Below are 264189 nucleotides of genomic sequence, written 5' to 3' on the forward strand. Positions count from 1 at the left end.
TGGGGGAAATGACACATCATTTAGGAGTTCTTGTTGCTTTTGCTGAGAATGTGGGTTTGTTTCCCAGCACCCACATGTTGGCTTATTAACGCTCCTTAACTCTAACTCCCGAAGCTCTCAAGCCCTCTTCTGGTTTCCTCAGGGCCAGACATGCTCACGTGAAGGTAAAACATGCATACACATAATTTTTTTTTTTTTGAGATAAGGTCTTACTATATAACCCTGCTGTCTGGTACTCTCTGTGTAGACCAGGCAGCCTCAAACTTTCAGAGATTCACTTGCCTCTGCTTCCTAAGTGCTGTCATTATAGGAGAGTTTCACCAGGCCTGGCAAATAAATTTTTAAAAGCAGAGCCAAATGTAGTGGCACTTAACTTTAATGCCAGTACTCAGGAAGCAGAGGCAGGTAGATCTTTGTGAGTTCAAAGCCAGCCTGGTCTACTTAGCAAGATCCAGGAAAGTCAAGGCTATAAAGAGAGACCCTATCTCATGTCTCATAAAAACAAACAAAAATGCCTTTAATCCCAGCACGTGGGAGGCAGAGGCAGATAGACCTTGGTGAGTCTGGCCAGCCGGGTCTACGTAGTGAGTTCCAGGATGGCCATGGCTACTAGATAGAAACATTCTGTTTTGAGAAAGAAATGAAAACAAGGGTGGGAGAGATGGCTCAGCAGCTAAGAGCACTGACTATTCTTCATGAGGTCCTGAGTTCAATTCCCAGCAATCATATAGTGGCTCACAACCACCTGTAATGGAATCCAATGCCCTATGTCTGGAGACAGCTACAGTGTGTTTTTTAAAAAAGAAACAAGGGGGCTGGTGAGATGGCTCAGTGGGTAAGAGCACCCGACTGCTCTTCCGAAGGTCCATAGTTCAAATCCCAGCAACCACATGGTGGCTCACAACCATCCTTAACGAGATCTGGCGCCCTCTTCTGGAGTGTCTGAAGACAGCTACAATGTACTTACATATAATGAATAAATAAATCTTAAAAAAAAAATAAATAAAAAATAAAAAAAATAAAAAAGAAACAAAAACAAAAAATTTTAAAAGTCAGGTGTGGTGATACACACCTTTAGTCCCAGCACTCAGGAAACAGGTGGATCTATGTGAGTTCGAGGCCAGCCTGGTCTACACAGTGAGTTCCAGGACAGCCAGGGCTACACAGAGAAACCCTGTCTCAGGGGAAAAAAACAAAAAAACAAAAAAAAAAAAACCAACAGCAAAAAACAAGCCAGGTGTGGTAGTCCACACCACAAGCTGGTCTCTCTCAGATCCAGCTATATAATGAGTTTCGGGCCAGACAGTGCTACATAGACCCTATCTCAAAAAAAAAAAAAAAAAAAAATCAAGACAGAGCTGGTATGGTGACTCATCCCCCTCAGGTAAAAAACCTTACTAAACAAGTCTGGAGACCTGAACATGAACCCCAGGGCTCTCGTAAAGACAGAGGGCAGAACTGACTCCACAAAGTTGTCTTCGAACGCCACACTTGCAGTGTGTGCCCTTCATGCACACCTGTACATGCACATACCATACATACATGGCTACAGACTTGTAAAAGACGTTTGAATAGAAACTTCACAAGGAAAGAAAGAAAAAATGTCTAGGAACCATATAAAAGGGTGTTAGTCATTAGGGAACTACAAGATGAAACTTCTAAATTACTGGGGTTGTAGAACATAATATTTAGTTAGCCTGGCTGAGGCCTCAACACTGGAAAGAAAAACAAAGCAAACGCAGTCGTTTAGTTACTATTCTACTGCTGTGAAGAGACACCGTGACCAAGGTATAACTGGGTCCTTGCTTACAGTTTTAGAGCGTTAGTTAGTCCATGGATGGTGGGAAGCAGACAGGCATGGTGCTGGAACAATAGTTGAGAGCTTTACATGCTGATCTGCAGGCAGCAGGCAGAGCGAGTGAGACTGCACCTGATAGGAGCTTTTAGATCCCAAAGCCCACCTCCAGTAGCACACCTCATTCTTTGAAAAATAGTTCTACTCCCTGGTGACTTAACATTCAAATAGATGAGCCTATGGCGGCCATTCTCCATCACACCAGACCTGGGAGCTTCCTTCTTTGGCAGAGAGCCCTTCCTTTCTTAATAAACTTCTATTCCTAAACTAACAAGCCCTCATAATGAAGATGCCTAGGATCTAATACGTTAAAACCTTTTATATCAGACTGGGTGGTGGCACTTAGGCAGCACTCTGGAGGCAGAGGCAGACAGATCTCTGTGAGTTCAAGGTCAGCCTGATCCACACAGAAGTTCCAATGTACACAGCAAAACCTTGTCTCAAACAAATGAAGCAAAAAACAGAACCAAAACCCTTTTATGTCTATGCTTTTGTTAATATAAATTAACCCACTTATTGCAGGCCAGGGATGTCTCAAACAGTGTGGATGCTGCTGGTCTTTTGATTCCTTCTGTTTGCGGTCCACTGACTTGTATGTGACAGAGGAAGTGGTCCTGTAGGCCCCGCCAGCCACTGTGTCATTTGCCATGGTTGGTCTTGCCACAGAAGGAGCAAGTGTGCTTGGCCTGCTGGTCCGGTTCATCTTTTGTCACTGTGTCGAGAAGGAGGGGTTGCAGTGGGTCCCCTACCCCCTGAAGATCCCAGACTTCTTGGTGTGCTTACATACATTTTCAGGGTTTCCCTGTGGCTTTAGCAAATTCTTTATTGAGATGAACTCTATCTACAACAAAGCTAACTATGTAAAAGGCCAATTCAAAGCTGGGGAGATGGCGCAGTGAGTAAAATGTCTAGCTGAATCAGAGAGCTTCAGATTCAAGGAGAGACCTAGTCTCAAAAACAAAACAAAACAAACAAAAAAGCCATGGATCAGGGTCTGGTGAAGGGGCCACAGGTGACATGTCAAGCCACAAAGGTGGTAAAAGGGACCCCCGAAACAGCCCAAGAAGCAGGCTACTCAGAGATGGATGAGGAAGACAAGGCTTTCAAGCAAAAATAATAGGGCAACAGAAGCAACTCAAGAACTAGCAGCCAAGGCCACCAAGAAGGGCCCTAGCCACCTGTGCAATTAAAAAACCCAGAAATGGGGACCGGAGAGATGACTCAGCCGTTCCCAGCAATGAGTGCTCTTCCAGAGGTCCTGAGTTCAATTCCCAGCAACCTTACATGGTGGTTCACAACCATCTGTAATGGGATCTAATGCCCTCTTCTGGTGTGTCTGAAGAGAACAACTGTGTACTCATATACATAAAATAAATAAATAAATCTTTTAAAAGAAGGAAAAAAAAAGAAAAAGAGAAAGAAAGAAATTTAGTGAAAAGTACCTGAGGTGACAGTGACCCTCTTCTATTCCTATTTAAACATCTGTACTCCCTGCCACACCATCTTTTGCCATCTACAGCTACACCTATAAGGATTTAATCACAGCACAAAGAAAAAAACATTGAGACGGGTTGACCAGTAAGCCCCACAGTTCTCTCTCTCTCTGACTCCCTATCTCTGAGATTACAAGTGTCCGGGATTATTTTTTTTTATGTGCATGTCTGTCTTTACATACTGAGGTTATGTGCACCACATGTGTGCCAGAGTCCACAGAGGCCAAAAGAGGGTATCCATCCCCTGGAACTGGAGTTACAGACAACTGTGAGCCACCATGTGGTTCTGGGAACACAAGCCAGGTCCTCTGCAAGAATAAGTACTCTTGGGCTGGAGAGATGGCTCAGTGGTTAAGAGCACTGACTACTGAGTTCAATTCCCAGCAACCACATGGTGGCTCACAACCATCTGTAATGGGATCTGATGCCCTCTTCTGGTGTGTCTGAAGACAGTGACAGTGTATTCACATATATGAAATAAATAAATTCTTTAAAAAAAAAAAAAAGTACTCTTAACCACAGAGCCATCTCTCGAGCCTCCAAGCTTTTTTTAATTTTTTTTTAACTATAGGATTCTTGGGGGGGGGAGGGTATGGGGGACTTTTGGGATAGCATTGGAAATGTAAATGAGGAAAATACCTAATAAAATATATATATAGGATTCTTGGGGTTAAACTCAGATTCTCACGTTTGCAAGATGTATTTGTTGATTTATTCCATGCTGTGATTAAATCTGGGACAGAAACAGTTCAAGGAAAGAGGAGTTTACTTTGGGTCACAGTTCCAGAGTCCAGTCCATCATGGCGAGAAAGTCCCTGAAGTCGGAGCTTGAGGCATCTGGTCACAATGCTTCTGCAGTCCGGAAACAGAGAGGATGAATGCTGGTTTCCTTTCTTTCTTTTTTCTTTTCTTTTCTTTCTTTAAAAAAAAAAAAACCAAAAAACAAAAAAAAAACCAGGGTTGCTCTGTATAGTCCTGGCTGTCCTGGAACTCACTTTGTAGACCAGGCTGGCCTCAAACTCAGAAATCGCCTGCCTCTGTCTCCCAAGGGCTGGGATTAAAGGCGTGCCCCACCACGCCTGGCTGAGAACATATTTTTAAAAAGATTTATCTATTTATTATGGATACAGCGTTCTGCCCGCATGTATCCTGCAGGGCAGAAAGGGCATAAGAGCTCATTACTGATGGTTGTGATCCACCTTGTGGTTGCTGGGAATTAAACTCAGGACCTCTGGAACCCCAGGCAGGTCTCTTAACCTCTGAGCCATTTCTTCAGCCAAAGAACATTTATTTAAAAAACAAACAAACCCTACTGAAGTTAAAATTTGCCAGCATTTAGGCCTGGTCAACAGAGTGAGTTCCAGGGCAGCCAATGCTACACAGAGATTATAGGCATGCACTCTTATTATATCCCATTTTCTGTAATATGCACTAGAAAAGCACTCTACCAACTGAGCTACATCTTGAGTGAGCCTCTGTCTTTTGTTCTTTTGAGACAGGGATTATACATAGCCCAGGCTGTCCTCCAACTCAGCCTCACATCTCTGTTGAGTTCCAGGGGTGTAGGGTAGCCCACGATGCCCAAACTTTTCTCTATTTGAATTTCACTTTCTGAGATTTTTAAGAGTCAGATGTCAGAGTTTCTGCTGCCAATCCTCTGTATCTCTCTTTTCCCCCTGTCGGGCTGCCCTGGAACTTACTATATATAGACCTGGCCTGCCTCTGTCTCTCTGGTGCTGGAGAAATGGCTGGACACCTGGGAGCCCTTGCAGACAGTTGCAGAGCACCAGAGTTCAGCTCCCAGTGCCCATCAGATAACTCACAACTACCTGTAACTACAGCTCCAGGGGAATTGACACCTTTGATCTTCCAGGGCACCTGCACACACACACACTCACACACAGACACACATGGAAACCGATAATTAACAAGAAAACATCCAGGCATTGCGGCACACATCTTTTATTCTAGCACCTAGGGGCTGGAGGATCCCTGTGAGTTTGAGGCCAGCCTGGTCTACATAGAGATCAAGGCCAGCTAGGGCTACATAGTGAGACTCTCTTGGGGGGCGGGGGGGGGCGGGGAGAAAAAGAAGAAAGAAAATAACTCTTAAAAAAAAAGGGGGGGCTGGTGAGATGGCTCAGTGGGTAAGAGCACCCGACTCCTCTTCCGAAGGTCCTGAGTTCAAATCCCAGCAACCACAAGGTGGCTCACAACCATCTGTAGCAAGATCTGGCGCCCTCTTCTGGAGTGTCTGAAGACAGCTACAGTGTACTTACATATAATAAATAAATAAATTAATTAATTAAAAAAAGGAAAACAAAAGACAAACAAACAAACAAACAAAAAAAGAGGGCTGATGAGATGGCTCAGTGGGTAAGAGCACCCGACTGCTCTTCCGAAGGTCCAGAGTTCAAATCCCAGCAACCACATGGTGGCTCACAACCATCCGTAATGAGACCTGACACCCTTTTCTGGTGTGTCTGAAGAAGAGCGCGCGCACAGCTGGAAAGCAGTGCCAGAAGGAGAGGGAGGCCAATTGCAGCCCGGAAGAGCTGACTGGGATGGGTTAGTGGTTGAGCTGCTCCAGGGAGGTCCTAGCCGAGCGGCCCACCCAGGCAGTTGGAGCTGGCGGGTGGCAGCAGAGGGCGCGGATCCTAGAGTCAGCCCAAATTCTAAAGGCTACACCAGAAAGGGAGAAAGAATGGAGATAGAGCAGAAAGATGAGCCCTGGAGCTTTCTGATAGGAAGGAAGGGGGGTGGGGTGGGGGAAGAGGCCAAAAGAACAACTCAGAAAGATAAAAATTCTCAAGTCAAGGCGACTAGGTAAGTTATCTGAGTGTGAAAGAAGTTAGCACCAAGAAAGGAAAGGACTCGGGTGCAGGAACCACCAGGAGGTGAGGTTATGAAGGAGCAAGTTCAAATGAGATAACTGGGCTATCCCAAAGTGTCGATGAGGGATGGGCCGGTGTAGCCTCTAGCGAGGAGGCAGCGGACTCCTCTAGGAAGGGCATAAGATCTTCAACCACCTGCTACGGGAGAGGCTGCAGCGAGCAGAACTGAGGGAGAGACTGTAGGCTACCAAAGTCCCGGAGAAGCGTTAGAGAGAAATGATGGTAATAGAAGAGTATGTATGTGAGGGTGATGAAAGACTTGAGGAGATTTGGGGTGGTCACTGTGACATTGGCCAGGTCCTGCTAGCTTTCCCGCTAAATAACAAAAAGTGACTGAGAGCTAATTAGATTCAGGGAACAGAGCCAGTGCACCCTGCGCCCCTTCTCACCATCATAATACCCCTCAAAGTTAAAATACTTTCCCTCACTTTATTAAGTATCGCATCTGGGGCTCAGAGAGGGCAACCCCTTACCCAAAGACACACAGGAACCCAACCCTCCAGCAGCTAGAGTACTTCGTTCCCGGGGTCCTCTCACCCCCCTCGGGGAGGAGCCGACCCGAGCCCCTCCTGCTCCCCGCCCCCGAGGGGCGGCCCGGGGGGCGGGTGGAGGAAGTGAGCGCAGCGGGGTGGAATGTGAGCGGGCGGGGCGGGCCAGCCTGGGGCGGCGGGGACAGCCGGCTGGAGGCCCGGACCGCGGGCCAAGCGCGCGCGATGCCTCACTTCACCGTGGTGCCTGTGGACGGGCCGCGACGCGGCGACTATGACAACCTCGAGGGGCTCAGTTGGGTGGACTACGGGGAGCGCGCCGAGCGGGAAGACTCGGACGGTGAGGGTGCGCCCGGCGGGGGCTGTGGCCGGGACGGGGGGCGTCTACACGGGACTCGCGCCTTCGGACCGCGCGCGCAGACGTCCATGCGGGACTCCACTTTTCTTGCTCCTTGCGCGCTCAGACCGACGAGTCTTTTTGGTCCGGGACTCCCGGGCTAGGTCGTCCTCCACCCACTCCCAGCTCCTCCCCCGAGGGCCGCGGGCGGGGGCTGCAGACGTGGCCGCCTTGGGAGGCCGGGTAGCGGGCTGCCTTGCTTAAGCTGGCGCCGAACGCGCCGCGAGTCCCGGTCCAATGGAAGCCTGGATTGTAGCTTCCTCACTTTCTGTGAATCGCCCCCATCCTCTTGAGTGTCACCCTCTCTTCCCCTATGACTCACCGCCCCTCTCTTGTCCTCTCCCTACCCCTGCCTCTTTGCACACTGGCCCGGTAGGAGCAAAGGGTGTGCTCGCTGAAGAGCTTGTGTTGGCTTTGGTCTACGTAGATCTGTGCGTATCATGGACACCTAGGGAGCAGTCACACGGGGCCAGGCTTGTCTAGGCACTGTACATGAAGCAACTCGCTTTAATCCTCCCAACCTCCCCCATGGACAGGTTCTGTTACTCGCACTTAGGAAGGAGTGAAGGGAGGTGGGGAAGAATTATGTAACTTGTTCCAGTGGGATTCAAACCCGGATATGAGAGTGTAGTGCCTTAACCTAGGTATCAGGGCTGGTTATAGAGGTGAACCCTTTCTCCCTTCCAGTGCCCCATCTCTCCATCTTCCACCCACGGAGGCTCCTCGCACTTGGAATGGGAACGGCCCTGGGTATATGTGTCTGTATAGCTGTCCCGGCATGTGTAAATGCACGTGTGTGTGGCTGAGTATCACAGGGTCAGGTCAGGACGTCTTTATGGCTACTGTTTCCAGCAAGGCTGCCAGTGATGATCCTGGTGCTATGATAACAAATGCCTGTGATGTCTGGGGCTGACCGTGATAGAAACGTGTAGGAAACGTATGTTGTGTCTGGTGATGGTATCGGAGGCTATCTGATAGGTCTGCGATGGTGACATGCTTGAGGGGTAGTCTGTGCTTGATGTGAACGGTGACTAAATGACCTGTCTGCCAAGTGGACATACAGGCCAGGGACATGGATGGACTGCAGATGTCACGGAGATTTGTCGGGTTTCACAGCTGTGTGTAAGTAACCCTAGATCCCACATCCCCTGCTGCCCCTTGCCTGGTCCAAGGTGTCGGAACCACATCCCTCCTTCCCTGGGACTGGAAGGATGTCTGTCCCTAGATGATGTACTGAACTGCATCCTTGAGATTAGCCTGGACCAATGGGCAGTACTGAGCCTTTTCTTTGGCTCCGCCTTGGTCCCTCACAGGTTGACAGGAGTAACCTGGAGCTATGCTGGCTGCTGGCTGTGCCCTGCCAGATCCCTCCAGGCTGGGCCAGCTCCTCCCAACCCCACCCCCTTCTTCTCTTCCTATTTACTTCTTTTCGGCCAGATTGTGGTGTATCTGTGGCATGGGGGACACCCTGCATCCGGGTGAGTGATTTTGCTTTTTCTTTGTAGACATAGCAAAGAATTAGAGAACACAGAACTATCTTAGGCCTAGCTCTGTTAGGATCCCCGCCCCCCCCCAACACAAATGCGCACGAGCGTGCAGGCACACACACACACACACACACACAGACGCGCGCCTCTGTTCTGAGGGGCATACATAGGCCTGCTCACCTAGATGGTCTGTGGCCAGACTAGGAAGGTCATGAAAGGACATTATAGGTAGATTCCATGTACATAGGGACCAGAAAGGTCACCCAGATCACTCCCTACTGTCAGGGCTTTCTCAGTTGCCGGTAGGAACACACCTGAGCCCTTCATAGGGAGCCCCAGGCCTGAGCTGTGCTGTGGTTCTCTGGGGGTCTCAGGTAATGTCTGAAAAGCTTGAGCCTGGCAGGCAGGCAGTCAGGCAGGCGTGCCTAAGCCTGCCCTGGAATTTTTGGAATAGCTGAGGCCAGGGCGGGTAGCTTGAAGTTTAGGGGACCAGAGACCTGAGGCTCTGCTCAGACCCTTTCATATCCGCATAATCCTATGGGAAGGGTCCTTAAGTGAGGCTTTGCCAAGTGCCCTGCCCGTGTCTGGGACCAGACACTACCTTTTCTGATGCATCCGGGAAGTTGGAAGAGGGAGTTACTGTCTCTGCTTCATAGAAGATGACAGGGTAGCTCGGAGGGGCTAAGCAGTTTTCTGTGGGTCGCACAGGGCAAGGGGCAGGTATCCAAGCCAGCCTGCCAGATCTCTGAAAACCCAGAGGCTGGGGTATGCACGCAGTGATCAGACTACATATGCCAGTATGCCAGAGGTCTTTTCTATGCTGGGGTATCATGCTGTACCCCAGAGCACTCCCTAAAAGGACTGGACTCTGGAATGTGAAAAGAGAACCTGAAGCTCACCTCTCATCGCTGTGATAGACCCCAGACCCAGGTCTGGCCCTCCTCACTAGGCAGCCTTGTCTTGTTCCCGAAAGGGGAACTGACATGCAGCAGAAGGTAAGGACCAGAGACAGATCTTAGAAGCCTTCCAAGCCATCTGGGAGTGACGCTTGTAGGGACAACTAAGGATCAGGTGGGTCACAGAGGGGGGCACTGTGGTGTGCTCAGCTCTGTAGTTGGTAGGATTTTTTTCCTTTGGTTTTCTTTTAAACCCAAGGTCTCATGTAGTCCAGGCTAGCCTTGAACTTGATAGGGAACTGATGATTTTGAACTTCTGATTCTCTTGGTGTCACCTACTGGCATTCCACACCTGTGCCGCCAAGCTTGGTTTCATGAGGTACCAGGGATCAAACCCAGGGCTTTGTGTATCCTAGGCAAACACCCTACCACCTAGGCTATATCCCTAGTCCTCTGGCTTCTTTGTTTTCTTTATGCAGTCCAGGCTGCCCTGGAAACCATGTTGTAGCCTGAATTGACCTTGAACTCAGGGCTCTTCCTTCTGTAGCCTCTCAGGGGGGGGGGGGGGCAAGGATTATAGGTTTGTACCACCATGCCTAGGTCTACAGCAGCGTTTCCCAACCTGTGAGTCACAACCCCTTTGGGAGGGTCTACCGTCTCTCTTGCAGGGGTCACCTAAGACCATTGGAAAACACAGATATTTACATTATGATTCATAACAGTAAAATTACAGATGTGAAGTAGCAATGAAATAATTTTATGATGGAGGGGTCACCACAACATGAGGAGCTGTATTAGAGAGTTGCAGCATAAGGACGGCTGAGAAGAACTGCTGTACAGTTTCTGGATTATAGTAGATTCTTCTTAGAAACAATTAGTAGCGGCGGTGGGACAGCCTGCAGTGTGTGCATTTAGAATAATTGGTATTTAGGTCCAGCTTCATGGAAGGATACAGAGGGAGAGGGCAAGAACTGAGAATAAGTGCTGGCGGCTTCTGAGGGATAAATCTATGGAGACTCCTAGCGGGCAAGGCAGAAAGGGAAGAAAGGTGAGCTGCCGGGATGCCGTTTTCATTTCTGTTATTTTCTTCATGGTGTGGCTCTTCTGGGTAAAGAGTTTTCAATGTGAATGGCAGCTGTGGCTTGGTGGCACAGGTGTGGCCCAGGAGTCTTGTGATTCCTCATCTCTAACGAGCATGGAAGTTAGCAAAAATGCCAGGATGTCTGGGGAGCTACCTGACCCCACCAGCCCTTGACATGACTTGGGTTGAGATGACTGCTGGCTTTGGCATTGACCTTCATTGACCTTGATCTGCACAGTCAGTCGATATGAAACAGAGAGCCAGGTGTCAAAGCCAGGCACACAGACTTCCTACGATCCCAGCATTGGGAAAACAGCCTGGAGGGGCCCTGGGTCTTGCTGGCCAGCCAGTCTCACTGAATTGATGAGCTCCAGGTTCAGTGAGAGACCCTGTCTGGAAAAAATCAGGCGGAGAATGAGAAAAGAATGCACCTGATATTGACCTTGACCCCCATTGACCTTGACCTTGACCCCCATTGACCTTGTAGACGCGTATGTACACAGCCACCACATATACAAAAAAGAAAGTGGGTGTGTGCTTACATCTGTGATCCTAACCCTGCTGGGGCAGGAGCATTGGCACAAGTTTGAAGCCAGCCTGGGCTACATTTAGAACCTGTCTTAGAGGAGGAAAAGGGGCGGATAACGTATGTGTTTGTGGCCCAATGATAGAGCATGAGTTTGTGGGTCTTATCCCTACACATGGCAAAAATAGATGTGTTTCCTTCCTGCCTGGGAGGTTTTCTAGTTTCGGAAGCACATTTTCACCAGCCTGAGATTTTCGTGGCGGCTGGCTCCTTAATCTGTTCTGGAGCAAACTGGCTGGATCTGGGGACCAAAAGGCTAATGGGTAATCTCAACCGCAGTCCGTGCCCCTGCATTTCCTATGCTTAACTCAAGATCCATCTGGTGCCCTGGCTTTCCTTTCCCAATGGCTTTTTTCTGGTTCCTTGTACCCCTGCGAGATTGGCTCCATCTCCCAGCATGCTCTGGGTTACCCTCCTGGACACCTGACACAGTGCATGGTGGGGTAGTTAGCTGACCCCATGTAGGCCGAGGCAGCGGATGACGAGGCAGTGGATGACGTTCTGTGTGGTTTCATCTTGCTGGAGGGCGAAATGGTGCCTTGCATTCTAGGAGCTCCAGATCCTTGGGAGGAAAGAAGGTGGGGCCCCAGGGTTGGTCCTGGCCAGGCCCCGCCTCCTCATCAGGCCACGCCCTTCATGTGCACGTTTGTGGCACAACTGTGGAGATTTGGAGTCTTCCATACATAGAATGACACAACCCGGTATTTGATTCCTGGGTGCTTCTTTTTTTTTTTTTTTTTTTTTTTTGGTTTTTCGAGACAGGGTTTCTCTGTGTAGCCCTGGCTGTCCTGGCACTCACTTTGTAGACCAGGCTGGCCTCGAACTCAGAAATCCGCCTGCCTCTGCCTCCCGAGTGCTGGGATTAAAGGCGTGCGCCACCACGCCCGGCTTCCTGGGTGCTTCTTTTACGGCCCTTCAAGAAGGCTGACAAGTGATGGGAAAACGGAGGCCGAACGTGTAAACGCTGCGGCTTCCAAAAGCGTTTTAGAGAGATGGTGTGTTTGCCGCTTCCCAGCCTCTCTTCTAGGCTAAGATTGAGTGCAGCGCTGTTTGTGAGTTGGCTTTCTGGGTTGGGATATAGGCTGGGGCCCCTGGGAGGCAGTAACTCACTGGAATTCTTTTGTTTGTTTGTTTGTTTTTTGTTTTTTGAAACAGGGTTTCTTTGTGTAGCCCTGGCTGTCCTGGAACTCACTCTGTAGACTAGGCTGGCCTCAAACTCAGAAATCTGCCTGCCTCAGCCTCCCAAGTGCTGGGATTAAAGGCGTGCGCCACCAACGCTGGAATTCTTTCCCTCTCTTTCCACAGGACAGGGTAACCACAGAGAGAATAGCCCTTTCCTTTGCCCTTTGGATGCCTCCAGAGGAAATGACTACTATGACCGGAACCTGGCACTGTTTGAGGTATCTAAGGAGCCATTCAGGTGTGGTAGTCTGGAAGGGGCTTCTCTGGACCTCTCAGCTCAGCATCAGGCTGGCTTCTCTTCCACTCCTGCCTGCCCTCTCTTCTTTGCAGCCATCCAGGCTATGGTTCGAAATGGCCCTTTCAATACACTTCGCCTTCCCAGACCCCCTTGCAACCTTACCTCTGTTCTCCAGGGCCAGTATCCTTTGCCTTCCTTGCAGCCCCTCACCAAGGTGACCACTTCCTCCTCCCCTCCATTCCTAGGGCCTCTCCCAGCCCATGGCTCTGCTGTGGATAGATTCTTTCCTTTCTTTTCTTTCCTATTGGCTCTTCCAGCTGTTACCCTCTGGTTACAGAGGCCTGTTTTCCTTCCAGCCTCTGACCCACTCTGCCCTCCATAGCTAGAGCTGCAGTGAATGTGTCTCTGGAAAGATTCCCATGTTTGTGCCTTCCAACGGGAAATTTCCATTTCTGGACCCAAGCTGAGAAGTAAGATATGGATTTAAGACGTGGTTCAGGGTCCTAAACTCTGAACCTGTACATTCATCTGCCTCACAGCCAAGTAATGTCGGCTTCTCGGGCTCCACACATGCAAAGGACCCACATTTTCACTCATCACCCCTAACCTGCCTTCCTGTGACTAATAGGGTCATAAGGGACACAAAAGCTTAAGACAGTGAGCAGATGGGAGAGTCACATAGGCCACAGGGGCAAGGAACTCTTGGACCCTTTGGAGTGCTGGAAGTCTTGTGCTCTGTCCCCACCTGAAAATTGTGTGTGTGTGTGTGTGTTGATGTGAATCCCAGCCATAGCTTCAAAGTGGTGTCCAGGCAGGCAGAATGGAGTGTGCAATCTGTCTGCCTGCCAGCAGAGCCTGCCCTTTTTCTCCCCTGAGGCAGGTGATTTTCACAAATGGGCTGGCAGTGATTACAGCCAGGGTTGGGCAGAGAGACCAAGCCACTGGGCTGGGCCTTTGAATGCTGCCTTCTGGGGTGTGGTGCCCATACCTGCCCAGTTAGCTGGCTTGGGCTTCCCCAAGCAAGAGCCGGGATCAGGTCCAGGCCTGCCTCAGGGCTTGGCACTGGGCCAAGCTGCTGGCTCCACACAGGTAGCCTGACACTGGTCTAGCCTGGCCCGTTGCCATCCTGCCCCGTGGCTCTGTTTACAGGAGGAGCTGGACATCCGCCCAAAGGTGTCATCTCTCCTGGGCAAGCTTGTCAGCTATACCAACCTCACCCAAGGAGCCAAGGAGCACGAGGAAGCTGAGAGTGGAGAAGGTGGCCGACGGAGAGCTGCCAAGGTGAGCAAGTCAGGGTCAGCAGAGGGACCGCATCTGGGAAGACAGACAGATTGCCATGGAAGTAGATGCTGGAAATAGATGTTTTCCTGTGTGATGTTGAACATTCGTGGACCAGTAGGTGGTAGGTGTGGAGGGTGAGAAATAAGTGTCTTAAGCTGAAGGAGCTGTCAAAGGCCGAGCTAAGTGGTATGGAGATCCTGAGGGTAGAGGGACAGAGGAGACTCAAAGGCAACAAAAGGAACGGTAGCTCCTTGTACTTAGCTATCAGCAAACAGACACTGTTGTAAGAGTAGACCCAGGACTTGAATACTATTTACACACACACACACCACACACACACAGACAGACAGACACACAGACACACACACACACAGACACACACACAGACAGACAGACAGACACACACACACAGCTGTGAGACAGAAACCTGGTTTGGTAGTACATACCTAGAACCCTACTTTTTAAAGGGGCTAAAGGAGACAGGATCGACTGTCCCAGAGGCTACCTTGGGCAAATAGCTGTGCTTGGAAGGAGCTGGGGTCTGATCCTGGCTGGGCCATTCTCATTGGCGGTAAGCACAAACCAAAGGAATTCCTGGTTGAAATAAGCCAGGTTACCAGCAGTTTCAGGCCTTCTTATGAGATACTGGTGTTGCTGAGAGAGAGAGAGAGAGAGAGAGAGAGAGAGAGAGAGAGAGAGAGAGAGAGAGCCAAGCTAAAGTGTTTCCTTTCCCTTCTGTGTATAGACATCTGCCCACTCTTCAGAGAGGGCAGCTGATATCGTGAAGCGGTCTAGACCTGACCCCTGGTTGTGATTTTGTTGGCATGAACTCTGCCAGTCTCTAGTCATCCCTACCCAGCCCTGTAGGAGAGATCTCAGCCTCTGACGAGTCTTTTGCTCAGTGCTGGTAGGCTCAATCCCTGCACAGTGCTGAGGAGCCCAGGGCTAGGAATGAAAGGTCTGTGGGAGAGGAACCTGAGTTAACCTGTAGCTTAATCAGGAACCCGTGGGTGCTCAGCCACCCAGGTTACCTGATGCTAGGATGATGGTGTAAGAGGGTAGCTAACAGCCGGGCGTGGTGGCGCACGCCTTTAATCTCAGCACTTGGGAGGCAGAGGCAGGCGGATTTCTGAGTTCGAGGCCAGCCTGGTCTACAAAGTGAGTTCCAGGACAGCCAGGGCTACAGAGAGACTCTGTCTCGAAAAACCAAAAAAAAAAAAAAAAAAAAAAAAAAGAGGGTAGCTAACAGCCCTAGTCCCACTGACTGATCTGAGGAGGGAGGAAGAGTCTAGCCAGACCTAATAAGAGGAAGCTAGGGAGCCATGGGCCTCAGAAAAGAAGGCTTGAAGCAGGGAAGGAGGGTCTCCAATCAGACCGTGTCTGGAAGTCAGCCTTTCCCCACCACACCCCCGCAGCCACTTCTGCTGTAACCCAGTACCCTTCCCAGGCTGCCAGGGGTTATTTAGGGATTCAAAAAGCATTTCCGGCCCAGCCCTTTCCCACACTGCCCTTTTCTTAGAGTGACTCAGCCTAGGATGGGGGTAGGATTTGGAGTTCTTCTACTACCGCTGCCCAGTAGGTGGTGTCCTCTGAAAAGGGCTCCAGAACCCACCTAGATAGCCTTGTGCGGGATGGTGTCTGGCTCCAGCTCTGGCCCAGCTTCAGGGAAGAAGAGGCTTTGCTGGGTTCTGGGGATGCTCTCAAGACGCCACTGATCTGGGTGGCATCAATGTTGCCTCTGTACACACAGCCTCTGCTGTGGCCTCCTGGGTAGCCCCCTCACTTGCTCTTCCAGAGTTGAGAAACTGCCAATCTGTAAGCTAGATGCTAGATGCTGGAGTGTTCTCACTTGCTCGCAGCCGCATCTCTGTTCTATCAGGGCTGGGAGCTTTGTTTGGTCAGTTGGTGTTAAGAAGCTAGTCTAGAGGAATAGAACTTAAAGAATGTAAATATAATAATATGTATAATATTTATTCAATACATTTAATATTAAGTGTATGACATTTAAATTATATAAGTAAATACAATTGTATCTTACATATCATACACATGGTATATATAATTATAAATATATAGTTATAAGTAAATAAACAGTCACACACACACACACACACACACACATATATATAAAGAGGATTTTCTAGAGTGGCTTACAAGTTGTGGTACCGCTAGTTCAACACTGGCTGTCTACCAAGGGACAGTCCAAGCATCCAGTAGTTGTTCAGTCCACGAGGCTGGATGCCTCAGCAGGTCTTCAGTAAATGCCAGATTCCCGAAGAAGGAGGCTCTGATGCCAATGAAGGGATAGACTTGCTAGTGAGAGTGAAAGCAAGTAAGCGAAGAGGGAGCAGGCTTCCTTCTTCCGTGTCCTGCATATACGCTGCCAGCAGGAGGTGTGGCCCAGGTTAAGGTGATTCTTCTCACCTCAAAGACCTGGATTAGAAGTGGGTCTCCCCTCTTCTGATGATTTCATTAAGAAAAAAATCCCTCACAGGTGTACCCAGCCATTTGGGTCTTAGTTAATTCCAGATGTAGTCGAGTTGAGAGCTGGGAGTAGACTTCACATAAGCCAAGTCCACTAAACACAGTCATGGATATACCAGTAAACTGGTCTGTAGTCCAGAGGAATGCAATTCAAAGCTGGTGTTGACAGGAGGGGTGAAGTACACCCAGAGGCCAGAGCCAAGGAGTCTGGGCCACATATCCCACACTTCAATAGAGGGCACTGCAGAGGATTTCCAACAGGAATCGTGGGATTGGACTTCGTTTTCAGTGTAGAGAGGTTGTCAGACATCCAGTGTCCCCAGTGAAGTTTGGTAAGAAACAGGCTAGTGTCTGGCAGGAATCTGTCTACTTGAGCTGGAGGTGGGGTTAGAGAGAGGGAGGGACAGGAACAATGTTTTAAGCTTTGGCTTGGGGGATGAGGCCTGCCGGGTGAGAAAGAGGTGATCTGAGACAGGCACTGCTTTACGGAAGTTGAACAGAAACGAGAAGCTAGGTACTGCAGTACACTCCTGTAATCTCAGGACCCAAGAGGCTGAGACAGGAGGATGGCCACAAGCTTGAGCACAACATGGTTTATATAGTGAATCCCAGGAGAGCCTTACTAAAGATCGGGACTCTCTCACATAACCACGGGCACCTATTACCCTAGCACGGAGGAGCCTGAGGCAGGAAGATCATCAAAACGTTGGGTATGCTCAGGCTACATAGAGTTCCAGGCCAACCAGGGCTATACAGGACCGTATCTAAAAAGCAAATGAACAAAAGCAGCAGAAGAGAAGGAGGCAGTTTCTTGGATGTGGGGGAAGAGCTAAGCTTTATACATAAACATTACGCATAAGGTTTAGAACCTTACACATAGCACAAGAGTAGGGTCGAGTCCATCCAGATGGCCCAGTGGGTAAAAGCACTTGAGGCACGAGCCCAGGGACCTGAGCTTGAGAGAACTGAAGCTGAGCGTTGTCCTCTGACCACCACATGCACACTGTGGCCAGTACCTGCCACTCACACGCATACAATAATGTTGGAGAAAAAAGAAAGAAAGAAAGAAAAATCGGGTCTCATACCTTCTTAGCCTGAGCTGGCTTCCTATGGGAGAGAGAGCCTAGCATCTGCTCCTACCTCCTGTGCTCCACTGGACTCTGCGTATAGAGGCTGCTGAGTGACTAGGGCCTCCTTCCTGTAGTGTACCTGGACCTCTCTGATGCTGTGTGCCCTCTCCTCCCCCTTCCCCTCACCCCCGCCCCCGCCCACATAGGCTCCCAGCATGGGCACACTCATGGGAGTGTACCTGCCCTGCCTGCAGAATATCTTCGGGGTCATCCTCTTCCTGAGACTGACCTGGATGGTGGGCACAGCTGGCGTGCTGCAGGCTCTCCTCATTGTCCTCATCTGCTGCTGCTGTGTGAGTGTCCCTGAGCGCCGGAGGTGGGCCGGGTGTGGGGCAGGTGGCTCTACAGAGCCCACCCAGCTGAGCCGCTCATCCAGGCCTTCCCTCCTACAGACCCTGCTGACAGCCATCTCCATGAGTGCCATTGCCACCAACGGCGTGGTTCCAGGTGAGTAAATGCCACACCCCAGGGGCCTCTCGTAAGGAACACACTTAGAATCCAGCCCTATCTGCCTGCTGGCTTCCATTGTCCCTCCTCCTCAGGCAGTATCTGGTAGAGTCCCATCCTTGACTGTTAAGACAGTGCCTGCTAGGAGCGTTACTGCCCCACAAACGCTGTTGTGTTTTGTTAATGTAAGAGTAGCATGCCCTGCACAAAGAAGAGTGGAGCGTGTTTACCATGAGATCTTAAAGGGGCAGGAAACAGAATGGAAAACGGAAAGTACCCATCCCCTCACCAGGCTGAGCTCATTACTGTTAGCCTTTTGAAGGTACATGGTCTTAGGTGCATACAAACTATTAGTCTCTCTGTGTGTATATATATATATAATTGATATTTCCACATATTTGCACCTATATATGTTTATGTATTTCCCCAGATTTGGAAAAGTTTTTTTTGTTTGTTTTGTTTTGTTTTGTTTTGTTTCGAGACAGGGTTTCTCTGTATAGCCCTGGCTGTCCTGGAACTCACTCTGTAAACCAGGCTGGCCTCCAACTCAGAAATCCGCCTGCCTCTGCTTCCCAAGTGCTGGGATTAAAAACCACTGCCCAGCTGGAAAGGTTTTTTAAAGCAGGTTACTCTATGCTAGAATGTAACCCCTTTATGGAATAGTCTCCTATTTATGGGTTCTTCTTTTTCAACATTGTATTTTGTTTGGTTGGGGTTTGTTTGTTTGTTTGTTTGTTTCCGGTCTTTTGTGATAAATGATGTCACTACGTAGCCCTGGCTAGCTATGTAGCCCAGGCTGGCTCTGAACTTGAAGCGATCCTGCTTCTGCCTCCGAAGTGCTGGGATTACAGGCTCCTGGTGCTACAGCAGCCTTTTTAAAATTTTATTTATTTGTTCCTCTCCTCGCCACTTTTGCCATGAACAGTCTGGAACACCCTTTAGGGGAGTCCAAGAGGTGGAGTTACAACATACAAGAAATTGACCCCGTTGGCGGATTTAACAGCAGTGGTGGATCGGTCTTGTCTCCGTATTCTTACCACTTCGGGGCCCAGGACTGACTGCCAGTTTTCTAGAAGTGAGCGATTCTAATAGAAAGAAGCAAAAACTCAGGCAGGCTCGTGCTGAGCCTCGGGGACAAGAAAACAGTCAGGACAGATTCTGCGCTGGTCTGTTAAAGAGAAAAGCAGGCTGCGCTTTTGGGTGGTCGCGGAGGTTTGTTACAAGGGAGATCTCACTGAAGAGTTAGTCTTGACCTGTGTGCACTCTCCATTATAGCTGGTGGCTCCTACTTCATGATTTCCCGCTCTTTGGGACCAGAATTCGGAGGTGCTGTGGGCCTGTGCTTCTACCTGGGGACGACATTTGCAGCAGCTATGTATATCCTAGGGGCCATTGAGATCTTGCTGGTGAGTTGGGCTGAACCTTGGCGACCCTAGTTGCATCCGGTCTTTCTAGACTCCAGAGGCCACTAGTACTTCCATCATGCCTGGCCAGCATCTTGGGTTTTCTAGTGGGAGGCCTTTAGAGAGAAAGCCCATTGCTCAGATCTGTGTCCCCACCACACTGACACTTCTGATGGTTTGGGCCAAGCAGGGAAAAGGCCTGGTTGCCTTCACCTGAGCCTAGGTGTTTCTTCTACCTGAACAGTGTTGGGCCATGGCAGGGGGTCTGTCAAGCATTGAGCTGAGTGACAGATCTTGATAATGACAGAGAGATTGCCCCCTAGTCTTTTGTGGGCCCTAACAAGCTCTGACTCCCCCAGACTCTGTGCCAGGGTCTTTTAGGTCTATTTTCTCCGTATCCTTAAATCAGAATGAACAGCTATGGACTGCTGTATAGAGGTCCTTGAGTCCCATGGGTGCTGTCTTAGGCCCAGCTCCCTACTCACCAAAGAATGGCCTAGACCAATGGCAGAGCGACCTGGTGGGGGAGTGGCACAGCGAGACGAGGGGAGTAACACAGAGTGACAGGTACCTCTCTGAAGATCCAAAGAATAGATGTTAAGAGACACCCGCGTGGCTCTGCAAACCAGAAGCCAGGACTTTTTGTCTAGAACGTCTGAATTTTTATTTTCTATCTCACATTTCTTCTGTGTTATTTGGAATTATGTAAGGAAATGTATCTCTTCTCCCCAGTGTATTTATTTATTCAACCATGTAATTATATGGGCGTCTGGAGGCCTCTTCTGTTCTCTGGGCTATTGGGTATAATTCAATACTATCATTATTTTGTTGCCCAAACTGTTTCTTTTGGGCCGTTCCTTCCACAGGCTGGCACCTGTGTCTGTGTCTTCTCTTCTTTTCTTTTCCTTTCCTTTCCTTTCAATGGTGCTTTTGTTGAGCCTCAACATTCATTGCAAGCAGTTCACTGTCCATTTGAAAGTATACAAGTCTAGGGCCAGTGAAGTGGCTTGGTGGGGTCAGGCACTTGCTACCCACATGGGCCTGCGGCCCCGAGCTCAAACCTCAGGGCCCACCAGGAAGGCAAGAACGGACTCCTCTGACCTACACACCTGCACGTCATCCTCCTCCCTAAATAAATCAATATTTGTTTTCTTTGTTAACATACAACTCAGGGGCAGTGGCGGTGCGTGCCTTTAATCCAACCAGAGACAGAGGCAGGTGGATCTCTGAGTTCCCGAGGCCAGCCAGGGCTACGAAGTGAGCTGCGCTGCTGTCAAAAAAAAAAAAGGGGGGTGGAGTGGGGTGGGTTGGGCATTTAGCTCAGTGGTAGAATGCTTGCCTTGCAAGTGCAAGGCCCAGGGTTTGGTCGGGGCGGGGAAAAAATTTTGAAAAAAAGAAGAAAAAAGGAATGTTTTCAAGTTACTGGTTTTGAGAATATTTATAGGGATGTAAATGTTGCCAGAATCAATTCAGAATATCTTCACTACTTTAAGAGAAGCTTCACTGGTAATCACTGTCCCTTCCCCTCCCTTAACAGACACTCGTCTGCGTTCTCTCTGTGGGTTTGCTCTTTTCGATGTTGTTCAGACATGGAATCGTGCACCGCTGGTCTTCTGAGACTGGCTTCTTCTTGTAGGCACGCTTTTAAAAAGAAAACCAAAACGACAGGTTTCACTCCCCCAAATAGAAGGTTGAAACTAGAGGTCTGTCTTCCTGTTTCAGACCTACATTGCTCCGCCAGCTGCCATCTTTTACCCATCGGGCACCCATGACATGTCAAGCGCCACCTTGAATAACATGAGAGTGTATGGGACCATTTTCCTGACTCTGATGACCCTAGTGGTGTTTGTTGGTGTCAAGTACGTGAACAAGTTTGCCTCGCTCTTCCTGGCCTGCGTGATCATCTCCATCCTTTCCATTTATGCGGGAGGCATCAAGTCCATTTTTGACCCTCCCGTGTTTCCGTGAGTAACTAGGGCATTTGTTCCAGCCATTGCCCTGGCATCCTTTCTAAGCCTTTGGTGTTCTGTATCCCTCCGATTGCTTGGGTGGGAAGAGGCTAGGGCTCCAGTCCAGCAGGTAACTAGACCTTCTCCTCTCTCTCCCTGCAGGGTGTGTATGCTGGGCAATAGGACCCTGTCTCGGGACCAGTTTGACATCTGTGCCAAGACAGTCGTGGTGGACAATGAGACAGTGGCCACCCGGCTGTGGACTTTCTTCTGCCACAGCCCCAACCTTACTGCTGACTCCTGTGACCCCTACTTCCTGCTTAACAATGTGACAGAGATTCCTGGCATACCTGGGGCAGCTGCTGGTGTGCTCCAGGGTGGGTCCTCCCTCCTGTGTCCCGAATGCCCCCTAAGCCTCAGCCCCAGCCCCAGCCCCAGCACCAGCACCAGCACCAGCACCAGCACCAGCCCCAGCCCACAGGCTGAGCAGGAAAGCAGAGTACAGAGCTGTCCTTGTGTGCCCGGATCAAGGGGGATGGGGCGGGGGAGGTCAGGTTTGGCTGCTTTCCCTACTCAGCTGTATCCTTTTAGCCTGCCTCCTTGTAACTGAATTTTGAGTGAAGGGAGCCTGTTTGGCCAACATCCCAGGCCTGCAGCAAACCCTATAAAGTTCTGGCATTCCACTTCCCTGGCCACTAGCCCCTGATGCTGTGGGGGGATGTTCCCACAAGAGTCATAAAGGGCCTCTGTCTGAGAGTCATGGAGTAATGAGGTCTAAGCTGATGAGGGTTTGGTCAACTCTGTCTGTTATAGCTCTACCAGGACAGCTTCCTCTCTGGCCAAAGCAGTCCTGTGGCAGACACCGTAGTCATTATGCCCTGGCTGTCCCCAAGAGTTGCCAGAGATTCAGTGCATCTGTAGGATCTTGCTGGGCTGCCCCGGGGACATCAGTAGTGCTGTAGTGGGAATGTTCCTGCTTCTACAGAGAACTTCTGGAGCACTTACCTGGAGAAGGGGGAGGTCGTGGAGAAGCATGGGCTGCCGTCCACAGACACCCTCGGCCTGAAGGAGAGCCTGTCCCTGTATGTGGTGGCTGACATCGCCACGTCCTTCACCGTGCTGGTTGGCATCTTTTTCCCTTCTGTGACAGGTAAGATCTCCGTGCCCACACACTTAGCCCTACCTCCCACCCCCACCCCCAAATCCCGGAGAATCCCTGAGGGAATCTGTCTGTCTTTGGAGGCATCATGGCTGGTTCAAACCGCTCTGGGGACCTCCGTGATGCCCAGAAGTCTATCCCAGTGGGGACCATTCTGGCCATTGTTACCACTTCGCTGGTGTGTATCCTTTCCGATTCCTGGCGGGGCCATGTGTCAGAGGGTACTTCTCTGAGAGTTGCCAGACTGTGAGCGGGCACGGAGACCTTAACCCCCTCCTTTGCACCTGCACACAATGGAGAGTGTGTGTGTGTTCACCATGGGAACCACTGAGGTCTGCAGGACAAGGTTATGGCTGTGAAGATCTCTCGGGTGCTGTGTGGGGGATGGATTGGGGTCTGGCGGGCTTCTCGCTTCCTTAACACAGTCCAGACTTCAGCAGTGTGATCCTCTTCGGTGCCTGCATCGAGGGTGTGGTACTCCGGGACAAGTGAGTGAGCGCTGCCCCACCTTGCCAGCTTTTTCTGCCCTCCCTTTAGCCCCTCCCCTCCCACCCACCCCCAGGTCCTACACATCGCAGACCGCTGACTTCCAGAAATGATCTGTGTAACCAGGTAGGTCAGTCCCCTCTATGACTGACTTTTGCTTCCAAGGTGACCATGTCATTAAGATCAAGGATGAGATAAAGGGCAAAGATACAAGGCTAAGAGCTAGCAACTGGTCTCCACTGAAAGCTAGAGCCTCTCCTCTCCTCCATTTTTCCCGATCCTTGACCCCTCTCCCCTTTACTCTTGGGTGGCTTGACCCAAGGCTTGGAGGGCTTTTTACCGGGAGCATGGGCTGAGCATGGGCCTCTGCAGGTACGGTGATGGCGTCAGCAGGAACCTGGTGGTGGGCACCCTGGCCTGGCCTTCGCCTTGGGTCATTGTGGTTGGCTCCTTCTTCTCAACATGTGGGGCTGGTCTCCAGAGCCTCACTGGGGCGCCACGTTTACTGCAAGCCATTGCCAAGGATAACATCATCCCCTTCCTCCGGGTAAGCCCCCCTGGATGTCCCATAGCCTTGATGCTCTTGGCCCTCTTCCTGGCAGGTGGGGGTGTGTGTGCGCGCTAGCGCGGGCAGGCGGATTCAGATGCAGTGAGGTTTGCCTACAGTGGCCCCAGCCTTGGCAGCCATCCAGAAGCTGCTGAGAGCTCCTCTGGCCCTGTTTGCTGTTAGCACTACTGTTTAGAGCCCGAACCCTGTGGCCTGTCTGTGCTTCGTCGAAAGCAGAGAGACCCAGAGAAGGAGAGTCAGGGAAACTTGTGACTCCACAGGGACAGGCATAATACTGGGACCAGAGGGATGATGGGAGAACAGGTTGTGACTTGGGGCTGCAGATATGGGGGACAGTGGCTATGGTAGGGACAACTCCTTTCCTGGTGTCTGCAGGTGTTTGGCCATGGAAAAGCAAATGGCGAGCCGACATGGGCCCTCCTCCTGACGGCGCTCATCGCTGAGCTGGGCATCCTGATTGCTTCCCTTGACATGGTGGCCCCCATTCTGTCCATGTGAGCTGGGGGGAGGGGCGCCCCAGCACCTCCCAGTGATCCTGCCTGGTGTCTAGGTGGGAGATCAGCGTGGCTCAGTGGGGAGCAGGCAGGGCCGATCACCCTGATTTCAGAAGCCAGCCTGGTATACCCACAGCACTGAGGAAACCCAGAGATAGATCCTAAGCCCCATGGTAGGAGCCTCCCTAGAGCAGAAGGCCAGAGATGACCATTTCAAACCAGGGCAAGCGCCTGGTCTGATGCCTCGTCAAAGCCATCACTGCCTGGTCCGTCATTTTAAATGTTCTGTAAGCAGAGGAAGTGAGTGTGATAGTGCCTTGCAGGTGGTGGTCAGCATGATTCCGAGGGGTCCCCTGCCCATGTTGGGGTCCTCACCCATTCTGTTGCATGGTCAATGGTCCTTACTTATTCAGTAATGAAAGGTTTCCACTTCACCACTCACTCAGCTTATAGATCTGACAGGGTTGCCTTCCTCCTGAGCAGACTCCAGCCCTCCCCGCAGCCAGGCCTGTCACATCTGAGTTCTTATCGTCCTAGCGTTCACCTTTCCCCATAGATGTGCATACCTCAAGCTGTTCTTGCCGTAGTCATCTTGAGTGGAGGCTATTGCCGGCGGTCCCTGGTTGGGACCCTACTCCCCCATAGAAGTTCCTGCCCCCTGATATCTCTCTCCCTTCTTTGCTCTTCCTCTTCATCACTGAGGATGGAGTTTGATGCCCTGTCCCCGAGGTCCTCAGAAGGACTCACACAGCTTGCCTTACCCGTGTCCCAACTCCCACATGGAGTTGTCTCTTCCCTTCAGAACAAAATCGGATGGTTCTTGTCCCTGGTCATGTTTTCCTGACTTACTCCCTGGCCTCCAAATGCTTGATAGCCCCCATTCAACTGACTGTCTGGGCCACGGGCTTGTATAGCGTCTTGTCATCTGTCACACTGAGCGGTCCCCAGCCTTGCTCCACACCCCAGCCCTGGACTTGGTCCCTTTCTCACCCCATCTACGGTGAACACTTACCCATCCTCTGCCACTTGGCTCTGAGGACATTTTCTTAGTCCTGCCATCTATCTGCGTCAGGACATGGGAGTGGGTTCCCTGAGTTAGGAGCCACTGTGTATGTATCCCGAGGGCCCAAGGAAGCTTTTCTGCACCAACTACCTCCTATAGGTTCTTTCTGATGTGTTACCTCTTTGTAAACTTGGCCTGTGCCGTGCAGACACTTCTGAGGACCCCCAACTGGCGGCCCCGGTTCAAGTACTATCACTGGTAAGTTGCCTGCTGGACGCCTTGGGCGAGTCCCCTGATACCGGTGGTATTGGGGAAGCCACAAGCCCCATTCTGGAGGAGGTCTGAGTTTCCGTACAGTACGAGGAGGGAGATTCTCTGAATGGAGACCTGACCTGCTTCACACATCCAGCTTGTGACTTGGGACCTGCCAGGGCCACCAGGGTGTGGGACAGACTATGACCTGGACTCCTGATTCCTATCCTCTCATCCCTGTCCCAGGACATTGTCTTTCCTAGGCATGAGTCTCTGCCTGGCTCTTATGTTTGTCTCCTCCTGGTACTATGCTCTAGTGGCCATGCTCATCGCAGGCATGATCTACAAGTACATCGAGTACCAAGGGTGAGTGAAGGGCCAGTGGCTGGCCTGTTGATACATTGTATAACATTGAAGGTAACCAGCTGAAGAGTTGGGATGGTCTGAGTGTTGGGTGGGTGACAGGCTGGGCCAGCTTTCCTTCTGCAGTGGCTTCTTGGTCTGTGGTTGGGGGCTGGGACTCAAGGCCTGGCCTTTCTGCAGCACAGAAATCCCTGGGTAAAGGGCTAGGAGTGTAGCTCAATAGTAACCTACTCACTTAGAAAAAGAGGGAGGGAGGCCGGGAGATCTCGGGGTGAACCAGGGGCTCAGTGGCTTGTGGTGACATCCACAGGGCCGAGAAGGAGTGGGGCGATGGGATCCGAGGCCTGTCCCTCAGTGCTGCACGCTATGCACTGCTGAGGCTGGAGGAAGGGCCTCCTCACACCAAGAACTGGCGGTAAGCTCGCGCCTGCGCTGACAGGGCCCCCTCAGGGTGGCTTCTGTCGTTCCCCCCAGGGGGTTGTAGGAGGACCCTCTTGCTATTGAGTCCTTGCATCTGTGCTACCCACACTTGTGGGAGTCCACATCCTGAGAAGGAAGGGACTCTGGGGAAGGGCCAGGCCCTTAGGCCGCCTAATTGTTTGACTGCCGTAGGCCCCAGCTCCTGGTGCTGCTGAAGTTAGATGAAGATCTTCATGTGAAGTACCCCCGGCTCCTCACCTTCGCCTCCCAGCTGAAGGCCGGGAAGGGCCTGACCATCGTTGGCTCTGTCATCCAGGGCAGCTTTCTGGAGAGCTATGGTGAAGCCCAGGCCGCTGAGCAGGTAATGGCCAGGGGTGGAAAAAGGACTTAGGCCAATCAGTGGTTTCTAGGGTGCAGCAGGCATAGAGGGGAGGGCCCCCCCCCCAGCCCGTCTTGGTCGGCCCCGATGGACAACACTGTCGCCATCTTGAAGCTTGAATAAGTATGGTTGTCCCACTTAGAAACCATGGCCCTTGGGCTGGCAAAACATCTCAGTGGGTAGAGACTCTCATGTTTAGGCCTAATGACTTGATGCCCAAATTCTATAAAGAGACAAGGGCAAGACCCACCCCAAGAGTTGTCTTTTGACTTCCATATGAGGTAGTATGCTTGCACTGCATACACATTTACACACACACACACATACTCTCACACACATTAGGGCAGCTTGCTCCAGGGTCTCCCCTGTGAACCTCAGTGTTCTGGAGAGATCCTGGTTAGGATGGAGACTGGTGGGCCTTGCTTTTTGATGCTCTTGTATTCCCCACAGACCATCAAGAACATGATGGACATTGAGAAAGTCAAAGGCTTCTGCCAGGTAGTGGTGGCCAGCAAGGTTCGAGAGGGACTGGCCCACCTCATCCAGTCTTGCGGCCTGGGCGGCATGAGACACAACTCCGTGGTGCTGGGCTGGCCCTACGGCTGGCGACAGAGTGAGGACCCACGTGCCTGGAAGACCTTTATTGGTGTGTGAGGGTCTGGCGCCTAAGCTGGGCCAGGGGCCAAGGGCCAGGGTTAAAGTGAGGTGACAGAGACCAGAGGGTCACAGGCTGGCAGTCAGCGGTGCCCCTCCTCCCTAGACACTGTGCGCTGCACCACAGCTGCCCACCTGGCCCTGCTGGTGCCAAAGAACATAGCTTTCTACCCCAGCAACCACGAGCGCTACCTGGATGGCCACATCGACGTGTGGTGGATCGTGCACGATGGAGGCATGCTTATGCTGCTGCCCTTCCTGCTGCGCCAGCATAAGGTGTGCCAGCTGGCCGGGTGTGGGCGAGGGCAGCTGGGCTCTCAGGAAGCCCTGCGTGACCCAGCCGCTCACACGACCCTCGGCCGCAGGTTTGGAAGAAGTGCCGGATGCGCATTTTCACCGTGGCCCAGATGGACGACAACAGCATCCAGATGAAGAAGGATCTGGCCATCTTCCTGTATCACCTCCGCCTGGAAGCTGAAGTGGAGGTGGTAGAGATGGTGAGCTGTCTTTGGCCTGCTCTGCCCCTGAGGACTCCCCCCCCCCCCAGTACACCCTCCCAATCATGCAGCCTGATACTCATCCCCTCCCCCCACCAGCACAACAGTGACATCTCTGCCTATACCTACGAGCGGACACTGATGATGGAGCAGCGGTCTCAGATGCTGCGGCAGATGAGGTTGACCAAAACTGAGCGGGATCGAGAGGTAAATGGCCATCTTGGCTTGGGCTTGGGTAAGGGACACATCATGCCTTTTTCTGGTGGATATAACAGAATGATTCAGGACAGGGCTTGGTGGCTCATATCTATAATCCCAGTACTCAGTAGGCAGAGGCAGGTGGATTCCTGTGAGTTCAAGGCTAGCCTAGTCTACAGAGTGAGTTCCAGGCTAGCCAAAGGACCTGTCTCAAAAAAACAAGACAAAACCAAACAAACAAAAAGGTAGGCATGGTGGTCGGTGCCTATAATTCCATTGCTTAGGAGGCTGAAGCAAGAGGCCAGCCTGTCTTTAACAAAGAACTGCATCTGTTCTACCTGAACCAGAAAGGTCTTAGAGGCAGGATAGTCCTATTGGGCCAAGCAGGGCCCCGTTTTCCCAGGGTACCAAGGATGTCTCCTCTGGTTGTCCTCAGGCCCAGCTGGTGAAGGACAGGCACTCGGCTCTTAGGCTGGAGAGCCTCTACTCCGACGAGGAGGAGGAGTCTGCGGCAGGGACCGACAAGATCCAGATGACATGGACCAGAGACAAGTACATGGCTGAGCCGTGGGACCCCAGCCACGCCCCTGACAACTTCCGGGAGCTGGTGCACATTAAGCCGTGAGTACAAGCCATGTTGAGGTCTGGAATGGAGGGAGAGTGGGGACGGGCATGCTGTGCAGATGGGCCAGGGACAAAGACCGCCTTGCTAGGTAGATAGTTCTCTGGCCTGTGACCAGCCACTTGGTCTGCAGGGACCAGTCCAATGTGCGGCGCATGCATACTGCTGTGAAGCTCAATGAAGTCATTGTCACGCGCTCCCACGATGCCCGCCTGGTCTTGCTGAACATGCCTGGCCCCCCTAAGAACAGCGAGGGCGACGAGAACTGTATCCTTTTGTGTAAATGCTGACAGTGGGGAGAGGTCCTCTCCTTGAGTGGAAAGTGGCCTTGGTCCTATGGCTGCCTCCTTGACCTGACAACCCTGCAGACATGGAATTCCTTGAAGTCCTAACAGAGGGCCTTGAACGTGTGTTGTTGGTGCGTGGCGGCGGCCGGGAAGTCATCACCATCTATTCCTGAGCCCCGATGGAGTCTTGTGGTCTGGAGTTGGGATGTCTAGGACAACAGTGCCCGGCCTTGCACCTACTTGCCAGTTCTGCTTTGCCCAGCTTTGCTTTGGACCAGCTCTGCTACGTCTCCAGGGAAACCAAGCTTGGGCCTTGCAGTGGAAATGGATCCGAGGGTCCAGGGGACCCTGGTGGATTTAGGGACTGTCCCCTCCCATACTCCAATAGAGGCCTATCCTGACTAGAGAAGACTGGTGAGGGTTGATACGGGATTTGAAGTCCCAGACGGGCCCACGAGTGCTATTTATTGTATATTTATTGTTTGGATGTCATCATTTCAGAAAGGGGAAGAGGGGCACAGTAAGAGGGGGAGCTGAGCTGGGCCTGCCTTCAGGAAGACCTGGCCCAGGCCGCTGTGGGCAGAGGTCCTCATCAAGCCAAGTGGAATGGAGCCGGCCAAGCTGAGCCTGACTTTTTTCAATAAAACATTGTGTACTTCTGGGCCTCCTGCTGCCCCGGCTCTTTTTTCCCTGGCGCCAAGGGAAGAAAGACGGAACTGAACCCCAGTCCAGAGCCAGATCCCAAAGGCTTTGCCCCTTCCTGGCCACCCCCATTGGCGGTCTGTCCCTCCCACTGGCTCCTGGGGCCCCTCCCACCCCCGGTCCAGATAAGGCCAGCCCAGGACTGCCTCATCTGTCAGTAGGCACTGGGCTGTGATGGGGCTGCCTGGCTCCCCATGGCAGCGGGCGCTGTTGCTGTTGGGGCTACTGCTCCCTCCTGCCACCCCCTTCTGGCTCCTCAATGTGCTCTTCCCCCCGCACACCACGCCCAAGGCTGAACTCAGTAACCACACACGGCCTGTCATCCTCGGTAAGCCCCCACTAGGCCCCTGATACATCAAGAGAGACCCCGGGGAGCCTGGGTCCTAAGCCTGACAGCAGCAGATTCTGTCAAGGTTCTCTTGGCCCACCATGAGCCCTCACCAGCCTGACTTGGTGTGGGGAAGGACCAAAGGCTTGTTCTCCAGAGACATCGCTCCTTTCTCCTTCACAATATTCTTTCTCCAAGTTGTCTTCTCCGGGGGTCTGGGGTTGGGGTGGTGGTCGGCAAATGGGAATAGATTTGCCTGAGGCCTTGGCCAGGGCACTACAAGCCATGACCAGCTCTAGATACATTGGATACTGGGTTAAGCCCCACCACTTCCTTGGCCTCTATCTTACCAAGAACAAGATACCCAGCCAGAGATACCCAGCTATCCCAGGCAGGATAGCAGGAGAGGTCTGTAAAGGCCTGCCCCCTGTTCAAGGCCCAGCCCCTGTCCCCCCTTACCTATTTGTTCTCCCCTTGGACTTTGGCAATAATGGAAAGCCAGGCTGGGTGTTTGCTTTGTGGGGGCAGGGGTCAGTGGCCTTGGTTCCTGGAACCTTCCGTGCCTGAAGGGAGCCTGGAATCAGCGGTACTGGTGGGACAGTAAGAATGGAGCCAGAGAGAGGTGTCATTAGAACCTTGAGGAGGGTGTACGAGATGGAGGGGTGGGCTTTTTTGGGTGGTAGGGTTGGGGGGTTGGAGAGAAGCCAAGAGGTTCAGAACAAAAGCTGGTGCCCACAGTGCCTGGCTGCTTGGGGAATCGGCTAGAAGCCAAGCTGGATAAACCAGATGTGGTGAACTGGATGTGCTACCGTAAGACAGAGGACTTCTTCACCATCTGGCTGGATTTCAACATGTTTCTACCTCTCGGGGTGGACTGCTGGATTGATAATACCAGGTATGTCCTGTGTGGTCTACCCAACCCCTGCACGTTGACCCTTGGCTGCTGGCTGCTAAATGTCCCACTATCCCCAGGATTGTCTACAACCACAGCTCTGGGCGCGTGTCCAATGCCCCTGGGGTCCAGATCCGTGTCCCGGGCTTTGGCAAGACTGAATCTGTTGAGTACGTGGATGACAACAAGCTAGCAGGTGTGTGTACCCGGGAAAGGCAAGTGCTCTTCTTGACCACCGGGCTATCCTGCGGGCATAATGGTCAGAATCCCCTCTGTTTCTGCCTCCCCACAGGCTACCTGCACACACTGGTGCAGAATCTGGTTAACAACGGATATGTGCGGGATGAGACAGTGCGGGCTGCACCCTATGACTGGCGTCTGGCACCCCGTAAGTGTTTGCAGGTGATGGGCTGGGGCCTTGACAGGTGGTCCCAGCCCCTAACTACCCTGACCTATCTACCCATCTTCAGACCAGCAGGATGAATACTACGAGAAGCTGGCTGGCCTGGTAGAGGAGATGTATGCCGCTTATGGGAAGCCTATCTTCCTCATTGGGCATAGCCTTGGCTGTCTGCACGTGCTCCACTTCTTACTGCGGCAGCCTCAGTCCTGGAAGGACCGCTTCATTGATGGTTTTATCTCTCTCGGGGCTCCGTGGGGTGGTTCCATCAAGCCCATGCGGGTCCTGGCCTCAGGTGAGGAGCCTCTTGGCCGTGGTCATCCAGTGTGGGATAAGGAGGAGTGAAACAGATCACAGAGCTAGCTAGTTGTCACTCCAGCTCTGCTCAGTGTTGCTCCGGGGATATTGACTGTCTGTCTGTCTGTCAGGGCACACCTGTTGTCCTTTAGCCCCTTGAAAGCAGCAACCATTTGGACATCTCCTTCCAGAGTCCTTGAGTGCTGATAGAGGAAGCCAATCCCAGTCATCTTTCAACCCCAGATTTGCTCCTGGTAGCCCCCAAGTCCTGTACACTATGGCTTTTAGCTACATTTTACCTCCCAGAGCCCCTGTGCCCAGGAATCTGTTTCATCGAGGACATGATCTGCCATGGCAGGGCCAAACATAGGGATCCTTCTTGCTCCTGTTTTGAGCAGTAGCCCCAGGGACCCAGTATTAATACAGCTACTGCTCACTGAACACCACTGGATACTGTGCGCAGCAAGGCTTAGCCTTCACTGTGAAGTTTACAGTCCAGTGAGTGATCCACCAGACTGTACGACTGGATGTAAAGCAAATACCATTGCCGGGCAGTGGTGGTGTATGCCTTTAATCCCAGCACTTGGGAGGCAGAGGCAGGCCTAGTCTACAGAGTGAGTTCCAGGACAGCCAGGGCTACACAGAGAAACCCTGTCTCAAGAAAACAAAAACAAAAACAAAACCCAAAACAAACCAAAACAAAACAGATACCATCTAAATCTCCTGAAATGCAGTCCTGTGACCACTGTGCAGCATAGGCAGAGGACCTAAGGAAGAATAGCCAACACACACACACACATCCCTTATTCTCTTTAACTGTCCCTCTTCCCATGCACTCTGTTTGAGGCCCCATCTTCCCTGTTTGAGCTCTGTCTTACCAGCATAGCCTCTTTTATTTATTTATTTTATTTTAAGATTTATTTACTATTGTATCTAAGTACACTGTAGCTGTCTTCAGACACACCAGAAGAGGGCATCAGATCTCATTACAGATGGTTGTGAGCCACCATGTGGTTGCTGGGATTTGAACTCAGGACCTTTGGAAGAGCAGTCAGTGCTCTTAACTGCTGAGCCATCTCACCAGCCCCTGCCTCTTTTATTAAATAAGTATACTGAACACTTAACCGAACACCAGGCCTGTTCTTGTCTGTGTTTTGGAATCAAGATCAGGTTGCGGCAGAAACAAGATGGAGCGCTTTCGCAGAGGTAAACTGGACCAGGCCCAGCTCCCTGTCCCACCTTGTTCTCCCCTGTCCTACAGGTGACAACCAGGGCATCCCCATCCTGTCCAACATAAAGCTGAAAGAGGAGCAGCGCATAACCACGACTTCCCCCTGGATGCTCCCAGCCCCTCACGTGTGGCCTGAAGACCATGTGTTCATTTCCACACCAAACTTCAACTACACCGCCCAAGACTTTGAGCGTTTTTTCACAGATCTACATTTTGAAGAAGGCTGGCACATGTTTCTTCAGTCTCGTGACCTACTGGCGGGCCTCCCCGCACCTGGTGTAGAAGTATATTGTCTCTACGGTGTGGGCAGACCCACACCCCACACCTACATCTATGATCACAACTTCCCCTACAAAGACCCGGTGGCTGCACTCTATGAAGATGGAGATGACACCGTAGCCACCCGCAGCACTGAGCTCTGTGGCCAGTGGCAGGGCCACCAGTCGCAGCCCGTACATTTGCTGCCCATGAACGAGACAGATCACCTCAACATGGTCTTCAGCAATAAGACACTGGAACATATCAATGCCATCCTACTGGGTGCCTACCGCCACGGCACTCCTAAGTCCCCAGCTGCCAGCCGAAGTCCCCCACCCCCTGAATAAAAAAGACCTAGCTGTTATAAATAAGTCCAGTGTGTTTGTTATGGGTTAAGGGGAAGGCACTACTAGGATCCTTAGATACCTGCATCACCGGGCTGATTCATGCTTGATCTGGGCTTAGGGGAACAGGAGGTTCAGTGGGCTTTGGTAAGGCCCCAGACTGGACTGACTTTGAGATGTGTAAATAGATTTTCATTGTCCTAGCTGAGCTGCTCAGGAAGCTTGCTCTGTGGCTTCTTTCTTAGGGGCCCGGGCCAGTATTCAGATCTGGGTGTATGGCTGTTGGAATGGGGACACAGAGGAATAGGATTTGAAGCCGACTTTTGAGTTCTGGTTGGATACAGAAATTTACAATGAAGCATGGTGGTGCACGCCTTCAACTCAACACTTGGGAGGCAGAGGCAGGCAGATCTCTGTGTAGGCCACTCTGATACACACGGTTCCAGGACAGCCAAGACCACAGAGATTCTCTCCCCAAAACACAAACAAATAAATAGAATTTAAGATATGGTGGCTGGGGCTGGGGACTGTTTTTGTTGTTGTTGTTGTTGTTTTTTGTTTTTAAGATTTATTTATTAGTATAAGTTCCCCGTCGCTGTCTTCAAACGCACCAGAAGAGGGTATCAGAACTCATTATGGGTGGTTGTGAGCCACCATGTGGTTGCTGGGATTTGAACTCAGTACCTTTGGAAGAGCAGTCGGTGCTCTTACCCACTGAACCATCTCACCAGCCCCTGGGGATTGTTAATGTAAGAACTTGGATTCTATAACCAGCATTAAAAATAAAAGGGGAAGGCCAGGCAGTGGTGGTGCACACCTTTGATCCCAGCACTTGGGAGGCAGAGGCAGGCGGATTTCTGAGTTTGAGGCCAGCCTGGTCTACAGAGTAGCCAGGGCTATATAGAGAAACCCTGTCTCAGGAATAAATAAATAAATAGGGCTAGAGAGATGGCTCAGCGTCTGTTGAAAGAAGCTGTTTTTCCAGAGGACCCTGGTTCAATCCCCAGCACCCACATGGCTGCTCACACCTGTCTGTAACTCCAGTTTTAGGAGATCTGACATCCTCACACAGACATGCAGGCAGAACACCAACACACATAAGATAAGCCATAAAGGCCGGGCGTGGTGGCGCATGCCTTTAATCCCAGCACTCGGGAGGCAGAGGCAGGTGGATTTCTGAGTTCGAGGCCAGCCTGGTCTACAAAGTGAGTTCCAGGACAGCCAGGGCTATACAGAGAAACCCTGTCTCGAAAAACCAAAAAAAAAAAAAAAAAAAAAAAAAAAGATAAGCCATAAAAATTTTAAAAATTAGGGCCAGGTGGTGGTACACATGCCTTTAATCTTCTCATCCAGGCCAACCTTGTCTACAGAGCTTATTCCAGGACAGACAGGGCTACACTCAACTACACTGAAAAACAGTTTTTCAAGAGTGCTCCCTGCCACCCCCCCAAAAGTTTAGGATCTGAAGAAAAGACAGTTCATCTAAAGAAGATTTTAATTTGGGACATTAGAGAGAGAGAGAGAGAGAGAGAGAGAGAGAGAGAGAGAGAGAGAGAGAGAGAGAGAGAGAGAGAGAAAGCACAAAGCACTCAGAAGAGCATTTTTTTTGCACTTGGAGAGGACCTGAGTTTGGTTCCCAAGCCCACAAGGTGGCTCATGATCATCTGTAACTTCAGTTCCAGGGAATCTGATGCCCTCTCCTGACCTTGGTGGGCACGTGGCATGCACATACCACATTCACTCATACACATAATTAAGCCTGCAAGGGCTTCATTTCTACTTACTTTTAAGGGGTTTTGTGTGTGAGTGCTTTACCTGAATACATGTATGTGCCTGCAGTGCTCAGGGGGTGTCAGCCGAGATGGGAATGGAGGATCTAAGGCGCACCATAGAAGGTCTGGCAAGGAATGTAATAGCCCCTTCCTCAAGTTATCTGGGACTAGCAGCAAAGACGAAAGTGAAAGAGAAGATGCACACAGCAGCCAACAGCCTCTGAACTAGGGTGGGGGTGAAAGCGAAAGTAGGAAGCGTCCGGAAAAACCCCACAGAAGCCAGGACAGACGCCTCTGCTCCCCCTGGCTGATCCACTCATCGAGACCCCCGCATTCTCACTTGGCCTTCCTGCCCCGAGATGCTGAAGCAGGCAGTGGAACCCAGAGGAGGCTTCTCTTTCGAGAACTGCCAGAGGTGAAGGGGGAATGGAGTTCTAGTCACGAACTGCTGGTGCCTTGTTTTATTGGTGGAGTGGGGGAACCCTATGTTGGGTGACCAAGGTGGGGGCTTAACCCAAGAGGTGAGGAGTAGAAATGGGTTTGATGCAGAGCTGAAACGCCAGTCACCCCAATGTTTCCAGGAATGCGTCCTTGGAACACGTCTTTCCGGGACTTCGGGTTCCTCATGCACGCAAGACCGGGACTACCATCGCGGGGCTTGTGTTCCGAGTAAGCGGGGTGATAAGGGCTGGAGAGATAGAAGGGCAGCCACTGCGGAGATCAGGTGGGCATTAAGGCTGGGCTCTGCCTCTGCAGGATGGAGTCATCCTGGGAGCGGACACGCGGGCCACTAACGATTCAGTTGTGGCGGACAAATGCTGCGAGAAGATCCACTTCATCGCCCCTAAAATCTAGTCAGTATGCCCCGGACCAGTCCCCATATTCAAACATAAGCTGCACTGTCGCTCACTCCCTACTTTGTCCCTGCACGTCCCTGTCCACATCCACCATCCCTTTGTCCCTTAGCTGCTGTGGGGCTGGAGTAGCTGCGGACACTGAGATGACTACGCGGATGGCAGCTTCCAAGATGGAACTACATGCGCTGTCCACCGGCCGTGAGCCTCGAGTGGCCACGGTCACCCGCATGCTGCGCCAGACGCTCTTCCGGTGAGCAAGTGGGGCTAAAATGACCCCTAGAGGGGGTATCTGCAGGTGGGTGGAGTTGACAGGAGGCGGGACGTGGGGGGGTGGGGGGAAGCGGGGCTGCAACCAGCAGGGAGACCGGAAATGGACAGACTAAGCTTAGTTCCGGAAGAGGCAGCGTCAATTGCAGGACGCCAGGCCAAAGAAAGGGGTGGGACTCAGACCAAAAGGCAGTGTAATGGGCGGGGCCTGTCTGCTAACATTAACCCTGCCCGCTCCTCCACAGGTACCAAGGCCACGTGGGGGCATCATTGGTCGTGGGCGGGGTTGATTTGAATGGACCGCAGCTCTACGAGGTGCACCCACATGGTTCCTACAGCCGTCTGCCCTTTACTGCCCTAGGTGAGCTCTTCCACCCTTTAAATCAGTCCTGCTCCTGCAACCCCACCTTCAAGGTTTTTACCTCCGCAGCTAACAACTGACTTCGGATGCCCCTTCCCACCTGCAGGCTCTGGTCAGGGAGCAGCCATGGCACTGTTGGAAGACCGGTTCCAGCCAAACATGACGGTGAGCGACTTCTTCATGCTCACTGGCAGGGAGTGCTGAAAAACCCTAGCCAAGTATAGAAATAAGAAAGGCTTATTAGGTGTGAAGGGGACAACTGAGTAGGGACTGAGTAAAGTTGAAGATGGGAGGGCCAGTCAGGAACCAAGCTTAGACCACAGAGAGAAGCGGAAGCTCACAACGGATCATTACTGAAGGAAGAGGTAAAGTCCATTGGGTTTCAGTATGATGTTTGAGATCTGGACGTGGGAGTGGGGTAGAAGAGACTATGTGCTTCAGAGATAACTAAGGCCCAGAGAGAAACACGTGACACACTGGGTGGGAAGACAGCTGGAGTGTGTGGGGGTAATACATGTAAGCGACACTGAGAAGTTTGTACAGAGGACAGTGGGTGGAGGGCACACAGTTTTGGAGGAGAGGGGGTCAGAAGCCAAGGGACTGGAATTTTCAATGGATGGAGAGAAAGGAGGTTGAGCTTACATAAAGAGCAAACTGTCTAGACTTCAAGATTAACAAGTCCCCTCCCTGGTTAGAGTGTGGTAACACTAGGTCCATTTAACCTCATTTCCACTACCCAGCTGGAGGCTGCGCAAGAGCTGTTGGTGGAAGCCATCACAGCAGGAATCCTGAGTGACCTGGGCTCTGGAGGCAAAGTGGATGCCTGTGTGATCACTGCAGGGGGTGCCAAGCTGCTGAGAGCACTGAGCACCCCCACAGAGCCTGTGCAGAGGTAAGAGCACGGGAAGGGAGGGCTGTGTGTGCCTGTGTCTCGGGCCAGGCTGCATTCTAAAAGGCTGGCCCTCCTCCCTTCTAGAGCTGGCCATTACCGATTTGCTCCTGGAACCACACCTGTCCTGACCCGGGAAGTGAGACCCCTGACCCTGGAACTTCTCGAGGAAACTGTGCAGGCCATGGAGGTGGAATGAAGTGGCCTGAGATGTAGCGTATGGAACGAGGGTGAATAAATCCGGGAAACACAAACACTTAAACAGAAGGCTGTGTCTTTCTTGAGAGGAGTGAGCCAAGCATCTGTATGAGTTTTGTGGCTGAGGTATCCACCTAAGGATGATAGACCCAGTTCTTGGCCTGAGGTCCTCCTCCTCATCACCTCAGGGATCTATCCTTGCAGAAGCCCAGCACTATAAGCTTTGGAGTAGAAAGCTATATCCTATCATCCCCAAACCATAGTTCCATATGGTAGAAACTTACCCTACCAGTACCCTGTCTTGGAAGACCCCAATGGACAATCCCACTGTTAGCCTTTCCCTGACTTATCAGTAACCACCTTTTTCCACCAGCTACCCTGGGACCTTAGGAGGCTAAAATGCTGATAGAGTAACCACTTCCTGACTCTAAGGGCAAGTTCCCACTAAGCACCTCTCACCACCTACAGTTCCTCTACTTAGGACAGCCCTCAGATGACCGAACATGTGTGAGCTTGTGAAAAGCTGGGCTTTGTCTACACACGTGGACTGTGAGGAGGGAGATTGCCTCTGTTCTCTGGGCTGAAAGGGGTTGTGGACTTGTGGGGCAAGATGACACAGCTAATGTTTCATAGCAAGGTTTCTTCACTGAGTGCCAGGCCCTCTGGGTACTGGTAGAAACACCCTGCCCTGCGAGTAGCTGAGCTCCATTGGGGCTTCAGAATGGATAAGGCATGTTCTCTAGAGAGCTGCTCCTCCAGGCTGGACACCCTTGGCCCCTGATTGTTCCCCCTAAAACTTTATTATGAAAAATTGTATATACAATAGTAAAGCGAAAGGGCTGGTTTAGTAAATATCCCTAGGTCCACCAGCCTTTATAATTCATATTTTGTCATATCTGATCTCGTGTCCTTTACCCATTCACCTGCTTCACGTTTTAGACTGAGGTATTCTTGAGTCTATCAAAGCCTTTGATACCCTAGAAAAATTCAAGCCAGCCCACCATTGCAACTCTGCATACAGAAGCGCCCTTTCTCCACTGGTTCAAGCTCAGCCTGGAGCTCAATAACAAATATGCTGTGCATATATCTTGCCTATGGCAAGCTGAGGTCTAGAAACAGATTTCTACTACCAGCTTCAACCCAGGGTCTCTCAGCCACTGAGAGCTCACACTTACCAGTAACATAGGTCTCAGAGAGTCAGACGTATGAGGTTTGCCTTGTGCTGGTAAGAGAATGGCCTCTCTGGGCAAACCTCTGACTCCTGTTCCATACTGATGAGAAATCCAAGCTGCTGTCTGTTAGGATTCACAACCTGCTGGAACCTTCCTCCCTGGCCTTCCTGGCAAAGGTTGGCCACATCTGGCCATTCTCTCCACCATTCATAACACCCCCATGCTCTGAACAGGCTTCTTTGAAACTCCAGTATTCCCAATAGCCCTGGAGAATTTCATAGGTCCCAACCACCAACCAGGTTGACACTTTAGACCTAGTTCAGCCGTCTGTCCTTGGTACCCAGTGGTCAACACTTGAGGTAGGAGGTGATTCAGAAAGTCAATGGGAAGCCAAAGTTTGAGAAGATGGAGGTGAGAACCTCACACCTGGGTACTTGATAATTCCAAGGACTTTGGTCTGAGAAGTCTTCTCCTTAAAGCAGGTGTGAGGCTATGCCAAGACCACACAGCTGGCCTAGTCTCAGGCCCAAGACTTCTGCCCAAGGACAAGGATGCCCATAAATAAAGCACCAGGCCATCTCAACACCATTCCTTATTTGTCACAATGCTACTGCTCAGCCTAACCCTTAGCCTGGTCCTCCTTGGCTCCTCCTGGGGTAAGTGGGCTGGGAACCGACCTTGACTGTTCAGGGGCCCAGACAAGGAGCCAGCCTGATGAGAAGGGAACGGACAGTGTAAGCAAAAGGAAGGAACCTTCAGGGCTGAGAGTAAGGGAAGAGCCAGGGACAAGTCTCACAAATGAGGCGGGAGCTTGAGCCAGACCTAAGAAGGCTCAGGAACACATAAGAGATGTGTATAGTCTAACAAAGCCTTCTAGCTGCATAGTAGACTATGCAGGCCTAGAAAAACAGAAGGCAGGGAGGTGATAGCAGGAATGAGAAAGAAAACTGGCCTAGGTTGGTAGCTGTGATAGCATGCACAGGACTTGAAGGCTGGTAGGGTGGGCTAGCCAAGATAGCTGTGTATGCCTACAAGGCACTCAAGGGAAGGGCTTGTGAGTAATTCTCTTGGAGCTCCTCCTGGATCTACAGTCTGGGGGCACCTTGAGGAAGGCATTAGGGAGAGGTAGACTGGGATTGGATTCTCACCAGCCCTATCTATGTTCAGGCTGTGGTGTTCCTGCCATCACACCTGCACTGAGCTACAACCAGAGGATTGTCAACGGGGAGAATGCAGTGCCAGGCTCCTGGCCCTGGCAGGTGTCTCTACAGGTAATGCGCCCTATGGGTGGGTTGGGGTCCTGGGTGCTTTAGGCTAAGGTAACTTAAGCCCATTCATGTATCTGACTTTTGACCCTAGGATAACACTGGCTTCCACTTCTGCGGTGGTTCTCTCATCAGCCCGAACTGGGTGGTCACGGCTGCCCACTGCCAAGTCACGTGAGTGTATCCCCTCCCTTGGATGCCCGCTCTGAAACCACTTAGCAGCTGCCCATTCTCATTATCCTTGCAGGCCTGGACGCCACTTTGTCGTTTTGGGAGAATATGACCGATCTTCCAATGCTGAACCTGTGCAGGTCCTCTCGATCGCAAGGGTAAGTACTGGCTGTGCATGCAGAAAGGGAAAATGGACTGCAGGGGTTCTGCTTTGGACACAGAAATCCAGGCATGCCCTGACCTACCCGCCTCAGCACCGACCTGGACACCTGTGCCCACTCCAGCTTTACATGACTATTGACTGGCTCCACAGGCCATCACACACCCTAACTGGAACGCCAACACCATGAACAATGACCTGACTCTCCTGAAGCTTGCCTCACCAGCCCGGTACACAGCACAAGTATCACCAGTCTGCCTGGCTTCCACAAACGAGGCACTGCCTTCGGGGCTCACCTGTGTCACCACTGGCTGGGGCCGAATCAGTGGTGTGGGTAAGAACCTGGGTAATGAGGGGAGACCAGAAGAACACCATAGATCAGCCTAACCACCTCTCCTGGCCCACAGGCAATGTGACACCAGCTCGCCTGCAGCAAGTTGTTCTACCCCTGGTCACTGTGAATCAGTGTCGGCAGTACTGGGGTTCACGCATTACTGATGCCATGATATGTGCAGGTGGCTCAGGCGCCTCCTCATGTCAGGTAAGCACCCTGTCCTCCGCACTGTCCCGTGGGACATGTCCCCAAACGGCCATGCTGACTTCTCCCCTTTTATTCCCTTTCAGGGTGACTCAGGAGGCCCTCTTGTCTGCCAGAAGGGAAACACCTGGGTGCTTATTGGGATTGTCTCCTGGGGCACTCAGAACTGCAACATACAAGCACCGGCCATGTACACTCGGGTTAGCAAGTTCAGTACCTGGATCAACCAAGTCATGGCCTACAACTAAACTGTCCACAGATCCTTTCCCCATCTCAATCTAATAAACATCCTAGTCTCAGTTTCTCTTGGGCACCCTCATCTTTCATCTTAGTGGGAAGGTGAGGCTTTTGAGGGTTCTACCCTTGACTTGGACTTTGTCTTCTGGTATAGCACCAGCTGAGGAGTCAGGATCTTCCTGCAATAATCAGCCCAGACAGTGGCCCTTACTCTTCTTTTTTGAACAATCCACTAGTCCCAAGGCACAGTCAGTGTGGTCAGAAAAAATGGCAGCCTTCCCTGAGGGAGGGCAGCCTGTTTATTGGATACGGAAGATACATTTACAGAGTACACAAATAAATAACTGCACAGTCTCCATCCATGGCATGAAGGCCTGGTGGACCTATCAAAGGCCCGGACACTAAACTCCCTCTGTCTTATCCTCACAACCAGACCTACTTTGGGCAAGAGAAAAAATAAATCCCCATTGGTTCACACCCCCAGGGATTCCTGGGGAACTGATAGGTGGGGGAACTCTGAGGCTTTGGCTCTCCACTGCCTCCTTCCCAGGGGGAGGGGTGTGTGAAGAGAGCATATAGAAGGCACAGTTGACTTGGAACAGAGTGGTCTCTTTGGTTTAGTTTCCCAGTGGAGGTGGCATATGTAGAAAAGAGCGACTCGCCCAAGGCTGCCTCCTGAGAGGAGCTGAGTGGAGCTAGACTCTTCCTGCTGACAGGCTCTTAATCTAGCCAAGGCCCAAGCTAGGCTCTGCCTGGCCCCTTCCTACCCACTGAGAGCAGCTACAGAGGGAGGGAGGTTGCATTCCAGCCTAATGGGATAGTGGTAGAGAGACCATGACAGCTATAGGGACTGTTGTGGCTCAGTCCCCTGGGAAAGCTGCCCCTGTAACCCTACCCTACCTCCCAGCCTGAGACTTGGTGGGGCCAGCCTGGAAAGTTAATGCTATGAAAAGAAACGAGCACAGGGCAAACAGGGCAAGGCCAGCTCTTACAGCAGGGTCAGCACCCAAGGCCCCCAGGGTTCGGAGGCAGGTAACACAGTACGGCTAAGTTCCAGGGTGAGGTGTGGAGAAACTGAACAGAAGCGGAAGTTGAGCAGCCCAGGACTCTCCCCCAAGAGGGCTGTGGGTTTGCAAGGCTGTGCAACCGGCATCATCCCCTCCCCTGGCCACCTATGCCCAGACCAGACACGAGGTGGCGCAATGGAGCTATAAAGGAGGGCCAGGCAGCTCCAGAAGGAAGCAGCAAAGGGCAGTACAGCAAAGGACAGAACAAAGGTTGAGGAGGAGGTTCTGAGGAGGACCTTCCTCAGGCACATCCGCCCCAGGTAGCAGCACGGAGCTCCCTTAACCCCTCACTGTTGGGAAGGAGGCAGCTGGGGAATGAAATGGCGTCCTCCTGTGGAGAGACAGACGACAGTGGGCTCTGCAAAGGCACTGAGGGTGACAGACAGGATTCCTCTAATAGAGAGGCTGGAGCCTGAGGTCAAGGGCCATGCCACAGTCTCTACAGCCAGAGGTCCTGGCAAGTCTGGGGACTAGAAGACGTCCCTGGTGGCACCATGAAGAAAGACAGATCTTGGCTGGGGGAGAGAGGGTTGCTGGAGACTAACTGGAGCTAAAGGACTAAAGGACTAATGAGGCGAGTTAGCTAAGGCACAAGCCAGACCTCCCACTGGAGCATAATCTTAAGGATTGGCATGGCAGAGGATGTGGGAGCTAGACAAAGCTCTGTGGAGGGAAGGGGGTTATAAAAGGAATGGGTAAAGAGTCCTGAGCCATAGGACCCTTCTACCCAACACAGTAGCCCCACTTGGTCCAAGAAAGTGGCAAAACTTAAAGAGATCAGTGGAGACTCAGTCCTGCTACCATTCCATCCTAACAGGCCAGGCCCAGGATAGGAGGTAGGGGCTACTAAAGGTACAGAGAGGAGCTGGGTCCAGACATACTCTACATACTGCTGGGCATGAGGTCTAGCTATAGAGAAGGTATTAGGCCCAGGTGACATGGCAGAAGGTGTCCAGATGAGACACTAGTGTGTCCATGTCATAGCTGGTGGCTCAGCCATTATACTGCTGTTGATAGCGCAGGTTAAGCTCCCGCAGTTCGCGCTCCCGAACACGGCGTGACTTGTTGGACCGTGTGGAGCGGCTGGAACGCGTGGACTGGGAAGACTTGGTGCTCTGGCAACGAGAGGAAGCCCGCTTGAGGAGATTCTGGGAGATGGATCGGTGCAGATTCTTCATGGATGAAGAGGCTGCCATGCTTACTACCCATGGGTGTCTTAGGGCCTGCAGTGCAGTCATCCGGGCTCCAGGGTCCACGGTGAGCAGGCGGTCAATGAAGTCCTTGGCCAGATTAGATACACTAGGCCAGGGCTAGAAAGCAAGGCCAAGCATTAGTGTGAGCAGACGCAGCACTGCCCTCCCATCTGGATGGTGCCACACCACAGAATCAGGATCCACCCAGCACCTGTGCACTGTCTAGACAGGCAGTACCTCTCCTCTCGTGCCTGCAGCACACTGAACCTCCTTCCCCTTCCCTTCAGTGCTGACTCAGGTTCCTGAGCAAGCGATGCTTGATGCTTGGTGGAGTCTGGCAGGAGGAAAAGGACCTGTCATCTACCCTAGGCAGGAAACTTAAGTGTGCTACACCCAAAGGCTGGCTAAAGAAGATGGCCCCCTTACTAGACCCCTAATGTACCCTAGGGAGCTTTTTGTTTGTTTTTGTTGTTTTGTTTTTGAAACATGGTCTCTTTGTATAGAGCCCTGCCTGGCCTAGAACTCAATATGGAGACCAGGGTAGACTGTAACTTACAGAGATCCATCCACCTGCCCCTTTTCCCTTTTTCAGGTATACGTGTGAGTACCCGAGTGTAGCCTCCCCTCCCCTCCCACAGCCTTAATGGTTCCACTGTTTACACCTGGATGGAGCTTCCCGCTCAATTGTTCTGCCATGCCCACTGCTGGAACCTGCTGCTTTGCTGTTCCGAAGCCATCACGTGATCACCCTGCTACTGGACCCCAAGATTATTTGGCGGGAATTGGGCCCCTCCCCCTTCCTTTATAACCGAGTGCCGGAATAGTAAAAATTGAACCTTGAGCAGAGAGCTTTGTCTTGGTTCCTTCCTTATCTCGCGCAGCCCAGCCCCTCTTCTCTTCCAGGTTTCCAAAATGCCTTTCCAGGCTAGAACCCAGGTTGTGATCTACCGGCCAGACACAACACCCGAGTGCATGAATATGTACCACATATATACAGGTGCCATTCAATGGAGGACAGATGGAACTGGAGTTACAGGCAGCTGTGAGCTCTTATGTGAGTACTGGGAACTGAACCTAGGTACTCTGTGAGAACAGTTCTTAACTGCTCACCTAGAGTTTTGGAGAGTGATCCAAATTTTCTCACCATGACTAAGCTCCAACAACCATCTGTCTGTACTAGGCCAAGTAGAGGGGAACTTTTTATTTAGCCTACTGAGAGGGTCTCACCTCCAAACTTCCAAGAAATTCCCTGCCTCAGCCTGAGCCTCCTGGCCACCAAGAGAAAATAACATTTAATCCATATTTTTTTTTTTCAGGCTGGTAATAGGGTAGTATAATGGCTATTCCTAGTTGTCAACTTGACTACACCTGGAATGAACTACAATCCAGAATTGGAGGGCTCACCTGTGGTCCAGATCTTAAGGCTGGAAGATACAAGTTTCTAACCTGGATCTTGACATGGAGATCTTGAAGCATAGTGGCTACAAAAAGCTTAGGCCCAGTCAAGGTAGTACATGCCTTTAATCCCAGTAGACTAAGGCAAGGAAATCTCTAAATTCAAGGTCAGCCTGGGACAAAACAAGTCCCAGATCCAGACTTGGTGGTGCACACCTTTAATCTGGAGACCTAGATACCCTTTGCCTACCCTCTAAGATGCTCTGCAGAGTGCTCAGGCCCATGTTCTAAGAGTCCACATTCCAGGTAGGGATGTGGCCATTTAACGAAAGCACACACCTGCTGATTCCCATTACCCTAGGAGGGCTCCCTTAACCTCTTGCTAGACAAGAGGCCACCTCTTCCCGACTGCTTGACAGAAGTGATGCAAAGAGAAGACTCATCAGGACTACTAAGGAAGGGGGCGGGAGCTTGCCTTGTAGTCACTGTCCTCTCCTGCCTTTTAAAAAGAAATCCTTAGACTTTACTGAACTTAGCTAGGACTGGGCATGTATCAGAACCACAACTGCCATTAGGCCAGCACCTAGTGATTCTAGCACTCAGGAGGAAAAAAGTCAAGGCTGAAGACACGTAGCCATGGTGGTCTAGAGAAACCTTGCTGACCAAGAGCAGTGTGCTACTAAGAGTCGCTCTCCCATCAGACAAGCAGGTCCTGCAACCTGTGAGTCTGTGCAGCTCAGGTTCCAGCGTTGAGATGAGGAGGATGAGTGATAACTGCCAGAAAAGCTTTTGGTTCACAAAGTAAGAAGGGTCTGTGCAGGGCTGAGGGAAGGCTCAGAGGTTAAGAGGACTGGCTTCTCTTCAGAGGACCTGGGTTTGATGCCTAGCACTCACGTGGCAGCTCACAATGGTCTGTAACTCAAGTTCCAAGGGGTCTGACACCCTTTCTGGCTTCTGTGGGCATGCACAGTCTACACAAATATATAGGCAAGAAATACACCCATTTACATTAAAACAATTAAAAAAAAAAAAGCCCCATGGTTTTCTGTTCCTGCTCCACTTGAGCACAAACCTCTGTGTCTCACTTACAGGATGGAAGCAGCAGGCCTATCAGAGCATCTGATGAACATGGCAAGCCCAGCAGGGAACAGACTGGATCAGAATACCTGTGTTGTGCTGCCCTGCTGGGCTTCTATGGTAACTAAGAAATACACTGCTGTCTAGCCAGGCTTCTTGGAAGAACAGCTCCAAGGCAGATCAGGGGACTCCAAAAACCAGCTGCATGATTCTGCCTCTGTCCCTTATTTGATTTTGTACAGAGGAGCAAGTAGGCATTTTGTCATCCTAAGTCAGGCATTTTGATACACACATTAGATCCCAGAGCTTCAGCCGAGTGTGGTGTTGTATACCTTCAATCCCAGCATCAGGAGGCAGAGGCAAGGGAATCTCTGAGTTTGAGGTTAGCTTGCTCTACAGAGGAGTTTCAGGACAGCCAGGACTATACAGAGAAACCTTGTCTTGAAAAATTAACAACAATAATAATAATGATAACAAAAGATTACAATACTTGGTAGGAGGATCAACAGTTCAAAGCGACCTTGTACTTCATAGACAATGAGACTCTAGCTCAAAAACCTTCCTCCAAGCAAAAAAGTAGCAGTTTCTCTGCAAAAGACAGAACAGTGGTAAAGCTGGATTCACAAGCTAGAAACCTGAACACGGATGAACTGGAGGCTTCCTCCCTAGGTAAACCCGGGCTCCTGCAGCTTGGGACCTGCCCCACACAGTCTTAGCCAGGCCTCTCAGTAGAGCTCACAGTGAGAGTAAACATCTCCATGTCCACAGCAGCAGAGGCGAGCACCAGGCACAGACCCCTGCTGCTTTTCAGGCAGTCAGCCTGTTAGTGCTAAACCAAGCCAGATTGATCCACCCTTCCCACTCCCCCAAACTCTCGCCTTATCAATTACCGTGTTCGTGCTACTGTGTACAGAATGCCAATGAACTCATCTGCCTGAGGGCCAGCACAGCTCTCTGGAAGGCCCCCAGCGCTCCCCCATCTTTGAAGAGCTGGGAGCAAGCTTGCTGGTGGTGCTTCCCAGTGTGACTCAAGCCATACCTTGGTATGTTAGAAAAAAATGCAGTTGGAAGTCGAGCAAGCTGAACACAGGGACATGGTTCTCATCCAGCTTTCAGACAGTGAGCGGCCTCCCGCATCTTCCACAGTCCCACTTCTGGCCTCAAGTCCGATCCAGCATCTCGCCAGAAAGTGCTCAGTACCTGCAGCCCATTCCACCTGCTTCTCTGGAGGCTAAGTTTGTTTGCCAAGCTATGACTGACTGGTCAGGAGGTTATTTTGGATTTGAGATAAAGAAAAATGATTTAACAGCCATATGTTGCCACTTCCAAAGTTTTAACTGACTTTTCTGGCTGAAGCACATAACTCTGACTTCAGTATATATCATTGGGATCAGACAGGGACAGATAGGACAGGTCCCAAGTAGCAGCTGGGTAGTCTTCCAGAGGTTTCTATCTGCATCTGGACTGAAACACCAGCTAGGGTGATGGCAGGCAGGAAATGTTAAGAGGCCACTTAGCTCTGCCTACAGACATTTAGGAGATTAGAAGCCAGCTTCAATACATATGCTACTAATACATACTCTTAGTGAATCTCTGGACATCTGCATGGGTGGAGCTGGGCCCTGGGCTGAGGCTAAGGGAAGGAATTACCTTCACGCTGAGTCTGGCTGCCTTTCTCCGTAGTACACAGGTCCCAGAGACCTTGTTCCTGGCAGAGAACAACTGCAGAGAGTGGGGAGGGAGGGATCACTCCCTAACCAAATTCTCCTCTTTATCCCCCACTTTTCTCCTGGGCCCAAGCCATTCCTCTGTGGACTCCAACTATCATTTAGAGGGAGAGGCACCAATATAGAAAAGTATTCTGTTCCAGATCGGAGGACTTGTCCCCCTTTTCTCTCTGTCCCTTCTACTTGAGTGGGAGAAGACGGCAGAACAGTTCCCAAGGCTACTACTCTTCCTTTGAGCCTGGAAGTCCCGAAGGGGATGAGGAATGAGGCACGGGGTAAGGAGGCTGCTTTCCTCTGGCAGCAAACCCTGCTCATCTGCGGCCTCAGACTTCCTCTGGCAGCCGGTTGACCACTCTCAAGTAAGACTAGAAGAGAATAAATGACCCACGTCTCTTCTAGATGACACTGTGGTGACAGATTAAAGAGTCAGGCTATAAGCCAGGTGACCAATTTCACTTCTGTTTATGACCTAAGAGAATTCACAGCTTCCCCACTTTCAACATGGAGTGACTGAACAGATCATAATTCTAAGTCTCTCATAATTTCGAGAGTTCTGGATTTTAAGACCATGCTTCCCATCTTCTTTAGCTTCTTGACTATATGCATGGCATGGAGCGTAGGATGGAGTATTTTAGCTTACCTGAGCCCTGAGCTTCCTGATATAGCCTATGACTTTGGGTTAAGAAGGTAGTCCATCTATAGAGCAGCCAGGGGGAGGAAGGAACAAACCTGGGCTTGCTATCATGACTCAGTTCTTCCTTTAGCTTTGTCTCAAGAAGTATTTTTATATTTTCAGATCCAGTATTCCCACCCTCAAAGGCCTTCTTTCTGTACTTACGTGGGCTCGAAAGAAAGCAGTAGAAAAGGGCACAGAAGAAATTCTAGGAAATAGAGCTTTGGTTCACTCAGGCGAATAGAATCTCATTGTAAAGTAAGGACAACACACTTAGAAGCTACCCCAAGGTTATGATTTTTTAAAAAGAAAATATAGCAAAACATAGCAACTGGACACTGGTGAGCACCTCTGATCCTCCCCACACTGAGACTCCTCAGTGGCTAGAGAGGGTGTGAGGAACACAGAAGAGCATTTCAAAGGACAGTCTGAAGACAGAGAGAAAAAGACAAGAACAGAGGGTTTTAAGGAGTTTGTTTGTTAAGATGAGACAAGGTGTCATAAGGCCAGTCTCAGTTTTGTGAGTGCTGGAATTATTTTTTTTTTTTTTAAAGATTTATTTATTTATTATATGTAAGTACACTGTAGCTGTCTTCAGACACTCCAGAAGAGGGCGCCAGATCTCGTTACGGATGGTTGTGAGCCACCATGTGGTTGCTGGGATTTGAACTCTGGACCTTCGGAAGAGCAGTCGGGTGCTCTTACCCACTGAGCCATCTCACCAGCCCGAGTGCTGGATTCTAAGAGTGGAGCATCATGCCCTGATGGTCTTTGCTTTTGTTTTGAGACATGGCTCTTTGTGTTTCCCAGGTCCATCTCAAACCTTCTAGGCTCAAGTGACCCCACCACTTGACCATCTTCAGCCGGATTCAGCAGGAAACAGAACTTGAAGCATACTAGGCAAGTGGTATATATCTGCAGTCCTGAAGTTTGTGTTTGATCTTAGTCCAGCAGTTCTTTTTGTTTTGTTTTGTTTTCGTTTTTGTTTTTTTGTTTTGTTTCGAGACCGGGTTTCTCTGTATAGCTCTGGCTGTCCTGGAACTCACTTTGTAGACCAGGCTGGCCACACGCCCGGCTTAGTCCAGCAGTTCTTAACCTGTGGGTCACAACCCTTGTGTGTGTGTGTGGGTGTGGGTGTCGAGGGTGTTACTTTTCAGATATCCTGAATATCAGACATTTATATTATGATTTATAACAGTAGCAAAATTAGAGTTATAAATTAGCAACAAAATAATTTTATGGTTGGGGGTCACCACAACATGAGGAACTATACTGAAGTGTCACAGCATTAAGAATCATCACTGAGCCGGGCGTGGTGTTGCACGCCTTTAATCCCAGCACTCGGGAGGCAGAGGCAGGCAGATTTCTGAGTTCGAGGCCAGCCTGGTCTACAAAGTGAGTTCCAGGACAGCCAGGGCTATACAAAGAAACCCAGTCTTGAAAAAAAAAAACAAAAAACAAAACAAAAAAAAAAAAACAAAAAAAGAATCAGCACTGAAAACCACTGTCTCAGCTAAAAATTCAAGAAACAATTGGAGTTTTTAAAAGATAGATCTCAGCTACCCAGATGACTGGCCCCAGAAGTTTGGATTAGCTTGGCAACATAAAGACTAATGTCTCAAAATTTATTTCTATAAGCTACATTTAATTAAATAGGGTTAAGGGGTAAGCGTGCTGCTTAGTGATACAGTGCTTGATTGTCACTCTACAGGGCCCAGAGTTCAATTCTGAGCCCCAGAATAGAGAGGGCGAGAAAGAGGGGAAGGGAGAGTGAGGGAAGGAGGAGAGAATGACTCATGAGAATAAAACACAATCTGTGCTCTCACATATTCCTTCTAATAGTTCATGAGACAAAGAGAGACAGGAAAGAAGACAGATAGAGCAGGGTATAACCTAAGCGCCCAGAAGGATGGCAGCCTATGCCAGCTGACCAGGAACTTTCTATTTTAAAGATGTTCTGGAGTAGCCGCAGAGGGTTCTGGATCCAAATGAATGCTATAACATTAACTCTTTTATGTCCATTCAAGGATTCTGCCAAAGCCAAGCAGTATTCAGAGCCTACTCTAGCTTTCTTTCCCTTATTTCTTTAAACAAACAACGTCTTCCCATCTAAAACAAACTTTTAGATGTATCCCATACTGGCTTCAAACTCACTATGTAGCTAAGGATGACCTTGAACTCCTGATCCTCCCACTTCCACCTCTGAAGGCATACACAATTCCTGATACATGCAGTGCTCAGGATCAAACCCAGGCCTCCCGTATGCTAGGGAAGCACTCTACCAACTAAGATACATTCCCAGTCCCCCATTTTAACTTTGAAGTGGTATGGAACCTCAGTGGGTATTCACAGATGTGGTCTCTATCTTCAGAGGCCCATGTCCCTTGAGCCCTAGGCATAGCAGCCTTTAGTTAGGGCCAGTACTTAGCATGGTAAGTTAATAAATGATGGTAACTCAGCTTTCTGCTCAAGTGAGGTGGACCACAGTGGCCCGTAGTCCCATCTGGTATACCATGCATGTACTGGAACACTGAGGAAACAAGGCATTCCAGGCAGACAGAAAAGTGGCCCTATGAGATGGAGAAACTGGGTGGGGAAGGAGAGTATGCAGAGGTATGGTTAGCAGGGAACAGGGGGACCAGGTAGGCCACCAAACCATCCATACAATAGAGAATTGACATCTATCTTAGTTGAGGCAGAGGGAGGGTATGAGACCATGTGTGATCTCAAGAAGTCAGAATGTGGGGCTGGTGAGATGGCTCAGCAGGTAAGAGCAACGACTGCTCTTCCAAAGGTCCTAAGTTCAAATCCCAGCAACCACATGGTGGCTCACAACTCTCTGTAATGAGATCTGACTCCCTCTTCTGGAGTGTCTGAAGACAGCTACAGTGTACTTACATATAATTAATAAACAAACAAACAAACAAACAAATCTTTTTAAAAAATGAAGTCAGGGCTGGAGAGATGGCTCAGTGGGTAAGAGCACCCGACTGCTCTTCCGAAGGTCCAGAGTTCAAATCCCAGCAACCACATGGTGGCTCACAACCATCTGTAATGAGATCTGACGCCGCTTCTGGTGTGTCTGAAGACAGCTGCAGTGTACTTACATATAATAATAAATAAATAAATAAATCTTTAAAAAAAATGAAGTCCGAATGTGGGAGAGAGAACAACCTGGCGGTTCCCACAACTAGGGATTCTGGAAGCAACTGAGCCTTTGACACGGAGGAGCTATCCAGGTGACTTCAGCCTGGAAAAAGAAGAGGGAGGGGACCACTGTGCACAGGGAATGACTCTGAGTACAACCATACTGTTTCCCTTTTGTTGGAGGGCCTCTAAGGGCAAAAAGTGGAAAATGGCAGAGATGGAAAGTAAGTTCGGCCACGGTGACAGACAGGCTCTTGGGAACGTTTAGAGCAATGTCTCTCCATAGGAAGGGCTAAATGCAGCAGTGTTAGGAACAGCAGCTGCTTCTAGCACCACAGGGAAGGTATCGCTCTCTGGGGAGTGGGTAACCAGGGCAGCAGCAACCGAAGAATGCCTAAAGGACTAGAGTCTGGGAGCTTGCAGCCCATGAGATTGCACAGGAGCATGGGGCTCTGTTCTTCCTTTGGAGCCAGCCTCCTGTCCCATCACAGAAAGAACAGCCCCTATCTCCCCTAAAAGAAGACTCCAACCAAGGATAGGTCTCCAGCCACTGAGAATCCATGTCCATACTCAAAGGCCCATACAAGGGCACATTTCAGTGACACGTATTGCTAGGTGTTAAGGAAGGCTTGTCTGAGGATGACATTCTGGCTTGTGTATGTCTAGTACACGCATGGTACGCAAAACTGAGGAACAGATCAATGTAGTCCAGATCACTCGGAAGAGAAGACTGCGTCACATTCATCTCTTCATTCATTCTGCCATCCCAAGCTCTCAAGTCCTGGTATAACAGCAGCTAGAGATTTGAAGAAACCATCACATAACCCTGAGTGCAAGAGCTATGAAAAAAAGAGGCAAGCAAGGAAGAGTGAGGTGAGGGTGTCCAGCCAAGTCTGACTTTGTGAACTCATCTTCCTACAAGGTGATCAGAACTAAATGGTTCTAGTCCAACTCACTGCTCCTCAATAACTCTTGGCCTTAGGTGGATAGCTGGCTGGCCTGCAGCCCAGAGGCCCATCCCCGGAAGGCCACCTCCCACCATCCCATAATTCCCAGGCAGAAACAGGGTGGATTTCTTCTCCCACCAGCTGTCACCTGCTCAGAGGCACTCATTCTCCTGAATAAGGCTTTGTGAGTGAGCCTCTGCCCAAGCCCACCTACTCCTGGTGTTGTCACCCAGGTTCAGCCTTGGCTCAGAATGCCAGTGGAGGAGGATGGCAAGTCAGGCTTCCAAAGTCAAAAGAAAACAGAGCCACGATGGCACCATCATTCTGCCATCAACCCAACAGGCTCTTCATACACTCTGCCTCTAGGAATAGAACCCTTGACAAAAGCAATGACATCAGGCCACGACTGTCACATTTCTTGTCAAGTGAAAACACCCAACAGTACTTCAGCACAGATCTATGGATGGATGACTCACGTCCTGTGTTCACTCCTTCAAAAGCAGCTCCTCCAGCCTCTAAAGGTCTCCTGTAACAGGAAGTTCACCTCTGGGGGTAGCTTTATGTCTCATCTTCTCTCACCCTCATATAAGCCTTCCTTGCCCCTTAGTAACATGTTCCCTATCACTTCCAAACTGCCTTCTACTCTAGCACCTCTAAACAGGCCAAATTTCAGGTTTTTCTTTGCAATATTATCTCCCCTTGCATTCTCTCTTCTTCCAACGTCTCATATTTGTTCTGTGTAAAGAGCAGATTCACTCTTGGCATTCCATGAAACCTTCTGTCCATGCCCGCAGGCAGCTCTGATCTTAGTCTCCTAAGCACACAACCACCAAGCCCTCTGCTTCACCTTGCCTGAAGTAGCTGCATTTGGGCCCTTTCCCAGGGCATCACCGTGACCACTCAGGCTTCCCTTAGGAGAAACCAGAAGAATGTTCCTTCTAATCATCACAATAGTCCAGCTCAACCCAGCAAATGCTGAGATAGGTTAAGACAGAGCTGTAGGAAGTCTATGGGTGGACACACACACATACACACACACACACACACGTGTCCTCCAGGATCTAATAGATCAGCAAGGAGATGTGTGTCCACACACAACAATACAAGGAAGCACTGAAACACACTAGCAACATGCTGAACATGCTGAAGCATATGTTGGAGAGCAGAATAGAGTCCCTGAAGCCAATCCTAGGTCTGCTGTCCTTTAGCTGTGAAACCATTGGCAAGCTACTGAACCACACTAGTCTCAATTCCCCATGTATAAAATGGATAGAGATTGGAGATGCTAGATGTAGCACACCCAATTCAATACCTTGTATCTGACAGGCTCTACACAATGGCAGTGGTCAACATTATTTCTAAAGAAAATCAACCTTTGAATTGGACCTTTCATAGCTGATACATTTCTAAAGTCAACACCAAGAATAAATGGAACAGTTTGAGCAAAACCTTACTATACTGAGTGACTGTAGCAAACATCTGGGACCTGTAGTACATACAAGTGGGGTGAAGCCTGAGCTTGGACTTTGGATTGAAGTATCAAAATGTCAGAACTGTGGAACACTACTAACACAGGGCCCAATCAGGTATGTGAAGGCAAAGTTTTAATACTCTCTGTGTCATAGAGGGTGGTCTAGAAGCCTCTCTAGATCTGCCCTCAAAGCCAATGATCCTCCTGCAGAGAGCTAGGATTAGCCCCACCCTCCTAACCAGTACCTAGAATCCATGATCTGTCTCCAATAAGCTCAAGATCCAGGATGGCTCTTTTAACACCACCCACTTAATTAACCATCTCCTATAACACTTTCTGCTGCATTTGTCCTATCTGGAAGCTGGGGATCTCCTTAGCAGCACAGCATTCCCAAAAACAAGCCCGTAGCCTCTTTCACTTCTGCTCCATTCTCTCAAATAATGTTCTATTTACCCTGGAGCGCAGTGAGTTGGGTTCCCTTTTCTGAGTCTACTCCTGCAGGAGCCTTCTGCTCAAGTCCGTAAGCCTCTCAGAGGCTGTGAGGAAAAATCCTGCAAGGAACAAGGCTACCACAGAGCTTGGTATTCAGGAAACTGGTAGAGACTTCATGTCTCTTATATTTTTCCCAGATATGCTTATGGGTAGGCAGTGACCAGTAGGATAAAAAAATAACTGGTATAGCCTGGCAGACTTCTGAATGTGAGGCCAGCCTGATCTACAGAGTAGATTCCAGGACAGGACAGCTAGAGCTCCATGGGGGTGGGGGTGGGGGTAGATTACAGGCCTCCAGGACAGAGGACAAAATCTAGTAAGGAAGCTACTTCCTCCAGGGCAACACTCAGACAAATCATCTTTAGGTGACCAATTATTGTCATAAAATTACCTTTAAAAGTACAGCCTAGAGCCGGGCGTGGTGGCGCACGCCTTTAATCCCAGCATTCGGGAGGCAGAGGCAGGCGGATTTCTGAGTTCGAGGCCAGCCTGGTCTACAAAGTTAGCTCCAGGACAGCCAGGGCTACACAGAGAAACCCTGTCTCAAAAAGAAAAAAAAAAAAAAAAAAAAAAGTACAGCCTAAGGGGAGCTAGAGAGATGGCCTAGTGGTTAACAGCACTGGCTATTTTTCCAGAGGACCAGAATTTAATCCCTTGCACCCATATGCAGAGAAATATGTCCAGGTTCTGCCAGGGATTTAACTCTGAACTGGGAACTGATGCATTTCAACTAGAGGCAAAAATTGGGTAATGCCCAGCTCCTACGCTCATAATGAGGGCCCAGACTATGGTCCATGACTCCAGCAGAACAGAGCACAGAATCTCTGGTTCTATCTACTCTTTGATTCCAGTAGAAGCAGGAGCCTGAGTCCATTCCCTATTCCACTTATTTGCTATTCTCCCCATGTGCAGATATCAACAGCCAGTAAAGCAAGACTGCAAGCTCCAATTAGATAAACTGCTTGATCAACAATTGCCAGAATCAGAAATCTTGGGTGTACTTATAAATTTTTCAAGTCTTTCCACTTTCACCCTCCTCTAGTTGAGCTCCATACTGCTCTGTCATCTGGAGGGACCCTCAACAGTTTGGCACTATACAAAGCTCAGAATATAAACAGCCTTTCAACTTTCAGACATTCATACTCTAGCTCTAAGCTAACATAGTCCCTGAGCCTCCTCTCCAGGCCACAGAACTTTCTAGGTGCCTCTACAGGACTCTCGGGCTGACCTGTGGCATCATACACTCCTGTTTAGTACTAGCCCACCACAGATATGTGAGAGTCAACTTTTTATGGATCACACGACCATTCACTTAAAATATACAAACTTATTATATATTTGCAAATTTATATATCTGCACCTTCCTTTAGCAATCAGCAATGCTAACATCTGATAATTATTTTCAGTATTAGAAGTATCCATGGGCCTAGATATACAAACTTGATGGCTTGCTATTTGAACCTGGCACACAGGTTAGCATTTGCTGGCCTTACTATTTAAATATGTGAACTAAAGCTGGGAATGGAGGTGAATATACCAGCATTTAAGACACAGGCAGATGGGCTGGAGAGATGGCTCAGTGAGTAAGAGCACTGACTGCTCTTCCAAAGGTCCTGAGTTCAAATCCCAGCAACCACATGGTGACTCACAACCACTCGTAATGAGATCTGACACCCTCTTCTGGTGTGTCTGAAGCCAGCTACAGTGTACTTGTATATAATAATAAATAAATCTAAAGAAAAAAAGAAAAAAAGAAAAAAGACACAGGCAGAGCCAGCCATGTTGGCACGTGCCTTTAATCCCAGCACTCAGGAGGCAGAGGCAGGAGGATCTCTGTGAGTTTGAGGCCAGTCTAGTCTACAAAGCAAGTCCAGGACAGGCAGATCTGTTAAACTGAGAAACCCTGTCTAGAAAAACAAAAACATAAAAAAGTTGAAAGCTAGTCTTCGTTACGGAGTGTGAAGTTAGTCTGGGCTTCATGAGACTGTCTCAAAACAAAAGTAAATTAATTTTAATATCTTAAGATTAGATCTAGTTGGAAATGTAAATGAGGAAAATACCTAATAAAAATATAAAAAAGATTAGATCTAGTTTCTCTTTTTTTGTAAAAAAATTAAAAGATTTTTTAAAATGTGGATATATGGGGCCCTTATTGTTATACAGCAAAACTGAATAGAGGTAAGAAACTGTTCCTGGGATAGGCATATACATCCTAGCTTATGTGGTACCCAATGTAACAGGTACTGGAGAGGCCCTACACCACATCCATCTCTGAGCTCACTTGTAGTAGCTACCAGGCCGAGTCACAGCTTCCCACTGCCAGGGCCTGCATCTCTCTGACTACTTGAGGGTTCTCTCAAGTACGCATTAACATTCAAGATAGACAATAAACAAGGCATTTAATGCCAAAAAGAAATTCTAAAGCTGTTTTATTTGTTAGTTATGTATATGTGTGTGTGTTTGTGTAGAGGTATGCACATGGCTGTGACACTGCCCATGGAGGTGGATCCCTGGAGCTAGAGTTACATAAATGGTTGTAAGCTGACCAACGTGGGAGCTGGGGACGGAACCCAGGTCCTCTGCAAGAACAGTATGCACTCTGAAACACTGAGTCATCTTTCCAACCCTCACCCTGCCAAAAGAAATTCTTAACTCTTAAGGTAGATAAGCATTACCCTTAAATACATACAACACAGACTTGCTCTTTAGTGACACATTTCTGTGACACATTCCACATAATCATTGATAAGCTTGAAAATAGGACTAAGAACCAGTGGCATTCCACTTGTATGTGCGTGATTTATGGATATACATGTGTCCTTGTGCTTGAGTACAGGTATACACACATACACACACTCACGCAAGCAACACACACGCACGCGTGCGTGTGTCAGGCCAGAGGGTGATTTCCTTTATCATTCCCCACCCTATTCTTTTGAGAGAGGGTCTTTCATTGAATCTGGAACAAGGCAATTTGGCTAGAGGGGTTCTCCTGTCACTGCCTCCCCAGTGCTAGGATACAAGCACATGCCACTACATCTAACTCTTTTACATGAGTTTTGGGGATCTGAACTCAGGACCCTGTGCTTATGTGGCAAGCACACAACTAGCTGATCCATTGCTCCAGCCCCCTTTTTTGTTTTGTTCCGAGACAGGTCTCACTATATAGCACTGTGGTGGTTTGTATATGCTCAGCCCAGGGAGTGGCACTATTAGAAGGTGTGGCCCTCTTAGAGTAGGTGTGTTATACTGCGTGTGGGCTTTAAGATCCTCATCCTAGCTGCCTGGAGGTCAATATTCTGACAGCAGCCTTCAGATTAAGATGTAGAACCCTCAGTTCCTCTTGTACCATGCCTAACTGGATGCTGACATGTTCCCACTTTGATGATAATGGACTGAATCTCTGAACCTGTAAGCCAGCTCCAATTAAATTTTGTTCTTATAAGAGTTGCCTTTGGGGGCTGGCGAGATGGCTCAATGGTTAAGAGCGCCGACTGCTCTTCCGAAGGTCCAGAGTTCAAATCCCAGCAACCACATGGTGGCTCACAACCATCCGTAATGAAATCTGATGCCCTCTTCTGGAGTGTCTGAAGACAGCTACAGTGTACTTACATAGAATAAATAAATAAATCTTAAAAAAAAAAAAAAAAAAAAAAAGAGTTGTCTTTGGCAGGGCAGTGCTGGCGCATGACTTTTTTAATCCCAGCACTTAGGAGGCAGAGGCAGGCAGATTTCTGAGTTCAAGCCTAGCCTGGTCTAAAGAGTGAGTTCCAGGACAGCCAGAGCTACACAGAGGAACCCTGTCTTGAAAAACCAAAAAAAAAAAAAAAAGTTGCCTTGGTCATGGTGTCTGTTCACAGTAGTAAAACCCTAACTAAGACAAGCACTAATTGGCTTGGCACTTGCTATGTAGCCCAGGCTGGCCAGCCCATCTTTTAATATACTTGTTCATTAGATTTACCTTTTTGTGGTTCACTCCCCCTTCCTCTACTTAACAACCTCCCGCATAAGGTTTCTGCTCCCAGGTCCCCACCTCAGGGCTTACATTTAGGAGAATGTAAACTGAGAACCTTTGCTAGTCTGTCACCTCTATGCTATCTGCTCGGCCCCTAAGAGCATGACTCTCAGAGCAGGCCCCTCTGACCAGGAGCTTCAGGTTATATCTTCTCTCTGAGGGGGTCTTCCTAACATCCCTGGAACAAGAGCAAGACAAACTCACCTCCCCCAGATAACTGTATTTGCCCCTGAGGATCTGCCGGTATAGCCGGGTGCGGTTGTCATCCTCAAAGGGCATGGTGCCGCTGAGCAGGATATAGGCAATGACACCCAGTGCCCACATATCCACGGAATTGGTGTAGGGTTTTCGCACCAGAACCTCAGGAGCAATGTACTCAGGTGTGCCGCACGTTGTCTTCATCAGGCAGTCGTCACCTTTCTTCCGGGCACTGGCCAAGCCAAAGTCAGTGATGATGATCTTGGAGTCAGTGCCTGGGTGGTAGTAAAGGAGATTCTCAGGCTTGAGGTCTCGGTGTGTAATGCCAAGGGCATGAAGATACCGGACACCATCCAGTACCATTTGAAGCACTCTTGTGGCATCTCGTTCAGTGAAAGAACCCTTGGCAATAATCCGGTCAAAGAGCTCACCGCCAGTGGCCAGCTCCATTACCATATATACACGCTCCTGTGTCTCAAACACTTCTACCAGCTGGATGATGTTGGCGTGGCGCACCCGGCGCAGCACTCGGAGCTCAGACTCACACACCTCCCGCCCTTCTCGGTACTTGGTCTCTATCATTTTGATAGCATATGGCTGTCGGGTTGCCCGGTGCTCCACACGTACCACTCGGCTAAAGCTGCCTCGCCCAATTAGGGCCTTTATATCATACTTAGCTGTCACTCGTGGGTCAAATTTGGCCCTGTACTTTGCCACCCTGGCCCTGCGTGGTGGTTCTGAAGGAGGCGCTGTGTGGCCAGTATTGGGAACACCAGGGCAGGGAGGTGCATACTGACTAGTGGCTGGGAAGCCAGCTTTGAGAGGACCAACACTGTCCACCTCTGTGATGAAGTGCTTGTATACATCATTCTTAGTGCCACTGAAGGGCTCCACTTTCTTGACCAGATCCAGCTGGACATCCTTGGGTGGCTCAGGAAGGACCTTGCTTGTCCCACAGCCCATCACTGACACGGGGGCATCCTCTCCAGCGAGGCTGGCAGGACCTGCTCTGTAGGCAGTGCCCCGACTACACCTATACAAACAGAAAAGAGGACAAGTCAGAATAGTCAGGGACACCCCTGAAGGACAATAGTCCTTTTCCCTTTTCCTGTTTTCTTGATAAATGCAGTCTAATTAAGAATGAAGTCAGATAAGGGTCAAGGAGATGAGTGAGAATGGGGTGTGTGATGTGAAACTCACAAAGAATCAATTAAAAAGTACAAAACGACAACAAAGAATAAAGTCAGACATGCTGGTGCATATCTGTAGTTCTAGCTCTCTGGAGGCAGAGAGGTGAAGATCATGCAAGTTTGAGGCCAGTTTGATCCACATAGCAACTTGTAGGCCATCCAAGGCTACATAATGAGACTGTATAAAAAATAAACAGTCAAAAACTGACACAATAACCTGCAAAGGGATGCCTTTCACCTCTCAGGATGTTACAGTAGGAGATAGGAAGATGGCTCAGCAGTTTAAGAGCACTGGCTGCTCTTCCAGAGAACCCAAGTCTGACTGCTAACGCACATATGGCGGCTAAAAACTGTCTGTAATTCCAATTCCAAGGGATCTGATGCCCTCTTCTAGCCTCCCATGGCCCCAGGCACACATGGTGCACAGACATGCATATAGGCAACACAGCCACGCACATAAAATTTTCAAGTAAAATAAAAATAAAAACAAAGTAAGTTTCAGGACAGCCAGGGCTATACAGAGAAACCCTGCCTCAAAAACCAAAACAAACAAACAAACAAACAAATACAAAACCCGGCAGTGGTGACACATGCCTTTAATCCCAGCACTCAGGAGGCAAAGGCAGTTGGATCTCTGAGTTTGAGGCTACCCTGGTCTACAGAGTGAGTTCCAGAACAGCCAGGGCTACACAGAGAAACCCTGTCCAGAAAAACAAACAAAAATTTAAAACAAATAGAAATAAAGATGTTTGAGTACAGGAGCCAGGCATGGTAATAACTCACACCTATGACTCAAATTTTAGGAGGTTGAGGCAGGAGGTCTATCATAAATTCAAGACCAGGTGAGGCTAGAGTGAGTTCCGAGATAGCTTAGGCTACAGAGACCTTGTCCCAAAACAAAATAAAAGCAACTTCAATCTCAAAGGAGGGTCTAGAAGAAAGCCCAGGTCTGATCTCACTGCATCAAGTGTCATGCTGTTTTCCAAGCCTAACAGGGATACGAATGTTCACCACACACTGTTTATTTCCCCTCTAGTCTTCCTGGGCCCTTCTAGTTGAAGTCTTATATTTCCTAAATGCTAACATCACTCCTCATTATTCTGGGTCATCGTTTCTGATGCTGAGTGTTAAAAACCTCTTCTGACATCGTCACCCATTAAGAACTCAGAAAGCTCCCACAGGATCAACTAAGCAGGGCTCATAGGGGCTCAAAGAGACTGAAGTGGCAGTCACGGAGCCCGCATGGGTCTGTACTAGGCCTTCAGCATGTATGGTATAGTTGTTAGCTTTGTGTTTCTGTGAGGCTCCTAAGAGTGGGAGTGGAGGTGTCTCTGATCCTTTTGCCCGCTCTTGGGACATTTGTCCTCTGACCTGCTGCCCTGGTCAGCCCTGATATGAGGATTTGTACTGGGTCTTATTGCATCCTGTTATGCTGTGCTTGGCTGATAGCCCTAGGAGGCCTGCTCTGTTCTGAAGGGAAAGAGGAGTGGAGCTAGTGACTGGGGAGGTCTCGGGTGGTGTGTGGGCTGGAAGGAGTTGAGGGAGAGGAAACCTGTCAGGATGTATTGTATAAGAGAATTAAAAAAATAAAGTAAAAGTGCCTGCATGTATGCACATGCGTGTGCGTGTGCATGCACACACATGGAGATGTACAGAAAAGAAGGAAAAACAAAACAAAGCAAATCCATCAGATATAAAGGAAGTCTTTGATGAGCACAGACTAAAGTTCAGATTTCACTTACTATGCCAATATGGTACTCTGCAGAATCAAGCTTATCTTTCCTTACATGACAGGAAACAATTCATCTTCAGGGTTTGGTATTACCAAACTGGAAAGCTGGGTCCACATGGACTTACATGTATGTAGTCTTCTTTTTTTTTTTTTTTCTTAAATTTTTTTTAAAGATTTATCATATGTAAGTACACTGTACCTGTCTTCAGACACTCTGGAAGAGGGTGGTTTTGAGCCACCATGTGGTTGCTGGGATTTGAACTCGGCACCTTCAGAGTTGCAGTCAATGCTCTTACCCACTGAGCCATCTTGCCAGCCCGTATGTAGTCTTCAAATTTTTAAATCTGTATTACATTTATTTACTTATTTATCTCTTTGTATATGGGGAGGTAGGTCAGAATAAGTTTACAGGAGTCAGGTAGGTATCTCCCGCCACATGTGGATCCTGTGAGTTGAACTCAGGTCACTGGACCAGTTCTCCTAATTCAGAGCATAGTATTTAAACAAAGACATTTAGAAAGTAGATTCCTTCTGATAAAGCCCAAAGATTAGAACTGTGAACCAAAAATTCTGCAAATTCATCTCTTCCTTCAGGAAAACCAATGAATTGAAACCCAGGAAGAAGACCGTTCTTGGACCCACATTCCTGAGGCATAGAACAGACTCTGGCCCCTGATCCTCAAGCAACACCTACCACTGATGAGAGAGTGAGAGGGCATACAAACTGCATGGATGATCTAGCATGAGCCACTCAGAAGTCACTTCTACCTGGTGAGAAAGAGTAACTCTAGATTTACCAATAATTCACTATATCTAGCCAAACACACTTGATGAGAAACACTAAAGTTTATAAAGAAAAAGCCCTGAATTTTCCCTTTAAATAAAGTTAGCAGTAAGGCACCATGTTTGTTCCAATTAGAAAGCTGCTATCAATGTTCTACCAACGCAAATACAGATTGAAACTGGAAGAGAAGAGGTACCAGCTCTGAAAGCTGGGGACACATGCAAGATCCTCCAGATCAAGACTGCTCCACATTCCAACCACATCTGGTTTTTTGGGTTTTGGGGTTGTTTTGTTTTGTTTTCGAGACAGGGTTTCTCTGTATAGCCCTGGCTGTCCTGGAGCTCACTCTGTAGACCAGGCTGGCTTCAAACTCAGAAATCTGCCTGCCTCTGCCTCCCAAGTGCTGGGATTAAAGGTATGTGCCACCACTGCCCGGCTTCTGGCTTTGTTTTGGTGTTTTGTTTTGTTTTGTTTTGTTTTTTGAGACAGGGTCTCACCATGTAGTCCTGACTAGCCTAGAACTCACTATGTAGACAAGGATAGTTTCAAACGCATAGAAATTCACTTGTCTCTGCCTTTCATATGCTCAGTTCCAATCATATCTGCTGTATTAGTTAGGGTTTTACTGCTGTGAACAGACACCATGACCAAGGCAACTCTTATAAAGGAAAACATTTAATTGGGGTTGGCTCGCAAGTTTAGAGGTTCAATCTATTAACATCAAAGTGAGAGCATGGCAGCATCCAGGCAGGCAAAGCATTAGGAGGAGCTGAGAGTTCTACACTTATTCTGAGTGCAAACAGAAGACTGCCTTCCAGGGCCGGCAGTGGTGGCGCACGCCTTTAACACCAGCACTTGGGAGGCAGAGGCAGGCGGATTTCTGAGTTCGAGGCCAGCCTGGTCTACAGAGTGAGTTCCAGGACAGCCAGGGCTACACAGAGAAACCCTGTCTCGAAAAATCAAAAAAAAAAAAAAAAGACTGCCTTCCAGGAAGCTAGGGTGAGGGTCTTAAAGCCCATACCCACAGTGACACACCTACTCTAACAAGGCCACAACTCTTAATAGTGCCACTCCCTGTGCCAAGCATATACAAAACATCGTATCTGCTAACTTCTCTTCCCATGTCGATGAAGTGGAAATGAAGACATGGGGGAAAATGGTGGCTGATAAAAGCTTGGGAAGAAACTATTCCTCCGGCTTTCTGCTTTCTTGTGTATGTGCCCAACTTGGTAGCCAGCATGGGTACTGGAGTAGATGGGATGAGTTGGAAGCCTCAGAAAAGACTCCCCTGAGGTCATCTTACACCATTTACATCCAGGTCACAAAACTAACAGAGATGATCTTTTCTCCAGGGTCTGCTCTATATCTTCAGATCCCAGACTGCTACAAACCACTCCTTAGGGAAAGCCCCAGCATGCTGCACAGTGGCAGAGGGAGTGAGCACTTGGTACCGCTGTCCTCCCTGACACTCCAGACATGACCAGCCATGAGAGGCAGGGGGAAATTATCCAAAGCTACTCAGAGGTGGCTAATCATGGACTCCCGTCTCCTGGTTCTCCATGCAAGGATCTTTTCATTAGACAGTAAAGGTTTCAGAAGTATCTGGGCCTAGCAGAACTTGACCTCATCAGGTCAAAGCCTGAACTGTTTCCTCACATCACTAAGGTGGTGAGTCAACACACATCTGCTGAGCCCTTTTCTCAGGAGCCTATGTTCAGAAACCCAAATACCAACTATAACCTATCATGCAGCTCACAGCTTTATTTCATTTTTCTACAAGAGTCTTGCTATGTACGTATCCCTAATTGACCCTGAACTCCCTATGTAGCCAGGGCTGGCCTCTAATTTGCAGCAATCCTGCCTACGCTCCTGAGTGCTAGGATTGCAGGTCTGAGCCCTGGGTCTGGCTACACAGCTTTATTCTCCACTGCCTTTCATTACACCACTGTCAGCTCCTTGATGAAGTCCTGCTTCTCAGCTCTCCTGGCCGCCTTTGGAACCTGGTAAAGTGCAGAGCTCAGAAAGCATTCAGTCAGTCTGTCAACAATGAGAGAAATGTGGTAGACACTTGGTTTCCTATTTTCTGTGAGTCAACAATAAAAGGTTCTGAGGTACTTTCAAGACTTAGAAAGAAGCCACAACGGTGGTTCAACATCCTTGACAACAATGGTTTTAAAGGTTTTATTTGGGTTTTAAAGGTTACTTGAATCCCGAAGTAAGTCTGTCCACAAGCTTCCAGATCTAACTCTATTTATGGGGAAGGCCAGGAGAAAAGAGCTAGCAACACAGGCCTGGTTTGTGCATCTCCCAGTGGTAGAAAACAAGCATTTGCCCTTCTCCAATATTACTCACCAACAGTTTTCTCCCACAGTAAAGCAAGATAACCTTTAAACCTCTAAAGATCCTGAACCAAGCTGGGCATAGTGGTCCACGCCTTTAATCTCAGCACTGGGGAGGCAGAGGCAGACAAAGCTTGAAGACAGCTAGGGCTACACAGAGATATAAATAACCAGAAGATCTTGAGGCTGTGTTTTGGAAGGCAGTGATCTCAGGAGTAGGTGATTGCTAAACTGCACTTCTCATCATCACAAGACAAACACACCAGACCGAAATTCTTGTCCTCTTTAGATAAATCTCTTGAACAAGAGCAGCTGTAGACATGGGGAGAACTCTGTCCTCTACAACATGGAGACTGACCCAGCAATTCCATTTCTAGAAACAACACTGCAAAACCACATCCACGAGGGAACAGATACCCGTGAGAGAAAACCCATGGCACCTTCATCAACACAATGAAAAATCAGGGTCTGGAAGTACAACCTGTACCCAAGTTCAAACATAGCGTGCGTGAAGCTCTGGGTTCAAACCCAGCACAACAAAAGTACATTCTCTTTTTAAGTTGGAAAATGAGAGCGTGGGGAATGGCTCAATCATAAGCGATCTGTCCTGTACGCATGAGAGCCTGAGTTTGGGTCTCCAACAACCATGTGGAAAGCTGGCATTATGACACAGAAATGTAATGTCAACAAACTGAGGACAAGGGATGCCAGAGGGTTCCTGGAGCTCATGGCCTGTAATTCTTGCCCACCGGTTCAGGCTCAGTGAGATCCTGTATTAGTGAATAAGGCAGATACAGAATTAGGGCACTTGCTCATTCCCAACACACACATGGTGGCTCACAACCACCTCTAACTGGTTCCAGGAAATCTGATGCCCTCTTCTGACCTCCACACACATATATGCAGGCAAATCATACACACAAAATAAAATGAATAAATCTAAAAATATTTCATCAGCAAGAGAGACAGTGATAGAGAAGACATCTGGCATTTACCTTTGGCCTCCATATATACTTGTAGGTACACAATCTGTGTATGCACCCTCAAACGTGCACACGCATGCGCACACACAAACATGTACACACATATAAACACACATACACACAAAACAAATAATTTAAAAAACATAATTAGCTTTAACACTAGCACTCAAGAGGCAAAGGCAAGCAGATCTCTGTGAATTTGAGGCAAGCCTAGTCTACAGAGTTAGTTTCAGGACTGTCAAGGCTACACAGAAAAACAAACAAACAAACAAAACTGTAAATAAAGAATGTTCTAATTAGCTTGGGCCAGCAGTTCTAGGCCTGTAATCCCAACACTTGAGAGACTGAGGAAGGAGTACTGCTGCAAACGTGAGACACACCCAGAGACACACAGACTCTGCCTCACAGAGGAGAGGAAGAGGGCACCAGCGAGATGCCTCACCAGGTTAAGAGGGCTTGCTGCCAAACATGCCATTCTGAATTCAGAACCCACATGGGATAAGGAACCAACACACTCCTACAAGTTGTCCCCTGACCTCCACCATGTGCACATGTGTGGCACATGCACACACACTCCGACACAAAGTAGCAAATGTAAGAGAAAACTTAGAAACAACCCACATAGTCAGCAATGAGAATACTAATTCCAAACCAGCCCTAGCTACATGACACCCTACCTCAAAAAATGACACAAAATGAAAACAAAAGAGGGCATAAAAATTAATTAAAAGCTGGGCATGGTAGCACATGCCTTTAATCCCAGCACTTGGGAGGCAGAGGCAAGCGGATTTCTGAGTTCTAGGCCAGCCTGGTCAACAGAGTAGTTCCAGGACAGCCAGGGCTACACAGAGAAACTCTGTCTCGAAAAACCAAAAACAACAACAACAAAATATAATTAAAATAATTCATACAATGGAATTCTCTTCAATGATGCAATAGAAAGGTACATTACAAGTACAGGTATAGTTCAGTGGTAGACCACTTGCCTAATCTGTGCCAGCCATCAGTACCACAGAAAGGAGAGCAAAACTATGTAAATCAACATTGATACTATATCCAGGATCGATATCTGTGATATACTGTAGAATAAACCTAAGTGTATGTATCTATTATGCATGAGAGATTTTATTCATTGATTCTTTTACTTACTGAGAGGGTCTCATGCAGCCCGTGCTGACCTTGAATTTGCTATGTAGGTGAAGATGACTTTGAACTCCTGTTCCTCCAGCCTCTACCTCAAAGTTCCGAGGTCACAGACCTGCATCTCTATGTTCAGTCCTTTGTGGTGCTAGGGACTGAACCCAGGGCTTCCGAATGCCAGGCAAGCACTCCATCCACCGGCTGAGCTACATCTCCAGCTCTTCTTCTCTTTAGATATGATTTTTTTCTTATTATTACAAGAGATTAGATCAAAAGGGACACCCAAGAGACAGAGACAGGCACTCTTTGTGAGTTCAAGGCCAGCCTGGTCTACAGAATGAGTTCTAGGACAGCCAGAGCTACATAGAGAAACCCTGTCTCGAAAAACCAAAGGGATGGGGTGGGAAATGATGACATTATCTAGCTGGGGCTTGTGGGAAAGGCCCATAATCCAAGCTACTCAGAAAGCTGAGGCAGGAAAATCCCAAGACCTGTCTCAGAGTGAGTTCAAGTCCAGCTTGGACAACGTAGTAAAACCCCATCTCAAAATCAAAAGTGAAAAAGATGGCCTGGGTTCTACATCAGTGGTATTAGTCTTGATTAGATCCAAAACAAAAACATCAACCATGATGTGGCTGGCAAGAGAGCTCAGTGGGTAAGAGCACCCGCTGTCAAGACTGACACCCGATTCTATCCAGAACCAACTCTCACACACTGTCTCCAACCTACCTACCTACTCACTGACACGAGTGAGCACACACATACACACAGGGAGATAGACAGATGGACAGGGAAGTTTTCTGTAATGTACCTCAATAGTACATTATTGGCATATATTTAGATCTTTCAAAGTCTTTCCAAGGTATGGGCAACGATCCATAACAGGAGTCTACAAGGCCAGTAGCTTCCTGGGGCAACAGCACAAATCTTCATCCAAGAAGTACAGTAATATCATTAGCTTTGCTTTCTTAATTTCAAGACAGGGTCTCACTCTGTAGTCCAGGCTAGACTGACTGATGAACTCACCATAGAAGCAGGACTGACCTCAAACTTAGAGCAATCCTCCTGTCTCAGTCTCTTAAATGCTGGAATTACAGGTGTTCACAACCATGCCCTGACTTTATCATTTTCACAATTTTCTGAAAAGGGGACACAGCTCAGTTGTTAGAATGCAAAATGCCCAGGATCATTCACTATACAGGGGGAGGAAGGAGACTTTAAAAAAACTTTAAAAGCACAGATTTCTACTTCATGTCTTGTTTCTTTCTTATTTTTTGTTTTGCTTCATGAGACAGGGTCTCACTCGGTAGTCCTGGCTGACTTGGCACTCCATATGCAGTCTGGGATCATCTCAAATATCATGGTAATCCTGCTCCTTCTGCGGCCCAAATGCTGGGGTTACAGCATTTAAGCTACCATACATTGTAAGCTGACCATGTAGCTAAGTGAAAAGGGTTCAGGCCCTGAGTTCAGTTTCCATCAACAAAATCAGCAGAAAAATAAAGTGAAGACTCCCCCCACCCCAAGACAGCCTCACTATATCAGACTGTCCTTTAACTTTTGGGCATCCTCCTGCTTCTGTCTCAGGAGTGAGGTGATCACAGGCATGCACCACCAAACCAGGGCTTTGGAGTATTTTGTTTTTGAGACGGGGTCTCATATAGCGCAGGTTTGTCCTAAACGTAGCCTAAACTAGCCCTTATTGATCGGAAGTGTAGTCTACCACATCTAGCTAAGAGTAAAACTCTTGAATTTGTATCTTGAAAAAAATTACTTCAAGATGTTGCTGTTTGCTGTGACTATCTCAAAATGCTGGCCATGACAGATGTTCCCCTAAGGCTTAATCTGTATCTATTCAAGCCAGTGTCCCGATAGCTTTAACTAAACACTACTGCTGTTGTGAATGAAGGAGAGAGTTTTCCAAGGAAAAGACATCGGTGATAGATTCAAAAAGACACAGGTTAATTTCCTCTACTGGTGAGTGAGGGTGGAAATGAACGGAAGTTTCACAAACCGAGAAAGCAGCTATCTGAACCTCGGGGGTATGAAACCACAGAGTTAATAGGAGGCTCACATGCCTCAACAAAACACTACATAATCGCAGTACAGACGTGCCCAGACGTTCTCTGCAGGGCTAGGTAGGCCACATCCGATTATGATAAGCTTTGAACGCTGCAGGCTACAAGGTTTAGTTTTTCCCTACAGTGACTAAGGAGGCAATTTTAACGAGTGATTTTTCTGGTGAGAATTATACACGCAGCAGCTTCAGAGGACTGAGCGGGGCTCTCCTTATAAGTATGACAGGTTTGCCTTGCAAGCGAACCAGCTGGACTCTGGCCCTTTTTCCAGCCAGTACGTGGAAGCGAACGATGGCCCCCGCAGGACCCTGGCGTTCAGTCGCAAGGGAAGGGTGTGGAGTAGGCGCCGCACACAACAAGGTTAGATCAACCTGACCCGCGCTGGACGCGGGACGGCTGGGCCACAGACAGGCAGATGACCAAGTCCATCGGGCCTATCGCGGCAGGAGGTTTCGAGGCCATGCCTGGGGACCACGGGTAGCCACAGCCCGGCCTGCTCCCCAGCCCACAGGCCCCAGTGCACGGGACCGAGGGCTCGGAGTCGCGCCAGGCCCTGGCTGCGCCCGCGGCTGAACTCGCAGGCCCCTCACGCCGGTCAGGCCGAAGCCCCGAGCCGGAAGGCCTCACCTCGCGCGGGCGGCGGGCTCTCCGGAGTCTCGGCGGCTCAGCCCACCGTCTCCCAGCCCAGGCCACGGGCGCCGCCGCCATTCTCCCGCGTCAGCGTGGTGGCGTCATTACTGCGCGCGCCTGACGCCAAAACAAACTTGGGCGGCCAAGGGACGGAAGGGAGGCGGAGCCTCCAGACGCGGACGCAAAGGGGCGGGGGGGGGGCACTGAGTGCCTGCCAATCAAGGTCTTCCCGGCGGAGCAGAGCTCTTTTCCAGGGGTGGGTTGGTTTGCGGCTCGACACCGCTGGGGAGCTGCTTGTGGAGGGAAAAGTTCTGGGAAACGTAATGACCAAGAGAAATGGAAAAAAAATGGCAAGATTCTTGTATAGATGAAGGGGTTCTTGAAAGGCAAGGGAGTGCGTCATCACGCCAGGGCTAATTTGTTTTTAATTTATTGATGCAAAAACAAATGAATCACGAGATTTATAAAATAAAATAAAAAGTAAAAAAGATTGTTACCAAGCTTGACATGGTGGCACATTCCTTTAATCTCAGCACTCAGGCAGGAGGATCTCTGAGTTCCAAGCCAGTGTGGTCTACAAAGCTAGTTCCAGGACAGTCAGGGCTATTACAGAGAAACCTGACTCAAAAATAAACAAAGAAGCTGGACGTGGTGGCGCATGCCTTTAATCCTAGCACTGGGGAGGCAGAGGCAGGCAGATTTCTGCCTGGTCTACAAAGTGACTTCCAGGACAGCCAAGGCTACATAGAGAAACCCTGTTTTGACAAAAATAAATAAATAAAATAAAATAAACAAAGATTCTTTTTTGTTTATTTTTTTTGTTTTTTTCGAGGCAGGGTTTCTCCATATAGCCCAGGGGGCTGTCCTGAAACTCACTTTGTAGACCAGGCTGGCCTCGAACTCAGAAATCCGACTGCCTCTGCCTCCCCAGTGCTGGGATTAAAGGCATGTGACACACACACACACACACACACACACACACACACACACACAGCTAACAAAGATTCTTAAAAGAAAGAAAGGAAGGAAGGAAGGAAGAAAGAAAGGAAGAAATCATTTGTCTGTTTTGCATGATAAAACTTTAACGATGTTTTGTCTTTTTTAAAAAAGTAAAAGTTGTTTCAAAACCTAGTGTGTTAGTACTTTTAGCCTGTAATCCTAGTACTTTGGAAGCAGCAACAAGAAAGACTTTAGTTTGAGGCTAGCCTGGTGTATTTATTAAGGTCCTATCTCAATAAAAAAATCATCAGTGTGTTCGTTCCCACATGCCTATAATCCTGGTACTTAGGAATTTAAGGTGATATTGCAGTGAGAGGTTAAAAAAAAAAAAAAAAGCCAGGTTATAGAAGTTATAGGTTTTCTTGGGATACAGATTAAGACCATATCTCAAAAGGGCAACAATGAAATTCGTTTCTCAAAGGTAATGGGATTACTAAAAACATGGACTTTAACCCAGCCTGGTGTGATTTGGGAAGCAGAGGGTGGACCTCTGAGTTCAAGGCCAGCATGGTCTGTCTATAGCAACAGGATACCCAGGGCTGCTGCACAGGGAGACCTTGCCTAAAAAAACAGCATGAGGAGGGGTGATACTCAGAGTAGGGCTTCCCCTTCTCAAAAGAGACAGGGAAAGTGGATGGGGGAAGGACCTGTGTGACTGATTACTGAGAGGAAAGGAAGGGCTGATAGGCTGATATTGTGTTGTAAAGTGAATAAATAAATAATTTTTAAAGGTTTATTATTTTTATTTTATTTATTTATTTATTTTGGGGTTTTTTTTCGAGACAGGGTTTCTCTGTGTAGCCCTGGCTGTCCTGGCACTCACTTTGTAGACCAGGCTGGCCTCGAACTCAGAAATCCGCCTGCCTCTGCCTCCCAAGTGCTGGGATTAAAGGGGTGCGCCACCACGCCCAGCTATTATTTTTATGTAAGTACACTGTAGTTGTCTTCAGACACACCAGGAGGAGGCATCAGATGTCATTACGGATGGTTGTGAACCACCATGTGGTTGTTGGGATTTGAACTCATGAACTCTGGAAGAGCAGTCAATGCTCTTAACTGCTGTGCCATCTCACCAGCCCAATAAATAATTTTTTTTAAAGATTTATTTATTTATATGTAAGTACACTGTAGCTGTCTTCAGACACTCCAGAAGAGGGAGTCAGATCTCCTTACGGATGGTTGTGAGCCACCATGTGGTTGCTGGGATTTGAACTCCAGACCTTCAGAAGAGCAGTCGGGTGCTCTTACCCACTGAGCCATCTCTCCAGCCCCCAATAAATAATTTTAATAACAACAAAAAAGGAGCATTGATTTTGGGGCCAAATCTGGGATCAAATCCAGCTCTGACATTTCCACAGTTATATGAATTTTTGGGGAAGATGTCACCCTCAAGCCTTTCCAAACGAATTTCCTATCCTTATATTTACTATGAACATATTGTAATCATGATTTCAGCCTCACAATAAAAAAATAATATAGAAGTCCAGAGTTGATAACACTCAGAAATCTATAGTCTTTCTTTTTTTTTTTTTTTTTTTGGTTTTTCGAGACAGGGTTTCTCTGTATAGCCCTGGCTGTCCTGGAACTCACTTTGTAGACCAGGCTGGCCTCGAACTCAGAAATCCGCCTGCCTCTGCCTCCCAAGTGCTGGGATTAAAGGCGTGCGCCACCACCGCCCGGCAATCTATAGTCTTTCATTTGTCAAGGTTCAGGTATTGGTTTGGGCTCTAGGGAAAAGCACAGGCTTAGCAGGAAAGTGTTCTGGTGTGATGGCAACTGGTCCCAGGACATCTGAATGGTCAACTCCACCTTGTCTATATAGATCTACAGCTGTAGAACACTGTGGCCGTGCTTAGACCTAGGTAGCTATGCCCAGGCACAGGCATCTTGGCTATCATCCCAACCGTCTGCACTAGCTCTGAGATAAAACCCATAAAGCCTTTAAGCCCCTGGCCACAGAGCAAACAAAGTCTTCCCCCACTCAACCTCCTATCCCAGCCCATGGCAGAGTAGGGACTTAGGGAGCAAAACATCAGGGTAAATGTAGGTCACTGTAGGAGGATTGTAATCCTTCCCCACCCCACCAATGGCTGGCCAGAGCAGCCATCCCTGCTTACAGAAGCAGGCTATTCCTGGCCATTTACTAGGTCTAAAAAACTATCAGGATCTGAAGCCCCAGCACACCACTCCCAACCATACGCCCATGCTGAGGGAGGTGTCCCAGGATGACATGCCTTGGAGTCATTTTTAGTACAAGCTCATGTTGACTATAAAAATGCCCATGTTGGAGTTAGAGATTCTTTCATTCCTTATTCTCCACGCTGTACTCTTTATTTTTAGATTGCATGCTAAAGACACAAAAAGCACCCTTTACCTTTGAGGAGTCCACATTTTCACTGGGATGTAGGTAGTCACAATCCAGTGTTACACTGAGACAGGGAAAAGCCCCAGCTCTGTGTATATCTAGAGATACTTTTCATTCAGCTTATATTCAATTACAGAGTACTTTCTAGAAGAGGTGAGGACAATCAAGAAATAGCTGTTTCTTTTTTTTTTTTTAAGATTTATTTATTTATTATATGTAAAAACACTGTAGCTGTCTTCAGACACTCCAGAAGAGGGAGTCAGATCTCGTTACAGATGGTTGTGAACCACCATGTGGTTGCTGGGATTTGAACTCCGGACCTTTGGAAGAGCAGTCAGGTGCTCTTACCCACTGAGCCATCTCACCAGCCCAAGAAATAGCTGTTTCTTGTTGACCAAGAAGAACTAGGAAAGAATATTCTAACAAAAAAAAAAAAAAAAGGCGTGAGCTGTCCATGCCTTTATAAAATCCTAGCACTCAGGAGGCAAAAGTAGGCAAATCTCTGTGAGTCTGAGGCCAGCCTCGTCTACAGATAGTTCCAGGACAGCTAGGGCTACACACATACACACACACACACTGAAAAAAATATATATAACCTGCAAGATGGTGACCTGAGTTAAATCCCTGAGATCTGTGTAGTGGAAGGAGAGAATCGATTCCTGTTAGTTTTCTCCTGACTTCCACACGTGTACTGTGTCACATCTGCCAGCATCCTCTCTCATACCTACACACAATAGATGCAATAGATGTTTTTTTTTTTTTTGTTTGTTTGTTTGTTTGTTTTTCGAGACAGGGTTTCTCTGTGTAGCCCTGGCTGTCCTGGCACTCACTTTGTAGACCAGGCTGGCCTGGAACTCAGAAATCCGCCTGCCTCTGCCTCCCGAGTGCTGGGATTAAAGGCATGCGCCACCACGCCCGGCAGATGTATTTTATAAAACAGATATACAGGCTTAGCAAGGTGCTACACAACTTTAGGTCCAGTACTCAGGAGGTAGATGTGGGAAGATCTTTATGTATCTGAGGCCAGCTTGGTCTATGTAGTGAATTCCAGGACAGCCAGGACTACATAGTGAGATATAAAAGTCTAGGTCAATGAGGGGCTGGGGGCTGGGGCTGGCTCAGAAGAGCATTGACTGCTCTTCCAGAGGTCTTGAGATCAATTCCCAGCAACCACATGGTGGCTCACAACCATCTGTAAAGGGATCTGATGCCCTCTTTTGGTGTGCTTGAAGAGAGCAACAGCGTACTCACATACAGTAAATAAATAAATATTTAATTTTTGGTTTTTCGAGACAGGGTCTCTCTGTATAGCCCTGGCTGTCTTGGAAGTCACTTTGTAGATCAGGCTGACCTCGAACTCAGAAATCTGCCTGCCTCTGCCTCCTGAGTGCTGGGATTAAAGGCATGCGTCACCACCACCTGGCTTTGGTGCTTTGGTGCCACTTTTTTTATGATGAATTTTAATGTTTATTATTTATGTATGTATGTATGAGTACATGTGGACACATATAATAATTCCTATGTGGAGGTCGGAGGATAACTTGTGGGAGTCAGATAACTATAAGACTTGCAGGCAAGTACCTTTACTGAGTGCTAGGTCATCTCATTGGCCTGTTTTCTCTCTCTCTCTCTCTTTCTCTCCCTCCCTCCCTCTGTGTATGTGTGTGTGTGTGTGTGTGTGTGTGTATGTGTGTGTGTGTGTATGTGTGTGTATGTGTGTGTGTGTGTGTGTGTGTGTGTATGTGTATGTGTGTGTATGTGTGTGTGTATGTGTGTGTGTGTGTGTATGTGTGTGTGTGTGTATGTGTGTATGTGTGTGTGTGTGTATGTGTGTGTGTATGTGTGTGTGTGTGTGTATGTGTGTGTGTGTGTGTGTGTGTGTGTATGTGTGTGTGTGTGTGTGTGTGTGTGTGTGTATGTATGAAGTGGGAGTGTGCATACCAAGGTCAACCTGTGCATCATTCCTCAGGTGCTATCTATCTTGTTTTTTGAGATAGCTCGCTCTCTCTCTCTGACCTGGAGCTTACTGATTAGGCTAGGCTGGCTGGCTCTCCAGCAACTCCCAGAGATCCAGTTGTTTCTGCCCTTCCCAGGACTGGGACTACACACCAGTGCATGCCACCACTCTATGTTTTACATAGGCCCTAAGTGCCAAACTGAGGTCTTCAGACTTGTGTGACAAGCACTTTGCTGAGCGAGCTCCCCAGTGATTCTGAGCCACTTATAAGGCAGCCCTCCAAATGTGCTATCACCTCCCGTGTGCTACCTTACCTCTGAGACTGCCCATCCTCAAGGACTGGGTAGGCAGAGCTGGTTCTGCAGGGGAGCAGAACAGGCAATGCAGAACCTTGTAGGTAAGCGGGCAGGAGCTTAGCACAAGCATCAGTTTCTCAACTCAGAAAGTAGAAGGAGCAAAAATAGGAGAAGCCCACGAGGAGGCCATTACAATGTCCACAAAAGTCCTCATTTTTAAGGCTAGGAATGGCAGCCTATGCTTGTAATTCTAGCACCAAGGAGGAGGAGGTAGGAGGATCACTCCAAGTTTGAGGAGGCCAGCCTATTCTAGGCTAGTCAGAGCTACATAGGAAGTCCCTATCTTAAAAAAGAAGAGGAGGAAGAGGAAGAAGAAGAGGAGGAGGAGGAAAAAAAAGAAGACATAGTGTTAACCTTCTCTGTGTTGCTGGCCCCAGTGCAATGAACAGTGGCTCTGCCCGCACCACATACTCTCTGTGGAACACTGTTGCTTCCACAAGGCCTTCTTGAATCATGTTCTTTCCTCACTGCAAACCCCAAAGAGCAAACTTGTGGAAAGCAGAAGCCAGAGCACACCTCTTTATGATCTCAGCTTCTGTAACTTCTGATCCTGTCAGGGGGGTGAGTTAGACTTAGACAGGGGCTTCCGGATGGGCTTCTCTTTGGACAGTCCGGACCTCAGAAGACCGAGCACTGAGTATGAGCATGTATTGAATGCTGAGGTTTAATAGAGGGAGAAGCAGGTAACACATCAGGAGGCCGCAAGGAACCTGAGAAAGACCTCGACTGGCCACCAGGGGTGAGTAGTTGAGGGTAGGAGTCTGAGATGGAGAACTCTCACCCTGGGACCCTCATTGTAGGCCCCAACCGCCACCACCACATTTCTGCCAGGTTGGGAAAGGCAGAGAAGGGCTGTGCATTCTGGCAGATCCTGGGTATCTACCAGAGCTCTTGGGACCCAGGATGCTCTTGGGACCTATAGCATAATGGAAAGAAACCTCAATACCGCCATCACAAAATGAATGTTTCTGAGGATGATTGAGTCCCTTGTGGAGGTTCTCAGGCACGCACATTCCATGCTGAGATAATTTCCTGGGGTTCCCTGCTTTAGTCAAGAGGGCCACAGCCAGGAGAAAGGAACCAACTTGGTGCAAATATAAATACCTTTAATGAAAAGTGTGCATACTGCAGAGCTCACATGGCGGCCACTGCATGCAGTGATGGGAGGCAAGGGCACTGTTGGCTGGCCAACCAGACTGTTTAGGCCAGAGGCCCCAGGAGGCAGGCAAGCGCTAGAGCAGCGGCGAGCAACGCAGGGGCTGGAGCTGGAGCCAGCGCAGGAGCTGTGGCCCGTAGTGTCTCCTGGTTGGTCTCTGGGCCGGCAATCCGCTCCCGAACACTCACAGGGGCGCCACAGAGGATGTGCAAATTATCTGGGTGTGGGGCACGGCGAGCTTCTTGCTGCAGTGACTCCCACACTGCAGCCGCTTCCTCTGGGCAGCCTGACAGGACCCGAGAGGCACAGGCATGGAAGTCATTCCAGGATCTGTTACAGAATGGGGTTAGGGGGTTAGAGCACAACGATTTGGACCGGGAAGAGACTCGGGGCCCTGGGGTGGTGGCGCAGTAGCACAGATTGGCTTGGTGCTTCCCACCGACCTACCCATTGCCTCCCACCTGCTGGTACCTGCAGACAGTCTGTAGCTCGCCTCCTCGACCCATGCCATCCCCCAGGCGGATGAGACATTCAGCAAAGCCTTGGTATATGGTATCACAGCGGTTTGGGTCCTCAGAGGCCACTGCTGGGTGGGTAGAGATTAGGAGTGGGTTGGGGATGGAGAATGGTTAATAGAGTGAGCTAGAGTCCATTTGTCAGGAGCTTGTTTACTGGATGCTGCTCTGGGGACGTGACTCAGCGTGAAAGAGGTGCCCCCGGGGAACTTCAGGGTAGCTGGAGATCACTTGGCTTAACTCTCAAGATAGGCTTTGGGCTGTGATGTGCATGGAGGTGTGATGTGGGAACAGAAAGTGGGTGTTGGGTCCCAGAGCTTAGCTCCTTCTCTCATTCCTGGGACTCTAGGTCAGAGACAGGGATTCAGAGGTGGAGGGTCTGGAAGCAGGAGGTTGTGGGCAGAAGGCAGTCTTCCTGTAGTCTTCATGAGCTCCACCTGGCACTTTGCCTCGCTAAAGACAAGCGTGTCTGCTGAAACTGAGTGGGCTGGTGGGGATCAAAGCCAGTCACTCTAAGCTCAGAGATCCATGGCCTGAGCTCTACTGGGGGCCACAGACTCCCTTTGTCAGAAGAGGGGCTACAGGATTTAAAAGTTCTCCCCGACAGCTGAGGTGTTCGCACTGTACTTTCCATCCTGAAGCCACTATCACATGCTCCCAGAGCCCTCACTGCTCATCTCCAACTCCTTTGCTCCCATACCCTACACCCAGTCTGGCTAGGACCTCTGAGAGGGTTTGCAGCCTGGGCCCAGGACGCTCACACTCACCGAGTGGCAGTAGCAGCAACAACGTCAGGGCACAGGGTAGCCGCTGACAGCGGCGGCGCCAGTGGCAGTGGCAGCAGTAGCACATCATCCCTGGCTGTAAGCCTAGTGCAGGAGCGAGAGGCTTGGAGAGCTGCCTGTGGACCCAGCCCACAGAGGAAGGGATTCTGATTGGATGGGGCCTGGAGGCGGAGCATCATCCCAGCTGTCAGCCCCGCCTCCAGCATCCAGCTAGGCCGAGAAGGACCCCAGAGGGCAAAACTGCTCAGAGAAGAGGCAAGTTGATGCTGAGCTGGCTCTAGGCGCTTTGCCTGAATTGGACAGGGGAGGTGTGAGTAGGAAGTTTATCGGACGAGAATGAGTGCCAGGGGACCCCAGAGTGGGTTGGTTGGACAGACTTCCCCAAAGGGAGGAAAGAATAGTCACATCAAAGACAAACTAAAATCACACACATACTTTCTTTTATTCCAAAAGCCTTTAATTGCATTTCTCAATGTTTTTCAAAAACAAAAAGATCCAAATTAGAGGTAAAAAGGAACATGGAAAATTCAACTCAAGTGGTGTCACGATCTTGGGGTCACACTTCAGGCATGGCAGGACCCAAGAAGGCACACTACGTGCCCTGGGCCCGCCTGACCCTGCTGGTTACCACAATTAGTAGAGCACTGCCCATGAGCCCTGCTGCATACCTCCCTCCACACACCAGAGATGAAGGCCTGAGCAGGGAAACAGCAGATATGGGCCTGCCTTGACCTAAACCTGCCAACTGGCCTTCAGTGTCACCTCAACCCTCTTTAAATGGCTAAGGGAGGCTAGGGGTCACAAGGCCGTGTAACATTAGGCTGAGGCGGCGGGCAGCTTTGCCAAGTGAGTTGTGTGGATCAGCCTGCAGGAACTGGAAGAGCTTCTGGCGCACCTGAGCCATGACAGAGCCCATGTGGTCTCGAGTGATGGGATCGCTGTGGTCCAGGTGCATCACAGCTTCTTCCAAGTAGCTGGGGATAGGGAGGAAAGGCAGGCTATGGGTGGATGCAGCAGGAAGGAGTGCCCCCTGGTGGCCCTGAAGCCCAGAGGAACAATGATAAAGAATCTTTCTAAGCCTCCTATGGGAATGGGTGGAGAATATAGGTAGAAAAGTTAGGGATGGGAGTCAGGCAAGAGTGGGTGTCTGCTATCAACTGTTCTCTATCCCTACCTCTAGCTCATCGTCTGGTCCCTGACTGACCCACTCACCTGAGCTTGAGGTCACTTCTAGTTCCAAGGTCAGATGCTAGCTGCTGGATTAGGGAAAGGAGAACCGGCTGGGATAGTGGACAGGGCGGCTGCCCAAAAACCTGGGCTGGGTCGACAGTTTCACACACATACAGCACCAGATTGAGATCAGCAGCAGTCAGCGCCTGGGAGGAGAACGAGACAGCATGCTAATTCATCCCTAGTACCAGGATGGGAGGCTTTCTTGTCTGAGAAGCGTGCCCTAAGGCCAGAAGACCAAAGCTGGGCTCTAAGAGCTCCAGAAGTGATGTTCAGAAACTCTGATAGGGCTGTAAGGCGACTTTAGAAAATCAGATTATGAAGTTTCCTCAGAAAAGGTGGGTTAAGGTAGAAGGAAAGTGGTCTAGCATGAGTCTGACAGACAGCCCAGAGACTACTGAGGAAGTGGGCATATGGTCTATGCACCTTGTCAGGACACATCTTTGCCAAGTGCTACTCAATCACTAAGACCTAACACTATCATACCTGCTGGAAGGCCTGATTGAGGTGGCCCTGCTGCAGTAACTGCAAGATATGGGCTTGTTGGGCCTGGCAGTCAAGGTGGGCAGAGGGGACAGGTGTGCCAGCAGCTGAACGCATAGCCTGCATGATGCTGGAAGTGACGGTGGCCTGCTGCTCCTTAAGTGCCACACTCACTTCACCCTTGACAATGCGTTGTACTTGTGCTAAGATTGACTCCTGCAAGCTGCAAAGGGAAGTGAGCCAGTGAGGTAGACAGGAAGCCTGCTCTGGCCCTCCCTAGCCCACCACCTCACCCAGAGCTTTGCCCACACACCTGCCCACAGCCACATGCAGCTGGTGTTGCACCTCGGCCCGAACACTGCTAGATACAGTGGCCGCCATCTGCTCAGTGGCACTCTGCAGTGTGCTGACCAGGCCCCGAAGCTGGGCCAGCACAGGCTCCCTAGCTTCTTGTTCACGGGCCTTCCGGCTCTTCATGTGACTCTCCAGCTGCTGCAAATCTAAAGGGTAACAATGGGGATCATAAAAGGGTAGCACCAGAGGAAAACCACTCCTGCTACTTTGGGTTTCATGATGCCACTCACATTCCTGTGTGCCCAGCCTAAAGCTGTCATTGATTTGCTGGAACATAGCCTGGCAACTCTTCTCAAAAGCTGGCAGTACCACACTCTGGAAGGCTTCCCGGTAGGCAGCCTGCATTGGTCCCTGTAACGTGTCTGCAGCTGCTCGGGCAATGGCATCTGTTAAGTTCTAAAATATAGGGAGGGGTCAAGTTGAAAGCCCGAGCCCAACCTGGCCTGTTTAGCTACGCTTCCCCCATCCTGGATCCTACATCACCTTGGACTTGAGTAGCTTAGAGATATTCTCTTTCATGCTGCCTTCCACAGCTGTAAGCTTGGTAGCCACTGAGTTGCTTAGTTGGCCTGCAACAGGCTCCAGACTTCTGGAGACACCTAGGAGAGGCAGGTGGATGAACCAGAAGTTTGAAAAAGCCCTACACCCACCCAGCCCACTTGAAAGAAAGCTCATGGAAAACTCACATGGAGGAACCGTTTTCTTGATTTCATCCCTTACACTGCGCTCTAGCCGCCCAGCCACAGCTGAAGACAACGCCTGGGATAGCTGCTGTGTCAGCTGCTCCTGCAGCTGCCCACCCCGTTGCTGCCCCTCAGCCAGTGCCCGTTCCAGCCGCCGTTCTGTGGTGGAGCTAAGGAACAGGCCTACAACGGGACCTATGCCTTTCCTAGGCAAGAATGCTACCGCACCTTACTACCATGCTGTGCCACTACCCCAAGGATACGCTCCTGCTCATGCCGCGTCTCCAGGGCACGCTCTACATGGTCTGTGACAGTACTCTGAAGGCCTTCAAGCTGGGCACAGAGACGCTGTAGCAGCTCTTCTTGGTTGTGCCATAGCTCTGCCAGCTCTCTTTGCTGCTGCCAAATTAGTGCTGGCCAGTCTTCAGGGGGCTCTGCCACCTGCCAGAAGCACTGACAACTTACACAATGTCTATCCTGTCTATCTCCACCTCATCCTGTCCCAAAAAAGAAATAGCTCAAAGCCCCCCCCCCCTTGGGATGGGGTCCCATGGGTAGAAGGTGCTCCCTTACATACCTGGTGCTCTGTGAGCCGGGATCCCACAGCTGAATCCCTACATAGGCAAAAAAGCATTGCAGGTCACATCAGGCAGCTTAGGAGACCATCCCTGGCCCTGGTCCCAGAATCCTCCTGTCCTCCTACCCATCATCCTTCTTGCTTTTTCTCTTGAGCTTAGGTGACGTCCGAGGGGATCCCTTGGTCTTCCAATCCTTGGAAGGCAGCCGTGGAGTAGGAATTTTGCTGCCAAAACCTCCTGAGGCAGAGGCAAGGCTGGCAACCTCATCATCATGGTCACTGTGGAAGGGGAAGAGCCTGCTCACCTGCTGTCCCCCTACTAATGGCACTCCTTTACAGAGGAGCACACAGACGCAGGCGGCGCTCACCTTTGCTCAGCACTTGTGTCTTGACTGTCACGCTGCTGCAGCAAGTGATAAGGTGGCCTGTGGAAAGCCAGACTTTTGTGCTTTTCCTGGAGGCCATTCCTGGGGCTAAGGAAACACACTGGCTCAGGAGTGGCTAATCCTAATGTCCCTCCCACCCCAAGCATAATTTTCCCCTTCTAAGCTTCTCACCTTTCTGTCAGTGTGCTACAGGTTTCACGAGTAATGTCAGGTGCCGTAGGCCAGACTTGACTGTCAGGGGTTGCAACTTCCTGGGTCAGGGCTGCTTCCAGCAGGGAAGGGGTACTATGCCTATCCCCATCTCCAGGGCCTCCATCCAGACCCAGTTGAGAGCCAAGCTCAGGGCCTTGCCTGGGCCGAGGAGAGAGTAAGTGTAGTGCTGAGGCAGCTGAGGCCATGCTGTCTGGCTCAATGAGGCCCTCAGGAACAGAGGAGCCAAAGCCACGGGACAGGGCCTCAGATGCGATTTCAGGAATGTCCTGGGACAGGGCAGTGGATGCTGAGGAGATCACATCAGGAGAACGGGTTCGACTTGGGGAGGCCTGGGGTAGCCCTAATGGCTCTACTTCCTGCAAATCCAAGGACAATGCAGAGGCAGCAGTGGATACCTGAGAAGGGCAAAGACAAAGGCTTAAGTAACAGGGCTAAGGGGCACAAAATCAAGCCACTGGGATCTGCACTGAAGGCCATAATGTAACAGGAAAGGGAGATGCAGCTGCAAAGTAGGGCCACAGCTCACGAGAGATGGCCATGAGAAGCCAGCCGCTCTAACCTTTGGGGAAATGTCACACTTCCAAGGCCCATCAGGGTCAGCAGAAAAATATGCAGGAATAGAGTGCTCCAATCTTTCCCATTGACCATTGACCTACACCTGCTGCTACCCAGTACTTTACACTCATGCATATCCCCACACACATACCCTCCCCCCACACACACACACACACACACCTGACCAGGTCCCTTGGAAATCAACTTGTCAGCTGGGCCTGGGAGCAGGCCTGGAAGGAGGCTTCGAGGGCTTGCCTGCAGGCTGCTGCTGCTGTTTAGCGTCAGGCTGCCATCTAGCTGCAGCTTGGGGCTCAAGGTCAGCTCCTCAGGTGGTCTACTGGCAGAAAGGTAAGGCATTAGCAATTGTAATTCATCCCAGTCTGGCACTAGACCCAATTCTGATTTTTATCTTACCTGGGCAAGGAGGGGTCCATGGCTGAGGAGCTGCTCACAGCAGACACAGCTGTTAGAGAGCTGCTGCTGCTGCTGCTGCTGCTACTGCTGCTGCTGCTACTGCTGCTGCTACTACTAGGGGATGCAGAGATCTGGGAAGATCCAGAGAATGAGCACGAAGGTCAGCTAATGGGACACTACCAGAGCTCTCTCCACTGAGGAAGGAAGTACCTGCTGCAGGGAGGCAGTAGGTGTCATGAAAGCATCAGGTGTCATCAACTTGGGCTTGGTCTCACTGCTCAGACTGAGGAAGTCTGCAGGAGCAGGCAGTTCCACAATGCGCCGCAGGTCAGGCTGGGAACCATGAGCAGCTGAAGCTAGCCCCTCGGAGCCTAGTTCAGGTCGAGACTCTCCAAATGCTGCTGGGAAAGCTGCCGAGTCAGGTCTCCAAACCACAGCAGTGGAACCTGTCTCCCTCCTGTTCCCTTACTCACTGAAGTCCTCGTGGGCAGTGTGGGTAGAGAGTGGGGCCACCACATCAGGGTTCAGCTGTGGCTGGAAGCGGATCTGCACATCTTGTAGTGCCCTGAAGAGCAACAAAGGGGAGAAGAGAATACTCAAAAAGGCCAGGGCCATAGGGTAGGGGGAACATAGACAGGACATGGCAGGCCTCCCTGACACTCACTTAGTGTGCACACAAAAGAGCTTGATAAGCACACCAGCTGCGGATTCCAAGGCACCAGCTCCATGGGAACTCTCTGAAAGGACAGTGTGGATCATTAAGGCCTTGGCCTGCTCTGTGCCTGACACTTCCCACATACCAACGTATAATCCTGCTCCAGGGCACCTCACCGGTCCCCAGACTGTCATTCTCCTCCTCAGCAGGCAGGACCTCAGTGTGCCGTAGCCGGCAGCGACTGACAACCTGGATGCCAAAGCTCAGCACAGGGTGGGTGAGCAGGAACTCAGAGATAGAACTAAAGCACGCGCGGCCCTCGTCCTGGTTCTGCAGCAGCTCCATCACATAGAGGACCTGCATGAGCAACACACTCCTAACTCAACGGAGGCTATGTCACATAGCCCTGCCCTGTCCAGCAACACCAGCTCTTTCCTGCGTACCACCACAGCAGCCTACCTTTCGTTGCACATCACTAAGAATCAAATACTCTGCTGAGAGGTCCAAGCAAACTTTGAGGCTGGGAGGCACACTCACTGAGCTGAAGATATCCGGGGAGAAGCTAGGAAGCCAAGAAGCAGACCAAGTAAGTAAGACTGAGAATTCAAAGAAGCTATACCCCGGGTCTACCTCCCTCATTCTAGTTTACCGAATGGTTTGCAGGCAGGTCCAGGACACTGTGCACCACATCTTCAGCTCTCGATTCTGGTCAGCACCGGTAATGAGGAACCTCCAGAACGGGACCCTGAAAAGCAACAGGCACTGACTGGTTACCAGCTAGAAGCCTACAGAAAAGCCCACCTACTTGCCTACCCGTTCACTCACTCAGGATCCTGTTTCTTATGGTTATCACAGAACAGGAGGCAAGAAAGAGGCCTCCCATCATGAGGCTTCCATTCATGCAGACACCTGCAAGTAGACAGATGAACAGTTAGAGTGAATGATCTGTCTCTCTTTCTAAATAGGGCAGACACTAACTAGTGTCTTTCAAAGCTTGCCTTACCTTGGCTCATCCTGACCTTCAATATAGATCTGCCAGAACTTGACAAAGCCATCATGGCTTGCGGTAGCCAGGACAGTCCCATCAGGTGAGAGGGCTCCTTCACTTAGGCACTGCAAAGAACCCAAAAAACTTTGCTTTGCCTCCTGACCAGTGGTAAGAATGAGCCCTTCTAAATGAAGATGGTAGCGAGCTGAGCTGACCAACAGTGGCCTCACACTCCTGTGTGCTGACTGTGGCAGGCAGGCACTACAGAGAAAACCAGACTCGCAGAGCAGAGCTAGATTAGGAATGAATTGTACAAGTGACAGCCAATTTGTCTTCAACATCCCCATGAGCAGAATACTGGTAAAGCCCCCTGGGCAGCTGTGGAAATGGGGAGTAGCTGAAGAGCACGGACGAGGGGCAAGGCAGAGAAGAGACCCGTTGCAGACCTACCGTGCTATGGCCTTTCACCACAATAAAGCCTTGCTTGATTTGGCTGACATCCACAGGCCAGGTGTTGTGGCTGGAGCGAAGCATATCCAAGTCCCACACCTCAGCCTAGGGAACAGGGAGGGATTTAGTCCATGTGCACGTTCGGCAGGCAGCTCTGAGCCTTCCTTCTCCAGAGCCAGCGCTCTCACCCGGTCCTCATGCAGCAGGGCCACTGTCGGGCTGCTCTCCTCACAACAGTCCTCACTCTCCTCGGGGATGAAAGGGCACCAGATGATCCTTCGGAAGTGGTTCAGCGCTGTACCCTCTGGCTGCCGGATATGGACTAAAATCTCTTCTCTGAGTAGGGAGTTAAGGCTCCATAGATAGATGATGATGATGATGATGATGTAGATGTAACCCTTAGCAGCCCAGCCCTGGCCCTAGACCCAACTCTGCCGTTTTAGTCCCCTGCCTGGGAATGGATACTGAATTTTACCCTTAACCAGAGCCAAGCGCCACACAAAAAGATTGCCAGCCTCATCCAGGCAGGCGAGCTGTGGAGAGTTGAGGTGTGCAAAAGCAAGATCAGCCACACTGCCTGTGAAACCCTTGAGCAGGGTCCGCTCCGAAGTGCTGACACTGATCACACGGACCATTGCTGAGCCGTTGTTGGCAGCTGGAATAAGAGAAGCAGAGGATCGTGAGCCAGAGCCCAGCCCTGGGCAGCAGCAGCAGGAGCCCTGTCCTTGCCTGCCTCCTTCTATAACCACAGCGCCTACCGAGTCTGCTTCTCCTCACCGGCTCCCCCAACCCTGGGAGATGTCAGGGAAGCCTGAAACCTCTACTGTGCCCTAGAATCTGACTACATCTGCATCTCTGGGGTTTGTAGCAGAACACTTCCTTCTTGTTCCATGTTCTTACTTACCCCTAATGGCGTATGCCAAGAAGGAGTTAGACACTGCAATCAGGTTGCCATAGTAGTATTTCTGCTCCCAGTCATACTTGGCGACAGGCTGGATTTTCACCTGAGAACTCAGAGTAAGGAAGGTTGAAGAAGCTGAGGGGTGGAGTAGTTAACAATCCTGAGGACAGGACAGGTCCACAGGCACAAACCTAGCCTAGAACCCACTGACATCTCCTAGATCAGATTTCCTCAGAGGTTTGGGAGTCAACACTGGCTTTCTGAAAACAAGGTAGGTACGCTCTTTAACAAAGTGGCTCCCATGTGTGGGAGTGCTCCCACACAGTACATATGCCATAAAATCCTGGTACTCATGGGAGTGCTCCCATACACTACATATGCCACAAAGTCCTGGTACTCACCTTGTTGCTCCCCCGAGCCTTGCTGGAAATGCTGGAATCACTGCTGGCCACAATTTCCACTTCCTTGGCTAAAATCCCAATGCAGGTGGAGCTGTCATCTCCAGAGAGGCAACTGGAAGAGGTACATACACCTAGTCCTTGTTCTCCAAAAGACTCAGTGGAGGGTGCTACGGATACACTGACCTGATGAAGCTGTCTAGTCCCAGATTCCCAGTTCTGCCTGGTTCCCATACACACAGCTCCCCTTGCTCACCTCCCTCCTGACAAATGAGGTTAATTCTATTACACTAGGCATCCAGGCCAAGCCTTTAGCTTGTGCTCATCCCTTGTCTTAGTATATATTTAGTGAGGTATAGTGCTCTGCGTCAGAACAACCATAGAGAGGAAGCAGAGGCTGATTGCCCATTTGACTTTAATTTTATCCCTATGGCTAAGCAAAACCTGCAAAGATATCATTATCATCATTACTTTCTCTCGGGTACTCACATGACCTGCTTTTCCTGCAGGTTAATGGGAGGCATGGTCCGTATACCAGGTTTGTTTGTTGAGTTACTATCACCTGAACTGAGCGGGTCGGGGACCAGGAGCCCATTGAGGTCTCCATTGTAGGCACTGGATGGCCTTTGGCTTTCAGCATTGGAACCTAGAGAAAGAAAAGGACACAGTGAAAAGGTTGCTATGCCTACCATGAGCTTCTTCTACTGCTCTAGATCACAGAGTACTCAGGAGCATTTGTTATGTCCAGTGGGGAGGAGGGTCCTTTGTTCCTTCTTCATTCTATAAGTGTAGTTATACAGCAGGGCCAAGGATGAACATGAGACTCTTCTACCTATATGGGAAGGTTACAAACTGGCAAAGACCTTCCAATGGGGCCAGAGGCACAGCTTAGTGGTAGCATGTTTGCCTGCCTATTTACTATATGTGAGGCCCTTGGTTTGATCTTTAGCACCAAAAAAACAAACAACCCAACCCACCCCACCTACCCCAAATTATGCCAGTTAATATTTGGGCTAAGAATAACAAACAAGGGCTGGAGAGATGGCTCAGCCGTTAAAGGCTAGGCTCACAACCAAGAATAACAAACAAACTTGATTTGAAGGAGGATATAAGAACAATCAGGATATCATAGCAATTATATTTACAACTTACAAACATGGGAAATGCTGGGCGTTGTGGCACATGCCTGTAATCTCATCATTTGAGAGGATGAGACAGAAAGACTATGAGTTCAGGGAGATGCTAAGCTGTATATGAACAACATGTAGCCTGAGGGAGCTTTCAGCTGACAATTCTGCCTCTGCCTCCCAAGTGCTGGGACTCCAGTTAATGCTACTATGCTTGACTTCTTGGCTAAGTTTAAAAACTCCCTAATTCAGATACCACTTCCCAAACTCGCTAGCAAGAAGGCACTTCAGGAAAAGACCAAGTCTGCAGTCATAAGAGTCTTAGGTCTGATAAGTCCTTCGAGGAAGAAAGAGACAGGCAGAAGCTACTTGAAAAGAAAACCATCCGCTGGGCAGCAGCGGTGCACACCTTTGATCTCAGCACTCTGAAGGGAGAGGCAGGCGGATCTCTGAGTTCGAGGCCAGCCTGGTCTACAAAGTGAGCTCCAGGACAGCCAGAGCTATAAAGAGAAACCCTGTCTCGAAAAACAAACAAACAAACAAAAAAGAGAGAAACCCTATCCTAAAAAACAAACAAACACCCAAACCAACAACAACAACAACAAAATCAAGTGCCGGTCACTAAACAAAAGAGTTACATGGAAAGACCCTTTCTCTTTCACTAGGACTAGAACCACTAGCTGCTCAGGGATGAGCTGGCTACTCTTCCTTCCTAGCCATCAACGGTGAGGATAAACAGGCCTAGGCTACACAGCTAATCATGCCAGGCTCTACAAAGTCTGTACACAGTCGTCTGCTCAGCTGACCGTGGGCATCAGAGGCACTAACCGCCTCATGAGTCAAGGGAGCACACCCTGAAAGCACAAGCCCAGGAGGCTCAGACAGCAAATGGATTATCTGTGGCTGTCTCAGCTGAACCCACTGGAGAGTACAAGTGCCCGCTTTAGCAGTCTGGGTTCCACCAGCAGGCATAAAAGGTGTGAGAAAAGAATCACTTCTTAGTATGTACACCATTATCTCTGGTCAACCACCACAATATTCAAACGTCTCTGAATCGCACGGAAACATCTCATTTTTCATACATACTATTTCCTTTTTGTAATATGTATCTTCTACATAAGTGCCTCGAGGACTTTTCCTGGTATTCACTCTCCTGTCTATAGTATCCAAACTAGCCCGAACAGTCTCCTCTCAATCCAGCCCTCTATGTCCCTCACCGTTATTTCCCCATTCCCATCACAGTAACCCCGAGCATCCTCTTTTACAATAACATTATATTACAATGCTGGTGGCCTTCTGTCCTGGGAACTCTCATCTGGGAAGAGTAGCCCCAAGGAGGATACTGGGAGCCTAAGTAAGACTCGAATGAATTGGGAACATATGGGCTTGCTGACGTTTGGAACCTAATCTAACCTCATCAGAGCCTGTCTGTCATCTGCCTTCAATCCAGGAGAAACATGAATTTGAGGTTGTCCACCTTTTGCCAGAAAATCGTTTTCAGAGCAACACCAGGCCTGGGAGTATACACTTTTGGGGGAAAGCCAAGTTGCAGGGTGGGCACAGAGGCTCTTTAGCAGATCACTTAATTCTAGGCCTAGAATTCGCTAAACCGACACTGCACCAGGCCTCTGAACCCTGGTGAGGAGGGATACGGGGCCAGTTCTCAAAACACTGAAATTTGGAGGCAAGGAAAACCAGATGGATTGAGTGGATTCCGAGGAGAGCGTCATACCTTCAGCCAAAACACTTAAGAACAAGGCAGAATGGTCTGGCATAGGATGGGGAGGGGTAACACCCAGGGGTCTGCGCCATTCTCTGGATATACCCAGGGATCATCTATGACTCCAATTCCTGTCTTCCGCAATCAAACCGGAGGATCCCGATTCTGGGTAAGGGAGCCTACAGCACCCGAAAACGGTTCAGATCCACGCCATACGTCCACCACTTCGCTAAGAACCTACACACCCCATCCCGGCTCACCTCCGGCGGGCCGGTCCAGTTTGAGGATGTCCCGCAGATGCTGCGTGGCGTCCTCAATGTCGATGCTCGCGCAGGAGGCCATGGGCCCAGCCACGAGAGTCCTGCTCGTCCGACGTTAGTTCCTCTACCTCCGAACAGTGTCCAATTTCGCCCAGCCACGACCCCGCTAGAAAGGAGGAGACAGAGCACTACACAAAACCTAGCCGCAGTTCGCAAACCGCCGCCCGGACTGCGTCCGTGAGCCCTGCCAACCCCACCAACCGCCTCCACTTCCGGTCCCACTGACCTTCGCTCCCGGAACCTACAATGACCGCAGAAGAAAGGTTCCGAGCTCAAGGAGATTTAGTTCCTATCAGAGGCAGCCTCCTTAGGCTGCTTGCTCCTGGCTAGCCCAGTAGTGGGTAAATTTCACAAGACTGAGAAAGAGCAAATGTACTCAGCATTGGACTGCCTAAAACCCTACCATCTCTGGAGATCTAACCCAGGTCCTAGGCCATTCTGATGAACTCTAGATAATGGTTCAACAAAGCCAACTTTACCACTCAGGTAGTAACTTTTCAGACCTCAAATAAGGTGAACTGGTAAGGGTCTGTTCCCCCCTTAGGAGTAAGCAAGACCAAGACATCTGCGAGGTCATTAGCCCCAGGAAATGCAAGGGCAAGGGAGATAGTTTCTACTCCCAAAACTGTCATTGTTAACCAACTGTCCCCAGTAACCCCTTGTCCCACACGGTAACTTCACGTTAGGAATAAAGAGACCATAGTTTACAAACACCTCTTTATTGCAGACATTTCAGGCACAGGTACATGGAAGAAGCTGTATTGCAGATTTTATACAGGGTGGATTAAGAGGCAGCTGGCATCTACCTCTCTCCCACCCCTACTTCCCCCAATACACAGCAGCTAGAGATCAATCCCACTGGAACCTTCTGTGTAGTGTCCAGGATTATGCTTGTGTAACCAGGCAACCTGGAGTATGTGGAAATCTTTACTCTCCCCTCACAGTGCAAGAGAGCAGGGAGAGGGGAGCGTTCAGGTGTGCCTAGCCAATTCTAAACCCCAAATCCTGGGCTTGGTTCTAGCTTGCAGTTGCTATTTTAGTAGCTTTATACTATCCAGAGGTCTCAAGGATGAAAAGCTATATCGGTACTGAGCAAGACCTGTGCCCAGACTAAGAAACAGGGCAGAAACTGCCATACTAGTTAAGATTTCCTGGGATTTGAAGAGAGTATGGGGTGTGTGGAAAGTAGGGAGATGGTGTGTAAATGCCCTGCACAGGGCTTGAGGGGAGAGCTAGAGCACTCCTTCCCACTGCTTCCTTCCAGTGTGGAATTTATACTCCACCTAATGGGGCCTGGCTCTGATATCCGAAGCAGGCAGCACAGCATCTCTCGCTTTGCTTGGAGAATGTGGGCATCTGCATGTCACTTATTTTGGGTATAGAGCGGGCCCCTACATTTGGGACTTCAACCCAGAGGGTATAAACATGGGAAGTCATATTTGCTAAGGCCTTTCTAGCTGATACAGAATATTTACCCTGCTACTAGACCCAAATCTACAGAGCAGAGGCCACAGGTGGTATCAGACAGAGCTGACTGAAGAGGCTTCAGTCCAAGAGAAACTTCAGGCCAGGCCTGCTTTCCAAAGCCCTGGGGCTGGAGAGAACTCTGCCCCTGCCCGCAGACATGCGAGCTTAGCCACTTGAGTGAATCTGCTCCTTGCCGCAGGTTCTGTTGAGGTGAGGCAGAGATGGGGGTGGGGGAAGTGAGACAATGGGCTGGAACTGTTGATGCCCAGCCAACTACTTAACTAATTAAAACAATTAAACTGTTAAGAAAATTTTTGTGGTTTTATTGTATCATGAGGCATTGAAACATCTGAACAAATCAATATCTGGGCGGTTGGTGAGGCAGCTGCTTTCTCCTTCACTTCTTTGGGTTACTAGAGCAACTTGTCAGTAGATTAAAAAACAAAACAAAACAAAATAAAACAAAAACAAAACCCGACAATCGTTTGCATTACTTAAGTCTTTCCAAGGCATGCGCTGGTACAACACAAACTTCCTGTCAGATGCGACTAGTCTAGCATCCAAACATCATGCACAACACCGTGGTGACAGAAGCGCCCTGCACCCGCTCCCGCCTCGGCCCTGCTCGTTTGTGTATGATATTTGGAGCATCTGCAGGAGTGAGCTAGGATTGGGAAGAGGGAGGAGGAAACAGCGTGACTGTCTGGCCAGGAGGAGGTCAGCCGAAGTTGTGCAGGGCGAGCCTGAACATGTCATTGGTGCAAACCCAAGCATCGTTGATGTTCTTTAATAGAAACATCTGGTGGAAACCCATGATGGGATCTTCATCAGCCTGTACGAACGGAGAAAGAACAGATTCAGTGAGGGGCTAAGGAACGGAAAGGATGTTTAATGGTAGTACAAGCTTGGGATCAGGTACTAATTATCTTAACCCTGAATTCAGTACAGAATAGGTATTTGTGAATGTGAATTACTATGTGGGAAACTGCTGGTCACACAGGTGATCAATAAATGGCTACTCACATGTATATTGAAAGGCAGCACACTTTACCACTTAGCTAGGCAGCAGAGCAGAGGACTTGCCTGTCTTTTAGCTCAATGTCTCAGGGCAGAAGTGATCAAAAATTTTAAGGAATCTTGAAACACTACTATTTATTAATTTATCCCAATCAGAAGAAACTACTGATAAATGGTTTACATCTTAAAATTGAGTTCACATTGGGGCCAATGGCACATATCTGTCAGTGTGTATATGACAAGGCTATTTAAACAAGCAAACCAGGGCTGGAGAGATGGCTCAGTGATTAAGAGCACTGACTGCTCTTCCAGAAGTCGAGTTCAATTCTCAACAACCACGTGGTGGCTCACAACCATCTATAATGGGATCCGATACCCTCTTCTGGTGTGTCTGAAGACAGCTATAGTGTACTCATATACATTAAATGAATAATTAATCTTAAAAAACAAAAAAACAAACTAGCAAATAAGCCCGGCTCCCCCAAACAAATAAATACAATACACACAAATTTCACAAGAGGATCAGAATTTTATAAGGCATTGGAATAGGATGGGGAATGACCAGCATAACACTGCAATAGAAAGAGGCAGACCCCAAACTCTTAACCACAATTCAGAAAAGCAGGATGAGGCCTAGTGCTTGCACGCATGCTCCGGCTTCACCTTTCTCTAAGATTTAGTGTAACGAGGATCATCTGGAGCTCCGGCCGGGCCACTAACACCAGCAGGAATCTGAAACTAGGTGGGAAGTGCCTGGTACTTATCACTGCTTATTACTCCAGCCCAAGAAAGCAGAGGATGAGCTCCCGGAAATGCCCCGCAACCCCGAGGGCCTACTTGGTTGCAGGTTATGGGCAGAGCGTTCTGAAACCGCAAGAGGAACTGATAGAAAAGTAAGGCGTAGTCCAGAGAGCTACGGTCTGGCAAAGGGGACAGGCAATCTGTCCTGCTCTGTGAAGAGGCTTTTGGCAAGTGTCTGACTATAAGGATGACAGGTAAAGGAGGGGTAAAGGAGACAGGCAGTGACACACATCTTAAATGGCTAGAGGCTCTTGCCCTACAACCCTGGTGACCTGAGTTGGATCTCTGGGACCCATGTGAAAATGAAAGGAAACAAGCTGTCCTCTAACCTCTGTCTGCGTATTATGGCATAATACAACCATTAAGGACACATACAATATATATTTTTTCATTTTCTTTTTCTTATGGGAAAAGGGAAATAAACAAGGTGGGACTTCATTTGCTTTGACAGGTGGAAGAGCCAGCTTGGGCCAGTCATGGTAGTACACTCTTTTCATCTCAGTATTAAACAGAGGCAGGAGGATCTCTGTGAATTAGAGGGCTTGGTCTACACAGCAAGACCTTGTCTCAAAGAGAGAATGTGGGAGCACCAGCTTGGGTGGTAGCATTGAGGGCTATCTGAGGATTATCTCTGTCTCAGTGCCCAGTCAGCAGGTCTGTCTATACCTCAGGATGACACAAGAGTTTGGCAGGACAGCTTCACCCTGCTCCTATTCATCTTGCCCCCTTTCCATAATAGCTCTAGACCAGTGCTTGTCACTAGAACTTTCTGCAACTACAGCCACTGACCACAAGCACTATACAACTAAGGAAGTCCATGTTAATTTAATTAGCACAATTTAAAATTGTATGGAGCCAGTGAGACCTGACCTCAAAAATAAATAAATACGTAGATATAATTGTGGGGCCCAGGGAGGGGCTCAATGTAAGAAAGCATCTGTCTAGCCTGTACTCAATATCCAGCACCAACGAAAGAAGGGAGCGGGGAAGGTAAAGGCCAGTTGCAGTTCATGGCTGTTACACTAAACAATGCAGGGCTGGGCAGCCACTTTGATGGGTTTGGTTTTGTTTGGACAGTCACTTTGGATGTCCCCCCAGTAAGTAGGTTACATCCACAGAGAAGGCACAGAGCTCTGCTTTGCCTGCCTACTCCTGCCCTGAAACACAGTGGCACTGCTACCTTGAGCTGGCCCACAACCATGCTGATGATGCAGCTGTCTGGTGTAGGCTGGTGGTCCTGCGCCGTGATGCTATGCTGAATTTTCTGGAACGGAAGGCTCTGCAAGAGAAAGAATGGGAGGTAAGCTGGGGGCAGAAGAGACATGAACGAAGGCACCTGGATCTCAGCTCTGGACCCTACTCACAGATAGCTTCTCCACAATGGCGGCTTTCCCCTGGAACTGCTGTCCTTCCCACGTAAGGCATGATGCATCAATCTAAAATGTGTGTAGAAAAGAAATACAGTCAGGAGAGACAGTGAGAGGGACTGACTGGGGGGACAGGACAGTGACAGAGCACCTGTCCTATGTGCATGAAGGCCTGGGTACAATCCCTCTAACTCATAAAGACAAATCCTATTATCTAGGATGAATTTGTTCCAGCTCCTAAGACGCCTTTATTTCCAAGATGTCTGGACGAGCCCTGACATTCTGGAAGATGCCCTGACAACTTCTGACGGCTCAACCAGGATCTATGGCTATGCCTTCCTTCCTGGCTAGATCCGTTTGCTTAGCCTGACTGAATGCCCCCGTGTTGCTGAATCTCAGGCAGCTACCTGAAGAATGAATCAGAATGAATTATCATTAAAACACGAAGCAATGCCCACCTAGAAAGCCCTTGGGTTAACTTTATTCTATCCCCACAGGCACTCAGATGCTCTGGCCTCAAAAGAAGCTGCACATGGGAACCCCCAGAAGCCTGCACTGCATTGAAAATGTTCATGGCTGCTACCTCCAAAGGATAATGAATCCTAATCTAGACTTGGTACAGAGAGACCAGGTCTCCTAAGGACTTCGTGGCCTGATAAAGTGCCAACCACACTGAATGACAAAGCCCAAACTCCTTGTCCAGGAACCCACAATTGCTACTCTTGATATCCATACTGATCCCCTAGGTTTTTGTTCTGGCTCTCACATTGGAGACTTACATAAATTGCGCCTAGTTGGGTTCTGTCGTTATCAAATAACTGGTAGTAATGCTGAATAAAGCTGGATCCAATCTGCTCCCAAATTGGCTTGTCTCCCATCCTGGAGAGTCACCCACCTTTGAGACCTGCAAGACCAGCAAGACAAAGACAGAAATGTTAGTATCACAGAAGCAAGAAGCAGCCTGTCTTCTCCTAGCCTCCTCATGCAGAAAGATCTCTGTTGATACCCGTTCAGGGTATGTGACAAGCCTGGGGGTCTCACAGACCTCACCCAACCCTGACCAGTGGTAGGGACCACATTTAGCCCATCTTCTAAGGACCTCTAGGTTGATGACAGGGTGCCAAGCATACAAGATGGTTGAGGCAATACCCGGGGTGAAAGAAAACCAGAATAGGCCCTATGTCCAATAACTGGAGAAGAAGGAACTAAGCACCAGCCCCAGGTCCACGTCTTCCTTTCATCCTTTCAATAACCTCCAAGGCCACAGTTGCTGCGCTCCACCCACTAATCAGACGAGGAACTACTCATGTTTCTGTGTAGAACATTTCTCTTTTCGCCTTCAAGCTTCCCATAATGTCTTAGGGATGTGATGGTGATGGGGGGTTGGAAGGACACATGGCTTCTAAAGACTCCATTCCTGGCCACAGCAAGTCCCAAGGAGCCACCTAACACCCCTGAGACCCGGTGATTCTTGACCCGATCTTTGCTGGTATCAGTTCTTCAGTGATAAAGCTATTCTCTATTCATGTCAGAGCTGAGAAAGGGAAAAATAAATGAAGGCATGAGTGGGCGCATCCTGTCTCACCACTACCCTGCTCCTGAGGAGTATCTCCATACAGCTCGAGGCCACCATCCCAAAGACACTGATGAAAACCCCAAGATGGCTTTGTTAAAGCCTCCAAGAGAAGGCAAGCACACTCACTTCCTGTGGCCAAGACCCATCTGCTGCTCTGTATGGTTCTGACTCAGAGGAGCACATACTCTGTCCTGAGAATAGGTCTGAGACGTAACAGTACGAGGGAAACTTCACCCCAGCAGAAAAGCATTCGTTGTGGTAGGAGCTGATACACGACACTGCTTCTAGGGCTCCCACATCCTCCTCTGCAAAACTGAAGACAGTAACTCCAGCTTGCTGGTGGTTATGTAGCTTACCATGCTAAGCACTAAGTCTCTATGACCTCACAGAAGGCCAGAGGAGCCAGCAGGAAGGGACAGAGTAAAGGAACAGAGATGAATCCAATCCTCCAGCCTAGGATACTCTAGCCAATGAAAGGCCAGGAAATGAAGCCAGTTTTATTTTAAGTTCCCTAGGAGGTAGCTGTACTAAAAATAGCAACCATGCTCAGATGACTAAGAAATGTCCAGGAAAGTCTAAAACAAGCAGAGGAGAAAGCTTGGATCCAGCCATGCCCGTATACAGGAACACAAGGTGTGTCCCAGTTCACATTTGTAGCAAGAAACAAATCAACAAATGAAAGAAGCATAGAATCTACAATCATTTTCACATGCAGTTTGGGTCAAATTTCTAAATTTCCAAGAAATGTACACATTTCCTACCCTTACATTTCTGCACCTTCTACCATAGTATCCACTCAGCATGCCCCAAACTGCAGAAGCCAAGATACTTAGTCCAGTTCCCAAGAGCTCTCAGGGAAAGCTGCAGGAAGAATGAGGGTCAGACTTCCTTCTGCTCTCAACCCATATTAACGGGAGGACCTAGAAAAGAACACACCAGGCAGAAGAAACAGTACCATCAAGTATGTGACAGCACCAAACCAGCTGACGGATGGAAACTGGGACATCAGAAAAGGAAAGGAAGGCTGAGAAGAGAAACAGGCTAGTGTATGCTAAGACAGTGGGGCAGCACAGGAAATAGGGGGGTGTCTCTTTCATTTTCAGTAGTATTGTCCTATCTATCTTATTTACCCAAAGTTTCTATCTGGGATAGAGTCTCACTAGGCTGACCTAGAACATGCTACGCAGATCAGACTGGTTTCCATCTGACTTTGCCTCCTGAGTTTTATTAAAGAAATGCACACACTACCATGTCCAGGTAGGTAGGGTTTTGTTTTGTGTTTGCTTCTTTTGAAGCAGGGTCCTAGTATGTAGCCCTGGCTGCCCTTGAGTTTGCTATGTAGATCCACCTGACTGCCTGCAGAGGTGTACACCACCACACCCAGCAGTAGAGTGAGCTAACTCTCTAACAGGAAAAATCTCTGACTAAAGCAGTAACAGCGGGACAAAATGAAACACTGGTCCACATCGGCAGCATAAGGACTGGGGAACAAGAGAACTTAGGAGCTCTCAGAGAGGTGAAAAGGAATCTTCAAAACTGGATAAAGTTTGGCCTGGTACTACAAGCCTATAATGCTAGCTACTTGAAAAGCTAACTTAAGAAGAACCCTGGTCCAAAGCTACAGAGTGAGTTCAAGGCCAATTTGGGTAACTTAGTGGTATCTTGTCTCAAAATATAAAATAAAGGAAGGCCTGGGTGGAGAGCGCTTGCCTAATATACACAAAACCTTGGGTGTGATCCTCAGCAATGAGAAGACCAGATCTAAGCGGCATATGCCTGTAACACTAAGACTTGGGAAGTAGAGGCAGGAGGATCAAAAGCCCAAGGTGTCTCTTGGCTACACAAGGAATTAGAGGCCAGTCTAGGCTAGAAACACAGTTTCAAAAACAAAACAAGACAAACTAACAAATCCAAAACCAAAGACTGCATAAAGACCTTTGCTTTAAGGAAACCAAAGGCAGCCCCAGGAGCCAACACTAACTTTACTCCAGGTCTGCCTGACTGTGCACTTATTGCCATGGCCTGAACATATGACATGTGATAAGGTTCCCATGTCACCGTGCTGTAGATATAAGAAAACGTAGGAGAGGTTGAACAATGCAGAAGGGCTCACCTAAAGTTCATTCAGATATCAGGGCTGACATGGTCTTGTCTAACTGAACCCTAAATCACAAAGTTGGTCACATACTCCCTTTACCACTGTAGCCATTGTCTAAAGCTGACCCTAAACTAGGCTTGGTATTGCCTTCCTCCAGTCCCAGCACTCAGGCAGGCCAGGGCTACAAGGCAAGACCCCTCTTAAAATAAGCAGCCAGGAACATGGTACATCCTGTAATTCTAGCACTTGGTAGGCTACAGTAGGACTGTTGTAGTTCCAGGCCACTAGACTGTACAGTGACACAACTATTTCAAAAAATTAGATTCAATTGTGATGGTACAGGCTAACCCCAGCACTTGGAGGCAGAGGCAGGAGGATCTCTGTTGAGTTCAAGGCCACCATGGTCTACATAGTGATATCCAGGCCAGTCAGAGCTATGTAGCAAGACCCTGTAACTTACAAACAAACAAACAGAACCAACCAACCAAGGGACTAGAGAGAGCACTTAGCTGTCACTATTGTTTCCTGCTCTTCTAGAGGATCCTAATTTGGCTCACAGCATCTACACTGGGTGTTGAACAACTGCTTGTAACTCTAGCTCCAATGATACCTTCTTTTGGCCACACAACAGACATATAAAAAACACAAAAACCAAAACCATATAACATAAACTGCTAGTGTGACATGTAATCATAATCCCAGCTTTTGGGATGCTGAGGTGGAAAGATTGTTGGAAGATCAAGGCCAGCCTGGGGAGCAACACAGTGAGTTCAAGACTAGCCAGGGCTAGAGTGAAAGCCTAGCTAAAAAAAAAAATTCTGGAGCTGGAGAGATGGCTCAGTGGTTAAGAGCACTGACTGCTCCTCCAGAGGTCCAGAGTTCTGATTCCCAACAACCACATGGTGGCTCACAACCATCTGTAATGGGATCTGATGCACTCTTCTGGTGTGTGTCTGAAGAGAGCTACAGTATATAAATAATAGTAATAAATCTTTAAAAAAGAAGAAAAAGAAAAACGCAAGATGGGGCTGGAGATGGCAGAGTGGTTAAAAGCTTTAGCCTTTCTTCCAGAGAACCTGGGTTCACTTCCCAGCACCCACATAAACTCTCCAACTCTGATGCTCTCTTCTGGCCTCCAAGGGGAGCAGGCTCATACAAAACACCCATACAAATGAAATACATAAAAACGAGAAGAAGCAGTGCACACCTTTAATCCCAGCCCTCAGGAAGCTGAGGTTCCCAGAATTTGATAGTAGCCTGATCTACACAGTAAGTTCTAGGTACCCAGAGTTACACTAGACCCTGTCTCAAAAGCAAAACCAAAAAAGCCAAAACAAGAAAGAACAAGACAAGCAAAGAGGATCAGACCCTATAAGTTGTGCTGGTGATAATCTATGCCCATCCATCCCTGTCTTGCTGGCCATTCATTCTGTCTGCATCTAACACCACACACACACACACACACACACACACACACACACACACACACACATACAAACAACAGGCCCAGTGGTTGCTCACCAGGACTTATGTGAATGTCATTTCCTGGTCAGGATACAATGACTTGCTTGGTCAATTCTTATTCTTCCTCCAAGACACTGATCAGACAGACCTACTTGTTTGTCAACTCATTATCAGGCAGCAGTGCTGACCCATCTCAAGTATAAACCCCATCAACTTTCCTGGAGCAGGCTGGACTCAAACTCAGAGAGCCAACTGCTTCTGCCTCCCAAATACTGGGCTTAGTTAAATGTGTGCCCACAACACCTGGCCACCTGTGCCAATTTTCATGCACATAATCGTTACACATCCTTCCCTACTACAGAATGTACAGAACAGCAATTGATTCAATTTAAACTTACAGTTTAAAGACAGCATTCCTGAATCCAAAAAGCAGCAGAATACAGAGGCCCTTCCCATCCACACGCACGACTCCCTGGGGAGGGGTCCAGGACAGGGCTGAATGCGTCCTCAGAACATCAGCCAGAAAGCCCTGGGCGTGTTCTTAACATGTTTACTTGAAAGTAAAAGCCCGAAACAAAGGACTCACAGACGCAGTCTCACATCAGATTAAGAACTAACCTTCAGGGGCTGGAGAGATGGCTCAGCAGACTGACTGCTCTTCTCTTCCAGAAGTCCTGAGTTCAAATCCCAGCAACCACATGGTGGCTCACAACCATCTGTAATGGGATTCGATTCCCTCTTCTGGTGTGTCTGAAGACAACTACAGTGTACTCATATACATAAATAATTCTTTAAAAAAATAAGTAAATTCTGTTAAATATTGACCTAAAAAAAGCTTTATCTGCATTTTTAAATCTCAAGGGTCCCCAATAGCAGTGATCTGCACATCATGGAGACGCTGGTCTCAAAACCAGGCACAGATGAAGCAGAGAGAGAACTGTGCAAAGAACCTTATGTACACTCCCCAACCCTAGCAATACTCATGAGAGAGATGAACCAAAGGAGACCCAGTAAGCCCATAAGCTCAGCAGCTGCTGGGTAGAATTGGACTGTCCAAGTTTGGTGGGCCTCAGAGCCAGGACTCCAATGACAACCTGAGTTCTCTTAGGGATAAAAATGAGCCGACTGAATCCGTGAAACAGGAGCCTCTGGGCATGAAGCCCTCAACCTCTGAGAGCAGCAAAGCAGGCCGCTCTCAGAGATTTTTACTCTAAGCGCTAAAGATGGACATATGTAGTAGTTCATGCCTATAATCTCAGCACTCAGGAGGTCTAGAGAGGAATACTGTGTGAGTTCTAGGCCAGTCTGTGCTAAAGAGATGCCTTGTGTCAAAACAAACAAGCAAGCAAGCAAACAATGAGTATCATCAGGAGACTACAAAGATGACTCAGCAGTTAAGATAATTTACTGAACACCTAGGTTAAACACCTCGGCTCAAGCCGGGCGTGGTGGCGCACGCCTTTAATCCCAGCACTTAGGAGGCAGAGGCAGGTGGATTTCTGAGTTCGAGGCCAGCCTGGTCTACAAAGTGAGTGCCAGGACAGCCAAGGCTACACAGAGAAACCCTGTCTCGAAAAACCAAAAAAAAAAAAAAAAAAAAAAAAACACCTCGGCTCAGCTCCCAGCATTCATGTATTGACTATCAACCAACTAGAATGCCAGTTCCACAGGATTCAAAACTGACATCTGTGCACACCTGCACGTCCACAGTGTATGGACAGACATGCGATGAGAGCAGACACGTGAGAAGGGTCAGAAGTTTGGCAAGATGACTCTGTAGGTGAAAGCATTTACTACCAAACCTGTTGGAGCCAACACAGCAGAAGTAGAGAACAGATAACTCCAAGTTGTTTTCTGACTTTTACATGCATTGTAGCGTACCCCCTCCCCACAAAACATAATAAAGTAAAATAAAAGGGTTGGAGGTGTGTGTAGTACAGTTGTGGAGCACTTACTCTGTGTGAAGCCCTGAGCTCCTCCAGCCACACCCACATTCACATGCAGGGTAGTAGCAACCTAGACAGGAAGGTCCAGCAGGGTACCTGCCTGTCCTTCTGTCTGGCTGTAACGGTACACACTCGTATTCCCACCACTTGGGAATCGAAGGCAGAGGACCAGGAGTGTAAGGTTATATCTGACTACATAGGGAGAGCAAGGCCAGTCCAGACTACAATAAATAAAGCAAAACTGGAAAACCCTGCATGGCTAAGAGCACTTACTGTTGCAAAGGACCTCGATTCAGCTCCCAGCACCCACACAGAGCCTTACCACCTTCTTGGGCACCAAGCACAGCACTCATACACATAAAATAGTAAAAACAAATCTTAAAGTAATTTTTAAAAAATCCTGCCTCTCTAGTCTCACAATGATGTAGAATCCAGAATATGTAACTCAGGATCTGTGACCTTCCAATACTTCCTAGTATTTGGAAGAAACCCTCATTACTACTGTATCCTCAATCCTCAAGGCCCTGAGCCCTCCTGGCTGTCTAATCTTGGCTTTGCCACCTACTTTCTTCCCTTGTTAGCAACCACATTGGGCAATTGAGGCCATTCCCACCTGAGAACTTTGTAGTCATTGCTCCTTTTACTGCATTTAGTGTGTGTGTGTGTGTGTGTGTGTGAGAGAGAGAGAGAGAAAGAAAGAGAGAGCAAGAGAACACGAGTGAGCAAGAGTGCATGTGTGTGAGAATGCCTGGGTCCAAGTGTATGCAGGGCAGAGGAAAACTTGCAGGAGTTGGTCTCTCTTCCCATCACTTGGTTCCCAGGAACTGAAGGCAGGCTTAGCAGCACACACCTTTTACCCACTAGGCTGCTATTCCTCCTGCACAGGCCTTTATCCCCGGCCCCCAGGGATCTTAAGCAAGGTTTGATGCTGTGACTCTCCAGCCCAGCCCCTCACTGGTTCTTACACCTACACCTGGTACTTCAAGTCCCCGAGTTGTCGGACCCCCCTGGCTGTCTAATCTTGACTTTGCCACCTACTTTTTCAGGCATTTTGCTAGTTTTAGAACAGATGGAGACCTTACACTCTTGCAACTAGATACCTGGTACTCCGTCATGTGTCAATTCAATCAAATGTCACCTCTTCACTGGTGCATTCGCTGACCACACTTCTTTAACGGGTTATTTACTGGTGCAGGACAATCACAGTGGTGACGACACCAAGCTAATCCCAGCAACCATTAGCAATCAATCCTGTAGCTGCTCAAAGAGGAATGGGAGTCTTGTGAGCCCCTCCCCTCTGTGGTGAAATGTCAATGGCCCAGTGTTGTGCAGGTAACCATTGCTGCTGTGGGCTCATGAGTGCCTCAATCATGCCATGTCCAGAAAGCTGGTTACTCATGTTCTCTCCTGTACGGGTTTCCCAGCATTCACCCTGCCAGAGCACCGTACTTTATTGTGCTCTGAATCCCTGACCAGGGCATTCTTAATGTTTCTATTGTACCTGGCCCAGCCCTCAATCACTTTTGCTGACTAAGTGGATGAATGTGTGGGAGCCTAACCTAGGCTGGCTGTTCTCTGCTCAGTGACCCATGTTCTCCTTCACCCACACCTTGTATCTAAGATGTCAAGAAATGATCCTTTGATCCATTTAGCTACCTGAGTGACATGTGGCAAGTGGAGCCTGGCCACAACACTTTCTTTCAATCCGAAGGCCCTAGTCACCTCGGGGACAGCTATGGCGGACACAAAGACAACTCCTTCAAGATCTGGACGTTAGGCTGCTTCACTTCTCCCTTGAGTTATTGTCTTGTCTTCTCATCAGTAACTTGGGCAAATTAGGGAGAAATTAACCAAGGTGGTAAAGAAGAACTCAGTGGTAAGGAGTTATCATCAGCCTCCAACTGAGAGGCAACACAGGGGGGCATTCTCGACCCAGAAAGGGCAACTGCCCAACCCACCACTCCATTGCTTCGAGTTTAGAGACATTTTGGTGCATAGGTGATTAGCCCAGGCAGAGCCCCTTCCCAGAACTGACATCTGAAGTCTATATATTCCTAGCACCACTCGGACCTTTTCCTATGCCTGGAGGCCTCCAGAGTCCAGACTGACCCAGGAGCTGAAGCCTGAGGCCTGAGCTCCATACTCTGCTCTGCACTTATTACCCCAGTGACCTCCCTTTCCCAGGTAGTTGCACAAGATCTCTAAAGCCCTAGGCTTTCTTTAGCTTCTATTTGTGAACTGAGTTTCAGGGCTTGAACGCTCTGAAGAGGCACTGTGGTAGGGAGTGAGGCTCAATAACTGCTTCCACCATCTTCCACTACCATCCTCGGCCAGCACTGCTGTGATACCACGAGACTGAGCAGAGCTGAGAAAAAAAGGACTGAGTCTACAGATGGTAAAAGGACCCTTCCTCTTTCCTGTGTCCTCTGACTTGAGCCTCATAATGAACTGGTTCTACAAGGTTGGTATAGTTATTTTCACCTCAAAAGCCCCCCTGAGGGCTGGAGAGATGGCTCAGAGGTTAAGAGCACTGTCTGCTCTTCCAGAGTTCAATTCCCAGCAACCACATGGTGGCTCACAACCAGCTATGATGAGACCTGGTGCCCTCTTCTGGCCTGCAGGATACATGCAGGCAGAATACTGTGTGCATAATAAATAAATAAATCTTATTAAAAAATTAAAAAAGCCTCCCAGCACAGTCAGCACTTGAGTACCCATAAAGATAGCCAGGATGAACAGGGAAGTAGTAGGTTACCCCAGCAGCTGAGAGCCACGATGGCAGAAACACACAGGGAATAAGGACAGTCCCATGCTTTTCTTCCCTTCTCATATCAGCAAGCTCCAGGCACCCAAGGACGTGAAATACCTGAGCATGTGCTCAGTAGCTCACAGCTGATTCACCACAGGGACAACCACGAGCTTGCATTCTCTCCCATGACTAGAAACCACCTCAAGGTGATACGGCCCCATACAGATCCTTCCAGAGGCAGCAGGCTTTCCTGTTTCTATGAAGGTTGAGATTCAGTTGGAATTGGTAGCACAGGCCTGGAGGCCAAGGATGGAGGATGAGAAAGGGCAGCCGGGACAACCAAGTGAGACCCATCTTAAAAAAGTTAAGAGAGCCAGGGATGGGATGCATGCATAGATCTCTGTATGTGCAAGGCCAGACTGCTTTGGGTTCCAGGACAGCCAGGGCTAATACAGCTCAAAAACAAAAAACAAACAACAACAACAAACCCCAAAACAAAAAGCTTTAAAGGGTTAGATTTGATGTGGTGAGAATTCTGGAATTTTATTTCTTTAAAAAACAGAGGGCTGGTGAGATGGCTCAGCGGGTAAGAGCACCCGACTGCTCTTCCGAAGGTCAAGAGTTCAAATCCCAGCAACCACATGGTGGCTCACAACCATCCGCAACGAGATCTGGCGCCCTCTTCTGGAATGTCTGAAGACAGCTACAGTGTACTTACATATAATAAATAAATCTTTAAAAAAAAAAAAAACAAAACAGAGCTGCATGTTGGTGGTGACAGCACATCCCATTAACCCCAGCACTGGAGGCAGAGATAGGTGCATCTTTGTGAGTTCAAGGCCTAGCCTAGTCAACAGAGTGAGTTCCAGAACAGCCAAGGCTACAAAGTAAACCCTGTTTGAAAGGGGGAAAAAGCCAAAACAAAACAAAACAAAACCCACAGAAATAGTATTATGTTCTTGTTTTGTAACCCAGGTGTGGGGTACAGGGATACTTCAGACTGTCCCTGCGGCTGGCTATGATATGCTTCATGCTCTAGCAGAAGTGTGGCTTTTGCCAGCTGCAGATATAGCATAGTTTCTGCGACTGTGTGACATTTGGAATTCTGGGAACTTTTCAGAGGGAAAATGCTAGGACCCTGAGAGGAAAGGCTGGTGGCAGGTGGTCATTCAGGGGGGTTGGCTGCATTTTGTTAGTAGCTGTGCTTGAAGAAGAAAAAAGAAGTCAGAATCAGAGATCTATATCTCACCCCCCTCTATTCTTTCTCTCCTATCTAGTGATAGGGGTTGAAAAGAGGTGGAGAGGAGATATCAAGGGGGGGGGGGGGCTACAAAGCAGCAAAGACCAGCTATGGTTCAGCGTTAATAATTACAAAATAAAAACTGTGGTTCAACTGAGGTGGAAAATAACGAGGGTTAGAGAAACAATTCACTGGTAGAGAACTTGCCTACTTTACCCATTAGGCCCCAGATCAATCTCCAGGAGCACAAAACAAAGGGGGGAGGGGGAGCTGGAGATGGCTCGGTGGTTAAGAGCACTGACCGCTATTCCAGAGGTCCTGAGTTCAAATCCCAGCAACCACATGGTGGCTCACAACCATCTGTAATGCGATCTGATGCCCTCTTCTGGTGTGTCTGAACAGACATTAAATAAATAAATAAATAAATAACAAAACAAAGGGGTACAGGGCAGCACTGAGGTGACTCAGCAATGAGGTGACTCAGCAGGTAAAGGCACTGTGCTGGCCAATCCTGACAACCTGAGCTCAATTCTCGGGATCCATGTTGCAGAAGAGCAGATTCCCACAGGCTACCCCGACTTCCATGTATACTATGGCATATGTGTGTGAGCAGACACAACCACAAAACGAATACATAAGAAGAGCTGAGCGATAGCTCAGTGGTTAGGAGCACTTAGTGCTATTGCAGAGGACCCAGGTTCAGTTTCCACCACCCACATGGTGGTGCACAACAACCTGTAACCCCAGTTCCAGGGATCTGACTCCCTTATCTAATTTACTAGCACTTGCACAAATGTGATACATTCTGGCATACACAAAATAAAATGAATCTTTAAATTTTTTTTTTTTTTTTTTTTTTTTTGGTTTTTCGAGACAGGGTTTCTCTGTGTAGCCCTGGCTGTCCTGGAACTCACTTTGTAGACCAGGCTGGCCTCGAACTCAGAAATCCGCCTGCCTCTGCCTCCCGAGTGCTGGGATTAAAGGCGTGCGCCACCACGCCCGGCCGAATCTTTAAATTTATATATATATATATATATATATATATATATATAATTTTTTAAAAGAAATGTAAAATATTCGAAACCTATCTTTATTGACTGGCCACTCCAGAGGTGGGGAGCGGAAGAACAGGATGGATTTCAAGGAAAAACTGATTGTCACTTGATCAAGCTGCTCAAGAGGGAGTCTCAGTTAAGTGAGATGTTACACACCCATATTTCAGGTAAGGGGAGAGGCCAGACAATGTCTGTGACACTCCTAGGCATTTTGAGAGTACCCTCCCCCTGCCAGGCATTTTGCCAGTCACTGGAGAGGCAGGTGGACCCACTAAAGTTTTGCCCTCAATGCTCTCTAGCCCGTTAAAAGCCCCCTCTTCTGCACAGCATCAAGAGTCCTCGAAGTTCTCTCCAACTAAGAAGCCCTCAGCACACAAGGCCAGCGCTACTCCCTCACCTTTAGTACTGACACCTTTCTCTAACATCAGGAACAGACAGGATTTGTGCTGTTTTCCCCTCCTGTAGCCTCATCCCAGAGTCAAACATAGAGAAAGGACCAAAGAATGGTTGTGGAACAGAAATCTGAATACTCAGAGAAAAAAAAACACACACACACACAACAAAACAAAACAAACCTTGCTCTTGTCAAATAAAATGCTAATATCCTACTAAGGGAATCCTGAAGCTTATTTTGAGACATGGCCTTATTATATATAGTACTGACTGTCCTTGAACTGTATCTGTTTTTCGAGACAAGATTTCTGTGTCCTAAACTTGAACTACAGACCAGGTTGGTCTTAGCCTAGAGATCCATCTGCCTCTGCCCAAGTGCTGGGATTAAGGAGACGTGTGCCACCCTTTGCCTGGTCCTTGAACTCCAGCCTCCGGCCACTCACCAAGTGATAAGATTACCGGAATCTTTTGCATGACCCTTGGGCAAAGATGCGTGCCTAAAGGTCAAAAGAAACCATCAGAGGTCGTGCTCTTGGGTGGAGCCAGGCTGACAGCCAGCAAGCACCAGCAAAGCTCCTGTCTGCTTCTGACCATGCTGAAGTTCTAAGAGTTTGGCCAGGCTTTAACATCGGTGTTGAGGATTCAAGCTAGTGTCTTCAGGAGCAAACATCCTTACCCACTTCGCGCTCTCTCTCTCTCTCTTACTCTGAAGCAGTGATTCTCAACCTTCCTACTGCCAAGACCTTTTAATAAGGTCCCTCGTGGTGTGTTCGACCCGCAACCATACAACTTTCATTGTTACTTCATAACTGTAACTGCTACGGTTATAAACTGAAATGCTGTGTTTTCTGATGATCGACCCTGTGAAGGGGTCATTCAGCCCTAGGGTTGAGGACCTAAATGGTTTTTGTTATTATCAATGCTGTTTTTGAGGACAGGGTCTTGTCCCAGGCTGGTCTGAAATGCTCGATCACCCCTTCAGTCTCACAAGTGCTAGGACTACAGGTATATATCACCATTTACATTTTATTTATTTATTTAGGTTTTTCAAGACAGGGTTTCTCTGTGTAGCCCTGGCTGTCCTGGAACTCACTCTGTAGACCAGGCTGGCCTCAAACTCAGAAATCCGCCTGCCTCTGCCTCCCAAGTGCTGGGATTAAAGGTGTGCGCCACCACCTCCCGGCTCCTGAGAACTTTTAAGGAATAAGGAGAAACCCAAATTTCTTGAACACTATCTTTTTGATCCTGAAGGTGCAAAAGTATACATGGCCTAGTGTTTATAAAGTTAAGGTTTGATTCCTACCCAACACTATGAAAAGAGGAGAGAGGGGGAGAGGGAGGCAGAGAGAGAAGAGAGAAGAGAGAGAGATCGCCTATGCACACACCACCCAAAAGCTTGGAATATGCAAGCTGATCTACAGCCATAAATATAACTCATCTAAAACCCAGACAAGCTGGAGTTGGTTGAGACAGGGTCTCATGTATCCCAGGCTGACCTTGAATTTCCCATGCAGCTGAAGATGTAACTTGTGATCCTCATGGTCCTACCTCTATGATGGTAACTAAGTAAACTGGACTGCAAGCTTGTACCACCATACCCAGTTTATTCAGTGCTAGTGATCAAACAAGAAATCTATCAACTGAGTTACATCCCTGTCTCCAAGAAAAGTCTGGAAACAGCTGCTTTTAGTTCCAAGTGGCTCCTACTTCTTTGACCTTATATGTTCTGTGGATAGTCCTTCCCCGACTGCTTAGCTTAGCACACCAGGGAGTCTCTCCAGAGCCTATTGGCTAAGTCTTACTTCCATGTGCTTACCAGCTATAATAGAGATTAAGAAGCTGAGTCAGTCCATAGAAGGTAGGCCCTGGTGAGAGCTGACCAATCTTTGCTTGTGGCCTTTGACTAGGGAGAATGAACAGGGAACTGTACTGGAGGGGGAAAAAAAAAAATCAAGTGAAAACCAGAGCAACAGTACTGAGGAAATATTCAGGAAGCAGGGGGCGCTAAAGACAGTGGCTTTCCAGCTTTCTGGCCCTAAGTCAGTCAGTCATCCTAAGAGACTGGACACTCTGTTTGCCCAGGTCTTCAGGACCTCTTAGGCCTTTTAAGAACTGTGACACAGAAGCCAGCAACAGACCAGAGAATCCAACCTGACAAGAGATGCTTTCTGCCAAGTCCTGGGAGCTTTTCTCCACTAGTCCCTAATCATCACTCAAAACAGAAGTGCATTCTCAAAGTCTGCTTACTAGTAACTAGTCAAATACACTACATCCCCAGGAACTCAAGGTGATGGATGACCTGGGGTGCCATTGCTAAGGCACTTTCTCAAGACCCAACCAGCTTCCTGGCTGTTCACAGGCAGCCCTGGCACACGTGAAGAGAAAGCAGACATCGTGACTTCTAGATCTACAAAACAACTTCAAAAGGCAAAACCAGTCTAAGCCAGAGCCATAAGCACAAGGCCCCTTCCACCTTCTCTGGGCTCAAAAACCTCAAGCATGGAGTCCATTTCTTCAGGAATTAAATCCGACCTCATCACTTTAGTAAGGAGTCATCTTCCTGCTAACTCTAGGAGGTTCTAACGTACTTCAGAATTAGGCCCTGAGAAATCTAACAAAAACACTGGAGGCTCACACAACCCACCCCAGAGCTGGAGTCTAGTCATGAATAAGATTGGAGCTGCTTCTCCAAAGATACTAGGTCCATATTTTCCAGGACTAGCTAGAGGTAAAGTCCCACGAGGCATCCCCTCCCACCCCAGAATCCCTGCCCTTGTCCTCCATGCTGGACACTGCAGCACCGGTTCCACCGAGGTAGAGGTTAAGTTTCGTGCACTCCCAGCAGGCAATCAAGCAGAGAAGCGTTCACCTACATCCTAGCCGGGCTATGGTTTGGAACCGGGCAATGGTCCCAAGCCCCAGCAGCGGCAGGAGGGCAACCCTTACCCATGCTGGCTCTGGAGCGAGCTGGGTGGCGTTGCCCATCCCCGGATCTTCGCCGGCGGGTGGTGGGACGTGGGTCTGGGATCGGCCCGCCAACCTGCCTGCAGAGGTTGCAGGATTCGAGCAAGCCAGGCAAGGCCACACAGGGCGGGGCCCTGAGAGCTATCCTGATCGTCCGGACAAGAGAAAAAGATCTGGCCATCAGCCAAGACACAGGGTGGCCCGGACAGCCGTCCGTCAGGCTCTCAGCATTCCCCCGGCCGCGGCCGCAGACAATCCGCGGTAGGCGGAGCCGCGCGCGACACATGGTGCGGGCCCCGTGCCTCTTCGGGCCGCCGTGGGGGTGTGAAGAGGGGAGGGGCCTCCCAGGGCCTCGAAGCAGAAGCTCCCGACGGCCTAGAGCGCGGCTCCTGCGGCCCAGCCCCCGCCCCGGAGCGCTGGCCCCAACACTCACCCGTGGGGCTGGCACGATGGCGGCAGCGGCGGCGGCAACCCAGCGCGGTCTGCGACCGACTGTCCCTTCCCCCTTGCCTTCCCTCGCCCGTCCCGCTGCACTCAGGGAAACGTAGTCCCAATGTGCTCCTTATACGCCTTAGTGATCTTAGCTAGAACTACATTTCCCAGAATGCCATTCGCAGAGGCGCAGCCACGGCTCGCAGCGCGGGAGGAGAGGCTAAGTTAGGGAGGGAGGCGGTCCGGGTGAGCCCCTGAGAATTGTGGTCTAGCGGAAGCCTCTGGAACACGGAGTTGGCGCCAGGCAAGGATCAGGTCTCGGTTGTAGCTGGGTCCCAGCTGGCCTGGCCCCGCCCAAGTTTATGTGGCCGATGGAGCCTGACCCCGCCTCCATGGGAGCCTGGTTTAGCTTGGAGCTGGCTGGCTTGTCCCAACAGCCCCTCCCTAGGCCCCTAGTCCAAAGCCTACTCCCTTTAGGCGCCCTGGCTACCAGCTCTGCTCCTCTAGCATCAACCCACGGGGGCGAAGCCTACTCCTCTCTTGTTCATGAGTTAGCTGTGTCTCAGAGGAAGCCACTTACCCCAAAGTTGGTTGGAAGGTAACTAGGTTTTTATTGAAACTCTAAACACTCATCCGTGGGCCCATAGTTGGAGGGGTTAACCTCACGTGTACAGAGAGGTATTTTTAAAAACAGAATCGTGAGGGTTTTCTTTTTTGAATTTCCAGGTTTACTTGTTTTGTTGCAGCAGACAGGACAACTATGTTTGTTTGTTTATTTGTGTTGAGGAGGGATGTCATGGGTGTGGAGGAGAGAAGCAGCTTTCTGGAGTCAGTTCTTCCACCAGGAGGGCCTTGAAATCAGATTCTCAGGTTTAGAGAGAAGATGCTTCACCCACTGAGCCAGCTCACCCTCCAACTTTAATTTTTATTGAAAGATAACTGGTGCAACGTAATTTTCCTAAATGGCCAGACTGTAAATAATCTTCCCACCCCCTCCCCTTTACTTTCAATATCCTTTTCAATTTCCTGGGTGACACAAATATTTGAAGTAAGGCCTCAAGGCCTCTCCATCGGGCCTGTGCTGGGCAAATGGCTCTGCTACCAACCCAGAGAACCATGGTAAAGGAAAATGGCTGCAAACACCCCTAACTCTATCTTCCTAGCCAGAAGACTCTTTAATACTTCTGTTTTGCCCTTTTAGCCTCACCCCACCTCCTGGAGATGACTGATAAAACTAGGCTAAGCTTCTTGATTAAAGCCCCTATCTAAGCTGGGCAGTGGTGGCACATGCCTTTAATCTCTGCACTTGGGAGGCAGAGGCAGCAGATTTCTGAGTTCAAGGCCAGCCTGGTCTACAGAGTGAGCTCCAGGACTGCCAGGGCTACACAGAGAAACCCTGTCTGGAAAAACGAACAAACAAACAAACAAACAAAAAACGAGAAAAAAAAATCCTCTGTCTATCCAGACCACTTTGCTTGGTCACTAAGAACTCCATGTTACCCTGTTGGTGACACATCTGGAGTCTGACCCCACCAAGAAAACAAAACACAAGCAAGTCATGAGGCAGGAGGAAGGATCCAGGGAATGTTGCTTAATGGGTTCAAAAGAACCAAGGTGACAGCATCTGTCCTTTGGAAGACCAGGAACTCAAGGACAGGCTGGAGAGAGAAGCCCCCACTCCAAGGGAAGGGTATTGGTTGGTGGCCTGAAAATGCACTGCTGTGTTTTCACCACCTGATCACAAGCCAGAGCTAACCCTAAGAGGCCAATGCAGCTTATCCCTAAACTGGGCACCTATACAGCACATACTGCAGCTTTCTTTTTGTTTGTTTGGCTGGTTTTTTTCGAGACAGGGTTTCTCTATATAGCCCTGGCTATCCTGGAACTCACTCTGTAGACCAGGCTGGCCTCGAACTCAGAAATCCGCCTGCCTCTGCCTCCCAAGTGCTGGGACTAAAGGCATGCTCGACCACACCCGGCTAATACTGCAGCTTTCTCAAGACCCATTTCCCAACTCAGAGCCAAAGGACAAAAAGGGAAGTAGACCCTGGTGTTTTGGGTACAGTTCAGCTTACCGTCATAGTCAAGTTTAACAGAGCCAGAGCCTAAGGAAATAGAGTTCACGCATGTCCCAACAGTCACAGAAACAGGTAATGTTAAAAGGCATCTACAGAGCTAGAAAGATGAATCAATAGTTAAAGAGGGGCTGGCAAGATGGCTCAGTGGTTAAGAGCACCGACTGCTCTTCCAAAGGTCCTGAGTTCAAATCCCAGCAACCACATGGTGGCTCACAACCATCCGTAACAAAATCTGATGCCCTCTTCTGGAGTATCTGAGGACAGCTACAGTGTACTTACATATAATAAATAAACCTTTAAAAAAAATAGTCAAAGAGTACATCCTGCCAGGCGTGGTGGCGCACACCTTTAATCCCAGCACTCGGGAGGCAGAGGCAGGCAGATTTCTGAGTTTGAGGCCAGCTTGGTCTACAGGGTGAGTTCCAGGACAGCCAGGTCTACACAGAGAAACCCTGTCTCGAAAAACCAAAAAACAAACAAAAAAAAGAAACAAACAAAAAAAGAAAACAAAACAAAAAAAGAAAGTCACTCACGTCTCCCCATTAGCTTTGAGCTGAATTACTTACAAATATAGATAAAAATGCCATCTTACCTGTCCAATCTAAAGACTGAGGCAGCCAAACCAGTGTAGGGATTACAAACCAATTCCTTAATGCCCTCTGCTCACCTACCTCTTTCACAATGAAGGTATACGGAAATGAATGTATCTGTAACAAGAGTCCCTGGTGCCTGAAAGAGCCGAGGCTGCTTCTAGTTCTGGACTTCACTGGTTTATTAATTACATCCACATATGTTCCAGACACTACATGTCCCAAGAGGTGAAATGGTAAACAAACTTCAACTGTAGATGAGAATTCAAGAAGGAAATTAAGTCCAGCATGGTGGTACACACTTTTAATCTCAGTCAGAGACAGGTACATCTCTGAGTTTGAGGCCAGCCTGGCATACCAACTGAGTTCCAGACTACCCAGGGCTACAGAGAGAGACCCCGTTTCAACCCTTCCCCACCACTCCTAAAGGAAATTAAAACTATCAAGAATCTAGATGAACGCCGGACATGGTGGCGCACGCCTTTAATCCCAGCACTCGGGAGGCAGAGGCAGGCTGATTTCTGAGTTTGAGGCCACCCTGGTCTACAAAGTGAGTTCCCGGACAGCCAGGGCTATAGAAACACTGTCTCATAAAAAACCAAAGGGAAAAAAAAAGAATCTAGAGAAACAAAACAATTCCCACTTCCTTTTCACCTTTTGGCTTAAAAAGTCAAGGGAAGGGATGGGAAGATAGTTGAGTTGGGAAAGTGCTTCCCTTGCAAGCACACCCACAGAACCCATGTAATACAAAAACAAAACAAAACATAGGCATGGTGATGCAAACTTGTAATCCTAGCACTGGGAGGCACACACACAGATTCCCTGAGACTTACTGGCTGGCCATATGGCCTATCTCTGGGTGAGACCCAAGCAAGTGAGAAGACACCCCCACCCCACCCGCCCTTTCCAGAACTGAGGGCTGAACCCAGGGCTTTTTGTGCTTGCTAGCCAAGTGCTCTACCAATCAGCTAAGTCACCAACCCCAAGTAGACCCTGTCTCCAGAAAAAGAAAGGGCTGTATAGAACCTCTGGCATGCACCCCCTTCCTACATACATTGATGTATGTACACATACACAACAATCCAGAGAAACAATGATGGACAAACCAGGGCCTTTCGTGCAGCTTCCAAACTCTTTGTGTGCCCTGAACAAGGAACTTTATGAAGACCTATGTGCTTTATGGAGAAACCGGGTCCAGTTGTTTAAAGCATCTCTACTTTCTGGGCTAGCCTGTCCTTCAAATAGGCCAAGACCTATATCCCCACATTTCAAGGACACTTAGCTTTAATTAAAAAAAAAAAAAAAAAGTCGAAACCCAAATAAAAACCTTACTTTTTTTGTTTAATTTGTTTTGCCAAACACAGTGAAAACTTCAGTCTAATTGTACAGAAAATAGAATTTGTAACCAGTAGCAAACATAACGAGATAAACCTAAGTCCCTGGTGAGCTGGATCTCCATCAGCAAGTCACCCAGAGCCCTCTCATAAATGACCTTCTGGGTAGAGAGGTCCTAAGAGACAGAGGCACAGATCAGCTAGTCCCCATCAGAATCACAGGCTGCACCTGAACCGGGTAGCATGGAAAGGAGAAACGATGTTACTGAGATCTCTTATCACTACACACAGCAAAGCTGTCTCTGATTGCTGGCCAACCTTAAGATGTGGTTTCCTCAAATCCACATTCCCTTAAGAGTTCCATCCGCACCCCCTCCAGGGTAAGTTCCAAGTTCAATGGTTCTGAAGCCTGTGTATAACCAGAATCTGCAACATAAACTGGGGAGTGAGAGACAAAGTCATAACTGCTGGTGTCACCAGATTCTGAAGTCCCCAACTCTTACTTCACGAGGAGACGAAAGAAGGTGCCAACTGACCAACTGGAGTCCCGCTGTCCTAAACCTCAGCACTGTCAACCGGAATACTGGGGAGTACAACATTTGCCTGAGGATTCCTTGGGCTGGAAGGAGTCACGAATTCTGCAGGTTTCTGGGGGGAACCATTCACATGCCGTGCTTCTTACGGATGACAGCCATGGCAAGCAGACGATCCTTCTCTCGAAGTTCTTCACGGAGCTTGGCCTCGGTGAGACGCAGATGGCGGATGCTACCCTTCATCTCCTTCATCTTCACTTCCATCAGGGCCAAGATGTCCCGCTGCTCGTTCAGCTTGCGCAGGAGCTCCTCCTCCGTGGTACCCGACGACAAGGAGTACGAGTGGTCGGAGCCAGTGTCAGGGAAGCCCTCTTCCCCTACCACCACCAGCTGAGGGCCCAGAGTGCACTCAGCGGCCTCCAGCCCAGCCGTAGCAGCCTCTAGCTCTGAGGCGGCGGCAGCGGCGGCTGCCCCTTCAGCAGCTGCAAACTCAACTTGCACTGTGAGGTCGATGGGCTTCACATCATCTCCCGAGGGAGTCGTGGACACGGGAACCACGGATCCCGGAGCCTGGTTGCTGTCTACGGCGGCCTGAAGCGTAAGAAGAACGGCTGCAGAGGCAGACACCAGGTTCGGCTGCAACTGGGTGGTCTGGGCAGTGGAGGAGGACGGAGACGGCTGCTGCTGTTGCAGCTGCTGCTGTTGTTGCTGCTGCTGTTGTTGTTGCTGCTGCTGCTGCTGCCTACGGCGGGCTGCCGCAGCTCCCGCAGGTCTCCGAGCTACTTTGCGCTCATTGACGCCACGCAGCGGGAAAATGGTGGGAACGCGCACCGTGTAGGTCTTGCGGCCGCCCTGAAAGTGGACGCTGCAGAGACGGTGGCCCGTGGTGGGCTGGAAGGTGGAGAAGCACCCACTGACGCCAGCACGGGACACGTTCTTGAGCCAGAGGCGCCGCAGCTCAGCGTCCTTGGGAAACGTGTAGAAGTGCAGCGCCTTGTCCCGGTGTGAGTTGTTGTAGCAGCCCGGTACGCAGCACGTAAAGCCAGGCATGGCTGCGACGCGCGGCCCGGCCCACCGGCCTCTCGAGCTCTTCGACGGCCGGGTCTGGCCCCTGCCTCAGCTCCTCGACGGGCGGCGCCGCGCGAGGCTCTCAGAGGCCTCTCACTATTGCCGCCCGGCGCAGTCGTCCCGGGCCGAGGCCCCGTGCCCAGAATATGCTTGCGGACCGCCCGCGCCGCGCTACCCACCCGGCCGCCCGCCTGCGCTTCGGAGTCGGCCCGGGGGACGCCGCGAAGGACCGCCTGGAAAGGAGGACTACGCCCCCCACAATGCACCGCGCCAGAAGCCTCTCACTTCCGGGACGGGGCGGGCTTATTCCGGCCGCTTTCCCGGACACCGCGATATCCTGTTCAGAGTCGATTATTTTCCAGATGAAGCTCGTCCTAAGCGAAAGGGAAAAATGTATTCGAATGGAACGTAATGGCATGGTCTACCCTTCACAAGGATCCGGAATCCTGATGGTACCGGGCGCGTGCCTGGTGAGCGCAAGCGCTCTGGGTATAGGAACACAAAGACTACAAGTTCCATGATGCCTCAGAAGAACGTTTTGGTGCGGCCGCGGGCTGCAGCGCCGCCTAAAGGAGAGGTGGAGTTCCTGCAGACCAGGATTTGAATGAGGTTCTGCAGCTTGCTATAAAAACCACCCCACCCCACCCCCGACCCCCAGTACCTTGGAGTGGACTGCATTCTTTAGCCTAGAGGAAACCCGAGTCCTCCCAGAAGAACTTCTGGAGTCAATTTCTTATATTGGGAGCACTCTCCCGACTCTCAGCTACCTCTTACGTGGACTCACTGACCTAAACCAAGTCCCTACTAGCTGCTTACAATGTGCCAGACAGTGAAGGGAAAACACATTCAAGGCAATTGGTGGCATGCGCCTTTAATCCCAGCACTTAGGAGGCAGAGGCAGGCATATTTCTGAGTTCGTGGCCAGCCTGGTCTAAAGAGTGAGTTCCAGGACAGCCAGGGCTACACAGAGAAACCCTGTCTCGAAAAAAAAAAAAAAAAAAAACAACAACAACAACAACAAACCAATGTATAAATATCATATAATATTTTTCACATTTATTAATTTAAAAAACATTAAAAGTAATGGGAGATATGTTTATACATATATCACGTGTGAGAGTGTGGGGGAGTAATGTTTGCATTTATGCATGTTCATATGTGTGCCAGTGAGTGTCAATTTCTGGGTATCATTCATTCCTCAAGGCCCTTGGCCTTTTCATTTTAGGCTGGCTGGCCAGTTAGCTGCAGGGATGCACCTGTCTCTACCACTAGCACTGCCATTATAGGCATGGGACACAATGCCTGGTATTTTATTTATTTATTTATTTTTGGTTTTTCAAGACAGGGTTTTTCTGTGTAGCCCTGGTTGTCTTGAAACTCCCTCTGTAGGCCAAGCTGGCCTCGAACTCAGAAATCAGCCTGTCTCTGCCTCCTAAGTGCTGGGGTTAAAGGCCTGTGCCACCACTGCCCTGCTCATGCTTGGCTTTTTAACTTGAGTGAGGAAGGATCACATTCAAACCCACAAAGCATGAAAGAAGATGCTCAATTTGACTCTACCTTCAGGACATAAATGGCCTTTAACATATAGTCATGGACATTCAAATACTATCTAGTAAGTTGAAAGTATTGCTCTGTAGGTAACAGGAAAGGGACTGTGCCTGGTCTTCAGCACCAAAAGCAAAGTGCACAATTTCTCCCCAGCTCTGCCTTACCTATCCTCTGGATTGGCATCTCTAGTGAAAGAGAAGAATCATATTGCATGTCTCTGCTTCTAATCTTGTGTCCTCTACATCTGTTCCCCTTGTGACTGCCAAAGAAAATCTGACAAGCCATGGGTCGCTCAAGGGGGCTGGAGAGATGGCTCAGGGGTTAAGAACACTGACTGCTCTCCCGAGGCTCTGAGTTCAAATCCCAGCAACCACAGGCATGAATCACAACTTCAAGGTCATCATCTGCTGCGTGGAAAGTCTGAGGCAAACCTGGACTTCATAAAACCTGTCTCAAAACAAAACAACAGCCGGGCGTGGTGGCACTCGCCTTTAATCCCAGTACTTGGGAAGCAGAGGCAGGCAGATTTCTGAGCCAGCCTGGTCTACAGAGTAAGTTCCAGGACAGCTGGTCTACAGAGTGAGTTCCAGGACAGCCAGGGCTATACAGAGAAACTCTGTCTCAAAAAAACAAAAACAGGGCCGGGCGTGGTGGCGCACGCCTTTAATCCCAGCACTTGGGAGGCAGAGGCAGGCGGATTTCTGAGTTCGAGGCCAGCCTGGTCTACAGAGTGAGTTCCAGGACAGCCAGGACTACACAGAGAAACCCTGTCTCAAAAAACCAAAAAAAAAAAAGAAAACAAAACAAAACAAAACAAAACAAAAAAAAACAAAAAAACCCAAAACCTGTCTTAAAAAAACCAAACAAACGCCCGGGCGTGGTGGCGTACGCCTTTAATCCCAGCACTCGGGAGGCAGAGGCAGGCAGATTTCCGAGTTCGAGGCCAGCCTGGTCTACAAAGTGAATTCCAGGACAGCCAGGGCTATACAGAGAAACCCTGTCTCAAAAAACAAACAAACAAACAAACAAAAACAAAAACGAACCAAAACAAAACCCAAGGCTTCTAAAAAATAAGGGCGTGGTGGCGCACGTGGGAGGCAGAGGCAGGTGGATTTCTGAGTCTACAAAGTGAGTTCCAGAGAAACTCTGGGCTATACAGAGAAACTCTGTCTCAAAAATAAATAAAGAAATAAAAATGTAAACGGGGTGCAATAGAAATTTAAACGGGGTGCAATAGAAAACACCTGTACTCTCGCTCATGGGCTCTTGCTCCTACTCCTCCCCCCCCTTGCCCTCCCACCTCTCTCCAGGCGCCCTCTATTCTCTGTGTCTCTACTCCCTCAACTCCCCTTCCCATGCCCTGAATAAACTCTGTTCTATACTAAAAAACAAACAAAAAGAACGGAAAGAAGGAAGGAAGAAAACACCTGTAACGCAATCAAACAGAAATGGAAGCAGGAGGTTTAGAAGTTCAAGGTCATCTTGGACTATCTAGAGATTTTGAGGTCAGCATGGGCTACACACCACGCTGTTTCAAAAACAAAGAGTATATACGCACGTGCACGCACATGAAATTATCAAAATCTAGCATAGTGGCCTACATCTGCCATCGGAGTATTCCTATGGTAAAGGCAAGAGGGTTTGACCCTACATGTATGCCTGGTGTCTGAAGAGACCAGAAGAGGGCATCTGATGCCCGGGCACTGGTGTTTCTGGCAGTCATGAGCTTCCCTTACGGGTTCAGGTTCTATACAAGAGCAGCATGTAGGCCTTGCCGCTGAGCCATACTTCTAGTCCCCTAGTTCTTTAAGATTATTATAAGCCTTAAAAAAATTTTTTTTTTAAATGAAGAAACCATGAGATCTTAACTGGTTGCATGCTTTTCCCCCAGAGTTAACATGAGACCGCCTCCAAAATCAATTTACAATCACATCAGACCGGGCTCCCCAGCTGTTGGACTACAGTTCCCGTGGGGCCATGTGGCAGCATCGCGAGACTTGGCTCAAAAGAGGCGGTGGGAACGCGGTGCTCGCTGCTGCTTGAGCAGTTAGGAGGGGTGGGGTCTTGAGAAATGGCGGCGCTCAGCTTTTCCGACGGCGATCCGACTGTACGCACGCTGTTGCGGCGCGTGCTGGAGACGGCGGATTCGCGCACTCCGATGAGACGCCGGAGCACTCGGATCAAGTACGTAAGAGTGTTGCGGTGAGCAACTAGAATGAATGGGCAGTGGTGTCTGCGTCTGGAAAGGAAAACCGCGTCTCAGAGTACAGTCTGAGATGCTGAGATCAGACTCGGGGTTCCTAATCAAATTGGACTCTGCTGTGCTGTTTTGTACCCCACCGTATGCTCCAGGGTGAGACCGCAGAGTCTCACAACGGTGGTGGATCTCTAGGAGCAGAGGGCAAGGCTCTGTGTTTTCTAGCCTGTTTCACTCAGCCCCAGACCAAGGTTGTGGTGACATCTACCCCTGCTTCTAGGTGACTTCACCTTTCACAACACACACAGTCCTACTCTCTGAGGCTCCCATGGCAGGTCGGGGGGCAGGAACTGGAAAGATGCTTTGCTTGCTTGCTTTTCTTTCTTTCTTTCTTTCTTTCTTTCTTTCTTTCTTTTTTTTCTTCTTTGAAAGATGCTTTCTTTCTTCTCTCTCTCTCTCTCTCTGTCTTTCTTTCTTTCTTTCTTTCTTTCTTTCTTTCTTTCTTTCTTGTTGTTGTTTTTGTTTTTTGGGTTTTAGAGGAGACAATGTTCCTCTGTGTAGTCCTGACTTTGACCTGACTTTGGGAAGTGAACCTTAAGGAGGGTTGTGAGCAGAAGGTACGGAAGTTGGCATCCACCAGTCTGGAAGAATGCCATTCTTTCCAAGTGGAGACTCGTTCATGATAGGGTGGTTTTTTGCTTTTCTTTTTTTTTTAAAGATTTATTTATTTATTATATGTTCAGTACACTGTAGCTGTCCTCGGACACTCCAGAAGAGGGCGCCAGATCTTGTTATGGATGGTTGTGAGCCACCATGTGGTTGTCGGGATTTGAACTCAGGACCTTCGGAAGAGCAGTCGGGTGCTCTTACCCGCTGAGCCATCTCTCCAGCCCAAGGTGTTTTCTTTTATTCTCCAAAGTATTAGTGGTTGATCCTAGGATCTTATGCCTGCTAATTAAGCACCCTACCACTGTGCGTCATCTCCAGCCCTTTCTGTATTTCTTTGCCACAGGATCTCAAGAAGTTGCCTTGGTGTGGCTTGAAACTAGCCCAGACAGGCTTTGGACTCCCCATCCTCTTTCCCTAACCTCCCTGGTAGCTGGGATTAACGTGTTGGTCCTACCGGGCCCTTGTTAATTCAAGACGGGCCATTATGTGTTTATTTACTGTCGGGGTGTGTGTGTGTGTGTGTGTGTGTGTGTGCGCGTGTGTGTGTGTGTGTGTGTGTGTACTGACACTCATAGAGTCAGCTCTGACCTTCCAGCACGTGGGTTCAGGTCCTTGAACTTCGGATGCTAGGCTTGGAGGCCGTTGCCCTCCGGCTATGTTTTAGGCCTGTGAGTAATGAGGTGGAAGCCTGCGGAACACAAAAGGGCTGGGGTATGCTTAATGTCACACCTTGATGACAACTTGGAAGGTTAAAAGTTAAAAGTAACTTAAATTTCCTACTTGGCTGATTTCTGAGTTCGAGGCCAGCCTGGTCTACAGAGTGAGTTCCAGGACAGCCACGGCTACACAGAGAAACCCAGTCTCGGAAAACTAAAAAAAAAAAAAAAAAAATTTCCTACTTGGATTGTTATTCTGGGGCGGGACGGGATGCTCTTCCGATTTGTAACCTCTGTGACCAACCTCCACTCATCTGCTGTTGTTATTCTGCTAGACTTACCCTCATCCCGCTGGATCAGTCAGTCCATCTGTGCCTCAGGGTTACCCCTCATCCCCCTCTTTGCTGGGGACCATGGAAGGTACAAGTGGTTTCTGGGTCCCTGCCCCTAAAGGAAAGCTTTTTAACCACAACCCCTTGTGAAGGCAAACACACATCTGTGCCTCCAGTCCTTACCCCCTCTTCCTACAGAAATCTCAGGGCAGGATGCTTTGTTTTTGTTTTTTTACACAGTGCACAAAGAAGACGGTCTCAAACGCCATACTCTAACAGGCAGGGTAGCCAAACACAGACAAGTGCTAGGAAGCAATCCCATGGAGCTAGGGTGAGTGTCCACCTACTCCACGAGCGACTTCATAGAACCCTAAAGTCTATTTTTGTTTTGAAGCCTACCTTGAGGGGCTCTCAAGCCAAAAAAGAGACTAGTGGCGCTTGTTCCCATAGTCAGTCGGCAGATCCACTCGTGTTCAAGGTCGTGGGCGCCTGGAGGAACAGACACCCCGGACGCTGCTAAGGAATATCTTACTAACCGGTAAGTGGGTGTCAGCCTGCCAGTTAAAGTTGGTGCTAGTCCAACAGTCAGACCTATGATGTCCTTCTTGGTCAGCTCCACCCTTTTCTTGCTAATTCTATAGCCCCAGAATCTTCCACTGTGATGCCAGACCCAGTGGTGAAGCCAGCACAAGTACCAGAAGTGGCCCGGTCCTCCAGACGGGAAAGCAGTCGGGGAAGGTACACAGTGAATTTCCCTCATAGGCTGAGCCACCACTTGGGATCCCCAGAAACTAAAATTGGGCTTCCTGACATGTTTGAGATAAACTTCATCCTTACAGCCTGGAGCTACACCTTCCTGAACTGGAGCCCCCCTCAACCCTGGCTCCAGGTCTAACAGCCCCTGGCAAAAGGAAGCAAAAACTGAGATTATCAGTATTTCAGCAGGAAGTGAACCAGGGGTTGCCTCTCTCCCAAGGTGAGATCTAGCATACACCTGAGCTATTTTCTCTCCGCTTGGGATGTAGGAAAGACCTAAGAGAGCTTTCATAGGCTTGGGTAACTCACTGTGGATTCTCTTTCTTACGTTTTCTTGATGGAACCTGATAGAGCCGCGTAGGAGTAGGAGTGCTGATGTTTCATCCTTGGCCAGGTACTGTCCCCTGTTCTGGGGTTTATACAGTATGGTCACCAGATTCTAAGAGATAAGTCCCTTTGGGGAAGCTGTGTCTCAGGCTTTCCTTGTGTCTGCTTCCATCTTAACAGCTCCTTCAATCTCACCTTTGTTCTACCTGGTCAGCCAGAGACAGTGGAGAGACCTGGTCTGGCTCGAAGACGTCCCATCCGCCAGCTTGTGAATGCTGGTGCTCTTTTGCAGGATCTGGAAGACAATTCCTTAGACTCTGCTCTTCCAGGTAAGGTTTTAATCTCCTCTAGCTTTAGGGAGAAGCTACGGACTCTATGACAGACAGGAGACTGAACTCAGGCTTGCTCTGCATCTGATGAGGTCAGGGATGCTCTGTGAGCCTGAGCAGGCATCGAGGAATTTCTGTTTTCCTCACAAACTACTTACCTGGGACTTTGGTCTATTAGGGTTTTCTAGAGGAACATAACTTACAGAGTGAGTGAGTGAGTGTGGGTGTAAGGGGAAGGATTTATTAGAATGGCTTACAGGCTGTGGTCCAGATAGCCAACAATTGCTGTCTACCAATGGAAAGTCCAAGAATCCAGCAGTTTAAGTCCACAGGCTGGATGTCTAAGCCGGTCTTTAGTATGTGCTGGCATCTCAAATAAGCAGGCTCTGTTGACTGAGAAGGAATAGTCCTGCTACCGAGAGTGAGAGCAAACAGGCAGAGAGCAAGTTTTATAGAGACAGGGTTTCTCTGTGTAGCCCTGGCTGTCCTGGAACTCACTCTGTAGACCAGGTTGGCCTCACACTCAGAAATCCACCTGCCTCTGCCTTCAAGTGCTGGGATTAAAGGCGTGCGCCACCACTGCCGGGCTTTTCTTTCACCTTTATATAGGCTGCCAGCAGAAGATGTGGGCCAGATTAAAAGTGGGTCTTCACAAACAAACAAACAAAAAAGTGGATCTTCCCACCTCAAAGATCTGGATTAGAAATGGGTTTTCCCACATCAAATGATTTAAGGGAAAAAAAAAAAACAAACCAAAACAACAACAACAACAAAAACCCTAACAGGTGTGCCCAGTCATTAGGATTTTAGTTAATTCCAGATGCAGCTAAAGGTAACAACCAAGGAGAGCCATTGTAGCCAGGCGTTGGAGCCTCCCATGCTCTTGCAAATTCCAGGCCAGCCTGCTCTGCAGAGCATGCTCCACGACAACCACGACTACACAGAGGAAACCCTATCTTGGAAGTAAATAAAAAAGAGAAAGACTAACTCCCAGAGTGGGTCTAGCCTTAGTGTCTCTGTGGCTTTACTACTTAATATTCTTGAACTGCAGGGCCAAGGGTGGGAGAAAAGGGTCTACTATAGGGGCTGGTGCTTGTTAGAAGACGAGTGGGGAAAACAGGTTTTATGACCAATTAGCACTAACCTGGGAGCCTTGTTCCAGAGGACAAGTTCATGTTTGAGGATGGTGCTGAGCAGAGAATATAGATGGCTGAGGCATGAGCCATCAGTTTTAGGGGCTATGAGCAAGGTGTACAGGCTGAGGTGTCAGAGGAAGGACCAGGAAGAGCAGCCTAGCAAAGAGGGCGAGGGAAGGTAACAGGCTTAGAAGGCAGGTTTACCTCCTTCTGGAAGTTCCTTAGAGAAGCCCTGAAGTTTCACTGCCTGCCCTTTCCAGTCCCCAGCTTTAGCAGGTGGACCTAGGATACAGAATTTCTCTGCCTCTTGATCTCCAGGTGACAGTCACAGAATACCTGTTGCTGCTCTGCCAATGGATGTAGGCTTGGAAGACACACAGCCTTTCTCACAGTCCTTGGCTGCCTTTTCCCTTAGTGGGAAACATTCTCTGCCCAGCCCTTCTCGCCCTGGGGTTGAAGATGTTGAAAGAGTTGTGGGCCCACCAAGCTCGGGGACCAGGCTGCAAAGCCGGAGTGAGTATGAGGGGCGGCTGACTGGGAGCCAGCTTAGCCAGTGCCAGAGTTAGCGTAGACATTTCCTTCCTCCAACTCTTATCTGTGCCCCAGAACTCCAGCCCAGGAGTCCCTCCTTTCCCCAAGAGTAGAATGGTGGTGGGGCCAGGAGAGTCTGAATCAGTGCTGCCTGCCCTCCCCTCAGTGAGCAGAACTGGCTCTGCTGCCTCTCCTTTCCCCTTCCTGGAGCCACAGCCTCAGCCTGCAGAACCGAGAGAAGCAGTGGGATCCAACGAGGCTGCGGAGCCCAAGGATCAAGAAGGACCTTCAGGGTCTGAGGAAACTTCTGCTGGGCCAGGTAAGAGGCCTAGCGTAGGTATCAGTGTCACTAGCTTTTTTTTTTTTTAAAGATTTATTTATTTATTATATGTAAGTACACTGTAGCTGTCTTCAGACAGTCCAGAAGAGGGCGCCAGATCTTGTTACGGATGGTTGTGAGCCACCATGTGGTTGCTGGGACTTGAACTTAGGACCTTTGGAAGAGCAGTCGGGTGCTCTTACCCACTGAGCCATCTCACCAGCCCCTTAGTTCCTGTCTTACAGAAGAAAATTTGTCCCGGGCTGTTTCTGGGAACTGGTAGTTTGAGGGGCCATGGGGCCGGTAAGGGTCAGTCACTTAACTAGTGCTCTATGAGGGCGCCCGTAGGAATTAAGAGAGCGAGACTAGGCCTTCACAGCTGTGTGAAGTGGCTGAGCCTGACCCTCTGTGACACAACTCTTTCTCTACAGCAAATGGAGAATTATCCTCCAGCACACGGGACTCACTCCCAGCTGCACAGCCACCCCCGTCACCTGGAGTTGCAGTGTAAGAAACCCCAGTTGTTGGGAAGAGGGTGCCCTGAAGTGGGCATTGTGCACTTTTAAGTCCTCATAGCTATACAGATGATTGTCAAGCACAGCAGGCAGCTCCAGCCTGTGTGCTGTCCTGGTGCCTGACCCGAGATGTGTAGAAGAGCTTAGGTGAGGGGGAAGCTCCTAGGTCGGTATCTAATCATAGGTGGCTTCCTGGAGGACATTAGTCGGCTGGGACAGCGGGGGTGGATTCCTAAGGGGAGAGACTGTCCAGTTTGAGACCTGAGGGTTTTTTGTTTGTTGGTTTGTTTTTTGTTTTTGTTTTATTTTTTGAGACAATTATATACTCTGTATACTCAGAAATCCGCCTGCCTCTGCCTCCCGAGTGCTGAGATTAAAGGCGTGCGCCACCACGCCCGGCAAGACCTGAGGTTTAACAAGCTTGAGCAGGTACCAACATAAATGTTGAGGCTTGACTAGAGTATTGGGTCTATATTGGAGAACAGGGTCACAGGGAACGGCCAAGCTATTGCCAAGCTGTTTCTGGTTGTAGTTGTTGTCAACAGCCTCCTCTTTCTCCTTCTTCTCCTCCTCCTGTTTTTGTTTTTTGGTTTTGTTTTTTGTTTTGTTTTGTTTTTTTTGAGACAGGGTTTCTGTGTAGTCCTAGCTATCCTGGAACTCACTCTGTAGACCAAGCTGGCCTCGAACTCAGATTTACCTGCCCCTTGATTCCTCAGTGCTGGAATTAAAGGTGTTGTAACCCCACCCCCCCCACCCCCGACTCATCCCCGTTGGATTTCTAGTTCAAGTTAATTAATTTGCAACTGTCACAGTTTCGGCAGAGCCAGCAGGACTTGTTTTCAAATAGGGGCCTCCCCAAACCGCAGTTCAATCACCTGTCTGCTCCTGTCCTCAGCCTACCTTCAGAGCCCCTGAAGTCTGTGACAGCCAAGTGCCCATCCAGGACCCAAACTGCAGGTCCTAGGCGCCGCCAAGACCCCCACAAGGCTGGACTGAGCCCCTATGTGAAGTTCTTCAGCTTCTGCACTAAGATGCCCGTGGAGAAGAAGGCTCTTGAGATAGTAGAGAAGTGGTGAGTGGAGCATGTGAGTGGGTAGAGGTGCCAGGGCATAAGCAGACTCTTTAGTCTGTTCTATTCCAACCTTGTTGGCAGCCTAGACAAGTATTTCCAGCACCTTTGCAATGACCTGGAGGTATTTGCTGCTCATGCTGGCCGTAAGACTGTGAAGCCAGAGGACTTAGTGCTGCTGATGCGACGGTAAGTGCACATAAAAGGGAGGCCGAGTATGGGAGGGCTGGTGCTAATTCTGTTTGAGCCTCTTTTTCTCTCACACAGGCAGGGACTAGTGACTGATCAAGTCTCGCAGCATGTGCTCGTGGAGCGGTACCTGCCCTTGGAGTACCGGCAACAACTTATCCCTTGTGCATTCAGTGGCAATTCTGTCTTCCCTGCACAGTAGGGCCAGGCCTTCCCTGGTGCCTACTCTTCCTACCTTGGGAATCTTGAACCCTACACAATCATGAAGGTTCCCTCATCTCCTAGCACCAAGAAAGTCTCACAAATGGGTTCTTCTGCTTTGTGGTGCATGTCTTAGGGTCTGCCCAGATCGCCTCCCCCCAGCCTGGAAAAGAATAGGAATTAAAGACTTTATACTAGAAGAAAGTTAGCGATATTGTATTTCTGTTGCCAGGGGGGCAGGGCTGGCTCTAGCTTGCTGGCTCTGGCTCTCGTGGTCCTACACGCTTCGTGTCTGCCATCCTAAGTCGATCAAGCGCAGTCTCAACCTTTATCGAGATTATCCCCTGCCTCTCCTCATCCTCCAGTGGCACATCAATCGCAGGGATCTGATAGGCCTGGCTCAGGTAGGCACTCAGAGTCTGCTTGTCCATGGTAGGATCCATGTTCATCAGGGTCCCACGCATCTTCAGTAGGGTCACCTCTTCAAGACTGCCCCACAAGGAAAGGAAGATAGGAATATGCAGGTTTGAGCTCTGATCTGAAGTGCCCAGCATGTTACCTGTTTCTGGGGAGACTCGAGCCCCTGAGATGCTCTCTGACAGGACTTGCCCCACCCGGAGGCCCAGGGCCCAGGGCCACTCACGGATCCAGGTCTAGCTCCTGCTTCAGTTCTTCTAAGTAGGCTTCCTTCTCACTTTCATACTGTTCCCACAGCCTCTGCACAAACGGCTCGCTCTGCCCTTCCTCATCCTGTGCGTCGGGTACGGGAGAAGGCAAGGCAAGGCCATTTGACTAGAGTTTAAGACTAGGGAAGGGGCTGGCAAGTTAGGTGTCCCTGCCTACCTCATGAAACAAAGATCGGTAGTTTAACATGTCTGAGTTGCTGCTGTCTGGACCCCAGCCTACTGCCTCCATCAGCTCCTGAATCTGCTCTTCCTTCTTGAGAGGAAAGTTAGTCTTGAGGATGGTGCTACGAGGAGAGCAGAATTTCCATCAGGGCCTGAGTGACTGAGACCTGCCAGCGCCCTCTCCCATACCTCCTCGGCCATCAGGGCCTGAGTGACAGATTGCCAGCCCCCCCCCCCCGCCCCCCATCCTTCCTGGGCCATCATGCCCATTATTATTTCAACAGTTTGATTTAAAGATTTATTTATATGAGTACACTGTCACCCTCTTAAGATGTACCAGAAGAGGGCATCAGATCCCATTACAGATGGTTGTGAACCACCATGTGGTTGCTGGGAATTGAACTCAGGACCCCTGGAAGAGCAATCAGGGCTCTTAACCCCTGAGCCATCTCTCCAGCCCCTCTGCAAGTTTTTTTTTTTTTTTCTTTTTGAGAGTCCTTGAACTCATAATGATCCCCCTGCCTTAGTCTTCTGAACGTTTTTGTTTTGTCTTGAATTTTTTTTTTTTTTTGAGAAAGGGTCTATATGTTAATCTGGTTAGCCAGGAACTCACTCTGTAGACCAGAATGACCTCAAACTAAGAGAGATCCTCCTGCCTCTGCCTCCTAAATGCTGGGATTAAGAATGTGCACTACTATGCCTGGCATGTTTTGAAACAGTTTTGTTCTAGGCTGGTCTGGAATTAAATAACTCTTGTCTCTCTCTCCTCTCCCCTCTCCCCCCATCACCTCTCTCCCCTCTCCTCCCTCCCTCCCTCTCATACCTGGGGAGGACAGCAGACTCTGAGGCTGTGGCCCTCCCTGTGAGGCTCCCATTCCCTGCATATGTGAGAACCTGACCAGTCAAAACAATGGACTAGAGTTTGCAGTAGTCTGACCAGTTAGTCTCTTACCTGAACTGTTCCATGGTGATTGATCCCTCGTTCTGAGTGTCAACGCTTATCAACTCCTTCAGCAGATGGGACAGTGTCTCTTTTTGATTGATATATACACTCTCCAAATTCTACAATGAGTGAAGCAGTTACTAATATGCTATTTGGAATAGTGGCAGGGCCATTCTGTGCTGGGGACAAAAGCCCTTTCTATTTCCCTGAGGATAACAGGTAGGGCCTAGGCCAAAGCTCACCTTTCCCATCAATACCGCATAGAACTGATTCATGATCTCACTGGAACGAAAGAGCTTGATATTTTCAAAAATGGTGTAAGCCCAGGCCATGGCTTCATTGACCCCAAAGCGACGCTCCAGAAAATTGAAGAAGAAATCTGGAAATGACTCCTTCTGCAGGGAGAGGGGAACGCTTGGTCAGAGTGTCCCAGGCTTCTAGCCCCCACCCTGTACCCTGCCATCTTGAGGGGACTCCTTTAAACTGGATCTGAGGTTTCGCAGAAATAGCACTTGCTAATCTACGCGAGCTGACCTGCTCCTCTGCAATGCGTTCCTTCCAGGCATCCTTAAGGAGGTTTACCACCTCCTTCTTGCTTGGCTTCTTGTTCTTCACAGGGCCATCAAACCGAAGGAAGGGGGGGATGGCGTCCCCAAAGCCCTGAAAGGCAGGTGCCAGCACATGATTGGACCCCACTATTGCCCTGTTTATAAATAGGAATGTGCTCTACAGTTCCCCCAGAATCTTAGATGGCCTCTGGCTCGGGGACTCCCCTACCAGGCCAGGGAAGAAGTCTTTCTCCCGAAGCAGACCCATGCCAATTTCCTCCAGGAGCACATCCACCAGCTGGTCACTGTTCTTCCCTTCAGCCAGCACTAGCCAGCGCTCTGGGCCCCCTGCTATGATACCTGCAAGTGGGGAGAGGAAGCTAGAACCCTTTCCACGTCCTTCCACAGGCCCTGGGGCCCCTACAGTCATCCTCACTTTCGCATTTGGTCCAGTCAGGTCGCGGTGTGGAGGTGCGCTGGATCTCCTGCAGCTCATTATAGAACTGGTCCCGCTCCTTTAGTGTGTTCATATGCAACTGCAGCAGCAGCTCGTGTTCCTTTCGGACTTCTTCATAGTCGGCTCTCAGGCTTTCTAGCTGTAGGCAAGGTGATTGGTCCTGGCTGCCCGCCTGCCTGACCATACCCCACCATGTCACACTGCCTGCCCACCCAGCACCTGCTCTTGAAGCTCCATGTTGGTCTTCTCTTGCATTTCCAAGTCTCTTCTGGGTACCACATCTCCAGAGTTGGCTTTCATTGTGTTAAGTTCCATCTGTGTGCGAGTCAGGTCTTGTCGAGTCATCTTCAGTGCCAATGTTAGCTTCATTGGGTCTTCTCTCGGAACACCTGCCAGAGATGCACCTGCTGCCGAGATGGTGACAGACTACGATTCCGTTTGGAACCCCAAATCCCAAAGAAATGCTTCCTTCTATAAGTCACTGTATTTTATCACTGCAATAGAAAAGTAGCATGCCGCCAGGCGGTGGTGGCGCATGCCTTTAATCCCAGCACTCGGGAGGCAGAGTCAGGCGGATTTCTGAGTTCGAGGCCAGCCTGGTCTACAAAGTGAGTTCCAGGACAGCCAGGGCTATACAGAGAAACCCTGTCTCGAAAAACCAAAAAAAAAAAAAAAAAGTAGCATGCCTTCTCTGCTTGGGATTTGCTGAGTCTACAGCATCATCACCACCCTAAGGGTTCAGGCTTCAGTCGAGAACCCCTACTTGGCTTTCTCCTGCCCAGAGTCTCAGTTCCAACAGTGTTATGTTTCCTACGTTACTCTGTTTCTCAGTCTAGCACAAAAGATCCACAGCCCCCCGCTAGTGGCCCAGGCATCCCCTACCATGTAAGGACACAGGATAATAAGATACTAGGGATGTTGAGTGAGCAGTGTAAATGGTGACAGACTTCAGTACCTTAGAAGAGAAACCTAGCTTGGATTACCTGGGTTCTGGGCTAGTGACATGTCTTCTTGCTGGTACCTCAGTTCATTCAGGTCCCCGATCAGAATTTTTCGGGCATCTCGTTCGGTAAGATAACGCAGATATTCCTCAGCCAGGCTCCTCCTCAGTTTAGCTACCTGGGGAGTGGGAGTGGGAGATAGAGCTGCATACACAAGTGACTCCTGGAGTCCTGGTTGGCAGCTAGTCACTCCAGGGGTGTGACAAGTGCTTGGCAGTTGCCTCAGCTTAAGAAAACAAAAGCGATTGATCATGCCTGAGTACCTAGCAAGATGTCAGTACTTCAGTCCATGAAGAGTTTGCTGGTGCCTGGAGCCACCTTGGAGTCTACACTGAGCGGGGCAGAGAGAAGACAGTGGGGGGCTCTTGGGAATGTGATAACTCCTCCAGTCCAGGCAGAAGGGTTTGGGGTTGTCTCAGTATGCATCACCACACCCAGGCTACAGGTAAGAGAGGAACATGTGGACGTTGTCAGCTCTCCCACATTCATTTACCTCGCTCTGCAGTGAGATCTTCTCTTCGTTCTTTTTGTCAATTAGTTTTAGCAAATTCATCTTCTCTTTCTTGAGCACAGAGATTTCGTACCTCTCCTCAGCCCTCATGGCCAGGACCCTCTCACTGCAGTCCTCGTTCATGGTGACAATCTTGGCCTTCAGGGGCTCCAGGGACCGGATTTTCTCCTTTTGGTGGGCTAAGCAAAGACAGGTGGGCCAGGTGTGATGGTACATGCCTTCACAGAGGCAGGTCTCTGAATTTGAGGCCAGCCTGGTTTACAAAGCAAGTTTCTGGACAGCCAGGAATACATATAAAGGCCCTGTCTCAGCCAGGCGTGGTGGCTCACGCCTTTGAGCCCAGCACTCAGGAGGCAGAGGCAGGCTGATTTCTGAGGCCAGCCTGGTCTACAAAGTGAGTCCCAGGATAGCCAGGGCTATACAGAGAAACCCTGTCTCGAAAAACCAAAACAAACAAAAAAACAACAAAAAAACCCTGTCTCAAAACAAAACACAAGACAGACACGTAGAAAAGCCCTTTAGGGAGGTCACAGAGCAAACGGCCAGGAGTCACAGATCCTTGGTTGCACAGGTCATTGGTGTACATGGATTTTTGCCTAATGTGCATGTCTGTGAAAGCCATGTATGCCTGGTGCCTGCAGAGACCAGAACAGGAGGTCGGTTCTCCTGGAAATGGAGTTATAGATGATTGCTGACTAACATGTCGGTGCTGCTGAACCCGGGTCTTCTGGAAGACAGCCAGTCCTTCTCTGAAGAGCCATCTCTCCAGTGTCCCTCCGCTCTCTCCACACACTTGTTGTTATTATTATTGTTTGTTTGATTTTGGTTTTTCGAGACAGGAGTTCTCTGTGCAGTCCTGGCTGTACTGGAACTCACTCTGTAGACCAGGCTGGCCTCGAACTCAGGAATCCGCCTGCCTCTGCCTCCCAACTGCTGGGATTACAGGCATGTAATCCCACTGCCCGGCCTCACACACTTGTGTTTAAAGGAAGGCAGCAGCTGTGGATAGAGTGCTTGTTTATTATATATGAGACACTAGGTTCAGTATCCAGCCATGGAAAAGAAAAAACAATCCAGGGGCTGAGTCCTGGTCAGGGTCAAGATCTCTTCCACAGAGAGGTTTAGGAACCAATCATCCCAAGCCTTCAGTCCTCTGGCTGCTTAGCAGGTCCTGAGCAGGCGAGGGAGCCTCCTTCCTTCCCAGAAGGACCTGCCCTCCTCAGATTCCTTCTGTTTACTACAGATTGCCTCACCATCCTCCTAAAGGGTAGAAGGGCTTGAGGCAAAGCAAAGCATGACCAGAAAGATCAGTTGGTAGTAGAGAATCCAAAAGTCCCAACAGTCTGCTCATTCCAGGCGGAGCCCAGCAAGGAGCCCTTACCTAGCATCACCTCGTACGCATTCTTGATGGAGGATAACAATGGCTTGTATGTCTTGAAATCCTCTATGAAGAACTCAAAGATCTCCCTGTAAGGCTGACATCAACAGTAAAGAAAGAAAGAAAGAAAGAAAGAACCTATCATTGCCTGACCCATAACCCCCACTGTTTCCATGTGCAACTGCTAGTAACCGGTGTCTGGCCAAGTAACACCCAAGTCTTTAGTACTATGGAGAGGACAGACAGGTATGAGGCCTTGCTTGGTGCCAACTCTGAGGCTCAGCCACTCACCAGTGTGGGGCAAATATGCCATTCTGCCCACGTTGACTCTGGCTGCCCAGGCAGTCAACTTCTTGCCTACCAGATTCTGTATCTATTAGACTCTCACCTGTAGCCCCTGTCTATATCAAAGACCAATGGGACATTGAAGATTCTAGCTTCCTGTTCTGAACTCAATGTGAAAGAGAGACTTCTCCTTTCAAACTTAGCTTAGAGTGATTGTGCGTAGGTATGTGTTGTGCTGTGGTTCATAGACGTCTACCTTAGGTGTCTTCTTTGAAAGAAGGTCACTCACTCACTCACTCACTCACTGAACCTGAAGTTCACCAGTTGGCAAGGCTATCTGGCCAATAAACTTCAGGAATCTGCCTGGCTCTCACAGGCAGCCCCCAAGTACTAGAGTTACAAATGTGGCTGGGCCAGGCTTTATAACTAGGTGAGTTCTGGGAATCCAGACTCAGGCCCTCACACTTGTGCAGTAGACTTTTCAGCAACTGAGCCATCTCTCATCCCTCAGAAGCACTGTTCCCGACTGGAATGAACACAGGCTCTGAAACCAGCCTTGATTTGGGATCCCAGCTCCACCACTTCCTGGTGGGATGCCCTCAAGCTCCTGCTGGTATAAGAGTGTGCCCAGAGCCTGGCTCGTGGGTCAGCCTTCAGTAAATGCTTCAGGCCTGTCTAGGTCAGAAGTCTGACACTCCTTTTCTGTCATTTCTGATTCCCTCTCTAATGTGTACCAGAGTCTGGACGGCATCTAGACTGACCATTCTCTTTGTTTCTGAGCTAGTTCCTTAAGTGTCTCATTGTTGCCACCAGGCCAGAGGTCAAGGGACTTGCCTCTTTTCAAAGAGGAATAGTCGCAAGATGGAGGACCACTTCCCTGTGAAGGTCTGCTATTCAGTTCGGATGCATGAGGTTTCTTTTCACCCTTGACATGTTTGGTCTGTGGGCTCTGACCTGCAGCCTCAGTTCCTGTGCAGAATCCGTGCTCAGGTCCAGCAGGAGGAGTTCCTTGCGCAGGTAGTTCTCTAGTTGCTCCAGGTACTTGGGCTTGGAGATGTTCATGGACTGCTGCTGGCAGGTACTGCAGAGGATGGTGGGCTGAGATGTCACTAGCACCCATGGGTCTTTGCACTCTTGGTCTGGGGCTGCAAACTTCACTAAGTTCTATGTCCTGGAACAATACCTAGCCTAGATCAGCCCATCCCCCACTAGGCTGGCCCTTGCTTACTTGGCTCGATTCCGGCTGTCATCTGAACAGGGCTTTCGATTATATAGAATCGTCTGGCCACTGGTGTATGTAGGCCATGGTGACAGGTGGCCATCCATGGATAACTGCAAGGGCTTAAGGGGGAGAGACAGCTGGGGTTACTATGGCAACATTAGTCCACCCTTCCCTTTTTTAGTATTGTTGAAAATTGAACCCAGGACCACCTTACACATGTTAGGTAAACACTGTCCTTCTGAGCTGTATCCACAGCCTCTTCCTCTTCTAATATTCTTCTGCATCCACACACACACAATCTTGCTACATGGCCCATGGTGGCCTTACACTTGAGACCTTGCCTCCAGTTCCTATATGCTGAGATCACAGGGATATGCCAGTATACCCAGCTATACAGACATCATTAATATGGTCCATAGTTAAGACTGTGGTCTTTTAGTTATAGATGGTTAGGATTAAATCTCACATCTTCCTTATTAGCAGCGAGACCACAGTTTAAAGTCTCTGAGCCTCAGACTTTTCATCTGTAAAGTAGGGATAACAGCAGTCAGCATACCAACGTATGAGTCAAGGATGTCGGGAGAAAAACTGCGTAGTGCCTGCTAGGAACCCAGTAAATGCAAGTTCTACTCTTCTTTTTTTTTTTAAGATTTATTTATTTATTATATGTAAGTACACTGTAGCTGTCCTCAGATACTCCAGAAGAGGGCATCAGATTTCATTACGGATGGTTGTGAGCCACCATGTGGTTGCTGGGATTTGAACTCGGCTCTCTTAACCACTGAGCCATCTCGCCAGCCCAAGTTCTACTCTTCTATATTGTCAGGAAACACCAAATGCCTGTTATGACAAACAAATCTGAATACTGGAGAGCCCCAATCCCTTCCTTTTGGCACTGTACAACATGCCAAAAGCAGAAAGAAATAGGAAAGGAGGGTAAGTCAGGCTAATGCCTAGATGGATGAGACAGGCAGGACTACAGAGATGTAGTAAATGGAGCATGCAAGGAGATTGGGGTGCATCCTTTCGGGAGGAAGAAGGAGGTGAGGGTCCCCTGGTGAATGGGGTTTGACCCATTATCGGATGCATGTGGTACCAAGTGGTATGTATGGCTTTTTAAAAAAAATCTTTTCAGCCAGGCGTGGTGGCGCATGCCTTTAATCCCAGCACTCGGGAGGCAGAGGCAGGCGGATTTCTGAGTTCGAGGCCAGCCTGGTCTACAGAGTGAGCTCCAGGACAGCCAGGGCTACACAGAGAAACCTTGTCTCGAAAAACCAAAAAAAAAAAAAAAAAAAAAAATCTTTTCATGCCGGGCATGGTGGCACACGCCTTTAATCCCAGCACTTGGGAGGCAGAGGCAGGTGGATTTCTGAGTTCGAGGCCAGCCTGGTCTACAGAGTGAGTTCCAGGACAGCCAGGGCTACACAGAGAAACCCTGTCTTGAGAAACAAAAACAAAAACAAAAAAAAAAAATCTTTTCATTAAATATGCATAGAAAAAAATGCAATAAACTGGGTGGTGGTGACACACACCTTTAATTCCAGCACTCTGGCAGAGGCAGGGAATCTCTAAATTCAAGGCTAGCCTGGTCTACATCATGAGTTCCTGAATACCCAGAGCTATATAGAGAGATCCTATCTTGAAAAAAAAAAAAAAAGAACAGTACATCATCATCTTCATCATCATCATCTCATATAGCATGCATCAAGTCCTGGGTTCTGTCCCTAGCACTGTGTCCTGTGGGTATTTGCCTATAATCCCATAATCATAACACTCTGTTTGTAATCTGTGTTCTGGTTGTGGCAATAGAAGCATCAGAAGTGCATGATTATATTCCACTAGGCAGTGGGTTTCTAGGGCAGCCTGGATCCTGATTCAAAAAAATAAAAAAATAAAAAAGGCCAGCCTGGTGGCAGGAAGAGTCAGGTGGATCTCTGACTTCTAGGCCAGGCTACAATATCTAGTTCTAAGACAGCCCGGGCTACATAGAGACCTGTCTCAAAGGGAAAAACTATCTGAAAACAAGTGATTTTTGTTTTTGTCTTTTAAGGTTTATTTATTGTTATATGTAAGTACACTGTAGCTGTCTTCAGACACACCAGAAGAGGACTTCAGATCTCATTATAGATGGTTGTGAGCCACCCTTCAGAAGAGCAGTCAGCGCTCTTAACCGCTGAGCCATTTCTCCAACCCCTGTCTGTTTGTTTTTTTAACTAAAAAATAAACTAAGGGAGGCCAGGCAGTGGTGGCACATGCCTTTAATCCCAGCACTTGGGAGGCAGAGGCAGGCGGATTTCTGAGTTCCAGGCCAGCCTGGTCTACAGAGTGAGTTCCAGGACAGCCAGAGCAACACAGAGAAACCCTGTCTCGAAAAAACCAAAAACAACAACAACAACAAACAAACAACAACAACAACAAAACCTAAGGGAAACCATTCAGGCGGGTGTGTGTGTGTGTGGCAGGGAGTGAATGAAGCAAGCAAGCAAAGAAATGACTTTCTAAGTGTGGTGGCTCACAGCTGTAAAATGGTGTGCCAAAGCAGAACTGCTGATTGGTGGGCCAGTCTATCCCAACAAACCACCTTTTTGCATAGTTGTCCCGAGTGGCCTGTAATCCCAGCATCCTGTTTAAGAGTGGAAGCAGAAAGAGCATGAGTGTGAGACCACTGTGTCAGACTGTCTCAAACAACAGAAGTGGAGACACCTGGGCTCAATTTTGAGTTTGGAAAGTGTTTCAGGTTTCCAAAAGGGGAGGAAATCTGCTTTTCAGGTGGAGAAAAGGTGGACACCTTACTTTGATTTGCTCAGGCGAATGAAAACGCTGTACTCCGTGGAAGTGGCTGCTTCTTTGGGGGTGGGGGTGGGGGTAGAGGGAGCGGGGAGGGGAGGGCAGGGGTGTTAGCGTCTGCCCAAGGGCTGTTAGAATGCTAACGATGTTCCTCTGAGTTCCCTGCTCTTTGCTTCCCCCTGCAGGTAAAAACTGGAGGGTGCCCCACTTCCGGGAGATGGCGGGAGGAACAGCTCCTTTCTGGTAGTTGGTGACACCGAAGGGGCGGGGAGGGGGGGGAAGTGCTTGGACTGCAGGTCTACACTGAGTTGGGCATCAGATCAGAAAGCTTGCTGAGGCCAGAATGGAACTGGAGGTCGCCTTACAGGAACGTGGCTGAACGTGTTCTCTAGAGAGTCCATATTTGCCTCCTTCTCCTTACACAGGGGGCCTGGCAGTTCCCAGCTTCATAACATATATGGCCTATATGTTCCCAAATGAACACAGTCACACAATGAAAGCAGCACAGCACCCACAGTGTCCCATTGTTAACTAGAGCCTTAAACTGCGCTTTTATGTGTGTGCGTGTGTGTATATATATATATATATATATATACACATATATATATATATGTTTGTGTAATATATAATTTTGTCATTTATTAATTTATTCACTTTACGTCCTTATCGCAGCCTCCCCTTATATATTTAATTTTTAAAATTGTGTTTACTTTATGTATATGAACATTTTGCCTGTATGTAAATACACCACATACATGCTTGAAGTCTGCAGCCGTCAGAAGAAGGCATCAGCTCTTCCAGAACTGGAGTTTCCAGAGTTAGGAACAGGACCCTGGTCAAGAGTAGCAAGTGCTATTAGCCACTGTGGTATCCACTCTAGCCCCTTCAAAGAAGACATTTCCTCTGAGATCTGAACAATGGTTACTTGTTGTCTGAATGACAACAACCCCATGTCAGATTAACAAGAGCTCCAAAGAGGAACGAGGCGGGCTCAGTGGAAAGGACTTTCATAGCATGTGTTTGATCCAAGACATTGAAAAAGAAAATCCAAAACAAAGCTAAAATACTTAGTTAGGTAATAAGGCAGTTTTCCCTTTTGGGAAGGGAAGAGGCAAAGAGAAAGGGTTTTGAGTGGGATTTTTCTATGTAGCCCAAGTTGGCCATGAACTTAAAAGCTTCAGGTCCCAGCCTCCCGAGTGCTGGAATTCTAAGTGTATGCCACCATTCTTAGCTGACCACACTTATTTTTATACAAATACTTTTTAAAGAAAGGGTCTCTCTCATGTAGCCCAGGCTGGCTTAGAGCTTACTATGAAGTTCCAGATGGGCTTTGAACTTACAGCAATTTTCCTTAGCCTTCCAAGTGCCAGGGTTACAGGTGTGAGCCACTGTGCTTGGTCTATACAAAAAATGTAAAACACAGGAATCTGGAATTCAGAACCAAACGCAACAGAGAAATACTCTGTACTGTGTCTTTACATGCTTGTTCATAAGTATTTACAGAATTCAAGTACTATACTAGACCTAAAACCATAAAGACAAAAGGTTCAGGTCACAGCAGACAGTGTCTGGTACACACAGCAGGCTGCTGATGAAATGAAGTCCATTCCCAAAGGGTGAGTTGCAAAGTGAAGGGTGCAGAGGGAAGGGGCTGAGTCTTTTCTGCCTAGAACAGCTTGGGCCAGGCCACTTTCAGATAAGTGGGAAGGATGAGCCTCCCTCATCTCCTCCTCCAGAGCATGGGGAACTTGGCTTCTGGGAGGGAGCCACATTTCTCTGACTGGGAAGAAGCTAGTCTGCTAGGTTATGCTTTTTGGTTGTAGGTGGAACAGACAGGTTGTAGAGGGTGACGTGTGGGGTTCCAAAAGAAGAGCATCACTAACCAGTGTCCTTCGTTTCTGAGAAAGCTTGCGTTTCTCAATGCCCTTGGCTTCCGGAGTCCCTCCTGAGGCTTGTATACTTATTCTGCATAGAAAAGAAGCTGTGGTGGGTGACAGAGCCCACAAAGAGGAGATCCTTCCGTCCTCTGACCCTTCCCAGATCCATAGGGCATGGCTCTCTCTTCCCTTTAAATCTCTCTCTGTCTCTGTGTGTGTCTGCTTGTGAGTCTGTGCACTTTGCTTATGTGGACAGGTACTGGCACAGTCCAAAAGAGGGCATTGTTTAATGGCTTGAAAGAGTCTGGGGGCCTGGTATCTGGGGTTTCAAAAGGATCAGGTTTGAGCAAATCATTTAACCTTCTTTAGCAGTTTTCTCTTAAAGAAATAGACAATTCTTATTCTTCTCCCACTAGTTTTGTAAAGGTTAAATATGAGTGAGTTAAGCAGCAGGTGGTAGTGGCCTTTAATGCTAGCTCTTGAGAGGCAGAGGAAAGGTGGATCTCTGTGAGTTCAAGGCCATTCTAGTCTACAGAGTAACTCTGTCTCAAAACAAACAAACATAAAACAAAAAACAAAAACAAAAAGTGAGATAAACAAAAGACTACAAAGACTAAAATGAGTTGTGTGGGTGCTAATTTTTGTTTGTTTTTGGTTTTGTTTGTTTTTTCAAGACAGTGTTTCGTTGTATAGCTCTGGCTGTCCTGGAACTCACCCTGTAGACCAGGCTGGCCTTGAACTCAGAAATCCATCTGCCTCTGCCTCCCAAGTACCACTGCCTGGGCTTGTACAGGTATTAATTATGATAGCAGAGTAGGAGAAAAATAGATCCTGAAGAGATCTCAAACTTGAAAGTCAAGCCTCTTGGGAAGGGGCTTACTCAAGGTAGAAAGGCATTCAAGGAACAACAGAGAGGGCTACATACATATGGCCAGTGTGACCCAAATGGAAGAAACAAAAGAGGTAATTCAGTGACCTGTGGGGTAAGGGTATGCTGCTATTGATAGACTTGTGTACATGTGTGGTCACTGGTGTTGCTTGCTAGTGACTTTAAGTATGTTGCTGTACCTCATTTTCTTTTTTTTTTTTTAAGATTTATTTATTTTTATTATATATAAGTACACTGTAGCTGTCTTCAGACACTCCAGAAGAGGGAGTCAGATCTCATTACAGATGGTTGTGAGCCACCATGTGGTTGCTGGGATTTGAACTTTGGACCTTCGGAAGAGCAGTCGGGTGCTCTTACCCGCTGAGCCATCTCACCAGCCCCATTTTCTTTGCTTATAAAAAAAAGTGAGACTAAGGCTGGCAAGATGGCTCAGCAGGTAAGAGCACTGTCTGCTCTTCCGAAGGTTCTGCATTCAACAACAACATGGTGTCTCACAGCCACCTGTTATGAGATCTCATGCCCTATTCTGGTGTGTCTGAAGACTACAGCACTCTGGATGCAGAGGCAGGTAGATCTCTGAGTTCTAGGCCAGCCTGGTCTACAGAGAGAATTCCAGGACAACCAGAGCTACAAGGAGAAACCTTGTTTCCAAAAGCGTAAAGAAAATAAAAAACAAATAAAAAGTAAGGCTAGTATTACTCAACATGTGAACCCAGTTGGGAAACTCTGTTCTGCAGAATTCCTCAGGCCACTCAAATGGGGCAGTGAGACCCCAAACCCTAGTCTTCTAGTGCCACTTAACATTGCACAAACGTGAACCAAGCAAGTGGACAAGCAACTTATAGAGAAGGACAGGTGTCACCTGATGTGTATGTATGTGTTTGTGACTGTCATGGACTAGTAGTCCTGTAATCCTGGCTGCTTAGGAGGATGAGGTAGGAGGATTGCAAGTTTAAGGCCATCCTGGGTACCTTGCTAACATCTTCTGTTGATAGAAGGCAGAAAGGGAGTTGGGCTAGGCGCAAACCTTCAATCCCAGCACTTGGGAGTCAGAGACAGGTACATTTTTCTTTGTGGCCAGCATGGTCCACATAGTGAGTTCCAAGCTAAACGGATACATAGTGAAATCCTCTCTCAAAACAAACAAACTAGAGGAACCAAACTAGAGGAACTGGGCATATATGTCAATGGCAGAGGACTTGCCTAATGGGCATGTGATTCAGGTTGGGTCTCCAATACTGATTGTTGTTGTTGTTTTTAAAAGTCACACATTGGAGAGCAACAAGAAGGTAGTACTTAACCTGCTCATTGGGTTCTTAATACTCTTTTCTCAAGATCAGTCACTAGGGCTGGTGAGATGGCTCAGTGGGTAAGAGCACCCGACTGCTCTTCCGAAGGTCCAGAGTTCAAATCCTAGCAACCACATGGTGGCTCACAACCATCCGTAACGAGATCTGGCGCCCTCTTCTGAGTGTCTGAAGACAGCTACAGTGTACTTACATATAATAGATAAATAAATAAAATCTTAAAAAAAAAAAAAGATCAGTCACTATCTTTAAAAAAAATCATTCATTTATTTAACTTGATTTTGACATGGTTCTCACTAAGTATCCTAGTCTACCTTGAAAATCGGAGACCGGGTTGACCTGGTCAACCCATCTCCCTCCCTTTGCTTTCTGAGCACTGGAATTACCAGCAGAAACGGCTATGCCTCAATGCCTGGAAGTCAGTCTTCCACTATCAGCCTTCAGATGAAGAAGAACTCTCAGCTCGGCCTGTACCATACATTTCAGGATGCTGCCATGCTCCCACCTTGATAATGGATTGAACCTTTGAACCTGTAGGCCAGCCCCAAATATATGTTGTACTTTATAAGAGTTGCCTTAGAAAAGGCTCCTGCCAATGTGAAGACAGATGGATTGCTGTGACACACCTACCTACACACTATTTGCAGATAATCAGTGTCCTATGCTGTTTTTACAAATAAACTTGAGGCAAGAAAAAAAAAAAAAACTTGCCTTGGTCATGGTGTCTGTTCACAGCAGTAAAACCCTAAAACAGGTACTTAATTGGTTTATTTTTAATTTCTAACTACTTTTCTTTTTAACGAATTATTTATTTATTTTATGTATGTGAGCACACAGTCACTGTCTTTAGACACACCAGAAGAGGGCATCAGAGCCGGGCGTGGTGGCTCACGCCTTTAATCCCAGCACTCGGGAGGCTGAGGCAGGTGGATTTCTGAGTTCGAGGCCAGCCTGGTCTACAAAGTGAGTTCCAGGACAGCCAGGGCTACACAGAGAAACCCTGTCTTGAAAAACCAAAAAAAAAAGAGGGGCATCAGCTGCCCATTACAGATGGTTGTGAGTCACCATGTGGTTCCTGGGAATTGAACTTAAGACCTCTGGAAGAACAGTCAGTGTTCTTAACCGCTGAGCCATTTCCCTAGCCCCTAACTACTTTTCTCATTATAAATTTTATTTTTATTATTTTGTGTGTATGAATACTTCCCCAGGAGGGCAGAAGAGAACATTGGATCTCTTGGAACCAAGGTCAAGAGAGCTGTGAGCTGCCTTGTAGGTGTTGGGAATCTCACTCAGATTTTTTAGAAGAGCAGCCAGCCAGTGCTCTTAACCACTGAGTCATCTCTCTAGACTCTAATATCTTATTTATTTATTTATTTATTTATTTATTTATTTATTTATTTATGGTTTTTCAAGACAGGGTTTCTCTTTGTATCCCTGGCTGTCCTGGAACTCACTCTGTCTGTAGACCAGGCTGGCCTTGAACTCAGAAATCCATCTGCCTCTGCCTCCCAAGTGCTGGGATCAAAGGCGTGCGCCGCCACTGCCTGGCTTAATTTTTTGTTATGTGTGTGTGTACATGAGTGCAGGTGTCCACAGACACAAGAGATGTCAGATCTCCCTGTAGCTGGAATTACAGGTGACTGTGAACCACCTGATGTGGACACTGGGAGTCAAACTCAGGTCCTCTGAAAGAGCTTACCTGCTGAGTCATCTCTGCAGCCTCCTCAAGCCCCAATTTTTCTTTTTCCTCTCTTTCTTCCTTCTTTTCTTTCTGTGAGTATTAATGTGTGAGCCACAGGGTCCAGGGGAGATTAAAGGACAACTTGTTGGTATGACTTTTGTCCTTCTACTATGTGGGATCTAGAGATCAGATTAAGGGAATCAGGAGATCCTTAACCTGCTGAATTATCTCTCAGGCTTTTGTGTGTGCGGGTGCGTGCATGTGTAAGTGTGCGTGTGCACGAGTGTGTGTGTGTTTTCAAGACAGGTTTCTCTATGTAGACCAAGCCGGCCTTGAATTCAGAGATTCACGTGCCCCTGCCTCCCAAGTGCTGCATGTGCCACTACGGCCCATCTAGGCTCCCATTTTCATTTATTTATTTAAATAAATAAATATTTATTTTATGAGTACACTGTAGCTGTCTTCAGACACACCAGAAGAGGGCATCAGATCTCATTACAGATGGTTGTGAACCACCACGGGGTTGCTGGGAATTGAACTCAGGACCTCTGGAAGAGCAGTCAATGCTCTTAACCACTGAGCCATCTCTCCAGCCCCCTAGACTCTTTTTTTTTTTTTTTTTGGTTTTTCAAGAGAGGGTTTCTCTGTATAGTCCTGGCTGTCTTGGAACTCACTCCTTAGACCAGGGTGGCCTCAAACTCAGAAATCTGCCTGCCTCTGCCTCCCAAGTGCTGGGTTCAAAGGTGTACGCCACCACTGCCCGGCCTAGACTCCTATTTTTTAAAAAGTGATTTAACACCAACCCTCAAGGAGGAATGCAAAATATTTACATTTATATCTCAATGGTGGTGAAAACTCAGTGTTATAAATGGCTGCAGGCAATGTGTGCTCAGGAGTATTTCCTAGTATTGAATGACCTTCACAGACAGCCCATTAAAGTAGCATGCAGGGATATGAGAACAAAGGGAGAAAAGCCCATACATAGGAGGAGAAACATTCTCCAAGGAAATATAAAACTCTAAGGTCTTTTTTATCAGGTTCTGCTTACATTCTACTGTGCTAAGCTCTGGTCTGTCCATCTTGTTGACCCTCTCTAAGGTCTGAGGGAGAAAACCCACACTGCATCTCTATAAGGGAAACAGTGTGTCACTACATGAACTGTGAATTAATATGTCACATAACCATCAAACTCAGCTCATAGAAACTACATTGTGCTCCCTTCCTAATGAATGAAGATTCTGAGTCTGTTTCATATTCTCTGTGTTGCTGGGGATCAAACCAGGTCCTGGCATGTTCTAGCTACAGCCCCAGCCCTATTACATATTTTTTCATAGACAGTAATTTTCCTGGATTATGCCTTTGATGGGAAACAGCTGTCTTCTTCAACCTGCTGCCTGTTTCTCGGAGACTTTTTTTTCTCCAGGGACAATCATAACATTGGTATTTTCTGTCCTTGCAACCTCTGCAGGCTTATTATTATTATTTTAATTCATTTACTTTAAGATGGGTCTCTCCATATAGCCCTGGCTGTCCTGGAACTCTCACTGCACAACAGGCTGTCCTTTTGTAGCATTTTTCTACCAAGGCAGCAGACCTTGAAAGATTAGAGTTGAGAATGAAGTCACCTCTCGCCCTTCTTCCACTACTGGGAATGAGCAGGGGGGAAACAACATTCATTAGACATTGAATGCTTCTTATATACAGGAGTTGTGGTGAGAATTTCACATATAATTATAATAAGGCACTTCGTTTTTTTAGTGTCTAGCTAAGATCATCTATCTATGAAAAAGTACACCTGCACTTTTGGCAGCTCGTAATGTTCTTACTGGACTGACGAGTCAGCCCCAATTCAATTACAACTGTATCGCTGATTATGCGGCGCTGAAGTCCTACCCAAAGGACAGACAGTGCAGCGATTGGGATCAGCGTCATTTTTCTTTTTGGAAATATTCAAGTCTTCCCCGCCCTCAGCCCGGCCAGGTGCTACCTTGACTTGGAGAAACTTTTACGTTCCTGTAGGTTGGCCATGACTTTGGAGCAGAAGCAGGCTTGAGCCGTTGCGGTAGTGTACAGTCCGTTGTCATAGGGACCAGACCCCAGCAGCCTCTGCGTTGAGGGCGGGCTCACAGCTGCGCCACGCCTCCAGCCCCCCCCCCCCCCCGCCCCCGTGAGCACTCTGGAGAAAGGCCAAGCAGTAAAGGTAGACCTGGAGCTGTGGATGGGGTATTCTGAGAACCAGTCAATACAGCAAATTTGATATTAGCTACAGAACTGAGGCAGAAGAATAAAGTGAGACCGTGGACGAGGAAGGCGAGCTTCGAGGTCTGGCCACTTGGCCAGCCGGGAATGGTAGTTCTCAGTGGTTCGGAGTCTTCGTTGTACTGGCTTGTGAGTGAGCAGTGATGTACTACATCTTCCGAAGTTCTCCAGGAACCCGCGTTGGCCGGCTTCTGCAGCGCTATGCATTGTGGGATATGTAGTCTAAATCTGGCGAATTATAGTAGTGTCCAAAGAAAGGTTGCCGGGACGCGGACTCAGTTTCCCTACGACCCTGGGATGCTCACGGCCCATTGGCCGAGCAAGGCAACTCTGGTTGCACTCCTCCCCGCCCCCAGTGACACAATAGCAGCTCCCTCCAAGATGGCGGCGGCGACAGCAGACCCGGGAGCTGGGAACCCGCAGGCTGGGGACTCCTCCGGTGGGGACTCCGGGGGCGGGCTACCGTCACCTGGAGAGCAGGAACTGAGTCGGCGCCTGCAGCGTTTGTACCCTGCGGTTAATCAGCACGAGACGCCGCTGCCGCGCTCCTGGAGCCCCAAGGACAAGTACAACTACATCGGCCTCTCCCAGGGAAACCTCCGTGTCCATTACAAAGGTATCAGCGGGTCTGGCCGCTGGGAGACAAGTCTACTGCGTCTGCAGAGAATCTGTGCCCATTTTCCCTTTCTTTGCCCGGGTTTTCTGAGAGTTGGGCCTTAGCCCAGTGGAACGTCCAGAGTAGAGGGGTTGGCCAGGCCGGGGTTTACACTGCTTCCTTTGCTCTGTTCCTAAATACTAGACTTAGAGACAACTGCATTAAATGTCCAAAACTGGTGTTAGACAGGACCTTCCACTTCAGGGCCACCCTTCTTTCCTGAGCTGGCTCCAACTTATGCTAGGCCCTTTATCACGGCTTAGTTTCAGTCGTGTTTTCAAAAAGAGGTGGTAACATTGTCACAGTAAGTGCATGGGCTGCCTGGCTGCCAGTCATCCCGGACTGGGCTAGGCGCAGTGTGCTAAAGTTGTTGTTGGTGACTTCCATTTCTGCCACTTCTTTCCCCTGGGCTCCAGGCTGGGCTGTTTGGATTCTGGAGAGATGGACAACAGTATTCAGTGTCTCTCTCACATACCTCTGTTGCCTGTATCTACCCTTGTTTTGTTTGTTGTGGAGGACAGTATCTCTGTCAGGACTGTTGGTCTGGGGTGGAGATGATCTAAAGGCGGGAGGCTTAAGTGTTTACTCAGTTGTCTTATTATTCCTCAGAGAGTACAAGAACTTCTTCTGGCCAGGGAGGGTTGAAGTTACCATGGCCTAGAGAAAAAGGAGGCCTCCATTTGCGTTTTTCTGGTGTTGACATTCCTTCCTTGGCTTCTTACATCAGGTCATGGCAAAAATCACAAAGATGCAGCCTCTGTACGTGCCACCCACCCCATCCCAGCAGCCTGTGGTATTTACTATTTTGAAGTAAAGATTGTCAGCAAAGGAAGAGATGGGTAAGCCTTCTTTACTATCCCTTTCCCTCCTCAACATAGGACTGATGTTCCCCGTTGTCAGCGTTTGAAGCTCCTGAACTAGTATCAGGGACTGAGGTTAGCCTGCTGACCTACTTGGATCCGGGCTACCTCTCCTCTGACTAGAGACATGATCTGGTCTGAACAATGAGTGGGCTTTGAGAGCAGTGGACACATTGTAGGTAGAGCGGAGGGCACTTTTTTTTTTCCGTATTGTAATTAGATAGTCATAGATCCGGGTTGTAATTAACAAGGTTACATTAACAATTCAGAGGGCAAGTGGGGTTTCCCCTGCTAGCATGGGGTGTTTGTGACTTCCCTCGTTTTTGAGGTTGAGGTTCCTTTTTATGGCACTGAGACAAGGAGAGGCGTCAGGAAGCTTCAAAGGGACAGCAGAGTCTGCGCAGCTCTCTTCAAAGCTGTGTCGGCCACTGTCATCTGGATAAACAGTGTTCACACAGTCAGAGTCAGGTGACCTTGCTGCTCATAAACTTGTTTTTCAGTCCAAGGACTTGAACACCAGTTGGACCAGCTTTAGGAAGGTCTTATTAAAGTCAGCATTAGGGAGACTCCCTATTTTAGGGTGACCTAAGCAGACACAAGGCATCAGAGGGGACATTAGTCCTTCTCTTCCTTATTCCTCCAGTCTCCTTATCCATCTAGTAATTGTAACAAAGCAGATGTCCCAAGCTATTCCAAAATGTGACTGTAACTATTTTGGAACAAGCTTTTTTTTTTTTTTTGGTTTTTCGAGACAGGGTTTCTCTGTATAGCCCTGGCTGTCCTGGAACTGACTTTGTAGACCAGGCTGGCCTAGAACTCAGAAATCCGCCTGCCTCAGCCTCCCGAGTGCTGGGATTAAAGGCGTGCGCCACCACGCCTGGCTGAGTGTGTGTTTTTAAGCTTTTAGATAACTTTTGTCTCTTAACAACTGTCTCACTTATGTTGTGTGCAAAATGCCAGGTTTAGAAGCTGAGCCTGAACTGAGCATGGTGATGCAAGGCTGTAATCCCAGCACAAGGGTGGGGGTGTGGGGGGGTGGGGAGGAAGCAGGCAGATCTCTGTAGAGACCAGCCTGGTCTACAAAGTGAGTCCCAGGATAGCCAGGATTATTTCATCAGACCCTGTCTCAAAACAAAAAACAAAACGGCTGAGTCTGGGCAGGACTGTTGGGATCAGAGCCTTGCATGTTTTCTTAGTGACTTTGTGACATCCCGGCCTTGGAGGGGCCTTGGACTTGAGTACATCTTGGGGCTTGAGTCTCATCACAGTCATTCTGGGGAGTTCAGTGAGCATCTATCTAAACTGCCTTTAGCCTTAACATTCAGTGACTTTAGAATTTTAATCAAGGGAATCTGTCGCATCTTTAACTTTCATTCCCATCTGCTTCATTTGCAGATAGAAAACTTACATTTGCTGGAAGACTTAAGATTTAGTATTTCTCTCCACCAGCGGATAAAACATATTTAAATGTTTAAGTCAGTATCAATGAGAATGACCTCTTAAAACAAACACCTTGCCGGGCGTGGTGGCGCACGCCTTTAATCCTAGCACTTGGGAGGCAGAGGCAGGCTGATTTCTGAGTTTGAGGCCAGTCTGGTCTACAAAGTGAGTTCTAGGACAGCCAGGGCTATACAGAGAAACCCTGTCTCGAAAAACCAAAAAACAAAAAAACCCAAAACCCCCAAACACCTCAAAAATAGTTACAGTGTTGACTAAGATGTGGTGTTGGACTCAGATATTGCCAGGGAGACTGATAGGTGTACTTCTTAAACTTGTAGGGAGGAAAATGGATCTTTTCTCTGTGGCCTTTTTTCACAGATAAGGGTTGAGCCAGTGAGAGACAAGAGCAGGTTTTCAGAAGGGGAGTATTTAAACTGGATCTGGATTCCTTCAGCTGCCCTTTTAGATGTCAGTGGCTCTTGTGAAGAAAGCTGTGTTAGACTGTATGAGTGTTGTGTTGTTTACACTGTGATGCACACCTTTAATCTCCAATGCTGGAGGCTGAGGGAGACAGGCTGACCTCCATGGCAAATCCCAGACCAGCCAGGGCTACATAATGAGATCCTGTCTCAACAAAATGAAGAGTGTTTTTCCCAGCCTTTGTTTCTCTCTCTTTTTTTTTTTTTTTTGGTTTCTCTGTATAGCCCTGGATGTCCTGGAACTCACTCTGTAGACCAGGTTGGCCTCGAACTCAGAAATCCGCCTGCCTCTGCCTCCTGAGTGCTGGGATTAAAGGCATGCGCCACCTGGCCCAGCTTTTGTTTTGCTTTCTAAATAACAAAGTTCCATGTATTCCAGGCTGGCTTCTAACTTGTTATGACGGACAATGACCTAGAACTCATGATCCTCCAGCCTTTACTTCCCCAGTGCTAGGATAACAGACACATGCTACTCTCCCTGATGTAGACGGTGCTGACAATCATACCCTGGGCTTCTTAGACAGGAGACAGGTACTTACCAACCAGCCACATTCCCGGGATTTATTCTTGGTGTTTTTACATATGTTGAATACACTTGTTGAGTTGATCTGGAAGGCTTAAATTTATAAAATCATGTGTGATATGTGTGTGTGTGTGTGTGTCTGTAGTGGCTTGCTTCAGTTGACAGACAACTAAAGCAGTAAGATAGGGGTGGGTATATAACTCCTCAAGGCTACTTTCTGGAATTTCTGAAAGGCTTTTTGTGGCTGAGATAAAACTAGTTATTGGTATGAGCCACATAGTATAGGTCAGGTTTTTCTTTTTCTTTATTTTGTTTTTCAGGACAGGGTTTCTTTGTGTAGCTCTGGCTATGTACAGAACTCCATTTCAGGTTTGGCTTTTGAGGAGGCCAAAAGGGAGACAGACAGTGCCTCTCCATCAATGTTGGAAGTATATTTCTGACTCAGGTCTTGTTGATGGCACAAGCATTAACTGCAGCTATAGCTATTGGTTTTGTAGCCTTCCTGTGTTGTCTCATTTGAGCATCTCTAGAAAATGACTGGCGCAGATGACGATAGATAGACTTGTTTTGTGGGTGAGTCCCTGAGATGTTTTGTAGCCTGCCCTGGCTGCAGGGCTTAAGATGTGCAATCGTCTCACCTGTCAGATGTCCTTGCCTGATCCCAGACACGTGTCTGAGCTGCTGCTGACTTCTCCCATTATGGCTGCTATTGCATGTCTTCTCTGGGTTGGTGTGAGGAACATCCTTACAAGATCACAGTGTCAGGGGATAGGACAGACATGGAGAGTGTTCACTGAGGCTAGAAAAGCAGGCCATGTCATTTGCTGGACTTGACTGACTCATTTTCCCATTGAATCTGTAAACCTGTCTTTCTGTAGAGTTGTGTGTTCCTACTTACAGTATTTATTAATCCATTTTTTTTTATTGTCATGGTTCATCAGAAGTGCTTTTGTTTTCTTAGTGTTTTTATAGAAAAGACTAAGCTAGTCTGGTTTGGTTTTACAGAAAGTTTTTTTTAAGTGATTTTATTATTTTTAGTTACATTTGTGTGTGTGTGTGTGTGTGTTTGGGTATATGTGTTGTGAGCACAGTACTAGAGGTGGCTAGAATATGATAGCATATCCCCAGGACCTGGCATTCTAGGTAGTTACCTACCTGACATGGGTGCTGGGAATCAAACACAGGTCCTCTGGAAGAGCACCCGTGCCTTTAGCCGATGAGCTCTCTCTCCAGCCCCTCACAGAAAGGTTTGGTCTGTGTGCTTGGGGTGGGATCCTTTTGAGACAGCTTTGCTTTGTAGTTCAGCTAGCTTCAAACAAGTGGCAGCCTCTTGCTGCTTAAGCTTCCCCAGGGCTGCAGAGTAGTGTTATTTCAAGGACTTATAGAGCTTTTGTTGTTGTTGTTGTTGTTGTTTTTCCATCCGGAATGTACCAGATACAATAGAGCAGAAGCAAAGACAGCAATAGATTAGCCTTGTCCGCAGGGAGCCTGTGGCTTGTTCAGTAGGCCTGAGAAGAGCTTTTCATAAGGGAATGTAAAGTTGGGCACTGCAGTGAGGGATGAGTAGGAGTTTCCAGTAGGCACTACCTGTGGATCTGTGACTCTAATAGGTAATTAGCTTCATGGCAGGGTGCTGGGTGTTTGGATTCTTCCTGTTTAGGAGGGAGGGCTCTGTGAGGGAGCTTAGAGCCTGGCATAGACTGATAGGCTTCAGCTGAACTTTGCCAAGTCACCAGAGCTGTGAACCTAGGGAGCAGGTCTGATAGGGTGAGGAGATGCCCTGCCAGGGGTGCCCCTCTGAGATAAGGGCCATCTGGGTTCCTCAGGCTGATTTTATGGACCTGTGGATATCCCCAGCTTTTTATGATGACACATGGAGGGTGTGGCAGTCCTGGCTGGCTTCAGTGTGACCCTCAAAATAGACTGTAACATCATCCTAGTGGCAGAGGCCTCCTGACATGTGATGGTTGGCTCTACCCAAGAACAGCAGACTTAGGCTAGAGCACTAGGTGGTGTAGGGAGCGCTGCTTGGGTTGTGTTCAGCTAGGGCCCTGAGTAAGGATCTTTGGTTACAGCCAGCCACCTCTCGTTTGTTTGATCACATAGCAGCACACCCACCCATCCACGCTACAAGCCAGGATGAACATTGATTGTCCTAGGACTGGGCTCTAGGAGCACAGACATGAGGCCTATTTAGAGATGAGAGATATACCCCTACAAGTTACCTCACAGGGGCATAGGAATTGCTAGTCTGTGTTATGGACCCTTTCTGGGTTGGCCCAGGGCTTAGCGCACTCTGTACACCTCTGAGTTGAGGGGACACTTGCAGAAGAGATGGTGATGAAATCACAAAGAGCTCAGGATAAGCAAATGGAGAAAGAGCTGCTTTGGGCAGAAGACACAGGAAAAGATGTAGGCTGTCCTGGGCATGGTGGCTTATGCTTGTATTTATTGCGCTCAGGTGCCAGAGGCAGGAATATCAAAAGTTTGAACCCAGCTTGGCTTCAAGGCTAGCTTAGGGTTACACAGGGAGACCATGTTTATTTGGAAAAATTGGGGCCCAGGGCAGAGTTAAGTAGGGGCCAAATGGAAAATCCCTTGTGTATTGTGGCCAAGGATCTCGGACTTTGTTTTGAGGGTAGTTGCGTGTATAGACTCTGGCCAGTCTGGTCTAGCAGGCCTCTGCTGAGAGTGTTGTCCATGTGGGCCAGTGGCTTTAGGTCTTTCCCCCGGAGCATAGTTTTCACTTGTATGGTCCTTTCTCTTTCTCAGAGGTAGAGTGATTCTCTGCTTATGTGGTTGTTGTCTGATGGCTTGGTTTTGCCAGCTTCTCTTTGAAAGACAGTAAAATCCTATGTTTTATGCCTAAGCATTTCCTTCTCATGTGTTCGGATCACCCAAAATGATTTGTAATGGAGACCGAGAGTCACTTTATTAAGATCTTACCTGTCGCCGGGCGTGGTGGCGCACGCCTTTAATCCCAGCACTCGGGAGGCAGAGGCAGGCGGATTTCTGAGTTCGAGGCCAGCCTGGTCTACAAAGTGAGCTCCAGGACAGCCAGAGCTATAAAGAGAAACCCTGTCTCGAAAAACCAAAAAAAAAAAAAAAAAAAAAAAGATCTTACCTGTCACCTTCTTGGTCCTCTCATTCAAGAACCCCTCCCCCCATTCTGGGTCTGTGCATAGTTCAGTGCTGTTGGATCTCTGCTTATCTGTGGCCTGGCTAATGTCTTGCCTCCTCTGCCCTGAGGACTAGGTGCTATCCTTGCTCAGAGCACTCGCAGGTAGAGCCAGCAGTGGGGTCCTGTTCTCCCTGACTGCCCCAGAGCTGGTAGAATTAGGAGTGGCTGCTGAGCTTGAGGATGCAGGTTTCCTCAAGTACCAACTACTGTGCTGTTTCTGGAGCCTCTGGAGCCTCTTGGGGTGATAGAATCTTACCTACATTGAAGGTGAAAACTAGTTTGGACATCTTGGGATGTAGCTCTGGCATGGGTTGAGGAAGCTGGAATCCATTTTTCTTTTTTCTTTTTTGGTTTTTTGAGACAGGGTTTCTCTGTATAGCCCTGGCTGTCCTGGAACTAACTTTGTAGACCAGGCTGGCCTCGAACTCAGAAATTCGCCTGCCTCTGCCTCCCAAGTGCTTGGATTAAAGGCGTGCGCCACCACACCTGGCATGGAATTCATTTTTCTAGTGGAGACTCCTCACTATAACTTGTTGCCTGCATCCAACTATGAACTCAGAATGGGAAGTAAGAACACTTTTTTTTTTTAACTTTTTTTTTATTACGTATTTTCCTCAATTACATTTCCAATGCTATCCCAAAAGTCCCCCATACCCCCCCCCCACTCCCCAAGAACATTCTTTAAAATTTAAAAATTGGTATTTTCTTTGGGGGGGTATTACCCATGTGCTCGAATACACATGTGGATTTCAGAAGACACCCTACAAGAGTTGGTCCCCTCCTTTCTTTTCCTCTGCCAAGTGGGCCCTGGGATTGAAGTCAGCTCTTCAGTCTTGGCAGTGAGTACCTTTACCCACTGCTACCTCAATGGCTCTTAGATTTTATTTTATTGCTTTTTGTTTTATGAGACAGGGTTTCTCTGTGTAGCCTCACTGTCCTGGAACTTGTGTATAGACCTGGCTGGCCTTGGACCCAGAGATCTGCCTGCCTCTGCCTCTCAGGTGTTGGGATTAAAGGCATGTGCCATTGGCTTTTGGATTCTTTTAAGTTAGTATTTATATGTGTGTGTGTGTGTGCTTGCATTACATCTCATACAGGGAGGTCAGAAGGCAGCTTGTCAAAAAGTAGTTTCTCTTGTACTGTGTGAGTATTGGCAATAGAATTCGGGTTAGCAGGCTTGGCAGCAAGCACCTTCACACACTGAGCCATCACACTGCCCCATGAGTGGTGATGGGAGTGTTTGGTGTTGTTTTACTCTGTGGCTTTGGCTGGCCTGGACCAAGCTGTGTAGACCAGGCTGACCTGAAACTCATTGAGGTCCACCTGCTTCTGCCTCCAGAGTGCTGGGTACAGCACCAAACCCTGGCTCGCTCCTTGGGTCCTTTATAAATTAAGTCTTCTTTGGTGAAAGGTCACCTCTAGGGAGATTCCTAGACTGGCCTCCTTTTTCGTCTTCCGTCTCTGGGAAGCTTGGTTTATTTCTGTAGATGGGTCAGTACAAAGGGGAGACTCCCAGTTAGAAGGCAAGCCAGGGTTTGTCAGGCTGAGCAGAGAGCATGAATTTAGCAGACCACTGGAAAAAGTAGAGTCCTGGAGGGGGTCTTGTGTGGTCAAGGATCAAGTTGGAAAAAAGACTGGTGTCTGAGAGAAGAGGTAGCTGTTCTTAGTGCAAGGATTTTTCTCTGCCTCTCAGAATCCATGTAAAATGTCTTCATAGCTTCAAGAGTAAACTGTGTCTTTGTTGGGACCAAAATGTGGAGTCATGGCTGACTTGCAAGGACTAGAGGACTTGATGATAGAGTAGAGAGTAGTCCCTTGTCACCGAGATGTCAGAACAAGATGCCCTGGACCGTGTAGGGATTTGGGAGGGGGCCTAGAAAGTTCTTTCCACCCCTCTCCTGCCTCTCTTCTTGTCTTAGAAGGCATCTTCAGATTTCAGGACTCTTTAGTTTAGGTCAGTGTGCTGGCTCGTTTTATATCAATGTAATACAACACCTAGTCATCAGAAATGAGCAACCTTAACTGAAAAAATGCCTTTAGAGCTGGAGAGATGGTGCAGCCATTAAGTGCACTGACTGCCCTTCCAGGGGTCCTGAGTTCAATTCCCAGTACCCATGGTGGCTCACACCCATCTATAATGGGCTCCAATGCCCTCTTTTGGTGTGTCTGAAGACAGCAACAATGTACCCACATACATGAAATAAATAAATAAATAAATAAATCTTTAAAAAAAAAAGAAAGAAAAGAAAAAAATTGCCTCTAGCAAATCATGCTGTAGGCAAGCATGTAGGCATTTTCTTAAATAATGATTTATGGGGAAGGTCCAGCCAACTGTGGGCTGGGTCACCCCTGGAGTGCTGGTCCTGAGTTGTTAAGGAAGCAGGTGGAGAAGGCATGGGGAGTGAGCCAGAAAGCAGCACTTCTCCATGGCGTCTGTGCCAGCCCTGCCTCTAGGTTCCTGTCCTGACTGAGTTCTAGTCCTGACTTTCTTCAGTGATGATGGTGATTTAGAAGTAAAAGCCAAATACAAACTTTCCTCCTCAAGTTGTGTTGGTCATGGTGTTTCAACACAGCAGTGAAAACCCAAACTGGTCAGGAATGACAAATGTCAGGGCTCAAATACACCATTACGCCTTGAGTTTCCAGGGCAAACACTGATAATAGCATTCATTCTAGGCCAGGTTTTTTTCTCAGTTCACAGTATACCAGGCAGTTGACATTTCTTTATCACAATTTCAGCCTTCAGAGGTGACTGGGAGATGAGCAGAGCATGGAACTTGCTGTGTAGACCAGGCTTTTGATCTCACAGAGATCCTCTTTTTCTGCCTCCTAAGTGTTGTGATTAAAGGTTTGTGTCACTGTACCTGGCTAAGAAATGTGAGTTTGTTTTGTTTTTCCAGACTGAGTTTCTCTGTGCAACAGTCCTGGCTGTCCTGGAACTGACTCTGTAGACCAGGCTGGCCTCAACTCAGAGATCTAACTGCCTCTGCTTCCTGACTGCTGGGATTAAAGGCATACATTTCAGTATCAGGCAGAGTTTTATTATGTAGTCCTGGCTAGCCTTGAACTTGATACATAGACCAGGCTGGGTTCAAACTCAAAGAGATTCTCCTGCTTCTGCCTTCTTAGTGCTGGGATTAAAGGCATGTGCCACCACATCTGACTAAAAATACTTTAAAAAATTGTTTGTATATATACGTATACATACATATGTGTGTGTGTGTGTGTATGTACATTTGTGTATCTATATGTGTATGGGGGTGCCTTCAGAGGCCAGAAGAGGGGTTGGATCTCCTGGAGCTAGAATTACATGCAGGTGGTTGTGAGCTGCATTCTGAAAGTGCTGCTGGTCACTAAACCTGGGTCTGCTGGAAGAACAGCAAATGCTCTTAACTGATGAGCCATCTCTCCAGTCTCTAAAATATATATATAGTTTTAGCTGGGTGTGGTATTCATGTTACTCCACAATTTGAAGACTGTGGCAGGAGGAGTGTTGTGAGGCCAACCTAGGCTACAGAGTGAAACCCTGTCTGAAACAAGCAAACAAGCAGAGCAGTGTTTTCTTACTTTTTAAGTGCTAGGGATCTAACCCTGGGCCTTGTATATAGTACCACTGATAACTTATATATATATAACTGTGGGTATGTGTGTGAGTCTGTGTATATGCGCACATGTGTATGGATGTGTCTGTAGAGGACAAAGGAAGGTGTCAGATACTCTGGAGCTGGAATTATAGTTAGGTAGCTGTGAGCTGCCTGACATGGGTGCTGAGAATGTAAGTCTTCTGGAAGAGTAGCTAGCACTCTTAACTGTTGAGCCATCTTTCCAGCCTTTGTTTTTGAGACAAGGTTTCATGTATTCTAGAGTTTCCTGAAAGTCACTATATAGCTGAGGATAGCCCATGATCTACTTCTAGAGTGCTGGTGTGTGTGTGTGCACCCATGTGTGTGTGCATGTGTGTGTGTGTCTGTGTGTGTACCCATGTGTGTGTGTCCCCACATCTGGATTATGTGGTATTAAGTGGGCTCCTCAGACTATGAAATACAGTCTCCAGTGCCAAGTATTAGCTCTTACTTCAGACCTACATGTCAGTTGGTGTTTCCTGAATGGTCTTCCAGGAAACATTTTGTAGCCACTGTCAGAGTCTTCTCTGTTATTGAGTCTGTTGGTTTCTTTTATCTGGGGCAAGTTCTGAGAGGAACAAGATTGCCGGCTGATGAGCTGTGGCTCAAGTGTTAGATGTCAAGATGAAAATTCTGGGTGAATCCCTTGAGCTCCTTGGAGATTGGGGACTTTTTTTTCCTTTTGGTTTTTCAAGACAGGATTTCTCTGTGTAGCCCTGGCTGTTCTGGAACTCACGCTTAGTCCAGGCTGGCCTTGAACTCAGAGCTGCACCTGCCTCTGCCTCAGATAGGTTTAAAGGTGTTTACTACAACCAAACATGATCTTTTTTATTTTAAATCACGGAAGGTGGGCTTTCAGCTTCCCACAGCTACCCAGAGCCATCTCAGCACTGAGCCTCAGGTCTTTTGTTTCTTCTTCTTCTTCTTCTTCTTCTTCTTCTTCTTCTTCTTCTTCTTCTTCTTCTTCTTCTTCCTCTTCCTCTTCCTCTTCCTCTTCCTCTTCCTCTTCCTCTTCCTTCCTCCTTCCTCCTTCCTCCTTCCTCCTTCCTCCTTCTTCTTTCTTCTTCTTCTCCCCTCTTTTGTATCACTTCTTACCAGAGCTATCACATTGATAGAACCTTTAAGTGTAAAGGCTTGAAGCTCTGTAGCCAAATTCATCCTGCACTTTTTTTTGTTTTTTGTTTTTGTTTTTTAGATTTATTTATGTATTATATGTAAGTACACTCTAGCTGTCTTCAGACACTCCAGAAGAGGGCATCAGATTTTGTTACGGATGGTTGTGAGCCACCATGTGGTTGCTGGGATTTGAACTCTGGACCTTCGGAAGAGCAGTCGGCGCTCTTAACCACTGAGCCATCTCACCAGCCCCATCCTGCACTTTATGCATCGGTCATTATTTAAGGTGCACAAGGATTTGGTGGTCCATAAGATCCACCTTCCCTCTGAGAGCCAGCGAGAAGAGCTGGGTCTGTGCTCGTCATCGTTCTCACTTGCTTTGGGCAAGCAGGAGGGGCTTCTTATTTCTGGCCTGACACAAGGCCAGAGGACAGGCTGCTCTGATGCTTCTCACTGAGCTTGGTGCCAGGACCTTACTCGTCTTATCAGGAAGAGCCGACTGACCCTCGTGCTGTCTGGCTCAGCTACAAGGGGCTGACTGTGTGTGCTGAAGACCTTCCACGTAAAATATGCCTTGTGTCCACTTTAGTATTCTCTCTCTCTCTCTCTCTCTCTCTCTTTCTCTCTCTCTCCCTCTCGCTCTTCCTCTCTCCCTCCCCCTTCTCTTCTCTTCTCTTCTCTTCTCTTCTCTTCTCTTCTCTTCTCTTCTCTTCTCTTCTCTTCTCTTCTCTTCTTTTCTTTTCTTTTCTTTCTTTCAGACAGGAATTTCTCTGTGTAGTCCTGGCGGCTGTCCTAGAGCTTGCTCTCTTTAGACCAGGAGGGCCTCAGACTCAGTTCTGCCTGCTTTTGCTCCCTGAGTGCTGGGACTAAAGGTGTGTACTGCCGTGCCTGCCTAAGCTTTTTGCTTTTTTCAAAACAGAGTCTCACTATGTAGTTCTGGTTGTCTTAGAACTCACTGTATAGATTAGACTGACCTTGAACTCACAGAGATCTACCTGTCTCTGCCTCCTGTGTGTTGGGATTAAAGTCATGTACCACTATGCCTGTCCTGTTTATCTTGTTTAAATGTGTAATTCAGTGGTTGTACTTAGGATAACAATATTATCCTATTGTACTAATTATTTCCAGTCTGAGTGTGCTAGCACAGCCTTTAATCTCAGCACTCGGGAGGCAGAAGCAGATGGATAAAAAGTTTAGGCCAGCTGGGACTACATAGTAAGACTCTGCCTTAAACAGAACTCAACCCAAAACTCAGTAATTCTCTTTTCCTCCCAGCCCCTCCTTACGTTCTGTGTTTATAAAATATACCTATTTTAGATATTTTGAAAAAAGAGTTATTTATTTTGTATATATAAATACAAATAGCTGTCTTCAGACACATCAGAAGAGGGCATCGGATCCCATTACAGATGGTTGTGAGCCATCATGTGGTTGCTGGGAATTGAACTCGTGATCTCTAGAAGAGCAGTCAGTGCTCGTAACCACTGAGTCACTTCTCCAGCTCTATTTTAGATAGTTTTATATCAGTTGAATCCTACACTGTGAGTCCTGTGGTGTCTGACTTGTTGGTGTAACAATGGTTTGAAGGTATATGCTGTGGCTTGAACCTGAACTGCTTCCTTTTTTATGACTGAGTTATTTCTTACAGTGTAGCTAGCTAGAGAACTAGGCATCCAGGCAGACACATGTGTTTATCTGCTCATCTGTTGATGGACATGCCTGTTTGTTTGCATTCATTGTGACCAGTAATGTTGAGCATCTTCTCATATGCTTATTCTGTATAATTACTTTAAAAAAAAATCATAGGATTTTTGTTTTTTTGTTTGTTTGTTTTTTTGCTTCGCTTTGCTTTTGTATCTTAGCTGTTTTCAAGCTCACTGTGTGTCCCAGGATGATCTTGAACTTCTGACCTTGTCTTCGTCTTCACTTCCCGGGTGCTGAGATTTTCGGCTTTGCTGCCTTGCTTAAACGTAATTTTTGCAATTCTGGAGATCAAACGCAGTGCTTCATGTATGCTAGACAAGTGGGCTACACCTTAACAACTTCCCCAGCTCTAGCTGTTTCTAAACCTTTTAACAGATGTCTATAGGGCTGCTGAGATGGCTAGGTGGGTAAAAGCATTTGTTGGATAAAGCCTGAAAATCTGAATTTGACCCCAGAAACCCATGGTAGAAAGAAAGAACCAATCCTTTAGAATTGTCTCCTGTTCCCAATACAAATGCATGTACAATGGCTTACATATACCTACATTCATAATATACTAATAATATATAAAATAAAAAAAGCACAAAAAGAAGCAGCCGTATGGTTTTTTTGTCTATTTTGAAATTAGTTTGTCTTTCTTTTTGTTTGAGCTATACGGATATCTTTCTTTCTTTCTTAATCTGAGGTTGACTTCATAGCACTTACTGGTTTGTACACTATATGTAGATACACGATAGTAGCACACGCTCGTCTTGAATTCCTGGTCCTTCTATGTCTGCCTCTTGAGGGCTGGGATGACTGGCATGGGTCACTGCACCCTGCTAGTATTTTATTATTTTGCAGTGCATGCATGTGTGGCGGTTCCTGTGTGTGGGCATGCATGTGTGCAGGTGCCTGTGTGGAGGCATGTGTGTGCAGTGGCACAGGTATGAAGGTCAGAGGACAGTTCTGAGGAATATCTTCTTTCCTTCCACTGTGGAATCTAGAGATTAAACTCAGGTTAGTAGGCTTGTGTGGGAAGTGCCCATACCCACTGAGCCATCTTGCCTGCACACTTAGTTGACTTTGTTCGTTTGTTTGTTTAGTTTGGTTTTGTTTTTTCTGAGAGACAGGTTTTCTCTGTGTAGTCCTGACTGTCCTGGAATTTGATTTGTAGACCAGGCTGGCCTCCAACTCTGAGAGTTGCCAGCCTCTGCCTCCTAAATTCTGGGATTAAAAGCATGTGCCACCACACCCAGCTTCTTGGCTTCTTGGTTAACTTCTCTCTCTCCGTCTTTTTCTTCCTTTCTTTCTTTCTTTCTTTCTTTCTTTCTTTCTTTCTTTCTTTCTTTCTTTCTTTCTTTCTTCCTTCCCATTCTCCCCCAACCCCCCCTTGGATGACTTCTTAACTGCTCTTCCGATATATCTCATCTTGGATTTGCATCTGGGTATGGTACATTTGTAATAACACACAGCCATTACCGACATTATTCTACTAAAAATTAAACTTGCTAGGTCAGTTCTGGGAAGGAGCTAAGAAGCCCTTAGTTTAACTTCTCTGATAGCAAACCTGAGATGTGGGTTGAAATCCAAGATCTGTGATCCAGAATGAGGGTGGAGTCCCTGAGAACACCTTACAGAGTTGGGTATCACGTCTAAAGGCTGGCCAAGGAGTGTCCCTGTCGTTTTGCTTTTATTTTTCATAAACCCAAACTGGCTGTGAATTTGAAGGACTGAGATCACTAAGCAGGCTGGGCTTGAACTCCCAGTCCTCCTGCCAAAGTGCCAGAGTTAGACGTACACACCACGCCTGGCTTCCTGCCACTTTAAAATTGCTCATGGTCTGGGAAGAGTAGGTCAGGGTACTTGCCACCAAGTTTGATGGCCTAAGTTTGACCCCTGGGACTGACATGGTAGAGGAGAGAACGGACTTGAGTAAGTTGTCCTCTGACCTCTCCATGTGCATCGTGGTACAAGTGTATGTACACCCAAAATTGGTAAATAAAGCTAATCTTTTTTTTTTCCTTCAAAAAAACCCCAAAAACTTAAAAAAAAAAAAAAAAAAAAAAAGCCAGTTGTGGTAGCACGTGCCAGTAGTATTTGCTGAGGAGGTAGAGTCAGGATTTCAAGGCCAGCCTAGGCTACATATTGCCAGGCTTTGGTGGTGCACGCCTTTAATCCCAGCACTGCTGTGGAGGCAGAGGCAGGCGGATCTCTGTGAGTTCCTGGACAGCCTGGTCTACAGAGATCCAGGACAGCCAGAGCTGTTATATAGGGAATGTCTCAAAAACCAAAATAAAGTCTTTAGATGTTTCCCTTCCAGAAATAAGAAGGGAACACTAGATTTGTTTCCAAAAGGGTTCCCAGCTCTATTAGGAAAAGACCAGAAAGGTGTGGTGTCCTCCATCTAGCCTCATAAAGAACTGGAGGATATGAGGGAGTCTAGTGGTCTTATTTCTAAGGTCCCATCGTCTGATATGACCAAGCATGGCTAGGTCAGGCAGAAAAACCAATCTCCAGGCACTAGGAGGTGCGCTGAACCTGTATCTCCTCTAGCTGGGAGCTCTGGCTTGTCCTCGAGGTGGGATCACAAGATGCCCTTTGAGCCTCCATTGCCTGTTGGGGATCTTGACACTTTCTCCTGTTTCTTCTAGTGCAGCCTCAGCCTCCTGCCACGGTTCAGGGAGGTAGGTGTTCTGATGAGCTAGCAGGAAAGCCAAGCCTCGTCTGTCCTTGTCACTGAATTGCTGCACTAGGATGATCTAGAGAGATGGTTATAGCTGGCTCCTAAATGTGATTTTTTTTTTCCCCACAATCATAAAATCATTCCAGGGCTTATGGTTGTAACTCAGTTGGTAGGACGCCTAGTATGTCAAAGCCCTGGGTTTGATCCTCAGCATCACACACACTGGATGTTAGTGCTCCATGCCTATAATCCTAGCACTTGGGACACAGAAGCATGAGAATCAAAAGTTCAAGGCCATCTGTGGCTACATAGTCTGTTTGAGAACAGCCTCACTATGTAAGACCTTGTCACTCACACACCCACACACCAACTTACACAAAACAAACAGAAAACAAAACAAAAAAGAAAGAAATCAAACCCATCATCAACAAAGAATTCATGTTATAGGAAATATGGAAAACAGAGGGGGAGAGTCCAAGTTGACAAACATGTTTGCATCTCCATATGACCAGTTTTAGCATGCTGCTACTTCTGTGGCAGAGAGGGCAGGGATGAATGGTAGGCAGCCTGGGCCCCAGTAGCTGCCATCCTATCTAAAGTTGACCCCTTTTGTCTATGAGTCAGTGGTAAGAACTTCTGGGTAGATATAATATGGGTGTGGTTAGCTGAGGGCCTGTCCTGCCCACCTACAGTGTGGCTGCCCCTTCTCCAGGTCTCAGGTGGGTCTCTACCTGGCTTGATCTTATACAGCAAAGCCACAGTAGGGGCAGAGAGACTCTTGTAGATGCAGCTTGCATTGTGATTTTGGCAGTCAGTGGCAGAAACTGAGAAGTAAGAAAGTAGCTCATGACCCTGCTACCACCAGGCACTTGTCTGTTGTCCTTCTGTGCTCCTGGCTGTCTTTGTTAAATGTTATCTCCTCTCTGTTTTGCCGTCATATAGAAGAAAAGAGCAAATCAGATAGGTTCATCCTGCGGTTGCTTGTGAGGTAAATTAATTCTCTCTCTGTTGATGCCCGAAAAGAGAACCATATGAGCACATGAGGTATTGGGCAGACAAACCATGGATCTGTTCTGTCACCTCTTAAGGGAGTGGGGGCTTTTGTTGTCTCCCTTCCTCCCAGGTTGTGTTAAATCAGCCAGTGTCTGGTAGTGTTCTTAGCATAGCCTGGCCTGTTACCAACAAGGAAGCAAGTGTCCATGTCCTTTCTCCTTGGTAATCCTAAAATAAACAGGCATTTGTTTTTAGATGTCCCAAGTTCAGGCCTTTGAGAATTGCCTGCTTTATCAGATTCTCCTACTGGAAGAACCTCGGTGACCTACTAGAACAGAGCAGGTCGCCATCTACACAGTCATCTACTATCTGCTTTCTCAAGCAGCAGCCCATGCGCTCCTTCATTAGTTCCAGTGAGCTGCTGCACTAAGGCCTCTCTGCGTTTGAGATAAAGGCTGATGATGCAGGCCCCAAGAGGCCAAGGGACATGCCCACGGACCCATGGTGAACTTGAGAGCAGAGATGAGATCTGAATCTGAGAATGTCCTGTATGTTTCTCGTTCAGGGATTGTGCCCGGGGTTGTTGTCAGGGTGAGAACAGTTGGAGGTTGGCAGCTAAAGCCCTTGGCTGAGTGCTTTGGCTTCAGAATTTCCAAGTAGCTCTCAGTTGGCCTTGCTATGGTAATTAGTTGTGCTGGTCTGTGTCTTGGATTTTTCAAGCTTCTCCCTACCTCATACATTCACTATATTCTAAAGAGTGGTTGGCTTTTTCCATGTCTTTTTTTATCCCTATTGCTTATTAGGATGACTTTGATAGTGTCTGAGCTTTCTCCTTCAGTCTGTGTCTGCTATTTGATCAGTGGTAGCCTCCTACACCTCTTCCATGGCTTCCTGTTGATCTCTCGTGAAGTTCAAACTCCTTAAGTTAGCATGTAGGCTGTGTGTGTCCCCCTTAAGTTAGCATGTAGGCTGTGTGTGTCCCCCTTAAGTTAGCATGTAGGCGGTGTGTGTCCCCCTTAAGTTAGCATGTAGGCGGTGTGTGTCCCCCTTAAGTTAGCATGTAGGCGGTGTGTGTCCCCCCCCCCTTTCCTGTCCTGCTATGGTTCTTTGTCTGTCTGCCCAGCCTACAACTCAGCCACACTGAAAGTCTTTCAGCTCCTCTACCCTGGGTCTGCTTTCTTGCCTTTTTGCCTTTGCACATTGTGTTGCTTCTGCACAGCACATACTCCCTTTAGCTTCTCTCATTCCTTTACCAGGCCTTAGCTTAGCTTTCACATCTTCAGGGAGTCCTCCCTTCAAGTCAGTGCACTCTGCTCTCTGGTTCAAGTCTCTTGACTTGCTGCTGCTGGGACTGAGTGTAGAAGCTTGCCTGCCTGTTCTGTGCGCCCAGCAGTCTCTGTGGAAGGCATGACTGAGACCTCAGGGTCTCTAGAAGAAGGTATTCCTTGTACTGAGTGGTTGTGGCACCCTTGTCGTCGTCAACTAATCTCATAGATAAGGGTTTGTTTCTAAGCTTCCTGTTTCCATCTTATTTCGTTGGTCTTTGTGTCTGTTGTTTGCTAGTCCTATGTTGGGTTGTTTTCTATTTTTTATTTATATTTATTTTTTATTAGATATTTTCTTTATTTACATTTCAAATGTTATCCCCTTTTCTGGTTTCCCCTCCGAAAATTCCCTATCCCCTCTCCCTCCCTGTTTTGTATTTTTATTATTGTATTTTAGTCCTAGACTACTTTGATTGATCTAGCTTTACTGTAGTAAGTTTGAAATCAGGAAATATGAGTTCTCCAATTGTTTTTCCTTTTTGAAGGTTATTTTGGCCACCTCCTGCCACTCGAGATTCCACATAGATTTTTTTTATTTCTGAAAAAAAAAAAAAAAAAGGTTAATGAGCTTTGCAAAGTCTTGACATTGTCTCTCTTTTTTTAAAAGTATTTATTTAATCTTGTGTGTATGTGCCCAAGTGTATATAAGTGTGTTCTGTGTGCCTGAGGAGGTCAGAAGAGGCACCAGATCACCTAGAAATGGCATTATAGATGTGTGTGAGCTGCCATGTGGGTGTTGGAAATTGAACCCAGGTCCTCTGCAAGAGCAACAGGTGCTCTTAACCACTGAGCCACCTCTCCAGTCCTGACATTGACATTTTAAGATTAAGTGTTTCAGTTGATGAACAGGTACTAGGCTGGTCCACCTACCTGTGCCTACTCAGTGCTGAGATTAAAATATATGCCATTATCTGGCTTATTGTTATTATTATCATTATCATCATTATCTTTTGTTGTTGTTTGTTTGTTTGTTTTTTGAGGTATGGCTTCTCTGTGTAGCCTTGGCTGTCCTGGAACTTGCTCTGTAGACCAGCAGTACAGCCCTTTCCTGGGCTAGAGTCCCAGTATTGTAAAAACAAAATAAAAAACTGTAGCCCAACATTTTTAGTATATTTGCAGGGTCCTCATGGCTCTTCCTTACTTTGCTCATCTTAGGCTGATTGGATGATAGTCTTTAGGTGCCTGAAACTCACTAGAAGATGGGAGCCCACATCTATTTTGAACAAAAAATGGAGACAAGATCTCTCTATGTAGTCCTAGGTGATTTGCTTTCTAGTCCAGGCTGACCCTCAACTTGTGCCGTTCTATCTGCCTCTTCCTACCAAGTGCTGCTGGGGAATTACAGTTACTTGCCGTTACACCCATCTGCGAAACAAACAGCTTCTTCCTCTTCTTTTATTCAGTGCTTAGGGCTTGAGTCCAGGTAGCTAGTCCTGGTCCAGATGCTCTACCACATGTAGCCCGGGAACCTGTGGCTTATTGTAGCTTCAGAATGCCCTCACTTTGGAAAAGACTTAGTGTTGTCTAGTGTTTGAAGAGCTGGGGCCTGGTTCCCCTAGACCCTGACTCAGCTGGGTCTGCTGGTTGGACTCTCTGTGTCATTGACACCCAGAGGTGGCATGCCCAGTGTCAGCTTTCTCTGGCTGCTCTACACTTGACTCACCCCATCAGATTTTGAAGCTGAGGTGGTAGTTTATGCAGAGGCTCTCAGGCCATTATCTAGGAAATGCCACTCCTCCTGAGGAACACAGAACCAATAGGAACACGATGATGGGTACCACTGAAGATAGAAGAGACTTCTTCTGTAGGAAGGAACAAATAACTTATTCCTGTTTGGGTTTTTTATATAGTGCTAGAGACCAAACCCTAGGCTTTGTACATGTTAGACAAGTGCTGTACTATTGAGCTATACCCTTTGCCCCTTAATGCAGCTTGTGTTCTGAGCATAGATGTTTTAGTGGTCACTCATCACCATGGAACATTGTAGAACCAGAACCAGAACTTTGGCTTGTGGCCAAACATAACTTTTCTTGGGGGATCCTTGACTTAAAAAAATTTGCACTAGCTTAAAGCATCAAGGATCATCCAAGGAACAAATAGGTCCCAAACACAAGCTCTTATCTTAGTTTCAGGAAACTCTTATGCCAGTTGTGGGACTACATGTGTTAGGGGATTCAGAGCACAGGATGAGTGGCTACCATCCAAGCTAGGGAACCCCTGGCTGTGCTGTACTTGAGCAGGCTAATTGAGTTGTTTACTGCTTGGTCAGCAAAGACATCTAGGGAATGGAGACCAGCTCTTGGCATCCTCTACCACAGAAAGCCAGGAAGCTGATTATTTCGGCTGCTGTTTTTCTGGGGAAATGTGCAGGTTCTAATCTAATGGGAATTGTGCCAGCAGTTCACACAGCAGCTTCTGATGGTCCTAGGAGCTGGCCCGTCCTGGCAGTCAGTATATGTGTTTCTTGGAAGGGCTGAGCATTCTGTTTAGCTTCCAGCTGTGTATTGGGCCATATCTTTTATCTCAAAGGATCTAACTCTGTGTCAGATATTAGAATAAGGAAACCAAGTTTTCTCTTAGTTATGGATACCCCTCTATACCTTTTCTTTTTCCTGACTCCTCTCCTTTAAGCACTGTGGGCTAAATTAATTAGTGCCATGTGCTAGTCTGTGTCTTTTCTTTTCTTTTAAATTTATTTATTTTATTTTATGTGAGTACACTGTAGCTGTCTTCAGAAACTCCAGAAGAGGGTTTCAGATCTTGTTAGGGATGGTTGTGAGCCACCATGTGGTTGCTGGGATTTGAACTCAGGACCTTCAGAAGAGCAGTCGGTGCTCTTAACCACTGAGCCATCTCACCAGCCCATGTCTTTTCTTAATACCTGTACATGATGAGGATTGCTGGGTCACTATGGTATAGGGCCCAGTGATTATTAGGAAGCAGGTGTACAATTCCATGGCATTAAGTACATCGACATTGCTAGGCAGTTATAAAGTTACACCTCAGCCTCTTTGGATGGTGTTTTAGATGTTTTATGTATTCAGCTGTCTGTTTAGTTTATGCTTTGTATGTGCTTCAAATCAGATCATTTATATTGGTTTCTACTCTTTTACTCTTTTTTTTTTTTTTTTTAAGTTTTATTTATTTATTATATGTAAGTACACTCTAGCTGTCTTCAGATGCACCAGAAGAGGGCATCAGATCTCATTACGGATGGTTGTGAGCCACCATGTGGTTGCTGGGATTTGAACTCAGGACCTTCGGAAGAGCAGTCAATACTCTTACCCTCTGAGTCATCTCTTCAGCCCCCTCTTTCACTCTTAAAAAATGATGAATTGATTTTTTTTATTTTTAAGTTCTTGGGGAGTTACCCATTTTCTTATATACCACTTAGACTGAAAAAGAGATTTCCTTTTTTGGTTTACCTCTTCTTACAAGTGCCACTACGACTTGGAAGTTGCCAGAGGAAGGCCCCACCTTTCCCTGCAATCCTTACTTAGGTACTTGGGATGTACTGTGTATGGGGGGTGGCTCTGGAAGCTCAAGCTTGACCATCTCCCTTGCCTTGTGTGATCTAGGAAGTTAGCTACAGATGTACAGGGGGGGACTGTGTGTGTGTGTGGAATCCTGAGAGGAAGTGTGTCAGGGTTTGTGATGGAGCAGAAAGGACACAGCCTGGCTGTCCTTGTTGAGTGTGCTGCTCCCTGCTGTCGAGCCGGTGTGACCTTGCATTGCCCTGTGCCACTCAGTCCCCAGCTCTTAGGCTTTGGTTGGAGTTGCTGGAGGACTGGGGGCCGTGATTTCAGTACAGGTTACCAGTTAGGGATAGGCACATACACTATCTCATTTCCTTTTAAAGAAACATTTTAAATTGCATGTATTTGTTTATTTTGTGTGCTTATGTGTGCACACATATATCACAGACAGATATGGAAGTCACTCGAAGATTTTCAAGGGTCAGTATTTTCTTTTTACTTTATGGGTCCCAGAGGTAGAATTCAGGTTTCAGGTTTGGTGGCAAAAATCCTTTATCTGCTGAGTCATCTTATGAGCCCTCTTCTTTCTTTGGTTTCAAAGATACTAAGTTGCTTCCAATAGAAATCAAAAGACCAGCCAGGCGTAATGGTGTTCTCCTTTAATCCCAGCACTGAGGAGGCAGAGGTAGGTAGATCTTGAGGCCAGCCTGGTCTACATAGTGAGTTCTGGGACAGCTAGAGCTATATAGAAAGACCCTGTCTCAGGAAAAAAAAGGAAGGAAGGAAGGAAGGAGAGGGGAGGGGAGAGGGAGGGAGGGAGGGAGGGAGGGAGAGAGAGAGAGAGAGAGAGAGAGAGAGAGAGAGCGAGAGCGAGCGAGAGCAAAAAGGTTGTCTGCAGGTAGGGTCTAGAGAAATCAAATCAAACGCTGAGGCTCCTCTGAGAGCCATTAGTGTACTGAAGAGGTCTGTACTCATTGCTTTCTGCTTTCTGTCTTCTATTGCCCTTCTGTCTGTGAAGGGAGATACAGCTAGCATACAGAGTAAGGAGTTTGATCAGGGCCTCTCAGACATACAGAGTGTTCTGCTTTGTTCTCATTCCCTCCCTGTTTGCTTTCTTTAAGGTACATGGGAATTGGACTCTCAGCGCAAGGCGTTAACATGAACAGACTGCCTGGTGAGTCACTGCTCAAGAAAACACTGATCTGCTCTCATCTGTCCTGATCTGTTAGAGCAGAAGTAGCAGCTCAAAGGCTCAGGAGGGACTTGTTTGTAGGATGTCAAGGCATTGGGGGGAGAATTCCAAATGATGGTCACTGAGTTAGGACACCTTACATTTCAAAAATTAATTGATAGAAACTGCAGAGAAGGCCTGGCAGTTGAATGCAGAAGTTACAGCCGCCCCAGTTAAGAGTGCTTCCTGCTTTTCCAGAGGACTTGAGTTCACTTGCGGGCACTCATGTCCTGTTGCTTACAACTGCCTCCGAGGACCCCTGCACTGAAGTGCACAAACTCAGACATACACAATTACACATAATTAAAAATAAAACAAAATCTTAAAAAACTGAATTGACAAGTGACTGTTACTCCTGGAATTTGAACTGTTTACTGTTAAAATGAAGTGACCTGAACTTACTCCTATTGGGGCTACGCCTCAGTAACCCTCGATCCTATTGGCCATTGGCAGCCTGGGACTCAGGCATGTGCCGGGCAGGAGGCACGTACTGCCAAGCCTGGCTCCTTTTTGCTTGTTACTCCACCATGGTAAAGATCAAAGTCTTCAAGTGGCTTTCCACGTGGAACCCGGTTGAGGTGAATTCTGAATAAATAAAGATATGGTTAGGATATCTGAATTTGTAGCTGAGGGCACACAGCGGATTGAGATTAGTGGAACGTTCTAGGTTCTGCGTCTGGTGCTCCTCTCCCAGGCCAGCATACTTGCAGTTGTTTTCTACCCAGCTCTTCATTCCCAGTCCTGGCTGGGCACAACTGAGGAGGCAGAAACCTGCCCTAAGAGCTGATAGATCCCAGGGGATGCTGCTAGGTCCATATTTGTCTCAAGTGGCGGAGGTGCCCTCACCTTAAGTGTTGAGCTTTCCTGGTACTATCGTGAAGGCAGGCAATGAGTGTCCTCCTGGTTTGCATTGTATTCCTTGTGTCTGTGATGCAGAAGACAGTTGACTTTTTTTTAGACGATTTATTTATTTATTTATTATATGTAAGTACACTGTAGCTGTCTTCAGACGCACCAGAAAGAGGGCATCAGATCTCATTACGGGTGGTTGTGAGCTACCATGTGGTTGCTGGGATTTGAACTTTGGACCTTCAGAAGAGCATTCAGGTGCTCTTACCTACTAAGCCATCTCACTGGCCCCGACAGTTGATTTTTTTTTTTTTTTTTTTTTTTTTTGGTTTTTCAAGGCAGGGTTTCTCTGTGTAGCCTTGGCTGTCTTGGAACTCACTCTGTAGACCAGGCTGGCCTCGAACTCAGAAATCCGCCTGCCTCTGCCTAACAGTTGACTTTTTAAAAGAGGGAGTAACACTCCAATGCCTTTTCCAAATACTTTAATCTTCACCACAAATTTATCTATAATGGACTGATTTCAAATGCAATCTTGGCCGGGCAGTGGTGGTGCACTCCTTTAATCCCAGCACTTGGGAGGCAGAGGCAGAGGGTGAGTTCGAGGCCAGCTTGATCTACAGAGTGAGTTCCAGGACAGCCAGGGCTACACAGAGAAACCCTGTCTCAAAAAACCAAAAAAAACCAAACCAAAACAAAAAAAGGGCTGGAGAGATGGCTCAGTGGTTAAGAGCACTGACTGCTCTTCCGAAGGTCCTGAGTTCAAATCCAGCAACCACATGGTGGCTCAGAACCATCTATAATGGGATCTGATGCCCTCTTCTGGTGTGTCTGAAGGCAGCTACGGTGTACTCATATACATAAAATTAAAAAAAAAAGACTTGCTCTGGATTCAACTAATTGTCAGGAATTTGGCTTTTTTCTTTGATATGATTGAAAGCAACTCTATAAATTAGGTATAGTCTTTCTATATATATATTTTTAAAGATTTATTTATTTATTATATGTAAGTACACTGTAGCTGTCTTCAGACACTCCAGAAGAGGGCGCCAGGTCTCGTTACGGATGGTTGTGAGCCACCATGTGGTTGCTGGGATTTGAACTCTGGACCTTCGGAAGAGCAGTCGGGTGCTCTTACCCACTGAGCCATCTCACCAGCCCATCTTTCTATATTTTAAAATTCTCTTACAGATCTGTTTCTTGCTTTCAGTGTGATCTTAGAAATTTTGTATTGTTTTGGTATTGGAAAAAAGAGATTTTGTTTTTGGAGACAGCTGTGTTGTATAGTTGAAGCTGTACTTGAATTTGTGCTTTTTCTTGTCTCTGCTTCCCAAGTGTTTTGATCATAGCTAGGCTCCACAGGCTCTGCTTGTTTCTGACCTCATTCGTTTTCACTGACTGCTGGCTCCTCTTGAGTTCATGTTGTATCTGAGCTCTGCCTGACTGCTCCGTAGGCAGTTCCAAGTACTGGTACTAAAGGCACGTACCACCACTGCCTAGCTTGTTTGTTTTGGTTTTTGTTTTTTGTTTTTTTTTTTTTTAAACAAAACAGAAGTTATTACATTTTTTAAAAATTTACTTTGTATACATGAATATGCTTTCGGGTATACTCAAAAAGAAGAGTCACGTTGACTTTAGATAGATAGGGCTCTTTGGGGAGGACAGGCATCCCTAACTTTCCTAGGATGCAGGGCTAGCTGAATGTGTGGGCAGATCTAGCATAGGACTGACAGAAATGGATAGAGTAGAGTCCCTTCTCAGGAAAGATGGTGAGTCTGTCATTGCTCAGTCTACTGCTGGATTTCGAAGCTTTGGATACAAGAGTGTGCTTTCAACTTTTCTGAGATTGTTTTCTCTCTCTCTCTCTCTCTCTCTCTCTCTCTCTCTCTCTCTCTCTGTGTGTGTGTGTGTGTGTGTGTCTTGAACTAAGTGTTCTAAAACTGAAAGCATCATCACTTTTAAACAGTTAGACCTGAAACTCCTTGCAGGTACTTGCAGGGAGGCAAGATGAAGTATGATAGCAGCTTGAGCCTTCTTGGTTTCCAAGAGGCCCTTGAAGACTAATTGGGTTGTTTGAGAGAATAGTGTGTCTTCAAGCCTGCTGGCCACTTGTTGGGGCTTCTGTTGTTTGTAGGCCAGTGTTCTGTCCACATAGGCTCTGAGGGGGTTCTTTTCCTTTCCTTTCCTTTCCTTTCCTTTCCTTTCCTTTCCTTTCCTTTCCTTTCCTTTCTTTTCTTTGAGACAGGGTCTTTCTGTTATGCTTTTCTGGCTGTCTTGGAACTTGCAATATAGACCATGTTGGCCTCAAACACACAGAGTTCTACAAAGCTCTGTCTCCTAAGTGCTGGGATTCAAGGCAACTGTACCGCAGTCAGATGCCCCTTTTGAGATGAGTGTGTGCATATGTCTCAGGGGACAGATTAATTGCTTTCTGTGTTTGTTCACCATCAATGGACCCAGCCAAGCCATTTTGTTTGGATGCACCATACATATAAACTTTTCTTTTTTTATTGGATATTTGTATTTATGTGAAGGAGTTTGTTTTGAGATGTGGTTTTTCTACGTAGCTCAGGCTGTCCTTGAACTCATAGTTTCCCTGACTTCCTTTCTCAGTGCTGTGATTATAGGCTTGCCACGCAATGCCTGACTGTTTTTCTTTAAATTAAAATTAAACTATTTATTCTGCTGGGTATTAAACCTAGGACTTTGATGTACCAGGCAAACGCTCTCTCCTGAGCTGCCTACCCAGCAGGGTTTGCTATTTTGACCAACCTTAGAAACATCTTCATGCACACTGCTCTTTTTCCCTTCTAGTGTTATTTAGGGAGGAGTGTTAATGTTTTAATATAGTGAAGATGTCAGGGTGTTTATAATTGGCTGTAAGACCTTTTCAGGAGGTGTTGGTGACAGGAAAGCAGGATCTCATGTATACCAAGAAGGGTCCTCAAACTCTGTTTATAGTGAAGAGTGACTTTGAACTCTGATCTTCCAGTTCCTCTGAGACCTGGGATTACAGGCCTATGCCATTGTAAACCTGCACCACCACCACATGTAGGCCGGTTTGAACATTACCAGCAAGCCTTACTAACAAGATGCTGTACTGACATTTTACATTCATAAGGTATGCAGAAAAATCCATGTGTTGGCATAGGAAACATTAACATCACTGAAAATTAAGTCTTCCAAACCAGAAATGTCATTCACCTCTGTTTTTTCTCGTTTCATTTATTATAATTGTTGTTACTGCTGTTTTTTGTTTTGTTTTGAAGTAGGATCTTACAGTGTATGTCAAACTAGACATCTGCCTACCTTAGTCTATTGAGTTTGCTGAGTGCTGGGATTGTAAGTGTGTTTCTATGCCCAGCAGAACTAGTGGTGTCTTAGCCAGGGTATTCATGTCTGCCTAGTGGGTGCTTATATTTTGTCTCATTCATTACTGGAGTTTAAAACCTATTATTGCTCTAGATTATTTTATTTTTATATATGTTTGGTTTTTTTTTTTTTTTTTTTTTTTTTGAGAGTGTTTCATGTAGCTCAAGCTGACCTCAAAATAGCTCTGTGGCTGAGCCTGACTTTGAATTCCTGGTCCTCCTGCCTCTGTTTTCTAATTGCTGGATTACAGACACAGCCACTACCTCCAGCCTCTTTTGTTGTTGTTGTTGTTTTTCGTGTTTTTTTGAGACAGGGTCTCACTATGTTTCCTTGGCTGTCCTAGAATTTGTTCTGTAGACCAGGCAGGCCTCGAACTCCTAGAGATCTACCTGCCTCTGTGTTCCAAGTACTGGTACTAAAGGCACGGACCACCACTGCCTAGCTTGTTTGTTTTGTTTTTTGTTTTGTTTTGTTAAAATTTACTTTGTATACATGAATATGCTTGTGGGTATACTCATGTCGGCTTACATAGGAGACAGGGCAGAACTTTCAGGAAGCAGTTCTCTCCTTCCATGTTTGTTCCTGGAATCGGACTTAGGTTTGTGTGCTTGGAGACATGCCCGTACGTTCTGAGCCATCTTTCTGGCCCTTTATTATTATTTTATTTTATTTTATTTTATTTATTTATTTATTTATTTATTTATTGGGTTTTTCGAGACAGGGTTTCTCTGTGTAGCCCTGGCTGTCCTGGAACTCACTCTGTAGACCAGACTGTCCACGAACTTAAGAGATCCACCTGCCTCTGCCTCCCGAGTGCTGGGATTAAAGGCGTGTGCCACCACTTCCCAGCCCTTTATATTAATCTTAAGGATTATGTTATCTCATATTTAGCCCGGAGAGGGACATTTGTTTTGAGAAGTACTTTTTTTAAAAAAAAATTTATTTATTTTATGTATATCATTACACTGTAGCTGTACATATGGTTGTGAGCCTTAATGTGGTTGGTGGGAATTGAATTTAGGACCTCTGCTCTCTCCAGTCAATCCCGCTCACTCAGTCCCTGCTTGCTGTGGCCCAAAGAATTATTTATTATTATAAATAAGTACACTGTAGCTGTCTTCAGATGCACCAGAAGAGGATGCCAGATCTCATTATGGGTGGTTGTGAGCCACCATGTTGTGCTGGGAATTGAACTCAGGACCTCTGGAAGAGCAGTCAGTGCTCTTACCCTCTGAGCCATCTCGCCAGCCCAAGTACTATTTTATGTCTCCACTGTGGATAGTATTAGTGTTTGGTATAATACAGGTGTTTGAATTATCCATTCTACGAACATTGTATGCTAGGTGTGTAACACCCATGTTAGACACAGGCATGTTTGATGGAGGGAAGAGAGAGTGGTAGAGGTAGTGAATTCTGCTTCTCAGTTGTATTTGGCCTGATATTGATGACTCTACCAGGTGGATCTATAGTAAGGCCTATGCCTGTGAGTACATATATAAGTTTTCTGGTAGGGTGTCTGGCTCCCTAGAGGACAGTCAGAATTAGTCAGTTGGAAGAAGGGTTTGCATTTCTGCAGCTGGGAGCTACAGGATTGCTTTGTATAGGCAAGATGTCAAATCAATTCCCTCCAACTCCGTGTAGAGGGAGGTCCTACCAGAGGAATAGAAGCTGGGACTCCTGGACAGTAAGAACTTTCTATTCTCAGCTTGTGGAACTGTAGGCAGTGGTAGCCTGTGGTTTACAGAAAGACTCTTCTCTCACACTAAGACACTAAATGGAAGCATTTAGTCATAAGAGAATAGGGCCTGAGGGTGTAGCTCAGTAATGAGGTTGTGGGTTTGGTCCCCAGCACACTGCCCGTCCGTCCCTTAAAGTAGACAGGTTGTAGATGTGTGTATATTGAGATAACTCAGTATATCTGGTTTGGTTGAGAAGACTCCTGCTGTGTCATTGGGAGAGGTCCTTTATTTCAGTGCTGTGTATGCAGATTATATTTTCTTTCTGAGGGTGGTGATGGGAATTAAACCCAGGGTCTTAAACTTGCAAACTCTCTACTACTGACCTATTTCACACAGCCTATATAGACTACTTTATATTTGCTAGTTTAGAAAAACTTAGATGGGCAAGGGAGATGGCTCGATTTGTAAAGTGCCTGCTGCAGCAAGCCTGAGAACTAAGTTTAGATCTTCAGAACCCATGTAAAAGCTGGGTGTGGTAGCACACGCATGTAACCCCAGTGCTGGGCTGTGTGTGTGTGTAAACAGGCAGATCCCTGAAGTTCACAGACCAGAGACTATGTTTCAAAATGTAAAAGATGGAGTGACTGTGGAGTGACACCCAGTGCTAACCCTGCACACTGCATGCAGGTGTACACCCACACAAGCACATACTGGAGTGACAATTTTGGAATTTGGTTTCTTTAAAAAAAAAAACACAGAAATATTATATGAATGTTTTTGTTTTAATCCAAGCTCTGGGATATGGACTGCTTCAGACTGTCCACAGCAGGTGAGTGTGATTTGCCTAGTGATTGTGCCAGCTGGAGATAGTACTGTGACTGTGACATTTGGAATTCTGGGGACTTTTCAGAGGGTATATAAGTGCGAGAGCCTTGAGAAGCAGAGTCAGTTGGTGGTTGGTGGTTGCTGTCTGTTGTGGTTTAAGTAGTGGTGCAAAAAGAAGAAACAAGAAGAAGAAATTAGATATCCTGACTGCAAAGATCAAACTTGCCCCAAGGAACTCAACCCCCTAATCAGCAGGAAGTAGTCTAACAATAACTTCGCTCCCCTTCCTGACCCCCGACTTTATTCAGAGATCTCTTTCTTTTCTCCATATCCTTTTTTTTCTCTTATCTAGGTTTAAGGGGTTGAAAAGTGGGAGAAAAAGGGTGGAGGGAAGAAGAACCCACAGGTAGGGAAATCTAGCTACAACACACATCCCTTCTTCCAATCCACCGCACACATGGAAACAAGACAATGTGAAGCAACAAAGCAACGCAAACCACCCGAGCCAGTACATTTTATAGAAAGTTGTTTTTGTTTTGTTTTGAGGGTTGTTTGGGTGAGAAATCAAAGCTTGTTGGGTTTGTGAGTGTAGGGTTTGCCCCTAACATGTGGTAAGGGCCTTTTGTGCTTTTGTTTGCAGGTCACCTGGAGATGGGTGTATGGATTATGCTCAATACGGAGGGAGGACTAGAAAGTGGGGCTTAGTCACTTCTTTCTGGGGAGCCATGGATATCCAGGTACCAGTGGGGAGTCGCAGGAAAGTACAAGAACCTCACCAGGGCTGGATGTGCTGGCACACATCTGTCAGGAACCAGAGGCTGGAAGCTTGTGAGTTTTCAGCCAGCTTAGGCCCTTTAGTAAAATGCTCTTTGCCGGGCAGTGGTGGCACACGCCTTTAATCCCAGCACTTATGAGGTAGAGGCAGGTGGATTTCTGAGTTCGAGGCCAACCTGGTCTACAGAGTGAGTTCCAGGACAGCCAGGACTACACAGAGAAACCCTGTCTTGAAACAAAACAAAACAAAAAAACAAACAAAAAATTTTGCTCTTCAAGTTAAAAACAGTCAGGTGTGATGGCGCTTGCGTTCGTCTCAGGAGAGAAAGATAGATATCTCGAAGCCAGCCTGGTCTATAGCAGCTTGGGCTATGTAAGTGAAACTCTGTTTTAGACAAACAGAAATACCTTCAGCATTGTGATCTGAGGGGTGCACTGAGCGCTCTGGCTGGTTGGAGGAGTTAGGTGCCCTCCCTCTTCATGTCCTGGCAGCTCGCCTGGAATTGCTGGGTGGGGTCAGTGTCAAGCTGCCGCTTCAGCATTTATAAGTGGTAGCAGCAATATTCTTTCATCCTGAAAGAGGCCACTAGAATGAAAAGGATCACCCTTGATCCTGGGCCAAGGAGGCCCTAGAGGTTGGACCCTGTGGGCTAGCTTTTCCAGTGTTGCAGGGAAACTTGTCAGGGCTCGTTCCCTCATCTTCTTGGAGGTCTGTCTTCTCTAGACAGGCTGTGGGTGTGAAGTTGCCTTGGCTCCTTGTGCTGTGGAGCTTCTGGGGAAGTAGGCCCAGTTCTGTTTCCATGGAAAGCTTGGGAAGGTTTCTTTGTTTCCATTATAGCACTGAGTGAACTGAATTTTCCTTGACCCCCCCCCAGGCCCTTTGCTCTTGGCTGTAGATAACCAAGTGGCCTCGTGTTCTAGGCTGTCTGTTCTGGGTGCTTTATGGGGGGTGTCTCATTCATCGTAACCCAATAATGTATTGTGCACATACTCTGTGATAGGCACTGAGTGTAGCCCTGAGGTAACTAGTCTCCCCTTCTGTGAAACTTGCCCAGTAGGGGAGAAACATGTAGTTGAGAACCCTAGATTGGGCATCCGTGCTTTGAAGGGACTGATCAGGGTGGGATGAGTCAGGCCTTCGTGAAGCAGGGGCATTCAGGCTGGAAGTTAGGGGATGAGGAGGAGTCAGGCCAGGGTTGTGATATGACACATGGTAAGGGGAGGTCAGATGGGGAAGAAAGCTGTAGGTAGAATAAAGATCCTGATGGAAGCCGGGCGTGGTGGCGCACGCCTTTAATCCCAGCACTCGGGAGGCAGAGGCAGGCGGATTTCTGAGTTCGAGGCCAGCCTGGTCTACAAAGTGAGTGCCAGGACAGCCAGGGCTATACAGAGAAACCCTGTCTCGAAAAAAACCAAAAAAAAAAAAAAAAAAGATCCTGATGGAAGAGGTGCAGAAGAGCTGAGGTGTAAGGGGATGACTGCAGGCCAGTGGGACTGGGTTGTATGGTTGGCAGGGTCCAGTCCAGTAGGGCATGTGGATTGTCTTGGGTGTCTTGAGGAAGCCACAGTACAGGTTGGAAGGACAGCAACAGGTACAAGGGTACCAGTTAGAACCCATCTCTTCCATCTCAGTGGCCCGGAACTTCTGGAAGTGACTTGGACAGGATTCCTGGGGGAGAGATGGAAGTGGCTAGTTCTTTGGGAGGTGACTGAGCAAGCCCTAGTGTTTAGAGCAGTGGACAGTTGGACTGTAAGCTGTTTGTTCATCTCCAGAGAGTTGCTGACCATTGCTTGTAAAAATCCTCCATTAAGTTTGGGGCTGCAACTTACTTGGCAGAGTGTTTACCTGGCATGTAAAAGTTCGATGCCTGGCACTGCAGAAGCCCACGCGTGGAGGATAGCTATGCAGCCTCTAATCCCTGCTCTCTGGGAGGGAGCAGATCAGTCAGAAAGTTCCGGGTTTCTTGGCTCTTTGGTGAGTTTTGAGGCAGCCTGAGCTATATGAGGAGCTATGTGAGACACTGTCTCAAATTTTTATTTTAACTTTTTTTTGTTTTGTTTTGTTTTTGAGACGGTTTCTCTGTATAGCTCTGCCTGTCCTGGAACTCACTCTGTATACCAGGCTGGCCTCAAACTCAGAAATCCGCCTGTCTCTGCCTCCTGAGTGCTGGGATTAAAGGTGTGCACCACCACTGCCCGGCTGTTTTGTTGTTGTTGTTGTTTTGGTTTTTCATTAACTTTTTTATTTGTGTTTGAAGTCAGGGTTTCTCAGTATAGTTCTGGTTGTCCTGGAACTCAAGTTATAGAGCAGGCTGGCCTTGAACTTGTAAATCCGGCTGGCCTTGAACTCAGATCTGCCTGCCTCTTTCCCCTGAGTGCTGTCTTGCAAATTATTATTATTTTATTATTAATAAAACTAAATCATTGGAGCCTGTATCAAACAGCTCTTGTGAAAACCAGATGTTAACTTTGGAAGCCCAAGTTAGATCTGTCTTGCTGCTTGCTGTTGAGAATTAGTTGGAGCTTGGCTCCTAATACTGCCTCTTCTGAACCTTGAAGGAGTGTTGCAGGCATGGACAGACACATTTTTTTATGGCCCTGATCCACTTAAATGTTGGAAACCAGACAGAACTGGTATGAGACTGACAGATCTTTCTCCTCTTTCCTTTTCTTCCCTGGACTCCTCAGGTCTCTAAGTTCCTGTGGATCTCCTGTCTTATTCTAATGTGCAGTAGCTGAGTGAAGGACCTGCAGGAGTGGTGGCACACATTGGTCTTCTTTAAGAGGGCCTCATGGCTTGTGAGGGGTCAATTGGGCTTGGCCAGGCTCTGAGGGCACTGAGAGGACAGCCCGGGGACCAGCCAGCCAGGAGAGCCCTGCTCACCGCCCTGACTGCACTCAGCTCTTAAGCAAGTCATCCCCTGAGAATCCTTGGTTCTTAAGGCTGGCAGACAGTGAACCGCTTGCTCTAAATGGAAGTTTTCTTGCAAAGACCAGGTGTCCTCTGCTAATAGCCAGACTCCTAGCCCTCCAGTGTGCTCCTAGAGTAACCTGCAGGCTCTCTGCTCATCTTGTCCCATGCTTCTGCTGTTGTCTGTCCTTTCAGCATCCATGGCTTCCTTACTGGGTTCTTCACCTCAGCGCTCTCTCTCTTTCTTTCTTTCTTTCTTTCTTTCTTTCTTTCTTTCTCTCTCTCTCTCTCTCTCTTTCTTTCTTTTAAAGATTTATTTATTATTATTATATCTAAGTACACTGTAGCTGTCTTCAGACACACCAGAAGAGGGCGTCAGATCTCATTACAGATGGTTGTGAGCCACCATGTGGTTGCTAGGATTTGAACTCAGGACCTTCGGAAGAGCAGTCGGTACTCTTAACCACTGAGCCATCTCACCAGCCCCAGCCCTCTGCTTTCTACTGTGCACATTGTGCCCTGTCTGCTTTGGACCTCTGATTCCTCTGCTGAGAGAGAAGACAGTCTTTGCTCTGCCTCCTCCCCAAATACCTCCGTCCCCTGCTCATGCTGCACATTCCTGGCTGTGGGACACCTCCGACACGCTGCTGACGTCCCACACTGCTACCGGCAGGCATTGTTTGATTTTTGCCCTGAGATGTCCATCCTTCCTCCTGATCCCTAGTGTGATCCTGCTTGGTCCCTTTAGCTCTGACATTTGTAATCACTCCTTGTCTGACTCACATCTGTCATTCATGATTGAGTTGTGAGCTCCTTAGGATTTGGACTTCATTTTATTGACAGGGTCTCGCTGTGTAGCCCTGGCTGTGGTAGAACTCACTCTGTAGACCAGGCTGGCCTTGAGTTCACAGAGATCCACTTGTGTCTGCCACGCAGAGTACTGATTGAGATCAAAGGTGTGTGCTCCATACCTGGCTGTGGAGTACATCTTTTAATCATGACTCACCAAGAGTGTTTACAGGGCCTTGCATAATGGCTTTGGGTTGAAATTGTTCTTGTATTTTGCTCTCCTTTGCCTCAACATAATGAACTTCAGTAAGTCACCTGTCCTTTTGGATCCAGTTTTCATCAGATCCTCTTATCCTGTGCCCAGCCTTCAGGTTGGGTGAGCCTTGGTTTGGAACTCAGCCTACCCCAGTGCCCTAAGCTCTGTGACAACTCGCTGATGGTGGTGGGCTCTTCCACTCATACTTATGGGGTTCAGTGTCACTGAATCCAAAGCTGGCTCTCATTTGGTCTTGCAGAAGGCTGTTAACTGATTGTGTTTATGTATGTGTGTGGCTACCCACACATGTTTGTGTATGTGTGTGGAGGTCATCGGATAACTTGTAGTGCTCAGTTGTCTTCTGCCCTTGAGTCTGGGGATCCAACTCAAGACACTGTGTTTGGCAACAAGCACCCTTACCTGCTGAGACATCAAGATTCTCTTGCCAGCCTGGAAGATCTTGAGGGCTGTGTGGTTGACTTGTGAAACTGCCTGGTTCAGTGGCTAAGACCAGGGCTGGGGAGCCACATTGTCCGCTTTTGCACTCTTGCAGCTTTGTTACCTGCAACAGTTACTCTATTGCTTGGCTCTTTGGTTTCTTCAGCTGTAAAATGGAAGAAATATATTGGCACATGAAGTAAACATCTAAGGTGGTGGTTATGAGAACTAGAGATTCTTTTACAAGGAGGGTTTAAGCTAGGATCTCACAGTACACCCCCAGGTGTCCAGAGGCTCAGAATCTTCCTGCCTTAGTGTACTGGCTATTTTTGTGTCAACTTGACACAGCTGGAGTTATCACAGAGAAAGGAGCTTCAGTTGAGGAAATGCCTCCATGAGATCCAACTGTAAGGCATTTTCTCAATTAGTGATCAAGGGAGAAAGGCCTCTTGTGGGTGGGACCATCTCTGGGCTGGTAGTCTTGGTTCTATAAGAGAGCAGGCTGAGCAAGCCAGGGGAGGCAAGCCAGTAAAGAACATCCCTCCATGGCCTCTGTATCAGCTCCTGCTCCCTGACCTCTTGAGTTCCAGTCCTGACTTCCTTTGGTGATGAACAGCAGCATGGAAGTGTAAGCCAAATAAACCCTTTCCTCCCCAACTTGCTTCTTAGTCATGATGTTTGTGCAGGAATAGAAACCCTGACTAAGACACTTAGCATCCCAAATGCTGGGATTGCAGGTGTGTACTGCCACATCCTGATGAATGTTTATTTGTAGAAAATACTAAGAGTTCTACCTGACACACAGAAAGGGAGGGGTGCATAAGTATAGCTATTGTTGTTGGAAAAGGTAAATGTTTTTTTCTATCTGAAAAAGGGAGCACCTGTGCACTTACAGTTCTGTGAGTGTCTGCATATAGACTGGAGTTAGTTTTTATTGAAACTGCACTATTTGAAGCTGGGCATGATGGGGGACATGTTTAATCTCAGCGTTCAGGAGGCAGAGGCAGGTGGATCTCTGTGAGCCCAAGGCTACCCTGTTCTTCACAGTGAAGTCCAGGATAGCAGGAACTATATAATAAAGAGACCCTGTCTCAGAGAGAGAGAGAGAGAGAGAGAGAGAGAGAGAGAGAGAGAGACACAGAGAGAGAGAGAGAGAGACACAGAGAGAGACAGAGACAGAGAGAGATAGAGACACAGAGAGACAGAGACTGCCCTTTCCCCTCCAGTGCCTGTTTTCTGTATTTGAATGTAGGCTGTGCTAGCAGGAGTGGCATCGTTCTGGAAGGTGGCTGAGCACATGGTCAGAATGTTGATGCTTCTAATGTGTTCTTGTAGGTTATTGACTCAGTGGAGCACCTTTGCCTTCCAGGCTGTTGGGGCAGTGGGGTGGCACTGTGGGTACTTGGTGGTGCAGATGATGACAGGCACACCTCTCCCATGAGGCTGTGCCGCTCAGATTCTTGAGAGCATTTGGGAGTGTCCTAGTTTGCACTGTCAGAAGTTTCTGTTGAAAGATGTAGATAGAAGTTTTGTTTATCTTTTGTAAGGTGTTCTTTGGCCTCCTTAAGTGTGAAACCAAGTAGCAGGTGTGGCTCCAAAATAAGAATGTTGGAACCCTGGGCTAAATGACTCACAGGCAAGACTAGATGATCTACTGGTAGGTGAGTGTAGCTGCCTGCTGTCGCCACACCCATTGCCTTGGAGAAAGAACGGGGTCTGGGATTCCTTGATTGAGGAAGCTGGGTGAAGAAGGTAGGGCTGTGGATGGAGACCCGGGGTTTGGGCTTCTTCGGTGTTTGGATGCTTGGGTGCTTTGAGAGATTGGGAAGGGGATAGATTTTGTTTCTGTGCCCCAGGGAAACTCATGCTGTGTCTAAAGAAGGACCATCTGCAACAGAGCTAGGTTCTGGCATTGTCCCACTTGTCTTTTCTGTAGTAAGGAGGCTGTTCTCATGGTGTTTCATATATTACCTTGCTTGTTACAACCCTGCAGACCTATTTTCCTTAGTTGTTGGAAAGGCATATCTGGAAGGATCTAGTTAGGGTTGGCATTACAGCTCCTGGAGCAGCTATTGCCCAAGCCTGGGCTAGGGACTGAGATGGCAGAGGACACAGGGAGGAACAGTCTGCTTTGTGTCCACAGGATGTGGAAAGTAACTGTGCATCTTTCCTCCTGGAGTGCACCTTACCAAGCCTTCTAGCTTGGATAGCAACAGGATAGCCCCAGCAGGAAAGCTGCTTCTACCAGCTGGGCCACATTCTGCACATAGTTCACCTGTCACATCTGCACAGGCTTAGGAGAGGAACCACAGAGCAGAGAGTTCAGGGGTCGGTGCCAGGTTCATGTAAGAGGGTGAATAAGTAACAGGATGTTCAGTATCCTTCCTCTATCTTCCCAAGGGTGCATCTCAAGCACTGGAAAGGATCTGAGGTAAGTACAGTAGCAGGTGGTGATACACAGCCGACGTTTCAGATAATGCTGTTTTAGATACTGTTGGTAGGTTTTGATAGTCGGGAAATGATGCCTGTGTATAGCTGCGAAACAGGAATTATTCTTTCCTACTTTATGTAAGCTGGGACCCTTGTTGCCGGGTAAGCACCCACTCCAGGCTCTCTGCTCAGCCATCGTCTCTCAGGAGCTGGTGCTTCATGAGGGTGTGCCCTGTGGTGCTCAGGCCCACTGTGAGGGAAGTGGTACTTTTCTCCATCTGGGTGAGTTTAACATTAGGGCTGCACTAAGATATGGGGTGCCCTTCTTTCTCACTACAGCAGAATTCTTGGGCCTAAAACTGGGAGTCATACTTCCCGTTAGTATTCTAGTCCTGTACATAGCTCCTAAGCCAGTGCCTAGAGACTGGCCAGAGAGAAGAAGCTAATTGGTTGTTGCCCAGTAGTTCAGTCCTGTAGGGCATTCAGGTAAGCCCTGACTGTAAAGGAGATCAGTCAGGAAATTGTCTGAAGCAGCTGCCCAGGGCTAGGGCTATAAGAGAGGTTGGAGCTAAAGAGCCTCGTGCTGCCCAACCCTTGGAGCTCTGGCAGTAGTAGCAGTAGGTGCTACAGGGAAATTCAGAGTGCAGATGGCTTAGCAGCTGAAGAAGTAGTCAGAAATCCTGATGGCTCATGTGATGGTGCGATGGAAGGAGCTTGGATAGTGTGAGAGCCTTCATTTCTCATTTTCCTATGCGCTTCCCTCCCACGTGCTGGGATTAAGGGAGTTTACCACCACCATCTGGCTAGACCTGAACACTCTTATTACTTGACACTGGGGTTCATTGTTGGCAGTATTCTGAAATACCAGCTCTTGTTCTCTGTAAACATACTGGATTTTACCTGTTTTTCAGTGTGTTGTTTTATACCTATAATTCCATCACTTGGGAGACCAAAGCAAGAAGATTACTTTGAGTTCTCAACTTGTGCTACAGAGTGAGAAACTGTCTAAACAAGTGTATTTTTCAAGCTGATCAGTGCACACTTGTAGGTTCAGCTACTTAGGCCAAGGCAGAGGATCATTTGAGGCCAGGAGTTCAACACCAGGCTTGGTAACATAGCAAGACTCTATCTCCAAAACAAAATAACCCCAAACCTATGTTTTTTTCAGGGCAAGTTGAGTACTTTGTGGGAAACGGTCTTTTTGACAATAAAAAGGCCAGTCCTAAAACTTGCGTCTGTTAGCCCTGCTGAGGGATTCTCCAGTGTGTTCTGAGGAGACTGTGGTCACCTGAGCCTAGAACAGAGTGGGACCAGTTGCTGTTCTACCCCTCACGACCAGTGTCTGCGTAGAAGTCTGTGTCAGAAGACAGTGGGGGCTCAGCTGCACTGTATCTGGGCCACCTTTTGGGAAACATTTTTTTCATATTTACTTATAGCTTAGGATTCGGTGATGCATGCAAGGTCAAGCTTCTCTCTACTTCATCCACACATCACCAGTCCACTTAGTTTTTCCCAGAAATTTGAAAGGAGCCTTATGGGAAATGAGCAGAAGCAAGACTGTACCCCACAGAAACAGTCGTCCTGGGAGTGGAGGCTGCACACCCCCATTGTGTAGAACAGTGCTACCCCTTTCCTTAACATGGCTCAGTGTCTGACAAACCCAGATTTTCCTAGGGGATCTGGGATGTAGGAAAATAACTCGGCCAGATGATACAGATGCCATTTGAGCCTAGACCTAGCCAGACCCAGTTAGAGTCTCTTGGTCATTCCTAGGTCTCTCCTGGCCACCAGAGATGATGGCTCAAGATTGTTTATCCCCCTGTCTCTTTCTATTTGTCTTATATTTATTCATATGTGAATAGGGTTTTGCCTGCATGAATGTCTGTGCACCATGCACATGCAGTGTCTGTGGAGGCCAGAAGAATGTATCAGAACTGGAGTTAAAGCTGGTTGTGAGCCACCCTGTGGGCACTAGGAATTGAACTGGTCCTCTGTAAGAGCAGCCAGTCAGTCCTCTTAGCTGCTGAGCTATCTCTTCAGCCTTTACTATGCAGGTGGTAGCGATATCCTCCCTTGTCCTACTCATGGCTTCAAATTGACCCCTAAGTCCTGTATCAGTGGAAGATCCAGGAGCCCTTGGAAGACAATGTCATTAGCTACTTACAGAGTTGTTTGTTTGTTTGTTTGTTTTTTCCTTCTTTAACACGGCTTCCATACAAAGCTACCAGGAAGACTCTGCTCCTGGGTCACTGTTTCCTTTTCTGCCTGTAGCTGCCAGAGGTTTTAGGATTGCCATGGCCCAAGTTCCCACCCAAAACTCAGGTTAATGGCCATGGGGTGGTGTGGCTGCACGGGGCAGTGATGGGAGTGTGCTCTGTTACCTCATAGTAACTACTGAATGGGGACACCCAAACCATCTTCTGCTTCCCTCTTATCCGTTGCTGATCTGGTGCACACTGTGGTCCTGTCAGCCTTTAAAGGTAGTTGGGGTTAAAGGGGAAGCATGTTTGTCAGTTCTGAATGGAAGTCCTCCAACTGGCAACTACCCTTGTGGGCCAGCCCTACTATCGATGTCCCACACAGTGCTTGTTTCTCTTCACAGTAGCTCCAGGACCTCAGAGGCTTAGGAAACCCCCAGCCCAGCACGTTTCCTCTGCACACCAGGCCCTGAGCCTCTGCACATGGCTCTGCATGTGCTCTGAGTGCTGTCAACAGCTGAGAACAAAGTGGGCCTGGGCTTCTGCTGCTGGACCCTTCAGGCTGTTTGTTGGGAGAGATGGGCGGTAATCCTGCTTGCTACTGCAGGGCAAAAGGGGGCTACAGAGCACCCAAGTGTGATAATTAAGCTGGTGTCTAAGGCTGTGAGAGAAAAGAACCTTACTAGAAATACTTCCTTTGGCTTGTCATGCACAGTCTCACAGAATCATGCCGCCCGCCCCTGAAAGAAAGTCAGCTGAGAGAACTTAGGACCTGAGTGAAGAGGGGATTCAGACTCAAACACTGAGTCAGTAAGACCATTTGAACCTGTGAGTTTGAGATGAGCCAGTGCAATATAGTGACCCCTAAACTGAAATAAAACAAAATCAAGTCTGCTGACCCAAAGTCCACAGTTGAGTGGAATGTGGGAAAATATTGGTTTGAAGGCTCAGGGTCCGCCTAGCTTTGTGGGTGAGGCATGGGCTGGCCCCTTTGTATGGGCAACATTATGGCAGAACCTAGTGGGCAGCTACAGCCTCGGCCCCGTCCAGGGTTTTGACCTAGAGTACTGATGATGTGCTTTGGTGGCCTTCCTCCCCACTCCTTGTTACTTTGGGACTGAAGCCCCTGATGTGTCCTGGTGTATGGGAGTGCCATGTGTGGGTTCCCAGCACCATCATGCTGGAGTCCTGGCACTCCCCACAGAGTCTCTCACTCTGCATGGTATGTGGGGATGCCAAGACACTGAGGCATTTCCTTAGCCCAGCCTGTGCTTAGGTGTTGGGTCTTCCTATTTTGATGGTGAGTCAGGGGAAGTGGGTGGTACTGGGGTTCCTAAAATGGACACATAGAGCCTCCTGGGCTGAATGTAGCTTGCCTTGCCTTTGTGTTTGTGGCATCTGGTAGGTACTTGATTGTGGCAGGGCACCTTGCCATTTGGCTTTTTTGATAGGGTGCCAGTGTGATCAGTTCTCTTTGAGAGTAGCAATACCTGATTTCTTTGGAGAAGGAGGAATGGTGACAATATCCTGTAAGAGTGTTGTCCCCATTTATACAGCCCAGCCTTCTTTCTGAATCACAGCTACCTGAATGTGACTCCCCGTGGAGCCCGACCCAGACAATAGTGCCCACCTGTCCTCTCATGACCCCTATGTCCTGCTGTCCTTTGAAACATCTGGCTCTAGTCCTGGTTTTGTTTGGTTTGCAGGGCTGGGTATCAAACCCACAAGGGTTTCAAGTATGCGAGGCGAGCAGTCTGCCACCGACCTTCATTCATGTCTGTGGTCTTGCAGTGGGAATGGCAAATCTCATTAGCAGATACATAACAAACTTTATACCAGGCTCACCCAGAGAAAGAGGAGTGTGCATGCTGTTAGCATAAGGGCACAAGTGAGGAAGAGTGCACCCTTCTTAAGGAGAGGGTGCCGGGTAGGAGGGGCTTACTCAGGCATGGGGATTGGCCCTCTAAATAGGAAGAGGGAAGTCAGCACCATGGATGGCTCTCAAACTTCTGGGGATACCACATCCTCTGCCTTGTTTATTGGTGAGGAATAGAGAACCACAGGAGGGAAGCTGTTGTTAGAGCAGAGACATATCTACCACCTGGCTGTGGTCTCTTTTCAAAGTGAAAAGCAACTTCATTGTCATTCTCTGTATACTAGGCAGGCACTCTATCACCGAGCTGTCTTCCGTCCTAATATACGTTCCTTGTGTACCTGCATGAACCACATATTCAGTAGTATGGACAGAAGGATGCTTAAATATGGTTCCTTTAGTCAGAAAACTTTGATTGCATTAAGGAAGAGAACCTCTCTTTAACCAGCTTGATCTGCTCATCTCTGGAAAGGCAAACAGGTTCCAGGTCTCAAGTACCTATATTTTCCTCAGGACTCTATCTCTTGCCTCTGTTCTCTGTTTATTAGCTTTAGGCTCCTAAACTGACTTTCTCTAAGAGGTTAGAACAGTGGCTGAAAGGAACTTTGAGAGCTGCTATTCTTATAGTTACCTGTGGAAAGTTGTTTCTCAGGTGGGCTGATTGTATTCCCTTCACCCAAATGTCTGTCCCCCTGGTCCTCTTGGCAAGTAGAACTCTGCTCAAAAGTGTATTAGTGTTTGCCTGGATATATGGTGCCTATGCACCACATGCATGCAGTACCCATGGAGCCCAGAAGAGGGCGTTGAATCTCCTGGAACTGGAGTTACACAGATGGTTGTGAGCCGCCATGTGGGTGCTTGGAATTGAACCCAGGCTCTGGAAGAGCAGCCAGTGCTCTTAACCACTGAGCTATGTCTCTGATCTTCCAGGTATATCTTGCTTACTTGTTTACTTACATGTTATGTCTTCTCTATTCCATTCCCCCTTTGCAAGCTCCTCGGAGTAGCTTTATTAGTTATGCAGTGGCCAAGGGGGCAGCACCTTGTCCTTTCCAGAAAGGAAGGTCTCATGCTAGCTATGAACCGTCCTGTTGTTACAGCTGCTATTCCTAAGGAAAAACACATTCTGGGTTTTTAAAATATTTTATTTATTTGTATTTTATGTATATGAATGTTTGCCTACATGTTCATGTGTGTCATATGTGTGCAGCCCAGATAGGCCAGAAGAGGAAATCAGTGTGCTGGAATTGAGTTACGGCAATTGTGAGCTGCTTGGTGGGTGCTGGGAACCAAACTTAGATCCTCTGCAAAGAGCACTAAGTGCTCTCAACCACGAAGTCATCTCTTCAGTGTCCTGATTTTGTTGTTGTTGTTGTTGTTTGAGACAGTGTTTCACTGTGTAGCCTGACCCCACTTACCTGTCTGCTGGTATTAAAGGCATGGACACTTGGCAACATTTTGTTGTCTTGGTGGTAGGTAACACAATCCTCTGTGTGTGTGTGTGTACACATTTGTTAAAGTTATTTTTAATTGTACTGCTAAAATGGATAAGGAGCTGGGAATATAGTCAGTAGTATAATATGCTTAGTACAACTGATACTACATTGACTCTCCATCACACAAAAAGAAAAAAAGTACAGCCGGGCGTGGTGGCACACGCCTTTAATCCCAGCATTCAGGAGGCAGAGGCAGGCGGATTTCTGAGTTCGAGGCCAGCCTGGTCTACAAAGTAAGTTCCAGGACAGCCAGAGCTATACAGAGAAACCCTGTCTCGAAAAACCAAAAAAATAAAAAATAAAAAATAAAAAAAAAAGTACAAAGGATGCCAGGCAGTGGTGGCGCACGCCTTTAATCCCCCAGCACTGGGGAGGCAGAGGCAGGTGGGTTTCTGAGTTCGAGGCCATCCTGGTCTACGGAGTGAGTTCCAGGACAGCCAGGGCTACACAGAGAAACCCTGTCTCGAAAAACTAAAACCAAATCAAAACAAAACAAAACAAAAAAAACCCAAACAAAGAGGTTGAAGCCAGCCTAGGCAGTTTAGACTTTTATCTTAAAATAAAATGTAACAAGAATTAATACAGCTGAGTGGTGGAGTGCCTGCCTAGCATTCCCAAGAGCCTTGGTTTGATCTCTAGTACCATCAAAAAGAAAACAATACAGTATTCCCCAGTTAAAACACATACACATGTCACTGGTGAAGCTAGAATCCTGTCACTTGGGAGATGCAGGAGGATCAGAAGTTCGTGACCAGCCTCAGTACCATACTGAGTTTGAGGCTGTTGTGGCCTTCTCGAGATCCTGTCTGAAAAGCAAAAACTTTGTAACAGCTCATCGGTATAGATCTCCTCACTTCTAGCCTACTTCTTCCAGTGAGTCCCATCCAGCCCCACCTCAGCTCCTCAGAGGTGATGATTTGGTGTGCTCACTATCAAAATATGTGTGTAACTCAGCGAGATAGGCAGCTGAGTGGGAAGACCACACTCTGAGTGCTGGCTAAGGGGGCGAGAGTCTGGGAAGTATAACTGAGACTTCAGAGCCTTCTATCAAGTTCTTATTTTCAGCTATTGCTGTTCTCTCCCCCACAGGTTGGGACAAGCATTCCTATGGTTACCATGGTGATGATGGGCATTCCTTCTGCTCCTCTGGGACAGGCCAGCCTTATGGTCCCACATTCACCACAGGGGATGTGATCGGCTGTTGTGTCAACCTCATCAATGGCACCTGCTTCTACACCAAGAATGGCCACAGCCTTGGTAGGTGCATAAAAGACCTTGAGAGGGCAGGCAGGCAGGCCTTCGGGAAGTCAAAGTCGTATCATAGAGTCTCTACACAGCTCTCTCTGTGCATTTCTAGCCATTCAGACCCTTGCAGGTGAATGGAAGGCACAGGGAATGCCTGTTATTAACCTGTCCCTTCAGTAGCATTTGTTGTATAAGCCTAGGGTGGTTACTAAGGGTGCAGGAATATTCTGGTCATGATCTTGTCTGTTGTACTTGATGGAGAAGTTTGGGGGCTCTGGCTGTAGTAATCAGTGATTAGGGTTTGAACGCCTATAACCTGGCCCAGACTATGGCCAGTTCTTCTGAGAGGTGGGATACTGAAGGTAACAGGGAGGGCTGTCAGACAGAAAGTAAACAGGAAGGAGTCAGATAGGGACAGATCTCTGGCCTGTTCATGGTTAACATGCAGCAATGTTGACAGAGTTACAAATAAAACTTCAGAGAGAAATGGAAGGATGCAGTGGAGAAAGGCGGTACCCTGAGGGTAACCCTGAAGTGATGGGCATGAGGGATGGGAACAGAGGTCCAGCAGGGTAGAGAGATGGGCACACGAGTGAGAAGAGAAGCTGGGCTGGTGCAGGTCAGACAGTGCAGGAGGACAGCCGGGAGGGCTGGGGGTATAGTGGGCTCCTTGAGTGGAGCTGTTCTCTGCAGAAATAGAAACTTGGCATTAGAACCTGAGCCGGGTGTGGTGCTGAGTGCCTGGAACCCCAGCACGACAGAGGTGGGGCAGACAGAGCTGGAAGTGAAGGCCACCCTTAGCTATGAGTTTGAGCCCAGTCTAGACTATCAGAACACTATAAAAACAAAACAGGGATTAGGGGGAGAGAGAGAGAGAGAGAAAATATGCCAGATTTGGCATATGCCTGACATCCCATCATTCCAGAGCTGAGGCGAGATAATTTGTATGAGGTGAAGGCTAGCAACTGGCCTGTACAACTATCCCAGCATTGTCTTGTGACTCCCACACATGTGTGTCCCTATTCACATAAGTACATAGTATACAAGATAAAATCAATTAACTAAAATTTAAAACATATGATAAACTTCAGAGAAAGGGTATATGCTCAAACTGTCCCAATTTAGTGCCTAGCTGCTGGGCTTGACTGCCTTGCAAGGGTCTCTGCTCTAGCCATAGCCCGTTTCTTTCAAGGAGCAGTGTCTTAAGGAGAGGGCCAACGGTGTCTTACTAATCAAGCCACCAAGCTTTGCAGGAATGGAAACCGGGTACCCTGCTTCTAGCTGGCTTTGTGGGCAGTAAATATCTGGCTATTGTTCCCACAACTTGTGTGGCTTTTCTAGGAGGTGAGCCAGCACAGAAGTGAGTTCGAAGGGAATTAGGTTTGCTGTTGACTGGGGATGACCAACTAAGAGCCAGTGTATCAGTAGGGCAGTTCGTACACTGCAGCCCAGCACAAGCAGGGAAGGACAGCAAAATGGGTGCTTAAGATCATGTCACAGGTCGAATTCCCCCCGGTGCACATCTAGAGAAACTCCTGAGACTGACCTTCGCTAGTTGCAGTTTCTGCAGTTTCTAGCGAGATCTCAAGAAGGTTCTTCTCTCCTGACTCTGGCTGTTGCTTCACTTTGGGTATCCCAGCTGCCAGGAGCCCAAGGCTATTGTGTTCTCTCAGTGTGTATCCTTTTACTGCCCATCTGCAGCCAGGTCGCATCTGCAGTCAGGCTCCCATCTGCAGCCAGGTCCCATCTGCAGTCAGGCTCCCATCTGCAGCCAGGTCGCATCTGCAGTCAGGCTCCCATCTGCAGCCAGGTCCCATCTGCAGTCAGGCTTGTCCACATGGTGCTTGCAGCACCATGTCTGGTACGGAATAGAAGCTCTGGAAAATAATAACGGTGCTGTACCTATAGTAGCTGTATATTTAATGTTTCCTTTGGGCCCTATAGATGTGTGCTAGGACCACCAAAGGGTCACAAACTTTGCTAGCTGGATCCCTCAGGCATTTTTTTATTCATTTGCCCAGTGAATGCTTTCTATGGACCCTGTACAAAGACCTACACATGTTTAAACTTAATGTAGTAGTACACTGCCTAATTTTTTTCTAATCTTTAAAATAAAATTCTATAGTCTTGTTTATTTCTTGATATTTGATGTTTATTTCTAACTTTGGTTAACTCAGAGTATGAGAAATAAGTTGATTAATAAAGACACTCAACATCCTAGAAGAGGAAAAGGTCAGGATCTGAGCCCTCTGCGCTGTTGCGCTTGCTCAGCTGGACCCCGACTAGTAAGAACCTGTGTGTGAGTTTGGAGATGGAATCCACTGTTAGAGTGCTTGCCCAACTTCTTCAGGGTCCTAAGTTCAGTCTTTAGTATCATAAAACAAGGCAAAATAAACACACACAAAAAGCCAAAGAATCGGGTTACCCTGTATCACCCTCACCCCCAAGCTCCATCTGGTAGCACAGACCATAATCCTAATTTCTTGAGGCAGGGGCTTTAAAAAACGCTCAGGGCCAGCTAGGGCATCTTGAGAAAAATGAATAATAATAAGAAATGAAAAGAAATAATAAGAAGAAATGAAAAGAGGGCCGGAGATAGGGGCCATTCATTGGTAGCGCACTGCTTGCATCCCTAATACTGGATGGAGGTGGGGAGGTGGACGGGAGTGGGCAAATGAAATATATTAGCTTGAGGCCCATGTTTTCTATCTGGTTCATAAATGTATTGTTGAGACCTTACTGAAATAAAGATCAATAGGTCCTGCTATTTGTGTGTTCTAGATCATGAAATTTCATGACGTTAGATTGATAGATGCTAGGTGAGTTTTCCCATGTCATGTGCCAACTTATCATTACTAATATGCTTCAGATTCTAGTCCTGTCCACTTTAGGGAAGTAGAATGACATTTCCTGTCTCTGGCTACCCTGGTGGTCCTTTTCTTTATCAGCACTTGAGCCTTATGTTCATCGTTCAGTATTTCCAGTTATTCATCATATACCATCTCTCTTGGTGAATTCAGGGGCACTTTGAGGATCAGCTGGCTTTCAGCTGTTTGCCCAGACCTCTTACCTGACCCAGCTCCTGCAAGACCTCAGCAGATACTTGGTGAATAATTGAGTGAATGGAGATTGAGGGCTGCTATCTGGTCCCTGAGTGGTTTGTGTGCTTGTAGAGTCTTTCTTCTTCATGTGGTTCTGTATTGTCTCCCATGGTCTTCTGTTCTCAGCTTTCAGGGCCCCAGACCCTGTTTGGTCCAGAATTCTTCTCATCAGCAAGCCTGGCTATCTTGTTTGCCTGGCCTTTCATCCTGTGTGTCTACCCAAACCTTATTATCACAGTAGCCTTGTGGAGGCTCACAGAGCCTCCTCGTGGAGCAGTGTTGCCTTCTACAGTGCAGTATAGACGAGAGTGGTTTCTTTCTTCATTGTCCTGGAAGCCCTTTAAGGACTTGTCGTTTTTGGTGCCATTGTGAGGCAGAGTTAGGCAGGTCTGAGTGGGTCAACCTCTCCCAGAGTGTGGCAGCTTTCATAGCCTCTCTTATTTTCCTTCCTTCTTTCCTCTTCCCAGCCCCCCTTATGAGGTAAAGGGTTCTTTAGGTGGACCAGACCACTTTGGATAACTTGCTAAAGGTCACATGGCAGTAATTGATGAAGCTAGAGTCCCTTTCTTTTAAGGTCCTGTGAGCGTCTCCTTAAGCCTGGGAGAGAGTAGCTCCTTGGATCCTCCGAGGTCTACAGGGGTAGTTCTCCAGCAGACTGCTCTGTAATGAGGAGCTTCTGATGCTGGGACTCTGACCCGATTTGGGAGGCTCACAAGCATCCTCAGGCTATTGGAGCATAAGGTTTTTGACTTTCACTCCTTGAAGAGTAAAGTAGCCAAATTGTACATAGACCTAGCAAAGAATGTGTCATCTGTCTTCACCTTGGGTTTTAGTCTGTGAACCAGCGTGAGGAATAGCGTACACTTTGTAAGGCTGTTCTCAGACTTCATCTGTGCTGCATTGCTAAGTTCTGTTTCCTTCCAGATGAGGGTTCAGGAAGTCCTTTGGGAGCTTCAGGGAGTCAGTACTTTGTATACGCCTAATGCAGAAGCTGAGACGTTCCCACATGAGAAAAGACTATCTATGAGGCCCCCTTGGTTCCTCACATTCTGATGCCCCCCACCCCTGTGGATATTACTCAGGTCCACTTGTATGTTTGGTGTTGCACGACCTCCACCCTTACTGCAGCTCAAATCTGAAGTCTAGAGATGCATTCTGCCCTCCTAACAGGAGGGTTTGGGGGATGCACAGGCCATTGTCAGCCAGATCTTGGATAATAAGGAACTTCTGAGAACTTGGAACTTTTGGGGTCTGGAGATGGGAAGCTTTAATCTGTCAGCGTGGAGTGCTGGACTAGGCCTGTGCAGAACTACCACTGCCAGTGTCTCAGTGACCAAAGGCAGCCCCTTTAGCCTCTGTGGGTCTTGTCTTTGTCTGTAACTGGGAGAATGAGCACAGTGCCTGCTCTAAGGAAGTGACCTGAAGAGTGCATCAGGTAATAGATGATAGGGTGAGAGCTCATAGTAGGTGTCTGTGCGGGCATGTTAGATATCAAGAGGCTTGAATTTGCCAGCCTAGGAGAAAAGTCACTTGGTTTAGTTCTTTTTAGCAGATATTCTTTGAAAAGGTAGAAAAACTGTAGCCAATTAATTGATTACCTAAGGTCCTGGTTTTCCTTCTGATTAGATTGTCCAACAAGATGAAGGCCCAGGCCTAAAACTACCAGTCCCTAGTACCCTTGTCCATGCTTGACCACCATCTGCACCTTGAGTTCACAGACCACTGGAGGCCAAGGGGCCATCCCTGTCTTATGGCTGATGACTGTCCTTTCCTCCCACAGGTATCGCCTTCACAGATCTCCCGGTGAGTACTACAGTAATGGGTCCTCCTCCTCCTGGGCTGTTGAGGGCTGCCGGGGAGGGTGATGGTACCTGCAAGTGCAGGGTGTGGAGTCTGGCCCTTTCCCCAAGCAGGGATGTGTGATGTGCTACCAGCTTGAGGGTGTCAGTAAGGGTTACCTGCTGGCCGTCCTCTCTTCAGCAGCAAGGCCTGGTCCTCCTCCACGTCTCTTAGCAGGTGACAGAAATTTGTGGCATTTTCTAAGGCAGTTGTGGGTGGGGGTAAGGGGGTTGTGGTGGAAGAGGGTAACTCCATGGGATAGGCTGATCTGAATGAGATGTCTGTAAATCCAGCCAGTAGACTGGGTGCGACATATAGGGATTGCTCCTGAACTCGTAGAAATCTGGTCCTTATATATGCCCATCAGATAGATCTCTGCGGAAAGTCATCACCTCTGGAAACCTAGAATGCTACTATTCAGGCTTTCCTGACACTGGGATATGAGTTTTGTAGGCTTTTCTTAGAAAAGGATGGAGTTCTTTGTCAGCTTAGTCTGGGATTCATCCCATCTTCTCTATCCCATTACTTTACTGAGTGGTACAGGCATTGTCACACACAGAGCCTTCACCCAAAATGCTGGGAGCCTGGCATGGGTCTATTTGCCCTGGTTCTAAAAAGGAGAAGTTTGCTGACTTTGGTGGCTGTTTTAGGATCCTGGGTATCCGACCATGCCCCAGGAAGTGTATTTGTGATTTGAGGGGCCTCGGAACCTTTTTTGTTGTTGGTTTTTTTTTTTTTCAAGACAGGGTTTCTCTGTGTAGCCTTGGCGGTCCTGGAAGTCACTCTGTAGACCAGGCTGGCCTCGATCCGCCTGCCTCTGCCTCCCAAGTCCTGGGATTAAAGGCGTGCACCTCCACGCCTAGCGGGGGCCTCTGAATCTTAACTGTAGTTCCCACAGTCATGTTTGAACTTCCTGTCTACGTATCAGAATCCTTCCTTCATACCTGGAACCCCCAGAAAGGGGCTGTTGTCCTAGGCAAAGGGAGTAGGCTCAGAAGAATGCTGACTCTGGCTGGGGAAGCATCTAGGTATGGAGACATGACGTGAAATGAACTGACGTGAGTGTGGGCAGCGTGCTGTCACGTGCTGGAAAGATCGGGAAATGTCCCTGGGCTTTTGGGTATGGAAGATGGGAGAAAAAGAAAGGAAGCAGAGTGTGTGGGTTTTGTCCTAGTGGTGGGCTGAAACCCATGTGCTCAAAACCATGTGTGGTACTTACGAATGACCCACACATGTGAGTGTGAGACGTGTGAAGAGGGTGCCAGTTAGCCAAGGGTGGTAGTGCACACCTGTAATCCTAGCTCTTGGGAGGTGGAAGCAGCAAGGTCAGTTCAAGATGACCTTCAACTACACACACACAAAGGCTACATGAGACCTTTTTTTTTTTCCTTTTTAAAAAAAAGAATGGAAGCCGGGCGTAGTGGCGCACGCCTTTGATCTCAGCACTCGGGAGGCAGAGGCAGGTGGATTTCTGAGTTCGAGGCCAGCCTGGTCTACAATGTTAGTTCCAGGACAGTCAGAGCTATACAGAGAAACTCTGTCTCAAAACAAAACAAAAAAACAAACACAAAAACAAAAGAATGAATTGGGGTTCCTGGAAAAAAATGGTGTTTAGTGGCATGTGGAGGAGGTAGGTGAAGATTTGGGTCGTGGCATGGGAGCTACTGAATGAGGGGTGGCCTCACTAAAGTTGGTCATGGGAAATGGACATGACCATTGCATAAATCACTGCTGAGTAAACCTCTCACAGGAAGAGGCAGCCTCTCCATTACCAGCTCCAGGAGCAACTCACCAAATCTTTGCCTGCTCTCTGCAGTGTTCCTCCTCCCATGTGCCACCCCATTTCCTCATGTACCTCTTGGTAGCCGAGGGATCCTTGGCCCTGCATCTCTTCCCAGAAGTAGTAAATGACCACATAGCATATTTTTATTAGTACATATGTAAGGGCATACAGCCCTGTCTGCTACTATGTACCTTGGCTGAGTTCTATACGGGGTTCCCAGGCCTTGGGGACATAGTGGCCTTTGATGCAGAACAAAGGAGGCTTTCCATGTGGGGCCTTACTTGCTTTTCTTTTTGTTCTCCCCCAGGCTTTTGGGTATAATATTCTGCTAGTGAGGTAGACTAAATGATTGGTCCCTACTGCTCCTGCCATGCAAGTCTCTTCCAGTCCTAGTGTTGGCTGGCAAGAGCCATGGAAGTGAAGAGAAGCCCGGCAGCCTGCTGCCCGCAGGGGCCTGACTGATATTCATTCTTCTCCTCAGGCCAACCTCTACCCCACTGTAGGCCTGCAGACACCTGGGGAGATTGTGGATGCCAACTTTGGGCAGCAGCCCTTCCTGTTCGACATTGAGGACTATATGCGGGAGTGGCGTGCCAAGGTCCAGGGCACTGTGCACGGCTTCCCCATCAGTGCCCGGCTTGGCGAGTGGCAGGCGGTGCTGCAGAAGTGAGTGTTCTCCCCCGTCCCCCAGGCCCCATGGTACTGTAGACCTGCTCAGTACTGTGACCCTGCTGACGGTTGCAGTGGTGGGCATGCCCCTGGGGCACTGGAGAGGACTCAGCTGCTGATGCTCCCTCTCATCAGTGCACACCGTCAGTGCACATCACTCTTTGTGCTTTGGAGCTGCTCCTGGCTAAACCTTGCCTGCCGCTGGAGAAATGGCTCAGCAGTTAAAAATACATAGTGCTCTTGCCGAAGATCTGCGTTCAGTTCCCAGCACCCATGTCAGGTGGCTCACAACCACTTGTAACTCCAGCTCCAGAGGCTCTGACATTGCTGGCCTCTCGCGGCACATGCTCTCACATGTGCCAACCCACATAGGGGACTGCATACATACATATAACTCAAAATAATAACAATTAAAAGAAAAACTTCCCCTCAGCCAGCTCACAAGACTTCTGTTTGTAAGATCGCCAGCACAGGCTAGGCCTGATGGTGCACACCTTTAATCTCAGCACTTGGGAAGCAGAGACAAGCAGATATCTGTGAGATTAAAGCCAGCCTCATCTACAGTAGTAAGTTCCAGAACAGTCAGGGCCTTGTCTTTACAAATACCACCACCACCAACAGAAGGAAATAACTCGTTTTAAAAAATCACCAGCAAAGCTGTGTTCCTTCGCAGGGTTGTTCTGTAGAAGTTCTAGAACTACTATGTTTTATTCTTCTGTGGACACTTTTTTCTGCTAGAAAAATCCATATTGCTGCCAAATGTGATGGCACAGGCCTTTATTCCCAGCAGTCAGGAGCAGTGGCAGGTGTTCTCTGAGTTTGACATTAGCCTGGTCTTCAGAGAAAGTACTAGGATAGCCAGGATTATTATATAGAAAAACCCTGTCTCAAAAAGCCATTAATAAAAATAATAATTATAATAATTCACATCGCAAGGCTTTGGCTTGAGGTCACTTTATAGAGTCAGTATCCAGCTAGCGTGCTCCTTGGTTAGTTAATCTCTAAATTGTCTTGGAAGCCAGTGTTGCTGAGACTCCCAACAGGAGGGCAAGTTTGGGTCTTTATTTCACTAGCCAACCTCATACCTGGCTGAAGCAGTGACTCTTACTCACCCACCTGTTAGAAGGTAGGTGTTAGCTTGGCTTCCAAGAGTAGAGAAGGGTCTGGCTTCTACTACCCCTGACCATTGTTCTGCAAAGGCACGAGGGGCCAGGAGTAGGTGTGCAATGTACACTGGGTTCCCATCCAGTCTCAGTCAGTCTCAGTCCCTTCCCCAGCTCCACCCTTTCTCCTCCATTGACTTTATCTTTCTTTTGAACTCAGGGCTTTACATATGCTAGGAAAAGACTATCACTGAATCATAGCCCCAGTATTCAGCCTTCCTTTCTTGAGGGATGGATACTAAAGCAGCCTTGAGGAAGGGTTGAGGTACAGATAGCAAGACCCTTGTTGGGAAGACCAGCAGGACCACCTCTGGTTCCCAGCCTAGCAGGTGAGAATTGCTTCCTTGAGGGCCACAGCAATGCCTTTTCCCACAGTATGCTTTCTGGTTGGGCTGGGGAAGAGGTGGAGTTACTTTCAGGGTCTGGGCTCAACACATGGAAGTTTTTTGTTTATATGTATGTATCCATGTGCCTGTATGTGTCTTATGCAGCACTTGCTAAAACCTGCGTATAATTTGTGTCCTGTTATTTCACATAATTTTATAAATATTGGAAATGGCTGGGTTATCTTGGAGATAGACTTGTCACAAGCTTCATGTCTGGCTGGCTTCCCCTGGTGAGACTCAGGTATTATCATCTTCCTCGCCACTTCCCTCCCCCTCCTCCCCTCTCTGTGATAGCAATAGAACACAGATATTTGCACATGCTGGGCAGCCACACTACTGCTCACCTGAATCCCCATCCCTTGGTTCTTTTGCTGGCATAGATAACACTTTCATAATAAATATATATATATATATATATATATATATATATATATATAAAAACTTTCTGGGACTAGAGATGTGGCTCAGCAGTTAAGAGCACTTACTGCTCCTGTAGAGAACCAGGGTTGGTTCCCAGAATCCACATGACAGCTTTCGATGGGTTCCAGAGAATACAACATTCTCTTTTGTACTCTGCAGGCACCAGCCATACTCACAGTATGTATGCTTACATGCAGGCAAACACTCTACTATATGAAACAATAAGGAAATAAGAAGGGCTTAAAGTTTACTTTGGTGTCTTCCAAAGTAGTGTTCTTAATTTAAGATATGCTTATTCTGTTAGGAACTTATTTTTCTTATCTATGTATTAGTGTTTTGCCTGTAGGTAGGTATGTATGTGTACTGTGTATGTGCCTGGTACTTGTGGAGACCAGAAGAGGGCATCTGATCTGGCATTGAAGTAATAAATGGGCTATGAGCCACCATATGAGTGCTGGGAACCAAATCCAGGTCCTCTGCAAGAGCACCGGTTGCTATTAAACCGCTATTATCTCTCTAGCCCCAAGAAAATGCAGTTTAGAATTATCAATGTTCATATGGACCCATCTAAACCATTTTTTCCAAAATACATTGTTCTTCTGTTTATGATAATAATAGTTACAGTTACTCTTCAAGAGTATAATATTTTTGTCTCAAATTAAAACTTTATTGAAAAACTGACACCAAAATAACAGAAGAGTGGACAGATTTTTAAGAGTGTATTGTATAAAAAAAGGTTACATTTGCTGTTTATACCACCTCACTTACCCCTTAAAACATAGGAAGCCAGCCAGCTACGGGCGTACAGCCTTAGAACATTCTCGCCACATCTGTCCACACAGGTCAGAAGAGCTCATCTTTGTACACGTGCATGTACATGTACACATGTGCACACGTACATATGGCATTGCTCAGCCAGCTTTAGTGAGGTTAAATTGTTGTATGTTATGCCCTTCCACAGAGACTGTGCTCCTATTAACCGTGAGGTGCCTGTCTCTCCCTAGCAAAATCAGCCTGTTATCTTGAATTCTTGCACCTTTGATACATGGTATATTGTAAAGTTAATTTGACCCATATTCCTCCTATTCCCCTAGAGCAGTGGTTGTCAGTCTTCCTAACACTGTGATCCTTTAATGTGTTCCTCATGTTGTGCTGACCCTCAACCATAAGATTATTCCCTTGCTACTTCAAACTATGTTTTTGCTACTGTTACAAATCATAATATAAATATCTGATAGGCAGCACCCAAAGGGGTTGTGACCGATGTGTAGAGAACCATAACTCTAGAGCCAGTGCTAGCAAAGGGCAGGCTCACTGGGGACACAGGTATTTCTAACTAGTACAGATAGCCCCAGAGTACCACCCTGTGCTTCTGACCATTTGCTTAAGTTTAGTAGTTCTGTCAAGTGTGGCTGTGTCAGGCATCCTCTGTATCCTGGCAGCTGCCAACATTGCCTGACTAGTTGCCATTTTAGGTAGCCGTGGGTAAGCTCAGTGACTAGAGCTGGGCTTGTTGCAGTATTTCAGAAGTCAGCCATCTCTATGAGCTTGAGGGCAACTTATCTCAGAACTGTAGCCACTCGTATGACCTGGGGGTAGAGAGGGAAGTTCTTATTTTCTTTACCCCTTCCAGGTCATTCCAAGGTATGTGTAGGGTGACCTCTTGGGGACACATGTAGTCTGTCCCCTCCAGTGCTCCATGAGAAATGTGGGTCTTGAGTGTTACCTTGAGCTCTTCTTTTTTTCTAGCATGGTCTCGTCTTACCTGGTGCATCATGGGTATTGTTCCACAGCCACAGCTTTTGCCCGAATGACTGAAACCCCGATTCAGGAAGAGCAGGCATCCATAAAGAACAGACAAAGTAAGGTTAATTTTTCTCTCCTCATGCCTTTTACCTGTCCCTGACTCTGTAGCTCATTTCTGGTTAGTCTGTCAAGAGTACAGCCTCGGGCTGGTGAGATGGCTCAGTGGGTAAGAGCACCCGACTGCTCTTCCGAAGGTCCAGAGTTCAAATCCCAGCAACCACATGGTGGCTCACAACCATCTGCAACGAGATCTGGCGCCCTCTTCTGGAGTGTCTGAAGACAGCTACAGTGTACTTACATATAATAAATAAATCTTTAAAAAAAAAAAAAAAAGAGTACAGCCTCACCATATCTGTACCATCCTGGAGACCAACTTGCTGGCTCTAGTCCCTGCTCCTGTCCTTCATTCAAGATAAAACTGGCCGGGCAGTGGTGGTGCATGCCTGTAATCCCAGCACTTGGGAGGCAGAGGCAGGTGGATTTCTGAGTTCAAGACCAGCCTGGTCTACAGAGTGAGTTCCAGGACAGCCAGGACTGCGCAGAGAAACCCTGTCTCAAAAAAAAAAAAGATAAAACTGACACAAGGGCAACCAGTGGCCTCAGAAGGTCTCAGAGCAGCCTCCCTAACACACTTTGGAAATCAAGTATAGGCCTGGTCCTATCATGGCAGAGTCCTGTTCCTCCCTGTTTGTTTCCTCTCCCTGTTCCCTGAATCCTAAATTCTACTTGGCCTCCTATTCATGATCCCCAAAAGGAGCACTGCTCTGCCTTTGCCATTGTGTCCTGAGGTTCAACCGTTCTGCCTGTTTGTAGCCAGAGAGAGGACAACTCCGTGCTCAGACAGGGTGAAGCGAGGCTCTGTGACTGTTGCCACTAGCTCCCTGCTCCTACCTCTTGTCCTACCCTTTGCAGATAACCAATTCTCTCTTGACCAAAGGCAGCTCTCCTAGTATTCCTTGCGTTTGAAACATTTTAATGGAAGGAGGGGTGGGATAGAGAACAGAACCCACACGGTTAAGATAAGAGGAGGAGAGGACAATGTAGGTGACTGGTTATGTGCATGTAAATGTGTCTGAATGCCTGCCTTTGTTTCTCTGAGCCCATCATCTCTGTGTCTGTGTCTGTGCATGTGTCTCTGCCTTCCTAAACAAGCTGTAGTCAGCCAGATAGAAGGAACGGTATTCTATTCTTGACTTGGGATCTTCAGAAGAGAGAGCCTCAGGCCCAGAATCACAACAGGATGCACCAGGCTCTAGGACAAAAGCGAGAAGTCAATAGCAAGATGCTGATGGCCAGAGAGACGCCATCGTTAGAGATGCTGATGGCCAGAGAGATGCCATCGTTAGAGATGCTGGTGTGAGGTAGTCCACCTCTTCTCCCAGTAGAGAGCACACTACAGCATTTGCAAATTGTCAAGATGTGGGCCCTCTCTAAAGAGGCCTCCTCAGGCTGTCCCAAGATGTCTCCCCTCACTAGCTCCCTGGCTGCCTATGCCCTTCAGGAATGGACTTCCAGACTCACCTCCGACCTCTGCGCTGAGTTCTTCTTGTTCTCCCCTCATATTCTAAACCAGCCTCTGCCATGGTCTTAGACAACTCTATTCTTTCAGCCTTTTCTGTGAACTTCTCCAACTAGCAGGGTGCCAAGAGCCAGCCCACCTGACTTCTCTCTGGCCACAATCCAGGCTTGGGGCCAGGGATATGTAGGCAGTCTCAGCTCTCACTCACATGTGTTTCTCTACAGAAATCCAGAAGCTGGTGCTGGAAGGCCGGGTGGGTGAAGCCATTGAGACAACCCAGCGCTTCTACCCTGGGCTGCTGGAGCATAATCCCAACCTGCTCTTCATGCTCAAGTAAGTCAGGTTTACGGTTCCGAGCCTGGCCCTCAGCTTGCACCCAGAGCCCCTAGTATGGTCCAGGCCAGAGCATCAGTGCTCTGCTCTCTTCACAGGTGTCGACAGTTCGTGGAGATGGTGAACGGCACTGACAGTGAGGTCCGCAGCCTGACCTCCCGAAGCCCCAAGTCCCAGGACAGCTACCCTGGCTCCCCCAGCCTCAGCCCCCGACATGGCCCCAGTAGTTCCCATATACACAACACAGGTCAGCCATTCTCCAGAGTGTGCTGGGAAGAGCTGGTGTGGGGAAGAGAGGCCATCCCACATGCCTTTCCTTGTGGTGGGCTTAGAACTGGCAACTAGGTTGGGTGGAAGGGAAAGGGACCACACAGGCAATCCCTGAGGCTCCATTTCTGACCTCCGTTCTCTGACTCTCCTGGCCTCTTAGGAGCAGACAGTCCCAGCTGCAGCAATGGCGTCGCGTCCACCAAGAACAAACAGAACCACAGTAAATACCCCGCACCCAGCTCCTCCTCCTCGTCCTCATCCTCCTCGTCCTCCTCTTCCCCGTCCTCCGTCAATTACTCCGAGTCCAACTCAACAGACTCTACCAAGTCCCAGCCCCACAGCAGTACCAGTAACCAGGAGACCAGGTGCTTGTCTTGCTCCTCTCTCTGCACTCTGCTTCTGTTCTGTGCCTGCTGGACCTGCCCTGCTCTTTTAAATGCTGCCTTCTGCCCTTTACCCTCACCTCTGTTGTAGGTCTGTGGCTGGACTGGAACCTGCTGACGGGTCAGGCCAGACACTTGGTTCTGGCTTTTGTCCCTATTCAAGATGTAGCTGTCAATTGTCTTGGCTCTGGTTTTGTCTGGAGTTGCAGCCCTGCCAGACTTGAACATGATGGCCTGCCTACACAGGGCCTCCTCCTGGGGTCTGGGCCTGTTAGAACCTCTAGGGATCAGGCTCATGGACAGCCATGTGAACTGGCCTGTACACTGCAGCTCCAGAGAGCATTCAGCAGGTCCTAGGCATGCCTAGAAGCTGACCTTGGTTTGGGTCTCAGCCAAGGCCACAGAGATACCTAATCAGTTTGGTTGGTAGTAATGAGAGGGATACATTGAAGATATGTATCACCTCAGAGGAGAGCCAGTGAGGAGAGAGTCACAGGGCAGCCTTGGGACAAGAATGGGATCATGTGACAGGCACCCGGAGATAACTGCCGAAGGGCTAAGTGTTGACTTCTAGAAAGCTTGGCCTGTTCTTTCACGTTCCTGGCAGACCTTGAGTTTGATGCCATTATAGGACCCGTTATGGTCTCTCAGGTAAACTTCAGTTTACCTGAAGCAATGGTCAACAAAACCTCAAGGAGGCCCAACTCCTGTCTCAACCCTGCTCCACAGTGATAGCGAGATGGAGATGGAGGCAGAGCACTATCCCAATGGTGTGCTGGAAAGCGTCTCCACACGCATCGTCAATGGGGCCTATAAGCATGACGACCTGCAGACAGATGAGTCCAGCATGGGTAAGTACTGATCCTCAGGATGACGCAGCTCCTGTGTTCCCTGAGAGGGCAGCATCCAGTCCTAGTGCCCACTTCCTCTGAGGAGGGGCTACGATGGCAGGCTCTGGCAGCTTGGGAAACTTTAGCTTCACTGAGTCTACCATGTTCTTGGTCATTGCTGGATGACATCCTTAAGGTGGATTCCACTATGTAGGAAGGTTCATTCCTGCTGCCAAGACTAGAATCCTTCATGGCTAAAGAGAGTTCAAGAATGTGGATCTCATTAGCACCATGCATTTGTGTAGGGTGGGAGGAGGGAAGTTTTCAAGTCTTGCCCCTGGTCTATATGCCAGGTAGATGTAGGCTTCTCCACTTGCTCTTCTAGCTTGCCTGCCTTTCAGAAGCTGTAGCTTAATGGGGTCCTTGTAGTCCTTCCCTCTTCATTTGCCCTCTGACGTGTTTTCTGCTGGCCTCTGTGTGCAGACGAAGGGCATCCACGGCGGCAGCTCTGCGGGGGCAACCAGGCTGCCACAGAAAGGATCATCCTGTTTGGCCGAGAGCTGCAGGCATTGAGCGAGCAGCTGGGCCGGGAGTACGGCAAGAACTTGGCCCACACGGAGATGCTGCAGGTACAGGATAAGCAGGCTCGCACAGAGCCGTCCCTATCTGATGCCGGGCTCTGAGAACATCTAAGGGTAGTAGGAGTAGGCCAAAATGGGCTCTAGTCATGAACTGTGTATAGTGTGCTATATTCCCCTCACGGGTGCTCTGTCCTTTAGGATGCCTTTAGCCTACTAGCATACTCAGACCCCTGGAGCTGCCCAGTTGGTCATCAGCTTGATCCCATCCAGAGAGAGCCCGTGTGTGCTGCTCTCAACAGCGCCATTTTAGGTGAGTGCATCTAATAAAGGTAAAAGCTAACCATGGGTGTGAATATTGCCGTAGACCCTTCAGAGGCTCCTGGGCTTTTAGAACTAGTCCCAACCCCAACCTCCCTTTGCCCAGCTGAGGTCATTTGGCTGCTAGTTCAATGCCACGTGCCACGTAACGTACCAGGTCAGCTTCCTTGCTCTAGAGCAGGCCAAGGTCCTCAGGTTTTCCCATCATGAAAGCAGGCCCACAGCCTGGTGGCCTGGTGGCTAGGACACTCAAACATTTGACACTCTTCCCAGAGTCCTGCCCATAGCTTTAACTCCACCCTCCATCGTTAGGAATTTTGACCTGTGCCCAAGTCCTTGGCTAGGTATTGACCATACCTTGTAATAATCTCTTCCACAGAGTCTCAGAACCTGCCAAAGCAGCCTCCTCTGATGCTCGCCCTGGGCCAGGCATCTGAATGTCTACGGCTCATGGCCCGAGCAGGCCTGGGATCTTGCTCCTTTGCCAGAGTCGATGACTACTTGCACTAGCAGACCTTCCTGGCTGGCTCTGGCTGGCCCTCCTTCAGCCCTAGGGCTGGAGCAGCCCTGTCCTCCGAAGGCATCTGGTACAGAGACCTGGAAGCCATGGGCAGAGTTCACTCTTCCTACCTGGCCGGTCCATCCTCCTTTCCTCCCTCCCTCCCTTGTCCTCTCCTCCCTGTCCCCTTCCACGTGCAGCGGCCTGTGACTCAGTATTGGCTGGTTACTCATGTGGTAGCTTCTCCTTTAAAGGAGATTTTGTTTTGAGGAGAGGTTGGGTTTTTTGGTTTTGATTTTGTGTTGTTTTTTTTAACTTTTTTTTCCTCCTGACTGAGCCACCAGTGTTTATCTCGGGAGAGTTTGTGCTGAGCTGGTGTCTGCTAACTTAGTAATGAAGCCTATCCAGGTTGATGATAGCTTATTATTTTCATAAGTAAAAAAGCAAACAAATGAGATTATATATATAAATATATATAAATATATATTAAAAAAAAAGTCACAGTATTTATCGTAGCACTAGTGGTCCAGCACCTCTTGGGTGAGGTTGTCCAGACGCCATGTGTTTTTATTTGAGTCAACTCATTAAAAAAGAATCATCTCTTGTCACTTCAATCAAGTGATTTGTTTATTTTAGGCTCCCCTTTTGTTGAGCCTCAGGTTCAGCTGCTGCCTAGGAAATATGGGTTTTGGGGAAGGTTGTTTGGTGGGCAAGGTCAGACTAAGCTGTTTTGCAGCATCCCAAGAGGTGTGGGTCTCTAGGCCCCCTATAGGTAAACAAAAGAACTGCAGGTTCAGGGATTCAGGGAAGTGAGGTGGGCCAGGGGCACACAGCAAAGCAAGGGAACACAGGGTCCATAGCCAGCGTGCTGTCTACCACTCTACCCTGCCTCTCACTGCCTGCCTTGCCCCTCTCTCCCATCTCAATGCCCTCCTTCCCTTGTTAAGATGGCCAAATAATTCATTACTCTCAGTTGATTGCCTGGAAACTACCTGCCTTCATCCCAAGAGCTGCTGTGTGCCAGGCTGCCAAGAGGAAGCCATTACCAAGACAGAGGCCCTTAAGGACAGGGCTGTTTTCTTCCTGCCGGAGTCTTCACCATCACTGCCCAACCCTGATGGGATTGATGCTTTCTGTGGAGAAGTTGGTACCTCATGGAGGCTGATTCTTGGATCACTGGTCCCAGAGTGGATGGAACCCTTGACTTCCTGATCCAGATTTCCCTACAGCTTAAGGAAGGCTGCTCCCTACAGCTTGGCCCCAGTGACTCTTAGGAAGGGGAGACTCCATGGGCCTTACATATGTCCCACCAGCTGTTTCACAGGATCCTCACAGCTGGCGGGACAACAGCAACAACAAAACCCACTATCCCAGGGCTGAGATGCTGCCAGGACATGAGTAGGCCATCTGTGGAGGGGACTGTCTACCAAGGAAGAGGAGGGTCTATACAGAGGACACCTAGAAGGGCCAGGATTTTACCTGCTTCACAGGGTGAGTGAAAAGCCTAGGAAACCTCTGCAAAGATTAGGGTCGACTGTGGCAAAGCCACATGCATGGAAGTGAGTTTCCAGTCTCCAAGTGCATCTGGGCAGGGGAAGCTTTTGTTCTGCTGGTGGACACAGAAATCAGTGGCAGGGCTCGAGATGTTCTGTGCCTACCAGGCCTCACAAGGCCCACAGCTGGACAAAATTGAGTTAGACCATCTGTCAGTGAAGAAGTAGGGCCTTGACTGAGATCTCCCAAAATTTTGCTTTAGGGTCTAATCCTACAGGCTACTATATTTTCCTGGTTCCTTTCAGGGCCTTAGTTTACAGCTCGTCAGGAGGTCTTGTCCTGTGTAAAGGAAATTTCATCCTGTCCAAGGCTGGAACACCCAAGCTCCAAACTCAGGTTGGAAATAACAGGCTGTTAACAATGGACGGGCCTTTCATTTGGAAATGAAAACCAGAGGCATTTGCAGAACAGTGGAACTTAGAGGACCTCTCCACCAGTCCTCTCTTTTTACAGTGAAAGAAACAGGTCCAGGAAATTAAGTGATTTGACCAAAGCCACACAGCAAATAGTGGCAGAGCCAGGACTAAACTACTCCTGTGGGTTAGACAAGCCCTGTTGTGACCTAAAGCAAAATGGCAAATGAGCTTTGTAAGGGGTTAGGTTGGCGTGAGTTCAGCAGTGCCTGAGCAGCTGGCACCTTTAGTGGTGTGACGGGTGGGGATGGGTGCTGAGACGTGGGTTGCGGAGTGGCTGAGAGGGCCTTGGACGGCTCGGGACTGCTGTGTGCTGCACGGGATTGTGTGTCCACCTGGCTCACACTCAGTACCCATGGCCACCTCCCCATTTTCTGTGCCTTATCTCACTGTTTCAGCTGAGTCCAAGTTGTTTACTCTGTTCCTCTCCAGAGAGGCTTTCTGTCCTAGTTGGACAGCTCACTTTGGGGACATAAGCCTTTGTCCCACAAGCTGTGGGGAGGGCCAAAATCAAGCTGCTGGAGCCAGTAATTAGTCCAATCCTGCTGCCAGAGGAGACCTGTATGCACCCCCAATCCCACTAGCCCATTTCCAGAAACCTGGAGTGGGGAGCAGTTCCTGGAAGCAACTTAGCAAAGGACTGGACCTGACCCTGGTGTGCAAAAGGAGGACCTGGCCGGGTTGGGTTGTCCAGTCCTGAGGTAGCAGCATTTCCTAGCTCACTTTCCCTGGGAGGCACAGATGGCAGCTCCTTGCAGAGCAAGGGCCAAGTTGGCAGATGACTCAGAGTCCCTCTCCCCCAATCCCCTCCTCCGAGGGTCTGTGGCTAGGTGCAGACTGGGTGCAGAACATCACAAGCTAAAGAAGTAAGGACTGCCTGGCTACCCAGCACCTTCCCAGTCCTTAAGCACAAAGATGAGGCAGAGGACTGTTGGGACTGAACGTTCCTTTGGTTGCTCACAACTCAGGTATGCATGTCATTAGGCAGCTGGATAGCAAAGCCCTACTTCACCACCAATCACAGGCATTTGGACCTGTGGCCAGATGGTGGCTTCTGGCTGTCCCAGTGCCCACCTCTTTGCATCGGTTCCCTCCATTATCAACTACAGCTGAAACCGGCATCCTCCACAGTGTGCACACTGGCTCTGCCTTTGTCCTTGCAAGTTGATACTCGGCATTAGCATGAAACTTGTGGTGTGAGAGGGTTGACAGAATTCCAACACAAACATCCTAGTAAATTGTACTTGAGATGAAAAGATTCCTGTTGTATTTTGACAGAATTATTTTTATTAAAATACACATCCATGAGCAATTGTGTCTGTTGTTCAGAATCTTACTGGAGTTGGGGTTGGGAGGCCCTACCTCTTGGTACCTCGGGGACTTTTGAAATGTCAACTTTCAACTTTACAAGACTCCAAAAGGGACAGGGACTTGAGCTGTTCTCGCTTGAAATTTTTCTCAGACATGGAAAAAACAAACTCAACTTGAGAAATGTGGGCTATCGTGTCTTCTTTTCCTTCAAAGATGAAATAGGGCTCAGTCTCAACTGATGGATGCCACAAATCTGCCACCTAAGGCTCTATCTAGGATCATAGTGGAAGAAGGGGCAGGGAAATTGTAAGGGCTAGAGGAACAGGAAGTTTGCTGTGAGATTTCATCTAGCAATGTCAGCAGTTAGACCCATGAAGTCTCATCAGCATGGCTGCGTAAACTGGACCTGAATCACCAATTGAAGCGGGAGCTCTCATGAAGCCTCAGCCTTTGACTGGCAACTGAGGAGTGCTGAGAGCAGAAGAAATAGTTTTCCTCAGAGAAGAGTTCCTACATTTGTTACCCAAGTGACAAGCCCTGAATCCTACACAAAAAGGTAACATGGACTTAGCGGGTGGTCTGTTTACACACACCCTCAGGAAACAGGCCACCGATGCTGACCTCAGGAATGGGTGCATGGGGAAAACTGGAGGGAGAGAAGGGAAGGGAAAACTTTGTCATTAAATATTTAAAACAAGCCGGACAGTGGTGGCGCACGCCAGCCTGGTCTATAGAGTGAGTTCCAGGACAGCTAGGGCTACACAGAGAAACCCTGTCTTGAAAAACCAAAAATAAAATAAAATAAAATAAAATAAAATAAAATAAAAACCTAAGACAAATTTTAAATGTAAAAACAGTACTGGGGCTGGGTGTGAAGGTGCACATCTCTAGTCCTAGCACTGAGAGGCAGAGGCAAGCAGAGCTCTGCAGTTCAAGGCCAGTCTACAAAGTGAGTTCCAGACAGGCCAGAGCTATATAGTTGAGATCTTGTGTCAGAGTATGGGGCTGGAAAGATGGTTCAGTGGTTGAGAAAGAAGACTTGCTGCTCTTCAGTTCAGTTCCCAGCACACATCAGGTGGCTAACATCATTTCTGGCCTCCCACGCACCTGCACTCAGTACATACATCCACATTCAGACACACAGACGGACACATAATAAATAATAAATAATAAAAAAAATCATTAAAGGAAAAAAGAAAGGATGCAATATGTTCTTGGTTTGGTATTCACAGGAAATGAATTCTGGAGGATTGCTTTTTCTTCCAGACACCAAATTCTTTAGTGTTTATATACCTCATATAATACTTTAGATGCACATTTTAAAACTTTATGGTGTGTGTGTGTGTGTGTATGTAGGTGCAACTTCCCCACGTATGCATGTACAGAGTACCAGGACTGTTGGATATTTTCCTCAGTTTTACTCTACTTTTTTTTTTTTGGTTGTTTTTTGTTTGTTTGTTTTTTTGGGTTTTTTTTTTTTCTTTTTTTCAAGACAGGGTTTCTCTGTATAGCCCTGGCTATCTTGGAACTCACACTGTAGACCAGGCTGGCCTCGAACTCAGAAATCCGCCTGCCTCTGCCTCCCAAGTGCTGGGATTATTACTCCACATTTTTTTTAAAGACTTCTTTTTACTACTTTCAACTATGTGTATATGAGGTGGGGTTATGTGCAAGTAACTGGTGCCTGTGGGGTCCAAAGGGGGCCCTGGCTCTAACAGAGCTTGTGTTAAAGGCAGTTTGAAGCACCCGATGTATATGCTGGAACTCTAGTCCTCTGCAAGAGCAGTGCCCACTCTTCACCTCCAAGCCACATCTCCAGCTCCTTCATCTTATTTTTTTGAGTCAGGGTCTTTCACTAGACGTGGAGCTTGCCAGACTGGCTGGGAAGTCCATGAGATCCTCTCCTTCCTTCCTCCCGGGGCTAGGGTTGTGGTTTCTATGGTTTTGTACCTGGCTTTATGTATGGGTCCTGAGGATTGAAGCCCAGATCTTCATGGTTGCACAGAAGCACTTTACCGACTAAACCATACCCATAGTCCCTATATGCAACCAAAAAGGAAATTTATTTTTCTTCACTGGGTACAGTGGTGTGCAATTATAACCCCCGACCTTGAGAGGTAGAGGCAGTTTGGTAACACAAAAACAGACTTTATTCTGAAGACATTCACCCAAATCTCCACACCACAATTAAAGATGCTCCTCTTGAGTACTTTTGGGTTAAAGGATTAATGGCTCAGTAATGGACATTAAGTATAGTTAACCAAGGGGACTGAGAGACCAAGGATTGGTACCAGTTGTCAGTTTCTTGCCTTCTGGTTGGCATAGAGCCAACGTTTCTCCCAGTGTCATACAGAGAAACCCACTTGTTCCATGAGGAGGAGATCCAGACCTGTTTGATTCTAGAGAACCACCTCTACTAGGGGTCAGAGAGCCACCTCTACTAGGGGTCAGAGAGCCACCTCTACTAGGGGTCAGAGAGCCACCTCTACTAGGGGTCAGAGAGCCACCTCTACTAGGGGTCAGAGAGCCACCTCTACTAGGGGTCAGAGAGCCACCTCTACTAGGGGTCAGAGAGCCACCTCTACTAGGGGTCAGAGAGCCACCTCTACTAGGGGTCAGAGAGCCACCTCTACTAGGGGTCAGAGAACCACCTCTACTGGGGGTCAGAGAGCCACCTCTACTAGGGGTCTACGTGGGCTTCCAGACAGGAAATAGAAATTTTCAGGTGGCCTAAGTCTACATCTACTTGAGCAATAAGTTCCCTTGAAATTTTTATCATCAGTTAGGGCTCAAGTTTTAACTTCAGCAGAGCTGGAGATGCCTGCCCCCCCTCCAATGGGGAAGTGAATGGGGACAGCTGCTGTGCAAGTGTAAACCCAGAATTTAGATTTAGGTGGGCCCTGGGCTCTTTTTTAAAAATTATTATTATAGATGAATACTTGTAGTATAACATAAACAAGGACATGAAGGAGCGAGGTCTCCATCAGTGTAAACAATTTACAAGTTGCAGGATTGGTTAAACTTAGTGTAAGCAAGCCAGGTAGTCTCTGGGGCCTGAAAATACACTGAACTGCATTCCCAGGGTTAACCTGCTGCACATGGCTACAGGAATCTGTTTAAGGGAAACTGTCTAGGGGGTATCTTGAGAACATTGATAGCAGGGACCCTTTTCTTAGAAGTCCTACAGGTGAGCTCCAGGTTGATTCCATTTGTAGTTGTCAGGGTTGGAAATGGAGCGTTTGGTTTGAAATCCAATCCCAATATATGAGGCTTTGGGGTCCAGACATAGTTAGCATTGGTTCAAATAGGAATGGCCTCCACAGGTTCACACAGGTGAATGTTGGGTCATCAGAGTGTGGTGCTGTTTGACAGGGATTAGGCGGTGTGACCTTGTTGTAGTAGGTGTATCCTTGAAGAACTATGTTACTCAGGGTGGGCTTTGGGGTTTCAATTGTTCAAGCCAGGCCCACTGTCTGTCTGTCTGTCTGTCGCCTGTGGATCCAGATGTAGAACTCTCAGCTACTCTCCAGTATCATGTCTTACATGCCACCATGCTCTCTACCATGATGATAATGGACTAAACCTCTGAGAATGTAAGCAAGCCCCAATTAGTTTTCTTTTATAAGAGTTGTCATGGTCACGGTGTCTCTTCACAGCAATAGAACAGATCTGTGTTGGGTTGAGAATGGTTTAGGAACTGATACATTCCTTTTATCATCCCAAGCATCAAAGGCTGGCTTTTGTTGTCTCCCTGACTTCTACCCTCCTAGTTACCAAAGGAATTTCTGGAAAAATTGAAAAATTTGAACTTAAGACCTTGGGAGGCTGTGTTCCAAGGGTACCAAGATGGGCTAGTTAGTTTCTGTTGGATCGTAAATAAGTTGATTCCCCAAGTTTTGTTGGTTTTCCAATAATAACCTTCTCTTTCCTGCCACACCCAAACCTTTATAGATATGGGATTACACTGCCCAAGATTACAAAATTAGCAAAATTACAGGTAAAAAATTTTAGTTTGCACACACACACGCACACGCATACACACACACATTCATGCACACACATGCACACACACACATGCACGCACACGCACACACATGCACACACACGCGCACACACACACACACAGTACAGTGATACTCATCTAACTCGGCACCAGCAGGGGAGGTACAGTACTGGACTAATCAGAGTTAGAATTTTTTCTTTTAAAGATTTCATTTATTTATTTGATATATATGATGAGTGCACTGTTGCTGTTTTCGGACATACCAGAAGAGGGAGTCAGATCTCATTACAGATGGTTGTGAGCCACCATGTGGTTACTGGGAATTGAACTCAGAACCTCTGGAAGAGCAATCAATGCTCTTAACCTCTGAACCATCTCTCTAGCCCCAAATTTTTTCAATAGAAGATCCACAACCCCAGTAGCCTCTAGACATAATATTTTTTTCTTTTCACAGAAGTCCACCTAGAAGGTAGGTTAGGTCTCAGTGGGACAATTAAGCTATACATTCCAGTTTCAGTCTTTCTTAAGTCTCATACCCAGGGTCTTAGCTCATTGAGGTTGTGGGCCTTTTCCATAGTCAGACAAGACAATAGAACAACCGCAGTCTTTAGGCCCTGTCATCCTTAGGTGGTTGGAGGACCTCGCAACAACCTGTTATTGTCCTCAGTGGCCTCCTTCAGCTGGCAACCTTCTCTGCTTTGGAGGTGGTAAGAACCATAGGATATGGCCTTCCCATGTTGGCTCCAGGATTAGGATCCAGATCCTCTTTACCCACACAGTGTCACTGGTCTGGAACTTGTGTGCAGGCTCAGACAAATTCTCTGATGAGTATACCACTGGGCTTGTTGCAGGGCCTGTAAAGACTGGGGCGGGGGGGGGGTAGTAATTTCTGCTTCACAAACGCCTTGGAAGGAGATAGCAAAGCCTCTGAGATAAAAGTATAAGTGGGGTGAAATCCTCTTGATATTGGGTCCATTTGGCCCAAAAAAGGGCAAATGGTAGGAGATTGGCCAAATTTTTGCCAGTCTCAAAGACATATTAGTTAAAGGCCCTACTTATCCTTTGTACCTATCCCGAGCTCTGTAACCTATAGATGCAATATAGTTTTCAGTCACCATTTAGGACCTTGGTCAAATTTGGGGAAACTTTGGCTGTGAACGCCAGGCTGTTGTTGGACTCCAAGGAGAGCACAACTCTAAATCAAGGCGTTAATTCCCAGAGGACTACTGAGTAGTGACTACTGAGGCTGTCCCCATTTGGAATAGGCTTCTACCCACCCAGAGAAGGTATCTGTGAAAACTAACAAATTCTTTATTCACAAGAATTTTTTTTTTCCAAGATAGAGTTTCTCTGTGTTGTCTTGACTGCCCTAGAACTACCTCTGTAGACCAGGCTTCCTTTGAACTCACAGAGATAGGCCGACCTCTCCTTCCTGAATGCATGTACCACCACTGCCCAGTAGAATGGTGAGGGTTATCTCTGTAAAGTTTACTTCTCAGTGTTCTCGGGGTGCTTTCTTGGGTATGGGCTCCTTCTAGGACTTTTTTTTTCTTTCTCCTTTGGGTTTCACATGTGTACAAGTGGTTCATCTGGACACAATGTTTTTGACAAGATTGTCTAGTTGAAGGATGTAATACCTGGGCCTCAGTTACTCAGCAGGTTTGGATGCCCCTATGTGGATGGCCTGGTGGAGTTTGGTGACTATTTGTCTTCCCAGAATAGTAGGGAATTTGTCCAGCAAGAACAGCCATCTATTTTAAACCTTCTCGGCATCTTTCTTTTTTGTCCATTGGGTTCTTTTTGTGTATAGTTTAGGCATTGGAACAGTTTGGTTTGGGCAGGGTGATCAAGATCTGAAGATGCCCATTGGCTCTAGGGTTGCCTTGTGAGTGGCTAAGTCTGCTGCTCTGTTTCCTTGGCTTTCCCTTTTGATGCCCTTTGCAATGGACAACGGGTATCTCTTTTGGCAGCTGTATGGCCTCTAATTGGGGACAAGATTTCTGGCTAAGGTGAGGACCCACCCCACCCCGTTTAAAGCATGTCATGGACATGAGCTGTGGCAAATCCATACCAAATATCTGTATACACAGTGCTAGGTTTACCTTCCTTCCAGCAAAGTGCCTGGGTTAATGCCAGAAGCTCAGCTCTTTTTGTCCCCCTCAGCTATGGGGCTGTACCCACACTGTACTATCCAGGGTGACAACTGTGGCCCCAGGTTACCTGATTCCATCTTTTTTTTTTTTTTTTTTTTTGGTTTTTCGAGACAGGGTTTCTCTGTGTAGCCCTGGCTGTCCTGGCACTCACTTTGTAGACCAGGCTGGCCTCGAACTCAGAAATCCGCCTGCCTCTGCCTCCCGAGTGCTGGGATTAAAGGCGTGCGCCACCACGCCCGGCACCTGATTCCATCTTAAACAAAACTGATCCCATTAGTGTCCAGTATCTCCTCTACTTCTGTTAGTCATGTCTGAAGGGTTGGACCATATCAGTCCATTCTAGGCAGTTGTGGAGAGGCTCTGTTGAGGTTACTGTCTGGCAGGAGGATTGCTGAATTGATGGCTACAGTTGTCCAGCATCAGTTACAGGGCTGGTCTAGGAAAGGTGCTTGATGATGACTCTTTTGGATTTGGAAGTCCATCTCTCTGAGGCCTCCAGAATATTGTGAATGTTCTTCCCAAGAAAACACACAGACTTCCTTCTCTTTGTTTAAACCTTATTTTATGTGTATTGGTGTGTGCCTGCATGTATATCTAGGTAACATGTGTGCCTGATACCCTTAAAGACCAGAAGAGTGTCAGATCCCCTGGAACTGTATTCTGAGTAGAACCCAAGGTACTCTAGAAGAGCAGTCAGTGCTCTTAACCACTAAGCCGTCTCTCTGCCCAACACACAGAAGCTGTGAGAACTGAATAGAAAATCTGTATTGCTGGCCTGCACCTGCACGGGAAGCTTGCCTGAATCATGCAGCTCTAGAATCACTTTTTTTTTTTTTTTGCCTTTTATGTACAAAAAGGTGTTTCAATTACACCCTAATTGAAACACCTTGATTAGCGAGAACCATCAGTAAAAAGCAAACTACAGAAGACAAAAAACAAGATTAGTAAGCCAAAACAAACAAACAAACAAACAAACAAGATTAGTATATTTAAGGACTTTCCCAGATCCTGGAATTGTGGACTAGGTCTTAGATGGATTATTAGGTCTTTGTTTCCATTTTGGCAGGTGTTGGGGTACATGTGCTGGGTTCTAAGGTTAAAATGGTGTCTCTAACATGGCTTCAGTTGGACTAAGGTCTCAGGGCCTGTCACAGTGTATGGACCATTCCTTAGGCAAAGGACCCTGGGCTGTCTAAGACTGAGTGATCAGGCTGAGCAGTGGCATGCGTTCATTCCTTCTTGGTTTTGTCTTCGTTTTGTTTTTATGTGTATGTTTTGCTTGCACATATGTCTGTGCACCACCTGTATGTCCTATGCTATTGGAGGTCTTCAAGTCTTCTGGTACTCAAGTTATGCATAGTTATGAGGTATCATATGGGTGTTGGGAACTGAACTCAGGTCCTTTGCAAAAACAGCAAATGCTCTTAACTGCTGAACTACTTCCCAGCCCTTTTGTCCCTGTTCTTGATGTAATACGACTTCAAGATTCTCTCCTACTTTACCTTTCCCATAATAATGAACTGCAGCTCAGGATCACGAGCCAAATAAACTTCCTCTCTTAAGTTGTTTTTGTTGTGGTATTTTATCACACCAACAGTAAAAGAAACCAAGACACCTCACACACACAAATCCCTTGGTTTGATCCCTATCAAAAAAGGAAAATGTTATTGATTTTCTGGGCTTTCTTCCCAGCCTTAAAAGGTAAGGTCAATGTTTCTATTCATTGGAACTAGAGGATGAAACACGAATAAGTAGCCAGGGCCACAAGTACTTCCATGAGTCTTGTATGACTGGGTCTCCTGAACCCTCAAAACCAGGGCTTTGTGCAGAAAATGGGTACAGTAAATTATGCTGATGTCAACCATGAGGTAAGACTACAAAGATAAAGGTGCTAACTAGGGTGTGACTCATAGCCCCCAGGAAAAAATGAGGGTTAGAAGTACTCAGGAGATAAATATTGGCACAATATGGGTAACTGGTGAATAAACAAGCTTTGATTAGAACAACTATGATGGTTAATAATGTTAGAAGAAAAGCAGGGCGGTGGTGGCACACACCTTTAATCCCGGCACTTGGGAGGCAGAGGCAGGCGGATTTCTGAGTTCGAGGCCAGCCTGGTCTACAAAGTGAGTTCCAGGACAGCCAGGGCTATACAGAGAACCCTGTCTCAAAAAATAAATAAATAAATAAATAAATAAATAAATAAATAAATAAATAAAGTTATAAAAAGAAAAAGGGGCCGGTGAGATGGCTCAGTGGGTAAGAGCACCCGACTGCTCTTCCGAAGGTCCAGAGTTCAAATCCCAGCAACCACATGGTGGCTCACAACCATCCGTAACGAGATCTGACTCCCTCTTCTGGTGTGTCTGAAGACAGCTACAGTGTACTTACATATAATAAATAAATAAATTTATAAAAAAAAAAAAGAAAGGAAAAGGAAGCAGGTGGTGGCTAGGTTACTGGAGGTAGGTTTACTGAAGGAGATATGTTCTTAGAAAAGGTTTGTTTTGGTTTTGTTTTGGTTTTTGTTTTTGAGACAGGGTTTCTCTGTGTAGCCCTGGCTGTCCTGGAACTCACTCTGTAGACCAGGCTGGCCTCGAACTCAGAAATCCACCTGCCTCTGCCTCCCAAGTGCTGAGATTAAAGGCATGCACCACCACCGCCCAGCCACCTACAATTCTTAAGGAAGAGTTAATGAGGAAGAAATGGGAAATCAGGCCGGGCGTGGTGGCGCATGCCTTTAATCCCAGCACTCGGGAGGCAGAGGCAGGTGGATTTTTGAGTTCGAGGCCAGCCTGGTCTACAAAGTGAGTTCCAGGACAGCCAGGGCTATACAAAGAACCCCTGTCTCGGAAAAAAAAAGAAAAGAAAGAAAGAAAGAAATGGGAAATCAGATTAGCACATAAGTAACTTTTGGTAGTCACAACTGGAATTGTATGCAAATGATGTCTACTGGATAGAGGCCAAGGATACTGTTAAGCATCCTATAGCAAATAACTCTACCCAACAAAAAACTATCATGCTTCAAATGACAGTAGTATCCCTGCTGAAAAACCTTGATCTAAGAATTGCCATGATCAAGAAATAAAAAGTACGTCCACTTTTTTTTTCTTTCTTTTTTTTTTATTACATCTTTTCCTCAATTACATTTCCAATGCTATCCCAAAAGTCCCCCATACCCTCCCCCCTACTTCCCTACCCACCCATTCCCATTTTTTTGGCCCTGGCGTTCCCCTGTACTGGAGCATATAAAGTTTGCATGTCCAATGGGCCTCTCTTTTCAGTGATGGCCGACTAGGCCATCTGTACGTCCACTTTTTAAAAAAATTATTTTTATTTATACAAGTACATTGTAGTTGTCTTCAGACACACTAGAAGAATGTATCAGATCCCATTACAGATGGCTGTGAGCCACAATGTGGTTGCTGGGAACTGAACCCTGGTTCTCTGCAAGAGCAGTCAGTGCTCTTAACCGTTGAGCCATTTCTCCAGCCCAGTACATCCACTTTTTATTTTTAACTCTGATCCTTTGTCTCCAATGGACAGGAGACAAAGGCCCATTTGAAGTAGAGGATTCAAAGTTAAGATTTTGTTTCACTCTGGAAGTTGCCAGGGGTAGAGACAAAGTGGTAATGGTGGCAAGTCCTACAACTGATAAAGGGTCACAGAACCCGCCTCAGATCAGCAGGCATAGTCTATCTCTCCAGCCTGCTGTGGGATGAGGACCGGGAGCCTCCCTTTTTGCAACTAAGAAGTAACCAAGAGAGTCTTCCCACACACATACAAAAACAAAAAACCAACCCAGTCACATTCTACAGAGCCAATTTCACACTGAAATCAACCAGCTTCACTGTAAAACTAAGGCTAACCTCATTACAAGATGTATTTTCTTGAGAGAACACAGGCTCTATAAGGAGGTCAGGGGAACTTCAGATTATAGCCTAAAAGAGAAACGACATTTAAAGAACAACTAAAGAACACCCAGAGAAAGAGACCAGACACCTGAGCAAACAACGAAAGCCAATCTTCTGTCAAGAAATCCGACCAAGCCGGGCGTGGTGGCGCACGCCTTTAATCCCAGCACTTGGGAGGCAGAGGCAGGCGGATTTCTGAGTTTGAGGCCAGCCTGGTCTACAAAGTGAGTTCCAGGACAGCCAGGGCTACACAGAGAAACCCTGTCTCGAAAAACCAAAAAAAAAAAGAAAAAAAAAAAAAAGAAAAAAAAAGAAATCCGACCAGGCCGGGCATGGTGGCGCATGCCTTTAATCCCAGCACTCCGGAGGCAGAGGCAGGCGGATTTCTTTCTTTCTTTCTTTTTTTTTTTTTTTTTTTTTTTTTTTTTTTTTGGTTTTTCGAGACAGGGTTTCTCTGTGTAGCCTTGGCGGCAGGTGGATTTCTGAGTTCGAGGCCAGCCTGGTCTACAGAGTGAGTTCCAGGACAGCCAGGGCTATACAGAGAAACACTGTCTCGAAAAAAAACCAAAAAGAAAAAAAACAAAAAAAAAAAAAAAAAAAAAAGAAAAGAAAAATCCGACCAGTTGGAAATAACCTGTGCTTCTACAAACACAGGTCGTTGTCGAGACCTTCCTTCATTCCAGGAAACACTCTAAAGCATCTATATACATTCTTGACGCCGGTTGGCAAATCTGAGAGCGCCCGAAGCTGGAAGCACCCTAGCATCAACACATCCACCACCGAAAACTTGACAGCAACAGGCTTCTTGAAGGTTTCCCAAGCACCACCCCCAAGGCGCGAGCATGCGCAGCTCTTTATCCCGGCCCCGCCTCCCGCGGGTCCACCTCCCGTCACAGAGCATGCGCTGTTCTCCTGCCGCCCCGCCCCTCCGTACCATAGACCCCTGTTCCTTAGAAACCAGGCGGCGTGTTCCCGGTATCGGTGCTCTGGATTCCGGCGCGCGCGCATCCGCACTAGCTCCCTCAGGGCAGGCGGACGGCCTCGAAACCCGTCCGGATCCATGGTCTCGCGTGCAGCTCTGGGCGGGCAATGCCAGCATGCCAGGTGAGAGGCAGCCGGCGGCGGGCGAGGGTGAAGGAGGGCATGGCGCGGCCGGGAGCGGGCGCTGGCCCGGCCTCTGCCGCCGCCCGGCTCCGGAGGTGGGAAGCGAGTATACGCGGGGGCCCTGGCTGGAGGAGGGCTGTGCTAAATGCCAGTGTGTGCACGGCATTGAGTACGAGGTCGCTCGGAGGTTCGTTTTCTCCACCTCGGAGATAGGACCTGCACATTCGGACGCAGAATTTTGGATCTTGCTTGAACCTAACCCATCCCCATAAAGATGTGAAACCCAAGGCTACCCCGCCCATTGCGGAGCAGACCACCCCATTACCTGAGTGAGGATGGGCGCTTTGTGGATGAGGATTTGTGAGGTGTGGACACTTCAGACAAAGGACTCGTCGCCTTACTAGCTATTCATGCTCTTGAAAAATGAGATTGCACTTGAGGCAGAAAGTATGTAAGAAACTGGTGTTCAGGTAAAAGCTTTAAAAAGGAACATCCTAGAAGCATTTGATTTACCTTGCCAGCCCTGCCTGAGTGCCGAGTCCTGGTTGGCCATGGCCTACTTTTGTAGCTCAGGAAACAAACAAACAAACGGATGGACTTGTGGAAACAAAAGATGAGATGAGATGTTCCTATCAGGGCTTTATTACAGCCCTGGTGAGGAAAGACATGCATGGAGACATGGGCATTGGTGAATGGCCATGGGGACAGTTTGCCTTCGGGACTGCCTCAGAATCTAAAGAACAGGACAGAAATGTAAAGGTATAAAATTGCATTGGATAGACAGCAAGGAAGTTAACTTACGACGCTTATGTTCCTTGTTCCCAGTATTGTGCTAAGGACAGAGTACATGAGGAAGAAATGAAAACCGGCCGCAGCACTAACTTTATGATTTGTGGCCACAAAGACTTTTTTTATTTTTTACCCCTTCGAGACAGGGCTTCTCTGTGTAGCCCGGGCTGTCCTGGAACTCACTCTGTAGACCAACCAGGCTGGCCTCAAATTCAGAAATCCGCCTGCCCCTGCCTCCTGAGTGCTGGGATTAAAGGTGTGCGCCACCACTGCCCTCGCACAAAGACTTCTTTCTTAATGGAAGACCATTCAGTTGAAAGAAACAGCCGGTGTGATATGAAGTGGCAAGGAGGAGATGATTGTCTTTGAGTAGGGGAAGCTAGATTTGATTGTGATAGGAAACTCACTTCCTTCTGAAAAACTACACCAGAGAACACAAAAGCTGCAGGACACCCATTTTACAGAAATCGAGAAAATTAACTCTTTAGGACTATGAATTGAAAACATGTTTTGGAGCCAAGAAGTGGAGATTTTTGTAGGCAGTTCTTTTGGTAGAGTCTGTATTTTATAGATAAAAATTCTGTTGTAAGGAATGTACTATGTGTTGTCTCCCTTTTCCTATGAAATTATTGGTCTGGGTCTAATCCTTTAATTATTCAATTTATTTATTGAGATTTGGCTTCAAACTCGCTGTGTAGCTAAAGATGACCTTGAACTTCTGGCCCTCCTGCCTCTGCCTTCCACGGGCTGAGAGTGCACTACCATGTCTGGTTTTATAAGGCACTGGGAATTGAACCCAGGGCGTTGTGTGTGCCAGGCATGCGCTGTATTAGTTGATCTATATCTGTAGTCTTCCATTAAAAATAGGGTTTTTTTACAACTTATTAATTAATTTTGTGTGTATGAATATGGAGGTCGGGAACATCTAAACCTACCATGTGGATCCTGGGGCTAAAACTTGGGTGTCAGGCTGGGCAGCGGGTACTTTTTACCTGATCAGCCACTTTTGTGGCGTGTGTGTGTGTGTGTGTGTGTGTGTCTACATGTATGTGTGCCTGGTGCGTGTGGAGACCAGAAGAGGGTGTCGGATCTCCTAGTCCTGAGGTTATAGATGGCTGTGAGTTGTTATGTCGGTGCTAGGAACTGAACCTAGGTCATTTGCCATAGCAATAAGTATTCTTAGCTACCAAGACATTGTTGGGCTATGTACTGCTTAGATGTGGCTGCGCTGTGCTTCAGGGCTTGGTGTGCATTTTTTCCCGAGTTCTACAGCTCGACACTTTTTTCAGAGCAGTGTGGACTTACAGGTGACTGTCCAGGTGTTTCAAAGTTACTATGACGATGAGACCTTTGACAAATGATTGCTTAGCTCTCACTCTATTTTCAGGGTAAGTGAGGGCAGCTATCAGGCCTGACCTGCAATAAAGTAATCACTAGTGTTTGACAGGTCAACTGCAAGGAACCCTTCCCAGATAAGCCAGTAATGCTCACAGGTGGACTTTCACTGAACTCACTCTCTGGTTTTTCTATATGAGAAATAAAAAAGGCATTTGGTGCCATCTGGCAAAGTGAATCTGTGATGCAGGGGTGAGTTGTTTATAAAATAGGAGTGAGCCAGGCCTGGCCTTTAATCTCACGCCTTTAATCCCAGTGCTTGGGAAACAGAGGCAGGTGGATATTCCTGAGTTCTAGGATAGCCAGAGCTACATAGTGGGGAGAGAAAGAGGGGGAGGGGGGAGTGAAAGGGAAAAGAAAGAGGGGAAAAAAAGAAAAAGAAAACGGGAATCAGGCACCACTCATCGGACATGAGAAATGGCCTTGTTGCCTTTCTAGTGCTTGGAAATTCACCTGTGCAAACTCATAATGGAGTGATCTTTAGGTAGAGCCACAGATGGATCCAGAAAGCATTTAGGAGAAACGTGGCAGCAGAGATTTCGGTTTTGAGAATTTGTAGGTAGTATAATAAGACTTTGTCTTACACAAAATGTCAGGTTTTTTATTAATTAACTTGAAAGTCGGCCTAGGAGCTGGGGCTTGTGGCTCAATAGTAGAGTTTTCTTCTGCACATGTGTGAAGCCCTACAGTAAAGCAAAGCAGTTTATATTTGAAGGTGAAAAAGCCAAACTTTTAAAGATTTATATGTCATGTCTTATTTTATTTCATTTAATTGTTTTCTTGTGCTGGGCATTGTGCCTAGGGCCTCAGGCATGCAGGCCGAGTTCACTGGTGCTGAAGTGTATGCCCAGCCCCCTCGATTTCTTGTGTGTGTGTGTGTGTGTTTTTTTTTTTTTTTTTAATGCGAATAAAAGAACAGAGCGGGTATGTGAGAGGTTATAATCCCAAGTGGAAGGCTGAGGCAAGAGAATTACAAAGTCAATGCTGTAGGGGCTACAGAGTGAGTTCAGAGACAGCCTGGACTTTAGCAAGACCCAGTATCAAAAATAAAAGTGGCCGGGCGTGGTGGCGCACGCCTTTAATCCCAGCACTTGGGAGACATAGGCAGGCAGATTTCTGAGTTCGAGGCCAGCCTGGTCTACAGAGTGAGTTTCAGGACAGCCAGGGCTACACAGAGAAACCCTGTCTTGAAAAACCAAAAAAAAAAAAAAAAAAAAATGGAAAAGGTCTGCACTGTAGTAGCTCAGAGACAGAGCTCCTGCCTAGGATGCATATGTCCTGAGTTCAATCCCCAGTACCATTAAAAAAGAAAAGAAAAAAAAAAAAACTATCAAAGTTATGAAAGTTGAGATATTGAGAAAAAAAAGTCAAAGACTTCCCCATTACTATTTTTTGAAAGATTTATTTTATTTATTTTATGTATATGAGTACATTGTAGCTGTACAGACGGTTGTGAGCCATCATGTGGTTGCTGGAATTGAACTCAGGACCTCTGGAAGAATAGTTAGTGCTCTTAACCACTGAGCCATCTCCCCAGCCCTTTCTTTTGGTTTTTATAACATCCTTGGCTGTTCTGGAACTCACTTTGTAGACCAGTCTGGCCTCGAACTCACAGAGAGCTGCCTGCCTCTGCCTCCCGAGCTCGGATTAAAGCTGTGTGGCACCAACCACCCAGCTCAGATCTTAGGCTTGGGCTTTTGTCCTTTGGTTGTTTTGTTTTTAGGAATACTGAACATTGTACATACATGCTTTACCTCCGAACTCTACCATCCCACCATCTCATTGGTTCTTAGTGGTAGACTGCATTGCAAAGCAGAGTGCTTAGTGGTTTCTGCAGCCCCGTGGTGGCACTTGCTAGGAAATGGCTATCTCTGAGGGGAGCCTGTTTAGGCATGGCTGAGCCAACATGTTGGTACAACTAACATGTTGTACCAACATGGTACAACTAAGCAGGTACAACCTGCTTAGGTATCCTGTGGTTGTCAGAGGGAAGGTGTTAAACATACTCCCTGTTTCTTTTCAGTGTGCATTTATATTCCTGTGTGGAGTGTTCAAGAGACCCAGCTTCTGTATAGGGGCAGTGGAGTAAATAATTTATTATCTCCCTTATAGGATGTTACTTTTAAAATAATTTGTTGTATTTAAACATTTAGAGGTGGTGTGTGTGTGTGTGTGTGTGTGTGTGTGTGTGATGTTCCTGTATGGGCACACACGTGTGGAAGTCAGAGACAGCTTTTTGGAGTCAGCTCTCCTTGATATGGGCTCACCTTGATAGGGGCTCAATGAATTGAACTCAGGTCATCAGGCGTTAGTATAGCCAGCCCTGGTTTACCCACTGAGTTATCTTGCTGGGCTTGATCTCCATCCTGCTGTCTTAGGGTCACTATTGCTGTGATGAAACACTGTCACCAAAAACAACTTGGGGAGGACAGGATTTATTTGGCTTATGCTTTCGCATCACTGTTCACAGTGGAAGGCAATCAGGAGGGGACCTCAAACAGGACAGGCACCTGGAGAGGAAGCTGATGCAGAGGCCATGGAGCGGTGCTGCTTACTGGCTTGCTCAGCCTGCTTTTTTATAGAACCCAGGACCACAATGGACTGGTTCCTCCCACATTGGTCACTAAATAAGAAAATGCCCTACAGGCTTGCCTACAACCTGATCTTAAGGAGTGTTTTCTCAGTTAAGGTTCACATCTCTCAAGCCTATGCCAATTCTCATAAAACAAGTCAGCACACATGCTGTTTATTTTAAAATTAATTTATCTTTCTCTCAATGCTTAATAGCCCTAATATATTGATTGCTATCCAGAGAATATATAAGTAAGTACCAGATTATAAAGGAATGTTATCTGTAATTTTCAGGGACTTAGAATCTGCTTGGTACTGAGAACACAATTTTTGTCCTGAAGGAATGTGTAGTCTCAGTAGTGGACAAGACATCATTTAAGCAGGAACAGAAAATTCTAAATCCTTAAATGAATGAGTATTTTCAGCTAGGCACATCCTGTATATAACCTGTATTTTACATCGGGCCCCTTCATTACCCAGCAACAAAAGAGAAAAGGGTGGCAATAAAAAATTCGTCTCCATCCCACAGTTAACAGCTAGAGGAGGATAGCGCTAAGCAGTTATGGTCCAGCTAGTAAGTAGATTTTTCTTCCTTATTTACTTCTTTTGTGTGTGCAGATGCATGTCTCTGGGCAGATGCTTGCCACATTGCAAGTGTGGAAGTCAGAGAACAATGCGTGGGAATTTGCTTTTTGTATAAACTGAGGGTTTCAGCTCCAGATAGTGAGCTGAGGACATGACTACTCCAAGGTACAATTGAGGGGAAGAAATGAGGGAGAGTACAGCCAGAAGCATCTGGAAGAGTCCAGCTCAGGGAGGGACAGTAGGAGCTTCAACAAGGCCAGCTGACTGCACTTGACCAAGAGAGGAGGCAGGCGACTGTAAGAGAGGAAGGAGAAATTAGGGAATTCAGGCAAAGGAGACAAGAGAGGGAGGAAGACTGAGAGTGAGCATGGCTGGATAGTAAGGAGGGCTCTGAGAGAATGAGAAGCTGGGGAGGGAGCCCAGGAGCTGGCAGTTAGGGCTGGGGGATGATGAGAAGAGTGGAGAAGGCCTGGAGGCCAGGTTGCCCTTCGGTGTGCTAATGGGCACCACAGATAGCCTTTAGAACCTGACACTTCTCTCCTACCTTGTTGGTTCTAGGGAATTCAGCTCAGATCTGTACGACTTGGGGTGAGTGTCTTTACCCACTGAGCCACTCTGCCAGCCCTAGTGAGCAGATTTCTGTGCAGGAGGGCATCACAAGGGGGCATGGTGGCTCATGCCTGTAATTTCAGCAATTGGGAGGCTGAGGCTGTAGGATCTTTGAGGCAGGAGTTCAAGGCCAGCCATGGCTATATATTAAGTTTTTGTTTTGTTTTGTCTCAAAACCAAAAGCAAACAAGGAGAAAGCCTTAAGGCTAAATCAATAGTTGTCCTTTGGAAACCCTCTTAAGGAAAGACTCAAGTGGGTTGTTGGAAGGTTCGCTCTCCGTGCCTTAAGGACAAACCAGGTTTGTTACCACATGGCCTGCCACAGCCCGGTTCCCAGGTCCCATACCAGTCTCTGTTCAGCTAGGGACAAGCAAGAAACGGACACTGAGCTCTTGGGACATGGCCTGCCTGAATCACTCCTGTGTGCCCAGGTCCTGGCACAGTGCCTGCCTCTTTGTGATTACAAATGGTAGGAAATGAATGAGGAAAGAGCTCTGGCGAGCTGTGGTCCGTTGGTGGGGGCGGGGCGGGGCACCGGAGGAGCTTCAGGCTCGAGGGAAGGAGGAATTCCAGTTGGAGAGAGCTGGTTCTCTGCCAGCCCAGCGGGAATTTCCAGCAGACCCTTAGAGGAATGGAGCCTGAGGTGGAGCTGCAGCCACTTGGTTAGGAAGGCAGGAGGTTGGAAATTAGGGGTGTTTTCATCGGAGTCATGATAAAATTGAGGGATTAGATTAAATTGCTTGGCAAGAAGGGGCTGAGAGTGGCCCTGGGTTGGTGTCAGTTTGGTACCCACTATTGAAACAGTATCAGAGGAAAGTTGGTTTTTTTTCCTAACTCTCTGTTTTTTGTTGTTTTGTTTTTAAGAAAGTGCCTCCTGTTACTCAGGTTGCCCTCATATTTGCTATGTAACCAGCATTTGATGAACTTTTGCTCTAATTGGCTCCATATCCTGACAGCTGGAATTATAGGTGTGGGCCATGTTGTAGAGTATGTGTGTGTGTGTTTGGGGGGGAAGGGGTGGGAGATAGTGTGTGGTATGTATGGTGTGTGTGTGTGGTGTGTATGTGGTATTGTGGTGTGTGTATGCATGTGTGTGTGTGTAGTGTGGGTGGGTAGTGTGTATTCGTGTATGTGTGTGTATGTGGTGTGGGGGTGTGTGAGTCGTGTGTGTATGTATGTGGTGTGTGTGTATGTAGTGGGGGTGTGTGTCTGGTGTGTGTGTGGTGTGGGTAGTATGTTGTGTGTGTAGTTTGTGTAGGTGGATAGTGTGTGTGTGGTGTGTATGTATGGTATGTGTGTGTGTCTCTGTGTGTTGTGTGTGTGGGTAGTGCAGGTGGGTATAATCTGTGGTTATGTGTGTGGTATGGGTGGGTAGTGTGTATGTGTGGTATATATGTAGTGTGTGTGTGTGTCTGTCTGTCTGGTGTGTGTGTGTGTGGTGTGAGTGGGTAGTATGTATGTGTGGTGTATATGTAGTGTGTGTGTGTGTCTGTCTGGTGTGTGTGTGGGTAGTGTGTGTGTGTGTGTGATATGTGTGTAGTGTGTATGTGATGTAGTGTGTGTGTCTGGTGTGTGTGTAGTATGTGTGGGTGGGTAGCGTGTGTCTTGTGGGTGGGTGGAGTGTATGTATGTATGGTATGTGTGGTATGTCTGTGTGTGTGTGTGTGTGTAGTGCAGGTGAGTAATGTGTGTCTGTGGTATGTGTATGTGTGTAGTGTGGGTGGGCAGTGTGTATGTGTGTGTATGTGGTATGGGTGGGTGGGTAGTGTCTGTGGTGTGTTGGCTGTGTGTGTTAGTGGTGTGGGGGGGTGTGAGTAGTGTGTATGTATGTGGTGTGTGTGTCTGGTGTGGATGGATAGTGTGTACGTGTGGTGTGTGGGTGTGTAGTGTGTGTCTGGTGTGTGTGTAGGGTGTGTGGGTGGTGTGTATGTTTGTATGGTATGTGTGGTGTGTGTGTGGAGTGCAGATGGGTAATGTGTGTCTGTGGTAGTGTGTGTGTTCGAGTGCTTTAATCGGAATCTTACTTTTTACCCTGGCTGCTCTGATAGATGGTTGGTATGTAGTCCCACCTGGCCTCTTGCTCCTGGCACTTCTCCTGCCTTTGTCTCCTGAGTGGTGGGATTACAGTCATGTGCCACCATGCCCAGCTTATTATTTTAAAGAGCCAGTTAGAAGACTCTGACAGTCTGAGCTTAAGTTCTAGTATCTACCTAGTATCTACATAGTAACTCCTGCAAGTTGCCCTCTGCCCTCTACAAATGTGCACAGTAAATAAATAAATGTAACATGAAAGAAAGGAAACCCAGTGATGATCTGATAGGGCTGGCAGAGGACAGAGGGATGCTTTTCCTATTCCCAGCTAAAGCTCGGTAACCTAATAGTAAACCGAATGTATCTGTGGGTGTTAACGCTTCCTACTCCTTTATGACCCAATTAGCTGACCTTCTGTGATCGGGCAGTTGTGCTTCCCACAATAAACAGGTCATCTGGCTAGTCACTGGCCCTGTGCCGATGAACCCAGTGGCGAGCTGGTGCCTTTGCTCTGACCCCATGTTGGCTGCCCAGCAAGTTGACTGCTGTCAGCTAGTGGAACTGAGGGATAACATCTCTTTGTCCTGCTTTTGGGTTTACTCCCAGTGGGATGGCATTAATATGTGACCATGCAGAGTCACTGAAGGCACTGTTCAGATAAACAATATTTATAGGAACAGATGGTAAGACTCAATACCTGTTTCCTCCTCTCTCTTCCTTTCCTTTCCATTCTTTTCTACTCCTTCCTTATCCCTCCCTTCCCCTTTGCTTTTCTGGTGTGTGTGTGCGTGCGTGTGTGTGTGTGTGTGTGTGTGTGTAAGAGAGACAGAAGCAGACAGAGAGGCAAAGAAACAGAAAATCTGTCTGTCTGTGTACATAGTTGTGGTGAGAGGACAACTTACGTCTTTTCTTTCCACCATGTAAGTCCCAGAGACTGAATTTAAATTGTCTTTCTTAGTAGCAAATGACATCAAGCCCTGAGCCGTCTCACCAGCCTCTGTTTTTGTTGTTTATTTTGTTTTTGAGGCAGGGTCTCTATGTTGCTGTGGCTAGTCTCAAACTCAAAAACATCTGCCTGCCTTTGACTCCCAAATGCTGGGAATTAAAGGCATGCACCCATGCCTGACATCATTTTTTAATAGAGTCTAGTTTTGCTGTGTGTCGAACGAAGGCTGACCTAAAACTCCTGCCTCAGCCTCCCAAGGGCTGGTATTATACTTGTACATTGCCATGCCTAGCTTCATCTCTTGGTTTTCAGTCAGAGCATAATTGCTGGTGGAAAAGTATTCTCCCATCTCTCTGAAGGCATTCATTTCAGCATTTCAGACTAAGGACCAGTTGTCTGTCGGGGACTTGGGACCACACTATAGTCAGTTCCTTGGCTTGTGTTTTTCCCTGGCCCAAGCACTGATAATGAGGTGTGGTTGTCTTTGTTTTGGGGGTTCAGCCCTACAGTTTAAGTCTCTTTGGCTTGTCTGTCATACTGGCACAATTCTGGACATCAAATAGGTTATAAGAAAGACTGGGCTTAAAGGCGTGGACCACCACAATTGTGTATGTACACGTGCCACATTTTCATGCAGAGGTCAGAAAACCGTTTGTCGGTATCAGTTCTCTTCTTTGGCCATGTGGGCCCCAGGAATTGAACTTAGGTTGTCAGGCTTGATGACAAGCACTGAGCCATCTCCCCAGCACTTGGGAGGCAGAGGCAGGCGGATCGAGGCCAGCCTGGTCTACAGAGTGAGTTCCAGGACAGCCAGGGCTAAAAGAGAAACCCTGTCTGGAAAACAAAACAAAAACAAAAAAAGAAATGTAAAAGAAATGTGGGGATGGATGGGTGGGCTTATGTTAATATTCGGGACTAGGAAAAATCTGTGGAGATCAAAGTAATGGGTGAATTCAAGTGATATCAGGATGTCTTGTTGATGGGGTGTGGTGACAGACTGTGAGGACAGAGACAGGGCAGGGAGGCTTCATTGTTGCCATGTTTCTTTGAAAGTGGTTAAGTTTGACTCACTCGCATTCGTTTGGGTCCACTGTTACTTTCCTTCGTTTTATATCAGTCTCTGTGTGACTGACCAGAGCCTCCACACTATCTACTGTGGTCCTCCAGACTTAGCTATGCCGTATTCTTTGGTAAGAGGAGGAAAGGTGAAGGTAAGGAGACTAAGGTAGCTGGTGCTGTGGTTCCCGTGGTGGAAAGGCAGAGTGACCGCTGAAGAAGTGCTTCTGGGCTAAGGACACCCTTGAGAGCTCCTGTTACAGGAGAGACACAGGGCAGGCAGGCAGGCAGGCAGCGCCTCTGCAGTCCTCAGTGTGCTGCCACCAGGGACTTGTTTACCTTCCTGAGCCGGTGACTACTCAGGCCTCAAGCTAATGACATAAACATGCCTTCCTGTGTGTGTGTGTGTGTGTGTGTGAGAGAGAGAGAGAGAGAGAGAGAGACAGACAGAGAGACAGAAAGACAGAGAGACAGAGAGAGAGAGAGAGAGAGAGAGAGATTGCTAACAGGTGTTCTTTTCATTCACTTTCCACTTTTTTTGTTTTTTTTTTTTTTTTTTTTTTTTGCTTTTTTGGAGACAAGGTCTCTCCCTGAACGTGGATTTCACAAAATTGGCTAGGCTAGCCGGCCACTAAACCACAAGAATCTTCCTGTCTCTGGCTCCTCAGCACTAGTATTAGCAAAGGGATTTCCTGGGACCCCTCCCCCTGAGCTTTTTGTATGTGTGTTGGGAGTCTAAGCACAGGCCCCTTCCTTGTTACATGGCAGATCCTTTGCACACTGAGCTGTCTCCCTTGTTACAGGCAGGTCCTTTGCATACTGAGCTGTCTCCCTTGTTACATGGTAGATCCTTTGCATACTGAGCTGTCTCCCTTGTTACATGGCAGATCCTTTGCATGCTGAGCCGCCTCCCTTGTTTTGCTTGAGACAAAGATTTATCATGGCCCTGAGTATTTTAGGATACAGGCATGAACTTCCATGCCTAACTGGAAATCTCTTTCCTCATCTCTTTCCCAGAAGTGCATGTCCCTTGGAACTCTGTCTTTCTCTCTCTCCTCTTCTCCCCTCCCCCCTCCTCTCTCCTCCTTTTAAAGCAGGGTCTCATGGAACCCAGGCTGACCTAGAACTGATTGTGTTGGCAGGGGTGACTTCTGATTCTTGGTCTCTGCCTCTTAAATTCTAGGATTAAGCCACCACCTACCTGCAGTGTTAGTAGGAATAAAACCAATGTTTCCTGCATGCTATTCAGGTGCTCTACCAACTGAGTATCAGCCTCATAGCAGATTTTGTAGCTAGAGATCTATTACTCACATCTGGATGCATCACAAGACCCTACTAAATTATGTATAGCTTTTCTTCTCTTTGTCTTTAATTTTAGATAGAGTCTCAATATGTAGCCTACGTTGGCCTAGTACTCAAAATCCTCCTGCCTCAGCTTCTCAGATGCTGTGATTACCAGAATGAGTTACCATGCCCATTTCTAGATATGTTGGTTTTAGATTTATTTTTTCGCTTGGGTTATTTGTTATTGATTTGTTTTGAAACAGGGTCTCTGTATCCCTGGCTAGCCTCTGGAACTCACACAGAGCCTCTTGCCTTTGTTTCCTGAGTACTGCACCATCACATCTGACTACATTTATTCATTTTATGTGTGCAAATATTTTGCATGAATATATGTATGTCCACCATGTGCATGCCTGATGCTCTAGGAGGTCAAAAGAGGGCATTGTCAGATTCCCTGGAACTGGAGTTACAGACAGGTAGCTGTAAACTGCCATGAGAATGCTAAGAGTTGAACCATGCCCTCTGCAAGAGCTTTTAACCAGTGAGCAATTTCTCCATCCCATCTGAATACAGTTTTTATTAGCTCAATAATGTATCTTAGTTTCTTGATTATGTAGGAACAAGAAAGTTTTTCTTTTTCAGAAAAAAATTTTTAAGATTTATTTTATTTATATGTAAAATGTATATGTGTGTGTGTTTAATATTTATTTTATCTATATGAGTACACTGTAGCTGTCTTTGACACACCAGAAGAGGGCATCAGATCCCATTACAGATGGTTGTGAGCCACAATGTGGTTGCTGGGAATTGAACTTAGGACCTTTGGAAGAGCAGTCAGTGCTCTTAACCACTGAGCCATCTCTCCAGCCCTTCTGAAAATATTAAACATTTATTATATATTAGGCATCCATGATAAAACATTGGGGAAAAAAAGCCCTCTCAAAGCCCCCTCCCCAACTTACTTGTTCTCGGGGGCGTAAATTCTAGCAGATTGGCGGGTAAAACAGCATCATCAGCAGCAGCAGCTGTATAACCACAGACCTGTTCTTATGGGACTGTGTTTAAAATCTTAGAAAATGGCTAATAGATAGAATACATGCCTGTCACATATGAGACTTTAGGGCCAATGTCCCTAGTACTAAAGAAGTAATAGAAAAAAGAATATATTTGAGAGAGCCCTGAAAGGACGAGGGAGACACGTGGATTTCTATATAGTAGAGTGCATCTCAAGTATAATGGTTGTGAGACAGGAGCAAACACGGCACGTTGAGATTTGTACAGCAGTGAACCATTGTGCCTGTCTTGGTGGATAAGGTCAGAAGATAAAGTAGGCAGCAGGAGGGTGCAGACAGTTCGTGTAGGGCTTTGTAGGTCAGTGGAAGAATTTCGTTCTTATTCCACATGAGAAAGCCTTTGGCCAAGTAACTTGATCTGAATGACACTTTAATCAGGTCACTCTTAGTGCTATGTGAGTAGATTGGGGGTGCAGTGTGGGGAGGCTCATTGGAAGCTGAGAGCCAGTTAAGCTATTGCAGTCATGTAGAGGGAACAGTGGTCACTTAACTAAGGCGATGGTGACAGAAAGTGAAAAGCACTTGGCTTCAGGATGAGGTCAGAAGGCAGAGATGTGTTGATAGATCAGATATCAAGTGTAAGAAGGAAGCAAGGAGCCGGGCGTGGTGGCGCACGCCTTTAATCCCAGCACTCGGGAGGCAGAGGCAGGCGGATTTCTGAGTTCGAGGCCAGCCTGGTCTACAAAGTGAGTTCCAGGACAGCCAGGGCTATACAGAGAAACCCTGTCTCGAAAAACCAAAAAAAAAAAAAAAAAAAAAAAAAGAAGGAAGCAAGGATAACTCCAATGTTTTGGCTCGAGCCATTGCCACATTTGTGTTACCAGTTTAAGTGATGAAGCCACTATGGGGAGAATAGAAACATCAGTATTTTGTTCTGGACATTTGAAGTTTCAGATGCATATTAAACACACAAATGGAGATGTCAGATAGGTAGTTGATTATACTGGTCTGGACCTCGAGCGAAAGGATCCAGCAGACAACTTTAGGAGTCACTAGGGAATAGAATGGTATTTAAAGTCATGAGACTTGGTAGAATCACCAAGCGAATAGAACAGAAGAGAGACGTGGGCCGGGCCTGAGCTGTGGTGGTTACATTGGTTATCAGGAGAAACTAGCAAGGGTCTGAGGAGTGGCCAGAGAAATCAGGAGACATTTATGTTCTAGGAGCTGAGAAAAGAAGACTGTGCCAAGGAGGGTAGGACAGTCCATCAGGTGTTGCAGACAGATGAAGTGGGATGAACATGAAAACCGACCCACTGTCCGAACAAACATCAGGCAGGTTTAGGTTTTTATCCATGATGACTGGATATGTAGTATTGTATAGTGTATAATTGCAGCTCAAGGTTCAGAACATTTTGCTATTTTTGATTTACCTATTTCAGACCGATTTTATATTGAACATATGCAGTTGTGTGGAGGCTTCGGCTGCTTTGAAGTGGGAAGCTTTTTGGGGAGGAGTACGTGTTCTACCAGTGAGCTACGTGTTCCCCAGAGTGGCTCCTCCTCCTAAACTAGATGCCAGGCCAGTAGTGTAGGTAGGACAGGGGTCGTTTCTCCAGTGCCTTCTGCCTTATTTTTTGAGACAGGATCTCTCACTGATCTGGAACTCACATAGTAGGTTAGGCTGCCTAACCACACATATGTGCATGTGTGCATGCATATTTGTGTATGTGAGTCCCATGTCGCATGTGGAGGTCAAAGGCCAACCTGTAGCGTTGGTTCTTGTCTTCCACCTTGCTTGAGAGCAGGGTATCTTGTTATTCACTATGACAAATGCCACAAACTTCTGAGGATTCTCCTGTCTCTGTCCCCTATCCTCCTGTAGGAGTTCTGGGATTGTAGTGCTACGAAGTCTATCTGGGGATCTGAACTCCAGTCCAGGTTCTCAGATGGCAAGGCAGGAGCTTTAACCACTGAGCAATCTCCTCAACCCCCAACCTAGCTTTTCTATTTTATTTTACTTTATTTTATTTTATTTTATATTTTATTTTGACAGTCTCACTATGTAGACCAGGCTGGCCTGGAATTCACAGAAATTGGCCTTCCTCTAGCCCTTAGTGTGGGGCAGGTGGGGGGATAATGGTGTGCACCACTGTGCTGGCTCGAGTCTAGTGTTTTACTGGCATTGAACTACTGTGCTTATTTCTTCCCTGGACTGCCAAGATCAGTTTTCCTCATGTACAACCCCAAGTCATAGGCGGTGCCTTTCTCATTGGGCATGACAGATCTATAAATGTATTCCATATATACCATCAGTGTCCTTCTTTCCCTTCCTTCTCTTTTAGGGCCTTTTAGGAAGGCTCACCCTGTAGCTCAGATTGACCTTTGACTCTCTCTGTCCCCCTGCTGTACCCCACCACCGTGTCTCACTTGTTTAATCCTTATGTGGTGCCAGTTTTCATCCTCCTGGACCCCATACCTGTACAGCCCACACCTGTAATCCCAGCACCCAGAAGGCTGAGGCAGGAGGACCGTTGTGAGTTTGAGCCTAGTCTGAGCTACATAACCAAGCAAATCAAGGAGTGATTCACTTACAGTTTACAGTTAAACACACAGATTTCAAATTTTCAGTTTGATGAGTTTTGAGATATCTATATCTATAGATATAAAAAAGGTTTGTCTGTGTGTTCTTCAGGTAGCTGGAAATCTACTTCAATAGGACTAGTGTGTCTGCCTGGCCTCCAGTCAGCATGTTTTTAAGGTGTGTGTGTATTGTTGTATGTATTTCTGGTTAACAGTTTATTGTCACTTTACTGCTTTGCTGTATCTCATTAGGTCACAGCACTACCATTTGTTTCTCCGTTCTCCTATTGACAAACGTTTGTTTCCAGTTTAGGTTGGTTTTGAACATTTGTATACAGTTTTTAATGGCTATAGGTTTTCATTTCTTAGGTAAATATCTTTAAGCAAAAATGCTATCAGTGGACTAAGATATGTAGAAATTTATTCTTTTAAATTGTCAGAGCCAGGCGTGGTGGCGCACGCCTTTAATCCCAGCACTCGGGAGGCAGAGGCAGGCGGATTTCTGAGTTCGAGGCCAGCCTGGTCTACAAAGTAAGATCCAGGACAGCCAGGGCTACACAGAGAAACCCTGTCTCGAAAAACCAAAAAAAAAAAAAAAAAAAATTGTCAGTTAAGCTGGATGTGGTGGCACACACTTCTTTTTTCTTTTTTTTTTTTTTTAAGATTTATTTCATTTATATGAGTACTCTGTAGCTGTCTTCAAGCACACCAGAAGAGGGCATCAAATCTCTTTTATAGATGGTTGTGAGCCACCATGTGGTTGCTGGGAATTGAACTCAGGGCCTCTAGAAGTTGAATTGGTGCTCTTAACTGCTGAGCCATCTCTCCAGCCTGGTGGCACACACCTTTAACCCAGCACTAGGGAGGCAAAGGCAGGCAGATCTCTGTGAGTTGGAGGCCAGCATGATCTACAGGACAAACAAAAACCAAAAGCCTTTCAGTTTCTGAAGTGGTTGTATTGTTTTATACCTCCACCATAAATATATGAGATTTCCATGTGTTCCATGTCCTGTGCACACTTTGGGAGTCTCTTTTACTTTGTGCAGGATTGAACCCATCGCTGTTCTAGGGCTAGACAGGCAGTTCAGCTGTTAAGATCCCTGGCTGTTCTTGCAGAGGACCTGAGTTCAATTCATCGCACCCACATGGCAGCTCATTATCATCTGTAACTCCAGTTCCAGAGGATCTGTCTCCTTTCTTCTGACCTCTGTGAATACCAGGCATGCACCTGGTGCACATTTATACATGCAGGCAAAACATTCATACACATAAAATAAATCTATAAAAATCAAGGAAAAAAAGAAGACAGGTGTAATTTACTGGGACAATTCTTGCCTAGCGTGTATAAGGCCATGAGTTGGATCCCCAGGACTACAAAACTAAAATAAATGTAGGTTAGTAGAATACTTAGTTATTGTAAGTGAAGCTCTGAGTTCAGTCTCAGTTTAGTCAGTTCAGACTGACAAGGACATGAGAAATCCAAGCTGTCTAATAGAACCTGTGATGTGCAACAGGAACAGAGCTTGGTGTAGCTATGGGGCCTCCACTTCAGTCAGGCTAGTGATAAACCAGGTGGACAGACCAGAATAGGCTGGACAGTGAGGCAGACCCTATGAAGGCTGTAGGTGTTCAGGTCATAGAGATGTATATTAGGTAACGTCTTATTGTACAGCAAACAGCCTCAGAATTCAAGAACCTAAGCCGAGTGTTTATTTCTCATGTTTCCTGGTCTAAATCAGTTCAAGTGGAACCCAGTGGCCTAACATAATCTCACTCCTATAACTGGCAGTTGGCTTAGTGTCGGCTGAGGTAGTGGGAATGATTTGTTCATGTCTCTCCTGGTCCCACAGGATGGCTTTGTGCTTCTCTCGTGACCCTGGATATCTAGAGTATTAAGACCTACCTTAAAACAGTATTTTTCAAGCTTAAACCATATTGCTACTGGCCAAGTAGTATTGCCACTGAGATCTGTCTGCACTCTCGTCACTTCCTTGGTCCTTGTGATCTCCATTGTAAGGATGCAGATGAAGTAGAGAATGTAGTGTAAATTACAGACTAATAAAATGTAGGTATTTTTTTTTTTAAGATTTATTTATTTATTATATGTAAGTACACTGTAGCTGTCTTCAGACACTCCAGAAGAGGGCACCAGATCTCGTTACGGATGGTTGTGAGCCACCATGTGGTTGCTGGGATTTGAACTCTGGCCCTTCGGAAGAGCAGTCGGGTGCTCTTACCCACTGAGCCATCTCACCAGCCCAAATGTAGGTATTTTATTACAGACTAATAAAAAAAAATTAGTGCAGAGCCAGTCTTAAGGGCTGAGAGTCACAGTGGGCAAAGAAGCTATTATCCCTGTACTTTAGGTCGGTAAGTTTTCAAGGGGCAGACAGTTGTTCTGAGGGTCATGGAGAAACCTTTTTGGATTGACACTGGAGGGGGCGATGGATGTCCTTGTTCTTCATCAGGGAGCCTTCCTCTGGGTAGTAATCTTAAAAGGTTTCCTGCAGGTAAGCCCAACCCTTTGATATTGCAGTACAATTAATCATGTACAAAGTTCACGCTTGGGAACTGTGCAGTTGAGTTACAAACCCCAAACCTAAAAGGCAAAACAAACAAAAACCTTCTGTACTTTAAGAATATTTGTGATTTTTGTGCTGATCTGCTTTCGTAGCTATCCTTGGCAGCCAAAGATGGAGTTACCTGGGGCTTCTGGCACTGGGGTTAGTATTCAGTAAATGACCAGGCAGGCCAGTATATCATGTCCCTTGCCAGGGCCAAAGATAGGACTCAGGTCCCAGTTCTCTGCCCACTTACAAATCCTTCTTTTTCTCTTTGGCTTTACAACCTGTTGACTGAGAAGTGGATCTGAATGTCCTGTCATCCTGCTAAGATCTAACTGGCTATCAAACAGTACGGCTAACTCAGAGTCTACACTGGGGAATGTGATTCAGTACCCGTAGCCTGGCACAGTCATAGATGCTCAGTGGGATGGAGGATTCCTGAGCCCATCAAAAGAAGAGTGTTCAAATTCATGCCTGTAATTCCAGCATACAAGAAGCCGAGGCAGTTGAGTTGCCATGAGTTAGAATCTTGTCTCATTTAGAAGAATAATATTAAATATGAATAAACACTGAATTCCTAAAAAAAAAGAATCTTGTCTCAAACTGGGGTGGGGAAGGAAGGGAGGAAGGGAGGGAAAGAAGGCCTAAGAGACAGAAGTGAGCTGTCATTTAAGAGGGGCCTTGACGGGGCTGGAGTCCTGAGTTCAATTCCCAGCAACCACATGGTGGCTCACAACCATCTGTACTGGGATCTGATCCCCTATTCTGGTCTGTCTGAAGAGAGCAGCAGTGTACTGTACATAAAATAAATAAATCTTTAAAAAGGGGGGCCTTGACATGAACGTGATAGGGGACTTGATTATCACTTGACTTTCTCACTACTTCTGGGTTGTTAGAGCGTTTCCTCCAGGAAGCCTTCCCATTTGCATGCCACCCCAAGCCCTGTAGTTAGTGGTGTTTTTCCTGTGCTATATACAAGCACCTACTTAGCATATTGTATGTGTATGTGGGGGGGGGGATCTCTGATATCCCAAGGCTGTATTTAATATGTAGCTGCTCTGGCCTTGAACACATGACCCTCCTGGAACACTTGAAGCCTCTACTTGAGCACTGTGACTAGGAGCATATGCCACATATGCCACTGTATAGATGTCATATCTTAAAACAGATTGGCTTATACACCTGTCTGTCATGACCTGGTGTTTCTTGAGGCTATGGATAATGTCTGATTGCAGGTCAGGAAGTTGTTACATGTTCAGGTACTCTCCCAGCAATAAGAACAAGAGCTCCAGGCTGGCCTCGAACTCACAGAGATCCACCTGCCTCAGCCTACCAACTGCTAGGATTAAAGGTATGAGCCACCACTCCTAATGTAATGTTTTGAGAGATTGTTTTCATGCTCATGAGGGGTGTTGGTCCACAGCTCCATGTTGATTTGGATGCTCTCTGCCTGTGTTAGCTCCCCTTGGTATTTGTCTGTTCCAGCCACTGTATTCCCGCTATCACCCATCCTAGTCTGTGTCTGTGAAACATCTTCCTTGTTTTCCACCTTTAAAAAAATTTATTTAGCCGAGTGGTGATGGCACACGCCTTTAATCCCAGCACTTGGGAGGCAGAGGCAGTTGGATCTATGTGAGTTTAAGGCCAGCCTGGTCTACAGAGCGAGATCCAGGACATTCAAGCCAACATGGAGAAACACTGTCTTGAATTCCCCTCCCCCAAATTATTATGTGTGTATGGGTGTTTGCCTGAATGTATGCCTGTGTACCATGTGTGTATAATGCCTGCTGAAGACATTGGATACCCTGGGACTGTAGCTACAGATAGTTGTGAGCTGCCATGAAAGTGCAAAGAATTGAACCTGGGTTCACTGGAGAGCAAGCAGTGTTAGTAACTGTTAAACCATCTCTTCAGTCCCTCTACTTTATTTCATACATATATATTTTTGAAGCTTTTTTTTTTGAGACAAGGAATAAAGGCATGGGCTACCACTGCCATATATATATATATGTATGTGTGTGTGTATATATATATGTATATATACATATTAATTTGTATATTAATTTAATATGTTTATATAATAAATATTAAACATATATGTGTGTATTTAATATATAAATATATCGTTTAAATATTTAATTGTATGTGTATGTGCATGTGTACAAAATAGTCTTTTGTTTTGTTTTGTTTTGCTTTTCGAGACAGGGTTTCTCTGTATAGCCCTGGCTGTCCTGGAACTCACTTTGTAGACCTGGCTGGCCTCAAACTCAGAAACCCACCTGCCTCTGCCTCCCAAGTGCTGAGATTAAAGGCGTGGGCCACCACGCCTGGCTACAAAATAGTCTTTTTGTCAGGTTGATACACAGTAAAATCATCTGAGAAGTGGGAACCTTAATTAAGAAATTGCCTCTAGCTGTGCAGTGGTGGTACACACCTTTAATCCCAGCACTTGGGAGGCAGAGGCAGGTGGATTTCTGAGTTCAAGGACAGCCAGGGCTACACAGAGGAACCCTGTCTCTTAAGAAAAGAAAGAGAGGAGAGGAGAGGAGAGGGGAGGGGAGGGGAGGGGAGGGGAGGGGAGAGGAGAGGAGAGGAGAGGAGAGGAGAGGAGAGGAGAGGAGAGGAGAGGAGAGGAGAGGAGAGGAGAGGAGAGGAGAGGAGAGGGGAGAGAAAGAGGAAAGAGGAAACGGAAAAGAAAGAGGAAACGGAAAAGAAAGAAAAGAAAAAGATTGGGCTGTGGTTAGGGGAAAGGTCCCAAAGGCAGGCAACAGCGTCAGACTCCTGTTCCCACTTTAGGAGTCCCACATGAAGATCAGGTTACACAGTGGTTACATATGTGCAGAGGGCCTAGGTCAGTCCTATGCATGTTCTCAGGTTGGCAGTTGAGCCTCTGTGAGCCCCTATGGCTACAGGTTAGTTAATTCTGTAGGTTTTCCTGTGGTGTCCTTGGCCCCTTTGACTCCTTCAATCCTCCCTCCTCCTCTTCCACAGGATTCCCCAAGCTCTGCCTAGTATTTGGCTGTGGGTCACTGCTTCTGTTCCCATCCATTGCTGGGTGAAGCCTCTCTGATGATGGTTGTGCTAGGCTCCTGACTGCTAGCTAGTATAGGGTTAGGGAGGGGCTTCCTCTCATGGCATGTGTCTCAAGCTGGACCAGTCGTTGTTGACCCTTCCTTCAATTTCTGCTCCATCTTTACCCTTGCACATCTTGTAGGCAGAGCAAACTGTAGGTTGAAGGTTTTGTGTCTGGGTTGGTGTCCTGAACCTTCCATTGGAAGTCTTGCCTGGTTACAGAAGACAGTTGGTTCAGGCTCCATATCTCTCATCTGTAGGAGTCTTAGCTAGGATCACCCTCATAGTCCTGCGAGCTTCCATTGCCCTAGGTTTCTAGCTTGTCCCAGAGATGTCCCCTCCCATTCCTGTTTCGCCTAATACTCTCTCCCTCCATCCTCCCCAAACCTGATCCATCCTGTTCCTATCTCCACTCCCTCCCTACCCAACTCCTTCCCCCCACCCCCACCCCTTGGTCCACCCGCAGTGTCTAGTCTATCTCCCCTTCTCTGAGATTCGTGCATCGCTCGTTGAACCCTCCTGTTAGTTAGCTTCTTTGGGTCTGTTGATTTTAGCATGGTTATCCTTTACTGCTAATATGCATTTATAAGTGAGTACATACCATGTTTGTCTTTCTGGGTCTGGGTTACCTCACACAGTTTCTAGTTCCATCCATTTGCCAGCAAATTTCATGATGTCATTGTTTTTCAAAAGCTGAGTAATAGTCCATTGGGTAGATTATCACATTTTCTTTTCTTTTTCTTTTTTTTTTTTCACTTAGCAATACCAATTTTTTTATTAGATATTTTCTTTATATACATTTCAAATGCTATCCCGAAAGTTCCCTATGCCCTCCCTCTACCCCGCTCTCCTACCCACCCACTCCCACTTCTTGTCCCTGGCATTTCCCTGTACTGGGACATATAAAGTTTGCAATACCAAGGGGCCTCTCTTCCCACTGATGGCCGACTAGGCCATCTTCTGATACATATGCAGCTAGAGACACGAGCTCTGGGGGTACTGGTTAGTTCATAATGTTGATTCATCTATAGGATTGCAGACTCCTTCAGCTTCTTAGGTGCTTTCTCTAGCTTCTCCATTGGGGGCCCGCTGTTCCATTATATAGATGACTGTGAGCATCCGCTTCTGTATTTGCCAGGCACATAGCCTCATACGACAGCTATAACAGGGTTCCTTCAGCAAAATCTTTCTGGCATATGCAATAGTGTCTGGGTTTGGTGGCTGATTATGGGATGGATCCCCGGGTGGGGTATTCTGGATAGTCCATCCTTTCATCTTAGAGACAAACTTTGTTTCTGTAACTCCTTTCATGGGTATTTTGTTCCCTATTCTAAGGAGGAATGAAGTATCCACCCATTGGTCTTCCCTCTTCTTGATTTTCTTGTGTTTTGCAAATTTTATCTTGGGTGTTCTTTATCCATCTTTGGTTGAGGATCACCTAGATTGTTTCCAGTTTCTGACTATTATGAATAAAGCTGCTATGAACATAGTTGAGCAAGTGTCCTTGTGCTATGGTGGAGCATCCTTTGGGTATATGCCCAGCAGTGGTATAGCTGGGTCTTGAGGTAGATCTATTCCCACTTTTCTGAGAAACCACCAAATTGATTTCCAAAGTGGCTGTACAAATTTGCACTCCCACCAGCAATGGAAGAGTGTTCTCCTTGTTCCACATCCTTGTCAGCACGGGCTGTCTCTTGAGCTTTTGATCTTAGCCATCCTGACAGGTATAAGATGGAATCTCAGAGTCATTTTGATTTGCATTTCTCTGGTGGCTAATGATGGTGAACATTTCTTTAAGTGCTTCTTAGCCACTAGAGTTTCCTCTGTAGAGAAATGGAGAGTTTCCACTTTCTCGTCTATCAGGTTTAGTGTATCTGGTTTTATGCTGAGGCCTTTAATCTACTTGGATATGAATTTTATGCAAGGTGATACATACAGATCTGTTTGCATTCTTCTACATGTAAACAGCCAGTTAGACCAGCGCCATTTGCTGAAGATGCTTTCTTCTTTCTATTGTATAATTTTGGCTTCCTTGTCAAAAATCAAGTGTCATGGGTGGGTGGGTTTATTTTGGGGTGTATGCTTCCATTCCAGTGATTAGCTTGTCTCTTTTCTATACTAATATCATGCAGTTCTTATTACTATTGCTCTGCAGAACAGCTTGAAATCAGGGATAGTAATACCAGAAATTTTCCTGTTGTACAGGATTGTCTTAGCCCTCCTGGGTTTTTTTTTTTTTTTAATTAGATATTTACTTTATTTACATTTCAAATTTTGTCCCCTTTCCTGGTTTCCCCTCAGAAAACCCCCTATCCACTCCTCCGTCCCTCTCTCTTGGGTTTTGTTTTGTTTCTGTATGAAGTTGATTATTGTTCTTTCAAGGTATATAAAGCATTATATTAGGATTTTGATGGGAATTGTATTGAATCTATAGATTGCTTTTGGTAAGATGGCCATTTCCGTAATGAACTGTTCTATGGAACTGTGAGTGAAACCAACCCTTTTCTCCTTAAAGGGCTTTGATTATGGCATTTCAACACAGCAATAGTCGTCCTAACTAAGACATGTACACATATATGTATAAGTATGCATATGCCATGACTCAAGTGTGGAGGTGGAGGTCAATGTGTGGGAATTGGTTGTCTTCTATTGTGTGAGCTCTAGGGATCAGACTGAAGTCTGTAGGCTTAGTGGTGAGAGCCTTTACCTGCCGAACCATCTTGCACACCCCTCCTCCACCTTTTGTTTTGTTGTCTTTTCTACATGGATGTGTGGGTACATGTATGTGCTACATGGATGCGTGGGTGCATGTATGTGCTACATGGATGTGTGTGGGTACATGTATGTGCTTGGGGTTGATAGTGGAGGTCTTCCACCATCACTCTCCATCTTATGCTTTGAGTGAGGTCTCTCAGTCAAACACAGAGCTCACTGATATGTTTGGTCTAGCTACCCAGCTTACTCTGGAGATCCGGTCTCCACCTTCCAAGCCCAGAATGGTAGATGGCCATGCCCACCAGGCATTTACACTGGTTCTGTAGATCTGAATTCCTGCTTATGTAACAAGTACTTTAACCACTGAGCCATCTCCCCAGCCCCTCCGCTGAACCTAGAACATTCGGATTCAGCTAGACTGGCTGTCCAGGAAGCTCCAGGGGTTGTTCTTTCTTGACTGATGGGTATGTGCTACCACTTATGAAAAGCCCTGGCTTTTGTGGGATACTAGGGATCCAACCACAGATCCTTAGGCTTTTGTGGCAAGTGCTTTGCTGACTTAGCCAGATCCCCAGCCTTTCCTTGTCTTCTGGGGTTTGTTCTTTTTGGTTTTTGTTTTTTGTTTTTGTTTTTTTTTTTTTTTTTTTTTTTTTTTTTTTTTTCTGTATAGTCCTGGCTGTCCTGGAACTCACTCTGTATACCAGGCTGGCCTCGAACTCAGAAATCCACCTGCCTCTGCCTCCCAAGTGCTGGGATTAAAGGCGTGCGCCACCACCGCCCGGCTAAGTGTCTATCTTCTTGGTGCCACCTTTAAAAAGGAAGTCAGTGAAACATAGCTGATTACAGGAAACAACCTCTATACTCAGAAGTTAATAAGAAACATTGAATGAGAAGATTGTAATTCCATGAACAGCCAAGTGGCCCTATAATGGAAGGTGGAGCTCCAAGAGACTGTCAAGGACCTGGTCATGCTCCTGCCCTGGGTGCAATGGAGGGAAAGTGGGTGTGACTAGAACCCAGCAAAAGCCATGGGCAAGGAACAGGATCCTCAATAGAGTCCCCATAGGAGACTTAGTCGAGATGTGGACCTTAGTCATAGAACATAAATCCTACTAGAACCACATCTTTGAAAAGAGAGATCAGGGGCTAGAGAGATGCTTAGGCGTTAAGAGCACTGACTGCTCTTCTGAAGGTCCTGAGTTCAAATCCCAGCAACCACATGGTGGCTCACAACCATCTGTAATGAGATCTGATGCCCTCTTCTGATATGTCTGAAGACAGCTATGGTGTACTTCTATATAATAATAAATGAATCTTAAAAAAAAATGTAACTAAATAGAAAATACCACATTATTAAAAGAGAGAGAGAGAGAGAAAGAGAGAAAGAAAGAAAGAAAGAAAGAAAGAAAGAAAGAAAGAAAGAAAGAAAGAAAGAAAGGAAGAAAGGAAGGAAGAAAGAAAAGAGAGATCAGAGGACAAGTGCCTTGGCCTCCCTGTTCTCAGACTCCTCTAGTGACTCACACAGAAGCCTGAAGTCCTGGGGGCTCACTCCTTAGAGATTGGCCTTCAGAAGTCTGGGGCAGCAAGGGCAGACCAGGAGAATTGAGCCTAGTCCTTAGACTACCATTTGATGCCACCCATGCTGGCTCCTGCCTACCTTTCAGACTAATCACCCCACAGCCCCCAGTTAAACTTCCCACAAAGATGTGATACATCAACAGATTTGTGTTGGCCAAGTGGTAGATCGGGGACAAGAGGTGAGTCTGATAAGGGAAGGAACTTACTGGCTCACGCTGATCACTAAGGATGAGTTGAGCTGCTCTGAGTGTACATGTTACACAGTAACTTTGGTGGTTACAGGAAAGCTAATGACCTGGGGAAGTTTTCCCACCGCATGCGGTAGGTCTGTTGCTCACAGCCACCCATGGGATGTTGGAAAAGTCCCTCTGAGCTTCTGTTTTCTCAACTTTTTGGAGAAGATTTTATGGCCTTAAAGACAGACTAATACTGATTATCAGTTATACCATGCATATTAGCTTGGGAGTTAGACCTTGGGAGTTAGCTCCCACACAGCTGTTCTTTTGTTTGATTTGTGTATAGGAGGGTATGGCCCATGCATGTAAGAGTGTAGGTGCCCACATCTGTGTATGTGGGCATGGAGGCCAGAGAAATACACCAGGTGGCCACATAATTACTCTTTACCTTATTCCCTTGGGACCTGCACCAAACCAGAAGCTACCATTTTGACTAGGCTGTCTGGCCAGCAAGCTCTTGGGAACCACCTGTCTCTGTATCCCAAATGCTGGGCTTTCAGGCATACAAAGCCATAGCTGGCTTTCTATATAGGTGTTGAGGATTTGAATTCAGGTCTTCATGTTTATAATGCAAGCATTCTTACCCTTGAGCTATCTCCATAGTCCCCACTATTTACTTACCTGTTTGCTTGCTTTGGCTGCTTCTGAATATTAGATATCAGTAGTTCCGTTGGTTATTGAAAATGGAACTTTGGGCAAGTGAGATGGCTCAGTGGACATAGGCGCCTGCTGCTGCACTAGGCTGATGTCCGACCTAAGTTTGGCTCTCAGACTCCATGGTGGAGAGAACTGACTCCCAGAAATTACTTTCTGACCTCTACATGTACGCCTTGATAGGTGCATGTCTACGCTCAGACACACTTAATAATAAACATTTTAAACTCAGAACAACATATAACTTTGAGCTGGTTGTGGGAGTGCATTTGGTAGGTACAAATTGCAGAGTTAGGAGTTCACGGTATCTTCAGCTGCACGGTGAGTTAGAGGCTAGCCCGAAATACATGAGATCCTGTCGAAAGGGAAAAAAAGGTTTTGCTGGGCAATGATGGCATATGCCTTTGATCCCATCACTTAGGAGACAGAAGCAGGCAGATCTCTGAATCCGAGGCCAGCTTGGTCTGTAGACCGAGACTGAGTTCCAGGACAGCCTGAGCCACACAGGGAAACCCTGTCTCAAAAAAAAAAAAAAAAAAGATTTTATTGCTCTCTGCTTCCCGTCTGTGGCCTCCCAAAAAAAAAAAGAAAAAAAAGAAAAAGAAAAAGAAAACCAGCAAACAGAAAACAGTGCATCTCAACATATTTTCCATGGAGTTGGAAAAAGAAAAACTAATCTCTATTCATACCTGACAACAAATCTTTTTTCCCTTTTAGCATACAAAATAATGGGGTAACTTATAGCATTTTCAAACATATATATCGTTGTACTTTGCTCTTCTCTCTCTCTCTCTCTCTCTCTCTCTCTCTCTCTCTCACACACACACACACACACACACACACACACACACACACACACACACACAGAGCTTTTACAGTGATGTTAGGCCAAACATAGATAAAGATGAGCACGGGGGCTGGAGAGATGGCTCAGCAGTTAAGAGCACAGCTGCTCTTCCAAAGGACCCGGTTTCAATTCCCAGCATCCACACAGACATGCGTGCAGGCAAAACACAAAGCACCAATGTACATAAAATAAAAATTAAATTAAAAAAGGGGCTGGGCGTGGTGGCGCATGCCTTTAATCCCAGCACTCGGGAGGCAGAGGCAGGCAGATTTCTGAGTTTGAACCCAACCTGGTCTACAAAGTGAGTTCCAGGACAGCCAGGGCTATACAGAGAAATGCTGTCTCAAAAAAAAAAAAAATTTACAAAGGGATGAATGCTGTTGCTACACTTCAGGGCACACACCTATGACAGCAGCTCTAGGAAAGCTGAGATAGACACACAGAGACCAAAACAAGGCAGAGACTGTGCTTCATTTGGTAGAAAGCTTTGCCTGGCATTTATGAAGCCCTGGGTTCAGTCCCGAGCACCTAAAACAAGGTGTGGTTCATAGGTTGGGGCCACACAAGGATACACAAGACCCTGTCTACAAAAAGGAAATAACTAAATATCCTAATGACACACATAAAGAAACAAAACAGAAGATACCGAAGACTCTGGAATGGCCAGCTGCCTATGCAGTGCTCACGTCAGTGGTTCACAGAGACATGGACGTACTGTCCAGGAGTACAGGACGCTGCAGGGCTGCCCTGTGGCCTGGGATCTCCCTTCTGGTCAGTGTGTGGTGAATGTCTTTCAGGTAGGTGGTTGAGGTCTCCGTACCTCACGGTTTTAGTGGCTCCAGGGTTATTTATCTGACGGATCACTTTTACTAGCTACCCTGGTTTTCAGTCTTTGTGTTTGTTTTGTTTTGTGAGACAGGGTTTCTCCATAGCCCTGGCTGTCCTGGAGCTCAGTCCGTACACCAGGCTAGCCTTGACCTCACAGAGATCCACTCGCCTCTGCCTCCTGAGTGCTATTACAGATGGGCATCACCATGCTTGGCTTCATTTTTCTATTTTTTTTTTTTTTTTAGTTTTTTATTTATATGACTACAGTGTAGCTGTCTTCAGACACACTAGAAGAGGGCAACAGATCCCATTACAGATGGTTGTGAGCCACCATGTGGTTGCTGGGAGTTGAACTCAGGACCTCTGGAAGATCAGTCAGTGCTCTTAACCACTGAGCCATCTCTCCAGCCCCCTCTGTTTTGTTTTGTTTTTAAATATTTTTTTTCAGCTTTTTTTTGAGACAGACTCTTGTTCATTGACCAGGCTGGCCTTACGCATACAATACTCCTTCCTTGGACTTCCAAGTACTCCAGGGTGAACATCTGTTTGCAAAAAAGGAAAAGAGAACCATTTCTTTTTGTGTTTTTGATTTGGAGTCTCAAACCCTGTATACTCAGGGGCACACACACACACACACACAACGCTTTTTAGAAAAAGGAAGTCTAAAGATCTTTATTTTGTGGTTGAAGCCTTGAAGGCTAAATCACTTGACCAGGGTTAGGTAGAAGAAGGATTTGACCCTATTTTTCATAGTTTACTTGTTTTCTCTGTGTCCAGTAGGTGACTGTGGTCTCCAGTGTGCCAGGAACAAGATTTTTCAGCTTTTTATTTTGGAAAAACACTTTATTTGTGTTTCGGGGACAGAGAACTTGTTGCTTCCAAATTGCCTTAGAATCTAGGCTCCTCTGAGTGTAATCTCTGCCGCTGACCAGTTCATTTCTGTTTTAGGAGCCATGTTTGATCAGGATGACGGGACGGTCAGCTGCATCCCGGGGACCCTTGTAAGGACATGAGTGCTTGAGCAGAGGCCAGGATGAAGTTGCTCCCAGGAGTGGGTGTGTTCGGGACTGGCAGCTCAGCCCGGGTCCTGGTCCCACTGCTGAGGGCAGAGGGCTTCACCGTGGAGGCCCTGTGGGGGAAGACCGAGGAAGAGGCAAAGCAGCTGGCCGAGGAGATGAACATCACCTTCTACACCAGCCGCACGGACGACGTCTTGCTGCATCAAGACGTAGACCTGGTCTGCATCAACATCCCACCTCCGCTCACCCGGCAGATATCCGTGAAGGCTCTAGGTATGCACCTTCAGGCTACAGCAGCAGACTGTGTTTCCTCCTCTGGGCAGTCCTCCACAGTGCATCGCCCTCTCCTAGGCCTGGCCATTTCTTCTTTGTCTGCATCTGCGGGTAGTGGTGCTCTGGGATATCGCTGGGTCAGAGGTGGGGAAGAACATGCTGGAGATTCTAAAAGCTCTAACCCTCTCTGCTCCCTAGTCACCACTAACCCTCTCTGTGCCCTAGTCACCACTAACCCTCTCTGTGCCCTAGTCACCACTAGCCCTCTCTGTGCCCTAGTCACCACTAACCCTCTCTGCTCCCTAGTCACCACTAACCCTCTCTGTGCCCTAGTCACCACTAACCCTCTCTGTGCCCTAGTCACCACTAACCCTCTCTGCTCCCTAGTCACCACTAACCCTCTCTGCGCCCTAGTCACCACTAGCCCTCTCTGCTCCCTAGTCACCACTAGCCCTCTCTGCTCCCTAGTCACCACTAACCCTCTCTGCTCCCTAGTCACCACTAGCCCTCTCTGCTCCCTAGTCACCACTAGCCCTCTCTGCTCCCTAGTCACCACTAACCCTCTCTGCTCCCTAGTCACCACTAACCCTCTCTGCGCCCTAGTCACCACTAGCCCTCTCTGCTCCCTAGTCACCACTAACCCTCTCTGCTCCCTAGTCACCACTAACCCTCTCTGTGCCCTAGTCACCACTAGCCCTCTCTGCTCCCTAGTCACCACTAACCCTCGGGGCAGAAGCTCAGCCCATCAAGGAGCTAGAGACGGCTGCCCTCCTTCACTGTCCAGCCTGCTGCAGAGAGGTCAGCACTCCCCCGGTCCCCCGGACCCTCAGATGTGATGGATGTGTTTGTTCTGTCCTGCTGTAGCACGCAGCACCACAGGAAGGAGAGGAGGTGGTCTAGAAGGCTCCCGCTTCCCGTGCTTTGTCAGCCCTTGGCTGTAATGAGCACCACCCTTCCTGGCAAACTGCAATCTGGTATTGCCAGACAGCAGGAAGGCGCTCTGGCAGGCCTGGCTTTCCTGACACACACCACAGAACAGCCTGCTCACATGTCCTCTCTCCTGGGAAACTGTGGGCCTGGGAACCTGACTGGGTGTGACCTGGTGAGCTGTTCTTCAGGTTCCTCGTGAGTTCATCTTGCCTGTGAACTATAGGCAGGTTCTTCTTTTCATCATATATATCTTGAAATAAGAGTTTACTTTGTAGCTCCGGCTATCCCCCAACTCACACTCCTGCCTCACCCTTCTGAGTGCTAGGATTATGTATGTGCCACTGATCCTGGCGTCTCGTCTTGTCTTGTTTCGTCTCTTCTCTTCTCTTCTCTTCTCTTCTCTTCTCTTCTCTTCTCTTCTCTTCTCTTCTCTTCTCTTCTCCTGTTACAGGATCTGTCTCTCTTGCTATTTTTCTTTGTGTTACTGTTGTTGTTAATTAAGGATCTAAGCGCTGTAACTGCAGTCCCTTTAGAATTCGAGGAAGATGAGACAGTCGCTTAGGCGGTAGCTGTTGGAACAATCTAACTTTAGCTCAGCTCCTTTAGACCTGGAGCACAAGAGAAATTTTCAGTTCCCTGAAGCTTCCATCTACCTAAGCATGTCTCGTGGGCTGGAATATAATGTGGTGAGCCTATGACAGACACAGGGTTTGGTGAAGACAGCAGTGTGAGGCACACAGTGCTGACACAGACTTGCAGGTATGTGACATATGTGACACAGGTCCAGGTTTTCACCATTCCTCCTTCCCATGTCTGTTAGAACCGTAGCCTCTAGCTTTCAAGACTTGAAGTAAAAGAACAGTGAGGCTTGCTGGTGCCCCGAGCAGTGTCCAGTCCAGCACCCGCAGACTTGTCTGGTGTGGTACAACCCACCCCACACACCATACCCCACACTCCACCCTGCCCTGCAAGGGTCCCTGCACAGCACCACCAAAGAAGCAATGTCACCTGGGATAGAAGTGTAATTTCTCAAGCACCTCAGATTTCCTGCCTCTCTGGGGTGGGTACCACTCTCTCTGGGCAAACTTCCTGGGTGGTTTGCTGCAAACTGTGGCTGAAGGGTCACAGACCCAATTGTCTTTGTTGTCAATGAAAGAAACTGAAGGGCTGGGGTATAGTTCAGTTGGTAGAGTGTTTGCCTGCATATATGAAAACCAGGATTCAGTCTCAAGAACTACGGAAGACTTAACCCACTCGGGTGGTGGTATATGTTGTAGGAATTTTAAATCCTGGCCCAGGGTTTCTACCCTGCCTTTGGTTTATTAAGTTCCTGGATTAAAAAGCCACACACAGCCTTTATATTTACAATAAGCTTTAATCAGCACAAGAGCTGGGCAGCTGCCTAGCCTCTGTGATATTAGAATCTACTTTCCTATCGATACCCCGAGTTATTACTTACTACTTAATATGTTTCATCTGGGCTGCTCTTAACTCCAATTGGCTAGCCCTCGGGGCCATGTTTTTATGGTTCAGCTAACCCATGGCAATCGCTCCTTCCTTCTATCATTCTCCTCCTCCTTCTCCTCCTCCTCCCCCCACCCCCAAGCTTAGGAAACCTAAACCCCCACCTATGTCTCTTCTGCCCAGCTATTGGCTGTTGGCATCTTTCCTCACCAATCAGAAATAATTTGGGGCAGGGTCACAGGGGCTACGAGCCGACTATGTGTTGGGGGCCTGCACTTAGCACTAAAATAAACAGTAAAAGACAAAACCTCAAGATTTAGTCCTAGCATTTAGGCAGTAGGGCAGGAATCATTTTTGGCTCCGATACGAGTTCAAGGACAGCCTAGAACATATGAAAATTTGTGTTTAGTAAAGAAAAGGAAAAAGAAAAGAGAAGAGAAGCTGGGCGGTGGTGGTGCACGCCTTTAATCCCAGCACTTGGGAGGCAGAGGTAGGTAGAGATTTCTGAGTTCGAGGCCAGCCTGGTCTACAGAGTGAGTTCCAGGACAGCCAGGGCTACACAGAGAAACCCTGTCTCAAAAAAAAAAAAAAAAAAAAAAAACCAAAGAGAGAGAGAGAAAAGGACCAATGAGATGGCTTGGTGGGTAAAGGTGCTTGCTGCCAAGGCTGAGAGCTGAGTCTGATGCCTTGAACCCACATGGTGGAATTCAACTGACTCCTCAAAGTTTTCCTTTGAATCTGAGGCCCCTTGGAGCACAGAGGTATAACTCAGGGGTAGATAGAGTTAGTCTGCATGAGGCTTTGAGGTCCGTCCCCAGTGCCCCAAACAAAAGACAGAAATGGAGCTGAGGCCGAGGAATTTAAGATACAATAACTTCATAACTTAGGTCTTGGGATGTAGGCAAAATTGCTTTTCCTTTTTGTTAGAGTATTTTCTTGATCTTATGTTTGTAGTATACGTTTGCACATATTGTGTGTAGGAATGTATGTACCTTTCGTGATACAGATGAAGGCTAGAGGTTGATATTGGGTAACTTTATTTCTAATTTTGTGTAGAGGGGTACATGTGAGTGCAGGCAGGTGCCCAAGGAGCCCCACATAACCCACAATGAGCTGCCCAGTGTGGATGCTGGGACTCGAACTTGGGTCTTCTACAAGAACGGTAGGCATTTTTAAACACTGAATCAGCTCTCCAGCCCTATCTACTTTTTTTTTTTTTGAGACACTGAACCTAGAGTTGACCATTTCAGCTGGACTGGCCAGCCAGTAAACCCGTGGGCTCTGTCTGTCTGTCTCTATTCCCCCGGCCCTAAACATTGAGGTTATTTGTACATGCCACTACGCCAGGTTTTTTACACGGTTTCCAAATTCAGTAAGTCCTCAAGCAGACCCCAGCGAGCCAGCTCCCCAGTCCGAGTTATAAAAGAGGGTGAGAAGATAACTGTTCTTCTAGGTGTAAGTCTGCCATGGATGCTTCATATTCGGTGATGGATAAGTGCATAAGATATATTCCATAGTGAAACTGCAACATCCAGCCTGAAGTTCAGAATGGCTACATTAATTTTATAGAAATTCACTGAGCTATAGATACAGACTAGCTCTGGTTAACTTTGATGTGTTTGTTTTATTTAAAAGACTTTTGTTGTTAAATAATAAAGGTTATAAAGTTAATTAAAATTAAATATGCATGTCTATATATACTTTATACACACACATTAAGTTCACTGATTCTTTTCTCATGGGCTATTATGATAATAAAAGATTGCTTTCTCAAGTAGACTGACCCAGATAATTTAATCACAAGAACTTCAGTTCCTTAGAAAGACTCCCTGAGGGGAAAAAAAAAGAAATGACTTAGATGAAATGTTTAACCTACACTTTCTTACTTGAATAAAAATCCAAATCATATACAAAAAGAAAGAAAGAAAGAGAGAGAGAGAAGAAAAGAAAGGAAGAAAGAGAGAGAGAGAAGAAAGAAAGCAAGCCTCCCTGGACTCAGGTCAGACCAGATTCCTGCTGTGCAGTCTACATTTTCTTATGTGGTCATTTGAACCCCTGAAGTGTGAGTCTTCAAGCTAAGCCCATGACGGATACTCTGTTTCCCCAATGCTTGGCCCAGGACCTGACGTCCTGGGTAAATAAGACATTTACCGTTTCTACCCATGTGGTCCATTTTGCTGGTGGACAGAGAGCTGATACGGACCTGTGACTGGAGTGAGTGCCTGCTCTGCTGGTTTTCAAAAGTTTCAAGTAGTCAAGCCAGGCATGGTGGTGCACACCTTTAATCCCAGTGCTCAGGAGGCAGAAGCAGGCTGTCTGTGAGTTTGAAGCTAGCCTGGTCTACATAGTGAGTTTCAGGACGGCCAGAACTATGCAGAGAGATCATCTTGTCTCAGAAAAATAAAACAAAAATGTACTTTTATTTCCTGAGTATTTCGTATGAATACCACATGCTTGCCTGGAATCTGAGGAGGCCAGAAGAGGGAGCTGAGTCCTCTGGAACTGGCATTGCAGATGTTTGTGAACTCCACGTAGGTGCCGGGAACTGAACCCAGGTCCTCTGCAAGAGAAGCAAGTGCTCTAACCACTAAGCCAGCCATTGCTCCAGCTCCATAAAACCTTTTTAATTAAAAAAGGAAAGTGGGAGGTATTGACACAGCTCCGTGGGTAACGGCTCTTGCCGTGCAAGCTTGGTAACCTGGGTCCAATCGCCAGAGCCCACATAAAGATAAGAGGAGAGAACCAACTCCACCACAGGGTTGTCCTCTGGCCTCTGCACATACACCAAGGCACACGTACCACACATACTATATAGACACATACACTCACGCGTACACATACATGGCCAAACACATACAATGGTGGTGAATAAAAACATTTTGTTAGCTGAGCATGGTGGCGCACGCCTTTAATCCCAGCACTTGGGAGGCAGAGGCAGAGGCAGGCGGATTTCTGAGTTTGAGGCCAGCCAGGTCTACAAACGGAGTTCCAGGACAGCCAGGGCTTTATAGAGAAACCCTGTCTCAAAAAAAACAAAAAAAAAAAAACAAAAAAAAAAAAACATTTTGTTAACTGTATCTCCCAGGATTTTATTAAACATAACACATGAGCCCTTCTTGGGCTCCCTGCCCACCCTACGGTATGAATCATGTACTCTCCGACCTCTCAACAGAGATTGGAAAAATGCAGGTGTCCAGAGCCCAGCCTATGAACCCCACTTCTTACAGTGTGTTACTAAGGAAAGAAGGAGTTTTGAGGAGGACCAGGGCAGCTCCTGTGGGCCTTATTAAGGAAGCTGTAGCTAGATAGAGGCTGGCAAACTGGAATGTGTTTCCCCTTCAGAAAACCTGGGATAAAAAGTACTCACGGGGACTGGGGGTAAAGCTCAGAGTATGGACTGAGCCTGCTGGAGGCCCTGGGTTCAACCACAGCATTGCAACAGTTCTCAGGGACTCTGTCTCCTGCTAGCAGGAAGCAAGCAGCAGTTTTCACTCAGTAATGCCTCTTTTGACTTCCTAGGAGAGCCAAATAAACTTATATACGCATGTATTTCAAGATGACCCAAGTCTAATGGAAAGTTGAAGTGTGTTTGCATGGTTAGCCTATAGGAGCCTGATTACATTGGAACACTTATGCTTTCCATGCTAATAAGACTCCTGGGTTCTGTGTTCAAAAGCTCTTCTGTTGGGCATGCTGAGAATGGGGTTTTGCCCCTATTCTCTCCCAAAATCACTTCACTTTCCCACCTTTTAGTGATTGTCACAAGCTGAGCAGAGTGTTAGTATAATAAGAAGCTCCTGGGTGGGCAGAACTGCCACTCTCAGTGGCTTTTGTGTCTAAGAACCTAATTATACCTCACTGGTCAGCCACATGTGTTTAACAGCCAAATGGCAATCGTCCCTAGACATTGCAACCGTGGGAGAGCATTGGAGAGACTCCAGAGATGGGGTAATAGCAGCTGGGGACTCCTTTCCCTCCTACAGGGCCCTTGTGCAAAAGCCTGGCCCCTGCCCTGGGCATGCTGTTCCGTGCCCCGCCATGTGACAGTGAGCTAGCGAGCTATTGTCTTGTTATCCTGCCAGCACCTGTTGTGAAGCTTCAGTTGTCTGGAGAAGAGCAGGAAATGGAAGGGGATCCTGGCCTGACATCACTGGACGTAGTGACGCCATATTCTACGGGTGCTCCTTGCTGTAGCAGAAAGGGTCAGCATCCTGAGGCTCCATTATGTGTTGATGATAACTGTTCTGTGGACTGCTCAAGGGTCAGGGTGCTTGGGAGGTAAGTTTGAAGGTAGCTGTCAGAGTAAGACCTTATCTCAAGCCCCATGCTCTCCCCAAAAAAGGAAAAGCATTTCAAAATAGTAAACACAGAAACTCTTTGCCTGGAAACTGTAGCCGATGTGTTTATAAAAAGATGAAGGGGAAGCCGGGCGTGGTCGCGCACGCCTTTAATCCCAACACTCAGGTGGCAGAGGCAGGCGGATTTCTGAGTCCGAGGCCAGCCTGGTCTACAAAGTGAGCTCCAGGACAGCCAGAGCTATAAAGAGAATCCCTGTCTCGAAAAACAACAACAACAACAACAAAAAAAGATGAAGGGGAGAGAAGGTATGTTTTCTATGGAGGTGTAGTCAGGTATGGGGCAAGGTGTGCCTCCTCGGTCCCATGCTGAGGGACCAGAGAACAGTTCATTCAGGGCATGGGGAGGGGAATTAAGAAGGTAGCAGAGGCACAGAAAAGTGAGCACATGGAGAGAGGGGGGAAGGGAAGAGAAAAGGTAAGAGTGAGTGGGGGAGGGAGAAAGAGGGGGCAAGCATCCCCTTTTATAGTACATATACACACCTAGCTGTTGCCAGGTAACTGTAGGGTGGAGCTTGGAATGCTAACAGTAGCATTGATGAATCTTTTTTGTTGTTTTTTTGGTTTGGTTTGGTTTGGTTTGGTTTTTCAAGACAGGGTTTCTCTGAAGCCCTGGCTGTCCTGGAACTCACTTTGTAGACCAGGCTGGCCTCAAACTCAGAAATCCACCTGCCTCTGCCTCCCAAGTGCTGGGACTAAAGGCGTGCACCACCAAGCATTGATGAATCTTAAAAGTTTGAGTTAGAGGAGGCCCTTCTGCTCTAGTGCGCTGGTTCATCCTCTGCTGTGATGAAGGCAAAAGTGAGCCACTGACGGTTGTACCGAGCCAGGTGCCTTACCTTCGCTACCTCAGTTAATTCAGTCATCTTACCCAGGGGGTGGGTTGACTCATTTTACAGTTAAAAAGAAAAAAAAGAAGGCAAAAAGCCAAACCCACACAAAACGCACACACATCGACAGGGGATGCCAGTCATCCAGTGTGAAGTGAGAACATTTTTGATGACAGAAATTTCTGGCCCTGGTGCTCAAGTTTATCACTAATACATGGCACTTTTTGGCTATTTGGCAGACTGGAGACATCAGTCATGTGTATTTTTTCTTTTCTTTTCTCCTCCTCCTCCTCTTCCTCCTCCTTCTTCTTCTACAGCTTTATTGTAGAAAGGCAGAGAGAAAGAGAAGGTAGAAAGAGAGAGGCCAGCCATGGCCATGTGGAGGGAAGGGAGAAGGAGAGCTAGAGATGAGAATAAGAGGTAAGAGCTTAAGAGAGCTTTTTTCTTTTCTTTTTTTTTTTTTTTTTTTGCTACAAGATTTATAGTCAGTGGTAGCCAGTGTTTGTGGGGAAAGATGACCATGCTGAGCCTGTGGGCAGCATGGATTCTATGGACAGACTCCTTCCATCAGGACAAGCTGTGCCCAGTAGCGAACCACTGGAAGTCATCTTCACCCAGTCTTTATCTCACCCAAAGACACTCAGAAAGCGTGTGTAAACCAAAGTTGCGAACGGCAGGGCTCTTGTAGATCTGCACACCTAGAGTGGTGTGGGCTACAGTAAGGGCCCAGGACAGGGACATCAAGGTTTGGAGCTGTGCCTCAAACCACGCAGCACCTATGGAACCAGGTAGGTCCTCTGGATGGCTCTTGTGCGCCCAGGAGCACAAGCTGTTGAAGATGGGCTTCCATCAGAATCAGGAACTTTGAAGGCGTCCCTCTCAAGACTTCCCTGGTTGTGATGGTGTTTGATCTACCTGTCCTGTCCTCTCTTTGATGCTAATAATCATTGCCTCTCTCTGACCACAAGGCTCTTGAGCATGGCTGCGCCATCTCCAGGGTGGCCAGTAAAGGGTGAATAGAGGAAGGACCGTGGTAGGGAAAAGAGCTAAAGGAAAAGGTTGGAAGGGTCTCTGGTCAGTAATCAAGGTCCTCTCAGTAGGGCCACTAATACTATTTTGTGGTTTTTCAGTGCCTGGGGATTGACCCTAGAGCATGCTGGGTTTATTATTGTATATGTATATATAGGGTGTTTGTGTGTGTTTGTGTCTGTGTATGTGTATGTATGAGTGTGTGTGTGTGTGTGTGCGCGCGCATATGCGTGCCACAGAGTACATGGTGGGTGGTTCAGCAAACTTCCTGCAGTCAGTTCTTCCTTCCTACCATAGAATCTAGCTATTGTACTTAAGTCATCAGCTTATATAGCAAGCGCTTCCCCCAAGCCCCCACTGAGCCATCTTGCCAGCCCTAATTCTTTTTAAAACAAGGCCTTTTGGTGTAGTCAAGGCTGGCCTCCAACGCATAGTCCCCCTGTCACTGACTCCCAACCGCTGGAATTACAGGCATGTGTTAACCATGCTTGCTGCCAGGACTTTGACTTTTGTTCTGATTAAGATATAAATCCATTGGAAAGGGTTTTTTTGGGGGGGAGAAGTTAATCTGAAAACCATATTAAGTTTTGTGTTAGATTCCCATCACTAGAACAAAATATTTGAGATATACAAAGGAAAGGAAGGGCTCGCAGGGAAGTGTCAGAACATAATTCCAGCACTCGGGAGGCAGCAGGCAGGGGCCTCTCTGTGAGTTCAAGGGGAAAGGTTTGCTTTGCTGGAGGTTTTAGCCATTTAGCCATGGTGATAACTACGTCTTCTCTGGGACCTTGTGGGGTAGATGAGAAAGGCAAAGAGCATGTGGTAGGACAAGGCTGTTCAGTGTGTCTGTTAGAAACAGGCTCTCACTCTGTAGCCGTGGCTGGCCTCAAGCTCATCATGGCCCTTCCGTTTCAACCTCCAGTTGCTATGATGGCAGGTCTGAGCCACCTGATCCAGCGTAGGAGCAAAGCTGACTTCGTCCTGGCAGTGGGGAGGCACAGAGAAAGAATAGGGAAATAAATGGCCAGGAACTCAGTAGCTGGCACAAAGGCACAGCCTCCAGTGGCCTTGCTTCTGTCCAGAGGTTTCCTTTCCCGGGAACACCAAGTGTCGGGGACCAAACCTTTGACTCATGGACTATGAAGAATGTCAGGATGCAAACTATAACAAGCTGTCTGTGGTGCCACAGCAGAAGCAGAGACCAATACGTGACCTTTGGGATAGCTGAGTGTGGCCTTGAACTCTTGGCTCATCTTCCAAGAAATGACTGTTGGTATAATCCGGGAAAAACAGAACAGTAGCCACCTGAATGAAGAGAGTGGTGGTCAGGACGGCTTAGACACTGGGTGTAGCTTGATGATGGACTCCACAGGGTGTATTGAAAGTTGGATGTATGAGGGCTGGGGGAAAGGGCTGGCCCTGAGAGCCTGAGCCAGGGTTCCCAGCATTTCTAGCACCCACATAAAGCAGGGCGCAGCAGCACGTGTCAGATGTCCTAGAGATAGGGGACTTGCTGGCCGCCAGTGTATCCAAATCCAGTGAGAGACGGTGCTCAAAAATAACGTGGCCTGGTGTGCAGGTACATGCCTAGAATCTCCACACTCAGGAGGCAAAGGCAGGAGGAGCTCTGGGAGGCTAGCCTGGTCTACAGAGTGAGTTCCAGGCCAGATGTGGCTACATAATTATATATGGAGATAATGTCTCCAAAAAAAAAAAAAAAAAGGAAAGGAAAGTGTTAGAAGACAGCTGATGTTACCCTATGGCCTCCGTGGGCATGCATTATGTGACCCAGCTCCATACGAGCTCCACATTCAAGCATATATACATTTGCATACACCATACAGACACAAAATCTTCCTAAAAGTGGCATGATTGAGGTGCCTTCAGTGAATTTTTTTTTTGACCCAGGGAATTTAGATGGGGAGATTTGAGGAAAGGGCTCTCCAGATCCCCATTTTGGATTGAACTTCCCCCTAGAATGTCTTGGGAGGGAATGGTGGATGTTGTCTGGCTACTTTCCCAGATCACTTTAAATACCACGTAGTCTCTCTGGCTCTGTGTCCTGGTGTCTTAGTTAGGGTTTTACTGCTGTGAATAGACACCATGACCAAGGCAAGTCTTATTTTATTTATTTATTTATTTTTCGAGACAGGGTTTCTCTGTGTAGCCCTGGCTGTCCTGGAACTCACTTTGTAGACCAGGCTGGCCTCGAACTCAGAAATCCGCCAGCCTCTGACTCCCAAATGCTGGAATTAAAGGGGTGCGCCACTCCCCCCACCCCCCACCCCCCCCCCCACCCCCCGGCTAAGGCAAGTCTTATAAAGGACATTTAACTGGGACTGGCTTACAGGTTCAGAGGTTCAGTCCATTTTCATTAAAGTGGGAGCGTGGCAGCTTCCAGGCAGGCATGGGGCAGGCAGAGCTGAGAGTTCTTACATCTTCACCTGAAGGCTGCAGCAGAAAACTGACTTCCATGCAGCTAGGGTGAGTGAGGGTCTTAAGCCCACGCCCACAGTGACACACCTACTCCAACCAGGCCACACCTCCTAATAGTGCCACTCCCTGGGCCAAGCATATTCAAACCATGACACCTGGTATGCACCCAGGATGTTAAATTCCCTGCCTTAAAGTCTTGACATAGGTGCATCCCCCTCTCTGCATGCCCTTTGTCCCTGCTCTGTTAGTCCCAGGAACTCCCCTGTCAGGCCTCCCTTGGTCCTGGCCATCCCAGTACCCACCACACTACTGAAAGGACTTCCTCTTGCAGTTACGGAGACTTTTTCAATGCGCTCTGTTCCAGATCACCTGTTTCTATAAGCAACATTCCTAGGTCATCTACCTCGGAGGGGTGTGTGTGTAGACTGAATGTTAGGCAATCTTCCTGCCTCCACCCTCACTCCCACCCCAAATGCTGAGATTATAGGTATATCCCACCTTATCGGATTTGAGAAATTGTGTGGTGATGGTGCATACCTTTAATCTCAGCACCTGGGGGGCAGGGACAGGCATATCTCTGAGTTCAAGGCTAGCCTGGTCTACAGAGCGAGTTCTAGAATAGCCAAAGCTACCTAGAGAAACTTGCCTCAAAAATGAACAAGCCCGGCAGTGGCGGTGCATGCCTTTAATCCCAGCACTTGGGAGGCTGACACAGGCGGATTTCAGAGTTCGAGACCAGCCTGGTCTATAGAGTGAGTTCCAGGAAAGAGGGCTAAACAAAGAAACCCTGTCTCAAAAAACCAAAGCAACAACAACAAAACCAAACAAAAGATTGTTTCTCCCCGCCCCCAAGGAACTTTGAAATATTCTCATTGTCTTTTGTCATAGGAATTGGGAAGAACGTTGTATGTGAGAAGGCAGCGACATCCATGGACGCCTTCCGGATGGTGACCGCATCTCGCTACTACCCACAGCTGATGAGCTTGGTGGGGAACGTTCTGCGCTTCCTGCCTGCCTTCGTGCGCATGAAACAACTCATTGCAGAGCACTACGTGGGCGCCGTGATGATCTGCGACGCTCGCATCTACTCCGGAAGCCTGCTCAGCCCCAGCTATGGCTGGATCTGTGACGAGCTTATGGGGGGCGGGGGCCTGCACACCATGGGTACCTATATCGTGGACCTGTTGACCCACTTGACTGGCCAGAAAGCCGAGAAGGTGCACGGGCTCCTCAAGACCTTTGTGAGGCAGAATGCCACCATTCGTGGCATCCGCCATGTCACCAGTGATGACTTCTGTTTTTTCCAGATGCTCATGGGTGGCGGGGTATGCAGCACAGTGACCCTCAACTTCAACATGCCAGGTGCCTTTGTGCATGAGGTCATGGTAGTGGGCTCCGCAGGGCGCCTTGTTGCCCGGGGAGCTGACCTTTATGGGCAGAAGAACTCTGCTGCACAGGAGGAGCTGCTGGTGAGAGACTCTCTGGCTGTGGGCGCAGGGCTCCCTGAGCAAGGTCCCCAGGATGTCCCACTGCTTTACTTGAAAGGTATGGTCTATATGGTTCAGGCCTTGCGTCAGTCCTTCCAGGGGCAGGGGGATCGCCGTACCTGGGACCGCACCCCTGTCTCTATGGCTGCCTCATTCGAGGACGGACTGTATATGCAGAGTGTGGTAGATGCTATTAAAAGGTCCAGCCGGTCTGGGGAGTGGGAGACTGTAGAGATGTTGGCAGAGGAGCCAGATGCCAACCAGAATCTAAGTGAAACACTACAGCGGAACAACCTGTGAACCTGCACACGCGCGCTTCCTCCCAAGGGCCAGAGGATCCAGGGAGGGCACTGGGAGCTGGGATTGGCTGTAGCAGAGACGCGGTGTCGTTTGTTTAATAAATCAGCTTGGGGCAGGGTTAGGAGCCAACTGAAGGTGGCCAAGGAAAACACCCACCCATCCATCCATCCATCCAACCATCCATCATTGATTCCTCAGACTTGCCAGGCAGCGAACGCACCTGCTGTCGTAGCTTAGGCTAGCAGTATGTGCAGGATAGAGCTGTAGCCTGGCCCCTTGTGGTTCTGCCAGTGAGCAGGGCCAACGAAGATCAACATGGGCTCTTCAGGCTGAGTTGTGGTCTCACAGGATGAGAAAACCCAACAAGGAACTAGCTTGGTTGAGTCCTTAGGGTAGATGGCAAGAAGCCTTGCCTGTCGTGGACCAGGGCATCTCAGGACTGGAGAAGGCGGTGACAGGTCATCCCTTAGGGATCTTCCCCCACCCTCCCATGCGATCTGATCCTTTCATCCCCCTTGCAAGCCCTTCCAAGAGAAAAGGAGGTTTCTGTGTTATACATAACTCTGGGGGGGGGGGGCGACTTGGCAGAGAGAAGACAAAAGGGAACTGTAGAACATCTGAGAAATGTCAGTAAATAAGTCAGAAAAGAACTGACATCATGGTGTGTGGTCGTTTGTTTGGGGTTGGATTTCTTTAATAATGGAAGGCTTGTTTATGGCTGTAGATCTGTTGTTCTCCCTTCTTCACGGGCTCCAGAGCAGCTATGAGCTTATGGCTCCCAAAAACTCTTCAAATATCTGCAGCAGAGAGGATATGAGGCTCCCTGTTAGGCTGCTGCCAAACCTGCCATTCCCAGAAGACAGGATGAGATCCTGGGGTCCCCTAGCCTGGATATCATGAGAGGTTCTTTTTATTTTATTTTATTTTACCTATCTATCTATCTACCCAAGTATCTACCTATCTATCCATTTATTTATTTGTTTGTTTGTTTGTTTTTTCCGGGACAGGGGTTCTCTGTGTAGCCCTGGCTGTCCTGGAACTCACTCTGTAGACCAGGCTGGCCTTGAACTCAGAAATCCACCTGCCTTTGCCTCCCAAGTGCTGGGATTAAAAGCATGTGCCACCATGCCCGGCTCTTTTTATTTTTTAAAAGATTTATTATATATTTATGTGTCTGTATGTGTATCTATGTTTGTGTGATCTCATGAGTGCAGGTGCCCAAAGAGGCCAGAAGATGGCATCAGATTTCCCAGTGCAAGTGGATGCTGGGAACTGAACCTTTAACTGCTAAGCCATCTCCAGCCCCGGGGTTCTGTTATGGAAGCTATGGTGTGGCTGGCTCCAGGAGAGCCCTCGGGAGGAGCTTAAGGAGGAAGGGACCTGTGCCACCCTTTAGAACAGGTTTAACTGGCACTACTTGAGTCAGCCAGCCAGCCACCAGCTGTGCTTATTAACTGGGACAGGTCGGAGCTGGGTGGGGACTTGAAGGTGGAGGATTCTCCCCCTTTTGTTTCCCTTGTCATCTGCTGGATTATGACGTCTCAGTGAAGCCTGTTCTTTCTTGTTTTCCTCCTCATCCGGGCTCCTTGCCAAAAAGGCCTGGGGAGGCCTTCCTCTTCCTCTTCCTCTTGGCCTGACTTATAGAAACCATCGGACCTATGTCCCCGTGCTGCCCTGATTTCAAACATCGTCTCTGTGAGGCAAAGTAAGGTTGGAATGTTATTGCTGTGCTGGCCCTCCAGAGTAAATCATGTTTAAGGCTAGCCTGGTCTATGTAGCAAGAACATGTCTCAAAAGAAAACAAAATCTATGCCCATTGTCTCTGACCAGGGGAAGCAGAGGCAAAGTTACTAGGTCGGGACTTTAGCTCCTAACCTTAAAGTGCCCTTATTCCAACACTGGGGAATCTTCTCTCAGAAACCTAGGCATTCATTGACTTTCTGCAGCAACATTCAGCCTGGCTTGAACTACAAAGGCGCTGCACAGTGCCCACCCTCGGGAAGCTAACAAGACTGGCCATTTCTAGCCCACTCCGCTCAGCTCCAGCTGTCCTTGAATATTTAATATGCCAAGATCCCGCCTAAGTTGAGGATGTCCATGAAGACCAAAGCTGTACCTGTGAAAAGTGTTTTTTTGCTGACTTGGAAATGGTGGGTAGGTTTTAGAGAGGTTTGTGCTCAGAGAACGCCTCCCAGTGCTGGAAGAGGGGGTAAGTAGACATGGGGCGGGACTACTATTATGAAGACACAGGGACTTTGAGGGCACCTCTCAGAGTCTAGATCCAGACCCCTGACAACTTTCCACCTCCTTGGAACAAGAACTTGCAGTCACTAAGAGTGAGCTGAGTGGAGCCTTTATGGCCCAGATGGTGAGAGCCCCTGAGCGAGTGAGCCAAACTAGTTCTAGACTTGTCCTGCAGCGCCCCCTCCTGGAAGAAGGCAGCAGCTTTTAGGTAGAAGTTTCTTCTGAGTTAGCCCTTTGATATATCCCAACCAGATGAGAATTTCCAAAATGCCTGTCCAGAGGGGGGGGGGGGGGGCGGGGAGCGGGCGGCTGGAGAGATGGTTCAGTGGTTAAGAGCACCGGCTGTTCTTCCAGAGGTCCTGCGTTCAATTCCCAGCACCTACATGGCAGCTCACAATTGACTATAACTCCAGTTCTGGGGATCCTACACCATCACACAGACCTATGTGTTGGCAAAAGAAAACAATACACATGAAATGAAAATAAACAAAAAAATTTTTACAAAGGACTGGAAAGATGGCTCAGCGGTTAAGAGCACTGACTGCTCTTCCGAAGGTCCTGAGTTCAAAATCCCAGCAACCACATGGTGGCTGGCTCACAACCATCTGTAATGAGGTCTGATGTCCTCTTTTGGTGTGTCTGAAGACAGCTACAGTGTACTTATATATAATAAATGATAATTTTTAAAAATTTCCATTTGAAAAAAGGTCTTTGACCTCCAAGTAAATCTAGGCTTTTTACTCACACAGTCATGATAACCGCTTCCAACCTCTCACCACAGCTCATTCCTTGTTCTTTGCTTCATAAGCAACCACTCAACACTGTCAGACTATGAGAGAAGCAGACCCCCAAGACACAACCAATCTGCACTAGAGTGACAGAGAACTCAGCTGTCTTATCTCGGTCATCCCCGGATCTCTTGTCTCAGGCACTCAATATTGGCTGGATGTACAGTGTCACCTTTGGCCATTCTGATTGGTGGGGCTTTGTGACTGATAGTCTGCGTGGTTACAGACTTCTAGCAAGAAATTGTTTTCTTCACATTTTAAACACAGTGCATGTACAGAAGCAGATAGCAAGATGTGCAAGGGCGAGGCGATTATTATGATACTCTTTTGCAAGGCAACTAAGATGTGACTCTCAGCATAAAGAGATACATTTTATCCTCAGTCTAGGCTACAGTAGGGCTTGGCTCCTTCCTCCCACTTAAGTCTCTTAGGCTACAGTAGTTTATCATAGGACTCCCGCTTGTTCACACTCCTTCATGCTTGTGCAGCCTGAGTCCCTCCTAGCCGTGTTCTCTGCTTCCACTACACTAAGCAGCCCTCCTGTGGGCCTCTTCCACACCCAGACAGCTCTGTCTCTGGGTGACCTCAGGCCAGAAAGGCTCTCCAGGAACAAAGCTTCTCTAGGTATTGCTTCTCCCTAGGTTAAATGGCACTCCCAGTCTCATCCGTGCCCCTCCATGAGCATCTAACCATAGCAATGCTTGTCCCCTTGGATGCGTTGGAAAGATGCTAGAAAAGCAGACCACACCCATTATGCACCCTGCTAAGTACAGGACTGGGCCTCAGGAATTGTTCTCTAAGCATAAATATGAACTGTCTTCACGGTACTAGATCCCTGCCGCTCCAGCCTTGGAGAATGGAAAGAAGAAATGTTGGTATGCTTGAGTCATGCATGCTACAACAGACAAGAGTCCCTTGGTTCATACATGCTGTAGAACTCTGCACAGGACAGGACCCCAGAGTTTACCATAAAGCTATATCTGCAGGCATCTACTGAAGTCATAAAATAAGGAAGTCAAACTCAGTTGTCTAGCTCTGAAACATCCCAAATCATGAGTGGTCATCTCAGTAGGCAAGCTTGTGTCTGCATGGCCCGGGTAGACAGTA

General features: G+C 47.7%; 13 protein-coding genes across 29 annotated transcripts; 7 read left to right on the forward strand and 6 right to left on the reverse strand.

The window, feature by feature from the left end:
• Window positions 1-6898: 6898 nt before the first annotated feature.
• Slc12a4 (solute carrier family 12 member 4) lies at window positions 6899-29336 on the forward strand. Of its 2 annotated transcripts, none has more exons than XM_085843617.1 (24): window positions 6899-7076; window positions 12483-12577; window positions 13747-13878; window positions 17639-17785; window positions 17885-17939; window positions 19215-19345; window positions 21065-21306; window positions 21454-21668; window positions 22277-22441; window positions 22534-22632; window positions 22881-22938; window positions 23309-23483; window positions 23880-23998; window positions 25161-25259; window positions 25500-25619; window positions 25927-26031; window positions 26229-26397; window positions 26866-27061; window positions 27176-27345; window positions 27435-27566; window positions 27666-27773; window positions 28201-28385; window positions 28520-28653; window positions 28755-29336. In XM_085843617.1, exons 1-24 carry the CDS (start codon window positions 6956-6958, stop codon window positions 28844-28846), a joined length of 3264 nt encoding a protein of 1087 aa, XP_085699743.1. In that variant the 5' UTR covers window positions 6899-6955; the 3' UTR covers window positions 28847-29336. The 2 variants fall into 2 exon arrangements, with proteins under 2 accessions (XP_085699743.1, XP_021025598.1); XM_021169939.3 differs by having other exon boundaries at window positions 6899-7070.
• A 173-nt stretch (window positions 29337-29509) lies between these two features.
• Window positions 29510-33152, forward strand: Lcat (lecithin-cholesterol acyltransferase). The gene is made up of 6 exons (XM_021169940.3): window positions 29510-29703; window positions 30442-30598; window positions 30676-30791; window positions 30888-30983; window positions 31066-31290; window positions 32554-33152. The coding sequence occupies exons 1-6, from the start codon at window positions 29550-29552 to the stop codon at window positions 33126-33128; spliced, it is 1323 nt and encodes a 440-aa protein (XP_021025599.1). The 5' UTR covers window positions 29510-29549; the 3' UTR covers window positions 33129-33152.
• A 1755-nt stretch (window positions 33153-34907) lies between these two features.
• On the forward strand, window positions 34908-37538 carry Psmb10 (proteasome 20S subunit beta 10). Its single transcript, XM_021170238.3, has 8 exons — window positions 34908-35312; window positions 35479-35566; window positions 35654-35751; window positions 35864-36004; window positions 36267-36382; window positions 36489-36547; window positions 37123-37274; window positions 37359-37538. Exons 1-8 carry the CDS (start codon window positions 35257-35259, stop codon window positions 37468-37470), a joined length of 822 nt encoding a protein of 273 aa, XP_021025897.1. The 5' UTR covers window positions 34908-35256; the 3' UTR covers window positions 37471-37538.
• A 76-nt stretch (window positions 37539-37614) lies between these two features.
• Ctrl (chymotrypsin like) lies at window positions 37615-41077 on the forward strand. Its single transcript, XM_021170807.3, has 7 exons — window positions 37615-39297; window positions 39809-39912; window positions 40001-40080; window positions 40154-40235; window positions 40391-40571; window positions 40645-40778; window positions 40862-41077. The coding sequence occupies exons 1-7, from the start codon at window positions 39246-39248 to the stop codon at window positions 41021-41023; spliced, it is 795 nt and encodes a 264-aa protein (XP_021026466.1). The 5' UTR covers window positions 37615-39245; the 3' UTR covers window positions 41024-41077.
• A 188-nt stretch (window positions 41078-41265) lies between these two features.
• On the reverse strand, window positions 41266-69410 carry Pskh1 (protein serine kinase H1). Its single transcript, XM_021170472.2, has 3 exons — window positions 69288-69410; window positions 58421-59447; window positions 41266-43389 (listed from the first exon to the last, which is right to left on the reverse strand). The coding sequence occupies exons 2-3, from the start codon at window positions 59375-59377 to the stop codon at window positions 43072-43074; spliced, it is 1275 nt and encodes a 424-aa protein (XP_021026131.1). The 5' UTR covers window positions 59378-59447; window positions 69288-69410; the 3' UTR covers window positions 41266-43071.
• A 6646-nt stretch (window positions 69411-76056) lies between these two features.
• Nrn1l (neuritin 1 like) lies at window positions 76057-77566 on the reverse strand. Of its 2 annotated transcripts, none has more exons than XM_021171014.3 (3): window positions 77406-77566; window positions 76595-76706; window positions 76057-76453 (listed from the first exon to the last, which is right to left on the reverse strand). In XM_021171014.3, exons 1-3 carry the CDS (start codon window positions 77491-77493, stop codon window positions 76168-76170), a joined length of 486 nt encoding a protein of 161 aa, XP_021026673.1. In that variant the 5' UTR covers window positions 77494-77566; the 3' UTR covers window positions 76057-76167. The 2 variants fall into 2 exon arrangements, with proteins under 2 accessions (XP_021026673.1, XP_021026672.1); XM_021171013.3 differs by having other exon boundaries at window positions 76595-76709; window positions 77406-77561.
• A 292-nt stretch (window positions 77567-77858) lies between these two features.
• Edc4 (enhancer of mRNA decapping 4) lies at window positions 77859-89087 on the reverse strand. Of its 8 annotated transcripts, none has more exons than XM_021169530.2 (29): window positions 88818-89087; window positions 86200-86356; window positions 85714-85825; window positions 85316-85415; window positions 84877-85066; window positions 84600-84747; window positions 84412-84516; window positions 83977-84086; window positions 83799-83882; window positions 83623-83718; window positions 83433-83535; window positions 83150-83330; window positions 82983-83055; window positions 82792-82883; window positions 82529-82716; window positions 82319-82449; window positions 82085-82238; window positions 81308-81744; window positions 81119-81175; window positions 80877-81029; window positions 80751-80787; window positions 80437-80614; window positions 80177-80332; window positions 79974-80089; window positions 79721-79886; window positions 79450-79636; window positions 79140-79359; window positions 78636-78799; window positions 77859-78397 (listed from the first exon to the last, which is right to left on the reverse strand). In XM_021169530.2, the coding sequence occupies exons 1-29, from the start codon at window positions 88897-88899 to the stop codon at window positions 78205-78207; spliced, it is 4170 nt and encodes a 1389-aa protein (XP_021025189.1). In that variant the 5' UTR covers window positions 88900-89087; the 3' UTR covers window positions 77859-78204. The 8 variants fall into 8 exon arrangements, with proteins under 8 accessions (XP_021025189.1, XP_021025186.1, XP_085699744.1 ...); XM_021169527.3 differs by having other exon boundaries at window positions 81119-81223; XM_085843618.1 differs by having other exon boundaries at window positions 82085-82241.
• A 1557-nt stretch (window positions 89088-90644) lies between these two features.
• Window positions 90645-109536, reverse strand: Nutf2 (nuclear transport factor 2). Its single transcript, XM_021169999.3, has 5 exons — window positions 109448-109536; window positions 94309-94433; window positions 93527-93598; window positions 93343-93441; window positions 90645-91176 (listed from the first exon to the last, which is right to left on the reverse strand). The coding sequence occupies exons 2-5, from the start codon at window positions 94405-94407 to the stop codon at window positions 91063-91065; spliced, it is 384 nt and encodes a 127-aa protein (XP_021025658.1). The 5' UTR covers window positions 94408-94433; window positions 109448-109536; the 3' UTR covers window positions 90645-91062.
• A 3898-nt stretch (window positions 109537-113434) lies between these two features.
• On the reverse strand, window positions 113435-115483 carry Thap11 (THAP domain containing 11). Its single transcript, XM_021170257.3, has one exon. It carries the CDS (start codon window positions 115029-115031, stop codon window positions 114111-114113), a length of 921 nt encoding a protein of 306 aa, XP_021025916.1. The 5' UTR covers window positions 115032-115483; the 3' UTR covers window positions 113435-114110.
• Window positions 115484-118617: 3134 nt separating this feature from the next.
• On the forward strand, window positions 118618-126029 carry Cenpt (centromere protein T). 2 transcript variants are annotated; one of them, XM_085843620.1, is made up of 14 exons: window positions 118700-118781; window positions 119538-119690; window positions 120692-120782; window positions 120902-120989; window positions 121093-121189; window positions 121291-121427; window positions 121559-121601; window positions 121715-121863; window positions 123318-123512; window positions 123697-123849; window positions 124281-124356; window positions 125260-125436; window positions 125518-125622; window positions 125701-126029. In XM_085843620.1, the coding sequence occupies exons 2-14, from the start codon at window positions 119608-119610 to the stop codon at window positions 125822-125824; spliced, it is 1518 nt and encodes a 505-aa protein (XP_085699746.1). In that variant the 5' UTR covers window positions 118700-118781; window positions 119538-119607; the 3' UTR covers window positions 125825-126029. The 2 variants fall into 2 exon arrangements, with proteins under 2 accessions (XP_021026162.1, XP_085699746.1); XM_021170503.3 differs by lacking the exon at window positions 119538-119690 and having other exon boundaries at window positions 118618-118781.
• Tsnaxip1 (translin associated factor X interacting protein 1) lies at window positions 126025-143651 on the reverse strand. 4 transcript variants are annotated; one of them, XM_021170500.2, is made up of 16 exons: window positions 143545-143651; window positions 137687-137768; window positions 133023-133135; window positions 132749-132875; window positions 131513-131606; window positions 130114-130310; window positions 129603-129738; window positions 128839-129008; window positions 128599-128758; window positions 128392-128522; window positions 128149-128274; window positions 127857-128009; window positions 127624-127733; window positions 126667-126793; window positions 126467-126573; window positions 126025-126312 (listed from the first exon to the last, which is right to left on the reverse strand). In XM_021170500.2, the coding sequence occupies exons 1-16, from the start codon at window positions 143583-143585 to the stop codon at window positions 126072-126074; spliced, it is 2115 nt and encodes a 704-aa protein (XP_021026159.1). In that variant the 5' UTR covers window positions 143586-143651; the 3' UTR covers window positions 126025-126071. The 4 variants fall into 4 exon arrangements, with proteins under 4 accessions (XP_021026159.1, XP_021026158.1, XP_021026160.1 ...); XM_021170499.3 differs by having other exon boundaries at window positions 128839-129026; XM_021170501.3 differs by lacking the exon at window positions 143545-143651 and adding an exon at window positions 137144-137202 and having other exon boundaries at window positions 128839-129026.
• Window positions 143652-143787: 136 nt separating this feature from the next.
• On the forward strand, window positions 143788-207398 carry Ranbp10 (RAN binding protein 10). Of its 2 annotated transcripts, XM_021169300.3 has the most exons (14): window positions 143788-144432; window positions 145199-145310; window positions 166978-167030; window positions 188064-188231; window positions 193101-193123; window positions 195424-195608; window positions 199330-199442; window positions 201130-201238; window positions 201337-201485; window positions 201669-201873; window positions 202621-202742; window positions 203205-203350; window positions 203501-203612; window positions 204000-207398. In XM_021169300.3, exons 1-14 carry the CDS (start codon window positions 144018-144020, stop codon window positions 204128-204130), a joined length of 2043 nt encoding a protein of 680 aa, XP_021024959.1. In that variant the 5' UTR covers window positions 143788-144017; the 3' UTR covers window positions 204131-207398. The 2 variants fall into 2 exon arrangements, with proteins under 2 accessions (XP_021024959.1, XP_021024961.1); XM_021169302.3 differs by lacking the exons at window positions 143788-144432; window positions 145199-145310 and adding an exon at window positions 166447-166541.
• Window positions 207399-218391: 10993 nt separating this feature from the next.
• Gfod2 (Gfo/Idh/MocA-like oxidoreductase domain containing 2) lies at window positions 218392-262562 on the forward strand. 3 transcript variants are annotated; one of them, XM_029480955.2, is made up of 4 exons: window positions 218392-218571; window positions 246876-247219; window positions 253696-253815; window positions 259152-262562. In XM_029480955.2, exons 2-4 carry the CDS (start codon window positions 246961-246963, stop codon window positions 260048-260050), a joined length of 1278 nt encoding a protein of 425 aa, XP_029336815.1. In that variant the 5' UTR covers window positions 218392-218571; window positions 246876-246960; the 3' UTR covers window positions 260051-262562. The 3 variants fall into 3 exon arrangements, with proteins under 3 accessions (XP_029336815.1, XP_021025739.1, XP_085699748.1); XM_021170080.3 differs by lacking the exon at window positions 253696-253815; XM_085843622.1 differs by lacking the exons at window positions 218392-218571; window positions 246876-247219 and having other exon boundaries at window positions 253696-253891.
• The last annotated feature ends 1627 nt before the right edge of the window (window positions 262563-264189 follow it).

This window comes from Mus caroli, unplaced genomic scaffold (genome assembly GCF_978045245.1).
Source record: "Mus caroli unplaced genomic scaffold, Mus_caroli_1 scaffold_10, whole genome shotgun sequence".
Classification (NCBI taxonomy): domain Eukaryota; kingdom Metazoa; phylum Chordata; class Mammalia; order Rodentia; family Muridae; genus Mus; species Mus caroli.

What these genes read in the sequence shown, in the direction of transcription:
- Slc12a4 (XM_085843617.1), top strand. Translation starts at nt 6,956, where the DNA reads ATGCCTCACTTCACCGTGGTGCCTGTGGACGGGCCGCGACGCGGCGAC. An exon ending in GTGGCCCCCATTCTGTCCAT is followed by an intron (nt 23,999 to 25,160) that starts GTGAGCTGGGGG and finishes TACCTCCTATAG; the next exon opens with GTTCTTTCTGATGTGTTACC. An exon ending in GAGCTGGTGCACATTAAGCC is followed by an intron (nt 28,386 to 28,519) that starts GTGAGTACAAGC and finishes CTTGGTCTGCAG; the next exon opens with GGACCAGTCCAATGTGCGGC.
- Lcat (XM_021169940.3), top strand. Translation starts at nt 29,550, where the DNA reads ATGGGGCTGCCTGGCTCCCCATGGCAGCGGGCGCTGTTGCTGTTGGGG. An exon ending in GGATGACAACAAGCTAGCAG is followed by an intron (nt 30,792 to 30,887) that starts GTGTGTGTACCC and finishes GCCTCCCCACAG; the next exon opens with GCTACCTGCACACACTGGTG. An exon ending in CATGCGGGTCCTGGCCTCAG is followed by an intron (nt 31,291 to 32,553) that starts GTGAGGAGCCTC and finishes CCTGTCCTACAG; the next exon opens with GTGACAACCAGGGCATCCCC.
- Psmb10 (XM_021170238.3), top strand. Translation starts at nt 35,257, where the DNA reads ATGCTGAAGCAGGCAGTGGAACCCAGAGGAGGCTTCTCTTTCGAGAAC. An exon ending in TTCATCGCCCCTAAAATCTA is followed by an intron (nt 35,752 to 35,863) that starts GTCAGTATGCCC and finishes TTTGTCCCTTAG; the next exon opens with CTGCTGTGGGGCTGGAGTAG. An exon ending in CTGCGCCAGACGCTCTTCCG is followed by an intron (nt 36,005 to 36,266) that starts GTGAGCAAGTGG and finishes GCTCCTCCACAG; the next exon opens with GTACCAAGGCCACGTGGGGG.
- Ctrl (XM_021170807.3), top strand. Translation starts at nt 39,246, where the DNA reads ATGCTACTGCTCAGCCTAACCCTTAGCCTGGTCCTCCTTGGCTCCTCC. An exon ending in CCTGGCAGGTGTCTCTACAG is followed by an intron (nt 39,913 to 40,000) that starts GTAATGCGCCCT and finishes TTTTGACCCTAG; the next exon opens with GATAACACTGGCTTCCACTT. An exon ending in CAGGCGCCTCCTCATGTCAG is followed by an intron (nt 40,779 to 40,861) that starts GTAAGCACCCTG and finishes ATTCCCTTTCAG; the next exon opens with GGTGACTCAGGAGGCCCTCT.
- Pskh1 (XM_021170472.2), bottom strand. Translation starts at nt 59,377, where the DNA reads ATGGGCTGTGGGACAAGCAAGGTCCTTCCTGAGCCACCCAAGGATGTC. An exon ending in AATACAGTTATCTGGGGGAG is followed by an intron (nt 43,390 to 58,420) that starts GTGAGTTTGTCT and finishes CTTGCTTTCTAG; the next exon opens with CCCTGGCCTAGTGTATCTAA.
- Nrn1l (XM_021171013.3), bottom strand. Translation starts at nt 77,493, where the DNA reads ATGATGTGCTACTGCTGCCACTGCCACTGGCGCCGCCGCTGTCAGCGG. An exon ending in GTTGCTGCTACTGCCACTCG is followed by an intron (nt 76,710 to 77,405) that starts GTGAGTGTGAGC and finishes CTACCCACCCAG; the next exon opens with CAGTGGCCTCTGAGGACCCA. An exon ending in GAGCTACAGACTGTCTGCAG is followed by an intron (nt 76,454 to 76,594) that starts GTACCAGCAGGT and finishes ATTCTGTAACAG; the next exon opens with ATCCTGGAATGACTTCCATG.
- Edc4 (XM_021169524.3), bottom strand. Translation starts at nt 88,899, where the DNA reads ATGGCCTCCTGCGCGAGCATCGACATTGAGGACGCCACGCAGCATCTG. An exon ending in TGGTGAAAGGCCATAGCACG is followed by an intron (nt 84,087 to 84,411) that starts GTAGGTCTGCAA and finishes GGTTCTTTGCAG; the next exon opens with TGCCTAAGTGAAGGAGCCCT. An exon ending in CTACTGCCTCCCTGCAGCAG is followed by an intron (nt 82,450 to 82,528) that starts GTACTTCCTTCC and finishes GGATCTTCCCAG; the next exon opens with ATCTCTGCATCCCCTAGTAG.
- Nutf2 (XM_021169999.3), bottom strand. Translation starts at nt 94,407, where the DNA reads ATGGGAGACAAGCCAATTTGGGAGCAGATTGGATCCAGCTTTATTCAG. An exon ending in CCATTGTGGAGAAGCTATCT is followed by an intron (nt 93,442 to 93,526) that starts GTGAGTAGGGTC and finishes TTTCTCTTGCAG; the next exon opens with AGCCTTCCGTTCCAGAAAAT. An exon ending in TGGTTGTGGGCCAGCTCAAG is followed by an intron (nt 91,177 to 93,342) that starts GTAGCAGTGCCA and finishes CCGTTCGTACAG; the next exon opens with GCTGATGAAGATCCCATCAT.
- Thap11 (XM_021170257.3), bottom strand. Translation starts at nt 115,031, where the DNA reads ATGCCTGGCTTTACGTGCTGCGTACCGGGCTGCTACAACAACTCACAC.
- Cenpt (XM_021170503.3), top strand. Translation starts at nt 118,669, where the DNA reads ATGGCGGCGCTCAGCTTTTCCGACGGCGATCCGACTGTACGCACGCTG. An exon ending in GACCAGGCTGCAAAGCCGGA is followed by an intron (nt 123,513 to 123,696) that starts GTGAGTATGAGG and finishes CCCTCCCCTCAG; the next exon opens with TGAGCAGAACTGGCTCTGCT. An exon ending in CCGTCACCTGGAGTTGCAGT is followed by an intron (nt 124,357 to 125,259) that starts GTAAGAAACCCC and finishes TCCTGTCCTCAG; the next exon opens with CCTACCTTCAGAGCCCCTGA.
- Tsnaxip1 (XM_021170499.3), bottom strand. Translation starts at nt 143,585, where the DNA reads ATGGCCAACCTACAGGAACGTAAAAGTTTCTCCAAGTCAAG. An exon ending in ACATGGAGCTTCAAGAGCAG is followed by an intron (nt 128,759 to 128,838) that starts GTGCTGGGTGGG and finishes CCTTGCCTACAG; the next exon opens with CTAGAAAGCCTGAGAGCCGA. An exon ending in CAGGAGCTAGACCTGGATCC is followed by an intron (nt 126,313 to 126,466) that starts GTGAGTGGCCCT and finishes CTTGTGGGGCAG; the next exon opens with TCTTGAAGAGGTGACCCTAC.
- Ranbp10 (XM_021169300.3), top strand. Translation starts at nt 144,018, where the DNA reads ATGCATTGTGGGATATGTAGTCTAAATCTGGCGAATTATAGTAGTGTC. An exon ending in TGGCAGGCGGTGCTGCAGAA is followed by an intron (nt 195,609 to 199,329) that starts GTGAGTGTTCTC and finishes CTTTTTTTCTAG; the next exon opens with CATGGTCTCGTCTTACCTGG. An exon ending in CCCACACGGAGATGCTGCAG is followed by an intron (nt 203,351 to 203,500) that starts GTACAGGATAAG and finishes TCTGTCCTTTAG; the next exon opens with GATGCCTTTAGCCTACTAGC.
- Gfod2 (XM_029480955.2), top strand. Translation starts at nt 246,961, where the DNA reads ATGAAGTTGCTCCCAGGAGTGGGTGTGTTCGGGACTGGCAGCTCAGCC. An exon ending in GATATCCGTGAAGGCTCTAG is followed by an intron (nt 247,220 to 253,695) that starts GTATGCACCTTC and finishes TTATCCTGCCAG; the next exon opens with CACCTGTTGTGAAGCTTCAG. An exon ending in TCCTTGCTGTAGCAGAAAGG is followed by an intron (nt 253,816 to 259,151) that starts GTCAGCATCCTG and finishes CTTTTGTCATAG; the next exon opens with GAATTGGGAAGAACGTTGTA.